Source organism: Solanum dulcamara, chromosome 10 (assembly GCF_947179165.1).
Source record: "Solanum dulcamara chromosome 10, daSolDulc1.2, whole genome shotgun sequence".
NCBI lineage: Eukaryota > Viridiplantae > Streptophyta > Magnoliopsida > Solanales > Solanaceae > Solanum > Solanum dulcamara.
Genome location: NC_077246.1, coordinates 73706599 through 73989073, shown reverse-complemented (window position 1 = coordinate 73989073; position 282475 = coordinate 73706599). Strand labels below are relative to the sequence as shown.

The following is a 282475-nucleotide window of genomic DNA, read 5'->3' as shown; positions in this document are numbered from 1 at the left end:
GCTACTAGATGTTATATGTGCATGAAGGAAGAAGAAAAACACAACCACTTAATTCTATAGTGTTAAATAGCAACAGATTTATGGAGTATGTTTTTAGTTCTTTTTGATCTCAAATGGGTCATGCCTCAGAATATCAGGGATGTTTTGATAAGTTGGAGTTGCTGAAAAATTGATAGCACCATCAAAAAAATCTGGAAGATGATACCTGCAATCATTTTTTGGAATATCTGAAACGAAAGGAATAGAAGATGTTTTGATGGAATATCAACTACCTACCGATCTTTAAACGCTAATTGCCTCATGTTTATGTATAGCTGAATTTATTTATTTCCTCTAAATTTTTCTGATTCAATTCTGAACTTTGTTAGCTCCCTGATTCTTATATAACAATATAAAAAAGGCGACCTTTTGATACTTTGCTTTTATAATTATTATGTATCTACTTGATGCCTGCAATACAACTAATTACTTCATAAAAAAAATTATAATAAAAAGGTTCTATGTGAATTTATGTGAATATGAGAAAATGGGTGAGGTGAAAATGTTCTAACTCATATGAAATTATAATGTCAATTGAAATTCAATAAATATGTTAACATAAATTTATGTGTAAAAAAATGTAAGAAGTGGTCTCTTGTGAAGTGATTTTTGATTTTTTATAGCATCTCTTTGACTTTTTTCAATATTATCATTCAATTCAATTTATTTTATTAATACGCCATATAGTTTCTTTACTAATTTGAATTAAAAGCTTATATACCGAGTTAATGAAACATGTATATCTTGTCCATTGCCTTTTCTAAAAACCTCTAATAGATTAAACATATTATTTCTGTTATAGTATTATTTTGTGCATTTATGTGTATTGAAAATTTAAAACACTTCATAACTTGATCAACAAATATTAAACACCGCTATATTTACAACTACTCACCAAATGAGTATCAACATCTCACGAAACATCTTCATTTAGCCTGTTTATGTCATGAATTTATAATATTAGATTGGTGAGTTTGAATAGAAAACTAATGAAAGTTTGTTATAGTTATATATTTATATATTTTTTTGGGAGATACAATAAGGTATGCTTTTTGAGAAATTTTTGATACCATATTTTCATTCAATTATTTTTTGAATAGCAAAAACTAAATAAACAGGTAACTTGAATGGGCAAATACATATATAGTCAAATATCTGCCAACAAGCTATTTTTATACATATTTTTTCATAGCTTAAAAATAAAATTTAGATGATGTTTTCATGTAATTTTTGATATAATATTTGAAAATTTAAGTTGCGAAAAAAACTTTTGATCAATGCTATGATTTCTTGTATTTAGATTAGACGTTTGAAAGGAATATTTAAAATAATATTAATTCTAATAAAAATATATTTTTTGATAATTTAATATTCGAGTATTAGAAGAAAAAAATTATGAATTTGGTGGAAATTTTGGCCACATATAATTAAATCAAATATTTTTTACTTTACTAGAAATTTTTAAAATTGAAGTTGTGTAATGAAAGAAACTGGCATTTTATTAAAATTCTAAATATGGAATAGTTCGGAAGTTTTTCAAATTCATACTTCAACTTTACGTTTAATTCGTAGCGTCGATCAGTTTTTTTTATAACCAAATGGGTGGTGTAGCTCTATTACTTTGCGCAAATAAGTCCACTAGTTAGTTTGAACTTAAAATGTCTATTTAGTTTGAGCTTGAAATTTTTAATTAAATATTTTAAAAAATTAAGTAAATAGATAATTTTTTTTATTTTCTACTTAGGGTTTCTTCCAATCTCACAATTAATATTAGCATTTTACATCGCCTTTCATCAGATCTGTTTTTCTCTTTTATGTATGTAGGTGTGTATCTCCTTCATCTTTTGCCTGCTCAGTTCTTTGGGTTCTTCGTTTAATCGGTCGAATTTATTTCCTTTTTGTGTATCTTCGGTATGTTTTCGTATTTGAGCGAACTGAATTTGGGGATTTTTGCCCTTATTTTTTGGGGTCTAGACCACTGCTTTAGTGGCTTTAGGGTTGAGCCGTCCTTGTTGTTCGATTGCTCTAACATTAGCTAAAAGATAGCCTCAAGTAACATACAAGTAGTTGTTTGCTCTGCACTTGTCCTAGAAAGACTGAAAATTACTTTTTTTTTGATTTTCATTGAGTCCCTTCATCTTTGGTTTACAAACACTAATCCATTGTTTTATGTTTTGTTAGAAGGAACTGCAGCCCCTTTGTTGTGCAAGGAAATGCTTCGTGCCTTTGATACACGTCGTTTACCCTAAGATCCATATTCCAGAGGAGTACACGTGTTTACTTCGTCGTGCCGATGTGGACAAATGTGTTCAAGATCGTATGTTTCTTGCCTTCATATCCTTCTATGTCTCATTACTCCTCCCTTTGTTGTGATATTAGAATTTCTGTGAGGGTTAAGTTGAAAGTTTTTATGGCTGTTTTATCATTTTACTTGCTAAATCTTACAAGTTTGAAAGCCCTGATAATGAAATTGTGTTCATCTTATCAACCTATTTCTATGGAATTCACATAGCTAACTTAACATGCATTTTCTGAGTATATTTTTTCTTGGGATAGAATCCCACAATTGAACTACCCCCTCCCGAATTAAAAAGAAAAAAGAAGAACAAAGAGGCCCTCAGTTGCCTCCCTGACCTCTTCTTTCTCAAACATTTCTCCCCGACCTCACTGCACGTTCAAAGTTTCTTCTTCAGTTAGCAATTGCTGGACGATAAAAGAACTTCATATTTCAGTCTCTTTCTCTTTACTATCACACTCTCGTTTGCTTTCAGCTGATTTATTGAAAAACTTACTGCGTCCATGAGTTCCATTTTGTCCCTTTTGTTTTTGTTTTTTCTCCTCCAGTAAAATCCTTCCCTCCATTTGGAGTTCCAAAACTTGTTATCAATTCCCTCAACTTGTTCTTTTTCAGTCCATATGAGTTTCTTTGACTGACGGACAAAAAGACAGGATCCCTAGAATATGATGCCTTCACCACTGTCTCCCAGGTTCTGCAGGAAACTCTCAACTCTCTTCTCTGGGTAATTTGACTATATATACGCGGACCATGCACACCTAAGTTTTCATTGCGCTACCTTCTTTCTTGCATGATTAGATACATGATTGTGTTATGCTGCGTATTGGTGCCGGGCTCCACCTTTTTCGCTCTGTATTGCTATTGAACTTTATAATGGCTCCCGCCACTCATTTGGACTCTTATGTAAAAGAAAAAAAATTGACGGTTTCTGAAGGGACTGATTAATAAATAGTAATAATAAGAGCCTTATTATTAAATGGTTGTTGAGCATTCTTTTTCTTTTTTCTGGCAAAACCATATCAATTAGTGGATATATAAGTAAATCAAACAGAAGTCTTAGGTTGTCGAGGTTCGATGTTGACCAGTAGGAAGAATTGTTGAAGAGAAACCATAAAACTAAAGTGTAGTTAGCTGGGGAAAATGGTGCACCAAATCTGTTACCATATTACACACTTCTATGGTTGTACATAAGTACATTAGGGGCTTATGGGAGGAGTTCTATAATTTGGTAATATTGAAAGTTGGGGACAGAAGAAATATTAGATTTTCTGGTATATAAGTTTTAGAAGAAGCTTTGAGATTAGGAAGTGGAAGGTCATAGAGTTTATATGGAACTGGAATATGTTGAAGGCTCAACTTCAGCAGTAGATTCAGTGTGCTGGAAGAATGGGAAAGAAGTGAAGCTCACAGTGAGCTCTTGCTATGATCTGCTGAACAATCCTTCTGAAGGGAGAACACAAAAGCCCTGAAAATCCTATGGAAGAGCAAGGCTCCCCGAAAAGTAGCTCTGCATGGATCACAACACATGAGGCACGTCAAGACCATGACAACCTACAAAAAGGAAGGATAAATGTATAGCAGATGCTTTTTGTGGGTCAAAGAATGTGAAACCCATCAAACTTTTTTAATACTTATTGGAAAAAGCTTCTGGTAGATCTGGTGCTTGCTCTTGAATATATTTGGGATACAGTGTATTATGCCAAAATCAATGAATACTTCTAAAAACTGGCAGGTCAGAAGATTAACAAGGCAATGAAAATCTTTTGGAGTATGTTTCAGCATTGTATAATATGTAGTGTGTAGAATGGTCATAATCTTAGATTTTAAAGGGCCAACTTGAGGCTGTACATAACATAATGCATGTGCTCGTATTTTTTGCTTCTTTGGTATAAGATGAAGCCCTTCCTCAGACCCTTCATGAACACGAGAAGCTTTGTGCACTCCCCCCCCCCCCCCGCGCTCCTCTTTTTTTTTGCGAAAGTGTAACAATTGTATTATAGTAAAAAAGCTTACCCCCCCCCCCCTATGGGGTAGCTCAGATGAGAAAAGGAAAGTGCTTCTAGTTTCTTGGGAGAAGTAGTCTATGCCAAAGAAATTTGGAGGGGTTAAACATTAAAAGCTGCAGAAATTGGAATGTAGCTTCCATTGGCAAACTAGTTTGGAAACTGGCTATTAAAAAGGAACTGCTATGAGTGAATGCTTTGTATATGAAAGTTTATGGAACCATAAACCACCAGGAGGCTGTAGCTGGTACTCTAGGAAATTAAACTCACTCAAAGGTACAAATGGTGCATACTGCTTAACTCCAAATGCCAAGTATTCTGTTTCTAGTAGGGCTGGGCATAAATTCTGAAAAACCAAAATACCGGACCGAACCGAATTTTTTCGGTTTCGGTATTTTGGTTTTCTGTCCATATTTTCTTTAATTTCTGTTTTTCGGTTCGGTTTTCGGTAACACAATTTTTGTATTTCGGTATTTTGGTTAAACGAAATTTATGCACTACTATACATTGTACAATATGCATACTATATTAAGTCTAGACACTTTTATACATACTATACTATATTAGAAATTTACGCACTATATTGCTGCGGATTTCTGGTTAGTTCGTTTCTGATTCTGAAACAATTTTCTTAGATAATTGGTTCTTATAATGCACGAGTGGTGTTAGAGCTGTCATGAGTCTCAACTGATATTGAATATCCACACTTCAATGGGATGAACTTTAGGCTCTGGATATCAAGTATCAATCTCCTGGTTCTATATTTAGAAATCTTTATTGTTAGTTGATCTTCTTTGATCCATGTTTACACAGTTCTATTGAGTGAAAATGTGCATTAATAATAAAATAAGCTCTTTATACGATCAATACACAACATTATAGTAAACTCTTTCCTTTTGGCAACGAAAAATAGAAGAAAGGTTGGAAAGATTTCTTTACTTCTTAGGTGTAAACCTGAAAACATCTTTCGTGCAATAGTATATACTATATAGAATGTTAGTATCTGGTGGAGAAGTGGTACTGACTTATGTTTGCTAGAATTGTATCTGAATTATGATTAGTGCTCAAAATTCCAGTTTCTTGAATTTGCTCATGTGATAATATCTGTGCTTGCTTTGTGGAGAGAATCTTTGGTTAGTACACAATACACACACAGTTTTTGGTGGAAAAGTTTTGCAATCTTGTGCTACTGGCTTGTGGTTGCTAGAATTTTTTTATCTGGGTCACTACATGTTTACACCTTGAATCAATATTTCTTTCTTAATTGAAAAAAATAAATAGTGAAAGTTAAATAATTTTAATTTTAAGGGTTCTTTTTTTCATGATACGAGCTACCTATATATAATGTAGTAGCCATAGTGCTAAAAGTGAAAAGATGTTAAGTCAAATCATATTATAAGCTCCAAAGTGTGAAGTAAATATAATTTATTCTTTTAAAAAACAATGGTTTAATTTTCTTTGTTACTTTCAATGGTTCAATGCGTTCTTTCAAAATTCAATGCATTGATTTCGTTAATTAATTTCAAAAGATGGATAAGTAATTGGAAAAGTTACATTTAATGTATAATTATATGCCAGATTCATATGCTGCAGTAAAAAGTGTGTTCGAACTGTCATTTTCTACAACTATTGAGGAGCGAACATCAATTAGGCAATGAATTCATGGAGAATTGTAAAAGTTAGGTGGCTTAACAATGTGATGGATTAGACAAATTTGTAAGGAAAAATGCAAGCCAACCTGATTAGAAAAAGAATCTGTTCACTCTATATTAATTGTAATTAGAAAGCAAAATCTTATCGGAAATTAATATCGAATGAAGTTGAAAGTATCATCCTTGACCCATCTATTTTATCGGGGAGTTAGGTAAGGCCGAGGGGTTCATTCGAACCCTCTTTGACTGAAAAATTATACTATTTGTATATGGATAAAATAATTTTTGATGTATGTATAGTAGATGTCGAATCATAGCACCCCTACAATATTTGGGGTGCTATGATTTATCACACATGGAGGGCAAGGAACTGGAAACAATTCCAGGCCAAAGTTAGATAAAAAGGCTGCAAATATACAGATACAAAAAGAGGTTAAAGAAAGGATTGAACATATGACGAACTCGTAGATGTCTCTATTTGATTCAGCAGTTTTGTAGTTAGATAATGTTACTGAATTGGCAATAGAAATTTGTAACTAGATATTTTTCTCTTGGAGGCCTTAGGGAGCTTGGCACCCATCCTGGAAGGAGGTCTGTTTCTCTAGGGTGCTTACTAGGTTTATTTTTTGTTTGTTCAATGGTAATATTCACAGTTTATTGCCAATTTTTTTTGGAATCGATATCTACACAAGGTGCTGGTTCTGATCTTTCGTCCTGGTGCTCTCTTAAAGGTGCTCCCAAAAGTTTATCTCTCAGATTGATCTAAAACCCAGTTCATATATAATGAATGCAGTACCAATGTAAATTCCTATGCTGTTTGGGAAATTGATCAGTCCTCTAGATTTTTTACTTTTGAGGAACTCTCTGCTGCTTTGATGATATATCCTAACAAATATGTGGCTCTTAATGTGTTTTTTATGCCATTTGTACTGATTTTTCTGGAAGTACTGGCAAAGATTGTAGTATTGAACTATACCTGTAGTTGTGATGCTTATTATGATTGGATATATTTCCTCTGAACTCATATTATTTTGCAGGGTGGCTTACATCAAATATCTTGGTTTCAGTTTCTTCCTCATGAATCTGATGTTAACTCTCTGGTGGACAAGAGGTTTGCTATTTGAGCAGTTTAAAGTCCAATCTCCCTTGAAGGAACTACCTATAAATCATATTTAATTCTGTGTTTTTTTCGATCTGTGTAAAGGGTGAAGCTGGATAAGAAAGACGCTGCCACATGGCTCGTGATCTCATCGCATCTACAATTGCAGAAGGAAGGATTTCTCAGCACATGGACCAATTCTTTTGTTGGACCTTGGGACCCATCTCAGGGTCCTTACAACCCTGGTATAGATGGTCAGCAAAGAAGTTAAACAGTAAATCACTATTTAGTTGTTTAACTTTTGCTTGCTTTTAGTTTTCAGATGAGAAGATCAAGCTCTGGCTTTTTTCCCCTGGGCAACATGCATCTGTTGTTGAAAAGGCACAGTCAGCTGTATCCAAATTAAGAGGTATGTGATCATTAAATGATGCCACGAATATTGAAGGTCTAAAGAGGGCGTGCGAGGTAGACCTAAAATTACGTGAAGAATTGTCTTAAATTGCCTACAACTTTTAGGAATCAATGCGGGATTAGCCTGAAATAGAATACAATTGAAGCAAAGGATACATGTAAGCACTGCCAACTACTTAAGATTAAGAATTTAATTGTTGTTGTTGCACTTGTGACTTGACTTAGGTCATGTTAGGCCAAGTGTAAAATTTGGTAGGAATTGCACCAGTTATCCTCTTTGAGCACCCCTGTTTATAAAGCCTTGCCAATTCTTTTGAAGTATCTCAACTTTAGCGTAAAGAGGAAAATTTTGAAAAACTGCTTCTTCTTCTTCTTATTATATAATGCGTTGTGTTAGAGAGAGTCCCAAGAGTCAAAACATCAAGCCAATCAGCTTTTAGTCCTACTACACCAAGGCTATCTGCTGTGAGTCCCAAAACTTAGGAATTCAAGATGAACCAATACAATTCCACCCACATATCTTGTAATATATGCTAGTATTACGTAGTCGAATAAATTTTAGGAGATGTCAAACAACTCAAACTCTTTAATTAATGGTTTTGCTTGTGGTAAGGATCTTTTCCTTCATCTTTTTTTTTTTGCATAACTCTCCTCTATTTAGTGGTTTGTTTGTGGAAAGGATCTTTAACTCATCTTTTTTGCGTAACTACTTCTAATTAGTGGTGTATGGAATATATTAATACGACACGTTTATGTAACAAAAAGCAATGAGAAAAATCAACAATTACTCTGCAGCAAATTGTTTCTCCCAGTATTAATTTCTTCAGGTTTAAACTTGTCTGAAGTTTTATAAAGCTCACTCACTAATTTTAGATTCGCGAGACTGAAGTTGATTATTTATGCGGTTAAGCTTTAAAAGATTATATTACTCCAACTATTCCTTAGGGGTCCTAGATACGACTGTGACTAGCCCCCAAAATTTAGAGAACCTCCAATTTTAGAGAACTGGGGATTTGTGTTAAGAGACATGTTACTTGCCAATATTTATGGGCCTGAATAGAGTGGAATACACAAACTCCTATCACTGGTCCAACTAGTTTGGGATTGAGGCATTGTTGATGGACTGATTAACCCGTTGTCATTGTTTGTTATGAGTTGCACTTGACTCTCAACCCCCTTTTTGTTTTGTAGTGTACGTTGCTTCTATAATCTTCAACTATCTTTCTGTTACAGTTCTGGCATCAGGTCTCTGGGTGGCTCCTGGAGATTCAGAAGAGGTTGCTGCTGCGCTATCTCAGGCCTTAAGGAATTGCATGGAAAGGTAATGATTATTATTTTTACGTGCTTAGAGTTTCAGCGATCTATTGTTTATTTACTTGTAAATATGCTACTTTATATGACAGAACGCTCAGGGGACTTTCATATGTTAGATATGGAGATTTATTTACAAAATACCGTCCATTTTCACAGAATGAAGAGTTGTTCAGGTATATTTATCAATACTTACATTATTTGTTGGCCTAAGTGGTTGAACAACACGTAAATTAAGAAAAATGATTTTAGTATGGGTTTACAGCTTTCTTTGTTAGTGTATTATCTTCATCAACCAATGTAGTCGTTCTATTTTATGTACTGTTACAAGTCTGAGAAACAATTCTTTCCAGTATTTTCTGGGTATGACACTTGTATCAGCTTTTATCTTTTTTCTTGGCCTAGTTCATAAGCTGCCTGGAATTCATTTTTTTTAAAAATTGGGTACTTATCATAGTCTAAGTGTTATTTGTAGCATTATTGGTCTCCTTAATGTACGTTAGTCGCTGAAGTTATTCTTCTGGCATTCCAAAAGGGAGATTGTATCTTATGTGGTGAATAAGCCAGGAATCCAGTTTTATTATGGTTAGCTCCTACATCTGTCTAATTTGTAATCGGTGCTTTTTTGAAGGAAGGGGCAGCCAGTGGTTGAGTTCGTATTTTCTGCTACCGAAGAGGCTATCTTTGTCCACGTTATTATATCTGCAAAGTAAGTTTGATTGGCCCGTGATTACATTCTAAATTTGAGAGAGGGGCTGAAATCTATCCTTCTGCTTGACAATCTCTTATTGGCCCCTGTAATAAGTTTTTATTCTTCATACCTTTCTCTAGGCATATACGAGCACTTTCAAGTGGTGACATTGATAAAATATCAGAGAATACATCTAATGTCTCTGGTGAGGGGCTTCCAGGTTGGTTTCTTTTCAGAACCGAGTGCATTTACAGACAATTAAAGGCTTGGATGTGAATTTTGTTTATCACCCAATAGGTTCTTCCAGAACCTGTGCAATTCTTGCTATCAATAAACTGGTAACCTAATGGATTAGAAGAAGAGCTGAAGAAACAAACTGATCCTAAATATAGATTCTTGTAGTAGTGCTAAACATTAAAGGAAATTGGGCATAAACCCAGTGGCAAAACATGCATATTGTTGTTGCACCCCATTATGTGATCTTACATAAAATTAGTTTTAACGCCTTCAGTGTTGTGGAGAGTTGCACATTTTTGACTTTTTATTTTGTTATTTTGATTACTTTAATTTGCAAAGTCTGCATTTGTGGATTGGAGTAATCCCTTGATTTCTCTTGGTTTTTAGTCAATTTGTAGACTCGACAATAATGACCTCCTGAATTTCAGAAGGCTCTACAAATTTCTAAAAATTGATTCATGACGTGCAAAAGGAGCAAAGATGTGGGTGGTGAGGTGGGGTTGTGACTTTCTGTTCTGTGAAGGTTGTGACACATATCATTTAGGATCAAATCTTCAGTATTGTTTATACGCGATGCACTTTTCTGGCGGCGGCACAACTTTATGGCTTGTGAGTTTTGAAAAGTGCTTGAAACCTAACAAGATAGATATCTTCTGTATACTGGATTTTGCTTAAATGATACAATATGATTAAGCTATAAATTTGGTCCTCTCAAGAATGTGTGTTAACCGTCCTGAAATTGTAAGTTCTTAGCAACATGGTCAGCAACATGTTTCTTTTTTGATCAGGTAAGATAGAGTTTCATTAATGGAAGCACCCAGAGGATGCAAAAGTAGTTTTCCAAAAAGATAGTTCTCCCTATAAAGTATTGGTCAGCAACATATTTCTTATTAGCGTGTAAAAAGATGGGTTAAAGAAAATTCACATTGTTGTTGGTCTATTTATTGTTTAAACGAACTCTACCAAAGTCCAAAAGTATGAGCTCTTACTCATACATCAAATTTCAACTTAGTTTCAACCAATTAAAAGCCTTTTGACGCGCATCGCTATGCTCCTGAATTGTTAGGTATACGTTTTAATACACAATATTCATGGTATACTGATATTTTCATTTTATCCCCTTTTCCAGTTATTGTCTCACCTCACGGAATGCGTGGGAGGCTTACTGGATGCTGCCCAGCTGATCTTGTGAAGCAAGTGTATCTCAGGTCAATTTTGCCCCTCTATTTCCTTCTTTTCTGGGTTGTGTTTAATTCCATCCTTCTCTCTTCCGCCTTCTCTTGTTTTGTGAACAAAATTCTTTCAAAGTGATAGAGCTCGTCTTAATGTGGCTCCTTACTGTGATTCATATTTGACTTGCCAAGCAGTTCTGGCAAGTTTAGTGCTTCAAACGGTATTGTTGGGCTACCATGCAATGTTTCTCAATCTGGTCAACAGCTTAAGGGACAGAATTACTATGTTGAAGTTAACCTTGGTTCCACTGCACCGGGAAACAACAATATTCAAGAAATTTCAAATGTACAGAATAATTCATCAAGGCCTACCATAACAGAAGCTTCTGCAATGGCCAATGTTCAGAGTAAAATACCAGATAACTGTGGAAGAGTGCTTATTTACCCGCCCGAGGCTGTTCTTGTCCCAGTGGTGCAAACAGCATGTGCTAGATCATCTCTAAAAAGGTAAATTTGTTAAATTCTTTTTCTCTCCTTCCCTTTTTTTGTGATTAAGTTTGCATATAGCTGATGTGGGAAGGTTTCATTCAACTAGTTACCGATTATAACACAGATTACACTTCTAAAAAAGGATCATAGTAAACTAGTGTACTTTCAATCCTGTTGAAGGTCTGTCAATGGAGTGTTGGAAGACAGGTCACAAATCTGCGACCTTCCACATCAATGACAGAAAATTACTATTTTTAATCTGACCAGACAACTATTCCATCCCCTACAATAGGTTCCGTCTCTTTACATATGTTTTGAGACTCAGTTTGAGTGGTTGATGGATTATGGTTAATAAGTTATTTCAGGAAGTCTTTATATGAGCTTTCTACTGTGTTAGGATATGGTGAAGCCCAAGTTTCTATGCCGGAATCTCTTCTGTTGATCCAATCAGTAAATACTGGGATTGGGATTATTGCGCAAACTGAAACTTGGCTGATTATTTTAGTGTTTCTTTTGCTTAGTTGCTTTATTCTTGATCCCTTACTGAAGATCAAGCTAACAATTTTTATTTCTTTTTGAAAGTGGTAAGTTTGACAAGCTCGCAAATTAATATATAGTAAATCCATGCATGTGACTATTTACTCAAAAAAGTGCATATTAGTGCTGTTTGTGTTGACTAGGGCGCGTTTTTAGTTCAAACTTGCTTGAGAAATATTTCATTTTCCCCCCTAAAGTGTTCTGAAAAAATTACACATTCTTATGTTTTATTCACAGATTCTGGCTGCAGAACTGGATTGGGCCCTCATTGTCCTTTACATCCTCCTTTATGCATTGGTACTCCCAGCTTATTCTTGTTGGCAGTTCATTCCATATCTTTTTTGGTTAAACTTGCATCTCATACATCTAATCCACAATATTGCAGTTTTGATTTTCATAGCGATGCCAAAGTCAATTCGATGGATGGTTCTTGGCTTGATGCAAATGTCATACGCTCTAATCGGCATTATAACAGTAGCAGTAACAGCAATAGTAGTAGTGTTAGCAGCATAAGTACCTCTTCTAGTGATAGTGATTACAAGACCTCAGGAACTGGTGATCTTGAAGCAGATGCTGATTCTTTGATGTGTAGACAGTCTGGATTATCTTCTTTGGATCAGTCTCAAAATGACAATCTTAAGACGGTGTGCTTCTTGTATCAATTGAGTTCTCTCTATAATTTGTATCTGTATGGACTGTGTGCACCATCTTATATTTGAATGTGTAGTCCTTGATTCGATCTTAACTAATATAACTTGCTATGACTAGTGATCTGAAGACTATTCTTATAAAGACTTGCTATCTCCTGGTTTTGAATTTTTTTTCAAAGAGGTACATGTATATAAAGATGTAAGTCTTGTCTGTCCTTTTTTTGAGAAAGGTAACCATTTGTTTAAAATCTTGTCTATCATTTAAGAATCCATCATATAGGGCTTTGCTTTCTCAGAGGATAGCGTGTAAAGCGGGACCTAGATCTCTAGCTAACTGTAGCAAGTAAATTAAGAACTTTTGGTTAGCTTTCTTCTATTTTTCACTTTTATATTATTTACTATGATGATGATATGAAATGAGCTTAAGCGAAGAAGTGGGGATTCATATACCTGACCCCAACTTGTTTGGGACTGATGCATAGTTGTTGATGTGGTTAGCTTCCTTTTGATATCCCAAGCTGTTGAAACTGGACTTGACCAGCAGGTGCCCGGACCCAATAACTTTGGCTCGAACCCTATATATGTGTCAAAAAATCCATAAAATAAGTACAAATAATAGATTTTGAATCCAGTAAATCAAATGTTCCAAGGTAGAACCCAAAACACGAACCCATAGTGTTCATATCCTGGGTCTACCTCTTATAATTTTTTGCTTGAATTTTTTGGAAGGACAAAGGAAGTTCAAAATAGGAAACCATTTTCCTTAAGTTTCCTACTTGTAGGTTAAAGCAAAGTCTCCTGCAGGAAAGTTTTGCATTGCTTTTGGCACTAGTTTCCTGTTTACTAATCGCACAAAACAATGCAAAGAAGTCTACAATCCACACTTCCCTTTTCGATTGTTGGCAACCAAATGTTACCTTGGTGCTTCTCTTCTTGTTTGTTACTAAAAACATGCACAATTCCAGTTATCTATAATGATAGCATGTGTTAAGTGTTCTTTTGTTCTTCTCCACTTGATTCTTATGGTGTGTGTTTTTGTTTAAAAGAATTGGCAAATATAACATTTCAAGTTTCTTTGCAGGGCTTTAAGAGGTCGCGAACTGGGATTTCTGAGTCATTTAGTCAGGGAGGAGCAGTGATGAATCCATCAACAAGTGATTATGCCTCAATGGAAGTTAATAATTCTGCAATTACTGAAGGAAATGATCAGAGTGGGCTTCAGTGGGGTTGGGATGATGATGATAGAGACGCAGGGATGGATATTCAGGCACTTCTCTCAGAGTTTGGAGATTTTGGTGACTTCTTTGAGAATGATGCTTTGCCATTTGGAGAGGTAGTTATATTGTCCACGGATGATAAATCGTGATCACATCATCTCCATCCTATATGTTACGAGTCTTGTCAAGACCTTGATAATTCCTCAACTTTAAAACATACAAATTATATCTCAAAATCTGAGAATTGTCAGAATTTAATGTAATGAAATTGATGGGCTTACACTGGGTATGTTTTTGTTGTTGAAATTGCTGGGCTTATTTTTGTGAATCTGCCAGCCTTTTTGTATCAGATAGAAGGCTGTGCTAATCTATGAAACTGTGGAAACCCAAGCACTTTTCTCAGGTGTAGGAATGATTCAGTAATTTCATCGCAAAAACTCAACTAGTTGATTCCTTAGTGGATATTTATATACAAGACTGAATGAAATGGTCGCAATTAAACACTGGATCCTCGGAAGGATAGTCTTATTAATCCTTTTTTTAAATTCTAGTGGAAGGTCAATTAAACCTATCCCACTTAGAGAGCTCATTTATTTGATTTGCATCCTGAAGGAAAGTGGTTTCTCATTTTCTCTAATACTGGGGTGGAGGGGCATCCCTCTTGGAGCTGATCATATAATAGAGACTCCATGAGTCTGATGATTGTAAGCAAGTGTATCTGGCTACCATAGGAGAACAGTTTCGTTTTAACTAGGAGTTGCTTCTCTTGTTTTTCCTTCTGATATAATGTCCAAAAGATTAATCACATACTTTATTTCTTGCAATCAGTTACTGTCTTTTTTCCTGAAATGAAGTATTATGATATGAGTTAATCTCAAGTGTACTAGCTGCACACAGGGTGTTAATGTAGGTCAAGAACTATCTAAATACGATTCATTTTTTTTTGGTCGAGAAGAGAGTGCATAATCATGCCCCTGTGGGAGATATCAATTCTACATATAACTTGTGTACAGATTTGAAATAGTTGAACTGCTTCAAAATATTTGAATGCACTGCTGTTTGGGTGTAAGTTATTAATTGGAGGTTTGGATGTTAATTCATATAAGAGATGAATGCGCTGTTTTTCTGGATGTTATGGAACTATTAATAAATTGGATTTAAGTTAATGGCTAATAAATGCCTGCATCTTGCGAGATGAATCCAAGTTACCCTGATGTAGTAGATATTCTTCTTCTTTTGCTTTCCTCTTCAGCAAATGAACTGATTTCTCCTTTTATTCTTGAAGCCTCCAGGAAATGCAGAGTCTCAGGCTCTTATGTTTCCTGCAGCAGATAGTGTGGAAGTTGGTAGCAGCCCCTGTCCTTCGATGATGGATGTGCAAGATCAGGTTCTTTTGCCAGTAGGTTTTTCATCCTTTGATAGCTTTAATCAACCACAACCTCCAGCAATTCTGGATGATTCACTGAGCAAACATCAGGAAGTTATAAAAAGTGCTGCAGTTGCTAATCAAGTAAACAGTGCTTCAGCATCTATTGGTGGTGAATTCAATCACTTAATTAAAGCTGAAGCTCTCATGTCATTCGCTCCAGAGTATGGAGCAGTTGAAACCCCTACAGGGGAGAACTCCCATTCAATTTTCAGGAATCCCTATGTTCCGAAGTCTCGGGAAGTGGAGACTGCGAATTCAAGCTCAAATAGCTATGTCTACTCAGCAACCCCACCTTTGTCAACTTGCTTTGATGCATGTGAGGAGAAGTCCGGTGCGACTGTAAACCTCAAAACAGGTACCGGAAGACATGATACAAGCTCCATTGTTCAATCAAAGAAATATTACACTCATATTGAAAGTGGAAAAGAGAAAAACGACGATAAGTTATCTGGTTATGTACGTAGTTGTGTTACACGTGAGACTCAAGTAGCAGAGTCTCCATTTTCTGGTTTGAATTCGACAAATTCTGTGAAATATATCCACAATAAAACTGATAAAGTCAGTGAAGAGCTACTAAAAGCAGGCAGCTCTGGTCAATCAATAAAAACTGTGCTAGCAACAGAAGTTGAATGCCTTATGTGCCAGGCATTTATGTGTAAGATACGGCATACACTGTTATCTTCAAGCGGCTGTCTTCCTGTAGGCATGAGCAGGATGTCAGGGAGTACCAGTAGAAGCCAGTCACAAGGTGAAACAGTGGTCTCTGTGGACAATATGTCAAGCAAATCTGAGATGAAGAAGAAAGAAATAATACCAGTTAGGATAGCTGGTGATATTGATGGAGGATTACTGGATGGGACCCTTAATGCACCAGTTGGTGTGTGGCGCACTGTTGGAGTTTCTAAGGGAATGAAGCAACCAACAGCTGGTTTAGAATCTTGCCACTCTGTTCAGCATAATTCTTTCATTGAGGATAGTGTGCTAGCTTATGGGCTAAGGCAACCGCTTCAAGAACTCCTAGATGGGATGGCTTTACTTGTGCAGCAAGCTACATCTTTTGTTGATGTTGCACTAGATGCCGATAGCAATGATGGTTCTTATGGTTGGCTCGCACTGCAGGAGCAGTGGAGGCGTGGCTTTTCATGTCGACCATCCATGGTTCATGCAGGTTGTGGGGGAGTATTGGCTTCCTGTCATTCGCTGGATATTGCTGGTGTGGAGCTTATTGATCCACTTTCAGCTGATGTAAGCTTTTGTTTTTAAGTAGAAGCATATTCTTAGCCTGCTTTATCTACTACCCTAGGCTACAGTGGCTTGTTTGTACTTGTGGTGTGAAGTCTCGTGAGAATGCAACAATACCACGGATGACCTGTTACTCATCATTGTGATGCTGTGGATAGATTGGGGTGTGCTCTCTGATAATCTTGAGGAAAAGAACAGTTAAATGAGATTTTCATAAATATCCTTGAGTGTAGCTGCATGGAGATGAATGAATTGCAGTCTGCTTATCCGTGTATTGTCATCTCAGTTCTTTCCTCTTGATGAGGGTGATTACTTTTTATCAATGACATATAGTGTAGAAATTTGTTATTTTCTTTAATAGTTCTATCTCCCCAACGTATAGTTTTCCTTTTTATTAAATTTAGGTGTCACATTTGTTAGCATCTGAGTTAAAGGGCAGTTCTTCCTCAATTGTGATTTTGTTTCTTCTTCTTCTTCACATTGATTAGCATGTGATTGCTCTTATTGTAGCTTCCATGGTTTAACACCTGAAACAAATTGTAGTTTGAATGGTCAGAAGATGCATTTTTGCACATTTACATATCTTTGGGTTTCTCTCTCCTTTCACAACCATACTTAATATGGAAACCTCTACATACAGGTTCAGGCATCATTTACCCTCACTCTGCTGCAGAATGATATAAAAGCAGCTCTGAAATCTGCTTTCAGTACTATGGAAGGTCCTTTATCTGTTGTTGATTGGTGCAAAGGTCGCAGTCAATCAAATGATGGGGGAATATCTGGTGACGGTTTTTCTGCAGAGTCCACTGCAAGTGCAAGTGAATGTCGAGATTCTTCAAGTACCGTATCATTGTCTGTTGGAGATCCTATAAGTCCATCTCAGTCCTCTGCTGGTGGATCATCTAGTTTCAGAGGTATGAATTATTATGGTCATACTGTCACTATCCCACAATGTGTTTTTTGATAAATTCGTTTTTTTTTCTCAGATGGAATTAGGGTGGATGAGGCAAGTGAGCGACGATTAAGCCAAGACACTTGTCTATCAGAGTCGGAGCAGCTACCAGGCTCAAGGCTTAGGCCAACACTGGCTGCAGTACCGTATCCTGCTATACTTGTTGGGTATGTTTTTTATACTGAACTTGGTTGATCCTTATCCATTCCTCTTTCTGGATTAGTGAGCATTACAGGTTGTGTTTACTCCATATTTCTAAGGTAGTAAATTTCTTTATTTTTCATATGCTGGTCTTATTTACCCCTGCTTTGCTATGAGCAATCTCTATAAGAAAGGCATGGCCTTTTTTGTTGTGAGATACTTTTTATTCTGTGATATTTAAAGTTGACTTCCATAGAATCATTGCTTATTTAATCGCTTACCTTGTTGTGCTGCAACTTTTTGGAGGGACTTCAATACCGAAGTCCAGATGTCCGCTCTGGGATTGCTTTTCCAAAAATGAATATTTTACTCTGTGCATTAGAGTTTCTCAAATAACACCTCCCAGTTCTGTAGTTTCTCTTATCTGCTTTATGATATAATTTCATAAATCACTTTTCGGTGTTTTCCTTTTAATATCAACGAGTGTCAGAACGACAGATAGAACCTCCTAGTGATTGTCTCATGAATTTGGAATCACCAACTTGAGTATTACAAAATGCAGGACCTTACTGCCTTGCCATGAAATGTTTCCACTATATCCTCTTTTTTGATTGACATATTAGGTTGATATGAAGTCAGCTTCACAACAAGCAGGTTCAACTTGTGCACTGCATAAATTAACTATTTTGATGTAAACTCCTTTCACTACTTTCTTGTATTTTTTAATTTTGTGTTCACAATACAGTTTGGGATTGAGGCGTAGTTGTTATTGTTGTATTTCGTATTCACAATGGGTGTGTGTGTGTGTGTGCGCAATATAGCTCTACAATTGTAACCACTTACTAGTTCTAGAACTTTTTAATGGATTACTTTTAAGGCTTCAACCTTGATTACTCAATTAAATAAAAGCATGATGGAGCTGCATTTGGTTGTCCTATTCACTTTTAATGTAAAGGGCTCACTGATCAATACAAAAACAAGTGTAGAGGACTTCCCAGACATTGTATTTGTGATATTAAATTTATTTGGACTACTTTTTCTTTTTCTGGCCTTAATTTGCTACTTTAAGGTAGAAATAATGTCTTTTGACATTGCAGATATCAAGACGATTGGCTTAAGACATCACCTAGTTCTCTTCAGTTCTGGGAAAAAGCACCTTTTGAGCCTTATGCAATGCCCAAGCATGTAAGTTTTTTAACATCTTCAGGCTGTTCTCTTGCTTACTCCTCAACTATTATTTTTCCTTGACCATTTTCCCAACATTTTCAGATGACATATTATGTTGTCTGCCCAGACATCAATGCTCTAACAACAGCTGCAACTGATTTTTTCCAACAGCTTGGAACTGGTTAGTATTCTTAAGTGTCGTGTTAATCGGAAGATAGTATATTGGTTACATCTGTGTTACTGAAAATAATATAATTGATGATTTGTGTTTTAAGAAGATAAATATTCAGGAATCCTATAATAAGCGTAAATCTGCACTAATTTCACAAATTAGCCTGTTCATGTTTAATGTTGCTGCATTTTATAGCTCAATCTGCACGTCTCTTTCATTTTGAAGATGTGGACAAGTGACTAATTTCAAATCATGGTCTTTTTAATTGCACGAAAGATGAAATCAGTGTTCGAAATATGATATTGAATTAATTAGGAAAAAGAGATCAAATTATGTCTTGTTAAATCCAGCTTCGAAACTGTTCTTGACATAGAAATTGGTAGTGGTATGTTTGGGCCATGAAATTTTGTTACGTGATGTTTTTTGAATGATTTATCCGCAGTCCAATAAACTGTCAGTTCCAATTTCTTTTTTTGATTGACTATGCTTTTCTCTTTTAGTTTATGAGACATGCAAACTGGGAACTCATTCGCCTCAATGTATGGGAGATGAGATGGAGATAGATTCCGGCAAGAATGCATCTTCTGGTTTTGTTCTGATTGATTGCCCCCAGTCAATGAAGATAGACAGCAGTAGTGCATCTATGCTGGGATCAATCAGTGATTACTTTCTGTCCCTTTCCAATGGATGGGATTTAGAAAGCTATTTGAAGTCTCTCTCAAAAGTTCTCAGAAATTTAAAGCTTAGTTCATACATGACCATGAACCCGAAAGAAGGAAGTACTGGTCCATGTACAGTAAGTTGTGATCCTCTTTGTTTGTCTTTTTTTGTTCCTTTTCAGCTTTTCTACTTTCTCCTCTCTATCTCGCTTTTGTTCTCTTTCTTTTCCCTCTTTTTTTCTCTATAGTACTAAAACTGAAGATGCATCATTAAAGTGAACTTGTTGAGTCCGTCATCGATTGGTGGAGATAATTGATTTTAGATGTTAGGCAGTTTACCACTTTCTCTTGGTAAGGGGACATTTTTGTATACTTAACCTTCTTTGGCAAAGCCAAAGGGGAAGAATAGATTAATCGAAGAGAGTGATTCCGTGTTAATTTATTGGCACATGTACTTCATAAGTAATTTTACGTCTGGATTAGAGAATGCAAAAGAAAAAACTAGAAAGTACAGTCAAAGTAGAACCTTTCCCACTGCCTTTGGTGCCTCCACTACATAGCTGTTTGTTTTACTATGATTGGGCTTAACAATAATGTTTATGATACCAAACCTGGGGGTTGGGGAGCTGGTAAGTTGATAGTGAAAGATTGACTTGCACAATGACCTGGTGTGCTATGATACCTGAGGCTAGTGAAACACTCACTAGTTGGATTAAATAGAATAAGGGTCATTCATATATGTTTCGTCTTAGATAGGGATCAATATTTTATAATAAGATACATCTGTTGAAGGGATTAGTCAACTTTAAAAGTGATAAAAATCTAAAGTAGAGCAGCAGCAGAAGTGATTGGATTCACTAGACATGCCAATAGCTCAGAAGTTTTCTCTATATAAGAATTTATTCCAAGTTCTGACCAGTTCAAAGTTTGAGAAGCTCGAGTAATACACACATTTTTTTTCCGGGAAAAGAGAATGAGGTAACTCTGGCTAATGCTAAATGACTCTTATACTTCTGGTTTAATTTCTGAAGCAATAATTATTGATAGTTCTCTTTTTTCTTAGTTTAGGATATCTACTTATTTCATTATTTTTGTCTTTGAATACCCTGATATATCTTTACATATCAACTTTTATGCCGTATCAGTACAATATAATGGCCTTGAATGAGAATTCGACGTGCTGTTCTGCTGGGACTTGGGTCCAAATGGGGCGGAAATAGATAATTGGAATTCATATAGCCTACCTAACTAGTAGGGTAGTTGTTCTTGGGTTATTTTCTGTGCTGCGATTGTTGCATCCATAGTTGCAAATCCTTAGAATAACTTATTCTCAAAAGAATAAATCTTAGGAAAAGAACATAGAATATCGGATCTAAGCAGAGTATTATATGTTAAGGTAGTTTAGAGAAGCTTATATCTTATTGTATATTTGAATGTCATATCAGGTGGTATACGTGGTTTGCCCTTTCCCTGAGCCTCTTGCGGTTCTACGGACGGTGATTGAATCTTCTATTGCTGTTGGATCAGTGGTTCTTTCTTCAGATAAAGAGAGGCGATCTACGCTGCACAATCAAGTCGGGAAGGCCTTAAGTTACTCAGCAGCTGTGGATGAGGCACTCTCAAATGTTTTAACTCTTTCTGGGTTTTGTATCCCTAAGCTGGTATTGCAGATTGTCACTGTTGATGCAATTTTTAGGGTTACAAGCCCTGCTCTGAGTGAGCTTGTCATACTGAAGGAAATTGCTTTTACAGTTTATAACAAAGCCCGCAGAATATCTCGAGGGTCTTCCAGTGACATGGTTCAGTCGTCATCCATGCCCGGTAGATCTCATCCAGGCCTGATGCAAATGACTTCCCCAGTTCCAGGGATGTGGAAGGACTGTGTTGGTCCTCGAGGCATAGGACCTTCCCTTCAGAGAGAGGCTGACCTTGATGCAAGCCTAAGGCCTGGTAGTTGGGACAACTGGCAAGCATCAAGAGGGGGAGGTCTCGGATGTGAGCCAAACAGACTCGGGGATTATTCTTTCCAAGATGAAATTCGTTATCTGTTTGAGCCCTTTTACATTCTTGCTGAGCCAGGTTCATTGGATCGTGGACTGTCATTTCCGATGTCGGGTAATCCAATGAATGAATCTTCAAAGCTTTTGTTGGATGATGGTACAAGTGGAAGTTTTATGCAGAGTTCAGCTTCTTCAGGTGGTGGAGACGCTGGACTGAACACTCAGTCTGAAACATCTGTACCAGATGGTTTTGGATCTGCACATCAAAAATCACTTCCAAGCCTGCATTGTTGTTATGGTTGGACTGAGGATTGGCGCTGGCTGGTGTGTATATGGACAGATTCCAGGGGAGAACTGCTTGATAATCATATATATCCATTTGGGGGAATAAGTAGTAGGCAGGATACGAAAGGTCTGCAATCTTTGTTTGTGCAAATTCTGCAACAAGGATGCCAGATACTTCAGGCATGTCCACCTGAGGCTGCCATTGCCAAGCCTAGGGATTTTGTCATTGCTCGTATTGGATGCTTTCTTGAGCTTGAATGCCAGGGTAAACATTTGTCATCAATATCTGCTGCTTATTGTCTACTTTTGTTACATCATGATACTCATTGGTGTTGAATTTTGATGAAACTGACTTGCTGTCTCCACCTTTAATTCTGACAGATTTTCAGCTGATCTATTTGTCATTCTTTTTTGGTTTGGCTGTGGAACACAAACAATTTGATTCTAATATATCTGCGTGAGATAAGATTATATGTCACTTTGATGAATGTCTTGAGAAAGTGTAGTCTTTATTGGCTTTGTTTTAACTGACTAAAATGAAGTTTCTGCTTGAGTTATCATATATCTGTAATGTTGCTGAAGTTGCTTTTCTTATTAATGCAATTTTCTGGACGCAGAATGGCAGAAAGCCCTGTATTCAATTGGGGGATCTGAGGTGAAGAAATGGTCTCTGCAGCTAAGGCGATCTGTGCCTGATGGAATGACTGCAAGTAGTAATGGGACATCCTTGCAGCAACAGGAAATAGGTCTGATTCAAGAAAGAGCACTTCCTTCCTCCCCTAATCCATTGTACAGTCCTCACTCAAAGGCTTCCTCTTTCATGAAAGGTGGCTTAGGTCAACCATCCACAAGGAAGCAGTTAATTGGTGGACAGGGTGTAGCGGACAACTCCAGGGGCTTACTTCAATTGGTGCAAAGCATTAGTTTTGTCTCGCTTTCTATTGACCATTCCTTACAGCTTATGTTTCAAGCGGACTCAACAAGTCATGGTAGAATTCCTCTTTTCCCTTTTCCTTTTTTTGGTTTTTCAGATTCCCTGTTCTCTGATTGAGTTGACTCTACTTTGGCTTTCTTATGGATTCTCTTATCTAACAACATGGACTGTAAAGGAGATACTATTTCTAAATACTTGACCAATAAGAGATTAAATGGATTAGGCTACTTGTAAGCATAAAATTCTTTAAGATACACTCATGGGGGGGATTGTTTCTCTAGTTGGAGGTGTTGAAACTTGGAACTATATTTTGAGGAAGTCAAGGGAGTAAACCTAGGTTAAGGAATTGTGGTTGGGATACGTGTTACCAAGGGAGTAAAGTGGGATAGGGTAACCATAGCGCTTCTGTGTAGGGTTCCTCTTTTGGTGTTGGTGGTGTTGGGCTTACCATATGAAAATATCCATTGAAAAATGGTTTCTTTGGATTTGTCATCAGTTCATATTTTTATGCCTGGTTATTTCTTTTTCATACTTATGTATGGTGTAAATTTTGCAGGGACAAGTCAAAGTAGTGGCCTTATGAGCCAGCCAGGTTATCTTGAAGGTTATACGCCAGTTAAGTCCCTTGGTTCTACGTCTACCTCCTACATTCTAATTCCGTCTCCCAGTATGAGATTCCTACCTCCTGTCAGTCTTCAGCTTCCCATTTGCCTTACTGCTGAATCACCACCACTCGCCCATCTTCTCCACAGCAAGGGATGTGCCATTCCCCTTTCAACAGGTTTTGTGGTTTCAAAAGCAGTACCTACCATGAGGAGAGATGTGAGGACCATCTCAAAAGAAGAATGGCCCTCAGTTCTTTCTGTCAGCCTCGTTGATTACTATGGTGGCAGCAACATCATCCAAGAAAAGTTTTTGAAGGGCGTTGGTAAGGTTGGGGGAAGGGGTATAGGCTCGGAAACAAGAGACGTTCAAATAGCGACTCACTTGATTCTTGAGAACATAGCTGCAGAGCTCCATGCTTTATCATGGATGACTGTAAGTCCGGCATACTTGGAGAGAAGATCTGCTTTGCCTTTTCATTGTGACATGGTATTAAGGCTTCGAAGGCTGCTTCACTTTGCCTTCGAAGTTTCTCGGCAACCTGAGAAAAGCCAAGTTTAGGATATGTGAAAATTGCAGCACACACACAAAACTTGTTCAAGCCGTCCATCTTGTGAGCTTGGGTCTTTCTTTCACTGTAGAGACGACTGTAAACACAAAATGCATATACTAGTTCTCTGGAAGACATCCTTTCTGAGAAGTGTTATCTTGGGATAAATTAGTAGTAGGATATTAGATTGTTATTTTGTACATAATGTTGTGTAAACTATCACAGGGTTCCAAAGAGAGTTAAGTAAATTCTTTTGCCCCTTTTAAACATTCCAGGGCACTTGAGTTAATTTAGTCTTTGAAAAATGTAGTGAGTAAATATATTTAAGATTCTATTAATTAATAGGGGGCAAAATGGTAAACTCATTATATCAATCATTGTTTTCTTAATAGGTTGTATAAAGTCAATATTTGATAAGTAAAAGGGGACGGAGTATTAGTTTGTTCTAGTAATGATACGATATATCATTAATGAGAAGCTTTGATAGTCATACAACTGCTATGTAACATGTTTAATACCACCAGAAGTTGTATAGCCGCAAAAGTGTTATGATATTATTTAAAACCACAAATTTTAAAAGTATTACATTCTTTATTAAATGTGAATTCGACTGGAGTAAAAGATGCTGAATAAATTCAAATGGGCAACAAAATGACAATCTGACAGTGTAATGTAGCATATTGTAAAGCTGATTTTATGCAAGTATCAATAAGGTAACAAACCACATCATTACTAATGTTGGATTTTATGAGGGCTAACTAGCCTCGACTTATTATCTCCGTAAATTTGGATTCGCGCTAGAAAATTTCCGAGGCAAAGCACACACTAACAAACAAAAGGACTTTATACCTAGGCCTTGAACTTCAGAACTCTAGAGCTAGCTTATATTTTGCATTAGCCAATTGATCTAATAGTCTGCAATGTGCCAAGGCTTGAGATGTTGAAGCTGTTTCTTGCTCCAGTAAAGCTTAGACATTTTTTCAGTTTCTGCAAATCAGCCTTTAACCTTCAAACTAAACTTCACTTCATCAGTCAACCCATAAAGCATTATTCTTTACTTCCCAGATTAGACTACACATGTAACCAAGATATTTCCAGGTCAAATAGGATTATTTCCAAGCTAAGCAAAGAGGGTCAGGTTGATGAAGCTAGGAAGCTGTTTGATAAAATGTCGGAACCAGATGTGGTGTCATGGACAGCGATGATTTCAGGTTATATAAGATGTGGGAAGATTGATAAAGCAAGGGAATTGTTTGGAAGGAATGATGCAAAGAGAGATGTTGTTACTTGGACAGCTATGCTTGCTGCGTACGCGAGGACGAATCGGATTCTTGAGGCTGAGATGCTTTTCAATGAAATGCCTGAGAAGAATGTGGTTTCATGGAATAGTTTGATTGATGGGTATGCAAGAAATGGTAGAATTGATAAGGGTTTGGAATTGTTCTGGAAGATGGGGGAGAGAAATGTGGTTTCTTGGAACATGGTTATAGCAGGATTGGCTCGGAATGGGCGAATCAACGAGGCAAGAGTGCTTTTTGATCAGATGCCTGAGAAGAATGTGGTGTCTTGGACTACAATGATAGCAGGGTTGTCAAAAAATGGGAGAGTCGACGAGGCTAGAACACTTTTTAATAGGACTCCTGAACGCAATGTGGTTTGCTGGAATGCAATGATCACTGGGTATACACAAAACTCGAGACTTGACAAAGCGTTTGAACTGTTTGAGATGATGCCAGAAAAGACCATATCTTCGTGGAATACAATGATCATGGGCTTCATTCAAAATGGGGAACTCATCAGAGCTAGAATATTGTTTGATAAAATGAGGCAGAGAGATGTGGTTTCTTGGTCAATAATGATTAATGGCTACGTGCTAGAGGGGAAAAGTGAAGAAGCACTAAGAAATTTCTGTGACATGCAAATGGATGGTTGGGTGAAACCAAATGAAGGGACTTTTGTGAGTGTTTTGGGTGCTTGCAGTGAATTAGCCGGTCTTAGTGAGGGAATGCTAATTCACCAAGTAATTAACAAAACAATATATCAGAAGAATGAAGTGGTCATATCAGCACTTATAAACATGTATTCAAAATGTGGAGATGTAGCAACTGCAAGGAAAATATTTGATGATGGCTTGAGAGGCCAGAGAGATCTGATCTCTTGGAATGTTATGATTGCAGCATATACTCACCATGGTTTTGGAAGGGATGCAATCAATCTCTTCAAAGAAATGCTGCAACTGGGATTCAAACCAAACGATGTGACTTACGTGGGATTGCTTGCTGCCTGCAGCCACTCAGGTTTGGTGGAGGAAGGGTTAAAGTACTTCGATGAGCTTTGTAGAGAAGATTCCATAAAATTGAGAGAGGACCATTATACATGCCTTGTAGATCTCTGCGGTCGAGCAGGAAAACTCAAAGAGGCCTTGGATATTATTGAACGGCTTCCAAGAGCAGAATCAGCGTTCATTTGGGGAGCTCTTCTTTCGAGCTGTAATCTTCATGGAGATTCAGAAACAGGAAAATTGGCTGCAATTAAACTCTTAGGGATCGAAGAAAAAAGTTCGGGAACCTATTTGTCATTGTCAAAATTGTGTGCTTCGAATGGAAGGTGGAAAGAAGCTGCAAAGCTGAGGACACAAATGAAGGACAGAGGATTGAAGAAGCAACCAGGTTGTAGCTGGATAGAAGTAAAGAACATAGTTCATGTATTTTTAGTTGGTGATACATCTCATTATGAAACTGAGGTTATTCACTCATTACTTGGAAACCTTCATATGAAAATGAAAAGGACTGGTTGTCCACCAATAGATGATTCTTCAGAGGTAGAAGATTGTCCTATTATCTACTAAGTTTTTGTTCCCCCCTCTTCTTTTCCTGTTCATGTTATGATTATCACTACAAATGTTCTTCTCCTATTACTGTTGTTTACAAATGTTATTTTAATTATATGATTCCCTATATGGTATGCTGGTACCCCATTTTTTGGTTTCTTACAAGGTAGGCTCGTGCCTGGACTCCCTCGTGAAATGAAGGTTCTAGTAGTAAGATAAGGACCTTTTCCTTAAGTACCCGCTCTTGAGTTTAATCATACCTACTGGTAAGTACAGTAGACCCCCCTCCATACAAGGCACCAAGGTCAAATGTCAAGTTGATTGGTCATATTTAATTTTATTTTCAACTTGCATTAATATTTCATCTATCATTATCTGTGTGATAATTATTTTACTAGCTTGGACTTTAGAACTCATGCTTTTGTACCTCCTTTGGATAACCAAAACTTATTTATTAATATTTACTAAAAAAATTAAAGAAAATATTAGTGGATGAGTTGGATTTTGTAATAGGGACGCCTTATTGGACCCACTTCTTGAATTATTCAGCAGTGTTACCAATTTGTCTTACAAGGTCATTTTTAAATCCAAGTTGTAGAAGTCATGATACAAATTTATACTAAAAATGCCATCATAAATAGTAGTATAAACTATAAAGTTAGCTGCCCCTTCAAGTTAGCATAATTATTAGTGAGAATACCTATTTAAAAATTGGCATAACTTGTATATGAATTTGGATACGTAGCAGCTAGTTTTCTGAAGCAAATAAGAAAAGAGAAGATCATTCAGAGATGGCATCAAACTCCACCTCAGTTCCTCTCCTTACTCCTTACAAAATGGGGAGTTTTGAGCTGTCTCATAGGTACTGTTTAGTTCTTGTTTTTATAACCATATGGTATTCGGAACCCACTGGCCAAACTAATTCAGTATTGGTGCCATGTGGGGGCCATTAAAGGGAGAAGGATTAGGATCTCCCTCAAACCTGAGAACTTTGGTTAATGCTGCAGGGATCCCATCCATCTCACCACATTCCGTGGTGGTAACAACAACAACAAATACTTCTTGGTTTATCGTGTACTTTTTCCTTTTGCATGATTGAGAAACTGAAGCATATATTGTATTATGTTGTGATATGCAGAGTAGTGATGCCACCAATGACAAGGAACAGATCATACAATAATACTCCACAGCCACATGCTATTGAATATTATGCTCAAAGAGCCACAAAGGGAGGCTTTCTGATTTCTGAATCAACTAGTGCTTCTGACATCTCCAATGGGTAAAGAGTTTAAATTTCTCTGTATATGTTTTTCTGTTTATGAAAATCTTTATATCTTAAACGTTTTTATTACAGATGCTGTCTGTAGAAATTTGTAAGTCACTAAATATAGTGAACAAAATATAGTGTTAGAGAACTCCAAATTCTTGAAATTTGAAATAAAATTTGTTCAGACGAAAAGAAGTACCTACTTATAATTCATAAAGCCGACCCTAACTATGTATATTGAGATTGAGATTTTAATTATTGTTGTATTTAAAGGTCCCCGAATATGCCTGGAATTTGGACTGAAGATCAAGCAGAGGCATGGAAGCCCATTGTTGTCTCTGTTCATGGCAAAGGTGGTGTCTTTTTTTGTCAACTTTGGCATCCAGGGCGACTATCCGATTCAAGTCTCAACAATTTCCTTATAGCTTGGAATGCAGGTAATAAGTTCATATAATTAACTTGGATCTGATATATTGCTAGCTAGATTCTCACTTTTGCTGAGGGTAATTTGGCCTAGCCTCTTTATATGGACTTGGGCAATCCTTGTCTCTCGAGCTAGCTAGCTTTTATTGTTCTGCCTTTGCTAGCTAGCTTATTTTTTTGATTGAGTTATGTTCATGATCCATTCTTTTGATAAATGTTACTAATGGAAGAACAATAATGAATGCTCTTGTATTTTGTTCTTTACGATGTTTAGTACCTAACGATGGTGAGTATTTCAGACCAACACCAAAGCAACTAAAAGCTAATGAACTCCCTCTCATTGTCAACGATTTTAGAATTGCAGCCCACAATGCCATTGAAGCAGGTAATGTGTCCATCAATTTAACACAACATTACAACATTGCACAACTTTTACTTGATAAACGATCACTTAATTAACATGTCGTTGTTCCTCAAATTGAAAGATTTGATGGAGTGGAGATCAACTCTGCAAACAGCTACATAATCGATCAATTCTTGAACGATCAAGTCAATGATAGGACCGATGAATATGGTGGAAGCATTGAGAACCGTTGTAGACTTGCTCTCGAAATTATAGGAACAGTTGTGGAAGAAATCGGAGCAGACAAGTTGGCATAAAACTCTCTCTGTTTTCCGAAGTGTACGGAAAAAAAGACTCGAACCCATAAGCTCTATCGACTTATTTGGCTAGTGAACTCACTAAGCTCGGAGTTTTATATTTACATGTGTTCGAGCCAAGGGACGAACCTCGTTGCCTCAAATCAATTAGAAAGGTTTTTGAGGGGACACTTATTGCTTCTGGTGGCTACAATAAAACTGAGGGAGATAAAGCAATTGCTGAAAGTTATGCTGATTTGGTCTCATTTGGACGTTTGTTTTTGTCAAATCCTGATTTGCCCAAACGTTTTGAACTGAATGCACCGTTGAACAAACATGATAGGAGCACTTTCTATAGGTCTGATCCAGTTGTTGGTTACACTGATTACCCGTGTCTTGAAATTACTTGTTAATTAGGTTATAATCTTTGTGAAGACTATATTGCTCGGACTCTTAAAAAATGTCAACAGGTACCTATTGGTTCCTCTAAATTTAGTGCAGTCCGACCAACATAGGTGAAAAATAATGTAGTTTGCTTCTAGCTGATAAAAAGGGGGTATTGTTTTCTAAATAATAGGAAACTTACTTTGTATTGATGTATTCAAGAAGTTGTGTACTTTTATGTTCTAGTTCTCTAGCTAGCTTCTTGGATGTGGAGTGTGTCAAATTATGATGTAATTTATATGAACCAGTCAACTATGCCCACTGATATTTGCTTATAATCTAGATCATTGTCGAGCATTTATTTTTTGTTTTTTCATATATCCATAGTTTGAACCCGAGACATCTTATTAAAGGTGGAGGGATGTATTTATCCACAGCACAAGTGGTAGGCTGTCACCCTTGCATTTTCCCAATTTATATAAACCAGCTTTTCTCACTTCCATTTATTTCACTTTTTTTCCCAATACTATGCATCATTTTCAATACTTGTCAAAGACTAGATTTTTCGTGGTGTATTTGAAGAAAGATTCAATCTTTTTGGTGTTTCCATTAATGGGTTGCTCTGTTTCTCGTTACTATCATGACTTTATTACCAGAGATATATCAAACTCACATTCGCAGTCCCCATATTCTTCTTCAATTCCAGTTTCAACAACACTCTTCCTACCGACACCTCCAATTCACTATCCACCTCTTTGTAAAGGGGACTCCAATCATTTAGTTTCACTCACTTCCTCTACCTATGGATCGCTTGATCCCCGAGTTCCAGACAACCCCACCACATGTGAAGGTGACCCTTTATCTCCTGATGCAGCAATCAACACTTGGGAGCTCATGGAAGGCCTTGATGACTTAGATTTTCGTATGGTTTATGATATTCAGAAAGAATTTGTGAAGTCTAATGAGATTGTTGAACATCCAGATACGAAGCCATTGTGGAAGCATTTGTCTGAGGAATCATTGTTGGCGAAAATGGATCCTAATTTAGCTTTAAGTTATAGAAAAGCATTGTACTCTTCCAAGCGATATGGGCATCATGATTTGAAAATAGTTAGGTTTGTGGAGTCATCAGATGATAGTTCAAGTTCTTTGAGCTCATTGTTGGCTAATACTGATATCTACTTAAAGGGTACTGAAGATAGGATTGTTCTGTATTTTACTAGTCTGAGGGGAATCAGGAAGACTTATGAAGATTGCTGCTCCACGCGTATGATCTTTAAAGGGCTTCGGATATGTGTAGACGAAAGGGATATCTCTATGGATTCATCGTATAGAAAAGAGTTACAAGGTGTTTTGGAAGGTAAAACACTGAGCTTGCCTCAGTTGTTTATAAGAGGGAAGTACATTGGTGGTTTAGAAGAGATTAAACAACTTGGTGATACTGGAGAATTGGCTAAGCTTTTGGAAGGGTTCCCTGTTATGATTGATGATATCACTTGTCAAAGTTGTGGTGAGGTGAGGTTTGTACCATGTCCTGGTTGCAATGGAAGCCAAAAATTGTTCAAGAGGAGGAAGGGAAGTCGATGAGGTGTCCACGTTGCAATGGAAGCCAAAAATTGTTCAAGAGGAGGAAGGGAAGTCGATGAGGTGTCCACGTTGCAATGAAAATGGATTAATTCGTTGCCCCGGCTGCTGCCCTTGAATGCAGCTCTTGCATTATATTGGCCATGTTCATGCTTCACTGTTTTAACTGAGGGTTCTCTGTTATTACTAGTATATTGTATATGGATATGTCTAGGTGCAAAAAGTATATTGTATATATTTGTGGAGTTTTACCTATTCTTAGTAGGTACATGTTGCAGTAAGTTATTTAGTCTCAACTTATGTCGCTTGTGTCGCTTGGACTCTCCAATAATGCCAACATAGGTTCTTGAATCCATACATTTTTTGAAGAATCCGACACGACTCGATTATGATAACATTTAGATGGTTTTTTTCTAGTGCAATTACAATATACTTAACAAACTGGGAAAACTTGTCTGCATCATTTATTGTCGGTGGCTACTAATCTTCTTGCCTTATTATGAACCAAGTGGAAAATGCAAAATGCCAAAATTCAAGAGAAATAATTAGTTATGGCCCATTCCTTAATAATGATAACGATATTACGTAAGAAGTCAATGGACAGTTGCAATACACTGGAGCATCTCTAATTAATCACCTGAAATTTTGGCTCTTTTTTATTTCTCCGTTAATTAAATATTTATACAACTTTTAGATAATGGTCTAAAGATGCATTTTAAGCAAACTGAAAATGTTATGAGCAAACGTTACTCAAAACAGTCTAAAATTTTGTAAACTTTAAACAACAATCTAATGTTTTTTCAGTCTCAAAGTAGCACTATAACTTGTACATGTTTAGCAGATGTAGAAACCTTTTCTGCAAATTTCAACTATAAGTAATTTGTTTATACAGCTCCAATTCATTATGACAATATTCAAGTGTCAACGGAAGGCGTGGTCGTAATCGTGGAAATGGAAATTTTTGTATATAAAATGAGATAACCATCTCGAGGCCACGAAGCATAGTAATGCAACAGTGACCAAAGAATACCTTGCCACCACAGACAACGTGCCCTGCTTTGCAGCAGCAACAATTCCGATCACACCAATGGAGGCAATCTGCAGTATAACTTCAAGAGCATTGAGACCTTTATATGCAAGATTGCAACTTGTGCAATTCACTGTATGAGTCCAATATCTGAAAGGAAGTATAAACATGGCATTTTTAATGTTAACTCAACGTCTTCGTCTCTAAAAGGTTCTTGAAAGTCTACATTACAAGTGTGGGAATGAACGAACGAACCTGTCCAGCAGCTGCTCCCTTGGAGGAGTTGGCGGGAGGTCTCCATTGTACTTTCCACGCCAATCAACTTGACCACCTGCATATTTGTTTAGCCACCTTCTAAAAGCAACAACGATGGCATCTGCCTTTGTTGGCAGATAGCAAGCTTTATGCCAATTGTAAGAGCCAATTTCCTTTAGCTTGTGCTCCTTCATAATGGAAAACAAATTAAATGAGGAAGAAAGACTCGTCATATTGTAAAAGGCAATGTTTCACCTAAAAGCACCAGGCTTCACCGGAATCCAACTTACAAACAGTCATGCAATATGTTGTGGGTCCAATAGCGGGACTATGCTCAAGATTTGTTGTTTGAAATACAAGGTAGTAAAACGAGCACATTGTGAAGTTGGGGAGCTGGGAACACAATCTCCTGCAACTATAGGTGTCTATTTGGCTATTCAGCCTTCTTTTTAATATGTTTTTTTTTTGTTCATTTCATTCGATTGTGAATAGCAAAGCACACAGTAAAAAGATAACCACAACATAAATATTAACAGATGGGGAGTAAAGCCGCAGACAAGAAGAAATGGAGAAAGTGAGGAAAGGGGCATGGACCGGTAGAACCCAAAAGTTTTTGATGAAATAAATCCCACATATCCTCGGCTTTCCATTCGAAAAGTAGCTTTTAACACAACTTGAGACAAGTTAGGAGTAGCGTCAGCAAAATGTGGTCAAATCACATATCTAGACTTACTTTGTTGAGTAGTATACAACATAGTGAAAATAGCGCCGAATCATGATATTGCTATATAGAAGTTCAACAGATATGCTTGTTTTCTTTTCGTGGGACTTGAAAGGGTCCTTGTACATAGTAAACGTCTCTAAAGCTTCAGGCATATGTAAATCACAAGTCTTCTCTATTTTTTAAAGTTAACAACCTTCTGAGGAACAACTAGATTTAACAAGAACACAATAAAAATTGAAAAGACGCAATAAAGAAAATTGATTTACCTCCACATGAAGAAGATACAAATCAGAATCCAGAATTAGGTTTTGCCCCAGGTGAAATATCCAACGTGGAATTATTCGATCTGCCCAAGTGGCAAAGTTTCTTGGAGATGCAAATATAATTCTGCTATGACCTGGACTAACCGGAATACAGATGAAAACTAAAAGTGCTTTTTTCTGCTTCTCAGCTGAAGGTTTTTCCTGCATGAAATATATATTTAAACTGCTGCAAAGAGTACCAAATAAATGTTGAAGTATATGGAAACACAAGACCATGAAATCAATTACCTGTACAGCTCCAGATGATACATCAGTTGTTTTGCCCTGAGGTCCTCCAAAAGCAAAATAACTATAATACACACAAGGTGGAACAAATGTGTTCCGTCCAGGTCCCTGGTTTGCAGTAATGGCATTTACATCCAATTTTGTGACAGTTATGTCGAGTGGTCTTCCTCCTTCTCTATCAGCTTTCACAGTGCATAAACAATTCTGTTAGTCTGATGAAGTTACTTACACATGTAAAGAAAAGAATATAGAATAAAATGTGTACGGGATAGTATAAGTTTCTTATCTTTTGGGGGCTACTGGAACATTCATAATGCCATAATGTGAATATTGGACATGAGCTGGGTCCATAAGGTTTTCAATCAGAAGCTCATACCTGAAAATTATCGGATTCGTTTCAGATTATAACTAAAATAAATAGCAAAGTAGGTGAACTTTCCAACATTATCAACTTAAGTGTCAACATCAATTCAGATGAGCAAGAAGGTAGTTTTGGTCATACAAGTTTACCTGATGATTTATTCCCGCGGTTTCATAATTTATTCGACAATGATTTATCCTTGTATTTGTTAGACTTTTAAACTTATAAGAACAAAATAAGGTTTAACAGAACTTTTATTCATTCATATGGCATTTTTCATAAGGCTTAGACACATATAGCTATATAAGCTTTTTCAAAAGTAAGTAGAGTCCATACCTATCCAACCACTTACAAAGCAAATTCCATAAAACAAGGATTACCTGTCCTTTACAAACCAAACATAACATTTAAAAGAGAACACTATTAGACTAAAAAACTATCTAGAAAATCTCATTTTCTAACACTCCTCCTTGAGATTTTTCTTGGATACTCCCAGCTTAGCCCTTAGAACTTCAAATTTCCCCTTAGGAAGAGCCTTGGTCATTGTCTGCAATCTGCTTATCTGAGATGCAATGAACAAGTTTAATTTCGTCATCCTTATCTGCTTGCCTGATAGTGTGAAACTTCACATTTATATGATTGCTACGACCATGTTGCACTGGATTTTTGGCCATAGATATTGCTGACTTGTTGTCAACCTTAATGACAGTAGCTTCAATGTCATTTTGCTCCAGATCACATAGAATCTTTCTTAACCATAGAGCTTGATTAGTTGCACCAGCAGCGGCGATGTATTCAGCTTCTGCAAAAGATTGAGCTACCACCTCTTGCTTCTTTGAATTCCATGGGAACATGCCTGAACCAAGTATAAAAGCATATCCAGAAGTGCTTTTCATATCATCAATGCTTCCTGCCCAATCTCTATCTGAATAACCCATCAATTTCCCTTGCTCTTCCTTTTTAAACCAAATATCAAAATCAGCAATTCCCTTGATATACCTCAACGTTCGCTTAGCGACACCAAGATGAACTTGACTTGGAGCATGCATAAATCTCGACAGAAGACTTGCTGCGAACATGAGATCAGGTCTTGTTGCTGTCAAATACAACAAACTACCTATTAGACTTCTGTAAACTGCAGGATCAGCCCTATCACCTCCTTCAAACTTCGAAATCTTTTCACTGTGAACTAGTGGGGTCGATACAGGCTTGCATCTCTCCATCTTGAATCTTTTAAGAATATCCCATGCATATTTTCACTGTGAAATGAAGATTCCATCTGTAGCTTGATGAATCTCCATTCCCAAAAAGTAATTCATTTCACCCAAATCTGACATTTCAAACTTGGTCTTCATTTCTTGCTTGAATTGATTCATCATAGCTTCATTGCTTCCTGTTAACAGAAGATCATCAACATAGAGTGACACCAAAAGCACATCTCCTCCTTTAGCCTTCTTCACATATAAAGTGGCTTCATTTTCACTTCTCTTGAAGCCACAATAAATAAGATAAGAATCAATCTTACTATACCAGGCTTGAGGATCCTGCTTTAATCCATACAATGCCTTATGTAGCTTGTAGATTTTATCCTCCATTCCTGCAACTTGAAATCCTTCTGGTTGGTCGATATAAATCTCCTCCTGCAGCTGTCCATTTAAGAATGCTGATTTCACATCCAAATGATACAACTTCCAATTTGATTGAGCTGCCAAAGTAAATAGAAGCCTTATTGTATCATGTCGTGTAGATGGTGCAAATGTGTCTCCATAATCCAGACCTGCAACTTGCGCATAACCTTTCACAACAAGCCTTGCCTTGTATTTATAAACTGAACCATCTGGATTAAGTTTGGTTCGATAAACCCATTTCACCCCTATTACATTTGTGTCTTTTGGTTTATCAACCAACTTCCAAGTGTCATTCTTCTCTATCATACCAATCTCCTCCTTCATAGCTTCAATCCAAACTTCATGTCTTGATGCTTCTTGATAGCTATTTGGTTCTGAGATTGCAACATTACATCTTTCATATATCTCAGAAAGGGACTTTGTTTTCAAAATGGGCGAATCAAGTGAGGATTCCCCATCTGATTCTTCATCTTTTTCCAAATTTTCAGAGCCAAATGATTGGATTTCAGGAAGCGGACGTAAGTTCTGAAAATCTGCATTATCTTTCTCAATTTGCTCCTTACCCCAGTTCCAATAAGCATGCTCTTCTACTACAACATCTCTTATGATGGAAATACTTTTTGTTTGCAAGCTGAAAACTCTATAACCTTTGGCTTGCGATGAATAATCAATAAAGATCCCCAATTTACCTTTCGATTCAACTTTGCTTCTTTTGACTGAAGGAACATGAGAATAGCAAATCGAACCAAAGATTTTTAAGTGCTTGGCAGATGGTTTTGTTCCACTCCAAGCCTCAATAGGAGTTTTTTTATCCACAACTTTAGTTGGCAGCCTATTTAACAGATATACTGAAGTATAAACAGCTTCTTCCCAAAAACTTTGCGGTAGTTTCTTTTCAAGCAACAAACATCTAGCCATTTCAACAACAGTCCTGTTCTTCCTCTCCGAGACTCCATTTTGTTCGGGTGAATAACTTACTGTCAACTTGTGATCAATCCCCATATCTTCACAATACTTATTGAACTCATTTGAAGTGTATTCACCACCATTGTCCGATCTCAAAGACTTCAGCTTACAACCACTTTGTCTTTCAACAAAAGCTTTAAATTTCTTAAAAACTGAAAATACTTGAGACTTGTTACTCAAAAAATACACCCAAGTCATCCTTGTTAAGTCATCAATAAAGAGAACAAAATATTTATTTTGTCCTAAAGATGATGTCTCCATAGGTCCACACACATCAGTGTGAACTAGTTCAAGTTTTTCAGTTGCCCTCTAGGTAGCACTTTTGGGAAATGATTTCCTATGTACCTTACCCATTTGACATGCCTCACAAATTTCTTTAGATAGTGAGATCTCAGGTAACTCTTTAGTCAAGCCTTTCTCATACATAGACTTTAAAGTAGCATAGTTAAAATGCCCATATCTTTTGTGCCACAACCATGACTCATCCATACTTGCAAAATTTGCACTATCAAACTTCCCATCTAAAGGAAAAGATTTATCCACCATTTCTACTTTAACAATCAAACTATCTTTAGAGTCAAAAACCAAACAATGTTTGCCCTTAAAAAATAAGGAACAACCTTTCGACATCATTTGAGCCACACTTAACAAGTTACATGCTAAACAAGGAACATACAACACATCATATATAAACTTTGTACCTTGTATAGTTTGAAAGGCAATTGAACCCTTTCCATGTGCATCGACTGTTTCACCATTTCCCATCCAAACTTTAGCTTTGAATGACTTGTCAAGTGTGTGAAACAAGAGCTCATTTGCGACATATGACTCGTACATCCACTATCTATGAACCATGAGGATTTGTTGCTTGTGTTTTCTTCGTGAGAAGCCATAAACAAGCTTTCTTCTTCCTTTTCCGACTCTTCAACAAAATTTGCCTACTGCGCATGATGTTGCTGTGGCTGATTCTGCTTGACCCTGCAATTTTTCTCAATATGACCCATCTTTTTACAGAATCTACACTGAATGGATGGCTTTCCTTTGAAACAACAGTCTTTTTCTTGATGATTGGTTCTTTTACAATGGCTGCAAGGTGGAAACTTCCATTTCTTTGAAGATTCCTTCCATGGTTTTCCCTTTGCTACTTTATCTCCTTCCATCCTTCTATTGTCCTTCACAGGCTGTTTGCCTTTATGTTGTGCCTGAAATGCCACTTCTGCTACTTCTCCATCTCTTATACTTGATCTTTGTTCTTGGGCTTGCAACTTGCTGATCAGTTCTGCAACCGATAAAGTCTTCAAATCACAAGATTCCTCTATTGCTGAAATCTTGGACTCGAACCTTACTGGTAAGCTTATCATCATCTTCTTCACCACCTTTGAATCTGGAAAGGTTTCACCAAACAACCTTATTTTGTTTACAATTTCCACAAGTTTGGCAGAATACTCTTTCACAGTATCTCCTTCTTTCATCCTTAACATCGCAAATTCTCTTTTAAGAGTTAAGAGTTTGATAGCCTTCACTCTGTCACTTCCATCGAACTCCTCTTTTAGCTTCTCCCATGCTTCTTTGGGTGTTTCACAAGCCATTATTCTTGTGAAAATCACATCTGAAAGTGCTGAATGAAGACATGTGAGAGCCTTTGGTTTCCTTGACTTTGAATCTTCATAAATCTTCATTTGTGCAACTGTTGGATTTGGTCCAAGTGGAGGAGGATCATCTTCACTTTCTATTGTTTCCCATAGACTAAGAGCTTTGAGATAAGCCTTCATCTTTATCACCCATATGTGACAATTTTCTCCTGTAAACATAGGAGGGTCTGCACCCAAGAAGTTGTTGGATGCCATGTTACTGCTGCTCAGCTCTCACCCTAGAAGAACTGGAGAAAACCTTAGTTTTCTTGCCTTCACAGATCCCTCAAGAAGAGGGCTCTTGATACCACTGTTAGACTTTTAAACTTATAAGAAAAAAATAAGGTTTAACAGAACTTCTATTCATTCATATGGCATTTTTCATAAGGCTTAGACACATATAGCTATATAAGCTTTTTCAAAAGTAAGTAGAGTCCATACCTATCCAACCACTTACAAAACAAATTCCATAAAACAAGGATTACCTTTCCTTTACAAACCAAACATAATATTTAAAAGAGAACACTATTAGCCTAAAAAACTATCTAGAAAATCTCATTTTCTAACAGTATTACCGTTAAGATTGAAACTACATTTTTACAGAGTTTGCTTGTTGACATTATAAGGTTTGAATTTCTTCTGCTTTCCGCCAATGATCACCTTTTAGATTCTATAGGTTATATTCCCCAACCCCCTCTTCCCTTCTGGAAAAGAAATGTTTTTTCTGTTCTGAAAAAATGAAACAGTTTCTGAAGAATTTCTCCACAAATGATAATTGGATGTCTCTGTCTGCTTACCCATATGATATATCTCTGACCATGAAGGTTTTCGAAAACGAACTGTCATCAAGTTCAGGTATATAAGGAGGCTTTTTCGTCAAATATATGTCCTTGTATAGAGGATCAGAGTTTGGCCAAAACCAAAGAATGTCATTTTGCACACAACTTGGATAAACAGTTGCACAAGCTTTTTTGGACGTATGAACCTGCACGGCTAAAACAAAAATGTCATTTCCAGTTAATTTGAGTAGAGCTAATGCAAATACTGTTGTAAAATTGTTTTCAAATACCAGTGCTTAGCTGTAGGCAATTCCGAGAAGTAGACAATACACAAACTTCATGTGTTTGGAAAATGAATATTCACATTCACAAGGAAAGAGGTGAAAAAACCAGTATAAAGGAATATCAAAGACAATGACTTACGACAGTTATCATCTTTCATCAGACAATAAAGATAGAAAGCCTTCACCAGTTCTTACGAACTTCCAATCATCATTATAAAGGACTAAGGTCTCACAGGTAAAGGTGGTAAGCTAAGATCACAAGGGTATTATCCTTTTTATTGTGAACCCAGTTGATTAATTCTTCAAATAGATGTCATGATGAACTGTGCATGAAATGTAGGATGTCAAAATGCAAAATACTCGAGTTCTTTACCAATAAGTTTCCTAGGAAACCTTTAAGAATAGAAGAAAGAGAAAAACAGATGGTTGATCTATACCTTGACCTGATGACAATAGTAAATTATCTGCTCTACCATTGGAATTGGAACTGATATTTGACCATATTGATACAAATATTTCATTGATAATTTTGTCTAGTTATTTTGTTTTATTTAAACGGAGTCTCCAGCAAAAGTTACTGCTAGGCAACAAGACAGCCTGTGTTATTCAAGTTCTTGAATCCATGGGCTGAAGAACTGCCAATCAATTATGTCTCGATCCCAAATAAATTCAAGTGGCCAGCTATATGAGTCCTTGTATTCATTCCACTCCGTTTAGTACCTTATTCCCTAATATTCTCTATTCTATACACAATCAATATTATATTTCTTCTTACCAGGAGCATTGGCAGAACTAGAATAGGTAATAACTTCTCAATTCTTCCACATACAGCATAAGCATATCAAAATATGCACCATGACGTTTTTCCCTTCTAAATTACCCTTTCAATATATGCTCGATACTTCTGAACAACCATTTTCGCAATGTTTGACATCCTCTGCATAGCTTTCAGACTTTCCTAATTAAATCAAGATCATCAACTGCTTCTGTGAAACCAAACACAAGTATTCAACATCACACGGCTCATCCCACAGTGTGAAGCTATGTTTACATGTTATTCTCACGCGAAAATTCTACCATGTAGTTAACAGAATTGACATTTATAGAATTCAAAATGTTGACATCTAGTTAACAGTGCAAAAGTTGGGTCTACAAGCAACAAAAGGGTCTCTATTATCCTCCTCACTTTTAGCCAAGTTAATCAACACCCAAATTCTTTTTTTTGCAAACACTTTTAAGTGACATGTGATATGATCATTACCACTTAAAGACAGTTTATATAAAGAAAACAAATAAACGATTACCGGAGGCCCATCCCTAGGAGCTTGAGGGATAAACTTGCAATCACCAGCTCCATTAAAGCACCAGCCATGATACACACACTGCAATCTTCCCCATTGATCAATTCTTCCTTCAGAAAGTGGAGCATATCTATGAGGACAAGAATCATCCATTACTTTCCATTCTTTCTCATTCCTATCCCACCACACAACCACATCAATTCCCATCACTTTCTTACCATGTGGCCTCCTCTTATCAAGATCACAAATTGGCATTATTGGGTACCACTGAGCATACCAATCAAATATCTGTTCTTGATTTTCATTTTCAGTCTTTTCATCAAATGGGGTTTCTGATTCAGTCAAGACACTTGGGGAAATAGCAGTAAAAAGCTTGAATTTTGCATTTTGGCTCTGAATTGAGGGAAAACAAGAAATGGGGTTTTCATAATTTGGATGAATATACAAGTTGGTTTTGGGAAATGAACTAGTTGAGTTCAAGTTGACCTGAAATGGTGAAAAGGAAGAAGCTTTCATAGCTTGCATGGCTGAATCTTGAAATTGATATGTTAAAGTTCAAGTCTTTCTTTAAAAACCTTCCAGGCCAAACCCATTAAGCTGCAAATGCAGAACAAAGTGGTGACTGATAAAACAACAAAAGTGTTTTGTGGCTTTCAGCAATACAACACATTCAATGTGTCATCTTCTGCAATTAATTTATGGCCAGAATTTTTATTTTTATTTTTTTAAAAAAAATAGTAAAAAGAAATAGTCAAAAGATGAAGATTAATAGACCACACATTGTCTGTCCGTCCTTGCTAGACCAGGGGCTCTGAGGAAGAAACAAAGAGGAGAGCCAAAAATTCCAGATAAGAATAAGAGGAATTTATACTTGCAATAAATCCTAATAAAATCAAGTTGTTAAATCCTTTTTTTCTATTTTTTTAATCTAGCTGTTATCCAAGTATCAAAAATATATACTTGGTTGATATAATAACTTCTGAACTTGTATGAGATAAAAATAAGACTAGAAAAATAGGATGGATCAAATATGATTCGGCATTAATAAACATAAGGTATCTTTCTTATCCACCATCGGAAGAAGCCATCGTATTTATTGGAGGTACCAAATTCTGAGTTATTTGAGGTCGGTATTTTATTGGTAGGCTTGTCTTAAGAAATTATGAGATCGGACATTAAGTTGTGATCGGACAAAATAATGGCTCGAGTCATCTGTATTTAGAATATTTACACTCTGCTTCAATCTTATATCTACTTCAATCTTATATAACAAAAACAAACGTGAGTAAATAAAAGTCTTCATGGGGTGTGAGACACAAAAAAATTCTACTAATTCACCGACATTATACTTAAACTTTGTAATCCTAAGTTTCATAGTTTTAAAGTATAATAATATCAAGCTTTTTCAATAACACTCCCACCTATTAACATCAACTCAGACTCACTAAATTTCCTTATTTTGTTATTTCAATTTGATTTCATATTTTATTATTTCATTATATGGTCTTATTTATATTATCAAAACAAGCTAGAATAAACAAACTTTATGTTTTGATCAATTCAATCTGCATATTTTTGAGTCACGTCTATAAATTCAACCGTATTATTTTACGAATAAACAAAAACTACCACAAAATCTATTGAAATTATGGATAGGAAAGTGTGTGGTAAGTACTTACTAACTTAAAAATCTAGCATATATTAATGAATGGTCAATTTCTAATTAACTTTTTAAAAAGTTCCATTTCATTTTGTAATTTTTTTTTTTAACTTTGAAGTAACTGAACTTGTAAGCACAAAATTTTAATATAAGAACTTTTTTTCTTTTTAAAAAAAGAAAAGAAAGGAGTTGATTAGAGAAAGTGGAGTAATAAATACTAGAAACTTTAGTCCCCAATTATTCATTTTAATAAAAGATATACCATAATGTTCTTTGATAATTATAACACAAAACCCCCCCAAAACCCTTGAAGGAACCTAGATGGATCTTAATGGTTTAGCGATGGATGTTGATGGAGAGAATTTTGGCACTTGTTTAACGAGCTTTGTTGATGATGGTACAGTTGAGAGTCACAGATACTTTCTTGCTCGCAGAACTATGCTCGAAATGCTTAAAGATCGTGGTTTTGCAATACCCAATTCTGAAATCGACACTACCCTTGAAGAATTTAGAGAAAAATATGGGCAAACACCTGATGTTGAGCGCCTTAGAGTCTCCGCAATGCACAGGACTGACCTCACCAATAAGGTCACTTACCCCTTTTTGAAATCACAATTATTTTTCTATAAATTTGAAATCTTTTGTTCTTGGTTGTATGGATGATAATAGATGAAACTGCTTTAAGCTTGTACTTCCTCTCCCATTTTTGTCGCATTGTTCCTGTATGGGGATTAAATTTATTAACATTCTATTAAGAGAGATTTTGATTCGGGGTACTTTATCTATCGTTTCTGAATATGTCATGTTGTTTTTAAAAAATTGAAAAATTGATGTTCGAATCCATACCGAGGTTTAGATGCTTTCATTCACATACCTGAAGTCGGGACCCTGTTGTTCTCTTTTCAGTCAGAGGGAGTACTTAATTGGATGTCTTACCCTTTAGTGAGGAAGTGAAATTGAGATTAGGGCAGGAAGCAGACACTATCAGATGAGGGAAAAACAGATGGCCAATATTCATTCAAGATAGGATATTTATCTCTCTGTGACCAGAATCAAATGGTAGATAATTGTCCTTAGAAGCTTATATGGAGAACTAAACTTCCACCCAAGGTCATTTGTGGACAGTTCTGAATGAGGCATGCCTTACTCAGAATAATTTGATGAAAAGGAAAATTCAGCTATCCAACAGATGTTATGTGTAAAAAAAGAAGCTGAAATCCTGCCCATCTTTTTCTACATTGTGAAGTTGCCTTTGATTTTTGGAGCGTGTTTATGTGCATTTCTGGCCTCAAATGGGTCACTCCAAAATCAGTAAGGGAAGCATACAGGTGTTGGTGTTCGTGGAAAGTTGATAAATCCATGTAGAATATCTGGAGAATGATACCTGTTTGCATTTTTTGGAGTATTTGGTTAGAAAGGAATATAGATGTTTTGATGGGGTCTCAACTCCCATAGATTCTTTAAAGGCTATATGTATTGCTAGTTTATTTTTCTGGTCTAGGTTGTTTTCAGTAAATAGTCCAGATCAACTGCTGGACTTCTTGTATAGAAGCCAGTTCTTTGTTTGTTGGTAAGCTTCAATTGCACGTCTTGTAACCCATGCATCTTCTTGATGCTCTTCTAAATCACCTACTTCATCAGGAAAAAAAGGGTTGTCGACAATTTTCATTTAGATACTTTAACTATGTGTCTATGCCCTTTACCTATTAAGCACTCCAAGTTCAATCAATATGTACCTATTAAAAACAAAGCTCAGACGTGACAAATAGCGTGAGTTTCATCGGGAACAAGTGTGTGAGTGTTGTTCTTATGCTAACATGGAAGCCTTTAATCGTAAAAGAAAACCCTTCTCCTTTGTATATCCCATTCTCAATCAATATGTACCTATTAAAAACAAAGCTCAGACATGACAAATAGCGTGAGTTTCATAGGGAACAAGTGTGTGAGTGTTGTTCTTATGCTAACATGGAAGCCTTTAATCGTAAAAGAAAGCCCTTCTCCTTTGTATCTCCCATTCTCAACCGAATAAGACCCCATCTTTTTCACCTTCATCTTCCGCCCCCTTCTTGCGCTTGGTCTCCAATCCTCTTTAACCAATAAATCCATAAAGCTCATCATCAGTTACCTCTTTACATGGGCTTTAAATCAAACTTTGCTTTCACAAATGAACTTTATACTTGTTCGCTGTGAAGATGGATCGGAGATATCAATTTGTTTGCTTTAATGGTAGAGATGTGAGGCCCACTTGTGGGATCACATTGGGTATGTTGTTGCAATGGTAAAAGACATGAGACAGAGAGAGAGAAGGAAAGAGAACTGAATGGTGCTCTTGTTTTCCCTTGCAGTGATGAAAAATAAAGCGAATGCTGGTTGACTTTATATTAAATCAAAATCACTAAAATTGCATAAACAACTCTGATGTTGTTCGATGGTTATCTTTCCTATAAGCTTCAACTCTTATTTTTCTCTGGTCTTCTCTGTATTATTTATTTATGTAAATGGAACCTTAGCTTAGTAAGCGCGGATGTTATCTTTTCTTTTTTGGTCGAAGAAAGTAGATGAATGGAACTGGGAAAGAAACAAATGGGGAGGGGTGGGGTTGAAGAAGACGAACAAGCTTGAGGTGGGGGGGGGACAAAAAACAACACAACAAAAACATACCCAGTAAATCCCACGGGGGGAGGGGGGAGGGGTTTGGGGAGGGTAGAGTGTACGCAGTCCTTACCACTACCTCATGGAGATATAGAGGCTATTTCCAAAAGACCCTCGGCTAAAAGTACTTGTCCCAAGAAAGAGAGAGCAACAATGTATATATACCATATCGGCTAAAACAAGAAGCGCTACAAATTCTACAAGACAAGAACAATACTAATAGCAAGAAAATGGTAGTCAGATGGCAGTAACATCACAACTAAACTAGCATGCCTAGGCCCAAGACCAACCCTAAAGCCGTCACCGGGCAATACCACATTCTACCCCTGCTAGGCTTCTATCCTTACTAGCCTTCTACCCTAATACGCAACCTCCACTCCTTTCTATCTAAGGTCATGTCTTCAGTGATGTGAAATTGTGCCATATCCTGTCTAATCACCTCTCCCTAATACTTTTTCTGTCTACCCCTACCCCTCCGCATAGCCCCCAAATTCAACCGCCCGTATCTCCTAACTGGGGCATCGACACACCTCCCCTACATATGTCTAAACCATCTCAGTCTCGCTTCTCTCATTTTGTCTGCCATAGAGGCCACTCTCACCTTCTCCCAAATAACCTCGTTCTTATTTTATCACGCCTAGTATGTTCACACATCCATCTCAACATCCTCATCTCCGCAACATGCATCTTCTGAACATGAGAGTTCTTGACTAGTCAGCACTCCACACCATATAACAACGGCGGCCTAACCACCATTCTGTAAAATTTATCTTTAAATTTAGGTGGTACTTTCTTATCACACAAGACTCCAGAGGCAAGCCTCTATTTCGTCAACGCTGCCCCAATGCGATGCGTGACATCATCATCGATGTCCCCACTATTCTAGATGACGGATCCAAGATATTTAAAGCTTTCTCTCTTGGGGATGGGTTGAGTGGCAAGCCTCACTTCCAGGCCCTCTTCATCCGATGCAACACTGAATTTGCACTCCAGGTACTCTTTCTTGGTCCTGTTCAATTTGAACCCTTTGGACTCCAAACCTCCAACCTATCATTGACTCTGTCCCGAGTCTTATCAATCAAAACTATGTCATCCGCAAATAGCATACACCATGAAACCTCTTCCTGAATAGATCGTGTTAGCTCATCCATCACCGTGACAAAAAGAAAAGGACTCAGCACGGATCCCTGATGTAGTCCCATCTCAACAGGAAAGTGCTCTGAGTCACCTCCCACCTTACTAACCCTAGTCTTGGCTCTAGCATACATATTCTTTATCGCCCTAATATAAACCATCAGAACACCTTTAGCCTCCAAACACCTCCACAGAACATCCCTCGGCACTTTGTCATAAGCCTTTTCAAGATCAATGAACACCATATGGAGATCCCTCTTTCTTTCCCTAAATTTCTCCACCAGTCTCTGCATAAGATAGATTGCGTCAGTAGTTGACCGCCTCGGCACGATTAACATGTTCTGTCAGCGCATTGAGTCGGCCTAGCTAGTAGTATTGACTATTGAGGCCTACTACTTCTCTTTTCAATGCCTTGAGTATAACGCTTACGAGTTACTTTCACTGTGCCTCTTTATATGTTAGAATCAATACTTCCATGATAATTAGAAGCACTTCCTAAATTAAAGCTTGATTGACAGTTTTTATGACTATTATTTTTCATTTAGAAACTTATGGATGAACTCTAGAGAGTATAATATTTGAAATTCTAAGATACCTGAAGTGATGGTACTGTGTCTATGATAAAGGTAATTGCACTACAAGATGGTTAAGCCAATTCTTGTAGTGGGGTATGAACTTTGATGTAGGGAAAACTGAGTTGTAGAATTATGCTTTACTTTTTGGCTTTAAGCATGGAAAAGAATTCTAAAATGTATGGTATTAAGCTTTGTGCATACTCTTTCGAGAGGTTGTTTGCGGTTCTGCGCTGCTTATCTCTGAGCTCCATATCCAAATTTCTCCTTGTGGGTTCAAATATCTTCAAATTTCTTGTTGATCAGTGCTGGAAGCGCATCAATTCTGTTATATCTATTTGATCTTATGTGAAGAGAATGCGTTCTACGTATCCATAAGTCTTCTTATGGAAATTTGGAGGCCTGTCTGGGTTCAATAAAATATATAGAAACTCAAATCATCAAAATTGAAGAAGCCAAGAAAGTCTTTGTTGCCTTAACTGGGTAGATGCCTAAGCATTTTGGAAGATGGTCTCTGATGAGAAGGACATGCATGTGCTTCATAGATTTATTAACGTCTTACATATTTGAACTGGTCGCAGGTTTTGGTCATCTTCTGTGGGCCAAATGCCGTGAAAGTGAATGTCATCCGCAGCATTTTAACTCAAATAATGAACAAGGAATCTTTGAGTCGGCTGATATTGGTCATTCAAAATCAAATGACTAATCCAGCTATAAAAGCTGTGGAGCTTTTCTCATTTAAAGTTGAAATTTTCCAGGTAAAGTATGTGTTTCTTGTTGGTGTTTTTGTTGAACAGTTCAAGTACGGAGAATAAAACGGGATACTTAATTACTTATTATGTTATTAATTAAGATGTGTTCTGCATTTGCTTTAAATATCCTTGCCAAGTGAGGCTAGATCTCAGAATAAATAAAGATTTATTATCGTTGGCATTTACCCAAGAATGTACAAAGAAAATCCTGATAGGTGTATGTTCAAAATGGCTTTCCCTATTTGAAGTCTTTAAGTTGCTTGGATCATTTAAAAGCTATTCCTCCTTAATGAAGGAAATGTTGGATTTTTAAGCCCAACGAAAAATGCTTATGACACAAAGCATTTCCGATGTTCTGTGGACTTCCAAATGTTTCTACCTGTCACCTGTGAAATAAAGAAAATTTTGAAAATTTATTCCTTGTCTGGCTTAGAAAGAGCTACATTTACGTGGTCATTTGCTCCTGGTATTTATTTTTGCCGAGACAAGTTCCAGGCTCCATTTTTCCATCTGATGAAGGTTCTATTGTATTTGGTCAAAGTTTATTTTCCTTCGCTTATTAATAGTAGGAAATGACTAAAAATTCTTTACTTCAGGAATAGAAGTGAATTTTATGCAAGCAATAGCCATTACGTCTCAGAAATATACTAAGTGTCTGGCTCCTATTTGCATACTCTTTCAGATCACAGATTTACTTGTCAACATCACAAAACATGTTTTAAAGCCAAGGCATGAGTTGTTGACCGACACTGAGAAAGAGAAGCTCTTGAAGAAGTACAACTTGGAAGAGAAGCAGGTTTGCCTTTGACAGCCTTTGAATTTGCAGAAACATGCCTGTATATCAGTACAACTGTATATCTCCTTAGTGTATCTTTTTATCCTCAACTTTCCACGAAAGCTTGATTCCTAGCTTCCTCACTTGAGTTTAGCCAGTAAAAAGATTTTATCGTCTTTTTTTCTTTCTTGAAAGCTTCACTCAAAAAAAGACTTGCTGTTAAATTCCCAAAAGGCAAATATCATTTTCTCATACATTTTACAGTCCATAATCTGGTAAGAGTCTATCTCCTTGAAGTGGTCAGAGTAGTTGTTGCCATCTAGGCTTCACAGCTAATAGAAGTCGGTCCTTTTTGTCCCCAGTGGGATGTTGAGACGTTGAGTGGTTGTCACAGTTAGCCAGGATCCCAGATACTATGGCATTTTGAGCCAAGACCTAGAACTCTTTTTCATATAGTGTTGTCTTGATGGAGGTTAATAACAGGAGCCTTCTAATACTTATCTTTCTTGACAAGTGCCTTCCAATACTTCATCTTTTCAGGAAAAGATTGGTAATTTAATGTGGTAGACTGCTGCCTTTTTTATGAATGGGAAGCATTACTTGCACTGTCACACACTACTTATCAGACATTAATATCGAGGACCTTAGGTGTAGAGACAGGTTTCCGCGTTCATCGTATGCTGACCAATGGTATTGTTGCTGTGCATTCTCTCTAATTATTTCAGCAGAAATTCGTTGTTCATATGGCTATATATGCACTTGAATCTACCACTCTTTCTTCAAACATTATCAATACAGTTTCGTTTTTTCTGAGTATTGTTATTGTATTGATGTTTTCCAGCTACCGCGGATATCTCAGAAGGATGCAATTGCTCGGTACTATGGACTTGAGAAGGGGCAGGTGGTGAAGGTCACGTACAGCAGTGAAATCATCGAGACACATGTTACTTATCGCTGTGTCTGGTGATGCAAGTATGTAAATTGATCCTATGTAGAAGCGTTGTTCTGTCGTACGTTAAATAAGTCTGCAGCAGCCTAGCTAACTTACCATATCTTGTTCCGTTAACAACATACTTTTTGAACTTTTCCTTAACTCCCTCTTCCACAACCCCTGGGGTTCCTCCCTTCTCGACCTTAGTTCAATGAATAGCTTGTAGGTAGTATTTTAGTACCTGTTCAACAGGTAGTTATCTAATTTTCCCAGTCTTTACCTCTTTTTGCCAATTAATACCATGCCCACCAGGAAACTTCATACGTTTCTTTGGTTGTAGAGTAATTTGAGAAACACTATTGTTGTCGCCCTGCATTTTGTATGCCAAGATTGTGTTTACTTACCATGTTGCAACGTTAAGGAGTTTAATAGCTATTCTTCACTGTTGCATTTTTGTATCTTCACCAACTTATATACTATTATGGAAGAGTTTAACTTCGATACCCTCCTGGTGTAAAGGAGCTTTTACACGATCAGATAAATAATACAACAATATATCTAGTATAATTTCATAACTGGGATTTGAAAAGGGTAATACATATCAAAATCTTATTCCTACATTTATAGGGTAGAGGAAAACGGATCACTTGAACAATATTTAGTAGTAAAAATTACTCTAGGTTAGTGCGAGAGATTTTTATCTAAACTTGGGGATATATTTGGGAGATAAAAGCTCATCATGCTTTGCCTTTGTAGTGTGAATGCTTATTGACAGCAAGGTTATCTTGTCGTTTTATGGTTTAATACTTTTTAATTAACACTAATCCGAATATATCCCAACTAAAAACACATTCAAAGAGGAAAAAAATGGATAATTGCGTATAGTCTTATCATGATTCATGCTATTTTTTTTGATAGTTGGAGGTCACTCATTAGACGATTTTTTCAGTTTTTCGAGTGTGTTAGTTAATGAGTTTTTGATGATATAGTTTTCAAACACTTTTTTATCAAAACCTTTACACGACCCTCTGTAATGACTTGGAAAATAGTACGTATAACCTCATTATGATCCATGCTATTCTTTTAGTATTAAGGGGTTACTCAATAAAAATTAGGTAATTTTTTCAGTTTTTCGTGTTTGTTAGCTAATTAATTTTTTGGTGATATGATTTTCGGACCCTTTCTTTTCAAAATCTTTTCAGGATCCTCCGTAATGACTTGGGTAACAGTATATATAGCCTCACCATGATCCACACCATTTTTTTTAGCATTTAGGGCCACTAAATAAGAATTAGACAATTTATTCAGTTTTTCATATATGTTAGTTAATGAATTTTTTGGTGATATGGTTTTTATGTACTTTTTTTCAAAATCCTTCACAGGATTCTCCGTAATTATCTGGGGTAACAGTACGTATAACATCATCATGATTCACACCATCTTTTTTAGCATTTTAGGGGATAATCAACAAGAATTAGGTGTTTCTCAATTTTTGTGTGTGTTAGTCAATGAATTTTTTGGTGATATGATTTTCAGACGTTTTTTTTTCTAAAACATCCACAAGACCCACCATAATGACCTGAAGGAACAATACGCATAGCATCATCATGATTCACGTCATTTTTTTTAGCATTTAGAGGCCACTCAACAGAGTTTAAGCAATTTTCTCATTTTTTTCGTGTGTTAATCAATGAAATTTTTGATGATATGATTTTCAGATAATTTTTTTTCAAAACTTTTACAACACCCTCCGAAATAACCTGGGGGAAAAAGTACGTATAACTTACCATGATCTGCATCATTTTTTTATCATTTAGGGACCATTCAACAAGAATTAAACGATTTTCTCAATTTTTAATGTGTGTTAGTCAATAAATTTTTGGTGATATGATTTTCAGACACTTTTTTTTCAAAATCTTTATAGGACCCTCCGTAATGACGTGAGAGAACAAGACGTATAGCCTGACTATGATCTATCCATTTTTTTTATCATTTAAGGCCACTCAATAGGAATTAGGTAATTTTTTCAATTTTTCATGTGTAACGTTAATGAACTTTTTGGTGATATGATTTTTGGGTATTTTTTTTCAAAACGTTTACAGGACCCTTCGTAATGGTCTAGGGAACAGTACATATAGCATCACCATGATCCACATTATATTTTAGCATTTAAGGATCACTCAACAAAAATTAGACTTTTTTTCTTCAGTTTTTCGTGTGTGTTATTCAATGAATTTTTTGGTGATATAATTTTTGAGCATTTTTTTTCAAAACGTTTACAGGACCCTTCGTAATGGCATAGGGAACAGTACATATAGTCTCACCATGATCCACACTTTTTTTTTAGCATTTAGTGACCACTCAACCATAATTAAATGATTTTCTCAATTTTTCGTGTGTGTTAATCAATAAATTTTGTGGTGATATAATTTTCACGATATATTCATAACATTTAGGGGCCGTACAATCGGAATTAGGCGATTTTCTCAATTTTGTGTGTGTTAGCCCATTAATATCTTTGGTGAACTGACTTTCGATCAATTTGTTTTGAAACCTACATTTAGGATCCGCATAAGAGGAATTAGCTGATTCTCATTTTTTCATGTGTGTTATCCCATTAATATTTTGGTGAATTGACTTCCATTCAATTTTTTTCAAAAATATTATGGGATCTTCTGTAGAAACTCGGGAGATTAGTACTGCAGCCTCGATACGATACATGACGCGTTCATATCATTTAGGAGCTGCACAAACGGAATTAGGTAAATTATTTTTATTTTTCCGTGTGTTAGCCCATGAATATTTTGGTGAATTGACTTTCGATCAATTTTTATCCAAAATCGTTATGAGACCCTTCATAGTTATCCAGGGGATCAGTACATGCAGCTTTGGCATGAACCCTGATGGGTCCATAGCATTTAGGGTGCACAAGCAGAATTAGATGATTTTCTCATTTTTTCGTATATTAGCCCATGAATATTTTGGTGAACTGACTTTCAGTCTATATTTTTTTAAAATCATTATGGGACCCTCCGTAGGTATTCTAGGGATCATCACATGCAGCCTCGACACGATCCATGACACGTTCATAGCATTTAGGAGCCGCAAAAGCAGAATTAAGTGATTTTTTTTATTTTTTCGTGTGTTGACGAATGAATATTTTGATGAACTGGCTTCCGATCAATCTTTTAAGAAATCATTATGGGACCCTACGTAGGTACCCGAGAGATTAGTACATGCAGTCTCGGCATGATCAACAAAGCATTCATAGCACTTAGGGATCACACAAGTGGAATTAAACGATTTTCTCATTTTTTTCGTCTGTTAGCCCATAAATAAATTGCTGAACTGGCTCCTGGTCAATTTTTTTAGAAAACCGTTATGGTACCCTCTTAATTATCCGGAGATCAGTATGTGTAGCCTCGGCATGATCCACGATAAGTTCATAGCATTTAGGGCCCGCATAAGCGGAATTAAGCTATTTTCTCATATATTTTTTCGTGTGTTAGCCCATGAATATTTTGGTAAACTGAGTTCTGGTCAATTTTTTCCTGAAACCATTATGGGATGCTCCATAGGTACCCGGGGGATCAGTATGTGTAGCCTTGACATGATCCACGGTGCACTCATAGCATTTAGCGGCCACATAAAAAAAATTAGAAAATTTTCTCATTTTTTTCATATGTGTAAGCCCATTAATATTTTTGTGAATTAGCTTTCGGTCAATTTTTTCTAGAAATTATTATGGGACCCTCCGCGCATACCCGGTGGATCATTACGTGCAAACTCGACATGATTCATGGCGTGTTCATAACATTTAGGGTTCGTACAAAAGGAATTAGGTGATTTTCTTATTTTTTTGTGTGTTAGCCCATTAATATTTTGATAAACCGGCTTCTAGTCAGTTTTTTCCTGAAAAAATTATGGGACCCTCCGTAAAACCCGGAGAATCAGTTTGTGCAGCCTCAGCATGATCTATGATGTGTTCATAGTATTTAGGGTCCGCACAAGCAGAATTAGGTGATTTTCTTAATTTTTTCGTATGTGTAAGCCATAAATATTTTGGTGAATTGGCTTCCGGTCAATTTTTCTGGAAATCATTATGGTACTCTCCATAGGTACCTAGAGGATAAGTAGATGCATCCTCGGTAAGATTCACGACGCGTTAATAGCATTTAGGGATCGCACAAGCGAAATTATATAATTTTTTCATTTTTTTGTGTGTGTTAGCTAATGAATAGTTTGGCAAACTGACTTTCGATCAATTTTTTTGAAAATTGTTATGGGACCCTCCATAAGTACCCTGGGATCAGTACGTGCAGCTTCTACATAATCCACAGCGCGATTATAGCATTTAGGGGAGACACAAGTGGAATAAGGCAGTTTTCTTATTTTTCGTGTGTGTTAGTCCATAAATATTTTGGTGAACCACCTTTCGATTATTTTTTTTCCTGAAACCATTAAGGGACCCTCCAAAGGTACCCAGGAGATCAAAACATGCAACCTCGGCACGCGTTCATAGTATTTAGAGGCCGCACAAGCGGAATTAAGAGATTTTCTCATTTTTTTGTGTGTTAGCCCATAACTATTTTGGTGAATTTTCTTTCGATCAATTATTTTCTAAAACCATTATTAGTTTATTGGTGGATCAATACGTGCAACCTAGGCATGATCCACGATGCGTTCAAAGCATTTAGGGGCCACACAAGCGAAATTAGGTGATTTTGCCATTTTTTCATATGTTAGCTCATTGATATTTTTGGTAAATTGGGTTCCGATGGATTTTTATGGAAAATCATTATTGGACCCTCCATAGGTACCTGAGAGATCAGTACGTGCGGCCCTGACACGATCCACGATGCATTCATAGAATTTAGTGGCCGCACAAGCGGAATTAGGTGATTTTGCCATTTTTTCGTGTGTGTTAGCCTATAGATATTTTTAATAAATTGGCTTCCAATGGATTTTCTCAGAAATCATTATGGAACCCTTCATAATTACTCGAGAGATCAGTACATGTGGTCTCTACATGATCCACAACGTATCCATAGCATTTAGGGGTTGCATAAGCGAAATTTGACGTTTAGGGATATTTTAGGGGTTACGCAATAGGAAGTAGACGATTTTGTCAATTTCTTGTGTGTATTAGCCTACAAATTTTTTAGGTGCCTGGAGTTCGAGTTGAATTTTTTTAAATTTTGTCTTGATAGAAATCTTAATGACCTCAAGAATGACTCTAGTAGCCCCGGTTGGGCTACTATGACGTTTAGGAGCATTTTAGGGGCAATGCAATAGAAACAAGATAATTTTATCAGTTTTTCATGTGTGTTAGCGCACAAAGTTTTTACGTGCCTGTAGTACAGGTTTAATTTTCTTGGTTTTTGTCTTGGTAGCGTCCATAACGACATGGAGAATGACTCCAGTAGCCCCGGTGGGGCTTTTATGGTGTTTTGTAGCAACTTAGAGGCGACACAACATGAACTAAGCGATTTTGTCAGTATTTCGTGTGTGTTAGCTAACAAATTTTTTAGGTGTCGGGCTCCAGGTAAAATTTTCTTGGATTTTGTCTTGTAGTGTTCGTAACGACCTGGGGAACGACTCCAGTATCCCCGATGGGGCTTCGGTGGCATTTAAGAGCATTTTAGGGGGCGACACAATAGGAACTAGGCAATATTTTTAGGTGTCCGGGGTTCGGGTCAAGTTTTCGTAGATTTTTTAATGGTAGTGTCCGTAACAACTTGGGGAACGACCTCAATAGCCTCGGAAGAGCTTCTGCGGTGTTTTGTCGCATTTTAGGGGCGCGCGACAGGAACTATGCAATTTTATCAATTTTTTTAAGTATTATGGGTTCGACTTGGTTTTTTTCTTCTTAGCATACGTAACGACTTGAGGAATGACTTTAGTAGCCACCGTGGGGTTTCTACGGTGTTTAAGAGCAATTTAGGGGCGACACACCAAAAACTAGGCAAGTTTGTCAATTTTTGGTGTGCGTTAGCCTACAAACTTTTTAGGTGCCAGCGGTTCGGGTCAAATTTTCTTTGTTTTTATCTTTGTAGCATCCGTAATGACCTTAGTAACGACTCCAGTAGCACCTTCAGGTCTTCTACGACGTTTAGAGGCATTGTCAAGGTGACGTAACAAGAATTAAGCAATTTTATTAATATTTCATGTGTGTTACCACAGATTTTTTAGGTGCTGGAGGTTCGGGTCAAATTTTCTTGGATTGTTTTTTGGTAGCATCCCTAACGACTTGGAGAATGACTCCAATATCCCAGTGGATCTTCTACAATATTTAAGAGCATTTTAAAGGCGATGCAACAAGAATTAGGCGATTTTGTCAGTATTTCTTGGATTTTTAAGTGCCAAGGGTTCGTGTCGAATTTTCTTAGATTTTATTTTGGTAGCGTCCCTAACGACTTGAGGAACGATTTCAGTAGCTCCAGCGGGGCTTCTACGGCGTTTAGTAGCATTTTAAAGGCGACGCAACAGAAACTAAGCGATTTTGTCAGTTTTTCGTGTATGTTAGGCCACAAATGTTTTAGGTACCACGTGTCTGGGTTGAATTTTCCTAGATTTTATCTTGGTAACTTTCGTAATGACCTAGGGAACGATTCTAGTAGTTCCGATAAGGCTTTTACGGTGTTTACCAGCATTTTAGGGGAAACACAATAAGAATTAGGCAATTGTCAGTTTTTTGTGTGTGTTAGGCCACAAATTTTTAGGTGCCAGGGGTTCCGGTAGAATGTTCTTAGATTTTTTCTTGGTAGTGTCAGTAACGACCTGGGAATGACTCCCGTAGCCCCGACTGGGCTTCTACGACGTTTAGGAACATTTTAGGGGCGACGCAACAGGACTAGGCAATTTTTTTAATTTTTCATGTGTGTAAGCCTATAAAGTTTTTAGGTGTCGGGGGTTTGGGTCGAATTTTCTTGTATTTTATCTTAGTAGCATCTATAACGACTTGGGAAATGACTCCAGTAGCCCCGATGGGAATTCTATAGCATTTAGGAGCATTTTAGGGGCGACATAACAGGAGCTAGGCGATTATTTTTAATTTTTCGTATGTGTTAGCCCACAGATTCTTTAGGTGCCGAGGGTACGGGTTTAAATTTTTTATATTTTGTCTTGGTAGTATCCGTAACGAGCTGGGGAATGATTCCAGTAGCTCTGACGGGGCTTCTACGACGTTTAGAAGCATTTTATGGGCGACGCAGTAAGAACTATGCGATTTTGTCAGTTTTTCATGTGCGTTAACCAATAGACTTTTTAGGTGACGGGGGTTCAGATCAAATTTTCTTTGTTTTTATCTTGGTAGCATCTGTAACGTCCTTGGTAATGACTCCAGTAGCCCCGACAGGGCTTATGCGGCGTTTAGGAGCATTTTCGAGGAGACAAAACAGGAAGTAGGCGTTTTGTCAGTTTTTCTTGTGTGTTAGCCCACAGATTTTTTAGGTACTAGGGGTCCGGGTCAAATTTTCTAGGATTTTATCTTGGTACATCTGTTACAACCTGGGGAACAACTTTGGTAACCCCGGTGGGGCTTCTACGATGTTTAGGAGCATTTTAGGGGGACATAACTGGAACTAGGCGATTTTGTCAGTTTTTATTATGTGTTAGCCCATCGATTTTTTAGAGGATGGGGTATGGATCGAATTTTCGTGGATTTAGTCTTGGTAGTCTCTATAACGACTAGGGGAACGACTCTAGTAACACATGCGAGGCTTCTTCGTCGTTTAGGAGCATTTTAGGGGCGACACAATAACAACTAGGCAATTTTGTCAGTTTTTCGTGTGTGTTAACACACAGATATTTTAGGTGCTGGGTTCGAGTTGAATTTTCCTTGATTTTTTCTTGGTAGCATCCATAACTACTTGAAGAACAACTTCAGTAGCCCCGACGGGTCATCTACGGCGTTTAGGAGCATTTTAGAAACGACGCAACTGTAACTAAGTGATTTTTGTTAATTTTTCGTGTCTGTTAGTCTATGGATATTTTAGGTGCAAAGGGTATGGGTCGCATTTTCATGGATTTTGCCCTTGTAGCATTCGTAACGACCTGGGGAACGACTCCAGTAGCCCCGGTGGGGCTTCTATAGTGTCTAGAAGCATTTTAGGGGCGACGGAGAAGGAACTAGGCGATATTTTAAGTTTTTTGTATGTGTTAGCCCACAATTTTTTTAGGTGTTGGAGGTTCGAGTTGAATTTTCTTGCATTTTTTTGGTAGTGTCCGTATCGACCTGGAGAACGATTCCAATAGCCCCGGTGGGGTTTCTACGACGTTTAGGAGCATTTTAGGTTCGACGCAACATGAACTAAGTGATTTTGACAGTTTTTCGTGTATGTTGGCCCATGAATTTTTTTGATGTCGAGAGTTTGGGTCGAATTTTATTTTATCTAGGTAGCATCCGTAATGACCTGGAGAATGACTCTAGTAGCCCCTATGGGCCTTCTACAGCATTTAGAAGCATTTTAGGGGCAACACAAAAGGAACATGCGATATTTTAAGTTTTTCATGTGTGTCAGCCTACAGATTTTTAGGTTCCTGTGGTCCGGGTCAAGTTTTCTTGGATTTTATCTTGGTAGCGTCCGTAACGACCTGGGAACGACTCCAGTAACCCCGACGGGAATTCTCCCTCATTTAGAAGTATTTTAGGGGCGACGTAATAGGAATTAGGCAATTTTGTCAGTTTTTCATGTTTGTTAGCCCACGAGTTTTTTAGGTGCCGGGGTTCAGATCGAATTTTCTTGGATTATATCTTGGTAGCATTTGTAAGGACCTGATGAACAACTTCAACAGTCCCGGCGGGACTTCTACGGCGTTTATAAGCATTTTAGGGGTGACGCTATAGGAACAAGATAATTTTGTCTATTTTTCGTGTGTGTTAGCATACAGATTCTTTAGGTGTCGAGGGACCAGGTCTAATTTTATTGGTTTTTGTCTTGTTAGCATCCGTAACCTCTTGGGGAACGATTCCAGTAACCCGATGGAGAATCTAAGACGTTTAGAAGTATTTTAGGGGCAACACAACAGGAACTAGCCGATTTTGTTAGTTTTTTCATGTGTTAGTCCACAAATTTTTTAGGTGTTGGGGTACATATCGAATTTTCTTGGATTTTGTCTTTGTAGAGTCCATAACGACCTAGGAAACAACTCCAATAACCCCGACGAAGCTTCTACGATATTTAGGAGCATTTAAGGTGCGACGCCACAAGAAATATGTGATTTTCTCAGTTTTTCAGGTGTGTTACCCTACTGATTTTTAGGTGCCCGAGTCAAATTTTCTTGGATTTTATCTTGGTAGCGTCTGTAACGACTTGGGGAACGACTCCAATAGCCTTGACGGGGCTTCTACGACGTTTAAAAGTATTTAAGGAGCGGCGCCACAAGAACTTGGCGATTTTATTAGTTTTTCGTGTGTGTTAGCCCACTGATTTTTTAAATGCTGAGGTCCAAGTCAAATTTTCTTGGATTTTGTCTTGGTAGCATCCTTAACGACCTGAGAAATGGATCTAGTAGCCCCGGCGGGGCTTCTACGATATTTTTTGGTGAACTGACTTTCGATCAATTTTTTTTGGAAATCATTATGGGACCCTCTGTAGGTACCCGGGAATCAGTACGTGAAGTCTTGGCATGATCCACTCCACGTTCATAGCATTTAGGGGCCAAACAAGCGTAATTAGACGATTTTCTTATTTGTTTTGTGTGTGTAAGCAATGAATATTTTAGTGAACTGGCTTCCAGATAATTTTTTTTGAAAACCATTATGGGACTCTCCATACTTACCCGGGGGATTAGTTCATGCAGTCTCATCACGATCCACATCGCGTTCATAGTATTTAGGGGTTGCACAAACAAAATTAAGTAATTTTTTTATTTTTCCGTGTTTGTTAGACCATGATTATTTTGGTGAACTGTCTTCCAATCAATTTTTTCTAGAAATCATTATGGTACCCTCTTTAGGTATCCAAGAGATCAGAATGTGCAGCCTCGACACGATCAATGAAGTGTTTATAACATTTAGGGACCGTATAAATGAAATAAGACGATTTTTTAATTTTTTTTTTTGTGTGTTAGCCATGAATATTTTGGTGAATTGACTTACGGTTAATTTTTTTCAAAAATTGTTATGGGACCCTTCGTAGGTACTTGGGGGATCAGTACGTGCAACCTCAGTACGATCCACGATGCATTCATAGTATTTATGGGCGGCGCAAGCGGAATTAGGCAATTTTTTAATTTTTTTCCTGTGTGTAAGCCTATGAATATTTTGTTGAACTGATTTCTGATCAATTTTTAATTGAAAACTTTTATGGAACCTTTTGTAGGTACTCGGGGGATCAATACGTGCTATCTCGGCATGATTTACAGTGCTTTCATAGCATTAAGGGGCCACAAAAGCGGAATAGGCAATTTACTTATTTTTTGTGTGTATTAGCCAATGAATACTTTGGTGAATTGATTTTCGATCAATTTTTTTAAAATTATTATGGGACCCTCCGTAGGTACCCGGAGATTAGTATGTGCGGAATCGGCATGATCCACGACGCGTTCATAGCATTTAGGGCCGCTCAAGCAGAATTAGACAATTTTTCTCATTTTTTTCGTTGGTGTTAGCTAATGAATATTTTAGTGAACCGTCTACCGGTCAATTGTTTTTGAAAACCGTTATGGGACCCTCCGTAGATACCCGGGAGATCAGTACGTGCAACCTCAGCACGATTCACGATACGTTCATAGCATTTAAGGGTCGCACAAACAAAATTAGACAATTTTTCTCATTTGTTTCTTGTGTGTTAGCCCATTAATATTTTTGTGAATTGTCTTTTAGTCAATTTTTTTCGAAAACAATTATGGAACCCTCCTTAGGTATTCTGGGGATCTGTACGTGTAGTCTAGGCACGATGCACGGTACATTCATAACATATAGGGTCGCACAAGTAGAATTATGCGATTTTCTTATTTTTTGTGTGTATTAGCCAATGAATATTTTGGTGAACTGGCTTCCGATCAATTTTTTTCGAAAATGGTTATGAGACCCTCCATAGGTACTAGGGTGATCAGTACGTGCAACCTCGACACGATCCGCGGCGTTTTCATAGTATTTAGGATCGCACAAGCGGAATTAGATAATTTTCTCATTTTTTTCATTTGTGTTAGCTGATGATTATTTTGGTAAACTGACTTTCGGTCAATTTTTTCCAAAAACCATTGTGGGACCCTCCGTAGGTACCCGGAGGATCGGTACGTGTAGCCTTGGCACGATCCACAGTACGTTCATAGAATTTAAGGGCTGCACAAGCGGAGTTAGGCAATTTTCTCATTTTTTCGGTGTGTGCTAACCCATGAATATTTTGGTGAACTAGCTTTCGGTCAATTTGTTACAAAAACCGCTAAGGTACCTCCGTAAGTATCCAAGGGATCAGTACATGCAGTTTCGGCACGATCCACAACGCGTTTATAACACTTAGGGACCGCACAAGCGGAATTAGGCAATTTTCTCATTCTTTTCGTTTCTATTAGCCCATGAATATTTAGGTGAATAGGCTTCAGGTCAATTTTTTTCCAAAAACCGTTATGGGTCCCTCCATAAGTACTCGAGAAATCAGTACGTGGAATCTCAGCACAATCCACAATGCGTTGATAGACTCATTTTGTAAACCACATCTCTTACAAACACAGTTGACATGATTTACTCGTTTCTTGATTATATTGTTCACAGGTACGGTATTAAGCACACATTTTCTTAAAAAATATTTGTTATATATACGTAAAGGATAATTATGACTGTTAATTTTCAAGAGGAAGGAATTTAGATGAACCCCGGCCCTGGCTCCGACTTTGCAACTGACCACCCCTGGCTGACCATCTAACTATTTCATCCATCATAAAATCTTGTACTAAGATGCTTAATTATTAAAAGATAACAAGTGATAGAAAAATACAAAATAACAGATAACTAATAGTGCTGATTTCATCTTCAATACAAATTTGCAACTTTGCCAATCCTAAAGTATATTGGATAAGTCACTGTTTTCTCACTCTTTCCATCTTCATTCCAAGTACTTGTGAATTTGTCAACAACATCTTCACTTAACAGCTCAACACTCTTTTCTTTTGCAGTTTGATAAGCTGACCATGACTTCAAGTATGTGAAATAAGAATCCAAGTCCATCACTTTCTCAATCTTGAACTCAAATGGTCCATTATGATCACAACCATCTAAAGCCTCAAACGGAACATCAATTGTTTTGTACTTTTCATCCACCAATTTTCTTGGAGATTCCCAATAAGGTCCAGAAACTGTATCAAATTTCTCAAAAATTGTATCCACTGAGCTGTTTACTTCTGGCATAGTGTAACACCATGCTGCTATTACCCCATTTGGTTTCTTGAGTAACCATTTTACTTGTGGATAGAAAGTTGGGAGATCAAACCAATGCATTGCTTGTGCACTTGTGATCAAATCTACACTTGACTCTGCTCCTATTTTGGTTTCGATTTCGTACATTGACATCTTGGCAGAGGTACATATATATCGAACATTCGGAACCTTAGCTGCAAATTCAAGCTGCTTTGGACTTGTGTCTGTGGCTATTACATTCTTGTAGTACTTAGCCAACTGAGGAAAATAACAATTTGAGAGCATTTAGGACAAGAAATAGTTAGGTAGAGTTGGACTAATTCTCACGGACTTTAAGAAAGAAAAAAAGATACTTTTGATACTTCTAGTGTTAAACCTGCCGCGACATAATATTTCCAAATATAAAAAGGTGACGTTCTTTCAAGAACGAACTGATAAGAAAATAGTGTCACAAAAACTGGAAGAAAGGCAGTATACATTGCAATGTTTAACTATTTCCTAATAAAACATAGTAATAAATCTTAATTGCGCCACTGTAACACATGAAGAAGTCAATGAGATTGAGCAATATGAGAGGAGAAAAGAGAGACTTACAGATTTAGCAGCCTGGCCACTACCAGTGCCAACATCCCAAACAAGATCATGTAAAGGTGTCTTTGGAGTTATGAAGTTGAACAATTCTTCAGGGTAACTTGGCCTAACCTCTGAGTACATTAGTGCCTGCTTAATGTACAATTCTGCCATTCTTTTTTAGTCTCTCTCTTTTTTAACTCTCTGATATGATGAAGATTTGAAATCATTGCTCTCTGTTTATATGGGAAGAACAAAAACAATTTCCATGTTGTTGCGTATTGCCCTTTGCATTAGATTATGGGACTGGAGTACTATTGTAACAACCCAACCACTAAATACTTAATTTGGACTAAATTGCTCAATTTTATGTTTGAGAACTTTGCACAAGTCATATTGACCATTTAGGACTTGTTTGGGTGGTTTTGATTGAGAAGTAAAACCTAGATTTGGAAACTTTATTTTTGCTTGTAAAGTGAGATTTTTCTATTAAAAATGTTATTCCTGTTTATTTTACTAACAAAATGTATGTTATTACTTCTAGAAGATCTCCAAGCTCATTAGAAACTCTAGAATGAAATCGAATTAAAGGTCTATAATTTTGTTATTTAATGATGCATGCAAGTGGAGACTTGCTTTCGCGTTTTATTTGACAAGAATATACTACCAAAACTTAAAGATAAGTTCTATAGAGTAGTGGTTAGATCGATTTTGTTGTATAAGATGGAGTGTTGGCGAGTCAAGAACTCCCAAGTTCAGAAAATACAAGTGGCAAAAATGAGGATGTGTGAACATACTAGGAGCGATATGATTAGGAATGATGATGTCCGGGACAAAGTAGAAGAGGCCTCCGTGGTGGACAAGATCATGAGGGGAGACTGAGATGGTTTGATCACGTGAAGAGGAGATGTGCAGATGCCTCCGTGACGAGGTGTGAGAGGTTGGGTATAGTGGGGTCAAAGAGAAGCAGAGGTAAACCGAAGAAGCATTGGGGAGAGGTGATTAGACAAGATATAGCGCATCTGAGCTTACCGATGATTTGACCTTAGATAGGAGGGTATGGAGGTCACGATAAGGGTACAAGGTTAGTAGGTAGTTAAGAGTTGTCTTATTACTAGTCTATTCATGTATTTGGCTTCGTAGTAGTATAAAGCACCGTGTCAGTTATAGTATTAGCTTATTTATGTAGTCTTTGGCTTTTGATAGCTGATATCACCTATTCATGTGTTTAGGTGATCGCGCTTTTGTTGTTGTTGTTACAGTTCTTTGCATATAAGTTCCTCACTGCTTTACTGTTAGTTTTCATGTTCTCTCCATAACCATTTTTATTTTGATTACTACTTTGATTTGCTTGCGTCAAGGGTCTTTTGGAAACAACCTCTCTACCTTGAAGAGGTAATGTTAAGACCTGCATACACTTTACCCTTTCCAAACCTCGTATTTTGGGATTTCCTGAATATGTTGCTGTTGAATGATGCATGCAAGGGGAAGAGTAGTTATTTTGCAAATGCATTGTGCAAGTAGATGTCTTAATTTATACTAAGATGCTTTATTATTAAAAGATAACTAACAGAAACATACAAAGTAAATGGATGATCAATTGCAGATACCTAATAGTACTGGTTTCATTTTCAATATATATTCCCAACTTTGCCAATCCTCAAGTAAATTGGATAAGTCACTGTTTTCTCACTCTTTCCATCTTCATTCCAAGCACTTGTGAATTTGTCAACAACATCTTCACTTAACAGCTCAACACCCTTTTCTTTTGCAGTTTGATAAGCTGACCATGACTTCAAGTATGTGAAATAAGAATCCAAGTCCATCACTTTCTCAATCTTGAACTCAAATGGTCCATTATGATCACAACCATCTATAGCCTCAAATGGAAAATCAATAGTTTTGTACTTTTCATCCACCAATTTTCTTGGAGATTCCCAATAAGGTCCAGTATCAGTAGTGTAAAATTTCTCAAAAATTGCATCTACTGAGCTGTTTATTTCTGGTGTAGTGTAGCACCATGCTGCTATTACTCCATTTGGTTTCTTGAGTAACCATTTTACATGTTGATAAAAAGTTGGGAGATCAAACCAATGCATTGCTTGAGCTATTGTGACCAAATCTACACTTGACTCTTCTCCTATTTTGGTTTCGATTTCGGATTTTGACATCTTAGGAGAGGTACATACGTATCGAACATTCGGAACCTTTGCTGCAAATTCTAGCTGCTTTGGGCTTGTGTCTGTAGCTATCACATTCTTGTAAAGCTTAGCCAACTGAGTAAAACAATATTTTTGGAGCAATTTAGGACAACAATCAATTTATGAGGAAAAAAAAAAGAAAGAAAACTATGGTACTCTCTATTCCAATTTAGGACAACGAATCAATTTACTATGAATGTTAATGAACTCTTTACTAAGTACTCTCTATTCCATTTTATGTGGTTGAGTTTGACTCATCATGAAATTTAATGAGAAAAGAGAGAAATATGTTTTCGGCCTATCTATCGATTGAACCAGGACAAAACATAAAAATAGAATAATCTTCAACCAGAAAACGACCCCCGGGTAAAATTTATATGACCACAAAAAAAGATGCAAATATTGGTATAGTGAAAAGTTAGTTAATAATGCTAGATTTCTTGTTTTTCCATATGGACTAATTGGGAAAAAGAGAAAAACTTTACTCTTTCCTATGCAACTATATATCATGTGATTCTACATAAAAGTTCATTTTAATTAGTTAATTGAACACTCTTTTGTCTAAAAATTACATTGTATATATTACAGTGACAGACAGAATCAAAAATTTTCTCCGATGAGATTCAACATGTATCATATTCAAATTATAATTTTTTTTTTTTACCTATCTAAACAGTGTATTCGACACCTCTGGGATAAGGGTAGGTGAGATATTAATTTTTGTACATATATATATATTACATTAAAGCTTGAAACGAAATTCTTGATTGTACTACTATAAACACGAAGAAATCAAAGGAGATGGAGCCATATGAAAGGAGAAATAGAGACTTACAGATTGAGCAGCCTGGCCACTACCAGTACCAACATCCCAAACAAGATCATGACAAGGTGTTTTTGAAGCAATAAAATTGAACAATCCTTCAGGGTAACCTGGCCTACCCTTTGAATATTGTTGTGCCTGCTTAATGAACAAATTTGCCATTCTTTTTTTTTTTTTTTCTTTACTCTTTCACTCTATGATATGATGAAGATCTGAAATTATATTTATATATGCTCATGGGAGAAAAGAAGAAAGAAAAATTGTAATTTTCATGGTGTTGCGTATTGCTTTTTGCCTTTTGATCGGTTATCGGTGGAGACTAATTAGTCGGATGGAACTTTCCTACATAATTCGATATTTGTAATTTATTGATCTGATCAATTTGAATTAGCTTATAAGTTATTTTGAATTTTTTTTAGTGTTTGATTATCAATTTAAAGTCATTTTTTATTTAAAATAAGCCACAAAAAATAATTGAATTTATTTGACTTAACTTATTTAAAACAATTCGTAAATTAAAAATAAATTGAGATAATAAGCTAAAAAATAACTTATAAACCAAAAAATAAATTAGGTTACCTCAACTTTTTTCTCATGAAAAACTTATCCAAACAAACTCTAATTTAATTTAGTTATTAAAGGATAAAAATGATTCGTACCAAATAGATTGAATTTCGTATATGATAAATTACCTATTAAATTAAAGTAGGTAGTATAATAAACATTCGACTGTACTGACAGAATAATTTTGTCTATGTCATGCATGACGTATTTGTTAATAATGCGAATAATCAATTTCTTTATTTGATTATTTTTCATGTTGTTTTGAAAAAAACAGTTAAATAGAAGTTCAATCAAGCAGAGAAGATCAAAAAACATAATAAATTAAATATCTGGTTCTTTGTTAATTAACTAATAATTCCGTAAAAAGATTAATCCATACCTTGTGACTATTTCACTTTAATTGTAGTTTAGTCTAAAAGGCTAAAAAAAACTCTACTTTAATATAAATATGGTCTTATAATTTTACGATTAGCACTATCAACTTCATTGAGTAGCCTTCTCCTCTTCCTCTATTAATGTATTATAGTTGAGAAGTTTTTCGATAAAATCGACATGTGTCATCAACATTCTTCGACAGCAATATCGAACCAACCCCAATCGATCAAGTGCTTCGTTTTCCTCGTAGCCTGCTTGGAGAATTTCAAGATATTCGTCCCACTTGTATCCGATCACCTTCCCGCAAGTGAAGCATCTTACTGGGATGATCATATCCCTAATTATCAAAAAATATACACAATAAAACAGACAATCAGAGCTTTAATTATGATCTTAGTTTTGATTCAAAGAATTAGTATAATATGTTACATACCCAAGAATTCAATAATCTGAAGGAATTATGGAAATTTTGATTAGGGGCTCTCGATCAATATGTTTCAATCCTTAATTAGGAGCCAACTTATATAGGCTACATAAACGGAATTAACTAACCAAATCATAAATGAATTAGGAAAACGTACATAACTCAAACTGAGATATAATTACGTAATTTGGAGTAGAAATCCCAATTGTTTAGGATTTGTTGTATGGTAGTTATTCAATTTAATTTGGAGTAGAAATCCTAATTGTTTAGGAATTGTTATATGGTAGTTATTCAATTTAATTTGGAGTAGAAATCCTAAATATTGGAGTAGAAATCCTAATTGCTTAGGATTTGTTATACGGTAGTTATTCAATTTAATTTGGAGTAGAAATCCTAAATATTGGAGTCGAAATCCTAATTGTTTAGGATTTGTTATATGGTAGTTATTCAATTTATTTTGAGAGTTAAGAGCTTTTGAGTTTTTGAATAAAATATTGGGAAAAGAACACTTATACCCAAAAAAGAAAAAGTATTTATCCTTAAATGCTTCATTATTTTTATGCTCCTTTTTTATTTTAAAATTGCATAGATTTATTTTAAAATTCGTGTGCTGACATCATCGCCCACCCTATATGATACCGATAGGGTATCATAGAGGATTGACCTTGATCCCGTATGATACCGATATGGTATCACAAAAGAATATATTTTCTACTAATTTAGAGTTTAATAAATAAGATTGTGACTTTAATAATTTTTTCTTAATTGTTTCTTCTTATTTATTTCTTTTAAAAAAAAAACTCAATCCTATATCATACTAATAGAATATCAATACACCGACGGAGTATTACATAGAATTAAGCATATAGATCACATATGAGTTCTAAGCTAAAACTTCAGACTTTCACTTAATTGAAACCGTTGAGAGTATCACTCAACCCTTTTCGAAATTAACAGGTGCACGTACAACAATCTGATTCTTGAAATGTTTCCACAATCTGATTCTTGAAATGCTTGATGGAAGTGTATACTTGTGTAATTTCTCTTTTTCAAACTCTAGAGCAACTTCAGCAGAGAAATCCAAAACTCATTCGAGGTCAAATTGCTAAAACACTCGAATCTCTGGAGAAAAAAACAAGACTTGCTGCTAATGATGCAGAAGATGTTGTTGAGCTCAAGATTGATCGAACAATCAAAGGTGCAAGCTGGAATGTTGGAATAGCACGTATAGTTTTACGCAACAATTTGCAAATAGTTGTTGAAAAGATCGAAACAACAAATAAAGAAGTACTGGAGATTGTTTCTGATCTAAGCACAACTACTCATGATGATGCTGCTGATGATCAAATGTGAAGGATAGAACAAGTATATAAGCAGGGAAAGGAAATGTTTATAAAGCAAATAATTTGAACAAAAGATTGATGTATTAATATAGGCTATGTAAAATTGGACAAGATTTCAAATAACTCGCAATCATTCTTTATCCTGTAACAAGTTGTTGATCATATTTACTAAAGGAACAGTTCCCTTTGTCATTATCTCTAATCTAGAAGTATTTGAAGCATGAGAGAATAGAGACAGCCCAAAAACTATGAGTTCAGGTAGAAACAATCGAGACGATAAGAAGCCATGCCAATAACGAGGTTCTAAGTCGAAGAATGCATCAAAGAACCTTCTTGTAGCAGGTAAATCAAGCTTCAGAAGAATATCCATACCGAAGCAGAAGAACTCTCTTTGACGTCTCCTCTCTATAGGCCACAAATCCTTCCAAACAGCTCTCGATAACTCATTACCCGAATGACTTCTGAGGTGCTGAATTATGGCATTGGCAACAACAGGAGCTGCAGCTAGTGTCCTGGCCACCATATAACCGGTGGACGGATGAACCATACCAGCTGTACCACCAATTCCAACAACTCTCTGAGGTAATACTGGAAGCGGACCACCCATTGGTATAACACAATGTTCATCCTCTTCAATGCTCTTCACTTTTATCCCCAAGTGACTTACACGAGCCACCATTCGTTCTTGAATATCATCCATACGCAATCCAGGACGAGCTACGAGTGAGGTTTCTTCAAGAAATATTCTGTTGGATGAAAATGGCATGGCATAAAGAAAAGTTGGTATTCTACTATTTCTCTCCTTGAGATCCGCATTGTTCTTCAAGTGAGAATCTCGCCAATCCATGAAAACCATCTTGTTTACATCAAAGGGGTGCTCTTCCACTTCAGCCAAAATGCCATAAGCTACTTGATACCCGGGGTTATAAGGCTTATCATACTGAACAAGACATCTAGAGAAGCCAGTTGCATCGAGCACCACCGTTGCCTGAATAGTAATACCATCATTACAAATCAACATGGATTTCGATTCCTCGTGAATTACCTTTATAACTTCGGCTTGATGGAATTTAACACCATTCATTATGCATTTCTGCATCATTTTCGATTTCAGCTGCTTTCGGTTAACCCTTCCATAAGGTCTATTAAGATCTTTAGTCGTATTATCATCAATGTACACCGCTGCACCAGACCATGTAGCATCAAGGCAATCTAACAAGTCCATAGCCTCAAACTCATCCACCCAAACACCATAGTTATTAGGCCATATCAATTTAGGATTCGGGTCAATTGAACAAACAGAGAGTCCTGCTTCAGAAACTTGCTGTGCAACAGCAAGCCCTGCAGGGCCACCACCAACCACAGCAAGATCCACAACAACCCCTTTTGAAGGGTCATACATAGGAAGCTCAAAATCAAGATTTTCCTTTTTGGTCTCAGGTACAAGCTCTAAAAGAGCACTACTACTAGCCTTAACACAAACACTTGTACCCAAAGTTTCACAAAACTTCCTAGGACCAAATTTCTGATTCTTCACAGAGCTAAAGGCACTAGCTTTAGCAGCAAAACCATGAAATGGGTGCAGAAATACAAGCTTATTTGGGGTTTTCAACAAAGTATCCATATTTTTCCAACAGGGTAATGAATTATCTCAAGGAAACTGCAAATGGGGTTCTATAATCTTGAAAATTCAAGCTGGATTCAAGAAAGTTATCCAATTTTCAACACAAATGAAGAAGAACATGTAAAAGAATCAAGCTTTAAACACTTTAAAGAGTTGAAAGAATTATAGAAATGAAATTGAGAACTCAGAATGAAAAGGACATAGATATATCCTAAGTATTTCTATATCTGAAAAGGAAAAAGAGTTGATTGCTCACCATGTAAACAGCAAGCGATGAGAGAAAAGTTTCCATTTTCTTGTTTGTTGCATAGTACTTGTGGTGGACAGTGGACTCTCCTTTGAGGAGCTCAATCTGTGGTCATAACACCACCATTCAAATTCTGACACGTGTCTACTAAAAATATAATGATATTTAAAGATAAATCACAAAATTAAATAATATTTTAATATATTTTAAAAAAAAAAACAGGGATTACAAATTTTAGAGAATTTTATATTTGTTTGGATGGTTATTATATGTTGTTTCGTATTTGAACTACATGGTTTGATGCAAACAATTTTTGAACAAACTACTTCATTTTCTATTATTATATAATGTCACATATTAGCATCAATAGGATAAACGGATTTACAAAGAAAAATAAGCTATGAGTTAGAATTATAATTAAAAAAACTAAAATAAAACATGATAATAAGTAAAGAAAAAAATGAAGAAGAAATTAACCATGTAATCACATCAAATTAATTTATCATATAAAATAAGTTTTTTCATTATTACATAATAAAGAATTTAACATATGATACAATAACAATATACCTAATATAATAACAAATTAAATTTTAAAAAAATAAAATATATGCACATGTTATTTCGAGATAAAAAAAAATTATTTTCAATTGATTCTCGACTGAAAATGGAAAAAAATCATCCTAACATTATATTTAAATTACCCTAGTGTTGCTTGGGTTGACTGTGTAGATAAAGATGGGAAGCTCGAGTACTAGCAGTAAGGACGATTTTTCAGTGTTGGTGCTGGCATCGGATCTTGGTATTGATGGCCGACCCTTTTTGAACCATCAAGAACCCGAAGATAGCTGGTATGATTGCACTTCTGACCCTCCTTCTTCTGAGGAACAAGATTTTGCCCATCTAGATTCACTCCAGTTCTTACGCCTTGAATCCGGTTCTGACAAATTGGGTAATCGGATCTTCCGTATTGTTGGAAAATACTTTCGGGGTAATTTCTCAAAACCCCATGTCAATTATCTTAAAGTTTACTGACCAATTTTGACAATTAGTACTCTATTATGCTCAGTTTCAAGATTATTCTTTCTGTTTGATTCAATTTTATGAGCAATTCACTAAAGAATTTGAAATAGTTTAGTGGCTGCATCATGTGTTATAGTTGTGCATGTGTGTGTTTTAGCTTCTGTAAAACTGCAATGGTGTACCTATATTGGTGTGACTATGTTCCAGTAGTCGCGTAAAAGCTTAAAAATCGAGTCTTTAGGTGATATGGTTATCTGGGCTTCACTCTGATGGTCTCTACTGGCTATCTGAACTGTTGTTTTCGTTCTTGAAGTTTTCGGGATTGTTTATACTCTTTCTGTTTGTTCCATTTTTATGATGCTGTTAATATTTGGGAAGTCGGAATTCATACGAAAGATGGACGCTTTGCCCTTGCATTCCGAACTCCTTTGTTCAATTTGGAAGGAGGAAGTACTAGGTGGTTGGTTATTAAAGTGGGATGTAAAGAGTATCAAATACATTAAGTTTATTGGTGTGTTTTAGCTTCAGTTCAGCTCAAATGGTGTACCTGCACTGGTTTGGTTATGTTCAGTATTCGGTTAAAAGCTTGCAGATCGAGTTTTTTGGTGATGTGGTAATCTGGGAATCACTTCGATGGAGTCTACTGACTATCTTAACTGTTGGTTCCGTTCTTGAAACTAACTTGGTTGTTTTTTATTGTAATGAAAACAAATACTAACATGTTTGATTGATAGTATTTCCCACGTATCTGGTGTCACTGTTTTGGTCATGTTTTTCTGTTGAACTATTGCCGTGGAGCTTACTTTGAGACCTTGACCTTCAGCTGTATCTAGTATCTAATAAACCTTCTCCTCAACATTGTTGTTTGAGTTTATTATCTGTTTTGTTAGGACTTCTCTTTCTAAATAAGACTGAATTAGTCAGTTATGATAGTCTTGATGGATGCAATCAAGTAAATGGATTACCATGATGTGTATGCGTTCTGCACTTGCAACCTTAAAAGAATGCTACTTTAGTGTTTGAGCTTTATTTTCCTATATTCCTTCATGTCTTGCATTTGTTCCAGTGGCTATTTTGATGTATTGATGGAAGAATACACCATTAAGTCTGTGTTGTCATCCCACACATCCGAAGTATGTATTCTCTTCAGCAGCCTAGCAAACTTTTTAATGAATATCAAGTCAATCAAGTGGTGTAACTCGTTTTGAAGTTCTCTTACTATTGTTTGAACAAAGCATAGATTAGAATCATAAGATAGGTCATCATAAAATTCAAGGGTTAACCTATCAAGTAAGGAAAATGAATTCGGATCAAATCATTTTGGGTTATCAATTACATCGGTTACATTTACGTGGAGATATACCATTTTAAAAATTGACTAGAATGCTTCTTGTTTGATTCTTATAGGCCTGTTTACCAGGTTATATTGCTTTAACTCTTCAAAATACCTGTAAATAGATTTCTATTGGATTTGCCTGCTTGAGTTCGTTGTTGGAGTCATTTGTAATGAATACAATTGATGCAAGGCAATAATGCTGCCTCCATTATTCTTCAATCATGTGAAAAACAGTAGAAGCCTTGGCCTTTTCTTCTCCTCATTGGTTCCGAGGCCCCTCTTGCTTCTACTCCATTACATCGATTTCAGCTGTTTGTTTTTTCCAAATGAAAGAGCATTGAATATACCATGAGATGATTGAATAAACAATTGTCTAAGACCATACAAAGTTGGACAAATACATATGCATGGATGGGAGACCTTTCCAAAGCGTGATGTTAACCTCTAGGCTAAGTCGATTAGCTTTTTATTATACATTGTGATGACATCTATGTCTTGCTTCTTGGGAGATTTCGAAAATACTGGGACAAAATATTCCTTTTAGTTGATGCAAGTTATGATAACAATTACTGTGATTAACCTTATAACAGAAAAGTATTTACTGTGACTAGGACAGGACGTTTCCCTGCAAAGAAGAATTCCATTCTTCAGAATTGAGGTTGTGATTCATTTAAACTTATTCATGGTTGCTGTTTTGTTGCCTCAAGTGATATTCCATATTATGTTTCTTTGTTCCTGTTTCCCTTTCTATTTGTTGCTTGAAAAATATATAAAACAACTATGTCAACAATAAAACGCAGCTCTAGTTATAAGTGCGGAGCGGCTGAAAAAGTATGTCTTTAACAAAATTTGCACGGAGCTGCCTGAGGGGCCATTCTGTATTGTCTACATGCATAGTACTGTCCAGAAGGAGGATAACAATCCTGGATTGACCATCTTGAGGTGGATCTACGAAGAGCTACCTTCTGACCATAAGGACAGGCTTCAGGCTGTATACTTTGTGCATCCTGGGCTCCGATCAAGGCTTGTTCTTGCAACGCTAGGCAGATTTTTCCTGAGTGGAGGGTAAGTAGTTTCTTCATTAGTTAAAACTCTGCACATGGTAATATGTAGACCTCACATTTTTCCTCTGCATGTTTAGTCGAGATTGGATGAATTTTAATAATTACATTTTTTAGTTGATTTGTCGAAACCATAATCATTTCTCTTTCCATAGGACATGTATGATAGACCATAGTGCTTGCTTCCATTTCCGGTCAACTCATCTTGTAGTATACCACCGTAACATGTCAATATTTTCCACATGCATTCAGGTTACCATGATCTTGAAGCCTTTTTAGCTACTATTATGTAGACGTTGCTTCTGGTTTCACTCTTCCTCTCTTTTAGCGGCATGTTTTTTCTTTCATTTGAGAGAAATGTGAAGGACATTTACTACTCTGTTTTCTTTTGGTGTAGCTTGTATTGGAAAGTGAAGTATGTTAGTCGACTGCAATACCTTTGGGACGACATAAAGAAAGGAGAGCTTGAGATTCCTGAATTTGTTCAAAAGCATGATGACATTTTAGAGCACAGGCCACTGACTGATTATGGGATTGAACCAGATCCCCTCCACTTGTCGCAGATGCCACCGACAGCCTTCTCATTAGGTAGACACGACACTGGATGGGCATCTAGAGAGTACATGTCTTAGAAAAGCTGCTAGATTCTGTATAGCATTGTGACTTTTGTATCAACTCTTAGTGTTTTTCAGTTCAGTGATGTTTCTACTAGTATGAACTTTTGTCCTAAGCTTTCTTCTGCTTAACTGATGTGTTACCATAAACTGGTACTCCATGAATGATCTTTATCTTAAGATAGAAATGGAAGCAAATCCCTGCTTTCTTCCTAAGTTCTCCCTTTCTGTGTTTTTATTTGTGTTGCTCCTGAGTTTCCAGGTCAAGAATAGAAACTATCGAGTAAAACATTCATATGGTTTACTCTTCGCTTATTTATACTTGAGTTGAGGGTCTATCAGAAACAGTCTCTCTACCTTCAGAAGGTAGGGGTAAGGCTGCATATACTCCACCCTCCCCAGACTTCATTTGTGGAATTACGTCAGGTATGTTGTTGTTCTAACAAGCTGATGGTCAGGTATGTTGTTGTTCTAACAAGCTGATGGTTCGAGTGACGAGGAAAATTCATGGACTAATCTCATCATCTCCACCTTGTATGAACTGCGAGTTCACTCAAGGATGCCTTTGACATCCAGAGGTCAAGGACCGATCATAGAACCCTTTTCAACAAGTAGGAAGTATTATATATCCTCTCTTAGGTTGGGCAGTCAGAGTCGGAGAAGGACGATGACTCATTCTTGAAACCAGATTAATGCAAATGACTAAATTTTCATCTGCTTCATACATTTATCTTTAGCCAACTTCATTTTTCCTTTATGTATACAAGCCAACGCTACTAATTGAGTGCTAGCATCTAGTTGTGTTGTCAATAAGAAGTTAAAGTAGACGTTTTCTGAAGCAGTTTCGACTTCTAGTTAGCGCTATTTTTTTATTGTGGCAATTTTATAGGGAGAAGTATATAAATGAAGGAAAACAAGAACTGTATTATATCAAGGATTGCTTACACAACAACAATTCTTCAGACCTCAAAAACATACAAAACAAATAGAAAGAAAAACAACACTCCTTAATTAATTAATACACAGTGTGTCACATCACACATTATACTATAACTTAGTGAATAGCATAAGTATATATATAATACATAAACTAGTCAAATACATCAACACCAAGTGAACTCATCATGGACTCCCTTCATATGTTTCCAAATCCTAAATATTCAATCAAAGCAAACTTCACATATCCAGCAGCAGCATAGTGCAAACAGGCTGCAAAAACAAAACCAAATTTATCAGGTAACACAACTATTTTCAAGATAACAAATCTTGAATAATTACATATAAATATCTTTTTGGATGATCTAATAGTACTAAAAATTCTTTATACGGTCAACGTATTTCAAGCCATCAAACCAATATAGTTTACAACAAAAAATATGTGATGACAATTAAGAAATCATGATTACCATCCTTCAAGGAAGCCCCTTTCTCCTTTTGGTTTACTTCTTGGGAAACACTTCATCTTCTTGTTTTTCTTTCCAATTGGTGTGGATTCAGTAGGATAACCTTTAAAACCAAAAATTAAGAAGATAGGTAAGTTCAACTATATGTTTCTAATTGTGTGTGTATATGTGCAAAAAAAAGGGCTGGGAAAGAGTGATTTGTAGGATATCCTTTTTATCGAAAAAAATATATTTATTTTCATTTAATCATAAGTAAGCTCTAGTCTTACGAGTTACATCCTTATGACCTTAATAGGATTTGTTTTTTTTTGTTTACAAAATTCGAATTCAAAATCTTTAAATAATATTGAACACAAATTTCTAAAAGTACATATATATTAAACATTGAACATAAATTTCTGACTTTGTTACTGTATTAATTAGGGTGTGATTGGACAAGAAAAACATACCCGAAGGAGGTTTGTTCACTTGGTTTTCTTGATTTTGCATATTGAAAGATGAACACAGAGAAATAGAAAAGATGTATATGAATTATATGTCAAGTAAATAAAACTGATTAATGTATGTAAATATGAAAAACACTATGGTGTATGGTGAGAATTTTTTGCAAATTAAATAGCTACCTTTTATATATAGTTTTCAGATGAATGATGATCAAAATTTAAAGGAAATTAGAAGGAAAACATATTAGATTTTTTAAAAAAAAATTATTGGTGACCCCACACGCTTTTACTTGTCAAAAGAAATGAGATCATATTAGATCAAGTCGGTTTGAAAGATGGAATATTTTCTGTCACCTTTATTCGATTTTCATCTGTCGATTCGGTTTAATTTGGTTCAGTTCATGTATTATCGATTTAGTTTATCAGTTTTTAGTTTTTAAATATGGTAAAAGTAATAAAATATTTTTTATCGATTTTTAATTTATCAGTTTTTGATCCTTGATGATTCGATTTTCAATTTAATCAATAGAAAACACTCACAAAATAAATATATGAATCCTCCAATAATTTAGGCAACAAGTTAATAATGTAACTTTACAGAATACTTATAAAATATAAATAATAGTAACTAACATGAAAAGAACTATATAAGTGCAACACAAATAAAAAAGTGTGTTTCTTGTGAACTCAAAGTCATTATAAAGTGTGAATTGAAGGCTAAATGCAAATATATTAACAAGTAAGGTATCGATATTAATATTTAATATATATGTGGGAGTAAAATAATAAATTACTATAGTCTTAATGGGTTATTGATTTATTCAATAATCCAATATAAAAAAACCAAAACCAAATTGATAACCCGATTTTTTTATAAAACTATTAAAAATCTGTTAACCAATTAACCAAATAACAATTTTTTTGGTTCGATTTATTAATCGGTTCGATTTTTACACACTCCTATCTTTATATTCCTTATTTTAAATTTTTAGTAATTTTGATTCACTTCATTGACCAATAGGCCACACTTACAAGTTACAACAATAGGAGTTTTGTATCAGTATCTATATATTTTGTATAATTGATTAGAAATCTCTTGTTCTGTCTGGTTCTTATATATTGATGGTTGACTAAATTTAAATTCACAGTTTTTTAATAAAGTTAACTTTATATCTCAAACTCAAATTCTAAGAACTTTAATTAAAAATAAAAAAGTATCTACTACTTCACCCTAAGTGGTTTTATATATTCTCTAGCCTTGTTATCCTCAGAGATATCACAATCTTTTGTTAAAAAAAAAAATAGTTAATCAAATGAAAGAGAAATAACAATTTAATTTTAAATTCAGTTAACAAAGTGAAGATGACCACGAAAATTGTTTTCAACTTTTCACATTTTGATTGCTTTTTAAAAAGGGAAAAGAATAATTGTATATATGAAAATTTAAGTGATATAAAAAGGTTAAAAGAATATATTCTCAAAAAACTTATTCCCTAGCTAACACGGTTTTCCCTTTTTGCAAATCTTTTTTCTTTTTCATAAATCACAGTTTAAAATTTAAATCCTAATTTGATTAATCTCATAAGAGAGCGTAAAAAATATATATTACATGTACACCTAAGATGACTTTGCTTAACATTTAACTTATTTTACAAATTCAGTTATGATAACCTATTTTAATTTAAAAATTTATTTTCTAAGTCCATGCATATCGACTAGCTGATCAAGACCTGATTAAGGAATCGCAATTGTTTTGAAAAGAATTTAGCTAATAGATACGTTAAATAAAAATATCATACTTATAATGGATTATAAAATTTAAAACACAATTGCTTAACTGATAAGGAACTAATTATTTTGCTCCAAGTGAATACTGGAATCTTCTGTTTGTATAATCACAATTTATTGGCAAGTCATTTTCATTGAAAATTGTGGTTGAAACACTTTTGATTTGTTTACTTAATGAATATTTTTTCCAAAAATGCATTCATTAATGGATTGTGACTTCATAATAAAATTAGTGAAAATGGAATATACTAGAAAAAAATATCATTTTTCTTGAATTAGAATAGTTAGTGGGTTTAATATACAAATCTAATGAGTTGGAATGGACTATATTCTCAAAGTGTGGTGTGATAAAACCACACAATACATTGTATTCACGCCCATAGTAAAATACATTATAGTCGTATGCATGCTATCTAATCTTAGTTGAAATCACGTTAATACATACAATATCTGATTTTAATTGTATGAGTTTTCAAAAATCAAAAAGAAAGTAATATCAACTCTACGTATGGACAATTGAATCCAATATATATACATATCAATTTTATGTGATGAGTTTGTTATATTTATGGGAAACCAACACCTAAAAATATGTGTTGTATATATGTCATATGTGTATATTAGGTATTTGTTTATCGTCTCTATTAAGAAAAAAATTACTCTGTTAGAATTTTTAGATACACAAATACATATATTTTGTATAAATTCTATAAAAATACATAACATAGCTATATTTTATATATTTTTTAAAATACCACTAAAAAAAAAGGAATCGAAATCACTACGTCACCTAAACGTCACAAAACTAGGGTTAAACCTTAATTGAATTAAATAATCACTTTAAAACTTGAGCCGTTCGTAACGCTTTCGAATGATCAAAATCTTTTCAAATACATAATCTTCGTAAGAATACGAATCCAATGACACCCATATAGCTATATTTATTTTCGAATCAAAAATTGGGTCAAAAAGTCATCCCGAGTCATTAAAGTCAGATATGAAATTTTCTTTCCGATTATGTTCACTCATGATAAAATAAACTCACATGTCAAATTTTAGTTAAAACGGATCGTTATTCGACCCTCAAATCAAGATTTTATATGAAGAACCCTAGGGTCATATTTTCTTATTTCAACGTTATTTCTCCACCAATATACCCTAAAATTATGTTCATAATCACATAAAAATTTAATAAAAAGGATGAGAATAATTACCTTGACATTTTGGAATAAAAATTCTTATTTTTCTCTTCTCCTTTATTTTTCTTTTTCCCTTTCTTTTCTTTCTTCCTCCGTATTTTTTTTTCGCGTTTGTTTTCTCGTTTACACCGCACCTTCCTCCTCTCTTTACTTTTTTAATTAAAATATAATTATGTATCAAAAGTAATAAATTCTATCATTTTTCTTTAATAATTGGTATAGAGTGTTAAATAAATTATCAATTTAGTTCACTAATTAAATTAGTTATTTAAATTTACCCCTCAACTAAATAACTATGATTATCGAATAGTCCAAAATACTCATAAAAAATACGGAATGAGTTTTTCATGAAATAAAAAGCTGTATTTCTCAAAACGACATAATAAGTCGTTACACATAATTTATGAACAATTATTCATGGAAAAGTTTTGTTAATATGACAAGACTTATGAACAATTTAACAAGATGAGCGAGTGAGGACTATATCAATCTAGCAAGACTTTTATACATTTTAATAAGATAAAAGATTGATGATCTCACAAATATTTATATTACACGACAATGATATTAAGTTTGAACTTTTAAAAACTTTTTTCTAAAACTTCAATGAAATATTATCCACACGCCTACTAAATAATTTGATTTTCGTAATTTGGGAGTGTGGAAAAATTGAATCGATTGATAAATCGAAAATTGATAAAAAAAAAATATCTTATTAATTTAACGTATTTAAAAATCAAAAATTAATAAATCAAATCGATAATACATAAAATGGAACCGAATCAATCGATGCACACCCTACTCGTACTAAATATAAAATCACATAATCGGAACAGATAAAGTAGCTAAGGGTCCATTTGCTCATAGATTATTTTCAGGAAAAAATACTAGGAAAAATAATTTTTAATAAATAATTACTGATTTTAGCGATACTTTTTATTTATTATCATTTATAGCAATATTATGATATATCTACTATGTATTAAAAGTGAATTATTCATGCAATATAAATGTATTATAAGTGTTTTAAAATATATTATACTTGTTTGGTAAGAAATTGATACAATATATTATAAGTGTATTAAAGTATGTGATAAATATATTATCCATGAATAAAACTTGTATTATATGAATTTTATAAATTATTCTCGCTAATATGTATTAAAATTGTATTATAAGTGTTCAGTAAAAAAAATAGTATTACTATAAATGATAAATATTTTTTTAATGTAGTACATTTACTTAATTTTTCCATATTTTCAGTAGATAAGGGCCCATTTGCTCATAGATTATTTTCACCTTCTTTGTTTTTTAATTGTATTTTGAAATCATGTTTAGACATATAATCCAAACTCAACATGAATTCTGACATATTTCAAAATGAAAATAAATAAATTAAATACTTGTATTCATATTTTTCACTCTAAATCACTTACAAAAAAAGTAATATCTTTTACAAAATAAATTTATACCTAGACACAATTATAATTTTTAAAACTTTCTAAAAATTTCATATTTTTTATGTTTAAATACTCGCTAAATATTTATTTATTGATAATAATAATAAGAGACAAAAAGCAAGAAAGTCAGATATCATGGAATTTGTCATTGTCCCATCACCTCAGACATGTTGCCAACTTGACTACTCATATATCCAACCAAAATAAAATAAAACAGAAAGAAAAAAATGACTCCCACTTTGAAAAACTCAATCTATTTTAATTAGTAATCTTGTCTAATCTTAATTAATTCCAAAATCCATATACGTCAACCCCAAATCTTCTTCTTGATTTTTTATTTTATTGTATATGATATTTTTATATATTCTAATATTATATTCTTACTATGTGTGTTTTTTCACCATTGTCCAAAAAGTGTAGAGATTGTGACAAAAGAAAAAGAAGAAAGAGGAAAAAAGTAGAAGAAATAAAAAGTTACAACAAACGTCACCTGAAGATTTTGGATTATGCTTTACTAGTATCATTAATTAATTGCTATTTGCTTAATTAATAATATTATATATTAAGTCAAAGGGACCTTTCCCAATTGCCTTTATTATGATTATATATATATATATATATATATATATATGTTTAGAAAATATAAAGGCACGCTACTAAAAATCGATCAATTTTCATCAGAAAAGCACTTGTCAAAAATGTTTTTTAAAGATATAAATTTTTATCGTGTTTTCGATAGATGCAATAATTTTTAATGACGTCTATTATTTATTTATTTTTATATTCATATATGCATAATATTTATGGATTTTACTGTATATATTGTTGTTGTATTTATATATGCATAATATTGGGATGATTAATTGTTAATATCCTTAATTATTTTTAGTTCCACCTTCGTATGGTCAACTATGAACAAGTAGATGAAATGAAATCCAGCTAAGTACCACCTTCTTATTACACTATGAAATTCAGAAAGAACTTTTTTTTTTTGGTCTCTTGGAAACATCAAAGTTCCCAAACTTGGAATTACTAATTAATTTCAAATTAAAGCAAAAAATCGAATATAATGTGTAAAATTAATTAGTTATCATCCAAGATTATATAATATTAACATCTTGTACCTTTGACATTCTTATAAAAGCTTTATAATTTTTTCTGAAAGATCAGTATAACTTCACGCTTAAGATCAATTAACATTTTTATCAATTCCAACTTGATTTAGTTTTTGCTTTTAATTTTCTTAATTTATTAGTAAATAAAGTTACAAAGTTATACAAAAGATTCTGTAAATTAAATACCCTTTCATATGCTCTAAATGCCACAAGACCACAATTCATGTTTTCAACTCATATGCTTTGTGTCTGAAATTATATGGTGCATGCAGATTTAGAAATTAATTAATTAATTAAATTAGGTATATGTAACAAATTATGTCGTGTAGCCACACTCAATGTTGAATTCATGCTACACAAAACCAAATATAATTTTCTAATACCAAATCATGTCTTTTATAATTATACGTTTCTTTAATTAGAAAATTATAAATCAAAGCCAATCATGTTTCTATAGTATAGTACAGAAGATTAAAATAAAATAAATTAATTAATATATTAAAAGGGATTGAAGAGCCATCTAACCCCACCATATACAAGAAGCCAAATAACATCAATTCTTGAAAATCTTTCATGCACATGATTTTAGATTAAAAAATTAATATCAACAAGACAAAAATAAAATAAATTATTTTAAAAAAAATCTTTAGATATTTTCTACTCTAGCATTATATAAAATGTATTTGAAATAAATCGTATTTAATAATACCTTTTCGGTGTGACAGCAAGAAAATGCTAGGAGGAAGTTGGGAGGTGGGAAATATGGTAGACAAAAAAATTATTGGTTAAAAAAAAGTCTTTTGAATTATATAACTAATTTTTATACTATTAAATTATTTAAACAATAATTATAAATTATATTTGCCATAATAAGAGAAACTAGTTATCTAAAAAAATAAAGTGTTTATGTTATATCCACTACTAAATGAGAAACTACCGTAAGTTAGGGATTCACGTGAACTTAATTTCATACTGCATATATTAACAAAATTCACGAAATATCTATAATATTTGACTATAAATTCTAATACTATTGTAGTATTTAACTTAACGTCATTATAGGAGCTAACAAACTTTAAATTACGGAGCCACCGATATATATACACACCACATGTAATTAACTTCTCTTATTTTTAAGTCTAAATCTTATATTTTAAGGAGACTTACTGGTAGAATTTTTTTGCTAACCTGATAGTATAATTTTATTTACTTTATAGATGTATAGAATTAACTAAAACTCAAAAAGTAAAGACTGTAATCTACTACAATAAATTAAATTATACCGATTAATATGCAATTTCCCCCCCTACAAATTCAGTGTATATAAATTATATCATTAAATATAAAATAAAAAGAAATTGACAGGAATGAGTTGACAAGATTGACCTGTGCCCTTTCCTCTTCACAAAGCAAAAAACTCAGATTCTCCTTTGTCCCATCCAATAATAATTTCCCCATTGCATTATCATCTGATCAATGCCCTAAACACAAACATGAAAAAATTCACAAAAAAAATCCTATCTGGCTCGAATTCTTAAAAAAAATATCGCTAGATATGTATCAAATATTTTTAAAGAATCTGAACAGCATAGCCAAAATATCAATAAATTGAACATATGAGCAAATGTAAAAAAAAATCTAATATCATAAAGAAGATGATACTATATATGTAACTATCTTAATAATAGTATTAATTAAATCTTGAGATCATTGACTTTCCTTTGTATTCTGTCTCAATTAATAAATTGGTCAGACAAAATATGTATAATTGTCTAATAATCATGTGAATTGTGGTACATTGATGAAGGGTCATGAGTTGAAGTATTAGCAACTCCACCACCAAGATTTAAATACACCATTCTTGAATCAATGTTAACATTTGATCCAATATTCCCAGTACCACTACTTGTACTAGATGTATGATCATCACTCATATTGGGTGGATAAATATTCGTCGAAGAAGGATCAATAGTATTCCCGCTCCCTTCCTCTCTTGAAATCACCATAGCTGCTGATTGAACAAGTTCGAGGCAAAGTCTTAACTTATTTGGTTCAATTTGAGCATGTCCCGGGAACACCCCTTTAAATAAAAAATCGGATGTTAGGGTACGTAAAATGTCCAAAGGAGTGATCCCATTTAATGTTCGTACGTTGGGATCAGCATGGTGGTCTAATAGAACCGCGACCATGTCTGGTGAAACCATTTCAGATGCAATGTGCAGCGGAGTTTTCCCTGCAGGACCTGCAGGGTAATTAACATCCGCTGCACCTAGCTCTAGTAACGCTTTCACAACTTCCCTACTACAATTTTCAACTGCATAGTGTAATGCAATTGATTCATCAAGATTTAGTCCTTCTCCCATTACCATGAGCTTGACAAGTTCAACGTCGGATGAGTCAAGGGCTCGTCTCATCCGATGGATTTTTTGATCCTCGAGCTCAGCTGCAGAGCTGAGGTCATGGTTGTGGCGGTGGTGATGTGGCATTAAGGATCGACGTGCTAGGTTGGATTTGAGGCGGAGTTCTTCAATTTTGGCTACAACATCAATGGGAAGGTGTTTGGCTAACATTTCAGGTGGAAGGCCAGATTTTGCAACCAAATGTGAACAAGTAGTCCATAGTTGATGCATGTCTTGCTTTCTTGATGCTATTAGAACTCTCATAACATCTTCAATTGAGGCTTTTTCTACCATGATTGCCAATTGCTTCTGCTCAATCCAAAAAGAAACATAAAATTGTTAAGAGCTCATGTGGTTTAACTGATTAAAAATAGCTAATAAGTATAAAGTGCTGAAAAAGTAGGCTTGTATATGCTAAAACTCAATAGTTGGACATAATTAGAGACCCAAGAAAAAACATAAAAATGTTATGAGTCCGTCTAATCAAAAATACAGTAGCTGATAAGTATCAAGTACTGAAAAAGAACGTTCGTATAACATACTTAGATTGTATTTGGATGTGCAAACTACTAATGTGTTTGTTCAAAATTGTAGAGTTCCATTTTCTTTTCTTGTAAACAAATGAGGAAAGTAGATCACTATTGGGGAAATATTTGGTTTCATCACTTTTGAAAGACAAGATAGAGAAATCAAGAACCGTATTTGGAAACATTTTAGCTAGTGTATGACATTATGATAAAAGAAGTCCAATTCAACAAACACAAATAACTAATCTCACATGAAATCAAGAGATGAGACATCTAGTATCAAAACTCTATCCACAAAAAAAATCATTAAACAACGCAAAAAGAGGGAAAAAAAGTAAAAGATTGCACCCTTTTTTTTGGGTGTATATTCACTTATAAATAAGTTTTAAAAAAAATAGGTAAACAAATTTAGAAATTTAGTACTACTAAGAGTAAATTAAATATCTTTGTCTAGCAAACAAGAAACAAAAACTTAAAATCAAAAACTAACCATACCCCATTTCCCAAGAAAATGGAAAATTTGATTCCACCCTTCCAAAAATCCATAACACACATAAAATAAACAAAAGTGAAACAAAATACTGTGTTAAAGTATTTTTATATTGTTAGGTCATTTAACTTGACCTTTTTTTCAAAATTGCGAATTTCAAAAAAATTTATACTGTTGGCGGATATTAGTTAAACTGATTAAAAAGATTGGAAAGGACAAATGATTGATTAAACCTTTTTTTTTAAGTTAAATAATGATTGATTAAACCTGAGTGAGTAAAGCAAGTTGTTCAACACCAAAAGATCTAGCGGCTGAGAGTGTATCAAGTGCAAGATCAACGGCTGAGGTGCAATGTGTATGCCAACAACCTCTCTCTCCACAATTAGGCCTTGGCTCATGTTTTTGTGGTACAATTGAGACTTGTCCACTGTATAAAAACTGCATCATCAACAAAAACACCTCATACCCTACCGAGTTCACCGGTATCACCACACCACATGATGATAATGATGCCGCCGGTGAATCCAAATCCCTCGGCCTGTTAATCGGACTGAGTTGCTGGCCGGACTGTGGAGAGCCCGGCCCGCAGAAGAATTTCCTGAAAAATTGACTCCGCGCTGCAAGGACGCAGCGATGAGCATGGACTAAACGACCTTCAACATGAAAAGTAACATCACTAAAAGCTTGACCATTGATGAGTAGATTGAGATAATCTAAAGAGAGACTTCTTAAGGAGTCTTCAGGATTACTACTCATTTTTTGTTGTTGTTAATTTGTGTATAAAGCACAGTTTTTGGTTCTTTTTTTTGTGTGTATAATAGTAAAAAGGTTTTTTAGTTCATGTTTGTATAGCTTGAAAGTAGTGTTGGATGAAGAAGAAATAATGAGAGTGAGTGAGATTCTTTCTTTCTATACGGTTGGTGTTTTGTGTTGTGTTGTGTGTGGTTAAAATATTTAGAGAGAGAGAGAGAAAGGGTGGAGCAATATGGATGGTTATTCTGGGCGGCTGAGCTATTTAAACAAATAAAAAGTAGAAGAGAGAATATGCATACCGATAATAATATTTGATGAAATATCATGCGAGAACGGTAAGGGATATCTATAGTTAAGGCAATACATATCAAAAGGTTCGAAGAAAGTGAGATCTCGAGAAAGTGGTGTGTATGGTGCAGTCTTATTTCAAGCTAGGCAAACTGTTTTGATAGACACTTCACACTTGACTCAAATAAAACATAACAAAACAAGAAAAAAAAATACAGTAAAAAATCAATAGCAGTACCATCAAATAATATGATAACTGAATCAAAAAAAAGGTAATAATAAGAAGTATAAGAAAGCAAGAGAAAAAAATATTACTCCCTTCCTCCCATTTTATATGACAACTTTTCCTTTTTTTTATTTTGTCTCTAAAAAATATCACCTTACTATAATTAGAAATAATTTACTTTAAAATTATCTTTATCCTTAATGAAATAATTTATAGTCATTATTTTGAATCATAAGTTTCAAAAGTATTTTTTTTGTTTAAGCACAACGTCAAGTTAAACAGTACCACACAAAATGGGATGAGGAGAGTAATTAATACCATTGATAAGAAAAACTAGATAGTACGACTAAAAATAGCTATCATAATACAAGGATAATAAAGGATTATAGATTGAGAAGAAAGAATATTTTGTCTAATTGCAAAAAAGGGGAAATAAAAGGAGAAATATCATTAGATTTGTCAAAAATTGAACTAGATCAAAAAAAAATCTACACTAATATCTGAACCAATAACTTTATATTATATTTAATTTTAATAATTAAAAAAATATTTTATTTTTATAAAATATCGACCTGAATCGACCCGTGAAACACTGAATGACAATACATCACTGGCTGTCTCATAATTCTACAATTTGATATTTGAGTTGTCATTTTTATTTGCCCTAAATAAACCCTACCATCCACCCTTTGCCCACGTACTTCATCATTTTCCTACTGAAAATAAAGTACCAACACCACTTAAATTTGTCCTCATAAATATTAGTTACACACTTAAACTCAACGTTCTCATATTTTTTTTTTCTTTTAGACCAATTAATCTGAATTACGTTAGAAAAAATAATAATTTTAGAAGCAAGTAGTCTTAGAATATTTTTTTAATCCCGTCTGCCTCTAAATTTTGGCAAAATTTACCTGTGTGATGGATAATTCGAGATAAATTTAATCATATATATCATGTATAGTACATATAAGTTGGAAGTCATTTTCTACGTGTCTATTATGTTATCATGTTTTTCTCCCGCAAATTAGGCTTTTTCATATACTCTTATAACATTTTTTGGTCCTTTTCGATTGTCATTGGTTACTCTGTCAATCGATAAATTATAGTACTAATAGATTTGTCTAAAGCAAGGCTAGCTAGAAAATAAAAATGGTCTATATAACTATTGGTAAATTAAAGTAGCATCATGAATTCCCAATATATTTGGTATTTTTTATTTCTTGTTTTTCATTTAAAAATTTTTTTTTGGTCAAACAATCGTTAAGAAAAGAGAGAATTTATGGTCCAATTACTTACTAGTTGAATTTGATTGACAAGAGTTCATGACTTGCAAGCAATGAAGCAATTAATTAAGTTGAAGATAATAGTAGAAAATTACTATAGATTTTGCATAAATGTCAAATTGAAGTGAAAACGATGTGGCAATTATAGAAAGATATTAGGATCGATACCCTCCTAATTGGTTGTTTTACTTATTTTTATCCGCAAAACATAAGGGAATATAGACAAAAAATTTATAATTTATAACTTTCGCCTTGTTTTTTCACGCTCGATATTCGATATTGTATTAGGGCTTCATCTTATTTGTATTCGCTCCGCATAACGACTCATCAAAAGAAAAAATATCGCTTTTTATCATAATATTTTGCATATTCAAGATTCGAAATAGAAAGGGACAACTTAGAGTACGGGTTCAATCCAACCCAGTAATTTCAGTTCAAACTCTATATTAATCTTAAGAAATCCATTTAATATAAATAAATTATTGATTTAGCACCTAATAACGTAAAATAGTTAGAAGTCTGACTCTCATAAGCTTCAACAAAAAAGTTGTCAATAATAGATTAGGAGCTAGGAATATATTAATCTTTTTTTATTGAAGAAATTATATATCTAAGCAAATTGCTTTTGATTCAAAAAATATAAAATTAATCTCAACTTGTACTATATATACAAAAGAGGTATTTGGATTCCAAATTGTAAGTGCTTAAGGGGCATAACCCCAGCCCCGCTCTCCCTTTAATTGAGTTTCATTTCAACAACTTGAAAGATCAAAATAATTCTATTTAATTTCCAGAAAATATTTTTAAGAATATATATGTTTGGTAAGAAACTTCGAAATATCGATATCACATCGAGGTATATAGACAATTAACATCATCAAGGATTTGTAATATGATGATTCAGATTCTTTCACTCTTAATTTAAAAAGTAAAACTTCTTGTTAAAAAATGCTTTACTCTTATAGTAATTGACACACAAGTTCAAATTAATTAATCGAACCAGAAAATTTCGGATACTGCATGATTGAAAAAATAGAGGGACCCTCTTAAGGAAAATACACACATTAGACTTTGTCATGTATTGCCTTTGAACCCCACAAAATTCTATTGCCCTCTCTCTATTTCTATATGGGTGTTTTAGTCACTTTGATTTGATCATTTGATGTTGGTGAGTCATGATTGGAACGCGTCGATAATTCCATATAAAGGAAAAAGTGGGTAAATATCATCATACTAATAATCATAATAATTAATAAATTAGCTCGATTTTATTGATGTTTCAAACATGAAATCATTTATTTCTTAGGCAAAGAGCACTCCTCTTGTTCTTTCCACTTCTCCTAGAAATGAGACCTTCTCAATCCCTCTAGTTGGGTTGGCGTTTGACTATTTTTATCACCAAATTCTTATAAAAAATCCTAAAAGAATAGTTGAACTTCTGTTGATTTGTGTTCACCCTTTACTTTGAATTAGATTTAGGCTTTATCAGGGCTTCGTCCAGTACTAATAAGGACATTGTCTTTTTATGACAAAACTCTCGGTCGTAGTTTGACGACCTATCTTCAGTAGAGGCCTTTAGTCTTTTGATTAGAGTATTCACCTTTTTTTCAAAATAAAGATATAGCAACTAAAAGAAAGCTAAATTGAATCGTAATAAAATACGTAAGAGAAAGAAAGAAGAGCAGATCTTTACTTCATTCACGAACTTCTTTTTTCTTTAAATAGTGGAGAGAAACTTCATTCTTGCATAAAAGGTAAAATGTTCTTCAAATATATGATTCATCCCTCAAGTTTATAATTACGGAATGAACAAATCTCACACGTCTCATCACACTCTTTTACAATGAAAAAGAACTTTCACTTTTTTTCAAAACTTCAATACAAACACTCTTTCTCTAATTTTTTTCTACTTTAAATTTTAAAATTATTTCTCTCTCAACCTTTAGAATTTTGGAGGAGGCACATTCGAAGGTCGGCCAGTACGTTTTGACTTGTCTTGAATAAACTATTCACCAAAACAAAAACTTTTTTTTTTCAATTTGGTGTTTAAAAATATATATAGAAATTTAATGTTCATTATTTATATTTGAATTCAATTAAATTTATATTGGACTTTTTTCATATTTACGATATAAAGTTTTCTAACAAAATCAACTTTGTATTCAACATGATTTGAACTTAACACTCTGATTGAGATCGGAAAAGTATTACTATTCTATCATAATCCTCGTATATCGATATGCACCAAAAGCTTATAGTATAAACAGATATTATATATGTATATATAAAAAATAAGGGTTTGAAAAAATTAGAGCCATTGACTTATATATTTTGGGCTATTGAATCTTGGAAATAATTATTATTAATACGACTGTTTTTTCATGGTATTTCAAGTCAACGTTGATGAACTCAAGGTTTCCATATATTACTTCATCATTCTGTTTCAAATTTCTTTCTTTGACTTTTTTTTTCTAAAAAAAAGATTTTTAAAATCTTAGTATAACTTGTATACTCTATTATATAGTAGCTAGTGGTGGGAGATACTATTATGCTAATTGGAAAAGGTAATTTAAAATTTTGAATATCTAAACAACTTGTTGGAAAGTAGTATTCTATGTTCTAATTTATGTAACATTGGTTATTTGCATTTCGAGAGTCAAACCTCAAGCTAGAATTGTATATTATAAATATTTTTAATTTGGGGTTATAAAGGAGTTGTATATTAACTTTGACAAATTTTATCTGAGATAATAAGAAATTAATTAATTAGCAAGTTGCAAACCAAGTGGAGACAAAATGGGACAAGATTAATCACTTAATTAGATGCGTTTTTTAAGTAATCACATGCAATTTTATAGAGAGATTTGATTAACCTTTTGATTTGATTTTTTTAATCTTTAATTTTCCCCTATCAACATTTCCTAATAGGGAAAAAATTGAAAAGAGAAAAAATTATAATATTTTATATTGCCTTGATAAAAGACTAGTTGTTCTTTCATCTATTATTTTATTTAATGGTACACCTTAATCTATTATTTTAAATATCCCCCTTCTCCAATCAAATTAAATGACTCCTCCATAATAATTTTTTTAATCTTGGTCTTGTAGGATGTCAAAATCATATAATTTAGCTAGTGGCTTTAAAAAAATAGTGATTACGACTTCAAATCATAATTAAGAATATAAAATATTAGTCTTTCTTAAAGTGATATTAAACAATCAAAATATTAGATGGTGGTTGGAATTAAATTCCAAATAAGGCAAGGATATCATTAACAATTAGTGAGTAAAATTTTCTTTTCTTTTCAAGTATAGAAAAAGTGAGAATTGAGAATTAAATTTAAATACTCACTCATTAAACCGTTTATACTAGCCAGCAAATATATAACATATAATTATACATAATCAACATATAATTTATGTTTACTGGTTTAAAAAAGTAAACAATGAAGCAGATCGGCTATTAATCGGCAAATAAATTAGAGGCAATAAAGGCCCATTTAAGTAAACATAGTTACAATTGACACTAAACATGGTTTAGTTGTTTATATCAATTGTTAGTAATTATTTTTCATATTATATATATAAATTATGATAAGCAAAGGTGATTATGAATAATTATTAGGGTTTTGTGTAAAAGAATTTTTTAGGTCCCTAATTAATCCTGCTTGCTTTTGGGGGACATAAACCATATAAGTAAAAACATAGCCACCCCACCCCCCACTCCCCACCCCTTTGCAAAATCCACTTTCTACATTTTCCCCCTTCCCCTTTGACTTCCTCTTGTTCTAGCCAACCCTATCATCATAACAAGTCCACAATAATTCCCCAATTTTAGTGCCACTAAGTGATTTTAACTAAACACAACCCCCGCCCCCCATACCCACCCCCTAACCAACTAAATTCTTGTGTTTGATAGTTAGAAAATCCATTCATCAAATGAAAAATATTGAATATGCCTACTCAATAAGAATAACGAAATTGTAAAATGAATCTATATATCGTAAAGAAATTTGTTGTTCAACTACCATACTTAAACTTTGTGTTTCATCGAGCCCCGAGCTTTGTGATGCCTCGTTTTCAATGCCTTTATTGGTAGATTAATTTTTTCCCGATTAAGTAAAGGAAAATACTAACTAAAGTAGCTTAGCTTTTTGCCATTCCCTATTCTCCAACATAGAGAATTCATAGACTCTTAGGCAAATCAAATTAACTATTCAAAACCTAAACTTGACAAACACGAGACCTAAATAACCACTAAACTTATCATAGTACAAGGGTCAAATTAAAATTATTGTTACTCTCCAAACAAAGTAATATCGTCACATAAATTGAGACAAATAGAGAGTAATTATCGTTACTCTCTAATACGTTTTACATAGTTTTCAATACATTTTGTTTCAAAAAACTAATTTAAAGATATTATGTCTGAATATACGATTAAAATTAAGAAGCTTGGTTCTCGAAATCTGAACTATATAAAACATAAATTGGATAAAAGGAGTCATTTGCAGAGATAATATTGGACTTCAAGATGATGGAATTTTGCTACTACTGTTATGTATGGTCAATTTTTTCTTTCTAGACACACAATTGAAACATCATTAGAAATGCATATAACTTTAGTTGAAGAAAAATCTTAGATAGATATACACACAATTATATATATTGACTTTTCTTTTAATGTGATTTTGGTGCAGACACAATTCATGGCAATCCACATAATAAAGCATTAATTTATGGTAGAAGATATATATATATATATATATATATATATATATATATCTAGTGGACTTTACATTGTATACCCAAAAAGAAAAATTAAAATGGACAAGAGTGCATAAATTTGGTCAATGTTTAATATCTCATTCATTTCCTCACGTTAAGTTATTCTCTCTTTGGATATTCCTTTTGATTTATTATCCTATTGATTAATGTTCGATTTTTCACCTTTTATCTTTTCTCTCGTAATTTTCCCTCCTCCCTCTCCTATCCAAAGGACATTTTGATATACTTAAGTTTTTGCTATTCGTGTTGTTTAGGAAATGATCGATTTCTCTCTCATATATAAAATATTTTTAAAAAATCCCATTGAATTACTAAACCCTAAATATAACTTTCTACTAATTTCCTCCAATTGCTACTTTGATGTGACAAGACAAATACTGTAATATATGTGAGTTAATGAATGACCTTTCCTTCACATAGGTCCACATCATTTATCATACTGACACGTGGCAGTAACCCATGATCTTTCCATCAGTCTGTCTAACCTCACACTTTAATACGTGAGATAAGATAAGCAAGTATATTTTATATATTCTATTAATATAAATAGTGAAATAAAATAATTTAATAATTAGATAATTAATACTATCTTAAAGTAAATATAAAATAAAATTAATTCTAAATTATACTTCAAAATTATTATTCTTATCCAACATATCAAACTACGTCTTACTTACTACTACTACTGAGGTTTCAGAGTTTACAGTTTTGCTTTGTTCATTTGTTAGATTTATTGTAAAGAATGCAGTGGCACTGACTTCCTTGTGCCATTAATGGCACTGTACTGACACTTCTCTGCCTAGATTCTCCTTCTATACTTTATTTAAATCATGTGATAAACTTTTGTTCTCATAAAACATATTATAATTATTGAGTAATGTTAATATCCTATTTATGTCGAGAATAGTTTGGGTTAGAGTCATTAATATAGCGTTTGTTTGATAAACTTAATTGAAAAATAAAGGCAAGTTCTTACTATAAGTTATAACTTTAGTATGATAACAAGTATTTAATCCTAACAATAACAAAAGTAGAAACTTGTAATCTTTAACATTTTGTGATATTTGTATGATTATGAAAAAAAATTATTAAATATTATTTGGAATACTCCTTTTGTATTTATTTGTGGGCACCAGTAGAAACTTGTTGGCTTTTGATTTGAATGATAAGAATATGATGCAATATTCTGATACAAGGTGTCTCATTCTTTTTGCCCCTCTTATTTTTTATTTTTTTTTCATTGATCTTCATCATAATTTCTAACTGCTGTACATTTATTTATTTGTTTCCTAGCTACTTTAGTTATTTCAATGGCAGTAATTATTAAATTTATTATTTGGGTATAGTTTGCTATATATATATATATATATATATATATATAAGCTACTCAGATAATAGAATTAGCAATAATCTAATATCTCGAATTCTATCCCACCGAAGACACCCTAGTGAGGAACAAAATCATAATATTTCTTGTAGTTCTACTAATTGAGAATTTCTTGTCTTATTATTATTTTATATATATACTCCTTTCGTTTCAATTTATATAGTTATAGTTCGAATTTCGAAAATCAAACTTCTTTATTTTAATTGCAAATTCAAATATACCATCTTTAAGGTTTTTGAAAAATAATTTACACATTTAAAAACTATATAAAAAATAGTGTAATTTACATAAATCTCATAATGTTAAGAGTTAATTACAATATTTTCCTACTCTTTTCCAAATTATAAAAAATCCTTGAAATTTATAAATTTCGGATACAACAGCAGACATCCGGATATATAAAGAAGGAATGTATCCGAGAGGGGAGAGATTTATCCGAAAGAGGGATAGAAATGTATCAACGAAAGGGTAGTGATGTATTCAAAAGGAAATTTTAAATTTTTTTTAAATGATAAAAAAAATTGTGATTATGGTAAAATAAAACATGTATTTCTGTAATATTTTCTAAAAAATATTATAAGTTATAAAAATTAACAATTTTAAATAACTAAAGGACATATGAATAAATCATGATATATAAAAAGGCAAAAAAAAATTCTTTAAAAAAATAATAATCTCTAACTTCATAATTTTTAAAAATTTGGACCTATATTGGCTAAAGAATTTGGAGAAGCCAAAGGAAAGTGAAAGAATCCAAGAAAGAAGTTTGTTTCAGACATAATCGCAGATAGGGCAGACAAGTATGGGGTTGTCTTGTCTTGTCATGTCAAGTGTCAACTACTACAATTTAATGTCCCTCTTAATTCTCTCTCTTATAAAAAAAATAAAAAATCACTCGTTCAGATTAATTCAAATTCATATATAATAGGGTTATTTAAAAGGAAAACGTTCACTGACAATAAAGAAAAGTAGGATTTAGGTTATGATGCTCATCATTAACATATGGCTAAATAACCCATACCTAATTAGAAAGTAGAATATAAGATAGCAATAAAAATTATCGGTCACTTTTTTTTTTTTAATTTGGAAGTGTGTACCATAAAAAAAAGTGGTGAAGTTGTTATGATTCTTCCATCCATAACGAGAGGTTTCAAATTCAAATTAGGAACAAATAACTTCTTGGTAGAAAGTATATTTTACTAGACATAATTACCAAGCGCGACTTTGAATTAGTCTGAGTCAAGTAGATAACAACAACATACCCGGTGTATTCTCACAAGTAAGATAGGGAGAGTAGAATATATGTACGCAGACCTTATCCTTACCTCGTGGAGATTTTGGGCATATAAAAAGACAAATTAGTCATAAGAAGGCATATGAAAATAAGAGTAATTGCAATGGACTAAGATGTTGCATTTCTATTTCAGTATTTTCTTTATGTTACAACAGTAGCATAGTTGTTTCCTCATATAAATTTTACAACTTTGTAACTCTAAAAGAATTTACCTTGGATTTTAATCTTTCAGTAATAGATTTTGAATGAAAAACTGCATTAGGTAATGGCCCAAAACTTTTTCCTGCAAAATAAAACTGACCTGGTTTTTTTCTGATCGTCTTCTAGATAATGTAATTGGACATCCCAAAGAAATTTTGGTGCAAGATCTTGTATTCGCGATATGATAGATTCTTCGTCTCTGATAATGATAAATCCCTGCACATTAGTTGACGTAAACTTGAGTTCGATCATAGTTGAAATGTGTCGTATAGGAATGGACATAACATGAGCAATCCATACATGTACATAAGACGGAAACTACTTAGCTGATTGTCATTGTTCCAATCTAATACTAGTATTCTTTCGAGCTATGTTGCTCAGACTCTCCAAAAAAGTTGTCACACCCGTGTTGGTTCCTTAAAAAATGCACTACTTCTAGAGGATCCACATGTAACCATTGATATTTTTAAAAAGTCTGAGCTACATAGCTTTCAAGGGAACTTCTGAATTCAGTGTCTGAATGATCGAGGATAAGAACGACCAGTCAGTTTCATCTAAATATTATTAGCTCAAGTGAGTCTAGATGTTTCGAAGGAACTTCGAACTCCCATACACATATTTATGTCTAGAGGTTTACTAAACCTTTTTGCTTGGAGTAATCTCTCTGATGTAAATAGCTTAGTAGATCTTTTGGATTTTGGATTTTGGATTTTTACCGACCAAAGAGAATCTACTGTGAGGACCATAACAACGAGCAGCAAAATAATATGAATTGATTGACATTTTGTAGCCTCACAAGCATCAAATTCTGAACGAAATATGTCACCTGAGGTCGTAGGATACGATCCATTTCCAGCATGATATCCTCAAGCAAACAACCTTCTTCACGGCCTTTATAGTGAGACAGAAGATTATTGGCATGCAACAAATCATAAGAGCGTGGGTACGTGGAGAATGGCTCACACCTACAAAAGCCAGTACAACATCATTATACCACGTTCTAATCCAGAACTTAGTAAGGTATAACCAATTCATAACACCCTACCAGTCGTGAAAAGTGCCTATAAGACCTCTATCATAAACGGCAGAAAGGGTGTTGTTCATGGTTACAGGAACTACATTCATCACCCAGACCGGCCATGTACTGAGGGCGACTGCAAATCCACCAAGAGAAGCACTTATGTCCATTACATTATGTATTTCTTTCTCCTCTACATCCATCAGTCTCCAGTAATGGCGAACTTGATCTTGCCAATAGATTGTATCCACTAAGAATAGATTGTATCCACTAAGAACTTTTCTCGATCAATACCTGCAGCAAACAGATTATAACACGTTGAAGTAAGCATTCTTTCACCAAAAGAAAGCAGAAAAGAATTACTCATATAAATTTACAAATATTAAAACAAAATGGCTTCAAAGTAGTATCAAGAGCTCAGTGGCTTGGTATTCTTCCTAACTACATCTAGTTGATCTATTACTGCCAAAGAATATGATCATGAATAAGATTCTTGTCACAAATTTACCCTTTATACTATAATTTTATGGTACCATAGACATTAGAGGAAACACTCATAGTATGTAAAAAATAAAGGTGTCGCTACAATCCTAATTACTGCTACTTATACTAAATGAAGAAAGGGTGTTTTCCTAGCTCATTATTACCAATCTAAAGGGATATTTTAGAAGACTTATTTGACAGAATATAAAACTTGACATTGTATTACATTTTCAGTCATTTTAAGATTGTTGCCAAAACTAAACAACTGGCCAACATGATAATCAATTAATGAATATAACTCCAAGGAATAGAATTCGCAAACCTAGCCGACTAAGACTTTGTGAATACTCTGAAAGACGTTGTGGCTGAGGCGGTAGTTTCTTTGTATTAGATGATGTGTCACTTAGGGTAATACAGTTCCTCAGAGGTGTTTTCCATGATGGTTTGAAATCATCCTGAGAATCACATATGTCTACGAGTTTCTCTGCTGCACTATGCTGGAGACACGAATTATTTTCATGCTTAATCCAAATAGCTGTTTGAACTTCCCGTGCAATGAGCTTCCAGCACATTCCAGAAGTCAGATGTACTAATTTTTCCCATATCTGTGGAAACTCCTTATCCTTTCTATAAGCTGGTGGAGCTGAATAGACAAAGTATCCATCAGATCTTAATAGGCGGTTCACTTCCTTGAGTAGAATACCATCTGCACCAACACCAAGGAAATGAATGAAAACATGGACCTTTTTATTCAAATCAAAATTTACCATGTGTATATGACGTGCAGGACTACAAAAGAATTGTCATTGCATAAGGCTGCGTACAATAGACCTTTGTGGTCGGGCCCTTCCCCGGACCCTGAGCATAGCGAGAGCTTTAGTGCACCAGGCTGCCCTTTTTTTATTGCTTTGACTCTTCAAGAATACCACTCGGTGTATGTTGCATCCTCCAAAAGCTATGCATTATCTGAGGATCCGACACGGGTGCGGCAATATTTTTGGAGGGTCCAAGCAACAAAGTTCTCATGTAAACTGTTCAGTTGCAAGAATGCCATCATAAACGACATCATGCAGAAATGCAAACTATGTGGTCATACTATATGAAAAAGGTACATTGCTTAACTTCCTTCTTTCACCATGCCGAAACAGAATTATGTTCTTAGTCTGAAACTCTGAGCTATGACAGTTAAATAGTAATGAGAGTTCGTTAGGTTGACTTCATTGATGAATAGAATTGTTTAAGAGTTTCAAGACTATTACACAGTGGCAAGAGGAGCTACATGTGCATAGTAATATGAGAGGGAAACAATGGCATTTAGATTTCAAAATCAGATGAATGCTATCCGATGCCTACAGGACCGAAATCTTTGAGAAAACCCAAGTGTGCTTGAGTTATGAGGACTTGTCTTGTCAATGTAAGTTAGCTTTGCTTCTGACATGATAACAAATTCCAAAAGTACAATTTTTGAGAATCTAAATGTCGTTTCAGTAATGAATGTGCAGGATATAGGAAGCCAAATATTCACTAAAAGTCTCCAGAGTTTATCCCAAAGCAATAACATATAGCAGAAACACATTTAAGTTTAATATTTTCCTATATAATGAATGCAAAGCTCACCATTTTCATGCCAATCAACTCGACATCTGGAACAATGTACCATCTCAAAAGAGTTGCTAGGATACGGCAGCTGCTTTGTTGCTATAGCAGATATTGTTGCACCAATTCCTCGTTCCAAAGCAAACTGAATTTGGTTCTCATGACCATCTTTCGGAGCGAAGGACATTGTTTCTATACCTAAAGGAAGAAGATAGGCAGAGAAACTGGCAACCCCGCAACCAACATCAAGCACTTGAAATACCCCTGCAGATTTTAAGTCACCTCTCACATTAGTTGTCATATTTCCTAACCTGCAGCGAAGAAATGACTAAATAAATGAGATATATAAAAACATAGGTGTCTACAAGATTGTCGCTAACTCAAACCTAAGAAGCAATAGATGAATATCATGAGTGACAGATTTGCATGGAGTCTGTAAACAACTTTCAAATATATAAAGTAAAATGGGTTCTGCCTGGTTTTGGATGGAGTCTTTAAGCAAATATCATCAAGAAAACAAAAGGTGAAGATAAATATGAAAGTTGCATTTTTCATTTTAAAAGAGTGTTGTTAGTATTTTTGAAACATTTAAATAAAGATAATTTCTTTCTTTTTTTGGTCTTGGCAAGTGAAACGAGACAATCTTCTTAGGATATAGTTAATTATTTTTTACCATGACAATTACACAAGAGACTTTAACACTAATGCTCAGGCAGAGGAAAGCCATCATAACTTTCAGATCATTTCCTTTTCATATGCTCTTGACAGAAGAAAATGAATTCTCGAAAAGCTGCAAGTTCAAGATTGACAGGTGGGAATGTAAAAGACCAAAGAGACCAAGCATACCTCTCAATATACTCGGGTGCCCCATGCTTGAAATGAGTTCCACCGCCTGGAAACCACCAAAGTTGATCCTTCTCATGCACCCAATTTTGTCCACCTTTTACCTCCGCAATACGTGTATGGTTCACATTACTCCGCCACACATAGTCCCTGCTAATCGGCCACCTTATCGGTATCTTATAATCAGTTGGAGGTGGAACCAAACAAAACAAGCGCCTATCAGGTGGAGGGCAATGCCTCTCCAACTCTTCTTTCCTTGAAATATCTAGTTTTGGCATTAGCTCTTTAATATAAGACATGTCATGACATGGGATATACTCATTAAATTTCAAAGGACAGACATTTACTCCTGTTTCAGGGATTTTCAATGGTATCACCCGATACGAAAGAGACACCTCGTTTTCAAACTTCAAAGCACCTGCATGCATTATATGGATCAAAACCAAAATTATCTGAAAATAAAATATGGAGGAGAAAAATAAAAGAGAGTCAAGACTGAGCTCAAATCTGAACCTAGACCTGACCCCACCAAAATTCATCCTGGTGCATGAAAATGACAGAAAGGAAAAGAACAAACTATTTAAGGAAAGCAGAATGGTAAAGATCAAAAGGAACAGAGTTCAATAGCTGTACAGTCTGCCTCTCAGTTTCTTAAGGGAATTTCAGTCTGGACATCATGATGAAAAGAAAACTAGCAGCAACAAATATAACAGAAAAAAATCATCATCAACAAGACTTTTTAGGTTATCTTAGAATAGATATTACATCGCAGGCTCAGAATCCATATTATGTCCATGATATGAAGGATCTGTTATTACAGCGATATATTGAAAGGTTACCCACGTTAAAGATTTTTCATGTTGAACCACTGGACTGGAAACCAGTGGCGGAGTCAGGATTTTGACTAAGGGGGTTCAAAATTTGAAGAAGTAGACACACGAACTAGTCGAAGGGGTTCAATATCTACTATATATATATAAAAAATTATTTTAACCATGTATAAATAGTATAATTTTCTGCCCAAGGGGGTTCAGATGAACCTCCTAACAACAAGGTGGCTCTACCACTGCTGGAAACAGTAACTGAGATGACAAGCAGCTCAGATTACTAAGAAGTTTGGACCTAGTTCATATGCAATGTGAATCTTGCAAGTTATAAGCAAATCAAGGGGGAAATAGCCTGCCTTTCTCAATGGTTTATATAGTAATTGCACTCTTTAACATTTTTGGCACTCAGTTTAAGCTATCTCCTGTGTAAGGGTCTAACAAAATAGCTAATGACTTATCCCTAAAGCTAATTGTCATAATGCCACCTCTCACCAGCACACCAGCACAGATACCGAGGAACCCTACTCACCAAGACTTAGGAAATGGAAACAACAATAACATACCCACAAATGTGGTTTGGGGAGGGTAGAGAGTATGCAGACCTTACCCCTACCTTGTTAGGTAGAGATGTTGTTTCCAAAATACCTCGGCTCAAAAAATCACCTACTACATATTGTTTATGCTGGATTTGAATTGTAGTCTTCTGAGGTTTATACCTTGTCATGCCACTTCATTGACCACTAGGCACTTCATATGCCTCCCAAGGAAAGCAAAGGAACATTTAAAAATGAAAACTCTGTGTGAAGGACTACTCTGATCCCACAACTATTTAAGGGACAGTCTCGTCATGCCATTAAATATTCAGTACGAGACATTGCAACATGAGAAACAGTCAAGGAAGATCCCTTGTGGTCCTATTAGGCATAACATAATCAACAACCAGTTATTCTACTCCACTCAACATTGTCCAATTTTGGACCACAAAAGTGTCCTTGCCAAATTTGCAATGCCTACCAAACCACTTAGCAAAATAGAACCCAAGACATTAATCATCCACTTCACTGTCTTTTCTATATAAGCAAGACACAACATTTACCCAAACTGATCAAGCTACACTAACTTCACTTCTGTCTAGTACCAACTAAATAAAAAAATAAAAAAACATGATTCACTTGCCTAAAGACAGTAAACAACAATGATAAAGATTAGTCTTTTCTGCAGTGACATTTTTATATTGCTCAAATAAAAAACACAAAACAGCTCTAAATTATCATATCTCATTCCTATTTACCCACCCACAATGAAAACTTAAAAGCTCATCCATTTCCTCTTATACCTGAAAGGACAAAAAAAAGGATCACCCTTTTCTTAAAGCAACTCTAAATAAATTCAACAACACTACAACAAAGATTCCCTATAACTCAAATACCCTCAGCAACTTCTTCATTATCACTCAAAGATTCAAACTTTATATATTCATAAACAGAGGACAAAAAGAGTACTAACCAGAGATAGATTCTAAAGAACTGGAATTTGAAGCAATAGACAATTGTTGTTGCTTTTCAAGCTGTTCTTGCTCTTGTTGAGGTACATATAAAGATGTTTTGTTCCCAAAAAGTGTCCCAGTATAAAAAGATCCCACCATTACCAAAAGGATAACCAATATTGTCTTCCCTGTATTCCAATCAAATGCCCTCATATTTATCCAATATCCACCGCCCATTTTTTCTTCTTCTATTCTCTCAACCCCCCCAAATAAAATGAGATCGAGAGAATTGAGCTTCTGTGTTTGCTCAGAGCTGAGAGGAAGTGAAGAGTGAATTTTTTTTTTTTCTATTTCCTTCTTCAAGCTTTCTATAAAAGGTTTTAATTGAAATTTGCCTTTTAATTGTGAATGCCTCCCCTAAAGTTATTATATGTTGCACATAGCTCCCTCTTTCTTGGTTTTTTTTTTTTTTGGTTTCCTACCCGGTATTCGGTATCCACATTAGAGTCCGACTAAATTCGAATTCGCACCGAAAAGTTCCACATTGAGGGGTAAAGTGTTTTTCGTATCTAAGGGGACTCAAACCCGAGACCTCTTTTAGTTAAAGATGAAAGAATATTTACCACTCCATCATAACCCTTTTTGGTTCCTCTTTTTCTGTTTGATATTCTCTTCTTCCCAATCCTGTGATAGTATTTGATTCGGTATGAATTTTAAGATCGAAAAAAATATTTTAAATTTGTGATCTAAAATATGTTATAAATATTTTTGTAGCTATAAAATTATATCATTAGGAATATTATGAGAAATTTTAAATTAAAATATTTGTAAATGTAGAAAGGAATATCACGAGACAACGAGTATATATTCATTGGTCAGTGTATATCGAATATTAGATAGTTATACAAATTTCTTTTTTTGAGTATTCTTTGTCATCACAGAGAGGTAGAATATACTATAATAAGTAAGATGATGTCACCAATAAGAATTGTGGTAGAGTGGTAAGTATTTATGCATCATTAATCAAAGTTTTTGAATTCAAGCCATGAATAATGAGTATGAAATCACATTTATTAGGAAGCGGGTTACCTCTAATGTTGGACCTTTCAACGAGAATTCAAATTTAATAGAGCTCGAGTGAAATCAAAAATGTAAAATGTCAATTTGGAAAGGGAGGAAAATTTGGAATAACGAACATAGAAAAAAGAATAAAGTTGTATACACACCATTTTCTTGAGACGCTGTTTATGAAATTAGAGTGAGTATGTCAGTTGGAATGATAAAATGGGCTACCATAGTAAGTTTGAACAACAGTCAAGAAAGTAAGAAAAGTAGTAACAACCAAAGCAGTTAATGACCATGGACTACTAAAATATGTATCAATTAGTTCAGCAATCCAAGTCTTCCCTTTGCTATTATAATGTTCTTGAATATTCCTCTTCACATTCTTGAAAAGTAATGGATCATCTGCCCCATAAGTTTTTAATCCTTTGTAAACTTGTACCACTTCTTCATCACTTCCCAATGTGTTGAATATTATCTTCTCTTGTCTCAATTCTTTCACATCATTTGGTGAAATCACAAGTGATTTCATGAAATTTATGTATGACACAACAGCTCTATCAATTGGACCATTTGGGCACAATTCATATGCTATCATGTTCATAAAAAATACTTTAGTGTATGTTGAAACATACCAACATGGGAGTTTTAGTTTTGCATAGTAATAGTGAGATGTAAATCTCACACCTTTTAAAGAATCAATTCCACTAGGCCTAAAATGAATCCCCTTTGATTTCAAATCCATAACAGAACGAAACACGTTTGTGAGCAATTCCGATTTGTGTTGTTCATGATTTTTCCTCCAACAATCAAAGATGAAATCATAACTACGCGTTTGTCTGACATTAGCTTCATCATCACTACCACTGACAAGTACTCTACGAAAAACTTCAAGAAGGTGAGGGGGGTCTGTCTCAATTATTGCGTTTTGTTCTATTTTGATGTCCTCTTGCTTATCAAAAAACATTTGAGAACAATAGCTTTTTACCTTCTCTTCAAATGGATGATATCCATCATCGCCATATCTCAACTTAACCAAGAGCTTGAGAACTGGAAAAGGTACCTACAGGAAAATTCACATGTTTTTAGTAGTAGTGATTTGATGGGGTTCAATGGACCATCCTTGAGCCAATGTGGATACCTGATTTTCTAGCAAATAGAGGTCACGTCTAGTGATTAAATAAACTGCAATGCCAAGGTGCTTGATAGTGTTGCTCTGTTTAGAGGCGGAATTTGGTGTAGACCTTGTTGATATCTCGATATCATTTAGTATAAAACACGCGTCTAGGAGCATCATTCGTGCAAATTCATTGTTGTTATACTTATTCGAGAATTCTTCAACGTAAAAACTTTTAAAATCATCAATCTCCCTAAGAATTTCTTCAAGGAAGAAATCTTGATTTTTGTTACTTCCTTGAATGAACATTTCTAGAGACTTTGGCTTGAAATCTTCAACAAAATTGACTTCTGGCTTTCCATGGTGGTAAGGTCCCAATGAAACAACTTTAGGATCATAGTCATCACTTTTTTGATTGTCAATTCTCATAAATAATGGAACTTTTGGTATATGACGCCTTCTTGATATAGTTTGTTGTCTTGGGATTTTTTTGTCCAACATTTCAGATTGTGAGGACATCCTTCCTGATTGAACAAGCAATGGTAGTCAGTGGAGTTTAAGTTTTATGCATCGATGTTATAAAATAGTCAGTAAACAATCAAATTACTTATAAGGTCATCATTGAAAAATATAAATGAATTTAAGCTTTATGCACTCGAACCATGTAAAAAAAGAATCACACAATCAGATCACTTAAAAGGCAATGACACGTTGTTATTTGGAATTTCTTTACTACTATCTCGAGTATGAAATTTTGATCAATTTATAGATACAGAAAAGTACTTCAAACTCATATGAAGTTTTACTATGAGTGAATTATATTGATTGACCAAATATACGTTCAATCAAGATATATACTTGATATAACATGTTAAATACCAATAAAAGTATGTTATCCCATGTTAAACTTGAGTAACATATAAAAAAATCTTTATACTATCAGTTTATATAATCTAAATCTTAATATATGCATGATAAAAATGTCTAACATAGAAACACACGAGAAGAGATGCACGTGCTTTACCACAATGAGCGGGTAAAATAATAGTCTGCGCAATAAAAATTAGAAAAAAATAACAGACTTAATGCTGATAACTACTACTACTACTACATACCTAGTATAACAAGTAGAATATTAGAGAGTAGGATGTACGCAAATTTTATTCCTATCTTTGTGGATAGAGGGACTATTTTCGATAGAACCTCAACTCAGAAGAATTGTGTTAAGAGACTTACAATATTTAAACTTAATGAAGAGTAGAAGAATACATGTCATACCAGTATTAGGATTTGGAATTGTTGCTGCTGAGATGTTTAATTTGACAATGGTTTCATGAAGGATGCAACACTCTTATAGGATTTATTATTATGAAGGAATAATACAAGCCTTGCTTCCATAGTAAAGAATAAATGTTCAGGTGTCATATATTTGGGTGCTTTAAATAAAGAAGAAAATAAAGACATATTATTTGCTTTAATTGAGAATCAATTTTCTTTTTGTTTTTATGGAATAAGATGTTGTGTTAATCAAGCAAATCATTATATATTTCACTTCTTTTCTTGTTTTCCGGTGTTTTGCAAAAAATAAACATAAGAAAGTGTGAATAGAGTCTACCTTTATTTTGTGTCTAAAATATTTAAAACAAAAAAAAAGGTTACAAATTACCTATGTAATATGAATAGATGATATGGGTTATTGTCTTTAGATATGTTGTCACTAAAATTATAAATGATGTACTCTTAATTAAATTTAATGGGCTTTGAATTTGATTTGTTACACACCAAGAACACTTCTACATCTGTCACAAATATGAATTTTTTTAAAAAATTTTGAATTTGAGACTTTTAATTAAGAATGGAACAATTTCATCATCACATCATAAAAGTGTCACAAATATAATTTACTTTGATACTATATTAATATACGTGTGCAAATAATTAATCCTTTTTAGAGATTCAAATTAACTTATCCAGCTCACTTTCCTCCCTTCCTTCAAATATCCCAAAAGATAAAGATTGTTTTCTTTTCTAACCTGTTTTATAATACAAATTCAGATTAATCAAAACTCAAATACAACTATAAAATATTTGGTGGAAAAAAATCCTTAATTGTCATTTATCATTAAATTATTCTCGCTGTTTATCTTTACTTGTTACTATACTAAAAAAAAAAAAAAGATGTTCAATAATATTTATCTAATTTAAAATTTTAATGAATTATTTATCTATTTGTGTCTATTCTACCCTTACTATTAAATATTATTCAATATCTAACACATTTTCTAAAGCATTAAATTTAATGTATTTAATGAATAATATAGTAATATTATTTTTATTATTTATTATTTTTTAAGATAATAGTGTAATTGAAATTAAGAATTGTTTAGATTGAAATCTGAAAATAACCATTTCAACCCCAGCACACCACACCTCCTCTAATTCCAGCAGCAAACCTCAAATCAGTCATCAGAATTCCACACTCAAAGCTTCAATGCTCTTGACTCTCAGAAAAACCACACTGCACTTTGTTTCCAAGATTACACTTTTCTCATTTCCAAGACTCCACCTTTCAACCCTTTCTCCTTCATCTTCATCCCTTTACCAAAACCCCACAAAAACCCTTTCTCAATCAGACATCAAGAACCTCATCCTCTCTCATTATCACCATGGCAAGTTCCATAGCCTGCTTCAAAACGTCGTCGCTTTACCCTCTTTCCTCCTCACAGCTTGTCACAATCTCAAACCAAATGACAAGAATACCCTCACTCTGGATTCTGTCTCAACCTATTTTTTCTCACTTCAAGAACTCTCCTTTCAGCTATCTACAAACCAATTTGATGTCAAAGATTGCTGCTTTATCATCCCTTCATCTTCATTGAAAGGTAAATCACTTGTGCTTCCTAATTTGAAGCTTAAAGTAGTTATTGAAGCTGTTAGAATGGTTCTTGAAGCTATATATAATGATAGATTTGTGACATTTTGTTATGGTGGACGTGTTAATATGGGAAGACATACCGCTATTCGTTACCTTAAAAACTCTGTTGAGAACCCCAGTTGGTGGTTTACTGTTTGTTTGAATACTGCAAAGTTTGAAAATAAGCATGTTGATAAGCTGTGTAGGGTTATGGAAGAGAAAATTAGTGATGAAGCATTGATTAGTTTGATAAAAGTGTTGTTTGAGTCTGAAATAGTGAGTATTCAACTGGGTGGTTGTTATTTAGGTAGAGGGCTACCTCAAGAATGTGGGTTGAGTTCAATTTTGATTAACATTTACTTTGATAGTTTCGATAAGGAGATTCAAGAACTAAGGCTTAAAACGAGTCGGGAGAATCCTAGAGTTGATGAGGGATATCAGGGGAATGCTTTCTATAAGCCGTTGAAGATATATGCAGTTAGATATTTGGATGAGATATTGGTTATCACGTCGGGGACAAAGATGATGACTTTGGATTTGAAGGGTAGGCTTGTGCAGATTCTTGAGAAAAATATGGAATTCAGTATTGATAAGGTTAAGACTGTTATTCATAGTGCTACTTCTGAGAAGATAGAATTTTTGGGGATGGAGCTTCAGGCAGTTAAGCCATCTGTCTTGCACCCGCCAATGTCACAAAAGGCGATTAGGGCGAGGAAAAAGTACCTCCGACAGAAAGAAGTTAGAGCCTTGGAGTTGAGAAATGCTAAGGAGAGTAATAGGAAGAAATTGGGGATGAAGATATTCAGTCATGTAATTAAGAAAATGAAGCGTGCCAATGGTTTTAAAACTGATTTCCAGATTGAGAGTGAAGTCAATCAAATCTTTGATTCTTGGGCTGAAGAGGTAATGCAAGACTTTTTGGAATCTGTCGATGATCGTTGGGAATGGCACCGGATGCTCTCAGCTGGGGACTTCCTCTCTTTGAAAAGGATCAGAGATCAACTGCCCCGTGAACTCGTGGATGCTTATGACAACTTTCAAGAGCAAGTTGACCGGTACTTAAATCCCGTCAAAGCAAAAAGGATGTTAGAGGAACAAGTAAAGATAGCGGAGGAAGAAGAGGAAAGGAAATACTCTGATGAGACGGTGGCAGACCTGACTAAGTTATGCATAAAAGTCGAGGCACCCTTAGAAATTGTTAGGAAGGCAGTCAAACTGGTTGGATTTACAAATCATATGGGTCGTCCTAGACCGATTAGTGTACTTATGGTTCTTGAAGATGCTGATATCATCAAGTGGTATGCTGGTATTGGGAGAAGGTGGCTTGATTTCTTTTGCTGCTGCCACAATTTCAGAACGTTGAAGATTATAGTATCTTATCATTTAAGATTCTCGTGCATCTTGACTTTAGCGGAGAAGCATGAATCCTCAAAGAAGGAAGCAATCAGACATTACACCAAGGATCTGAAAGTTTCTGATGTTGATGGGGTTGAAGAAATGTATTTTCCCACAGAAAGGGAAGTCAAAATGATGGGAGATAACCATCTCATTGATCCAAAGCCTGTGGATGGTTCTCTGGGGATGGCATTGATTAGATTAGCTTCTGATGAGCCCTCTTACCGCTGTGCTGCTCATTTTTGTGACAGAAGAGATGCTATTGTCTACCGGATTAGGTTGCTTAAGAATCTTCTTAATTTGGATCCGTTTGATCGAAGTAAGTGGATTCCGGGAATGGGTGCTATACACGAGAATTTGAACAAGAGATGCATTCCTTTATGCTCTGATCATATTAGTGAATTGTACTTAGGTAGACTAACTTTGCAAGACACTGATTGTGCTTCTCTTTTGCATGTGGATTAGTTGATGTCCGACATTAGTGTTGGAGTGACATCAAGAATGCTGTAAATTACAGTATTTATACAATGAAAATACACCTCAAGGTATGTTTGTTATCAACCTAACCTGCAGAATCTTGGTACTCATGCTTTATAGTTGGGAGCAGTGTTAAATATAAATAGCAAAACTTCTTCTAGGAAGAATTAGTTATTGAATTGAGAATCTTGTGAGGTGTACAAGTGTCTCATTTAACTTGTAAATGCAGGTTGAAAGAGTAGATTGAGCAGAACCAAAAACCAGGTAAACTGTAAAGGCATATTTATCCAATTTTAGCTAGAATGAAGCTCTCTTATGTTGGTGTTTTCTTCTTCATCTTTTCTCGTCGAATAGTGTAAACCGAACTTGTACTTGTTCTGTTTTGACATCCCTCCCCCTTACTCCACGGGATTTCATCTAAACCCTTGAACTCAGTCAAAAACGAGTCTTTAAACAATGAAAGCATCAGCGATGTGACTTAATGGTCAACGAAGTAAGGAGATTGTGGTTCAAATCCCCACCGTGTCAAAGAAACACTATGTGATCTCCTCCCATTTTCCTAAGCCTTGGTGGTTATAGAATTGTCCAATATCTATGCAGATGAGAGATAATAAATACCTAGTGGAATAGTCAAGGTACACGGAAATTGCCCCAGACACCACCATTATACATTAAAAAAGGCACGAGTGCAATGAATTTGGCAACAATATGACCAAAGAATTCCTGAGAATCAGTGGCGCACAGTTTGAAATTCGATTGGTTGATCTAATCCAAGAGTATTTGACAGAAAAAAACTCACTGTACTGATTTCTCATGGAATCCAATAATACTGAAAGCTCAAGACATCCATATTCTATACCCAAAGTTTTGACTTAGAAACAGAGATAGTCAGTCCTCTTTAATTCTTTATAGTTCATATATCATGTTACCAAGTTGAGTGAAATTTCCAAATATTGCTCTATAAACAAACAGTATATGAAAATTGCATAGATTGGACTTTAGTTCACATTTGTTATCATTATGTCAACATGCCAACCAAATGCTTTTGTTTTTCTAAAATTTCACTATACCATCTGGCCTACTTCATTTTGGCTCCAATTTGTTTGCTAGTGATACATGACCAACATGCAATGAACGAACATAAACAACTTGATCCAGTTACATGCATGTATTTGATCAAGGATTTAACTTATATGCAATTTTAGGCTGAAACTTATGGGTTCAAGTTCAAAATCTTATCATAACTCGTATATAATTTGTATTATATATTAAAAAAATTAATCACATAAATGTGTAAATTGTTCTCTATCAAAAAAAAAAGAGAAGGTTTTTCATTTGTTGAACATGAATATTAGATTTCTGATTAAAGACGAAGAGTAATCATCTCATCAAATATCTATTACTACATGTGTGTACCTAAAATTGGAATTTCCATGAAAAGATAATTCACCTAAAGTCCAAAATACACACTATTATCAGCTGTCACTTCTTTTATCTTTTAGTTGCAACCCATTGGGTATAGAAAAGTCCAGACCACATTTTTTTCCTGACATTTTATCCTATAATTAAAGATGTACCAACATCCAAAAACAAAGAAAAAACACAAAACTCCTGCTGTCTTTATTTTGTAGTTTCCGCGTTTGATATCTGTATTAATAGAGAAAAAGTTCATGTCATATTTTTTGAATGACTTTTTCGTAAAGAACTCCATTTTATCTCTCCTTTACGAATAAATAAAGTAGGGTTGCGCCTTAATTACACATTCTCTTTGTTCTACGAATTCTTGTTATTCTTAAACTTTGTTCACGAGAGAACCGAACTTTTGACTATCAAGTTTCATGGAAAGTGAAGATTAAAGCAAAAACAAGAAAAAAAAAATACAAATCTACAGCAGTTTTGGCTTATCTTGTTTGTCCAAACAAGACTTTTTCCAAATATAATCCTTTTTATTATGAAACTTTTCATGTATTAAATTATTTACCTTTGAAATGGTTGCCAAAATTGAACATTGCCTTGTTTTAATTTTTGTTTAGCAATATGTTTAATATCATTAACACTTGAATTCTTCTTTGTTGTGATTTAGGTAACTGAGAATTAAAAAAATTAAGAAAAGTTGATCTTTTGATGTTCTTTAATTAACAGGATAATTATGTATAGTCGTAGCTTATTATTTATTCAAATGAAAAAAAAAAACAAATAATTTCTAAGACATTCATTCTTACGACCTTTCAATTTTCAGCATTAAGTAAATATTAAGGCGTGTTATTATATGGTGGCAGCGTCCTTGAGTTATGGTAGTAATAATATAATATTGTTTGAATTTGGAAATATGATAATTGAAATATTCTCCAAGATCATTGCAATTGTTCCTAGGTATCTACTCAGAACATGCTAGCATGTGGACATGGACCAATAACATTGAACAACTAGTATATTTTTTGGTCCCATTTGGTGTTTGATATTCGTATTAGAGTTTGATTATTTTGAATTCGTACTGCGTAGGGCGCCATTCGGAAGGAGATGCTCTCTATCAAAGATTTTCCTATATTCAAAGTCAGAATTTTAATTAAGCGGTTCAAAATCTGAAAATGTAGACACACGAACTAATCGAATGGGTTCGATATTTAATATATACATAAAAAAATTATTTTAATCATATATAAATAGTATAATTTTCTGTCAAAGAAAATTCAAATAAACCCCTCCTAACCATAAGTTGGCTCCGCCTAAAAAAAGAACAGCTCTTCTACTGCACCATGTTCATTTGATTTGTGATCATAATTAGCAATGGCAAATAAACGATTTGGACATTTGATCAGATTAGACGAGAACGGTATATGATGTCTTGTGACCTTTTAACTTTCATTCTTGATCACTAATGAAAATATAAATTTTTGATTTGCAGTAGTTCGTTTTTTATAAATTCAATTTTGTTTTTATCTTTGAATATAGAATACGAACACTCTAAACGTCCACAATTGTGAGTTTGTATTTTATCACCCAAAATCATTTTCGATATTCTCAATAAACCGATCAAATTTCAAGCAAACTGAAATTTATCAACCAAAATCAACATGTATTATACACAAAAAAAATACATATAATCTTGAATTTGCATTTTATAGCCCAAAAAAGGAATTGAACCCCCAAAAGAACAATATTATTTATGCAAGTATAATCATAGAATCTAAAGAGAACTATAGAAACTAATGTTCAATATATCTTGGGTTAAAAGTGAAGGAATTTGTTCTCATTTTACTATATATATATTTCTTCTCGATAATTCTTCCAACTAATAACACAACAAATAAAATAAATTAAAACGATTTCTATTTTTTATTTTATTTTTTTTATCTCTGCTGTTCCATCATAAGACAAAAATCCTCGAAGCAGACGAATCCGTCTCCATTTTTATCTACTCTTCTTATCATACGCTTACATTCCTCTAACGTGCACCGCTCATCGCCGATCATTCTAAACACGTTGAACAATTCCTCGCCGGTGATTCTCCCGTCGTGATCCTCGTCGAAGAAATCAAACGCATCTTTCATCTCAGCTACATCTTCCGCCGCCGCCGACGGCGGCAACGCCGAGCTGATAGTTTCAAAATCCTCTAGACTTATACATCCATCTCCGTTCTTATCCAATTCATCAAGCAACAACACCAGTTCCTCCTCGCTCGGAGGAGATTTACCTCCAACTCTGCTTAAAATCGCCTTGAGCCGTTCCTTCCTTATCTTACCGTCTCCGTTATCGATTAAGGAAAACGCTTGGACTAAGTCGGAGTAAACTCCAGCGGTAGAGATCTCGGACCACTCGTCAGCTGAGATCTCGTTGGATAAAGTCGGTAATACGCTCGTAGGAGTAGAGATACCGCCTCCACCGCCTTTATTGGAAGAGGAGGAAGAAGAGGAGTAAGACGGATCATCGGTTCTGGAAAGGGAACGGGATTTTTTGGACTTGAAGAAGTTTTTGGGGAACTTCATAGCTGAGAATTTGCAGAAGGAAAAGGAACTGAAGAAGAAGATTGATGGGAGGAAGGAAGGAAGAAGGAATGGAGGAGGTTAAGTAGGACTCCATTAGTGAGCTTCGAGGAAGCTTCGTAGAGAGAGAGTGAAAAATTTGAAGAGTATTTATTGGAGGGGTTGTTTTGTTTGGTGGTTATTTAAATTCTTTCCTACCGCGTTGGAACAATCTTTTTCCTTTTTTTTTTTAATTTGTATATATCTCGACTATTTAATTAAATACCTGTTATTTTTAACCAACATAAATATCGAGTAATGGTAGGATAATCTGTAGTTGTTGTACTCTTTGTCACAGTCTATGCTCTTCGGATAAGTACTATGTGGAGAGCACTTTGTGCGCCTATGCCACAGGCTCAACTTAAAAGACATTGAAAAAAGATCAATCAGGATCATTCGTATAGATGATTACTCTTCAAATCAACTAAGTCAGAATTTTATTACAATTACTGATTCGTATGAATGCTGAATGTCGGTAATGTGACAAACGATGATAGAGAGCAGGTCAGATAGAAAGACAACATGATACTTTAAATTTCATGTCAAATTGAGAGAATGTGACATAAAAAAGAATTGATAATTTTCTAGGCTAACAAGCTTGAAAAGAATAGATGGACATGATATTTTCAGTGAAAAATATTTAAAATGATTGAGATCAATAAAAGAAAGAAAACACAGATCATTGAAGTAAAAAGTAGACAAGGAATCCAAGAAATCCATACATAGTGGGGAGAATAAATTAAGACCATGAAACCTTAATTCTAGAGAAGAAACTCAATGCCTTGATGCCATGGGAATTATTTCCCACACATAATTTTAGGTTCAATTTTTTTTACAGACATAAATATTAGCTTTAAAAAATTATCTATTTAAACCTTCATGAATAAATTTAGTTATTTGGTATTTATGTAGGAGGAAGCATAATAGTTACACATTAAAATTAGTCAAAATAGGCACAAACAGTCTCGAACATCACAATTATCAAAAAAGAATATTTGAAATTAATCAACGTACGTTCCTCTAATATTTGCTAATACTGTATATTGTAGATCTCGAACATATGTATGGATATAAATAAAGGAACGACTATGGGAGATCACTTAATTAAACATATCGTGTGGACAATTCTATGCTATAAAGATGTAATGTGCAAAAAAAGTTACGTCCATATAAAGTGCGTAGATATTTTTAAATGGTACGAGTTTTTTTTAGAAAAAAATTATGTGGAAATTAATTTAAAAAGACAGATCAAAGAGAAGGATTGGCACACTCATCTAGTTTGATAATTTGAAGGGTGTACAAGACATTTTAAACAAATCTCACATTAAATGAGAGATAAAAGAGTTTTACAAGACATACCATTAGTTCACATGATATGTACATCTTTGAGCTCAATTATGACGTAGCCCAAAGAACAAATTCGTGAAATCTGTTGGATCAAAATGGACCATATGTGTCACTAACTTGGACCATAACAAATATTTAGTTAATTTCTTTATATATATATACAAAACCCAACCCAAGATTATCTCCGGAAATGAAGGAATAAAAAACACTTTTGTTTCTGTTGAATGATGTTTTATTTAAAATTGGAGATACAGCTGGATGACAACAATAACTGCAACTGATCAAATAAAACAAATTAAAAAAAAAAAGCTTCATTTTTAAACCTTGAAAGCAAAGCTGAAAAATAATCAACAAAACATCAAGCCATAAAAGTCCACATTTCCCCAGCTGAATCTATATCAGAATTTTGTTAACGGTGTTCAACAATATTCATAAATATTTATACATATATATAAATGATATTTAACTTATAAATACAATTACTACGAAGAATGTTCAATTGACTCTCCTTTGCCATCTTTAGCTCCGTCCCTGCCAGCCACGTCACGTTCCACCACACTTCCTCCTTTAGCTTTATCTAAATAGGATGAGTTCTATGAGTTTAACCGAATATATTATCTCTCGATACAATATATGATCAAATAGTTGCACATTTACACTATTAGTAGTATCTTTTTATGCAAATCCTTGAATTTGGATAAAGTTATGTATAGTTCATGGCTCCAAAAATATTTTAATCTACTTGTAGATAGCTACTGTACATTATTGCACCAACTAGCTAGACACTTTAGCAATTAATATGAGAGTTCACACTCTTCTACACAAGAAAAGTAAAGTCTCTTTTTCTAACTCATTTCAGGTATCCAGAAATTGAAGTTTATGAATTTTTATAAAGATCTCAACTTTTACTATGAATAATAATTTGATAAACAACTAAATATTTTACATATTTAGTAAATTTCTGAATATATATCCAGGGTTTATGCAAAAATTACCGAGTTCACGTAAACTGTAACCAACACTGCAAATCCGCCCCTGACTATCATTTGGTTAAAATATTCGTACAAACATTATCATTTCAATATGATAGTAATGGGCATAAAGTAATCTTGTGGTCCTAATTTTATTTTTTGAAGATTTATAAAGAAAAGTAAAATGAAAAAAGAAGAAGATATTTTAAAAAGGTCAATAGCTACTTGCAATAAATAAAGTTACTGACTTTTCTTAAAACCTGAATATTCACGAATTTATTACAGTTTCTAAAAAGGCCTTGGTGATTATTCTATGTAGATATCCTATTATGCATCCTTTTAATATAATTAAGGTTATTAATTTATTATGTAACTAATGTTCATCAACTACTTTGGTTAAATAGATTTATAATTGTGATTTGACTTACTAAGAAGTGGAGAACATGTTTATATAACACATTAGATAATTAGTAGTTAACAGATTAGTGAGAAAATAACAAATGAATGCAAGGCATAAGACTTGCATATAAACTTTCATATCTTAATTATCATGATTAAGTGATATATATATTTTCACTTTAAATTTGTGTGTTGACATGCTAAATGAGTGACACCATAGGTCAATGATTATGACGTCCATCACGAATGACGGGCCGATGAGAGTAGATCATAGAGAAGGATTGACCGACATCAAGGCTATAGAAAGCTTGTGAAAAAAGAGTTCAAATTATATCTTAGGTAAATTCCACATTGGAATGGCAACGTAAAGTGAAGAGCTTTATAAAACATAATACAAGCTCACTGGGTACAGTGCAGATCTTTTAGATGCATAGATTATTTATAAGGGAAGCATCTTCTACATAGTTATATATAAGTTCTCTTATTGATTCGTTGCCCCCAAACCTTTATATGATTATTCCTTCAATTAATTAACATAATCTTACAATATATTCGTTCTTGGAAAATTGCATCCACATGGTGTTTCAATATTGACTATTTGTTTTATAACACTATAATATGGGATACTAGTGGAAATGGTACAAATCAAGCAACTTCAAATTGACGTAATATAAAACCAGACACTATGATATGGGATGCTAGTGGAAATGGACCTATGTAGAATCAGTATGATTTGGTGATTTTTTCACATATACATCAAGTTCTGTGTCAAAAATCTAAATGTTATTTACTCTAATCTTAATAATAGTTGTATTTAGTAAAAGGAAAAGAATTAAATTAGAGGGAATATGACAACAACGAGAATACTAATAATTGAAATAGGAATATGCATGAATATATTTGACTTGTCTGTATCCATTGCTTTTGTTATTGGTGCTTCTTTGAACTTATTTTTTTGTCCGTGCCCTACCAACTAAAGTTCTTTCCAAATTAGAAAAGGCCAACACGAACATATCGTGTTATTTTGCTAAGATATTATCTATGATACTCTTTCTTGAGCTGATGATCTATCAGAAATAGCCTATTTACCTCACACGATAAGGGTAAGGTGTGCTCACAGTCCATCCTCTCCAAACCCCACTTGTGGAGTCATTGTGAGTATATTATTGTTGTTGTATTATCTATGATACTCATAAGGTGGGATAAGAATGAGTTGCCTTTGGTCAGAGAGCTTTACCTCCCAAAATAGACTTTCTCAGTGCGAATTCGGAATAATCAAACACCAAAACAAATATCAGATATCATGTGCAATTAAAAAACAAGGTGGGATAGGAATAAGACGTACGCAAACCTTGTAGCAGAGTCTTGTTAAAACTGCAATTGCAGTTCATCAACCAATCACAAGGCCACCAAGATCTTCGACTTAGCTTCCAGTTAATCCACCGGCCCTTTACCAACCTATACAAGGAGAAAGGAAAATAACTTTTCCCCCTTGAGAAATAACAAGTATAATAGTTCAAGTAAAATCATCGACCATCACAGAACAATATGAATTTCCTTTAAAACAAACAGCTCCTAATAGTTCAAACTAAACTAATTTAATTTGTAGGAACCTGGCCTCAAAAATGAATGTTAAGGCCTCCTGCATTTGAAGACAGACTTAATATTTAAGCAGGACCTACTTTCAAAGGGATCCTTCCTCCCCTGATTGCCAAAATTTAACCATATATAGATGAATATTTGTAACATTCAGCAATATATCGTTAGAGAGACAATAGTCGATTGACTGAAATGTGCACAAATAGAATCATGTATATCCAAAAAATCCAAAGCATGTTTGTGCAATATGTGAACGGTTGAGATCGTCCAATTACACAATCCCATGGAATTAAATTCCATTAGCAGTACATAAGTAGTAAAGATCGATGAATGTTGATCAGCTGAGTATTCAATATCTATTATAAAAAAAAGAAACAATGGAATATAGGATAGCAACCCTGTTACAAATCCAGAGAGACATTTATATGTTGCTAATTTTCATGGAAAAAGAAAGTGCAGACATGCAAAAACTCCAACCGAGTGAAGTTTCCACTTGCTAAAAATCTTAATTATTGGTCATAGAGAGTAGAATTCTCAAGGAAAAATGAACATGCAATGTTTTAATACCTTGCTTTTTAAGCAGTACAATGAGCATATACCAAGTTGTAAGTGAAGACTTTTAACATAAATTATCAAGCAGTGTAAATTGCATTGACATCAGAAATAGCATGGGTACACATTCTTAGACCCAGAAAATAAAAAAAATGAAGCCAAGTAACTTTACAGCATTTTCGTGATGGAAAAGTGAAATCATAGAACGACAGCAGCAAGTACGCTCTTGAAAGATGAAAAGCTACAACCAACTTATCCACACAATTCAATGTTAGACATTGTGTTGTCTCCTTGGCTTACCAATTTTTGCTTCTTTCTAAAGTTTGCATGGCCAACTTCTCATGCTGCTGAAATGTCTATTCGAACTATCCTTGCTGGTTCCACAACTCTGTACTTCGAATAAGAATATGATCCAGAACTCTCACCTACAAAAGCAGCAAGCATCTAAGTTAGAAAACCATACTACAGGAATACTTCAAGGCAGACACTCCTGATAGTTACTTCCCTTAGGTTCTAAGTATTGCTTAAAGCAAGAAAGAAGTCAACTAATAGGAGGAGATAACCAGCGATCCAGTAAGTTTTGCAACCATTTTCTTTCTTTCATTTTCTTTAAGAAGACATTTATAATGAGCATCCAGCCAATGCAAAAACACCCCTACTTGAGTAGATCCTTAACACAACAAAGTCTATGAACAGCAAAAAAATGAGTGCAGGTTAATGAGGATTTGACGACGTGACAGGGTCTCAACAAAGAAGATGAAGAAAAAAAACTTTTTCTGCTGAGTGTTACTGATCAAACTAACAAGGAATTCCACTTTGGTATCAACAGTTTCAGATAAGGAGACATTATATTGAGGAGACCTACCCGTTACATTGGCGCTGGTGTACAGGATGCTTTCACTCAAAATGGAACATGGCAATACCGCTGGGCATTCAATAAGTTGATTGGTACTTTGATTTCTCAAGCAACCACTTAACAGGAAGTTGATGGAATGATGAGAAGTTTCTATTACTTCTTGACTTGAGAAAGTATTCATGACTGATCTCTCATCAACAATACTTCTTACTTCTTGCATTGAGAATTTCTTAAACATATCAGGCGCCAAGAGCTTAGACACAACAATGGTGCACTCCTGCACATGAGATTGATCATAAAATATTATACCTTGTTTATGAAGAACTTGTCAAACTAAAATAGCGAAACTTTTTCTTTTTCATTAATATAATATATATAAAAGAAACCTTTTCATTTATAAATAGAAAGTAAAATTCAGTTATCTGAAGCCACTCTAGACAGCGGCATTTTCTCATGTATGTTCAACTACAACAGTACTTATTTGTGCTTTACTGATAACATAAATGCTTGAGTTGCACTTAGAGTCGTGGAAAGATTGTTAAAGATCACCTTCCACAATAATTCCTCTACTCCATTTCCACAGGCCAGTACTGGAATGATCGACTCCAGCTTAATTTCGATGCAGAGAGCCACAGAATCTGTCACCATATCGCACAAATATGGCTTTCCCACAAGAGCCTCATATAGACCTAAAACACTTCCTTGACAATATGTTGATTCCACAGGACAATGAATAGGAAAAGGGCTCCTTTTCGACTGGAGAAGAAAGAAGGCAAGTTTTTTCAATGACCAAACACAAATAGAATTAATGCTAGCTATCAGGAAATATAGATTCTTGGATAGATGCCTTATGCATCCTTTACTTACCCTAACTGATCCATTTCCTATCAGCCAAACACTTGTCAGCTTGGAACCCTTGGTGTAGAGTGTACAACCTGGTGTCTTCAATATACTATTCGCGGAGCGTTCCAGATCACTTTGAATAGCAGGAGAAAGGTTTCCCAACAAAGGATGGATACTTAGAACATCTCCTGGCTTTGGGATCCTTATTGTAGGAGGACTTCTCAAGAGTTTTTCAAGGTCATTCTAGTTTGGAGTTGAAAAATATTTATACACAACAACAATAATTCAATAAGCATAAGACAAAAGCAATGCTATGGCGCTGGAAATTGACGCATGAAATACAGTTACCTGAATCAAATCATGTACATGCAGCACAACTTTCTCAGTTATAATCCCATCTTTCTCCATATCACTGAGACATTCATCCAGACACTTCAGCATTGAAAATGTAACTTGCCTTGATTCCGTTTGATGTATGATCTAGAATGGACAGAAATCAAAGGGTTAATTGAGTTGAACGTGTCTGATAAGCTTGCATAGTTTTAAATTGTTTTTATAAGAAAATTTGCTAATGGATGATTTGCACATTGTCTTCAAATACTTTTTTTGACGCCTCCCAAGGAGTTCCACACTCTGCTCCCTTGGTGACTCGAACCCACAACCTCAAGATTGGAGGTGGAGAGTGCTTAACATTTGAGTAACCCTCTCTAGTCAGAAGGAAGGAAGCTCAGATGCACAACTCATCATCCTCTAATTCGGACAACTGCGGAGCATGCATAGTGTTATATTCTACAAGTAGACGTGAATTTAAGAAAACCATGTTGCGAACCCTTGACAATCAAATGGTCAATGAGCTATTTAAACACGGGCAACAATGCACGAACACCATCACTGATGCAGATACCATAAAAATGACAATTCAGAATTATTATCAGAATGTGTATAGTAAGACAGAGAACTGGAGGCCTGACTATAATCTTCAAGACTTCACAACCATTAGTAGGGAGGAGCAGAAATGGTTACAGAGACGGTTTGAGGAGGAAGAGGTGTTGCAGTGCATCAAGCTCTGTGCCAGTGATAAGGCTCCAGGGCCTGATGGGTTCCCTATGGGTTTCTACAAAGAGTTTTGGAGTGTGTTGAAGTCTGACATCATGAACACAATGCACCACTTTCATGAATTCCAAGTCTTTGAGAAGAGCAGCAACGCTACATTTGTGGCTCTAATACCTAAGAAAAATGGAGCCTTGTCCCTGAGGGACTATAGACCCGTAAGTCTCATCAGTGGAGTATACAAAATCATTGCTAAAGTGCTAGCTGAAAGAATGAAAAAGGTGGTGGGAAAATTGGTGAACAAGCACCAGATGGCATTCATAAAGGGCAGACAGATCATGGATGCTGCACTTATAGCAAGTGAATGTGTAGACACCAGGCTAAGGGGAGAAGAATCAGGTATCATGTGCAAACTAGACCTGGAGAAGGCCTATGACCATGTAAACTGGGGGTTACTTTTAAGCATTTTAAGACAGATGGGGTTTGGGGTCAGATGGCTAAAACGGATAGAATTTTGTATTAAAACTGTCAGGTTCTCCATTCTAGTAAATGGAGAACCTGTGGGTTATTTCCCTTCAGAGAGGGGATTGAGACAAGGAAACCCCATGTCTCCTTTTCTATTCATATTAGTCATGGAGGGCTTAATAGTATGTTGAGAGTTGCCACCTAAAACCGCTGGATAAGGGGCTTTGAAGTTAGCAATAGATCAGGCATGAACATGGAAATATGTCAGCTTCTTTATGCTGATGACACCATGATCTTTTGTGATGCAAAGAAGGAACAAATAAGGTACATCAGACTTATCCTTGTGATTCTAGAGGCAGTTTCAAATCTGAGAGTCAATTGGAGGAAGAGCAGTTTATTTCCCATTAAGGAAGTAGCCCAGATGCAGAACTTAGCTGATATCCTAGGTTGCAGAATTGAACATTTGCCTACCACCTATCTGGGCATGCCATTGGGTAGCAAACTTAAAGAGTTGTTAATATGGGATGGGATAATACAGAGATCAGAAAAGAAGTTAGCCATCTGAAAATCTCAATATCTATCACTTGGGGTAGGCACACACTGATAAATGCAGTGTTAAGACTCACTCCCAACCTATGTCATGTCCCTTTTTCCCCTACCTGCAAAGGTGTTGGAGAAACTGGATAAGCTGCGAAGGAAATTCCTATGGTTTGGCAATAAAGAAGGGAAGGGGTATCATCTGGTGAATTGGGGAACAGTTCAACTCCCTAACTCCTTGGGGGTCTGGGAGTTAGAAACCTGAAAGCAGAATGATTGCCTCTTGATGAAATGGTTGTGGAGATATGTGGAGGAAGACCAAGCCCTGTGGAGGGAAGTTATACATTGCAAGTATGGCCAAGATACAGAGTGGTGTTCTAATGAAGCTAACATACCTTATGGAGTTTCGGTCTGGAGATCAATAAGGTCCCTCTGGGACAAACTGGCAGGGAACATAAAGCTCAAAGTAGGCAATGGGACTAGGATTTATTTTTGGAAGGATGTCTGGATAGGACAAGAGACTCTGATGCAGGCATTTCCTGATTTATTTTCGTTTTGCAACAACCCCGACATTACTCTAGCTGCTGGTCCAATGGTTGGGACATCTCCTTTAGGAGGAATCTGAATGATTGGGAGATAGGAAGAGTGGTAGAACTACAAGTGCTCCATAATTTCAAAGGACTGTCCACAAGAAATGATATAATCAACTGGAAACACAGTGAGGATGGAAGGTTTTCTGTGGACAAACTTTACAGGAAGGAAGCGGATTCTCTTCAAGGAATCACATTGGCAAGGTGGAGGCAGATTTGGACAAGTCAGGCACCAACCAAGGTGAAGTGTTTTGTATGTTTGGTGGCCAAGAGAGTGTGTCTTACGCAAGAAGTGTTGAAGAAAAAGGGCCAACAAATAGTATCCAGATGTTTTCTCTGCAATGAGACAGATGAGACCAACAATCACCTATTCTTGCATTGCAAAGTCACTTCCCAGCTTTGGTCCATGTTCTTGAAACTCACAGACAACAACTGGACTATGCCAGAACACACTGCTGACCTACTGAGTTGTTGGATAAGGAGAGGAGGAAGTAAGAGCCAGAAGAAATGGTGGAGAATGATCCCAGCATGCATTTGGTGGACAATATGGAAGGAGAGAAATGGAAGATGTTATCAGAACAAAACAAATTCCATTCAGAAAGTGAGAGAAATGTCTTGTCTCTTTTTATTTTTGGTGTAAAGAGGAAAGTATAGAGAAAGTAGAACAGTTAGTAGATTTGTTAGGTTCACTGTAATTAGCCTTTTCTCTCCTTTTCTTGTTAGCAAATTTTTGGAGGTTCCCAGCATGTCCTTAATGCTGAAGAATACTATTACCAATTTCAAGAAGAATAAAAAAAACAATGCACGATTTCCCACGAAAACATTCACAAACCTCTGGCATTAAATTCTTGACATCATCTAGAAACTTCCTTGCTTCTAGTTCTTCGACTTCACTTTCCGCAACAACAATTGCAGCATTTCCATTGTCACCTTTAAAATGTAGAGAGATTGTTAGATGAATTCACGAGGCAACTCCACAACTCCCAGATCCATGAAGACTTAGATTCCCATCAGAGTTGTGCAACAAAAAAAGGCAAAGAAACAAGGGGAAAAAAGACCCTCTTACGAACAGGAGGCACAACTCTCAAAGAGTAACCATTGCTGTTAGAACCTGATTACATATAAGAACTACTCCACAATGTCTACCTACTGCATCAGCAACATTCTTTGTATCTACAGATGGTACCCACTCTTACCAGTATAGTCAAGAAGAAGCTGTCTTGCGATTCTGTGAGCATGGATAAATGCAGAGCATATATGACAACTATCCTTTAATTTCTTTAGCACAAACCACCTTGTCAGCCTGGGAGGACAAACACTTGTGCTGAAGAATTTATAATATCCTGGAAACTTGAGGCGAGTAGAAATATAATTCCAGTCATGTAATCCCTGAGTCGCCAGATCGATTGCCTCATCTATTGACTCCATCAAAACACTGATAGTGGATTCAATTATCCTCCCCTCATTGAATGTTGACCAGTAAGCCTCACGAGTAGCTGTAGCAAAACCAAATGCAAATAACTGAAGCAGAGCTATGAAAAATCATGTGAAGGCATTAAGAATGGAAGACAAAAGGAGAAAAGAAGTGTCACCTTGATTAAAGTCCACAGGGTAAATATTTGATAAAGAATAAAAAGAAGTCAAGCATACGGCTTTATATATCTATAAGGATTTCGAGGTGGCAAAATTTCAAGGTTACATGTAGGTGTTTAAGATATTTAGATAAGATAGAATTGCATGCTTACTCCTATTAGCAAAGGAAAATAGAGGCACAAGTTTTTAATGAAATATTGAAATGTAACCAAGAAGGGATGCAGAGATACAGTAAAGAAGATAGATGTTCTAGAAACAAATTTCTACATGATGTAAGCTCATAGAATCACATACCAATTGGATCCTGGTGTAAAAAATGGTGAAAATGGTCAAGGTTCAGCTCATTAGAGAATTTCACACTGCTTTCTAACTCTTCAATTCCTTATATTCCTTGGATTTTAGAGGAGAAGAACATGCAGGTCTTTCATAGGAACAGGCTGGAAATATTTCAAGTTTAACTCACAAAATAAGGACCCTAGTTCATGATCTTATGTACGACATCAATAACCTATCAATCAAATAGGTGAGAAAGCAATATCTGATATGCAACACTTACAAAAGAAAGCAAGAGGGAAGCTGAAAGCAGGTGCCAGACACCAGAATGGTTGTAAAAGCAAACTATAGACCAACTAGTTCCGGTGCAGTTACTGACCTTTCAGAAAGCATACTCTCATAGTCTTCATATCAGCTATTTCTAGATAGCCATAGTTGGTGGTACGGGGAGGCCAAACTGTGTCTTCACAGACATCTTTTATGCATGTGGCATAACCTCCAACAGTTATCCAATCAAAAGGATTATTGCTTCCACTACAGATTCTAGAAAACTCTTCAGCTTTTCTCAATAGTCGATGCTTTGCATAATTGACCATGGTTTCCTGAAACAAATTGTACTATAAGCAGGATGGTTCCCGCAACAAAAGACCACATCGCAAATATGTAAATACAAGCAACCGTTGAGTACACCGGGTATGTTTCTTCGTAATTTGCCACATATTTAAAGTTAACAAAGACCAGAATGAATTAGCTAATTTTCCGCAGATGTAATTTTGACTGTTCTGTGAAGATATTTCTTTTCAGATTTACATGAAAATATTTTATCAGGAAATAGGACCAATATAAGTTCAAGTTGCTGATCCTTGTGCATTGAGATGCTTACAAAGGCCATGAACAAAGTGAGGATCAGAGGATGCAATGGTTTAAAGACATGCAGGTAAGCATAGTACTCACTTTTTTAAGTAAATGCAATCTTATAGAATAGAGAAAACCATCAATAAGGTGATGCTTGGATTAGTACAAACGAGGTGTGGATAATTACTAAATACAGGAACTTGCATTTCAAGTTATAAAAAAATGCTCCTTTTTCCTTAAACATCATTGATTCCTCTCAATCCATAACACCAAAAAGCTGATTGATAAGATCGAATATACACAAAAGCATTTCATACAAAAGGTCAAATGGAATTGTTTAGTATCTTTACTTTTTTGGTGTAAATAGTTGTGTCTAGTAGATATAGATCAGATTGTAGATTTGATAGGAAGCTTGTAATTGACACTTTTTGGTGGTGGCCAGCATGCCCTTAATGCTGAAGAATACAATCTTACCATTTTCAAGAAAAAAAAGCATAGGTAGGGCTTTCAAGTTTTCAATAAAAAGGGTAATTACGGCTATTGAACACTGTTGAGCCCTGATTAACAACGTGAAACTACATAAAATGACATCATGAATCACAATATCTAGGGCAGGTAAGTTCCTCAATACAAGTGGACTTCAATTACACCAGAACTTTACCTCACTTTCTGATTGAGCATCCATACCAAAGAGACTTAGAAGTAATTGTGCAGTAGATCCATTGATAATGAGTGTCAGTAACACACTTCCACCAGTGAGGAAAACAAACTGTACCATAAAGAAAAGAGTTTCAGTTACATGTCAAAGAAAGTTGATAGCTTAAGCTTCAACAGATGCCTAAAAACTACAAGTTAATTATGGCAATGAATCAATGACTTCCAAAAGCAGGGAAATGAACTGTTGCTAAATTGCTATTGTTCGTCAATAAAAACATACCATAGCTCCAGTTTCTGAGCTGAGATAGTTTGTATCACCACTAGCACCCTGGAAATTAGAAAGAAAACCATGTGTAGGTATATTAAGTAAAAGAAAATCTATCATCCCTCTTCCAGCATCCACATTGTAGATTGCTTCATAAAGCTTGAGAAATAAGAAAGAAAATGATCAGCTTCTTATGGTCTCAAGCAATTAGGTTACTCCGTGATAAGTTCTATTGCACTTACTCTAATTGTTGTATGATATCAAATGGAAGGTATCTTCTCCATAGATATTGAGTTTAAGGGCTTAGTCTGTCACTTTAAAGTAAACTGACGCACTTCAATTCAGATCTAGGAACAGAAAGCCTCCATTTTTTATTTTTTTTTATTTTTAAGGGGGTAGGGGCTTGGGGTACCTACCAATAAAAGCAATCAAACCTAAAAGTGCATCAGTACTTAATGGAGCTTTTGTTACATTTAGGATACTATCAACACATTATACACCTTATTATCTTAGGAGTATATTTTATACTAGTACAAATCATACTAGACAAGCAAGTTATGTAAGTAAAATTTATTCTCAGGACAATGATAATATATCTTCCGTGCACATTTGTATCTAACCCTCAAGTTACATGATACAGGAAACCATATGGAGTTACAAGTGAGCAGAGAAGGAATTACTTTAATAGATAGGGAGAGTGCCAAACCAACAGCTCCTCTCAAACCAGACCATATGACGATGATAGCTTCTTTCCAATTCAAACCATAACCGAAGTAGCGCAGGGCAGGGTAGAACGCAAAAACAACTATGGTTCGAGCTACTTGAAGAATGATATAGAGAAGAAAGACATAGCCCCACGATCTCCCTACAATATAAATGTGTAAATAAAAGAAATTTTCTTGATCTGGGAAATTTATTGCAGTGGAAAAATTCTAAGAAAAATGATAAGAAATTCTCCAAAGAAATCATACTATATCAACAAGAATGCATCTAAGGAGGGATCCAACAAACTAGGTAGGTGCTCAACAGCACCTAACCTGAAGTGTGATGCATATGAGCATCAATGGTGATTCATTGGGTCTTTAGCTGTTTCCCCCTTTCTTTGGTCTGTTAGGGGTTGTTTGGTTTGAATACAAGTTATGATGGGATTAGTTATGATGGATAAGTTATGCTGGGATTAGTTATGATGGATAAGTTATGTGTAACGACCCATTAGGTCATTTTGAGTATTAGGAATTTTTAGTTCATAAAAGACTCAATTCATAAATTTTTAGATGGAATTTTGGACTATTCGATAACTACAATTAAGTAATTGAAGGGTGATTTTAGATAATTAATTTAGTTGGTGGGCTAAAGTGTTAAATTAGTTAATAACTTATACTACTTAGCCTATATATTAGATAAGTTGGTGAAATTAGTATTGCCCTAGAACGTGACAAATTGCAGCCTCGCCAACGGAAATACAACTTTCAGGTAATGGCTAAACATATTCCCTTTCTACATGCTAGTTGCTAAGATAGGCTATACATATATATTATTAATTATTGGGTAATCACTATGATTACTATTACGTGAAAATGGATTGAGCATTAAGAAAGGAGGTTCTGCAACTTGGTTGCATAGTGCGTGGCCACTGTTGCTAATAATTATCTTGCCTTTTAGTTATTTTTAGTTAATTATCACAATTTAATTCAAGTTTTAATATATTGAGGTAGATAATTAAATAGTAGGTGTATTGTATTATATGAATACCCTTAAATTTATGTTATTTAGAGGAATTAAGACTTAACCCTAGGCTTGAGATTTTAAGAAATTGATTATAGAATTGGGTGAGTTGTTGGGTATAGGTTAAACATGTAAATAATATTGGTGTCTACAGACTAGTTTCTTATAAATATTGTATAATTGATAGATTGGAATTGAAGGAAGGAAAGACATTCGTGAATTAGCTTGCTTGGATTCGGTTCTTCGATTGAGGTAGGTTATGGTTTTTATTCTATATCATAGATAGACTCTTAATAGTGATTGATATTCATTGAGTAATATGTGTGAAGTTTACTACGCATTTAATTGTTGTGGTTTGGATGGTTGATATATTGTTGTGATTGGTCTAAAATCCCAAGGCCATGAAATCCATAATCTTGAACTTACCCTATCAAAAATGGTGCCTTGAATAAAGAAGGCTTGATGAAATATTGTTAATGAAGTGGAATGTAATCATAAGGAATGATAAATTAAATATATTTGGATCGGGTGTCACGTTCCGACACGGTTATTTGGATCGGGTGTCACGTTCCGGCACGGTATATTTGGATCGGGTGTCACGTTCCGACACAGTACATTTGGATCGGGTGTCACGTTCCGGCACGGTAATATTAAAGGGAAATAAATTAAAATTACTTAATGCTACCCAATCTCCAAAAACTCATATTTCAAAGAGTGTGGTGTGGAGGCTTGAGTCCTCATGTGTGATCTTGATATTGTTGACCGGTTATGTAATTGTTTGTTGGTTGCCACCTGTTAAGTGTTGTTGTTGATTTCCCACTATTATTTTATGTATATTGATTTCTATTTTGAGTCGACCGATGATACCTACTCAGTACATGTTGTCCTGTACTGACCCCTACTTGTATCTTTCTTGTTTTATTTTGTGGAGTGCAGCGAGTGTTCCACAAACTTCGACTCGACCTCAGCTCTAGTCAGTCTCAAGATCATCGGATTTCAGGGTGAGCTATCCTTCTAGCTCGTGATGAATTCTCCCGATTATGACATGGTGTCTTTAGTTTTCGGACACATTTTGTTATTTGTTTATTTTAGTGTTTGATACTTCCAGACTTAGTTTTAGAAATTAGATGTCCTTAATGTGATGACTTTCAGATTTTGGGGAAAAATATATTTATTTGAGTTTCCGCGTTATTGTTATTAGTTGGGTTTGTATCGTTGGTTCTCCCACTCAGGAGGTTAAGTGTGGGTGCCACTCACGGCCCATTTTGGGTCGTGACATTATGCTGAGGTGATTTTTTATTGGTTGTTTGGTTTGTTGTATTAAAATAATATGCATGGCATAATTTCTAAGAATAAGTTGTTTGTTTACAAAAATACTCTTCATTTCATTTAGTTTTTTACACTTTCTTTGCAAGTTTTAGTTATTCACTCTTAAAAATATTTTTTTCATCCTATTTAACTTAATTAATTTTCTGTGTGCATTTTCATAATTATGCTGTGTGTTTTTAAATATAAAACATCTATATTATTTAGATTAAAAATAAATCTTTTATTTTAAGTTTGTTAAAGTAAAAGAGATTTTATCGTTGATGTCACTTCATTTAAGTACATATCACTCATATATTGTAACATATTAAAATTATCTTTATTTTAATTGATATATAAGATACAAATTTTCAAGTGATTACAAGACTATTTAATTAAAAATATGTAATTTAATAGTGGAGTGAACATTTTAAGAGAAATCAAAATATAAATAAACATAAGGATCAATTAAATAAATTCAATGTATACAACAACAACAACAACAACCCAGTGAAATTCCACAACGTGGGACTGGGGAGGGTAAAGTGTAAGCAGACCTGACTCCTACCAAGATAGGACGGCTGTTTCCGAAAGACCCTCGGCTCAGTAAAATCATAAAAAGAAGTCAGATACGGATAAGAAGTTCAAAGCGTTATGGCAAAGCAAATAACGAAAGCAACCAAGAGAAAATAGAGCAATCAAAGTACAGAAAGTAATAGATAATAACAGAAATCAGACCACAAGGAATTATAGTACACTAATACGCCTACTAAAAGGAAGAATAACGAGACTATGAACTAACCTTCAATGTATAATATATTCATAAATAAAAAATATATTTATATAGCATAATTTTTTAATGGAAAAATATATAATCATAAAATAACGAGTAGTGAAGATTGTGAATGTTGTTATAAATCGTATTAAAATTTATTTTAATATAAATGTATATAAAAATGATGTATAAAAGAGGGTTTAAGGGGTACTTTTGTTATTTTATATTTTTATCCTGGGATAAGTTATCCCACATTTTGTAACCAAACAAGCTATTAAGGGGTGCTAAAAATTTATCCCAGGATTATTTTGCCTTATCCACCACACCAAACGACCCCTTAAACAATAAATAGTAAATAAATTAGAAACCTAAGTGTGTATACCCATTATTTTGTTCTTCATGTAAATAACTCTACAACTAATATAATTGATATGCAGAACCTAATAAAGATGGTTTTCCACCAAATCTATGCCTTCATATGGTATCATAGCCTAGTCCTTGTTGTTTGCTAAGATCTTGCCGGTGTTCATTGTTGGTTAATTGCGAGATTTGCATTGGTTGCTGCCTTTATGTTTTAATGTACTCTCTGTTAGTTTCTACTGTTGGTTTTTGTTATTGCTTTCACATTCCTTTGACTTTATCTCCGTCTCTAGTTCTCTGCTTGTCGCCAGTATTAATCTTTGGATCTCGGTTTATTCTCTGTTGGAAGAAGACCATATAATCTGTTTATAATTAGTTTTCAGTGATAATTTCAAATTTTGGTTTGTCTCATGAGAAGGAGAGCTCTCTACTATGGTCTAACAGGTCTTCATCAGTGATTGATCTTAATCTGGATTTTGATTGCTAGCATTCTTGTCTATTGAATTTAGCTACTAATCCATCATTACTCTGCGACGTTATCTTTGTGTCTGGTTTCTTTGCATCTAGAGCTTTAGATTTATAAGGTTGCAACTGTGCTTAGTCTTTGGCCTTTGGTCGGCAATTCAATTTGATACTGGAATGCTAGCTGGTGCCAGTCTGGTCTGCTTGTTCTTCTAATACTATTGGACTGTCAATCTGCTAGTTCATCCTTTTCTGGTCATTTTCGTTTGCTTTATCTTTTCGGAGGTCAGCTTTCTTTCAGACCATACTCTTGGTGCTGGTCAGTGGTTCTAGCAATTTATTAGTTGGTTATTTCAATAGAAAATGTGAAATGTGATCAATATATGCATCTCCTAAAGCGTCCACTGAAAAACACCTCAACTTCCTGTCTCCCTAGTGTCTTATCACTCAGTGGTTTTTCTCAGGAAATCCTCTTGATTGAGTCCTAGATTTTTTACTCAGGTGCATCTGGTCACATGTCCAACAGCCAAAGGCTATTGTCCCACTTTCATACTCCTAGGACCTAGTCTTTACCTTCAATGATCTTGATTAATCAATTTATTACTCCTGTAAGTGGTAGGAATTACTCAACCTACTACTTCAACATCCTTGCCCGCCGTCCTCTATCTTCCTAAATTCCCTTATAATTTAATAGCCATTAAAAATTAACCAAAGTCCTTAATTTTTTTGCTTCTAATTATGTGACTATTCAACATTCGAAAACAGGAGGAACAATCAGCTCAGGACATGAGTCTCACAACTTTTACCGTCCAAGTTCCAGCACTTCCTAAGGTACCAACTACTTGTGATGTTGCTGCAACCCCACATCAGATCCATTGATTCTCAAGAAAATGATTTAAGATATGACTCTGAGACTTTTCTAAATATTCAACTGGGGGCAAATCAGGACGCTTGCCAACTTATTGTTATGTGCAGCATGTACCACACACTTCAACTAATAGGAGAGCAGTTGTTAACCATCAACAAAAAGTGAAGTATATTACATAATAAATAGAAGGGAAAGAACTACCTGTATTGTCGTCAAAATTTCCGATACTGAAGATACTTTGAGCTATGATAACTCCGCTGCAAGAAGTTAGAGCGTATAAGCAACATTATTGATTCAATAACCAAAACTAAAAATAAATAAGAGGATAATAACCAACCATGCACCAAGGGGTCCTTCAGTTACGCTCAGAACAGGAAGTGCATTAACAACACTACTTCCTAGATATTTATATAGGGAAAATGGGGAAATACAACTCCCTGAGAAAAGAGTAGCACAATAACTAAAGCAGTAAGATCTATTGCTTTAATTGGAGATAGCACACAACTAGAGGAAATCTCCTTGAGTACAATAGAAATGAACAACATAATCTTAAGACAAAGGGAAAAGAAACAACATTAGTTTCTATAACAGACTGTTACCGAGTCTTACCTCAAGATGAATATTAAAGTATTCGCAATGTAGGCAATCATTTCCCTGCAAAAACAAATTAGTGGGAAAAGTTAAGTGTAAAAAATAGTTCAATTCTAGCCCCCCTCCCTCCCTCTTCCCCTTTCTATCTCAGAGCAAGGCAGTAAACGGAAAAGGAGCCAAAACAATATATGACAGAGTTCATATATTTGGTTATGGTTTTGAATAATAAGTAAGCTATTAAGATCCATATGATATAAACATGATGATTTAGGCAGTCCCATCAAAAAAATATACACATAACCCACAGGATGAGAGCAACAATGCACAATAGATCCTAAAAGAACAGAGTGAGAGAACCAATGCTGGAAGGAGTCACAATAGACAACTTCTGAAACCTGTAACACTTCATTTAGGAAAGCCAAAGAGTTCACAAAGAGAGGAGTAGCAGGAGTTGTAGGGGTAGGGTAAACAGTAGCAGCATATTCTCCTAGATAAATCTGTTTATAGTATATGTACTCCAACCTTTTGATTTTACAACATATTCCCCTAGATACATCTGTTAGACATGCCTCACCTAGAAGACATTATGTATAATAATACCTCAACAAAAGAGAGCAGCAATTAGGTATTGGCAATGCTCGAATCTGTGCAATAATTATCACACTATACATTGGTTTGCTACACAGATCTATATCTAGCTAACAGATATCACAAAGAAACATACCAAAACTCATGCAAGCTCTGCTTTCCCCCAGCTCTATGGGTATCCTTTGACATTGCAAAAACCCTATCCATAGATTACAGTATCAGAGACCGAATTACACGCTTTACTGCAGAAACTTCTGAATGTGAAAGAGGAGTGAAGTACACAACTTACATCCCTAGTGCTACGAGAGTCAAGATACCAGAAGCTTCAGCTTCCTCTTGAGCCTATAAGCAATAATAAGGCATTAAAATCCCATTAAAGGTGTACAGATGGCATTGGAACAAACACATAGGACTTCAATGGAGCTAGCAAAAAGCTGAGGAAAAAGGCAAACGAGAAGGAACACACAATATCACCTCGAATTAGCAAATAAACATATTTTGGAACATGCCACCCTTTAAAGTAGAGAGCAGTAGGGTTAACACTGAAAGATTTGATGATACCATGTACTTGGTACTCCTCCTCAAAAAACCATGTATGGTAGATTTACAAAATTATGTAGAATGAAGAAGGTCAAAGATCTTAGATTACTTAAAAGGCCATCAAAGAGATATTCGACTTGAATACTTTTTTTGATTAACCCTTAAATAAATCATTCAAATGTTATCAACAAAATATGAAAATTATTGTGTATGTCAAAATGTTGTCAAAAAAATTGATCATTTTACAAGGTCACACTTCTTGGAACTGTACGTCAAGAAGTGCAGCACATTATGAAAGTGGTGTCCACTAATTCAACGAAAGATGTAGTGATTACTGACTTCATAATATGTCAAATCCAGAAAGCTTTCTAGTTGAACACATTTCAAGTTTTAGTCTTCTGTCCCTCTCTGATCTGAACCATCATGCCTGGGATTCTTTTTTCTATTTTTTCAGGAAGGGGGAAAGGGAGGAGGTGTATGATACATTGAGCACATCTAACTACAATTTAAGAGCAAATGACTAGCTTAGGTCGAACATATCGGACATAATTGAATGTATGCAAGAACGAGTGCATATATATATATATATATATATATACAACAACAACAACAAACCCAGTATAATCCCACCATGTGGGTCTGAGGAGGGTAGAGTGTACGCAGACCTAACCCCCACCTTGAAAGGTAGGGTGGCTGTTTCCGAAAGACCCTCGGCTTCAAGAGAGGAAAATAAAATAAAAGGTCAGATAGGGACAAGCATATCGAAAACAAGATGAAAACAAGGAATAGCAAAAGTGAGAAAGTCATGGTAGAATGGTACGGAAAGAAAGAGGCATTAACTACTATAAATAAATAAAATAATCAAAGTACAACGGCCCCACACCTATAAACAGCAATACAATGCAGAAATCAAATGGCAATAAACAATGAGCAGAACTAAAACTACTATGGTGTAAAGGATAAGTCACCTAGCCTTTTAAAGAAATTATAGTCCGCTAATGCACCTACTAATAGGGAAGAATAACGAGACTATGTACTAGCCTTCTACCCTAGTGTGGTCCTCCACACCCTTCTATCTAAGGTTATGTCCTCGGTAAGCTGTAACTACGTCATATCCTGTCTAATCACCTCTCCCCAATATTTCTTCGGCCTACCCCTACCTCTTCTGAAACCATCCACGGTCAACCTCTCACACCTCCTCACTGGAGAATCTATGTCTCTCCTTTTCACGTGCCCAAACCATCTCAGTCGCATTTTCCGCATCTTGTCTTCCACCGAGGCCACTCCTACCTTGTCCCGAATAGCCTCATTTCTAATCTTGTCGCTCTTGGTACGCCCACACATCCATCTCAATATTCTCATCTCGGCTACTTTCATCTTTTGAACGTGATAGACCTTAACTGGCCAACACTCCGCCCCATGTAACATAGCCGGTCTAACCACCACTTTGTAGAACTTTTCCTTAAGTTGTGGTGGCACCTTCTTGTCACATAGCACACCGGAAGCGAATCTCCATTTCATCCACTCTGCCCCAATACGATGTGTGACATTCCCTGCTGCCTTGCATGATAGACCCAAGGTACTTGAAACTACTTTTCTTTTGGATGGCCTGGTCACCAAGCCTAACTTCCGCTCCAACCTCCTAAGGTGTCTCACTGAACTTGCACTCTAAGTACTCTGTCTTGGTTCTACTCAGTTTAAACCCTTTAGACTTCAAGGTATGTCGCCAATCCTTCAGCTTAGCGTTAACTCTGCTACGAGTCACATCGATCAGGACTATGTCGTCCGCAAAAAGCATACACCATGGCACCTCACCTTGAATTTGTTGCGTCAATCCATCCATCACCAAGGCAAATAAAAACGAACTAAGGGTTGATCCTTGATGCAACCCCATCACAACTGAGAAGTGCTCTGAGTCCCCTCTTACTGTCCTTACCCTGGTTTTGGCACCCTCATACATATCCTTGATCACTCTAATGTACGCCACAGGTACACCTTTAGCCTCCAAACATCTCCATAATATCTCTCGTGGAACTTTATCGTAAGCCTTTTCTAGATCGATGAATACCATATGCAAGTCCCGCCTTCTCTCCCTATACTGCTCCACCAGTCTCCTCATAAGATTGATGGCTTCTGTAGTTGAGCGTCCCGGCATAAATCCGAACTGGTGTGTTATATGCATCTAATGTTTGAATTGTATACATGTAAATAATTAATGCATGTCTGTGTATGTATGGGTGTGGGTGAGAGAGAGAGAGAGAGAATGCAATCAAACATGTATGTGTTGGCTTAGATCAAGATCAAGAATATTCAACCAAATCGTATCCAGTATCCGAAAGCATTATATATTACCTAACCTTCTATATTACAAAGAGAGAGATCATCAGATGTGTTAAGCTTACAAAGATGGAATAAATTTCCAGAGATCAAATAATCTGATGAAATCCAGACACGATACCAAGCAATTGCCTGACTTGTGTTCCCCTAGTGTGAAGCACTTATCATGCTGAATGTGATCTCACTCACAAACACAGTGACCTTTTAGAAGCTTTTCCTAGTTAGGTGACAAAGAAACCCAGCTGGTCTGGGATCTTCCTCGCAACCTACATTTTTTGAGAGTGGGTATATTGTCGAAACCCTCCCTCCAGAGATATAGAAGGGGAACCTTAGTGGTTTCCCCATCCTCGAATATCACTATCTCCTAAAAATTATCCATGTCCTAAATTTTCTGGAGGGGGTAAATAATAGAAAGCCACATCAAAGGGTAGATATCAATAATCAATCTGATTATCTGATAAACATATGAATCCAAAAGGAAAAAACTAGAAACAAGTTAATTGCAAAATATCACGTCCAGCATTTAGGACAATATGCAGCTTGAGTGCATTTATATAACATTGATTCAAATCAGGAAGGAACATACTGTGTAGTAAGCAATGTAGCTCACAGTAAGAGCCAACGAAAAGTCTGTCAGTGTGTCATTGTATACAAACCGAAGCCAGAAAAGAGATGCCATTCCAAATACAAGTCCGATCATGACACTGTAACAATAACAGAGTTAGTTAAGTTCAACCACAATAACACAAAAGTTATCACCCGACCAGATAATGATACTTACGATCCAAGTGAGCCTTCTGCAAGATATTCCAGCACTGAAACCCAGCCAGAACTTTTCCCAAGAACCATTCGATAGAAAAGCTGGTAAACCACAATAGCTGCCCTGGCAACATGATTGGAGGAAGAGAGGTGGACAAAAATAATCAGTGTATATAAAAGAGGAACATAAACTGCAAAACAGAACAAGGGGCTGAAGGTCAACTTCTATGTGGAAAAATTTGGCCATCCAAAAATGTGCACATATATATGAAATTATAGGGGAACCATGAGGAGTTACAAGGAGAAACAAAAGAACAATTGTTTATACCCGTCGTTCATCATAGATTCTCCTTCAACAATTGTGCTCAACTTTTTACTAGCTCCCAGATCTTTAAGCAAAGCGACAACAGCCACAGGATCAGTAGCACTAAGAATTGCCCCCAACAATAATGATGTCTTCCAATTCCAGTCATATGGAAAAACAAGCTGTAGAAACATATGAATGTTTGAGCGAGTACGAAACCACTTCCAGAAAAAACAGTGTTTCCTTATTATATACCTTCACAGCAGCTCCGATCAGGACTGTTGAAATCAATACACCAGGTCCAGCAAGCAAAAGCATTTGTGCCATACATTTCTGTCAAAGCCAGCCAATATTAACGAAATGAACAACCTATTCCATTAACTTATAAAAACTAAAAAAAAAGTACACATATTAACTTTAAGCATACAATAACTTTAAGCATACAGTCAAGCAACCACCAAAAAGCATTGATGTTATATAGAATGAAAATTAAGGAGAAGAGAACCTTTATTTGGTGCACCTCCATGGAGAATGCACCCTCAAAAATCAGTATAGGAAGGAATACAGCTAATAGAAGATCAGCATCTATATCTGCCCCTGTTGCGGCAATTCAACAAGCATATACTTTATAAGATAATGAGAGGTATTCACAATTGCAAAATGATTTCAAGTCATCCTCGAATTTGAAATTTTAAGAAATTTGAAAGAAAAATTTGAATTGTGCTTACATATTCGAATTCCATTCCCAAGCTTTCCCAGTTGATAATTACTCCCGAATTCTAAATTTAAAAAGGAAAGTAGAGAAATAAATAGCCAAATATGAGAACAGTTAGGCACCAAAACATGACTGTAGGCATTCAAACAACAGTGACACTTAAGAAAGACAATAGATTGAAAAAATACTAGCTCATGTCCATAAGAAAATGTTCCATGCATTGGAGTAGTAATAACCATCAAGAAAGAATTGCAGAAAGCATGCGCATAAGACAAAAAAATTGTCTTTTTACTCTTCAAATTTTCTATACAATAACAAGACCAGAAACATATACATATGTGAAGAAATCTATGAAAAAGGTTCATTCACATAGAAAACAGGGAAAATCTCTATCAGCAACACTGGCATTGTGATCCAGGCCATTGTAGTTTCTACTTCCTTTTTTCATGATGGTGTTGTCCGATCCAGCTTGTGCACATCTCTACAATTCCAAAGCACAAGTGCCGGATAATACTGCCCACCAAACTTAGATATATGGGAACAAATCACCTAGTATCGTAAATTTCTAGTTTATCTTCCCCGAGTTCATTCTCACAGGAACTCTATTTAAAATTTTCATAATTGCTTACGTTTGACCTTCTTTACCAAGTTCTAGATGAAATTATGCTTACCTCAACTATTCCACTGGGTATCTACTACCTACTACTAGCACAAGTACCGGGCAACTCCGCACACCAAGGTTTAACTTTAAACAAATGGGATGAAATCACCAAGTGTCAATAAGAATATGTTACATGCTCTTGGAGCAACACCTACTGGCTAAAAACTCCATTTATCCACAAGCTCATTATCCTAACATCATTTAACTCAACTGATTTTTATTGGCCGTCAATTAAATCTCTAAAATATATTTCACAACTTGAATTGATTGACACCTACCATTGATCCGCCGCTTTGAATTTCCTTATTGACTGATACCTCGCTCGAGTGTCCGTGGGCGATGTTTGCTTATGAAAAAACACCCTTTTTGTCTAATTGCTCCCGAATATAACATTTTTGATAGACAATACGATTATTCCTTTCAGTCCCCCCACTTTGTAGAGTCATATCAATAGTGAAAAACATGCTAGTTCTTTGTATAGAAAATAATGGGTGGTATCTCAAAAGGAACTTTGACATAATCACAATTTCTTTACCTCCCATTAGATTCTTTATCATAAATTGAATTAATTTTCACATCAATTTCCAAACAATTGATTAGTATCTTCAATGACTAATTGGATGATATTGCAGCCTCTCTAACGTTATTATTTGACTTAGCATTTACCTCTGGTTATTGCCATTAAGTTGATTATATTAGTTGAAACCTCTTAATCCCATGGCTGATGAGATGTCCTCATATATATATATATATATATATACACACACACACACATACAATGTCCTTCTTTTAGAAAATGAGAGATCAAGAATAGAGAAAACACTTTTCTTCTTCCTACTGGATATTCTATGAAAATAAATCTTTGTTAGTTTCAGTGCTCCTAGTTTTATGCTAAAATCCTAGTTTTATGCTAAAAGAGCTTGTTGAATCTAAGCGGATACACTTATACCGGCTGAAATATCCTTTAAGGACAGTGTTTTTAACATGCTATTCACTATAATTTTCATGACCAAGTATTTTCCGTAAGATACTCAATACAATGTTCGTAACTAAGTATTTTCCGTAAGATTTCCAACACTCTAGAGTTGAATGCAATGTGGATCTCCATTCTTCTAAGCAAGTGAAACACACGGTAGCTCTTGAAGTAATTGACCTTCACACTTGTTAAATCTAGATCCATTTCGTTAGTAGACATGACAACCCATAAGTTAAATGCTAAAAACCTTAAATGTTGTACCCCATACCAAATCCCCCATAAGCGAGCAACATGATAACACTTCACATACAATATGTAGATATACATCTCGAGAGAGAAAGAGAAGGAAAAATACAGACCGAGAGAGCCGAGAACGATGCCAATGATGAGCAAAACGACGGTATACGGAATAGTAGTACGGCGAAGGATGGTTCTGCATGAAACTCCGATTAACAAACTGATTCCACCAAATAGTACTGCATCTGTCGGATTCGAAGAAGAACTGCTGCTGCTCTCTCGTTGCCATAAATTGTATGGCAGTGGACCTTCGTCCACTGTCGCCATTATAGCCTCAATTTGGGAATTGCTCAACCAGCTCCGCCAAAATGGTGTGTGTTTCGTGTATTTCCCACCAATTTATTTCTTCAAACACCTTCACAATTGAAAATAAATAGAGTTACTAGGACAAAATAAAAAAAAAAAAAAAAAAATAGGTGACAAGAAATTATTTATAATACTTATTTTGAACTCGTTCATTTAATTGATATAAAATTTCACGATAATATTCTTATTTTTTTTATTTGATAGTTTGATCTATGATTTATTATTTATGACATTGATAGATTCATTCCTCTATCAGCATCTTATGATGGCATAATTTTGAGAGTGATAATTATGTTAGAACAAGAAAAGAAAAAAAACTTGCGAAAGAATCTTAGTCGAGGTTAACAATTTATTGCTTGAATGATAATATTTTATTAGCATATAAGTATATTACTTCCTCCGTCACATTTTATGTGTCTTCATTTTTTTTTTAATATGTATCAAAAAGAATATTATCTTATTATAATTAAAATTAAAATTTTCATTTTACCCTTAATAAAATGATCTTCCACCACAAAAATATATATGAATGATTTTAGGCCACAAGTTTTACAAATCTTTTTTTTTTAAATACAATTTCAAATCAAACAGTTACGATGTCACGTAAAATGGAAAGGACCGAGGATGACATGATTACAAATCATAATTCTCAATCCCAAGGCTCTAGAATAGGGCCAATAACAAGGCTCCAGAGGGAGCACTCTAACTACAAAAATATGGATTCATTTGGTATAAGCTATAAATATAAATGATTTTGAAATAAAAAAAATAATTCAGGAATAAAATTTTGATATCTTGTTTGGTTGACATGTTTGGATGACTTATCCCACCATTTATATTATAGTAATTGAATAAGTTATCCCACTTTATTTCAAAATATCTAATTCTAAAATAATTAATTTTGGAATAACTTGTTCCCAATGAAAGAACACTTAGGACCATATAAAGGTCAGCTCTTTGCCAAAATATTTTTCTCCTACAAACCAAAACCAAGGCAAGACATATAACAGAAGGTGTAGAAGAAGGAAAGAAAGTACCTTGCACTTGGAGAATTTGGAGTGGGACTCAAAGTGTGTGGAAGAAGGTCACATATGGTTAATGCTAAAAGAACACTTATTTATAGACCAAGCAATAGGACTCCTAATGCAATTTTAATACCACTTCTGTTTCTTGACTAATTTTTATACCACTTGTTTTTCTTGACTAGTCCAATTACAAAAGGAAAGCTGTTCAAAAGGCATCATATTTTCAATAATAATTCGAATAAGCTTCTAATTATCATTATCCATCTATACTATACTATACTATATAGCATGAAAATTTTTAAAAAGTTGATTGAATTTTTTGTCCCGTTTTAAATAAAATCGTTTTTCACCATTTTTCTCAAATTAAAATTATTTAATTATTATAGTAATATTTAGATTTTAAAATTAATTAAAGTTATAACTATTACATATTTATTTTATTTGTAACCTATAAGTACTTTTTTCAATTTGGGCTTACTAATGAAGTTTGAAGGGGGATCAAGTCGTTGTAAATCGAGTTTAGTTAATTTAAAAAATAAGAATTTCTAAAATATTTTGTAAGAGTAAAATATATGACGAGAGATATTAAGAGAATTAATAACTAAAAAATTTGATGCTTATATTTCTAACATTTTCTTATTTTCTTTTTGTGTATGTGATTGATAGAATTTCGATTTTAATTTTACTGTACTTAAAAAATAACAAAAGCATAACCAAATAATGTTAAGTAATAATGATTAATTATGGTTCATACCTATTAATTCATGAATTAGAAAATAGACATTGTTAATATTCTCATGGTATTAACGTGATTTTTCATAAATCAACCAAATACCGATTATTAATTTAATCTTTTATAGTGACACACATGTTGTGCAGCACACGCACATTTAACTAATCTATATTTATATTACTTTAAAAGTATAAAGGTACTTAAAATGTTAATTGAACTTTTGTTCTTTATTAATATTCTACAATAGACACACATTAAACTGTCGTTCTCAAATTATTATTTAATTATCTTATAATATTAATTATACTCTTGAAAACTTAAGAAGTCCCAAAATATATAGCATGAGAAAATACATGAAAAATTAATAGTGGTAGATTTTCTTACATGAAAAATGATGGTAAAATATATGATAAGAGAAGAATCTGAAAAATATATAATAAGTGAATACGAGAAAAAATATGGAGTGGGAAGGGGGAGGGGGGTTTTCAAAATTTGGTAGTTTTTTTTTTCCAAGAGTCCTAAAATTTATTGTAAGAGAAAAAGAGGAATATAGTCGGATTTTTTTTTTCAAAATTAATATTAACACTGAAACATTCCTTTTTATGTTTAGGAGTCTTTTTAATGGATAAATAAAAAAACAAAAACAAAATCACGTTAGAAAACATCGAAGCACTTCTTTTTATATATTCAGGAGTTTTCTTTTTGTTATAAAATTTTAACCAATTAATTATTCAACTCCACATTATCATTATGCATTAACTGAGATGTAACATTTTCTTTTTGGCTTATATTTTCAACTCTAAATATTTTTCAGTTATGCTTTATATTAAAAGATTATTACTTTTAAATATAACTTTAACATTATTCTCTAAATTACACGTGCAAAACACGTATATTAAACTAGTATTATGTTAAAAGTTGAATGACCATTTTGTCATCCAATTAAATATGATGTGGTGGAATTGATTTTATATTCCATAGTTATTGCAACCTTTAGAATGTCTATTTAACTTATTCTTGTTTTTTTTTTACAGATTTTCTCTTATTTTAAAAATCAATATGCTATGTATTTTAAAAGAAAAAAACACCCTCTTTAATTCTCTTAATTACACTTTTTAAATATTTTAATCACACACTTTCCTCCCCATTACAATCATTTTTGATCCTTTCCTCAAATTAATGTAGAAGTTGAATTGTTTCATTAATAAGAAATTGAAAGGAGACAATCACATAATTATAGATTATGAAGAGTTTTTATCATTAAACTTTGAAGACTATTATATAAATATGTATATCATTATACATTCAGCAGATGCATTTATCATATGCCTTTACTTTCTGCTACATTCTTAGTAAGTTCAGATCTTTTAATTTCTATTTTTATTTTGTATATAGATTATTGAAATTACTGTTATTTACTAGCAAAATATATTTCATTATCTTTTTATATATTTTTTTTCGCCTTGAATTTGTCATAGCTTTTTATAAAATTTCTTGAGAAAAGAAGCCCGATGATGAGCAAAAATATTTATGTTTCCTTGTTAAGCACATATTTTGAGTGCTTAATCATGCTCTTTAAAAATAGTGAAAAATATGACCATGTAAATATAATATCTCTCCAATAAAATATAACTTAATTATGAGCTAGGAAATGTCCAAGAAAAACTTTGGCATGATACTTCTTTTCTCTTTTAGAAGTTAATATTAATTCTTTATCTCATAGTTTTGTTGTAATGCCAGAATTGAGATGCTTTTAATTGTTGATCCCTTGAATATATTTGACTCTTTCCGATTATTTTTTTCAATTATTTTATTGTTAATTTTTTATACGTAATTCTAGGGGTGTTCACGGATCGATTTGGATCGGTTATTGGTTAAAATCAAATCCAAATTAATTTAATTAGTTTTAAAATTATTAAAATCAAATCAAATCAATTAAAATATACATCCGTCGGTTTGGTTGTTATTGGTTTTGGTTTAGTTTGGTTCGATTATTCAGTTATTAATCATACACAAAAATAAAAGAAACCATTCATTCAAAAGAGAAGAAAAAACAATAATTCTTTTTAAAAAATAAACTATCTTCGTGACATTTTTGGATCTTATAATTTTTATACCAGAACTTTAATTATTTTTAACTTTCTGCTTATATTGTTAGCTAATCTAATGTACTAAACAACACAAACTTACTGAATAATGCATAAGCTAATGATATGATTGTATAAATAAAAGACGTATCAGCCTTACTATTTTTAATTAGTGTACTGTATTTTTTGCATAAAAAAGTGTTCATAAAAAATAAAATATATTATGTATATATAGTTATAAAAAAATATGCATATAATTTGTCAGTTTGGTTCGGTTATTTCTTTGATTTTTTTGAACAAAATCAAAACCAAACCAAATATTATTGATTTTAAAAAATATAAAATCAGGTCAAATCAAACCAAATAAAAAATTAACTTATTTGATCAATTTGATTTGATTTTTCAATTTGAATCAATTTTTATCCAAATCGTGAACGCCCCTACCTAATTCTCATTAAATGAAATCTTAGAACCTATTTGGTCATAATATTACTTAGTGGAATAAAATAACATCAATTGTCATATGCTTGTGCCTAATAACATCATATTTTTTTTTATCATATATTGCTTTATTTAAGTGGATTTTAACTTTTTAAGTTAACAAAATATCAAACTTTTCTTATTAATTGAGTCAATATAATAGACATATTGTTTATCAATTTCGGTTATACTTTCTTTACATAGTGTTTGTTGTTGTTATATTTAATTATGATTTATACAGTTTGTGCTACTTGACATGGAACTCACTAACGTATCCAGAACTAGACCTAAAATAAATCGTCACAAAATTGGATTCAGCCGTGGGATTTTCTCATTGGGCGAAATAAAGTAATTTTTTAAATTAAGGGTTTTATTTCATATGAGTGGGTAACTGCTTAGCTTAACTGGTTGCTTTGTATTCTTAGAAGATGAGAGCAGCAAAGCAATAAAAATAAATGCAACATGTAAAAGTGGCTAATAAATGATTATTATTATTTTTTTGTCCTATGTGGTTCTCAAATGATGTCAGGTGAAAAATAAAAATGAATCGAGTGGATCTCATGAATACTTCCAAGTCTGTTTTTTCAGGTGCAACACTATAAAATTTTGTAGCAGAGGGCATTTGCAAGTATTAAAATTTTATTGGATTTAAATTTGTAAATTAATTTGGATTATATTAATGTAAGAAATTAGATGTTGTTGTTGCGACTGAGGGAACACAACCTAGACAATTGGAACAGAGAAGGTTCCAGTTGGTATATGACCTTAGAGGTCGAGTAAATGCATAGATGATCAATTAATGTTCATTAATGAAGTGAATTAAGTTAATAGCTTTGACTTACTTGTGTGATATAGCTTGAAATTGTGATTATGTGCATAATGTTGCCTGTATAACAGCTAGAGTGTGAAGGATAATTGCTTGAATGATATAATGTGATCATGTGCACAGTATTGCTTGAATAATTGCTGATGTGTGGAGTGTATTTGCCTGAATGATAAATAATTTCGAGTACGTCCCACCAATTTATTTCTTCAAACACCTTCACAATTGGAAATAAATAGAGTTACAAGGACAAAATGAGGAAAAAAAATTAAGTAATAAGGTGATCATGTCCTTACACTTTTTTGTCATTAATTGCTTATAAATTTAAATGATACAATATAATAAAATTTAGATAATAATTGAAACAAATATACAATGATAACAACCATCTAAAAACAAGCTATAAGATTCCCTATATTTCTAGTTCGAGGCAATTGTCTATTATGAATTTAAATTGAGTCAAATTTTAATATGTATATCGAGTGAGAAAAAAAATTAAAAAATTATATTTACTTCCTAAAAATGATTTTATGTAAAAGAAATATTTTACAACTATGCTTATTCTAGATTCGTTCATTTAATTGATATAAAATTTCACGATAATATTCGTTTTTTATTTGATATTTTGATCTATGATTTATTATTTATGACATTAATAGATTCATTCCTCTATCAGCATCTTATGATGGCATAATTTTGAGAGTGGTAATATAAAATTTATTGCTTGAATGAATAATGATAGTTAAATTTTATTAGCATATAAATAAATAATATTATGACACGTTTACAAATCATAATTCTCAATCCCAAGGTTCTAGAATTGGGCCAATAACAAGCCTCTAGAGAGCTTTTCTAACTATAAAAATCTGGGCCTGGGTTACTACTTGAGCCCAACAACTATAACAACAAGGATCATATAGTTGATTTCAATTTTTTTAATAATTTGATATTTGATTTTTATTGATCCAACTAATCAAGATTCGTGTTGAGTATATATATTAAGGAAGTAAAACTTTATACCAAAAAATTCTTCACTCAAAATGGTCGAAATCGAGGCATCTGATCAAATGTGAATAGATCCAACCATTTCACCATATCTCTTTGTGGTGAAGTGGATATAACTTCAACATTAATAAAAATTTGATCACCAAAACTTTAGAAGAAATAGATTGAAATCCGTCTATTCTTAATCAACGATTTCAAATACAAAAATTAAGAAGTATATGCTGAATGCTTTCCCCTCGAATGATCCAACGCAAAGATAATTCAAATAATTGGACAATAGAATATTCAAGATATATCATACGATTAGAAAAATAAAAAGAACATTTACAATGACAACAGTATATTTCGTGAAATTACATGAATGAAATCGGGAAAAAATAAGATGTATGTAAATTTTATTTATATCTCATGAAAATAAAAATATTATTTTCAATAGACTGTTGCTTCATCTAGGAAAAAAGAATCATAGATATGCCGATCATTAGAAGGAAGAATCGCCATAAAAAGATTCTTCGTGTATCATCCGTGTAAAAATAACTTGTGAAAACATTTTTTTCTCATTTGCGACAAAATATGCACACTTGGTACCACGTGAATAGTAATACTATCTGGCAAATCAGTTGTAGTAACATTTTTATAACATTGATGAATAATAAAGTGGAAAATTTATTTATTAAAATATATATTTTTAAAAAAAGAAGATAAATGACAGTCTTCAATTTAATAATTAGTCGGTGCTGAGTTGTTGACTTAATTATAGTCTCCCATGCAAACGCGTAAATGGAAAATACAATAATACCCTCAAACTTCTCCTATAAACAATCAATATATCCAATGATATTACCTTATTTTTAAAAAATAATTTTTGTTTCCTCATGTATGATACATGTTTTGGATTGGACTAATTATATTTGTATCGAAAAGTTTTATTTTAAGAATAAAATATTTTTTATTAAAAAAAATATATTTTTAGGATTCAAACATAAGCAAGAATAAGTTCAGATCTTATCATTAAATGAATTTAAAATCTTTTAAATCCTTTGAAATTTATGTCAAATAGTATTAATTTGGATGCCTTTAATTAAAAAAATCTCTAAGTTACACGCACAAGTCGTGTAAAGAATATTTGTAATTAAGTCAACTAGAAGTAGTTATAAATAATTCTATTTATAATCTTCTAATGTGTGAATTTAAATAACTATAAGTCCATGAAATAATAAAGCCATTCACACTCAACAATTTTGGAATCAAATGTAAAAAGGTACAAAAAAATGGTATAAATTTCAATGATCTTTGCCAGATAGACCTCCTTGATTGGTTCCATTTGACAGACATAATTTTATTTATTTATTTATTTGTGATTTGAAAGTTATTTATCGAAAATAACTTTTACTTTCATCAGATAAGAGTAAGACTGCATACAAATTATATTTTTTAGATTTTATTTACGAGATTATACTGAATATATTGTTATTGTTATTATATTACACTATTACTTTATAAATAACGTTGTTAAAATAATTAATTATATAGAATCAATTTATAATGATTTTTATAATAAGTCTTTTAAAAGAAGAGGCATCCCACACAAAAAGACCAAGTCTAGAACACCAACTTTGTACAAGTCAACAGAAAATCTCAACCACATTCTAATGAAAAAAAATAATCAAGAATATGATGCCAATAGGCAACTTTTCCAACCTTGACAAGTCAAGGTACAAACTTTTCACCACAGGGTACAATCCACTAATAGCACACCTCACTTGCATCATCTAGATCTAATTAACTAGGTAAATGCTAAAATTTGATCTAGTAATCAAAGAAAATCCAATTATTTAAATCCAATTACAAACTTTGGAATCTATAGTCCTCTATCTCAACAATTAATAAAAAAATTCTAACCTTTTTGACCATTGCCTTGTTTTTCCTTCCAACTATAATTCTCAATTATATTATGGAATATTTAATATCATTCACAATTTAAGTACTAGAAAACTTTGCCATTAAAACTTCGACCGATAGAAAAAAATTACAATTTTGTTTTGTTTGTACTGAGATTTGAATCTCGGTCTACAAAATTTACTTTGACTATTGAATTATTATAATCCAAAAATTAGAATCTACCCATGTCATATATATATGAATTTTTTTTCTCAAATTCACCATAGATTTAAAGATAAAAGGAATTTACCTTTTACAACCCAAAAAGGCAAAAGTGAAATCTTGAAAGGGGTGTAATGGTAGTTGAATCAACATCACCACAAACATTAAACTCCAACAAGAAACCAAACAAGCTAAGATCTATTAGATTTCCAAGACTGTCTTTCTTGAAAAAAACATCCTCAAATTGCTCAAAAAAATCCAAGTTTTCTTGTCTCTCCATTGATGCAACAAGTGATAGCTCAACCCCAGAGCAACTAAGTCCAATCAAAATGCCAGATTTATCACCAAATTATATGAAGATTACAACTAGCTATGATGCAAAGAAAGGAAGTAATTCTCAGGTAAATTAAGTTTCTTGATTCTTCATTTTTGATCAAAACAGTAGTAGTGCTGACCAAGTCCTTGTAGTAGTCTAACACTATGATGAATAAAAAAATGTGTTGATAAAGACTTTCTATTATGAAAATTTTATTACTTGTCAAAGTTGTGAAATTTTATTTGATCAAGAATTGCCAAAATTTCTCATTTCTATGACACCCCTTTTTGTTTTTCAGAGAGGTATTGGATCAGTAGATGTAAGTTCAATTGATTCATCTGAATTTTGTACACAAAAAAGAGATGACAAAATCAAGAACAGACCGGTAATGAAAAAAATAATGAAGAATTTTGGTAGCACAAGGTCATTTAGAAGGAGGTCATCAAGATCAATAACAACAATCAAGAATCATAATCCTCAAAATCCATCTTCAGTTGAGTTTTCAGAATCATCATCATCACCACCACATTACAGAAAATCAACAAGTTGTTCTGAAGGTAAAGATTGTTTACATGATAATTGTGAATCTAGCTTTGATAGTAGTGATCAAAGCAGGAGTCCGCGAAAATATTCGCAGACTCTATCAAGAACAACTAGTATGAGAAGTGTGAAGATTTTGATAAACAAAGCTAGTTTTAAATCAAAAAGGGGTACCTCAAAATGCTGTCAAATTCCTGATAAGGCGACGTGTTCTTCAACTATTAAGGATTCTAAGTTTAAGGAACATGTTGAGTTTCATCCTGGACAAACTGAATCTGATAGGTTGTCTAAGTTCAAAGTTTGTTCATACCATCATTGTTCTCTCCATGGAGGACACTATGATGATCCTTCACCACCGGTTAAACGCGTATATAGGAGGAAAAGATTGTTGAAAACACAAAAGAGCATTAGAGCAAAAAGAGAGTTTAGTACTGTTGATGAAAATACTCAATTGAGCTCCAGTCTTGATCCTTCAGTTTGTGGACAAAGCAGTGCTGTAGAAGATGCTGGTGTTTTCGATGTAAATGTAGCCATTGAACATGCTGGTCTTGCTGAAATTGACTTTGGTGAAAAACAAAGCAGTGGTACAGAAGATGCTGGTATTTTCGATCTAAACAAGGCTACTGTATATGCTGCTCTTGATGAAATTGCCTTCGGTAAAACATCGTCTCCGGAGCAAAGTTACAAGGAGACACTCAACAGAATGAGCAAAAACTCTGCACAAGAGCAGGGCAGCCTACTTACAGCTTCAAAGTGTTGTAATTGTATGGCACAAGAGCGGAATGACTCAAAAGATGACAGTGTTACAGCATCAGCTGCATCCGGTCTCGTGCAGGAGAGAGATGGTACACATCTCCTAAAGCAAGATGATAGTGTCTCTACATCTGGTGGGGATGAAAGTAGCAAAAGAGAACTATCTAAAGATGCATCATTTACCATCACAACGAGACCGGTGTTTGATCTTTTTAATGGAGCAAAATGTAGCATTGTTACAGAATCAGCTGCTAAATCTGGTAACGACAAAAGTAACAACAGAGAACTGTCTAAAGATGGATCATTCACCATCACAGTGAGACCGGTGTTTGATATTTTTTATGGAGCACAATGTAGCAATGAAATCTCTTCTGTTTCAGCTAGCAATATGCAGGACAAGGATGGCAAAGCTGATCCGAATGAGGACCTTGATAGCACATCAGGTCCAGTTGGTGATTCTAAATCCAAGAATTGTCCTCCAGTTGAAGTTTCTGAACCCAAGAAGTATATGAACATGTGGAGTCTGATTCGTAGGCATATGGTCTCGGATTCATCTGCAGAACCTGAGACCAAACCTGCCAATAGAGCTAACGACGAAGAAAATCAACAGGATGGTGCCAACAAATTGCCTTCAGCAGAAACTTCTGACTCATGTTCAGATTTTGCTGAAAGAGAATTGATACCTGCAAATGAGGATGCAGAAAGTCAAGAAATTGAATTGAGGAAGCTTTTCACTATCAAGCTCGTACGAGAAGCAATCGAGAAGATTCTTCTTCCAGAAGTTCAATCTGATAATCAATCAGTTACAAGTGAGTCCAGTGTAGACCAAGAATCCTTTGAAATGAATCAAATCCAAGGTATGGAATTAGTATCACTATTTGTCTTTCATTTGTTTATTAAGAAAGTGTGTATTTTCTCACTTTAAGAATGTTTCTGAAATTTTCAGACAGCAAGAATGAGGAGGCAGATGCAGGATCCATGTCAAAAACTCCAAATACAGAAGACGTTGGCGGCTCAAAGAAGGAGATAACACCAAAAGAAGTGAAAAACAAATCCGAGAAGAGAGCACCAAAACACTGGAGCAATCTTAAAAAATGGATACTTCTTCAACGATTCGTCAAGGAAATCGAAAAGGTTAGAAAGATTAATCCAAGGAAGCCGCGGTACTTGCAGTTGAATCCTGACCCTGAAGCAGAAAAGGTGAATTTAAGAACTCAAACAGCTGATGAGAGGAAAAGAGGAGAAGAATGGATGCTTGATTATGCGCTTCAGCAGGCGATAAGTCAACTTGCTCCAACTCAGCAAAGAAAAGTGGAACTGCTGATAAAAGCATTTGAAACTGTGGTTCCACCACAAGGCGAAAATAGCCAGATTGCATTTTCTAAGCTCAGAGCTAGCAAGGAGAATGAATTCGTGTGGACAGCATGCAATACGGGGCGTAAGGCAGAGAAAGTTATTGCAGGCATAGACAGAAAGCGTGAAGAAAATGACAGCTCCATGTACAAAGATCATGATGTTCAACAGCCTATACTTAGGCAGAAGGCGGATGAAGTGACAAGCGCTTCAAATGATGAGGATTTGATGGAAGGAAAATCTCGGAAAGAAGATCAGGAAGATAGCTCAAATGATTCTTGGAAAGAAACCTCCGATGCAGTTGATGGAGCACAAGATGATGTGGGGTCAGTTGTGAGAGACAGGAAGTTGGAGCTCGAAAATCATGATGGCGTTATTAGTGAAACATCTAATACAACGCAGAGCTCAACTGCAGATGGCGAAAATAATTCACTGACTGCAATGAGCATCCGGAGTTCAACTTCAGCATCTGATGCAGCAATGCAAGAAAATGTAACTATGGAAGAGACAGCAAAAGAATGTGAGAAAACACGTAAACCTCTTCGTGGATTTTCTCTCTTATTATCAATGTCTGATCCCAAAAAAGACGATGGAGCATCCAAGGAGCAGGCGGAAAAACGGAGTTATATCAGCATGTGGCACATGATATCACAACATGTGCTATCAGACGTTGCATCAAAAGTTGGAAATGAACTACTTGATGGAACTGATGATGAGGTAGAAGACAGCAATAGTAGACCGGCTGAAAGAAAAATGTGCAACTCTCTCCAGGATTCCTCCGAGACAAAGGATGATGCAGAGACAAACAGGGAAGATCATAATCCAAGTCACCATGGCAGAAGTTTCTGCAGAGATGATGCTGTCAAACTCATACGAGAGGCAGTTAACGAGATCCTCACAACGCCAATTCAAGATGATTCATCAGATACACAGTCAGTCACTAGTGACATAATCCCGGACCAGGAACTCTCAGAAGCGGAAGGTGAAGCGAATAGTAGCTCAAATTCTACAGAAAGCTTGACAAATCTTGACATGAAAGAAGGTGGAAAGATGTTGGATCAAGAAACGAAGGATCCGAAAGAAGAGAGAGCACTTCCACTAGCCAAGAACAAACCTGAGACACAAAAGTCCAAGAACTGGAGCAAGCTGAAGAAGCTGATCCTCCTCAAGAGATCAATTAAGGCACTTGAAAGAGCGAGAAAGTTCAACCCCCGAGCACCTCAACTTCTTCCCCTTACACCTGATCAAGAACCAGAAAAAGTGGATTTGAGGCATCAAATGACAGATGAGAGGAAAAAAGCAGAAAAATGGATGCTTGATTATGCAATGCAGCATATAGTCACCACACTTACTCCTGCTAGGAAAAAAAGAGTGGCAATGCTTGTGGAAGCATTTGAAGCAGTTGTTCCTCTCCCAGAAGTATGAATTCAACCAAGTTAGATTGGTGGCAAATTATTTCTACTCCTAAGTTTTATGAAGGTGAGGATACATTCCTATATTCGATTTTATTCACTTATTGAGACGAAAAAACCACTAAATAACAAAAGGAAACTCATAGGTAACTAGAGTTAACATATGTCTAGGCCAACTTATGCAGTTCTGAATGCTATAGCTACAAATTGAGGCTACAAAGAACAATTAGCCAGTCAGTAAACGTCAAAAGTGAGAGTGATGAACAATAAATTCTGAGCATGCTTATCGTTATCGATTTAACTCACTACAAGAGAATTTCTCATTTGATCTGGTGACTAATATGCAGGTTATACAGAAGCAATTTCAGAAAGTTGATCGTGTGGGGAAGTGATCGACTCATCGTGTATTTGCACTACTTTCATTGATTTTTGATCAGAAATTGGTAGATAACAACTTGATGTAAGGATGCATATGAGGTTCTTGTATAAAGTAGATAGGCTCTATTATACTTTCTGCTACAGAGTGTATTCTATATATTATTGTGACAATTATATTATAAGCTCTGAGAATGGCCATGTTTGTAGGTAAATAGAACAACTACATATCATCCATAACATATTATGTTCACTATATTAAAGAGTAAATTACAAAAGTAAGCTCATATTTTTGGTGACACTCAAGACTTTAGTTAGTATTGGGGAATATCATATACGTCTATACTGTAAAATTGATTTTCAACCGAATGAAAAAAAGACATATATGATAAGACCGTAATCATAAAATACAAGGCCCTAATCGAAATGCATATATTTGTCTCATACACTATGGAGATGGTTTGAGGAGATATATTTTACATAGTTTTCATACCCCGGTGTAAAATGACCTATTATTGTTTGAGACATGAACTTTGAGATTATAAATTGAACGACTCCTCACTTGTTGAAAGATAATACGTTTAATTAGTTTTAAAAGTAATATTACCTTTTTCGTCCAAAAAGAAATATTTTACGTATTCTATTTTATGTAAGACATTTTAAAAAAAAAATTAAACTCTCCACATGACATATTTAGGGCCACAAAATTAAAAGACATTTTAGTAAATTTTACATATCTTTAGTTTACTACTAATATTATCAAGTCAAATTTAAACAAGTAAATTGAAACTGAGGGAGTGTATAATTTATTTAACTTCTCAAATATTAATAATGGCATATAAATGTGAAAGAGAGTAGGCAAAATTATTTTTTGAAAGTATTATTATTACACCTTCTAGTTCCAAGATAATTTTTATTTTCCACTTGTCATTAAAGTCACTTTCCTATGTTGGATATTTTATGCAACTTTTTTTTTCTTTATCTAGAAATCACGTTGGTACACATGAATTGAATAAGGAAACTACTTGATGAACAAGGCATAGTCAAATCTTTATGCTTTTCCCTCTCCTACTTCTTTTTGGATTTCCATTATTTTTTTTCTTTCTATAAATACACAACAAAACGTCAAAAATAAAATATCAACACACAAAATCACTCAAAGAAATTTTATTGCAAAGTTTTTGATATTAATGGCAGGGCTTCAATATTATTTTTTTCCTACTGATTTCTACTATCCAAGGTCACCAAAGATTTCTACTGATGATGTTGCGGTGAAGGAGGCGGCGGTGCGCGGTGGAGTTCTTGAAAATCCGGCAAGTGGCGCCGCCGTGGACCGCCGTAACATGTTGTTACAAGACAAGATTCTTAAAGTGTCAACACCATTGTCAATGAATTTGGTTAGGTACCAACAAGTGTTGGTCTCCAAGAATGAAGGAACTAATTGGAGGAGGACAACAAATTACTAGAAGAGTTTTTTTTTTCGAGATGTTTGATATTAATATTAAAGCATCACCTAATACCAGATAGCTAGCTTTATTTATACATATTCATTATGGATTCTTGTATTATTATTATTAACTTGCTTGAATTAAGATTTGATTGATCATTCTATTATTTTCGACGATTTAAATAAAAAGAAGTTAATTTCTTTTAAGATATTACATTCCTCGTAAGTTGTGACGAATAATTTTAGTAATTGCTAACTATTCAATAATGGACTATCAAAACAAATCTTATATTAGGCCATTCAGCAAAAAGAGTTGCGGCAAAGTTCAGAACTAATTAATTTATTTATTTATTGAATAGAGTTGTTGTTGCTGAATGAGCCGCAACACACTCCTTTATATAGCGTTATTGAAGTACCTTTATATTTTTTTTTCTCGATTTAATTATTTGGTACCCAAAATTCATCGCCCAATAAATTTTGATTAAGCATATACACATATTTCTTGTTTGATAGCAAATGCAATAACTCAACCTTCTAATTATATACATAATTTATATTAATATTTTCTTCGTCCCTTTTTACTTATCAAATTTTAATTTGATATTAGGAATGGCAAAATCAAATCCAGCCCATTTAAGTTTGTGTTGGTTATTGACCGACCCATTCATTAGCTCAATCCATAAAAAATTGGGTTGATATATAACCCAAATTGGTTCATGAGAAATCTTGTTAAAATATTTTAAATTTTTTCCTTCAATTTGATATGTTATATATAGTCATAATAAAGAAAAAAAAATATTATTAGGTACTAAAATAGTTTAAAAGAATAAATAAAATAATTAAGCTTAGTATAAATTGAGTTAGATTGGGTGTTGACTCGTTATATAATTCATTACCTAATCCAATGAGCTATAATATTTATTAATCCCTATGTGTGAAGTTTCATGCTTTTCCTTCTACAGGTAATGGTTTTTGAGTTTTGTTTTCTTTCCATTTTAGTAAGTTCTAAGCCAGTACAAGTCTTTTCTTTAGTTGTATACAATATTATTGCAATGTTAGTGCTAGGTGTCTTTTTTATCTGTATAGTTGGCATAACCTTTCACCCATAGATTCCCCCGACAACTTATTAGCTCCCTAGTACTAGTTTAGTCTTTTTTTGTATTTGAGCTAATGAAGTATTGTCACCTTCCTAACTTTTGTACTATTCTGCATCTTCTTGATGCCAGCAATGAAGTTTCTTATTACTTTTATCACAAAAAAAAATTATTATTGCAATGTTAGATTGTACAGATAAACATAGTATGAATGATACTTTCGTCTACGTTGCTTGGACTCTTCAAAAATGACGTCAAATGTGTGTCGAATCCTTTAAAAGTAGTGAGTTTTTACTATTTCCTCTTGTTCACTGATCGGATTGTTCGGAAAAACACTCTTTGAGCCTGTTTGGACTTTGATAGGGATTTGACATTAAAGACTTTCCTGGTTATGGTCCAATGACTACCATACACCCCATGACACCCTCTGAAGTTATAAAGGGTTATGCTGCACAGGCACTTGAGCTGTACAATGAGGATAATGTATGCTCTAGTCACATTGTCTTTCTACTTGGTTCTTTACCTTTTTTTTTAATTTTATTTTATAGAAAGCTGAGAAAGTTTCTCTGTATTCATTTTAGGGGACTAAATAGGAGGTCTATGAGATTGTCAAGGTTAATATATTTTCAATCTTTGAAGTGCGTAATCATTAGGCCAAGGGTAATGAAATCTGCTATACATCTGTCTTTGTTTTTTCTTTGAAGATTTGCAGGAATGGAATGGAGAAGCCGCTCAACTAATCTCTGTCACATTATGAATGCTCAATTCTGCTAATTTGTCAAGATTATCTAGTATTTTGTTCTTCCTTTTAACTTTGATACCAACTCTCTTGTGCTTTTATGTAGGAGAAGGGAGGTTCGGACATATAGTGTGAAGTCAGTGCATTGTTTTGCCTCGGGTTCAAGCTTTTGCTTCTCTTGTCAATGTTGGACAGCGTTACTAGTAAATTGTGCCCTTGTTTTCAGTTAGTTTTTGTCATCATGGTTTAGTTGCTAGTGGATTATCTATGTCTAGTGTAAAAAGGAGAGAGAACAAATGTGGCTGAAGACTACTGTTATAACTTATGGAAGATTGTTCCTTTTAAGTTTTAAGACAATATAACTGTGTTTTTTTATTATTATATATCTTCTTGTTTGGTTACATGAGATATTTATATTCCTTGCATTGGCTGATTCGGTAGACAAGACACGCGTGTGGTTTGTCGCCATTGCAAACATGACCTAACGATATGTTAGCAACATTTTTGGAGTATCTATAAGGATAGAAGAACCAAAAGAATTGAATTTGAGGCACCAAATGACAGATTAGATGAAAAACTGTTGAATTTGTGGAAGAATGAACATGTTGAGTTTCATACTAGACAAACTGAATCTGATAGGATGTCTACATGATTGTTCTCTCCATGGAGGAAATTATGATGATCCACGTGTATAGGAATTAGGAGGAAAAGATTGTTCCTAACATAATGAGCAACAAGAGCACTTCAGAGTGTTGCAATGAAAACTATTCCTTCATTCTTAAATTCAAGCTTGGATATGGAGTCTCCTTTGTTAAGGAATGCTTCCACCTTAATGTGGACACCCAAAAAAATTGCTCCCCTTGCTCCTAATTCACTTGTTGTGCCTCACATTCTCAGCTTGTGAAGGAATAATGACATGGCTTGGGGCATGGTCATACTTAGGTTCATAGATTTTTCCTGCGGACCATCATCGTGTAACTGTTACAGGGTGAATTGTTAGCCTATGCACTTGTTGAGCAAAGAAATGTGGAGAAGAGGGTATATTTGAGCTGCTCCAACTTGTAGGCAATGGAACCAATTCACTTCAGAACCTTGAAGACCTAACAGAAAAAAACTTTCATAAACCATACAACATTCAAAAGAAAACAGAACTCTTTATCTTCAAAATTACTTTTGTTATAAAAAAAATTTAAAAAATAAATCTTCATAGACAAGTGGTAGCTAGGAAGATCATTCAATCTAATAATCTATTCAAACTTCTTGTGAACCAATGTTTCTTTTTCTTTTCTTATAAACAATAGAATTCAGAGTTTTGTTAAGTATCGGCTATCGATTCAACTTATGAGCACCTCGACTATTCCATTGATACTTGCTATCTTCCAACCAACTCATGTACTAGATAACTTTATCTACAGTCTTGGATAGATAAGAGAAAACTACCTAATGATTGTCTTGTCTCCATCAGTATTTAAATCCTTGCACTCATTTCGTTGATCACTAGGCTAAACTTCTCATGAACCATACTTGTATAATTTGTCATATTGCAGGAAAACATTTCTAGTTGTTAGATATCTTCTGTTCTTAGCTTTTATTTTTTTCTTGGAAGTTGGTGAAATTTTGGAGTGTGTGGACCATAAAGATGTTTGGGATTTAGCAGGTCATGTTGGTTCACTTTAGTAGCCTCGTGACTTGCTTTTTTAAACCCTTTTAGCTTGTTCTCAATCAATAGGGATCAAAATTATGATATATATTGTAATAGGACCAAGATTGAAAAATTTCATGTTCTAGCATAATCTTTTAATACAACAATTACATACACAGTATAATCCCATATGCGGGGTCTGGAGAAGGTAGTGGGTACGCAAACCATACCCCAACCCTTTAAAGGTGATTTCCAATCGACCCTCAGCTAGGATAATCTTTTGATGGCTGCAATAGAGACCTAATAATTACTAATATGATTAAAAAAATTGCATTATCGTAACAAAATCAAATTACTTAATTCAAATGGCTCACGCAGTAACAATTTTTTGCAGTAATAAAAATATGAAACACTGGTTTACATAGATTCTTCTTGATGAAAGCAGCTAAGACAAATCAGTCAAAATTAAGGTTGTTGTGCCGCAGCTCCTGCTGGTTGAGGCTTCTGCTGATAAGCAGCTTGCTCACCAGCAGGAGGTGGGGGAGGTGGTCTGGCAGCTTGAAAAGGCGGGGGATACTGTTGATAATGGGGAGGCGGTGGTGGTGGCGGCATATACCCATAGGGTGGTGGTGGATAGTAAGGCGAGTAAAATTGTCCTTGAGGTGGAGGCACCGGTGGATATGCATAGTGTTGTCCTTGTGGGTGTTTCTCGGAACCAATCTTGTTTTCAGGCCCTGACCCTGCAGCTGAACTAGAAGCTCCATCCTGAGATGGAACTACGGCACCCATCCTTTGAGGATCCATTGACGGATAATATGCTCTTTCCTGCTGAGGCATTGGCGGAATGTTGAAGTATGGCATCGGTTGTGGGGGTTGTTCCTGAGTGCCTGGGGGTGGGGGAAGCTGATTCTGCTGTTGTGATATGACAGCTCTGGGCAACAATCCACTGTGAGTCACTGCAGCCTGCTGCCTTACTTCATCCGAGAGCTCGGTCTCTGGTTTAGGAGCTTGGGGTCTCCCCCAGAGCAGCTTCAGTCTCAAGCCTTTTATCACTAGCTTGTTCACTAGTTCCTCAGCCGCCTTCTCTGCACCTTCTCTTGTAGTGTAGGTTACAAAAGCACAACCACGCTGCGACACCATTTTAATAGATTCGATTTCTCCATGTGCGTAAAACTGGTCCCTAAGGTCCTGCTCACTGATTCTTGCATCAACACCACCCACATAGAGGGTTCTAATGCTCGCGTCATCAGGGGGCTCCAGTGAAGGCATTTCACCTGCCTTATTAAGTAGCTTCATCGCCACAGGATCATTAACTCTGCACGTATTACACAATGACAACACTTCTTGAGCCAAAAATATGAACAAGATAGTAATACAGATCTTTAAGTGAATGAAGATCACTAGGATGATTAATATTCAGGAAAGAGGATATGCAACAAGATGTCACTAATCTAGCCACAACGAAGGTGGACATTTCAAAGCTGTAAACAGTACAGTATTGGCTTCTTGAGTATGAGAAGAATTGGATTGCTCCAGCATTGTCTAATAAACTTATAATCCAGAAAACAAAACCATGCAGTTAGGGTGACCTCGCTAGTCCCACTTTCTCATCAGAACTTAACCTGTGTCACCTAAACCCGATAAGGGTGCCAGACATGGATGTCTACTGAGGTGCTGATTCAGTTGACCATTTAAGAAAAAGAAAAGCATTCAATTTAACAGGATAAAGATTCAGTTGTACATACCCATAGTAACGGTCCTTGATGTTTTGTTGTGACAACTCCCCAGTCTCTGGCATCTCATGCCTATAAGGGCACTCCAAACCCCGTGTGCATTGACCACGTATATAGAAACTGCAAACATGTGCCCGATTTCTCTTGTAGTATGGAGTTGTTCTTTGGAGCTTCAAAATAGTGTCATTTGCACGGACTTTCCCATATGAAGATTCATAATCAATCCCTGCTCTTGCCTGTTCAGAAAGAAAGCATAGGTTCAACAGGAGAATATAGAAAAGCAAAGTGATTAACATACAACAGTTTTGTCTGAAATGAATCTTTTACGTTAACTTTCTATCACCAGAATCAAAAAATAAAAATAAAATATATATATATATATGTATATCCTTAAGCTATGTCATTCCTTATGTACTTCTCCCTCGGAGGTGAGGAAGGAGGAGAAACCCAATAAATCAATTTTGGGCTAAAAGAAAGTTTTGGCTCAATGATTCAGCAACCTTTCGAATAAGCTAATCCACATTTGCACTCCGAAAGTTGCAAGTAAAAATTGTTCATGGTAACAAGCACATGCCCTCAGTAGTAGATGAGTATTATTCTAAATTGGGTTGGGTTTGGGGGGGATGACTTTTTTATGCAGGTGGCGCACAAAGGCATGTTATAAGTATTAATAGACTTCCAGTTGAAACTTCACATACCCTGCGGTCATGCTCCTCTGCGAAATATTCTCTATTCACGTCACTCTTGGGAATTGCATCATTAGAATTGATACTGAGAGCAGTGTCTCGGACCTGAACAGGCAAACCATACTCAAGATCCAAAAGACAAACTTGACAAACATTCTTCAACTTGCTGCAGGTCTGACAGATCTCAGATTTTTTGTATCTTGCATCCCGACCAGGCCTCCATCTGAACACTGTGAAGGGTCGTGTGCATATCTTGCACTCCTTGTCATAATCTGCTTTCGTCTGAAAGGAACAACGACAAGATCAAAATGTTCAATATTTGAGCATGGAAAAATAAATGTAACTTGACCACGTCATAGATCTCAGATCAATCTCTTTGCCTTGAATGAAGAAAACTGACATTTTGACAATAGGAATGGCTAGTAGGGGCAATAAAGCAGGATACAGCTTGTATTTAGGGAAGTTGTCCTTAGTTAACGACATGTAAAATGAATATAGAATTTACTTTGTTAAGAGTGTGATGCAAACAAGTGTATAACCTAATCAATCATCAGTAAACAAGGACTAGAAAGAGACTAATAGGCCTAATAGGCTTACAGCCTTTTCCTTTATTGAAAAAAGACACCTTATTCTTTCCCAGTGACTCAAGGAAAATACTTAACTTGTTATCTTCATTATAATGAGCAGCCAGATCCATCACACATCATAATTATTTCAGTAAGAAACTGAGGCCATGAGGCGTATCGGATATAAAAGAATGGCGCCTCTGACCTTTGAAGTTTGATTCCTTAGAAAAACAAAACTACACCTTTTAGCTCCTAATTTGAATAAAGCAGCCCTGTTTATTTTAGTTTTTACCAAGTAATGCAAATCCTGAATGCTGAGATACAGATGATTATCTACTTTCCTGATTCCTGAGATACCAACCCCACGATACAGAAACAAATGTTTGGATATTTGATCAATGTAAGAGTGTTATATACAGGGGCTGCAGGGCCAATGCATAGACTCAACGAATTCAATTTTTAAACAGTTCAGCAAATATTAAGTTCTAAACCCATAATTGCAGGAGTGCTATGGTTCAGTGATGAGGCATAAAGATTGAACCCATTTGGTTTAAATCCTGGATCCACCTCCGACTATATTCACCTAAAGTTAAGACGGATGACTTCCTCAAGTTGGTACGTACGATGTATGGTGGGTGCACGTCAAAAGTTCGAATCCTGACTTGTAGACCAAGTCTAGTATTACGTCAAGAAGGGTAGAAGGGCATACCACTATCCACCTAATATGGAAGTATAATTTCTACGTGATAATAAGCATAAATTCATCAACTTCTTTTTCAAACATTAGTTTGTGTTAACCAAAGTGAGGCTTTTTCTCTTTAATCTTTTTGCCACCTTGCCAAAACAGTTAACAAGAACGTAGCAAGATCCAAAGGTCTCAAATTATGTCCAACTTCATGCTTGTGTTCTCTCTGCTAGCACGCTGTTACTTTTAATCTGTTGGTATAAATACCATAAACATGTTCCTATACATAGGAGGGGAAATTCAAATAACAAAAAGGTGTGACCTTTTAAAACCAAAATTAACTAATTTGGGTGGAAAAAGCTCAATCAACTAGGAGAAAAATTGGCAGAAAATGAATCCTATAAACACAAAACCCCTCAATTCTAGTTCAAAAACACCATAAATATAACAAACAAACCCTAATTCTATTCATAAATGAAAACAAAAATAAACACCAAATCATAAAATTATTCAAAAAATCAAAGAAAAAAAGTTCAAAAATATTACCATCCGCACATAAGGACTATCGCCGAGACAAGACTCACATATAATCGGAAAATCAGATCGTTCCCATCCATCTGCTTCTGCATCTCTAAGCAATCTATGCGCCATTAATAACTATATTCCTGTTTTACCTCAGTGAAATACAACGGCGGAGCTTACGGCGGCGGAAGAAATACAGTGGCGGAGCTTATGAAGGCGGCGGCGGAGTAAAAGGGACGAGAGGAGAAAAAAAGGCCACTACTAATGTGCAGAAGAGGAAAAAACGATTTTTTATCAAAAGTTTAAGATTAATACTTTTAGTCCCTATAATATCAATATATTATAATTTTGATCCTTATATTTTTGGTTAGGGATATTTTATATTCAATAAATTGATTTGTGCACCTTTTAATTTAAATGTGATTGTAACTATACAATGTGACTTGCCATTCTTTGTTCTCAAATGTGGCTTAACATACAATTAATGGAACTTTAAAAATCACATTTTTTTTTCTCAAATAAGAGATAAAAATCACATCTTCAAATATGAATAGGTTGTCAAATGCAATTTGCACTTCAATATTTTTTTTAAAAGTATAATTTCCCATCTTATTGATTAAACATATCTTATAAATTTTATGAAATGTAATTTAAATTAGTAATATAAGTCACTCAACTAAGAAAATATAGAGCCCGTTTGGATGGGCTTAAAAAAATATCTTTTATGTATGAAGTGTTTTTAGAACTTTGAAGTGCTGAAAGTTATTTTTATAAACAAGCAATTGAGTGTTTGGATAAAAGTGCTTAAATGAGGAAAATGATATGAATTTTAGGGTTAAAAGAATAAAAAGGTAGTTTGGGAATTTAGTTAAAATATAAGGGATATAAAAGTAATTTCTATGGTCAAAGAAAATGACTTTAAGCATTTAGAAAAAAAAATTAAGAATCCTAACTTTTCATTTTTATCTAATTTTAAGAACTTTATGTCTTAAAGTTAGCCTTAGACAAATACGTTCAAAAGCAAAAAAGAGGCTTTAAGTTGGTTCCAACTTAAAGTCCATCCAAACGGGTTCATAATTAACATGTAGAGTAATACGTATAATAGATTGACATCAAGTTCTTCATTCTCGTGACTCAAACAACAACATATCCAGTAAAAGTCCATAAAGTGGGATCTGGAAAAGATATAGTGTACGCATATCTTATCATTACGTCGTGAAAGTAGAGAGACTGTTTTCGAAAAACACTCGACTCAAGAAAAAAGAAAAAGAAAATGATGATGAAAGCATAAGAGAGAAAATAACAACAATATATGACAAGACCTATAAGGGAATTATACCTCTACACAACAATACTCTACTCCTATTACTCTTTTGCCTTAATACGAGATGTCCAAAATCTTATCCTCGATAAAATAAAGTTGCATTATGTCATATTGAATAATCTCTTCCCAGTACTTGTTCATTCTCACGGCTCGAACGCATATTTTTGTTAGAAAATAAATATAAAGGAATAAAAAAGGGAAAAAATAGAAAAGAGAGATATAACCAAGAGAGAAACATTCTTCCACTTTACTTCCCTACTGCTCGCAACTTCCAAAGCGAATCTCTCCATTGTTTCGATCTGTAATTCTTCTTCTTCCAGAGCTCCAAAATCCCCCAAAGATCTGTAATTAACCCTCAAAAAAGCCACAAAAATGGAAGATTTAGACACCCAAATGGTCAAATTGTTCAATCAAAAGTAGAAATGAATAGACAAATTGGGTGAAAAAAAAATGAGAAGAACCAATAGAAAGTGCAGGCTTTGGTGGCCAACCCATTTGTCTTGTTTAAATCAATTGAGTAATTTGCATTCCTATGCTTTCTTGTTTGGTTGGTTTATCTCTTCATCTGATGCTTCTTTCGACATTGTTGTGGCTTTCGCTTGCGATGAGTTTGCACTTCTTTCCATGACGACCCATATGAATCTTGAGGTAAAATTCCATGAATAACCCTTCAAAGATTCATAATTTTACAATTTGGGTTTTATGTGATTTAGTGTTTTTGCTTGTTTGTTGTGAGAAAAGTTGAAAAATGCCTTAATGTGAATTGGGTTAATCTCAAAATGTGAAATAGATGAAACATTGGTGAGCTGGGTTGATGTTCAAATTTCACAATCTGGATTGATGAGAATTCAGTATCCAAGTTTGTGTTTTCAAGTTTGTTGGGATGTGAATTGAGTATCTAAGTTTGTGTTTTCAAGTTTGTTATAATAATGAATGTTATCTTACTCAAAAAGTTTGTTGTGATTATGGTGAAAAATGGTGAGCTGGTTAATGACAAAATATGAAAATGGTGAAATAAAGGGTGATGTGATTATCTTCAAATATGAAAAAGATGAAACATGGTGAACTGGTTAATGTTTAAATGTGGTAAGGTGAAGTGGGTAAAGCTTGAGCTTCTTTCCCTCTCTTATTTCAGTGTTTGACACCATTTTATGGAGATGGACTTGGTAATGAAATTTTCCTCCTCTTTTTATAAAAAAATAGATAATGTTCGGCATCTATAGAGTCAAAGTTGTGATGAATTAATTTTTAGTTGATTGCTATGGTTGACAACAGAAAAAATTAGGAAACTTTGGGACTAATGAAGCTTTATTGGCTTTATTTGAGGAATCTGCATAAATAGCTGGTATGAGGACATGCGACTAATATGAGGGTGGTTAATTGGAACTTCCTCCTTGTTCCAAGTATAAGCTACATTCAAGCTGAGAAATAACCAATGAAAATGTGGTAACATTCTTTGGTATGGTGCTTTGAGTAAAATACTATTCTCCCCTTCACACACATAAAGCTTAGGTACTGAAGTAAATGCATTTAATTTAAGGATATTTAAAAAACTCAAGCAAATGGATCAATATGGTCGATCTAAACAAGTTTCTTCTGGTTTTAATTTGATGAGAAAAGTCTTGATCATAATTATTGAACATAAGTTAAGAATCAACTTGGATTTGGTTATGTCTGGGATCAATGATACACCCACTAAAATATGTACTGTGTAAGTGGCTTTAGTGGGTGATAACCCTCCGCCGATTATAGTTTTGTCCAGAATTATAGGATATCACATTCTTGTTACTTATACCGTGTTACTATCTCATGCTAGTTCATGGATTTGATTCATTTGTACAGATAACTATGTTATATTTCTTCACATGTGCGCTATATATATTTTATGAAAACTGATTTTTATTCTTTTACAAGTTTGTTGCAATTATTTTTGTCTAATTTGTTATATGATTTCCGTCTCATTTTATTAGAGGGTTCTTCAAGGCATAAACAGAAAGACGCCTATGCTTCTACAAGACAAAAGCAAGTTATCTCTGCTAGGTTATTATGCAGCAGATTTCAGAAGCAATGGGCAGTTGCTATTGGTCAGAGGCAAAGGGAAAAAACATATCAACTCTACTAGTAAGAGGACATGTGTGTGTGCTGAACAACATGCACCTGAAGGGAAACGTGGAAGATGGAGATGTGGATGTCACAAATTGGATGCGATACTAGAGCAGTGTAGGGCATTCTCTTTAAAGGATAACATTTGGGCACAGATTGTATGTGATAATTCTCAAGCTGTTAGCAGAAAAGTAGAGTTAATACCAAAAGTGCATCATATACATAGGAATGGAGAAGCCATATTCCAATTAGATGTCCACGTATGTAAGTCATAATCACCCATACGACATCCTTAGATTTCCTTGACTTTGTCTTGCAGTTCCTTATTGTTCTATTTTTCCTCAAAATAAACTCAGGTAGTGTTTTATGGAATTCCTGTGTTTGGTGGCCACCATTACTCATTGGGTTTCAAGAGTTCATCTGAGCAAGTGACAAACCATTGCAAGAAGCCTGAATGGGTTAAGGATCTTAACAGGAAGCAGCCATATCTTGACTTGGTATAACAATTATGAAATTTAATCTTACGTGCACTGAGTACTGATTCTTAACCTCTTTGCTTTCAATTATCTGAAAAACAGGATGCTGTAATTCTATCTATCAACACTGCTAATGCCGCTAAAGTCTTTACAGAAGCAAATAATTCCGCCAAAAGATCCAGGGCTCCCTTCCATTTCTTTTGCATGTATATCTTTTAAACTTTGACATGCTTCGATTTTCTGCTGCTCCATTTGTTTCTCTGCTATTTCTAATTGCTATCCAATGTCTTGCTAGGTTTTCTATTTTGACATGGCAACTGCTTGCTGTATTGCTTGCATCATTCTCAACTATCTTCTACGTCATCCTTCAGTTCTTCCATGCCTGCTTGATCCATGTGTCCCACTCGTATATCTATGCTGCATTGGAGAAGGTATTCTCCAATACATGCAAAAATATGGAAATTCGATGCTGCCAGCTCCTCTATTGGCCGGTTATTCTCAAAGATTATGGTCTCAGGTAAACTTTCTCCGATAAGTTTATTCTCTGAACTCATCCTGCTATGTGTGTTCTGTGTATTCTGGATAGAGCAAAATGAATGCAGGGGATTCATATAATGAACCTGGTGCAATCGATTGCTATGTGTGTATACTATGTTTTCTGTTAAGCTTTCTTATTATAATTTCTGCACTAAGAGGACTTGTATTTTAGGTCTCAATCCTGTGTGGAGTATGCTGAGAAAGCGGCATTTCACAAACATTCCATGTGGGCAAGCCTTGTAGTTGATCTACTTCTGGGGAACTTTCTTGGCATCATATTGTGGTCTCAAGCTAGAGCAGTTTGTGTGTGGGTTTCAAGTTTTTCTGAAAATGCCACTAACTATCTTCTGCGTACTGGTTGTGTGTGGCTTATGGGAAACCCAGCGGGATTCAAGTTGAACACTGAACTAGCCGGAGTTCTTGGGACGATTTCCCTGATTGCTATTCAAATTTGGTCTACCCTTTGGTGGTTATTGGGTTTCTTCTTGATTCATCTCATAAAAGTAGTAGCTGTATTTGGTTCATTGTTTGGTCTGACAGCAGCAGCTGCGCTGATCATCGACACAATTTCACTAGCAACTACACATGTTTCTACTCTTCAGTGGTTGCTTACACTGTTTTATTCGTGGCAAATACAGGCAGTAGATGCTTTATGGCGACTTTTCAGGTATTTTCCCTATAATGCTATCTGCACTCTAAAGTATCTTGTGGACTGTTATTTGATCAATTATCTAGGGTTAGTCAACTTTTAGCCTGTTGAGGTCACTAAGTGGTTTAGACATAGCAACCAAAAATATAGTCCTTTTTTCTTTTTGACATACAACAGAAATTGATTCATTCTTGTAGGCTACTTAATAACATTGGAAATAGGAGGTAAACATTTAAGCTTCATCACTCAACACCAAGTGTTTCCTATGACCTTTCAATCCAAACACTCTAAAAGCTAAAAGAGTTCTTTCATCATATTTTAGTGAAGTGTAAGTTAAACCAGTTCTCCTCTTTTTAAACTTAAAAAGAAAGGATCTTTAACCATGGAGTAGGGACTATTTTCTGCTGAACAACAGATCGGAAAACTCCACCATTTGCTAAAGCAGGAACTGCAGGAAAATAAGGAACAGAAAAAAGGGTGATGGGGAAGATCAAGATGGGGAAAATAAGGTGTGATCTATGTGTTAGGGTCATTCCTTGAGGAGGAAAATGAGGTAAGAGAGGGAAGTGAATTTTCGCAAGGTTAATATTGTCTATCAATATAGAAGAGGGGTGTGGTTATCAAAAGGGGAGTGCAATAGCTTCACATTTAATTTGGTTATTCATCTGATCCTGTGGGGCGTTTAGCAGCTGAAAAGAAAGATGACTAACCAAAAAAACCTAACCTCCCTGTCTATGTTCTGGTAATAATCATTCTTTAACTTCTATGAACCAAATGTTCTTTTTTGAGTGCCTATTTAGTCTATGCTTTCTATTATATTTACTTGTGTCTTCAATTTTTCTCCCCATGGTTGCTTTTGCCAAATTGTGTTCACCAAACAACTTCTTCATGGACATCTACTATAACATTGCTTGTTTTTTAACTGGAAAGGACTGCCTAACTGAACTATTTTCACAAAGTCACTATATCATTTTCTTGCCAAACCAGCATCAAGCATGTTGTTAGGTCTCTGCTTTTTATAGATCCCTTTTGTCTTTGTTTAGTTACCAATATGCTTCTGTTGTGGTGGTTGCTTAAAACCACTAACAGTTTGCCTCCTTAAATTGCAGGGGTAGGAAGTGGAATCCTCTTCGTCAGAGACTAGATAGCTATGCATTCAGTGTGGAACAACATGTTGTTGGGTCTCTCCTATTTACTCCACTTTTACTTCTGCTCCCGACCACTTCATTGTTCTATATTTTCTTCACCATTATGAAGACAACCATTAGCTTTGTTTGCATAGCCATTCAGTTTGGCATATCTATAATTCATGCCACACCTTATATTGAGATTTTCTTTTGGGTCATGAGGAGGAAACGATTTCCTAGTGGATTATGGTTTGAGATTGTTTTGTGTCAGGGAAATGCCACTAATTCAGCAGAGGTTGAATCTGCTGATAAGACTGCATCAGGATCTGAGAATCCTCACCGCTGTAAATCAGCAGTTCTGGTTTCATTTCTTCACAGCAATTTTTTGAGCTTAAGTAAGTACCTGAGCATTACTATTTAATTCTTAAGATTTTGAGATTAAGGAGTTGAAGGATAACATATTTATTGCTTCTAGAGTTTGTTTTATTGGATAGGAGCTATCCTTTACGTGATTTGATCCTTTTTACTGCAAATCCAACTTTTCAAAGATAATTCCACAACATCCACACCTTTTTGTGATAGTATCTCGTTCATGTAGTTGGTACATACAATTCCGGGAGCAAACATTTTCTTCAACAATTGATTGAGCAAGAGCTCTTCACTTTAAATTTGACAGGATGTTTATTGTTGCTCCCATAGTGACACATCTCCCCTTTCCAAATAATGAAACTTTTCTATTACCACTTTAATGACACCCGTGACAAAACCGACAGAATAATATACATGACAAGTTTTCACATAACTGTTGCACCATTTTACCATGTCAGTGAGACAAGCTGGAAACTAGAACTAGCTTCTATCTGTTCCCAGCATATCATACTTTTATCTTCCTTGCTCATGGTTCTACAACATGTTTGCTTCTTGTTTATTATTTTTTCAAGTGTGTTTATTGTGTTTGCTAACTCTGAAAATATGATGCAGGACAAGTAGTTTGGCCACACTATAGAAATGTTTTTTCAGATGTATCTAGATCTTCTATTGCATTGTCAGCTTATGGAGTTCTGACAGGGAAAAGGTGTTTCAACTTGTCTTCAATAGATCTTCTCTTACACCTTTTAACAAATTCTTGGGATGTGTTTGGTTTGACGGAAGTCTTTTTTTAGAAAAATGTTTTCCGCGAGGAAGTCATTTTCTAGTGTTCAGTTATGAGAAAATGTTCTTCCAGGTCCCGTCAGAAGGAAGATGACTTCTCACTTACGGGTAGAAGTCAGTTTTCCTACTTCATCTCACTTGCTTCAACTAATACTTATTATTATTAAACGCCGGAAAGCATTTCTTAGGAAGTGTTCTCTTTGGAAAATGACTTCCGTGATACCAAATACACTCTTAATCTTGCTGGCTTTCTCACTTCTGTTTACTTGCCCATTATATAGAACTCCATCTGCTCCAAAGATTGGTCTTCCTCCTACGCTGCCATGGGTGTCTATTCCATACAAAGAATACTGGTGCCTTTGCCATGAAGCAGTCCTCGATTGCAGGCAAGATTGCTACTGCCAATTGCACCAATAGTTGTCAAAAAAGTGAGGACAACAGAAGACAGAATTCTTTAGCTTGCTATGTTTCACACTGCCATTCCATACGCGTATTCCTTTCATTATTCTCAGTGTCAGGAAATTGTTTCATAAAATTTTGTACACGTGAGGGCGAAAGGTAGTCTGGAAGAGTAAGCTATTTGTGTATAGTTAGAAGGATTTGTGTTTTTTGGCCATCTTCTATCCATGATGCAGCAATTTTGTTTTGTTATAGGACTGAATATTTATGAATGGTGTAATGTTCTTTTCCTTCTTAGAGTACTTGCAAAAGTTCATCTCTATATTTGTTATTTCAATGAAAAAGTGTTAACAAGGTTCTATCTTTAGTCGACTTGCACAAAGTTAGCGATTTGTTTTCATCTGTCTAAGTCTCGATGGACAGAGGCACAAAGCACGAAGTTAACACATCTGGATTTGACTTCTTATCTTTTCCCCATTTCCAATTTTGGATTTTTTTCCTCGTAATATTACTATTGTAGTTTCTTCTCCTTCAATTTTTGTTGCTATTTGAAAACAACATATGTATTAGATGTAAATTTATTGCACAACTCTAATCTACAAGACTGTTAGAATAACAAAATTAACAATACAAATTAGTACAAAGGGAGTAAGCCTTGGTAACAAAGTTACTTATATTGATGTTGGTGTCAAGTAAGTATACAACAGAATAGTTAAGGTGCGATTAAACTAATTTAGTTCGGACATCACCATTTTTATAACAAACTACATGTAACATTAAGACGATAACAACAAGATATCCAGTGAAATCTCACTGTAAACAACAAATTTTTCGAGCCGAGAAAAATAAATAATCAAGACCGGAAAATTGGAGTAACAAAGTGTAATATTTGATTTCAAAATGTAATGCGGTTACAATCTCTATAATAATCCTCTGATTCTTCAAATAATATGAAACACATTGAACTTGAATTTGAATTTGATTTAGAGTCAAGGGCTTGAATAGCTTGATCTTGAATCTTCGTCTTCAAATTTGGATTTGAATTATTCGTCACGAACACTTGTATGGTTATGACGAACAATAAATATGAACAAGTAATTTGATCTCGAACCTTTTGATATTTGTCTTCGTTCTTGATCTTGAACTTGAGCTTGAATTTGATTGCTTGAACTTTGTAGCTTTGTAGAGAATTTGCGGCCTTTGATTCACGAGCTCTCTTCTTGCTTCTTGTTCTTCAAAAAAAAACCTTTCAGAATAATGAGGACCCCTATTTATAGTTGTAGGGAGTGGTATGAGGGTGTGATTTGATTGGTTGATTTGAACTGACCAATCAAATTTCTTTGTTGAAGAGTTTTAATTTGATTGGTCACAACATGTCTAATAGACACGTGGCATTGTTCTAGTGGCATCATTAGTTTGACTTAGATTGCCACATAACTTTGACATGTGGCATGATTTTAGTGGCTTATCTAATTTGACTTGGATTGCCACCTAACTTTGACATGTGACATGATTTTAGTGGCTTATTTAATTTGACTTGGATTGCCACCTAACTTTGACATGTGGCATGATTTTAGTGGCTTATTTAATTTGACTTGGATTGCCACCTAACTTTGACATGTGGCATGAAAATGGGCCTCTAGGATGAGATGATATTGGGCTTAACAAAGTGGAGTCATCTTTATAGCCCAAATCAATGGATTTAGGTTTTTAATTAAATCCACATTTATTGGGCTTAAATAATTGACCCAATTTTATTAATCCAAAATATTTATTTGGACTAATATATCTTGAATTTAATATAAATTGAACCATTCTACAAATTTATATTTAATAAATTGTAAATGATTACACTCACAAGTGAGTTTGGAGGGGATAGAATGTACAAAGACTATACCACTAGCTCATGAAGATAGAAAAATTATTTTCGAAAGACTCTCAAGTGCAACATATCCAGGTACAAAAAAAGAAGAAGACGGTGAAGGGAATATAGCAAGTAACAAGAAAATCATGCAAAGTCTATGAGAAAGGAGCTAAAAATAACAATAAAATAAAGTAAACATGTAGCATCAAGAATAAGTAATAAATACATATTTATTTTTGTTTTCTTGTAAAATCAAATGAAAACATTTAAAGAGGAGATGAAATGAAAACAATAGCATAAGTGGCCAATTTGGCATAACCTTAGTATATTTATTGTGTTTTTTTATTATAGGTGAACAAAATTTTATCTTGTTAGGTCTAGTAATAAATTTATAATTAATGCCTAGAGAAAGTAGCATAATATTAATATTTAATTAATTAATTAATTAATTAATCATCCATGCCTATAAAGTAAATTCAATGAATGGATTGGACCGTTTACCTACCAAACTTAGCCACGTGATCAAATGTTAATCATAAGGATCCACTTGTTAAATGGTCCCACATTACACTATTTTTTGAAGAAAGAAAATCGAATTAGTGTCTGTTTGAATGAATTTATTTTAAGTAACTTATAAGTTAAAAATTACTTATAAATTAAAAAAATAAGTATGTGCAATCTATTTATTTTTTTTACTTATAAGCTAATTTTAACTTATAAGTTGCTTAAAATAAATCAATCTAAACAAACTCAATTATTTATTAGAGTTTATCTTAAACACAAAATGACTTTAAGTTGGTCAGTCAAACACTCAAAAAGCTGAAAACAACTTATAAATAACTTATAAGTCAATCCAAACGGGCTCCTAATGATCTCGGCTCACATATTACTTTTTCCAGTGATATTTTGAAAAAATTACGTAACATAGCAACATTATGTAATTTTATAGCATATACACATATATACAATTGGCCACACATACATACATATTCAAATACTCTATTTGTGCGGTTTTTAATTAAGATGAAATACTAATATACATGCGAATATATATATACTACTTATTTTTTGTCAAAATAATTAAATAAGTGTTAATAGCGGTATTTACGAGATTTTTTTAATTTGAAACACGTCAACATAACTACTCAATCCATTTTGAGCCATTAGATTAAAAGGGCCTTTTTGTATAGTCCGTTGGATTGTATACACTTGGCCCACAATTACAAGCCCATAACATGCGTTGTCTGGCCCAATAATTTTCTCTTTCTCGACTTGAATATCAACACGTGTACATGACTTTAACACTTTACCCGCTACTTTGTCTCCAATACCACTCCACCCCCAGATATGCGCCTCGATTAATTTTATAAGATATTTTATATTAAAATTTGGATAAATGAGACGAAATATCTAAATACGAGTTTGATCGAACTTGATAATCTTTACTCAATTTGTATATATTTTTTTTTATTAAATATGTACATATAGTTATTATAATTAGTTAAAATCGTATTATAATTCAGAACTCATAAAATTTTAGTACGAAATTTGTCTCTATATTTTATGCTCCTCCCATCCCGATTTATGTAAAGTAGTTTATTTCGATATAAAACGACAACCTTTAATTATATTATGGATTAAGTAATAGATTTTTGTAGTGGAGTTTCTTTTTTCCTTCTTTAATACATCATTATTTAGACACTGTACTTTGCGTAATAATATGCTTTATCAGTAGTCACTAACAAAGGATTAAGTAGTTCATTTGGCTTAAAGAATGTCACACAAGTCTATTTATTTTACTATTTTCTCATGGACAAAAAATGTCAGCTATCTTGTTTCTCTTCATCTCTTAATATCAAATCAATGTAATTTTTAATCTTAGGATACATCCCTATCAATAATGCTTTGAATTGAATATATAAAAAGAATATACCACCATCAGTGAGGTGAGACGATGCTGCTTTATCTTTTAATAAAGATCTTATATTTGAATTCTTAAAATATAAGACTTTACGTTATCTCTTTTTTCATATATTCGATGTTTGTAATAACAACTTCAGTCGATTGATCCTCTGTTCATGTGATCGAAAGTATGTTGGATTTTCACTTCCACGTCTTATTGGGCTTGTCAATATTATTGCCTATCGATTGAAACTTCCTCCTTAGCTAGAGGTGGAACCTGCTTCCCTCTCAACCATTCTCCATTACTCGAGAAAGTAAGAAAGGAGAAGAAAATTGGGGTTTCTCACCTCTAAAGAGTAAAGAGTATAAAAAAGCGTTGATCTGAATTAATCTAATAAGTAAATTTCGAATATTGAATATTAACGAAAAAAAATGCTAGCAATTTTTTTCCTCCAAAACTTTCTATAGTTTAGATGTGTGATGTGACTTAATGTTTATAGCTATTTTTACATGATAAATAATTGCCTGTTATTTTCACCTTTTAAGTAGTCAAACACAATCCTATTTCGAAAATATTTCGACTCAATCTAAAAAAAAAAACTCTTGACCTATTAAATATCTCTTACAAATAACCAAAAAACAAAGTCATTTGTCCCAATTGAATATTTGATAAATTCAACAACATGGATACCCACTACATATGCACTAACAATATGGATAAAGTCATTATCCACGAAGGTACTACTGCAATATTTATTTCACAATTACGTGGAAAGTACTATAATAAATAAAAAATATAAATCATAGTAAAAAAATAATATTTCAATCATAATGTAGATTCATGAAAATAATCTCGACACTTTCATCTCGATGGGTATATTAACAAAAATAATCAAACAAGTTAAATCATAATTATGATCATACTATTAAAAATTATATATAAATTATATATACTGAGAATGTAAAATTCGAACAGTGCATAACAAAAATCTAAAAAAAATTATTTAGAATAGTTATAATAGGAATATAATATAATTCTTGTAAGTCAATCATTAGGTTGCCTTGGTCATCCCCGAACCTAAGCTTCGGTTACGAACCTTCTAGGCTTCGCATTCTTGCCTATAAATAGTAGACCTTTTTCCGATTGAAGATAAGACTTCATACGTGTACGAGCTGCTTCTGTAGTTGAAAGATATTTTTATCTTCCTTAAGGTACTGTCAATATCGCTCTTTGTATTGAATTTCTAATTTTTGATTTGAGATTTTGTCTTTCCGTTCACCGATCTGTGGAATCGTGTTTGAAATTTGGAATTTTTTGATGCATTTTTTGCTTAAAATGATTGATATTTGGTTGTGATGAACGTTTTTTCTAGAGATCGTGAAGTATATTTTGATGAGTATGAAGTTTGACTTCGAAGTGAGAAGTTCTACTGGAAAATGATTGATTTTTGGTTGTTTCTATTGATAGATGAACATCTTTTAGCTGAAGTTTATTTGATCAGTTAGAAGACGGAATTGAAATTTTAATATTGAATTTATGCCTTTTGATTTGAGATTTTATCTTTTGCTTTTCCGATCTGTGGAATTTGTTTGAAATTTGGATTATTTTGATGTAATTTTTGCAAAAAATGATTGATATTTGGTTGCGATGAACATTTTATCTAGCGATCGTGAAGTATAATTTGATGAGTATGAAGTTTGACTTGGAAGTGAGAAGTTCTCCCGGAAAATGATTGATTTTTACTGTTCTTTTTATTTCTTTTTGGTTGTTTCTATTGATAGATGAACATCTTTTAGCTGAACTGTATTTGATTTGAAATTTGTCTTTTGGTAATCAGATCTGTGGAATTATTTTTGAAATTTGGATTTTTAATGTAATTTTTGCTTAAAACGATTGATATTTGTTTGCGATGAATTTTTTTTCCTAGGGATCGTGAAGTATACTTTGATGAGTATGAAATTTGACTTGGAAGTACTGAAAAATGATTTGATCCAATATTCTTACTTCCCAAGTCAAGGTCAATCAATCAACTGAAAAATGTTTTGACTTGGAAAATTTGATTGGAAGATGGCTTTAAAGTAGGAACTGCAACTATAGATTGTAGTTTCGATGTATTTACACTGAAAATTTGGTTAAAAAAGAGATCTACTTTTTTTGGTGAAAGTGTTAATACTTGATGTATTCGTCAAGTAGATGCATTAGGGAAGTGAAGGAATAATAGGAAATGATATCGAAATTCTAAAAGATCTTTTGTATGATTATGTGAATTTGTTTGAGTAGTTCTGTTAGAGCTTGATGGTTAAATCTGAAAGAATGATGGAGAAACAATAGTAGTTTTAGTAAGTTTTAATTATTCGCTTTTGATAGATGTTATTTATTAATTAGAGAACATTTGTTTGTAATTGGTCCCATGGTTTTGGTTATCATCATAGAATCATTCCTCAAGGGGGGTTTGTTTAAGTAGTTTTACTAAAGTTTCTAGTTTTTGATGTTCTAGTTATTAGTAATTGGGTTATAATTGAATGTTTGAGTTGCAGCTTCCTAGACTATGTGATCATATTTGGCTATTTGCTTTTTTATGCACTAATATGTTGCATTCATTCTTTTCTCGAACATCTTCAGATAGTAATTTGGAGAAAGGAGAATGGCGTTAGTTTCTGGAGGAAGGTCGTCAACACTGAATCCGAATGCACCTCTCTTCATCCCATCTTATGTGCGACAGGTGGAGGACTTTTCACCTGAATGGTGGAATTTGGTAACAACTGCAACATGGTTCCGTGACTATTGGACGAGCCAGCATCAAGGAGAGGAATACGGCGATGATGATTTTGTATTTGCTGGAAATGATGTTGCTGACTTGCTTCCAGAAAATATTGATCTTGATGTCGATGAGGATATTTTGAACATGGAAGCTCAGTTTGAAGAATTTCTCCAATCATCTGAAAGTGGGCAACAAGGAATCAAGTCATCACTCGCTGGTGTCAATGATACGCTTCAATTTGGTATACTCTACAATCTCCATTATCTCCATTTCCATAGTCCATGATACTTGTGTCGTTGGTTCTTACTGGCATTCCTGTACAATGATACCTACTAAATCACGTTTTCTCTCTCGACAACAGGCGTGCCCAAGGGTTCTGAGGCACTCGTAAGGACAATGAGCATGCCAAAGCCAAAATCTCCTATCGAGCCTCCAAAGTTCTATGAGAAACCAGCAAAGATTGTTAGCCCAAAGAACAGTCTTCGCCGCATCCAGCAGCCCCGCTAAATGTAGTTTAGCTTAAGCAAATAAGTTCTTGCTTTGTAGTTTGAGCGTATGTCAGTTCTTAATTTGCAGCTTTTAATCTTTGAAAAGCAGCAATTGAGAAAGTTTCCAGAGTCTTTAGTACTTGTAATCTTTTGTATAGAGCAAGGTAGGTGGCACTTTTGTATCTAGCCTTGTTCATAGTTTTAGTATATCCTTTCATCAGTTTTTTAACTTGTAAACAGCAAAACTTGTCTAAAGTGAAAAAAAATATATATGTAAAAATCAGTTGACAAAAAGTTCAAAGAAGAGCATGTCTTTTGAGTCTCATTTCTAGAAGGCTGTTCTTAATTTCTGCTTTTTCTTCTTATACCTTTCCTCTCTAGTTTCAGCCTTTTGGGCAGAACAAAGAAGAAACCGATATGTGATATGTTTTTTCCTGAGCTAGATCTATTGAAAATAATCTCTCTAATTTTAAAATTTGGTGTAAGGTCTTGCATATACGTTATTTTTTTTAAAATATCACTTATGGAATTATATTGGTATATTGTTGTTTAGATATTTTATGGTGGTTTTGAATTCAAATCGCAAAACAATTACAAGGTCTCAGTCAAGTGTTGTTGATGGTTAGGTATGCTCTATCAATCCTTTCTTGGCCATGTCTCAATGTCCTAAGTCAAGGTCTATTGGAAACAACCCTCTCTAACTTTAAAGTTAGATGTAAGGTGTTGCACCTATACTATTCTTTTCAAATTTTATTTGTGAGATTATGTCTCCAGAAGATGAGGACTTTTTCGGAAGGATAGAGTCATTGTATTCCCGAGTTGGTACGTTTAGTTTAGCTATTGTTGTTTATACATTGTAAGGTTGCTTTAAATTCAAATCGCGAGATAATTACATGGTCTCAGTCAAATGTTGTTGATGGTTAGGTACGCTATATCAATCCTTTCTTGGCCATGTCTCCGTATCACTTTTGTTAATGGTTTGGTACGCTCTCTATCAATAATCTCTTTTAAATACACTAGTAATATCATTATTCTAGTTATCTAAACTTTTAGTATGTCATCTTTACTCTATTTATACTGGTACAAAAGAATAACACTAGATACCTAAAAAAATATATATAATTAAATTAGCTCCAAAATTAGTACAAGATATTTTGCATTGCTTTTCCAAAATAATGTTGGGTTTTAAATGCGTGAATGAGAAATGAAAGGTTGTGACTTTTCGAAAGATTGTGACTTTTCCAAAAAGTTTTGGTTTTTTTAAAAGAGTTACGACTTTTCTGAAAGATTGTGACTTTTGAAAAAGGTTGTGTCTGTTTCGATAAGCCACAATAAGCACTTGTTCACACTATCCTTTGTTGTCTATAAATAGTGGATTATTCTCTCATTTTTAAACATCAAAATTTCTCCTTCTTCTAAATATATATTTTCTTTCAAACAAAGTTGAGTCTTTGCGTGATTTTGTTGCTGGCTTTTGAGTTCGCTAAAATTATTGAAGTTTGAGGTACCGCTACTTCTTTAATAGTTCATCCGTTTTATTTTGGGAGAAAATAATTTATAACCTCGGATATAGTAAGGAAATTAAATTTCTTAAGGACACACAGTAAATTTAATGCACTCAAATATTATTTTTTTATTTTTATTTTTATTATTTCTGATTTGCTAACCTTTTAATACAGGAGAAATAACAAATAACATGAATGTTTGTTTGAAAAAAGTCTTAACAGATAATCTTAATGGTAAGGTCCATTAGGCTAAAAGTTCGTCATCATTGGCACTAGCTAGGAAGAGTCCAAGCTCCACTTTCTTTCTTTATTTGGGCCAAGTGGGGGAAATTTCTGGTTTTGGTCTAAGTTCATAGAATTAATTAATGCAATATATGAAAGTGATCCCACATTTGTCTCTATTTTCATTAACAATAACATTTGAGCACAACTAGTAACAAGTGGACAATACTATGATTTCATTTGCTTTAATATTGGTATAATTATGTTTTTTTTTAATAATGACTTCTTCATTATTATATTCTTTTTATATTTCTGCTTTAAAATGTTTTACCTGAATCAAAGATTTATCGAAAACACTTCTCACTACTTTCACGAGATAAGAATATTCCTAGACTCTAATTATGAAATTATACTAAATTTATTGTTAACTTGTACTTGTTGCTTTTTCATTAACGACATCTCTTTTTCAGCATTTCAGTGTCACGAAATATAAATTCAAGATTTTAAGAGTTTTTTCGTATATATTAATTCATTAATTTTCTGAAAATAAGTAATCCGACTCCATTGACCCCCAAACTTGGCTAGTCCGGGTCTTATAGGCCTGGTTATCAATACGCGTTGCATTTTCATTAATAATATTACTTTTTTCAGTGTTTTAATATCACGAAATAGAAATTTAAGAGATTAATATTTTTTTTAACGTGTGTTGGGTCAATTAATTTTTCAGAAATTAGTCTGACTGACTCAGTTTTGCTTTTTCGACTAATAGACACTTTTGGTTTTAGTCATAATTTATTATTTTATAATCTCAAAATATCTTCTTATTTTCCCCCTATTATACTATAGTGATTTTTGTTATTTTACACTATTTTCATTGCGGCTACCCACCAAGACGCTTTTTCTAATTGAGCAATTTTCTTGTTGGTTTCTGACTTGAGAACAAATTCATGGCATCACCAAGCACCAGTAAGTACTTTAAAAGTTAATTCTTTCTTAATTTGTGCAAAATTTGATACTCATTTTTAACTATCCATTGGGGTCTAGTAATCTTTGATTTTGCAAACAAATTGGATTAGTGTATAACAATGTAAAGTAATTGTTTTATGTGAAAGGGGGGAAATTTGAGAATTTATGTGAAATTACTTCATTTTTCCCTTAGTTTGAAATGCTAGATGAAATTTGTTACTAGTCCAAAGCACAAAACATTCCGTGTTCACACAGGTCTAGGGAAAGGTTGCATCCAGTGAGACAGTCTATCCTAACGCAAACATTAATGATTGATTCCATGACTTGAACTCAAGACCTTTAGTTCTCAACTATCCCATTACTATTGTTTAGAGACTATGATACGTTTGAAAAGAAAGGAATTTATTGTAAAAACAAAAAAAAAAGATCATGTTAGACCAAATTCGTGTAAAGATCATGGTAGAATAGAAGGTTAGTTAATAATCGGGTGTATCATGTTCCCTTTCCTAGAGTTTTAGCATTATTCGTTTCTTTCCTTTACTTTTAGATTTCTATCACTATATGTTGTTTTAGAATCTTATTATCTTCTTGTTGTTTCTATTTGTTGCTATTTTATCTTTTTCACTGTCTGCTTAGCTGAGTATCTTTCGGAAACAATTTCTCTACCTTCTTAAAGGTAGGGGTAAAATATACGTACACTCTACCCTCCCCAGCCTCTCTACACACTGGATTTGTTGACCTCCCATACGGTATCGTCACCGCAGTAAAGTTTAACCACCAAGTTTGAGATTGATTGGTGTGGTTCTTCTACGCCTAGGAGGCTAGGACACCAGAATATCGAACCATGAACAAAAGAAAGGCAAGAGAGGAAAGCATATTGGCTAGTGAATTGTTGTTATTGTTGAATTGATTGAAATGGGATAAGAGGATCAATGACAGGTAACATGGACATACCAAGAGGAGATAAGCTTGTGTTGAGGGGTTTAAAGTTCCATGGATATCACGGGGTGAATCCAGAAGAAACGAAGCTGGGACAGAAGTTCTTGGTGGATGTTGATGCTTGGATGGACCTTCAACCAGCTGGTAAATCTGACTGCTTGTCAGATACTCTAAGTTACACTGATATATACAGGTGAGTGGTTGTTGCAATTGTGCTTCATTTGGGAAATTGTTCTTGTATTGGCCTGATGTTTGCTGAGCAGTTTCCTCTGTTGATCGTTATGTTTATCTTGACTTGATATCATTTTCATCTGAGAATTTGCAGTATAGTGAAAGAGATTGTAGAAGGTCCACCAAGAAAACTTCTAGAGAATGTGGCGGAGCTCATAGCATCGACAACCCTCAACATGTATCCGCAGGTATCTGCTGTTCGTGTTCAAGTAGGAAAGCCTCATGTGGCTGTTCAAGGACCTGTTGATTACTTAGGCGTCGAGATCATCAGACACAGAGATCTTGATGTTTAAAACCAAGATTTGTTGCTTGTATTAGTTTATGTTATTCGAAATCCTGTTGTTCAATAACTTCTTTTGATTGCAAAGCTAGTTTTTTCATGTGTATTGTGTAGAATCTTTTCCATCTGCATTTGTTGAGTGCATGATTGAGAATGAAAAGAAGAAAAAGTTGATTCCTTAATATATTGTTACCCAATAGTTGTCGTTTCTCATCTGCTTAAGTATTGATAGGTAGAGTTACTCTGTACTTGTGCTTGTGACAGTATCGAACATGAATTAGAATTTGTCGGGCCAATGAACTTCGGGTACCAGATAGTTTAATCGAGAAAGAAATTGAGGTACTTCAACAAAGCTTATATAAAGGAGAGAGTGTTGCCATGCAAAAAGAAAACAGAAACCAGGGATCAACTTTAAGTTAACAGCTGTTACAAAAAAAAAAAAATAGTACTGTGATGAGATGCAATGGATTTTCATCAACCACTGATATTTATGTGGATTTGCATAAGTTTCTAACAAAAATTAAAACTACAATGGGATCGCAACTCATTCAGCAACAGCACCTGCGCCGCTACTTCTAGCTTTGCTCTTGCGATTCCATATTGGAGTAGTCTCAATGAGCTTATGAGGGACAAGACGTCTTTCACGTTTGGTTAGCTTTTTGAAGTTGCTTACTCTCAACTTAGCTATCTCGGCCTCCTCTGCCGGTGTTATCTCCCTAAGCACCACTGTCAGTCTACATTCTGGCCTCACCATCATTCCACACTTTCCTTTAGCATGGTAAGACAACCTTTTCTTAAAAAGTCCCTTCCCAAGAAATGCCTCAGCTGCATCAAACATGAATAAGGATGAAGTACTCTTAAGGGTAGAAATGAGATGAAAACATTTAAAGTTATTGTCTGTCATTTTACCAACAAGAAGACGATCCGGATCAAATCCATGGTTATGCACTGCATTTGCCCGAGCAGAGTGTATAACCTACACGAGAAATGTTCCCGTTATATCACGCTTGAACTATGAGTAATCAACTTCTTTATACATCTCATGTTAGACAATAGTACTACAACTTGGGGGCTTGCTCTTTGGTGTTTGGGAAAGAACAATTGTCAAGTTCACAACTCTATACTTCAGTGACCTCACCTGATAGACAGTTTTGGCAGCTCGTTTTACCGTCACTTGCAACTGTAACAATGCATCTTCAACACGCATACCACGAACTAATGCAGCAACCAAGTTCACCTTCTTTGGGCTCTGAAAAGGAAAACATACTAAAATATAAAAGAATAGCAAGTCTAGGATCATTAGCAGTTGCTGCTGACGGGTGAGTAGAGTGGTGAATTCTTCAGATCTATCTAAACCTTGGTGAGTAGAGTTACCCGATAACTATGTTGGGGGGAGGTAACAGGTAAAGGATGGATTAGCTGCTGTGGATTTAAACTGTCCCCAACACTAAAGTTATCAAAAAAGAAAAGCAACTTCCCCAATCTTAATCGTGGAGAACTATTTCCTGTAAATAAGGCCAACTGCCTTGGTCGACAGGGAGAATCTGGTAGAAAGAATGTGTGGATGGCTGCTCTGTAAGGAGAAAATATGGTAGAAGATATTTAGGAATTCGGGGCAACCTTCCTTAGCAAGCAATGCTAGGTTAAAGGTAGCAGCAGGTGGACCTACGTAAGGTGAAGAAGAAAGATCTAAAAACTCAACCTAAAAAGAAACAAGAAACATATAATTCTCATAAAACCATAAGGCTGTGGCATCTCATACCTGTTTTATACCCTTCAAAATAGCTTGAACTTTTGAAGGTTTAGAAATTGCTTTCTCTGCTTCTGTACTTCCAGTACTTGATGTTAACATTGGTGTTAATGGAGAAGAAATTGGTGTTGCATCGTCTGCAAGTAATGTCCTTGAACTAGACAACCCCTATCAAAAGTAAAATAAACATTCAAAAACAATGGAACTGTTTGAACCAATTAAATTCTATTTTGCAGGTGAGCCATTTGATAACTAAAGAACATAAGCCCCGACACCACGATTATCAAAAAAATAAAAGAAAAAAGAAGCACAAGTGTCTTTTGTAGCTTGCAAGTTGCAGTCATGATAAGCAATTGAATAGGAGATTTCAGGCACAAGAGTTAGCATATCTATACTGTAAATGTAGATGTCAAATAAGAAAAGCATTTAAAAAAGACATAATATGTTAATGTCCTTATAGATATCTTAAACTATTAGTGTATTTTCTTATAAGTAGTAGCGAAGTGTACATTAAGGTACTCATATTTAGATTGTTTTGTAAATGTCTCAATGTAGGAGTTAGTTGCTTGCATGACACATGCTTTAGGCTAACACCCTAACAGCCATGAACATAAGACAAGATCTCCTACTAAAGAAATTTTGTTACCATAAAGCTCTACCACATATAAAAAGGTTATCCGACTGAAACAAGACAAACACAATCACAGAATATCAACTCAGCACACCGTATATGAGCACAATCGATCAAGTAAAGGACATTTTAAGTATTACCATATGTTGTAGATATTGGTACAATGGCCTTGATATGCAAGGGGAAAGTGTATTCTGCAGCCTCGGTAAATAAGGCGCCTCACCTAGAAAATGCATAATGTTCAACTATCAAATAAGTTGATGTATAACTTGAGACATAAGAAATGAAAAGGACTTGAAGGCAACTAAAAGCAGATCTTTGAGGCCCATAATTCGACTTGCTTTTACTCTCATTGCATCGTCTATTCACACTCATCGTGAGACATTTCTAACATCAGTTTCCTCATGCTCCACACAGAAAAACTAAGATTTACCATGTACTGGAGTTGCCTTTGAGTGAAACAATGAATTGATAGAAACAGTTCGATTTTGTTGATATCTCTTCCCAGCCTGACGAAGTATGCACTGAAGATGCCGTTCCCAGCCCACCATTTCGTCAGCTAAACAAAATCCCCCTCAACACCTATAGACAATCTCAGTTCGTCTACAAAGCAGAGAAGCACAATAATTATTTGAGTCTGTCAATGCAAGTCAATGTTCCCTGTGAAAACATTAGAAAAGAACGAAAAGTAAAATAAAATTCTCTAAGTGCACAATCGAGAGAAAAATATGATCTTCCATCAGCACAGGTACAAGCAAATGTAGAAATCTCCTAGCATTTTTTCCTCTATTGATATTTGCAAGATCACACACTTGGGTGCAGTTCACTAATAGTTTCCCAAACATAGTTTAACCAAGTGTTAAGGGTGAACTTTGTTTCTGTAAGCTTCACAAAGCACAATCGGACGTGGTTCATGCAGTGGTTCATACTCCTTAGCCACTTATATATAAACAATAGGATATAAAAAATGAAAGTCTGACTAACACAATAACTCACCTATAGTTAATGTATTGACTAATTGTAAGACTTTAACAATGAAATAAACCCAAATTCTTTCATAGACATTTCATCAAACAGGTTACATACACAACATAACCACACTCAACTGAACAAATACACTTGTGGTTATCATTAAAATCCACCTATTTGAATATTCAAGAATCGATTTTTCCTACATATATCAAGAAATAGACACAAAATGAAAGTCTGACTAACATGATAACTCACCTATAGTTAATGTATTGACTGATCATAAAACTTTAACAATGAAATAAACCCAAATTCTTTCATAGACATTTCATCAAACAGGTTACATACACAACATATCAGCTAAACGAATACACAGATGGATATCATTAAAATCCAACTATTAAAATAATCAAAAATCAAATTTTCCTACATATATCAACAAATAGACACAAACCTATGAAGACCCAAATTCACATTTCCATTTTTCACCATTAAAAGTTCATTGTATCAGCTAAACAAACACACTTCTGGGTACCATTAAAATCCAACTATTTGAACAATCAAGAACTGATTTTCCTACATATATCAAGAAATAGACACAAAACTATAAAAACCCAGTTTGTAATTCCCATTTTTTTACCATTAAAAGTTCATTCTCTAAAAAGGAAATTAAAGAAAAAACTTACATCAGGGTTTCGCCGGAGAAAGAAATGGAGAAGAGCAAACTGCAATTAATTAAAAATATGGGCCCTCGTTTTGTAGTCTATTTTCTTTGTTTATTTATCCAATTAATTTGGGCCTATAAGGTATAGTCCTTTATCCACTAAGCCCAAAGTATTTTTTGTAGATAAATTTCACAAAATAATCATTATAATAAATTTAATTAAGCTCCTTAATTATAATTTATATATTTACGGATTATAGCTTAAATTATCTCATTTGTATAATTCACGGTTAATTAAGTTATTTTTATATAAATTATACAAATTATATTATACAAAATTACATTATACAAAAGTTATACAGATTATATTATATAAATTACGAATTATACAACGTGCGGATTATATAAACTCGAGCCGCAATTAACAAAAAATGTTAGTGGTGAATTATAAATTAGCTAAACTATAACTATATTAATTAATTAACCAGTATATATTAACTTGTTCATGTAATTTTCCCTTTTATTTAAGGAAGAAATTGGAAAATAATCATTTTTTGACTGTTAATCAAGTTTGAGCAGTTTTAAAATTATTCAATTATTTTATCAATTTTTAATGCGAAATAAATTTTTGACAGAGATGTTCTTAGTTAAAACATGAAAAAAAAAAAAACTCTACAACACTATTACTATAATAATCTAAATATGTATCAATTTGCATCTCATGAATCTTTCCTCAAATTTGAAGTGATAAATATTTTACTGTACTTAAAGTACTTAGTTGACTTTAAATTGATCATAAATAGACGTTTGTGCTAAATATTGAGCTCATACATACCACCTTTTTATATTCTAGTGATATTGGTATTAGAATATATAAAAATATATTCTGACAGATTGTAACAAATTGTATATATTTAGTTGCTAATATATAGTTTTCTTAATTATAGCCTAATTATACTATTGTATTTTGTGTATATAAACTGATGAGGTTAATGAAATAAATCAAGGAATTAATCTCTTTCATGGTATCAGCTATCTAGGGCATGATCCGACCTTCTTTATTCTTCTCGGATTTTCGCTGTCGCCGCCCCTCTCCTCTCCATCTTCCTCTCTTCTCAATCACCATGTCTAACTCCAAATCTTCATTTCATCCAACAACAAGAACCATGTTCCCATCACTCTTAAGATGGAGAACGTACAATATTCCACATGGGCGGAACTCTTTAAAATTCATGCAAGATCCCATCGAGTAATTGATCATATTATTCCTCCGGCAGCGGGCATGGAGAAACGGCCTCAACAAGAGGAGGACAAAGAGTTGTGGTCCACCCTTGATGCCACTGTTCTCCAATGGCTCTATGTTACTATATCTCATGATCTTTTACATACAATTTTTGAACCCGACACCACGGCGATAGAGGTTTGAAATCGCTTGCGTGTCATATTCCAAGATAACAAACACTCTCGTGCTGTAACCTTGAGTAGGACTTCACTCATGTAGACATGGCAAATTTTTCGAATGTCTCTGCCTATTGTCAGCATCTCAAATATCTGGCGGATCAACTCAAGAATGTCGGCTCCCCGATCGCTAACGATTGACTAGTTTTTCAACTGGTCTATGGCCTTACTGAGCTCTACCAAGGTGTGGCCACTCTTATTCGCCAATGTGACCCTTTGCTTCAATTTTATCAAGCCCATTCGATAAACACTTTTGAGGAGGCTGGCGTGCTAAGAAAACGGCCCAAAGCTCCTCCGCTACCTTAGTTGCTCGCTCGTCCGAGGGTCCACCTGATGTTCCTGATAATTCCTCTTCCAATCGCAATATTAATAGTGGGAAGAGGAACCACAAACGAAGCAATAATTGCGAAAAGTATTGCGGCAACAATGGTGGTCATGGAGGCGGTAAAGGTGCTGCCAGCAGCGGCGGTAATACAAGCCGTGGTGGTCAGCTGGGAGGTGACAACAGCCGTGACACTGGGCAGCAGTCAGTAGGGGTGGGCATAAAATACCGAAAACCAAATTATCGAACCGAACCGATTATTTCGGTATTTCGGTATTCGGTATTTCGGTTCGGTATTCGGTACCTAAATGTTAAATTTCGGTATTTCGGTTTCAGTTTCGGTATTTTATAATTTTCCCGTTCGATATTCGGTATTTACCGAATATCGAATTTATTTCTATTGGCAATTGGGCCTCCTATAATTATTTCTGTTGGGCCCATTCGTATAATTTAACTATATCTAACATACCCTAAGTCCCAGCCCAATTATGTAACATACCCTAAGTCCCTAACAGCCCATTAGCCCAATTAACCTATCCATTTCAGTATTAAATATTATCTCTATACTGCCCAACCCTAATCTTCACTCTTCACTCATCACTCTTCACTTCTAAGTTCTAACTTCTGAGTTTACCACCGCCTCAGACCTCAGTCTTCATGCTGCCTTCAGCCCTTTAGCTTCACGCAGCCTTCAGCCCTTCACGCCACCATCAGCTTCCCGTTCTCCATCAAATATCAAATCTTTTGGAAAAATTTGTACGGAATTAGTGAAATAGAAGTTCCAGGTAAGAGATTCATGTTGATTGATGTCTCTTATTATCCTGAAAATCTGAAAATCTGAAGTGAGTGGAACTGTAGACAAGAACTGTATGGAGGGTTCGACATACAGCTGAGGCAACATGTTTAGTCTGTTTTAGCAACATACATTAGAAGTTGGTATCAGATTTTTGTGTCCATTCTTCACAAAGTTAATTTCTTTTTTTGTTCGACTTCTTTGTGTTTTCAGAGTATAAAGTTCATATTTATTTCTTTCTTGTCAATGGTAAGGAGGAGGAAATTACAATATGCAAGAGTCAGCAAATGATTCTGTGAGCTTCAATATTTATGCTAATGTATTCTGACTTACCTACTCTCCAAGTTTTTGTTTCCCTTTTTTTTCTTCCATTTTTCGATTAATTTGTTTTCTAGAACTCAAATTGGGGATGTTGTTCAATTCCTCTTACCTAGTTAACCATGTTTGTACACATTTACAAAACTTAAAATCATTCATTTTTAACCGTGTTTTGTAGGTGTTTGCCCATTGTTCTTCTTCTAATGTTTTTTTTAACTGCTGACTTGCTGTTCTGAGTTCTCTGTCTACTTACTTGGGTCCTTTCTTGATTTGTTTTTTTTTCTAATATCTTTCGATGTTTAGATGGAAGATGAAACAAGTCGACAACCAATGTTAAGTTATAGGTTTCCAAGAGAGGTTTAAGCTCCTTTGCTTTTACATTGTCTTTTTTGATAGATGAGTCAAAAAAATCGCGAGTGTACTTATGCCAAATGTGTTCGTTTAGTTTCTTTACTATTACCTATATGTGATTTTTCCATTTTTCCATTTTATAAGATGTTCTTTTGAAATTTCAAGGATTCATTGCAGACACTTGGTTCATCACTTCGGCTTGCTATTGATTCAAAGTGCCGAGTTCTCTTATTGCTGGAAAAAATTGTGTCGGAAATGATATATTGCAATGTAAATCTAACATCATTCTCCTACCTTGCATTTCTCTGTTAATTTTCTTGAAGTAATTAAGATGTTACTCCTTTTGGTACTATAGTCAGTCATTGAGAAAACTTAACAGCCTCATTGGCTTCTGTCACTCTTTATGCCTAATCTGGTTAATGCTTTTTCCAAATCCCAACAATGACAAGTTTCATGTTACTGTTGTTTTGTGAAGGCCTATTAGGTGGCCAGTATTTCGATTATGAATACGAGACCAATGTTTATACTTATACTTATATATGAGTTTTTCTGTTAGTCGATCAGTTTAATATGCGTGTGGAAAAGTTGAAGCTAAGGACTGGTTGATTTATCTTGTCTTTAGTTCTTATTAGATTTATAAGTGTCGAGTACCAAGTTTTGGGTTTCTTTGAAGCAACTGTTGTTTTTATACTATGGCATCCGTGTCATTAATTGCTAGAAGTCGACGTAGAAAACTGATTACACATCATCTTAATCTGCTGATATTTGGGATTATGATATTTATTAGCTTGTGTTTGTTTAATGGTTACTTCTTGTTTGCTGCTTGATATGGTTGGAAGAGTGTGTTAATTTTCTGACTGATTGCGACATTGGAGTTTCCCCTTTCGTGGTTTTGATTTTCATTTTAGTTGTTAGTTCTAAACCTTTAACTGTTACAACAATGCATTTTCTTACATGTAGGCTGTCGCGATGAGTAGTTGATATATCAGGAGTATTTATTAGCTTGTGTTTGTTTAATGGATACTTCTTGTTTGCTGCTTGATTGTTTTTTCCTTATCTCTTCTATGTTTAGATGGAGGATGAAACAAGTCGAACAACCAATGTCGCACCTCTGGCTCTTACTAAGTCTCTTGATTGACTAGAGGGTTCCCTTTTTTCCTTAACAGTTTCTGGCTTTCTGCAATGCTTGGATTTTCATCATTGGGGTTATATATGTCTTTGAAGTTGGGAGATTTTGAATAAGCCATAATGTACATATTTTTTACAATTAGTTTGAAACTCAGTTGTATTCGATCCATTGTTTAGTTTGTTATTAAAAATCTTCACATCTCTTATTATTGTTATTGTGAATATGATCTACTAACATATTCCGTGTGGACTTTGACTTCAATATGGTATTACCGAATACCGTACCGAACCGAAGTTTGATTTATCGATTACCGAATTACCGAATCGAAGTTTGAAAGTTCGGTATTTGGTATATACTTTGAATTACCGATTACCGAATTATCAAACTCAAATTTTGAAAATACCGAACCGAATACCGAACGCCCAGCCCTAGCAGTCAGCGTGGCAGAACCCTCCACTCTATTTTCCATCGACTGGCGGGCAGCAGTGGCCATGAATGGCATCATAGAGTCCTTGGGCTATACCACCGTGTCCATATCCTTCAACGTTTTGGTCCCGATCCAATTATGGACAACAGCAGCCACCACGAGCGGGTGTTCTTGGCCCCCGACCTCAACAGGCCTACCCGACAGCCTCTACTCCTACAGACATTTAAGCCGCCATGCATACTCTTGGGATCACTCCTCCGGATGCAAATTGGTACATGGACACCAGTGCCACTTCTCACATGACATTCACACAAGGTAACCTAATATCTTATTTTAATAAGAGTAATAAATGTGGTATAATTATTGGTAATAGTCAATTAATTTCAATTCATGGTTATGTTCACATGAATTTGTCTTCCTCGTGTCCTCTCTTGCACTTAAACAATGTCCTTCATGTCCCTCACCTAGTTAAAAATTTAGTGTCCATCCGCAAATTTATCACTGATAACTTTGTCTCTGTTAATTTTGATCCCTTTGAATTTTCAAACGAAGAGGTTGGTAATGAGGTGTAATAATCGGGGAGAGCTTTATTCAATCACCAATCCAGTCACTTCACCGTCTACTTTTGCTGCTTTGGCATCATCTCTTTGGCATATTCGTTTGGGTCATCCGAAACCACCTGTGTTGAATTTTCTTAGGAAGAATAAATTGCTGGATTGTAATCAAAGTAGAGATGTTCGTATTTGTCATTCTTGTCCTCTTGAAAAACATGTTAAGTTTTTATTTTATGCTTCGAATTCTAGCACTCTTATGCCATTTGATATTATACATAGTGATCTTTGGACATCACCCATTTTGAGTTCCTCAGGTCATCCATATTATGTCTTATTTATGGATGATTATTCTAAATTCTTGTGGACGTTTCTTTTATCGCAAAAATCATAAACCTTTTCCACATTTTTAACTTTCAAGACATTTATTCGAACTCACTTTAAGCGGGACATCAAGAATATTCAATGTGATAATGACACAAAATTTGATAATGGCCCCTTTTGGGATTTCTAAAGCCAATGATCTGTCGTTTTGATTGTCAAGTCCTCACACATTTCCTCAAAATGGGAAAGCCAAAAGACAAATTTGTACGATTAATAACATTGTTCGTACCTTATTGGCTCAAGCTTCCCTTCCTCCTTACTTTTGGCATCATGCTTTGCAAATGGCAACTTACCTTCTCAACATTCTTTCTCATGAACTGATAAACTATCAATCCCCTCTTCGCATTCTTTATCAGAATGATCCCTTTTATTTTTATCTTCGTGTATTTGGTTGTTTTACGTTATTCTCTCATTCCCTCCATACTCATAAACAAACTTCAACTCCGGTCAACCTCGTGTATTTTTTTGGAATATCTGTCACATCATTGTGGGTATAAATGCTTTGATTTGTCATCTCAAAAAATTATCACTAGCCGTCAGGTAATATTTGATGAGACGAAATTTTCTTTTGCCAAGTTACATACTCCTCAAAATCACACGTATCAATTTTTAGACGATGGACCCTCTTCCTATGTGGTTCATCATCTCACTACCTCCACAAATCTACCGGATCACCACCGTCCTCCGACACCCCTGTCCATCCCATCGTGCCCAGCCAGCGGATCTGCCCCCTTATCTGGGCAGATCTCTCTTTTGCTGCCTGTTGGGCCGACTCCAGCGTCTTCTTCCGTTCTCCCACCTAGCTCTCCTCCTCCACCCACTACCGTCTCTCCCTCTAGTCTACCCACCAATCCTGTTACTAGGAGTCAGCATGAGATCTATAAGCCTAAGAGATCCTTCAACCTTCTTACATCCGTTTCAAAGTTCACTCTACCCCGTAACTCTGTATCTGCTCTTCGTGATCCAAATGGAAAATGGCTATGGATGATGAATATAATGCTCTTATTCAAAATAAGATATGGGAGTTGGTGCCCCGTCCTCCAAATGTTATTGTTATTCGGTGTATATGGATTTTTACTCATAAAGAAAAATCTGATGGTTCGTTTGAGCGACATAAAGCTCGTTTTATAGGTGATGATAAAATCAACAGGTTGGCGTGGATTGTGGTGAGACATTTAGTCTAGTTGTCAAACCGACTATTCGTATGGTTCTTAGTTTGGCTCTCTCCAAGGCATGTTCGATTCATGAACTTGTCGTCAAGAATGTTTTTTTACATGGCAAACTCAAGGAGACTGTTTACATATATCAACCTTTGGGCTATCGGTATCCTGATAGACCCAATCCTGTATGTTTGCTGAAGAAATTTTTGTATGGGCTGAAACAAGCTCCGCGGGCTTGATATAAGCGATTTGCTGATTATGTCCATACCCTGAGATTTTCTCAAAGTAAGACCGATCATTCCTTGTTTGTTTATCGTCGAGGTACTTCTATGGATTATCTTTTATTGTATGTCAATGATATTATTTTAACTACTTTCTCTGATGTGCTCCGTCGGTCTATCATATCATTTCTTAGCTCCGAATTTACTATGAAGGATTTAGGCTAGTTGAGCTGTTTCTAGGACATTGTTGTAACTCGTCACACATGCGGTTTATTTTTATTTCAAAAAAAGTATGCGATCGAGATCATTGACCAAGTTGGCATGTCATCGTGTAAGCCATCTCCTACTCCGATTGCTCCAAAATCGAAGCTTGAGGCTACTATGAGTATACCGTTAAAGGACCCATCTCTTTATCGGAGTCTTGTAGAGGCACTACAATACCTGATGTTCACGAGATCGAATATTACTTATGTTGTGCAACATGTATGCTTATACATGCATGACCCACGAGATAAGTACATGCACGCTCTCAAGCGCATTGTGCACTATCTACAAGGTACTTTGGATTATGGTCTTTACCTTTATCTCTCTTCCACAACCACTCTTGTCTCATATACTAATGCTGATTGGGGTGGGTACCTCGATACACGACGTTTGATGTTGGGTTATTGTGTCTTTATGGGTGATAAATTGATCTCATGATCCGTCAAACGTCAAGCTACTTTGTCCTGTTCGAGTGCAGAGGTAGAATACCGAGGGATTGTCAATGTGGTTTTTGAGTCATGTTGGTTGCGAAACTTGCTCTTGGAACTTCATTGTCCTATTCCACGGGCTACTTTGATTTACTGTGATAATGTTAGTGCCATATATTTGACTGATAATGTTGTTCAGCATCAACGCACTAAGCACATTGAAATGGATATATATTTTGTATAGAAAAGGTGGCCCGTGGCCAGGTTCGAGTGTTACATATCCTATCTCGTTATCAAATTACAGATATATATCTTCACCAAATACCTTCCGTTGGTGTTATTTGAAAATTTTTGAGTCAGTCTTAACATTCGGCGACCTCTCGCTTTGACTGCCGGTATCAACAACGAGGAAAAAACAAGCAGAAACATCAACTAACTATGGCTCTTGGCCCAGACAACGTCCTAGGCGTAGGGGAGATCGGAGCAACAGGGAACCGGTGTTAACGAGTTCGAAAAGAAGGTCAAGGATGAACAGGAGACAAAGACAAAGGAAGGAGGAAATGGAGCTGACCTCGCTGCTGACCTGGGAGTGTGTTAGAATATATGTTAAATATATTCTGACAGATTCTATATATTTAGTTCCTAATATATAAAAATTTAATTTCCTTAATTATAGCCTAATTATACTCTTGTATTTTATATATATAATTATAGCTTAAATTTTCAATTGGCGACATTTGCTAGTTACATAAATCTCATCCATATATCGTGTATCGCTAATAAGAATTACAAAATTTATTATTTTACTATTTAACTAGGAATTTTATTGTTTAACTACTGCCTGGCTACCTAAATCGTTCATTACTCTAGGAATTCTATTGTTTAACTACTACCCACTTACACAAATCGTTCATTACTTGTCACTAGCTAACTACTACCAGCTACCTAGCACCAATTTTACTATGTAACTATGAATTTTATTGTTCAACTACTAAGACCTAGTAAGTCGTTCATTACTTGTCACTAGCTAATTAGTGAATATGAATTTTACTATTTAACTACGAATTTTATTAGTGACATTCTCATTTACTTGAGACTTTTAGGGTTTAAAAATGTCAAAGCCGCTATACAGGAGACAGGAATGCAAAGTTCATTATTCCTATGTTGATAAATAGTGCGTAGCTAAATTTTAATTTTTTAACTCATACACGTCCTTTTACTATCCAACATCACAATTCTTAGTAATTTTACTTTGTTTTTTTTAGCTACGAGCAATATATTAGCTGGATAAAAAATAAAGTTTTTTTTCCCAAACTAAAGTAGTACACGTTTCATTTGAAAAACTGAAAAGGCACAAAAAATTCCTAACTAATTATCACAATATTTACAGTATCAAAAAGGTGAAAGAAAATGTTGCAAATACCTAAGAGCATCATCAACAAATAAATATCTCCAACTCACTATACTCAAAATTCCAGCACTCATTTTCTCCACCATTGCTCTTCCATCTTCAACCTTCAATCCTAACCGTAAATCCGCCACGAGACCGCTAACGGTATCGCTCGAGCAACACCCCGGCGGTGGTAGCTCCTCCGAAAACCATCCTTCCAACCCTAAAACAAACCTACCTTTTCCTTTACAATTCATTACATTGAAAACCCCTTTATACCCTTCCAAAATTACATCCCACGTTACTCTCACGTCTCCGAGGGTATCGAACAGGCCCAAATCCCCGTTCTTGTTCTTGATATCAGTGGCGGAGCCAAGAATCCTAACAAGAAAATTCAGAAAAAAAGGATAAATACATTTAATTATCAATAAATTCAACAATTCATAATATTCCTATCTCAATTTATGTGGCAAAGCTAAAAATTTCGCAATTTAACTTTCCAAAATAAAATTTATATATTTAAAAACTAGGTATAAAATAGTAAAACCACAATAATTAATAACACTCTTACTAAATGGACTCTCGAATTTCAATTTGAGTATTATGCCACATAAATTGAGAGGAGAGTGTATAAAAACAAATATAATTTTTGATCAAAAAAATTCAATTGAACACCTTACCTCCTCCAATATTGCTCAACATCGATATCGAATCGAAAAACACCTTTTTTGTCGAAACTAAGTTGATTTCCATGCTTGACTAAACTCACCATACATGTAGAGTTTTTGTAAATGTTTAGTGCAAATATGATGTTATTAAGCGAAATATAAGGTTTCACTGGTTGTTTTAATCGACGGTTACTCGCCCTCTGACCAAGGGCGAATAACCGCCTATAAGAAACATTCGAATCATTATTATTAGTAGTAGTAAAACTATGAAGTGTTGATAGAGAAGGATAATGAGAAGAACAAAGGGGTTGCCATATTTGATCTAAAGACATAGAAATTAACCATGATTTGCAAACACATGAAGAAATAGCTAGGGTTTTTGGATCAAGATGATTTGATAGAAGAACAACAACTTGCCATGGAGGTGGTGGTTGTTGTTGTGATGATGAAACTATAGACATTTTATTTTTCTTATTAATTTTTATCAAACGATTTTTTTTTTCTTTCCAATTATGAAATAAGATAAGATAATCTAGAAAGTGAGATTGTATCCAATTTTATATTTTAATTGTATAAAGGTTTTATTATATAGATAAAAAAGTGAAACGTGTTGAGTTCTTGAAATTTTTGCATGTTTGTGACATGCCACGTATAGGTGATTTGGCACTCATTACTCCTAGTTTATTGACACGTTTCAAGAATGAAGTTTATGTGTTTTTGTTTTCCTACCCTCTTTATAATATAATATAATATAATCTCTTTTTTATATTGCATAGCAACTTTGTAATTGTTTTTATAATTAGTAAATTATCATAGTGAAGAACATGTAAATTCATTTTACTTTACTTTTACTACTTTTCTATTCTTTTCTACTTATATATTTCTCTTTCATTCACTCCATAGCTTTAAATTTCAGGAGAAGTAAAAATTAATTTTATCTTCTCTATTTAATTTGATTTGCAGGAATGGATAATTCTTGCTTGTGGAGCTTGTACACATCAAGATCCGATTAAAAAATCATTTATAATACACCCATGTTGGATATTTCCATAATTACTGCAACTTCTTTCTCATTTTGGGGAAAAGTTATTATGCCATTATTTAGGAGCACATCTTTCAACATTGTTATATCGATATCTCAATTTTCAATAACACGCTTGAGTCATGGAGTGTGGTTGAGCAATTTCAAATGAAAAAAATACAAGATTACTTTATGAATGAAGTACATAATAATAAGTTAAATATTATCTAGTCACTATATAGAAAAGGTTATAGGCAATCAGTATGTAGTTTCTATTAGGTGAAAGCATTTTCCAATTTCTTATAATTTTTTTGTTTTAATTAGTTTTTTAATTTGTTACTCATATATTTTAAAAATAAATTAATAAATAATTAAAAATCACAATAATTAGCAATTCAAAATATTTAAAAGATATTTAAAGAGTTTGATTGATTCTAAAAGTGCTATAAATATCACATAAATTAAGATATAAAAAATAACATATATTATTTAATTTGAAACGGCATATAAGTAGTATGAATCTCAATAATTCACAATTTATATAAAAAATTTAAATATTGTTTGAAATTCTACCACATAAATTAAAATAGATTGAGTAACATATGTTATTTAAAAATTACGTAAAATGTACTATAAATCACAATAATTAAGAACTTAAAATATTTAAAAATATATAGAAATTGGTTAACTCTCTAAATTTTATTAGTGCCACATAAAATGGAACATGAGAAGTAACATACATTATTTGAAAATAATTTAAAAAGCATTTTAAATCATAATAATTGATAACTTACGTATTTAAAAGACATCAAAAATTTGGTTGACTCTCGAAATTCTATCAGTGTCACATAGATTGGGACAGAAAAAGTAACATATATTATTAAAAATGATGTAAAAAGTACTATAAACTATAATAATTAACAACTTTAAATATCTAAAATCATATTACAAAATTGATTAACTCTCCAAATTTTATTTGTATCACATAAATTAAGACACAAAGTAACATAAGTTGGGGCCGTGCTAGCACGGACTTATGTATCTAGTATCAATAATAAAGTCTGAAATGTCGCAAAGCTTTATTCCGATGTGAGATTTTCTGGCACAAATCTAAATTTAATTAAATTTTACTTTCTTAAATTTCATATCAAATCAAAATCAGACAATCAAATTAAAATGGAAGAGTGACATTTACTTGATCAAGACTTTCAAAGAAGACGTTTGTGATCTTTACTAAAAGATATGTAGATTATGTCAAAATGTCATGTCATGTAAAAAGTTGAAATTAAAAAATTGTCAAAAAAGAAAAGAAATATTCTTTTCCAAATGGACTAAAAAATAAAAATAAAGCAAACAAATTGAAACATAGAGAATATTTTTTATTCATATGTTTCAAAATCTCAAAGCTACATTATAGAACCTTGCTAACTGAATTGTCAATCATTTCCAATATAAGTATGTAATGAGCCTGATTTTTCTTACAGAAATTTCTTCTTTTTCAATGTCTGAACAAGTAGTGTAAATTTTTTGCATATATAAATTATAGTTGCCTAGTTCTACGAAACAAGGATAGTCGTTAGGTCATGAATGGAATGCGAGGAGGAGTGTCAAGCAGTTGGGAGGGAGCCAGAAACCATTTTCGAAATTAAGAACGTGTCTTGCAACGTCCATTAGAGCCAACACTTGCCAATGCACTCTATGCTTGCAATTAGTGAATGACAAATGTACTTCTCAAGAGTTTGTGTAGAATTATATTTAACTATAATATGGTAGCTGAGGGTCTTTCACAAACAGTCGTCCTACCTTTCAAGGTGAGATTAGGTCTGCGTACACTCTACCCTCTCCAGACCCCACGTGGTAGGATTATATTGGGTTTGTTGTTATTGTTGTTATGGTAGCCTAGATTTTAGGAACAATGTCGATTTGTCGTAGGTGTGAATCCTACGTGAAGAGATGTGATTAATTCAGAATAGAGGGGCTCGCTCTGTGTCACGATCCAAGCTTAGAGCCTATACGTGACATGGCGAATGAGGAACCCGAATGTACCTCAAACAAGCCTCTTAGCATTCTTTTAGCCTTCATAGGTAATGAAAATAAATAAACAAGCAGAAATCATAATCGTAAATCTTCAACTTACATATGTCCAACAATACCTCTAACTTTTAGATTTAACGGGGCTAAGACAAGTCCCTAGTTCACCCTCAATCATAATAGAAAAGAAATGTCATAGTAAGTGTCTAAAGATCTCAACATATCATAAGCTAGAAAGATAAAGGAGTATTGTTCCCGGAACATGGGAACTCACCAAAAGTAGCCATGTGGAGGAGAACGAGGAGGAGCACCGATCCCTACATGATGATATCATGTAGGCAAAAGAGTATGTGTTTGTACTTTGAATGTACTAAGTATGTAAGCATGCATGAACATTGAGGAAACATTAAAACATTTATGTAATATGAAACATAATGCAATGCATGCATAATCAATTATATAGATATCCTTTAAAACATTCATTTTTGGGAAGATAATCATAACCGACATTTAAGACCATGCGAGCTATTACATGGAATCCAACATAACCCTCTACGTTGGCCGGGGAGACTACTTGCCGGGTAGAACTCCGTCAACTTCATTCATTTCTTCAGCTTTAACTTTAAGGGCTATTTATGGATCCAATAGCGTAAGCCTACAAGGGCTCTTATGTTGGCACATAGTTAATGAGACAAAGGGTTGCTACTAAGATTCTGTTACCGAATCCCATCTCAATGACCCATTCGGTGCTAAGTCAATCGCACAGAATAGTTTAATACTTCAAAATAGTAATAGCATATAGCTTGAGAATTCAAAACATCATCTTCGGTAGAATAGCACATTAAAACATTTGATAATTCAAATATGCAAGAATTGTCCTTATTGCATAAAGAATCCATCATTCATATCATTTCATCATTCTTTGATTTCATAAGACTCCCTTTTGATCATAGATATTGCTTTCATAAACATTTTTTTAGAGTCAAAGCTTTCAAGTCAAACTTCATTGAAAACATAGTAAAACTAGGTGGGTTCAAATCACTTCAACTTTCAAACATGAATGTAATGAAATTATACATAAATACTTTGAAATCCATCAATTAAAAATCATGTTTTAAATAACCCACCATGAATTTCAAGAACCTTTAAAGAGCTAAATAGCGAAAATACTTGCAAACCATCAATTCATACAGATGAAATCGTTTTGCATCAAAATAGATTAATGATCATTAGTTTAACCATGATTCATGCTATTAAGTAGAAATAAGAATTACCCATAAGAAAATCTTACTTGAAATCAAAACATTTAGTTGAAAGAGTTTTGAACTACATGGGTGGAAGAACCCATTGATAAACACCACATAACTTAGAGTAAAACTTAAAGAAAATAAACATAATTTATCATATAATCAAAATACTTTAGGCATGAGAGTGGAAGAAATACTCTCATTGAAGCCTTACATACCTGGAATCCAAAGCGTTAATTTATCATATAATCAAAATACTTTAGGCATTTTGTGTACTACCCAAAATATATGAATCACCAAAATAGTATTTCTACACTACAAAGAACTAAAACTATATTTTGAGAATGAGTAAAGGAGTTTATAGAGAGAAGAGTTGATTGAGAAATCTTGATGAAAAAAATGATGAAATAAGGTAGGTATTTATAGATGTGAAGGAGGGACCTAACAATAATTAAAATAATTATAAAGAAAAATCTGAAAATTTAATGGAAGATTGTGATATCATTGGTGATGTCAAATGTAGGACTATTGATGTCATGGGTGATATCAAATGGATCTACATATTTCCATTGTTGGTGAGATGAACCTTTTTTTAATGGAATACCCTTTTTTCGGAGCTGTGTTTGAAAAAGATAACTTCCTCATTAGGATTTTGTATCTCTATATAAATTGTTTCTCTAGAAGTTTACTTTCATGTCATTCAAGAATCAACTGATTTGGAGCATCCTACAGTGAGATATGATTTTTCTTCTACACATACTCCATTTCATCACAACATCATATCTTGCAACAATTAATTTATTTGACCTACTTAACCTTCAAAACATAAAATATGATCTTCACAAAAGTTGTAGGTAATAATGTTCGAGTTATTTAGAAATTTGAATCATCTAATTTGGACCATTCTATTAAAAGTTATGCCCAAAATACAGAAACTATATCATTTTCATCGAAAATTGGAACATCATATACAATGTTTTTAGGAGTGTTACACTCTGCCCTTTAAGAGTGGCTAATCCATCTTTCGTGTATGTTAGCCCATGAATTTTTTAGGTGTCGAAAGTATGGGTTGAATTTTCTTGGATTTTTATTTTTTATCGTCCGTAACGACCTGCGGAATGACTCTAGTAACCCCAGAACGGCTTCTACGTCGTTTAGGAGTACTTTAGGGGCGACCCAACAAAATTAGACAATTTTGTTAGTTTTTCATGTGTGTTAGACCACAGATTTTTAGGTGCCGGTGGTCTGAGTCGAATTTTCTTGTATTCTTATTTCATAGCTTCCATAATGACTTATGGAATGACTCGAGTATTACTAGAGCAGCATCTATATCGTTTAGGATCATTTTAGGGCGACACAACAAGAATTAAGTGATTTTGTCAGTTTTTCGTGTGTGTTAGCGCATGAATTTTTTAGGTGTCGGGGGTCCGAGTTAAATTTACTTGAATATTTCTTTTATAGCATTCGTACCAACCTGTGTAACGACTCTAGTAGCCCTAGAGAGGCTTCTACGATATTTAAGATCATTTTAGGGGCTACGCAACAGCAATTCGATGATTTTGTCAATTTTTCGAATGTGTTAGCCCACACAGTTTTTAGGTACTGTGCATTAGGGATGAACTTTTGTGAATTCTTCTTTTGTAGCATCCGTAACGACCTATGGAACGACTCCAGTACTGTCGACTTCTACAGCGTTTAGAAGCATTTTAGGGGTGACACAACAAGAATTAGATAATTTTCTCAGTTTTCGTGTGTGTTTACTCACGAATTTATTAGCTGTCGGAGGTACGTGTCGAATTTTCTTGTATTCTTCTTTTGTAGCTTCCATAACGACCAAGAGAACGAATTTAGTAGCCCCGGAGCGGCTTCTACATCATTTAGGAGCATTTTAGGGGTGACACAATAGAAATTAGGCGATTTTTTTTAGTTTTTCGTGTGTAGTAGCCCACAAATTTTTTCGTGTGTGGTAGCCCACAGATATTTTGTAGCATCTATAACGATTTAGGGAACGACTCCAGTAACCCAGAGTGGCACCTACGGCGTTTAGGAGCATTTTAGGGGACACACAAAAGAAATTCGATAATTTTATCAATTTTCGTGGGTGTTAGCATACAAATTTTTTAGGTGTCAGGAGTTTGGGTCAAATTTTTTTGAATTCTTCTTTTGTAGCATCTGTAACGAACTAGGTAACTATTCTAGTAGCCCTGAAGAGGCTTTTACGGCATTTAAGAGCATTTAAGGGGCGACGCAACAGGAATTAAGCGATTTTATTAGTTTTTTGTGTGTGTTAGCCCACGATTTTTTAAGTGCAAGGGGTCCGGGTCGAATTTTCTTGGATTCTTATTTTGTAGCGTCCGTAACGACCAGGGGAATGAATCCAGTATCTCCAGAGCGACTTCTATAGTGTTTAGGAGCATTTAAGGAAGACGCAACAGGAATTAGGCGATTTTGTCAATTTTTCGGGATCCGGATCGAATTTTCTTGGATTCTTTTTTTTAGCATTCCTAAGGACTTAAGTAACGACTCTAGTAGGCCTGGAGAGACTTCTACGGCATTTAATAACATTTTAGGGGCGACGCAATAGAAATTAGGTGATTTTGTCAGTTTTTCGTGTGTGTTAGACCACAGAGTTTTCAGGTGTCAGAGGTCCGGGTTGAATTTTCTTGGATTCTTCTTTGGTAGCATAGGCAACGACCTGAGGAATGACTCCAGTATCCCTAGATCGGCTTCTACAGTGTTTAGGAGCATTTTAGGGGCGACACAACAAGAATTAGACGTTTTGTCAATTTTTTATGTGTGTTAGCCCACGAATTTTGTAGGTGCCAAGGGTTCCAATAGAATTTTATTAGATTCATATTTTTTAGCGTCCATAAAGACCTAGATAATGACTGCAGTATCTCCAAAGCGGCCTCTACCATGTTTACGAGCATTTTAGGGGCGACGCAATAAAAATTAGGTGATTTTATCAGTTTTTCATGTATGTTAGCCGAAGAATTTTTGAGGTGTCAAGGGTCCAGGCCAAATTTTCTTGGATTCTTCTTTTGTAGCGTCTATAAGCATCTATAAAGACTTGGGAACGACTTCAAAGCCCTAGAGTGGCTTCTATGGCATTTAAGTGTATTTTAGGGGCGACGCAACGGGAATTAAGCGATTTTGTTAGCTTTTCATCAGTGTTAGCCCACGACTTTTTTAGGTGCATGGGGTCCGAGCCGAATTTTCTTGGATTATTCTTTTGTAGTAATCGGAGCGGCTTCTACAGTGTTTAGTAGCATTATAGGGGCCACCCAACAGGAATTAAGCGATTTTGTCAATTTTTTTGTATGTGTTAGCGCGCAAATTTTTTGGGTGCCGGAGGTTCGGGTCGAATTTTCTTGAATCATTCTTTTTTAGCATTCGTAAGGACTTGGAAAATGACTCCAGTAGCCCATAGAGGCTTATACGACCTTTAAGAGATTTTAGAGGCGACACAACAGGAATTACGGAACTTTGTAAGTTTTTCATATGTGTTAGCCTATGGATTTTTTAGGTGGTGGGGGTTCGGGTCGAATATTCTTGTATTCTTCTTTTGTATCATCCTTAACGACCTAGGGAACGACTTTAGTGGCCTCGAAGAAGCTTCTACGGCGTTTAAGAGCATTTTAGGGGTGACGCAAAATGAATTAAGTTATTTTGTCTGTTTTTCGTGTGTGTTAGCCCATAGAATTTTTACTGGCGAGGGTATGGGTTGGATTTTCTTGGATTCTTCTTTTGTATTGTCCGTAACAACCTAGGGAACGACTCAAGTAGCCCCGGAGCGACTTATACGGTATTTATGAGCATTTTAGGGGGAACGCAACAGGAATTAGGCAATTTTGTTAATTTTTCGTGAGTGTTAGCCCACAGATTTTTCAAGTGTCGGAGGTTCGTGTCGAATTTTATTGAATTCCTCTTTTGTAGCGTCTATAACGACTTGAAAATGATAACAATAGCCTCAGAGCGACTTCTACAGCGTTTAGGAGCATTTTAGGGGCGAGCAACACGAATTACGCAATTTTGTCAGTTTTTTGTATGTTAGCCAACGAATTTTTTAGGTGTCGGATGTCTTGGTTGAATTTTCTTGGATTCTTCCTTTTTAGCATCAGCAACATCCTCGGAACGACTCCAATAGGTTCAGAGAGGCTTTTATGGCATTTAAGAGCATTTTAGGGACGACGCAATAGGCATTAGGCGATTTTGTCAATTTTTCGTATGTATTAGCCCACGATTGTTTTTTGGTGCAGGGGGCCCGCATAAAAGTTTCTTGTATACTTATTTTTTTGCATCCGTAACGATCAGGGGAATGAGTCATGTATTTTTAAAGCGGCTCCAAAGGTATTTGGGAGCATTTTAGCGTCACGCAACATGAATTAGGCGATTTTGTCAGTTTTTTGTATGTGTTAGCCCACAGATATTTTAGGTGTCGGGGTCTGGGCCAAATTTTCTAGAATCCTTCTTTTTTAGAGTCCGTAAGGACCTGGAGAATGACTCCAATAGCATCGGAGCAACTTCTACTGCGTTTAGAACCATTTTAGAGGTGACGCAACACGAATTAAGCAATATCTTTAGTTTTTTGTGTATGTTAATCACAAATTTTTTAGGTGCTAGAGGTTCGGGTCGAATTCTTTTATATTCTTCTTTTGTAGCATCCGTAACGATATTGGAAATGACTTTAGTAGCCCCGGAGAGGCTTCTACATCATTTAAGAGCATTTTAGAGGCAACGTAAAAGGAATTAGGCTATTTTGTTAATTTTTCATGTATGTTAGCCCACAACTTTTGTACGTGCCGAGGGTCGAAGTTGAAGTTTCTTGATTTCTTTTTTTTGTAGGATCCGTAACGACTTTGGGAATGACTCAAATATTGCCGGAGTGGCTTTTTCGTAATTTAGGAGTGTTATAGAAGCGACGCAACTGGATTAGGTGATTTTGTCAGATTTTTTGTGTTAGACCACAAGTTTTTTAGGTGACAGGGTTCGGGATGAATTTTATTGAATTCTTATTTGGTAGCTTTTACTGATGAGGAGTTTTCAGGGGAACATTGAAAAACAGCAAAGTGAAGAATCCACTTCGAAACCATTATGGGACCCTCCGTAGGTACCCGATGAATTAGCACATACGACATCGGTATGATCCACGATGTATTCATATCATTTAGGGGTTACACAAGTAGAATTAGGCGATTTTAGTATTTTTTTCATGTGTGTTACAACCTATGAATATTTTGGTGAACTGGATCCCAATCAATTTTTGTATGAAACCATTGTGGGACCCTCCGTAGATACACGAGGTATCGATACGTGCGACTATAACACGACCTATGGCTCATTCATAGCATTTAGGGGGCCCATAAGCGGAATTCGGTGTTTTTCTAATTTTTTTCAGCGTTAGCCCATAAATATATTTTGGTGAATTGGTTTTCAATCAATTTTTGTACAAAGCCATTATGGGACCCTCCGTAGGTACCTGAGGGATCAGTGTGTGCAGCGTCGGCATAATTCACAGTGCGTTCATAGCATTAAGGGACTGCACAATTGGAATTAGGTGATTTTCTCATTTTTTTCATGTGTGTTAGCCCCTGAATATTTTGGTGAACAGGCTTCTAGTCGATTTTGCTTTGAAACCGATATGTGAACTTCAGTAGCTACTCGGGGGATCAGTACGTGTGGCACAAACATGATCGACGACACATTAAAATCATTTAGGGGTCGCACAAGTGGAATTAGATAATTTTATCATTTTTCGTGTGCGTTAGCCATGAATATTTTGGTGAACTGTATTTCGGGCAATTTTAATTCAAAACCATTATGGGACCCTCTGTAGGTAACCGGGAGATTAGTACGTGCGACGTCGGTATGATCCAAGATGCATTCGTAGCATTTAGGGGTGCATAAGCAAAATTAGGCGATTTTGTCAATTTTTTTGTCTGTGTTAGCTCATGAATATTTTGGTGAACAAGCTTCTATTTGATTTTTCTTCTAAATCATTATGGGACCCTCTGTAGATTACATGTGGATCAGTACGTGCAAATTCGGCATGATCCACAGCGCGTTAATAGCATTGAGGGGTTGTACAAGCGTAATTAGGCAATTTTATCTTTTTTTCGTATGTAGGTACCCTAAGGGGATCAATATGTGCGGCCACGGCACGATTTATGACTCATTCATAATATTTAGGGGCCTCACAAGCAGAATTAGGCGATTTTCTATTTTTTTCGTGTGTTAGCTCATTAATATTTTGGTGAACTGATTTCTGGTCAAATTTTGTACGAAATCGTTATAGGCTCCTCCAAAAGTACCCTATGGATCAGTGAGTATGGCCTCGACATGGTTTACAATGCATTTATATCATTTAGGGTTCTCACAAGCTTTTAAGGTAAATTGATATAGATACAAACTTATTATATACGACTATACACATGATATACATAAAGAGTATGGTTGGAATGAAGAAAAAAATCATGTCAATAGAACTTATATGTAATTTAGCAAAACAATGTGAATTTTCATAGATATAATCTTATATAGTATTATATATTGAGATACGTATCATAATATTTATATTGGACTGTATATTTTTGAAAACTACAAAATTTGTTCATAAATCGTACTCACTGAATGCGATTTACGCCTTATCATGCATCTCTTCATTTTTGCCTCTCTTTTTTGATATTTGATCAGAGGTTAAAGTAGAGTTTAAAATATTTGATCAAAATCCTCCACGACCAAGCGTTAAAATATCCTTTAGAAGCATTTAGGGGCTGCATAAGCGGAATTAGGCAATTTTGTCATTTTTTTGTGTGTATTAGCCTGTGAATATTTCTATAAACAGGCTTCCGGTTAATTCTGCTTCTTCTATGGACCATCTAATTGTTCTTTTGAAGTGCCTCAAGACAAACGTCAATGCTTACACTTGCTTTTTATTAAGACCAACAACTATTATAGCCAACAAAGAATGCATATTGTAAGTGAGAAGGAAGGCTTTGAGCTCTAACATCGGTTCATCAATGGATGGTTTTGCTGGCGGGTTGCTCTATTCTTCATATCTAAGTCAAGCTTCTTTGGTGCAAAGTTTTACTTCCCCATGCCATCAAGTGCACTCACCATCTCCTCATACTCCCCATTAAGCTCTCCATCAAAATTCATGATCATAGCCGCTAATGCTTCAACACTTAATCTCTTTTCATCAACAAGATCGATCAGAGAAATCACTCGCAAATTATTATGATGTTTCATTGCTCGGCATATATTGAAAATCACTTCTTCATTATTCAATTTAAACTTCAATAGCCCAGTCTCTATATCTACCAAAACACGTCCAGTGTCCAAGAATGGTCGTCCCAAAATGATAGAAACTTCGAAATCTACCTCGCAGTCGAGAATGACAAAGTGTTGGGAATATGAATGATTCAACGTTCAGTTGAACATTATAAAGAATGCCTGCGGGCTTCTTCACGGCACGATATGCCATAAGGAGCCACATTGACATTGGTTTGGGGGCCCTAAGCACAATTGTCAAAAGACGTCTGTCGGTATCAAATTAATGTTAACACCCAAGTCACACAAAGTTTTGGTGAAATTGAACGCGCTAATAGTACATGGTATAGTGAACGCTCCAGGATCCTCATTTTTCCTGTACAAGTGAGCGAGTAGCTGTTGCACTACAATAATGCAAGTTGTCGGACGATTCAAAGCTCATAGTTCTCTTTTTTGTAACAAGATTCTTCATAAACTTTACGTACCTAGGCAATTGCTTTAACACTTCAATTAGATAAACGTTAACCGAAATTTACTTCAACACTGCCTTCTTCAACTTTCGATATCGAAACCTATTTTCCTGCAGTCAAAGACAAAACATAATCAAATCGACTAACAAATACTTAAAGAATCACAAAATCCCAAGTTTAAAGTATTACAAGTACCGTAAATCCACGGTACATTAGTGACGCTCCAACATGATTTTCTCCATACCCGAGACTCGAACCGAGACCTCTAGTTAAGGGTGAAGCAGTCCACCACTGCACCACAAACCCATGTTGACTTTCACGACTCTTTCAATTCCTCATGCTTGTAAATTTTCACAATCTTACTAAATTATATACTATTATATTTCATCATTCGTCTACTAATATGTTATTTTAGAGTTTATACTATTCTTCCATATTTAAGCAATCTAAACATAATCAATTTTTATACAAAGGGACCAATTATACAATTTTTAATAAATTAAATGATAAATGTATTTCTTCATATACTATAAAGACAAAATTAGAGTTTATCAATAACTAAGGAACTAAAGTGTCATTACCCCAAATTGAAATTTCAAAAATCACCCCATTTTCCCGCTGAAATCTTCCCTTATAAATATAAGAAACTCTTCATTTCCCTCCATTTCTCTCAAAAATATTAACAATGGCACCGAAAAAACTCTCCTCGTCTCCTATTCCTATCGGTAAGAAAGAAACAAAAATTTCGGTAACAGCTCAATAATTTTCTCATATAAGTCTAATATTTTCTTCTCTCTTTTTTTTTTCAAGGAAATTGTGAGGTTGTTGTGGAATCTGGGAAGTTTACCTCAGAATTAAACGAAAATAGTCTGAATATCTCTTTGTCAAAGAATGCCAAAATCAAAATCTCTGGTAATTATTCTATTTTTTTTTCTTTCTGTTTACTACTCTGGTAATAAATCTGTGGTTTATAGTACTTTTATGATGTTTATGTAAAATTTGATGTGTTGACCCGTACCTTTTGAATCGTGGTTGTATCCCCTTCGTCCCAATTTAAGTGTTTTAATAAATAAAGATAAGATTTTGAATTTTGTGGTCTTATTCAAGATTTGTGTAGTATTTAAATCTCGTAGTTTTAAACTCGCCATTTAGCATGTTGGAATTGGAGAACTTACTGCATATAGAAAGATGAACTCATTTTGGGACAGACCAAAAATGAAAGTGAGACACTTGAATTGGGAATGTTATAAAGTGGTTTACTTTTTGTTAATGTGTGTTGTAGTTGTGGATAATGGGAACTGTTCAAAGGAGCACAAAAGTCATATTGAGTATGAGGAAAATGGTATGGAGTATTGATTTTTTGTTGGGATTATTTCTCTTTTCTTGTTTCATTTTATTGAATTTGTTGTGTCTAACTTTTCTTGATTGGTGAAATGATCAATTTGGTTATGGGGTTGTGGCGAATAGGAAATTATTGCTTCGTGCTCATTAATCCCAAAGATGATGATGGAAAAACCAAGTCTTTACTTCAGGTAATTCCTTTTTTTTTCTCTGTGTGTGTATGCCTGTGTTGTTTATAGGTATTTTGAGTACAGTATATTCAATTCAATTAACCTTGTCTTAGTGCCAATCTACTTCATGTCAATTATATGAATTCTCTGTATTCATCATACTTGATTCCTTCAGCATATTTAGACTTTCGTAACATATGTGTATAGTTCTGCATATGTATAGTTCCTTTAGCTTAGTTCTTGGACACAACCTTTCTCACGAGTCTTGCTCTTGCTCGTGGAACTTGTTGAGGAAATGTAAAAAAAATGAAATGGTAATTTGATAAGAAAAATCCAAAGAAATTGGTTGGCATTTTATTTACAGCATCACACGAATTTGGTGGTGTCATTCTCTGAAGCAGGGGCGGACCTACATGCAGCCTAGGGGGTTCATCCGAACCCCCTTCGTCGAAAAATTACACCGTATGTATAGAATCAATTTGTTGGTTTATGAGTATATATTTAATAATGAACCCCCTGAACACAAGCCAAAGACTTGGTCCAGCGGTAAAGGGGTTCACGAAATTGCAAATTCTGGAGCTAAGTCTGCAGGTTCGAACCCGGGTAGCAACATTTTTATTTTCATATTTTAGTTTCAGCCAATTTTAATTTTTATTTGCTTAATAAATGAAATGTCCAACCCCAATATTGTAATATTAAACTATATTATATGTGTTTAATTATTTTACATTAATATTTTAGAGCACAACATAAAATGAATTACACTTTACAATAAAAAAATTTCTATTTTTATAAAATTAAGTAAAAGTTATAACTTTTTTTCAGTTTTCATATTTAAAATTTTAAAAAAAATTCTCTCATACTCATTTTAAGTCAAACATTTAATTTTTATTTGATTAAGGAATAATATGATTATAAGTAAGATTAAATAAATAGGATTGGATTTTGGAAGTATTCTCTTATCCTTCTACTACAGATTAGTGACCACAACTTAAGAAAAAATATGCCTTTAACGTACAAATCAAGAATTAAGAAAATCCTCATTATTAAACTTTCATTTAATTATTTCTCTTATTTTAATATATTTTTTTGGATAGTATAATCTTTTGTGTTCCTTATTTAGTTTCAAAAATTGAATAATGTATTTATACAACAATGACGGCGACAGAACCCATAATTAAAATTTTAAAAATACATTTTCTCATATTGATTTTAATATTATGTCAAACGCGTACTTTCTCTATTTTATTGTTAGTGTTGAGCTAAAGTTGAATTTTATCTAGTTGCTTATATTTGATCCGACCCGTTCATATATGACTCGATCCGATCTGCTTATTTGTGGATACTATTAGCGTGTTTACTTATTTTTTTGAACCCCCTCGATGAAAATCCTAGTTCCGCCACTGCTCTGAAGTAAATGATCTTTTGGTTAATATTAGCTCTAGTATTTTGAAAATACCTTCCTGCTTGTCCCTGTCAGTAAAATGGTGTCTGACATTGTACATGTGGTTTGTTCCATGATTCAATATATTTGTGCAGAGTATCCTCCAATAGACGTGTTGATAATTAGGGAAAACTTGAACCTAGGGTGATAGGGGATATCCATTATTTCTGTGCATTTGCGATTAATTGCCCTTTCTATGTCCATTGGTTGAAAAAACAGAAAATAGCAAGTTATGTTAGTTGTGTTGCTATGTGTTGTATACCAAATGAAAGCTGTGATTTCTTGCTCTGTTGCTTGTTTGTGCTTATCTTTTACCCAGTTTGATAGTTGTTGACAAATTGGCTGTTCTAATTGCTTATAGTGAGCTCTTTCCTAGTATGATCCTCACTTGTTTTTTGTCTATACCGTGGCAGGAAGCATTGGGCATTTATTCAAAAGAACTTCCGGCCATGAACTATGCTGCAGACACAGGAAAAGAATCACAATTCCTTGAAAAATGTGTATCAAATGGGTATAAGCATGTAGTTGATTTTTTCTTGTGTACTGATATGTTTTTTCTGTGTTCATTTAGTACAATCCTGCATTCTTGCTATCATTTTCTGCAATAAGAAATATTATAGTCTGCTGGATTTCACAAATATTTTCAGATGGATGAGAATCTGCATTCATTTTGAATGTTTATTGCTTTTGCAGGAAGTACTGTACGCTAGTTCTGAAAACCAAGGATAACATAGACCCAGGAGAGGTATAATCTCAAGCATTACTGCACTTGTACTTATTACATGCTATGCTAGGTGGGATAAATGGAATGAAAAATATTCCATCCTCAAGGTCATCTAGCTTGATGGCATGCATATAGATGATTTGTATGTATCAACATTACTATTTAACTGTACAAGTCTCTGTTCTTGCAAATATTTGCTGGTTTTATACTATAGTCTACACCTTATATCAATAGTCCTGATTGGCTGCATGTTGTTTTAACTGAAATTCTGCTCTAATCCCTTTTTTTTTTTTTGCTTTTCATTATGTCAAAGGTTATTGCAGCGATCACTTATCAAATAATCCCAGCTGATATGCAATTTGCTGAGGTTCCTCTTGCGGCTGTTAAATCAGTTTACCAACTCAAGGTCCTCTAGTTGATCTCTAGCTTGAATATGAATTTATGTTGATTTGTGATTGTTGTTTTGATTCATAGACCGGCTCAAGTAAATATACTCTTAATTTCTCTCGTGCTTGCAAGAGAAATGAGGCAGAATTGAAAATATTGCTGTCAGAACTGTGTAACAAACATATATGTAGTTTCTGTTTAAACTTGTTAATAAACTTCATCTTCTTTACTCTTTATTTACTTTTCTCTATTCTTTTTAAGAGAGATGCCTATTGTAGGCTCAAATTAACCAAATAAGAATAGCCCCTTTTTACCAGTTTAAGCTTCTAGATTTGGTATAAATCATTCAACAATGCCTTCATAACTATTCTGAATTTCTTACAAGGTGCACCATTTTGTAAGTTTGAAAAACTTAACATTCCCATGCTTTTAAACATGTGCATTCAATTAATGTGACAAATTTCCATAATAGGTAATGCTAAATGATATAGGAACTTGGGACAATATTAACACCTTGAGCTTGCAGGGGATTGGCCACTTAATCTATTTGGAGCTGAGGAAAAGATTGCAACATGTGGGTGTTCGAACAGTACTCTGCTGGGGAGATAAGGCGTCTGAAGGATTTTGGCTTAAGCAGGTAAACCTTCAATGATGTTTGTAGGAGAATTATAACCAATCATGGCTGGTTTTAAAATATTATGCATTATTAACATCTGTCTCTCCAAGAGGAAATACAAAACAAGTATTTTCTTAATATAAAAGACTACCAAAAAGCATGCTTTGTAAGATAATTTTGACATTTTTGATGACCCCTTATCAAGTCAAGAAAGCCAAATATCAAAATGCATCATGAGATTTATCTTCTGATATATCCTTCTGCATTTCTCATGGATAATTAGGTATGGATAATACAAACCAAACAGGTGCATAGATGCTGGCTATTCTGCAATCTGACCAATAATCATTGATTTGTATGCACATGCTTTCACTGTTGCTCCTACACTATATGATAATATGAAATATCTGTAGGGCTTTTCAGTTATTGGCCAAGTTGACACGAAAGGCAGAGCTCACAAGCTCCCTATCAAGGCTGATATTCGGAAAGCATTGTGCTTTCCTGGTGGTTCAAATCTCCTGATTTCTCATTTCAATAAGGATAACTTACATAGTTCTGCAGTGCATCTAAATCTTAAGTTCCCCTTAAAGCCTTCAAGGGAGGATTGCCAATCTCCAATTCTCCAAGAACAAAGGGATACTCTGTCTGAGGGAAATAATCGTTCCCTAGGAAGAAATCAGGCAACTAAAACCATGGGTTCTAACTACTATGGTAAGTGAAGCTACTGCTTTTAATTTTCATCTGGTATCAACTGCATGGTAAGTTTTTGTATCTTTGCAACATCACTTATTTACACACATCAAAATAAGTTGCTTGCTACATGGTTACTTCAGTAATCTTATAACCCTAAAATATCTGGCTGCATCAACATTATTTTTAGTAATTTTTGAATTTAAAGAAAAAAATAAGTTTAGAAGCATATTACAACTTATCTTTCCCTGTTTATCACTAATCTCATTTCTGTATTTCTTTCAAGATTGCCAAGATTTTCTACCTAGAGATGGTGCTGTCGGGAGCAGCAAGCATGGACATGTGGGATTTAACGAAAGCGAAAGCCAAGCTCTTCTGAAGAAATGTTCCTGTTCAGCGTCAGGATCAAAGAAGAGAACTTGGGAAACCTCACACACTTCTGTTAAATCCAAAAAAATAAAGGGAGGTCATCAAGCTGACTGCGACTTGCATTCTAAGGACATTAGTTTAGAAAGTGTTTCGGGGAACAGTTTTTCTGCTATTTCTAAGAGCAAGTGTCAGGTAGGTATTACTCCCAACGACCATTTGACAAGTTTTCTGGAAAAGAATGCTGAAGAAGCTACAGCAGTTAATTTGACATATGAAGAGCATAGTAGTCGAGGCATTTCTTCAAGAGGGAAAAGCTTCAGAATTATGCTGATGAACATTGCTGATGATAGTAAAAAGGCAAATTTGACCAAGGTACACTCTAATTGCCTACTCTTTTCCCAGATACTGCTTTAATGATTATTTGATGCTTAACCCCTTCCTAATATAAATTTGTAAACTATGTTTGTCACTTGTTTGAGGGATTCTTCTCATTTATAGTTCCTTTTAAATGTACATTTTATGCTGCTTATGTAGATAATTAGAGACCTTGGTGGAGATGTTACTTCTGATGGAAGTTTAAGCACACATGTAGTCACTGGCAAAGTGAGGAAAACCTTGAATTTCTGCTCTGCTCTCTGCTCGGGGTCAGTTTCTCCTCAGCATGCTGCTTGCTGCAATTCTGATGACATTTTCATTTATCTCGACTATTCCATAAATGGAAATTTGTTGTTTTCCTATTTTCTTTTGTCCACTGTTTCTGAAAGGTCACTTTGTTGTCCTCATTTATCAGTAGTAATATTGAGAGGGGAGGAAAAATCAAAACTGACCAATTGAAGACATATAAAACCAGGAAAGGTAAAAACATAAAGTTGTGTTAATAAGGCTATAGTAGTAGTTCAGAATAGTCAGGAGTAAGTCCAGGTTTTAAGTCTATGTCAATACTAGCCATGGGCATGTGAACTACAGTTGATGAGGAACAACCAAATCTAAGACCAGTATTGTGCTTTGTTGGTTTATTTCAGGTTAATTGGTGAGTATTTTCTTTCTTAATTTCAGCTTTCCTTTATGAAAGGGATATTTTTTCCAAGACATACATCTTAAGAGCTTGTACAAAATTGTCACAGCATGTGCAAAAAGAGATTAGGGACACATTTTGTGCAAACTATGCCAAAACTATGTGTAAATCTAGGATAGAATTTTGATAGGTTGATTTTTGTTGTTGTGCTTTTAATAAAACGAGTAGGATATTCATGGCTGAAACTACTGGGCATAGTGGTACCAAAACGTTACGATACTATTAAATGTCCTTTGAGGTTTTGAACTAAGGTCTACTGTCTTTACAACAACAATAACATCTCAGTGTACTCCCACAAGTGGGGTTTGGGGAGGGTAGGGTGTGAGTAGAACTTACCCTACCTTTGCGGGGTAGCAAAGTCTACTGTCTTTATTTTCTTATATGTATGGACAATACTTCATCCATTCACTTCTTTTTTTTTGTTTTGTCCAGCTTTACTTTTAGTTTCCAGAATTTGCAACCTAAATTTTTATAAGTAGCTAGACTTCTAAATTTGATTTCATTTTTTCTTGTTTTTGATCTTTTGGAAATGTGATCAGAGCTTGGATACTGTCATCAAATTGGTTGAAAGAAAGCTTCTGGAATGGCAAACTTATAGGTGGGTAAAAACAGTTACTCTTGACCTTAATTGGAATATTTTTGGCATTTGTTGATCAGTCCCCATCGGTTTTTCAGATGAAATGCCTTTTATTTTGAGGGATGAAGACTATGAACTGAAGTACAGAAGTGAGCTAAAAGGGGCTGTTCTTAGAGCAAAAGCATACCCCCAAGCTCTCCTCAAGGGTTATGACATATGTCTTGCAGCTCATGTTCATCCTCCAGTTGGTACCTTATCAGCCATTGTGAAATCTGCAGGAGGCAATGTGAGTTAGTAATATTTACTTATTCATATAGCCGATCCCAACTTGTTCAGAACTTAAACGTAGTTGTAAGGAATGAGGTTTATGTTGTTCCAAAATCATGTCAAACTTGAGCTCTCTCTACTTGAAAGAAACCCACAACAGGAAAAAATTGAAACTAAAGGAAATGAAGTATGTTGTTTAGGAGCACTCAACTTAGCACAATTTGGTGTTATGGCATCCTTACATTTTATAGCTCCATTGAGCATTTGTTGGAGAAAGGAAGCCTTGGCACAATGGTAAAAGTTGTCATCATGTGACCAATAGATCACAAGTTCAAGCCACAGAAACAGCCTCACATGCAAGTAAGGCTGCATACATAAGATCCAATGTGATCTGGCCCTTCTAGGAGCCCTGTGCATAGAGGGAGCTTAACGTATAAGACTTCCCTTTGTTGGGCATCTATTGTATAGACACTTTTAGATACATACAATATTTATCCCAACAGGCATGTTTAATTTCCCCTGCATTATTTTTACATGCATTTCTTATCAAATTCTCAGATTATACGTGGACTCAATCAAGTGAAAGACAAATCTAAAACCATATTCGTTGCTTGTGAAGAAGACATGGATGAAGCATTGTCAGCAGTGAAGAAGGGAATATGGACTTTCAGCAGTGACTGGTTTATGAACTGCATCATGAAACAAGAACTTGACTTAGGAGCTCCTCAATTTGCAGAGTGCCTCTAATGCATAGATAAAATATGGGCAAGCTGGTCTGATAGCTATAGAAAAATGTGAATATTTCTGAGAAAGAAGATTGAAACAAATAAACTTAGGATTAATGTATATATGCTGTTTGTTATTGACAGTTGGGGAGAAACACAACAGATGTTTTCATTTCTTCTAATTTCTGATCTCTTACTTTTTATTGATCACAGTTGAAGGTTAAATGGTGTTATACTCAACTTCTGATACTCAGGGTTATTTTGCTTCCCAATTTGTTATCATTGTTATTGACTAAACCTTTCTCCAGAGGTGGATGCAAAGTAAAATCAACGGATTCAACTGAACCCATCATTTTTTCACATATATGTGGAAAATATCGAAATCTAAACCAATAATTGCAAAAGTGTATTGGGTTTAATGATGCGAACATAAAGGATATCTGTAATTTAAGATGCAATATTAGCCCACCATGCTTCAGGAACAATAATACACCTTTTACAGGCAAATTTCTGGTATCTTCCATCTGTTAAAAGTCTGGAAAATGTGATAGCCATAGACTTTGGTCTTTCATCTGATCTAAATTTTTCATGATCTTTCTGCACAAGAAAAATGAATTGGCATATACAAATCATCACTGCTCTATAAAGTTGTTTGAGATCACAACATGACTATAAGTTATATGAGCATGTTATCACAAGAGGCTGTGCTGCTTTTCAACAAATCCATTCCATTTTAAGAAGTTTGTCACAAATTCAATATCACGAGTTTTCAAATACAACCACAATCAAAATACAGCTCATTTAAGATACAAGAGCTCAAGAAAAAAAGCAGAATGAAATATTGATAGAGGTACACAATATAAGTCTGAATGCCTGAGAGGACAGTCTGAATTACAGAGAAAATAACAGCAAGGAACACAAGGAAACTCCAGGGACCACTAAAGTACCTTTGCTTAAATTCAGCATAGCCAACTCGTAGAGGTAGGCGTTTAGTTTTGAAGTAAGTAGAAATCTGTTGTTTGACATCCTTAAAATCTTGAGGATTGGGATCATGATGTGCTGTTATATCTCTCAAGAAGTTACTTGATCATTGCCAACTTTGGGTTTGAGCTTGACTACTCCCCTGGCTCGCAGATCCTTAACATCTTCCTCTCCATTAATTAACATACTCATGAAACTCAAGTAAGATGAGATTCCAAAGGATCTATATTGTAAGCTGCACGAATATTCATAAGCAACTAGATTAAAAAAAAGGGTCATAGTCCATTCTTCGATAATTAGTTGTGGAAGGAATAACTCCCCTGATATCATAAATGATTTAAGATGAATTTCCTTTGGGGAAAAGTTCATACGATTACTTGCCCAGCTGCATCGAATACCTACTTTCTTCAACTCTGTGACTGAGAAAGGTGGGGAAACAGCAAGATGATGTTGTTGTCTTCTTCTTCTGCCTGTTCTTCGTTATTGTTGGTTTCTTCTTCTTCTACATCATTTCCAAATATAATATTGAACCATCGGTCTAGATAATATTGAAGAAGATGTACAGGAACTGGAGCCTCCCCCTGCTGCCGTCAATGATGATGGACAACTTTAGTGATATTATTAACAAGTGTAGGAGCAATTGAATAACAAGATGTCATTAACAATGACATTCTGTGGAGCCTCGTGTCTAAAAGGCCGAAAGTAAACTCTTCACATTTGAATGCGCATGCTAACACATTTAAACCTGGAAATGCAATCGATTTTCAAGCAATAAAAGGTCACGCCACACCAAATCTCTATCACGTTTCTTCATGATATTAAACCAGCTCTTCCTGCCACTAGTGATGAAGTCAATAATAAAGCCGCCATCGCAGAACATCAGCTGACACCAGTCACTGTCTGAAAAGCTGTACCAATGAGACACGTCATAACAATCCCGAACACTCACGAGCAAGTCTTGTTCAACACTTTTATATACTTTTTCAATGGACACCATCTCACCTGAGCAATTCTTGTAAAAGGTTCTAAGTAACAATTCTCTCACTACTTTCCGCTTGAATTTCTCCATGGGTGCAAAATGATTTTTTCCCTAGTGCAATTGACCAATGGAAACCACACGGGGCTCGTTGTACTTGTCATAATCTTCCTTACTGGTACTCTCGGCAAGTGTATGTGGAATGCCAAAATGTATTTTGTGTGTAGAATCTTCATGTGGTGTTATACCTAACGGAGAGCCAGGTATATCAATGATAGAATGTAACCACTTAACCTCTTCCGCATCAGCCTGAAGAATTGACATTTGAGAGACGATAACATCATCCAAACATATTATATACAACAAATGAAAATTAAGAATATATAATCTTGCACTTCAATTAGTTTATGCAAAAGCTACAAGTTAATTTTTATATTAATTAGTTTACTTTGATACCAAGTCTGGTATCTTTTGCTTTAAGATTAACACACAAAGACAGATTGTAGTCTTCCTCACAGTTAATATCATTTTAAAGTGCTGGATTTAAAATTCAAATCATCCTTAAAACTGCAAATTTGAACGTCAATTGTGAATCCTTTTTTTTTCTTGATAACCGTGGTGTCCAAATCAGTTTGCCCGCACCTCAACTAGTTCCATCGGAACTTGGGAATACTATGTCAATGTTTGTTTACAGACCAAAGTTTCTCTGAAATGCAGCTAGATTCAATCAAAGAATCTTCTTAAAAATAAATCATCACAATTCATTTCTTTTCTTCTTTTTGTAAACAAAGAGACTGGGCGAGAATGAAATAAAGAATCAAATGTCAAGCATACAACAACAACAATGTACCAAGTGTAATTCAATATGTGAGGTCTGGGAACGATAGAGTGTACATCGACCTTAATCTTACTTTATAAAGGCAAAGAGGTTGTTTCCGAAAGATAATTATACGTGAAGTATATAGTATTAATTGCCTTGTTTCACAAATGAATACCAAACAAAACAGGGATCACTCCATATTCATCAATTCACAATATATTACATAAAAATATATGTCGAAATGAAACGAGCTAACTGACATTCCTGTAAATGTTGACCCAAATGATAATTGTTGACCAAGATAAGGCTGTTTACAATAGACATTGTGGTCCGGCCCCTTCTCGAGTCCTGCACATAGCGAGAGTTTAGTGCACCAGACTGCCTTTTAGTGCATGAAGACAATTGCTGCTTTTATCTTTTGAACAACCAAATGTCATGGCCCGCCACTAATTGATCATGAAGAAGGGGGGAAATCTAGAGTCTTGGAGAGGTTAATAGAAGGCTCTAGAATGTCCAAGAGAATTCTTGACAAGACTTAGAGAAATCTAGAATCTTGTAGATTAGTCTTGGAAGACTTAGATTTCTCTAGAGTATGTAGAGATTTCTAGAGGGACTTCTTTGTAAATATGAGAGGACTTGTATAGTAATTTTTATTTACACTCAAGCTCCTTAGGAGTAGTATAAATAGAAGGGACATTCATTTGTAACAAATCATCCAGAAATCAAGCATTCTTCCAAGTAATACAAAACATTCTTCATAAAAGCTCTCATCTTTCTTATAATCTAGCGTTCCCTTAACAATCTAGTCTTAAAAGCTTACTTGAGCTTGCAAGATCGTGAAAGATTTGTAAGTAAGTTGTTAAGTGCCGCATGGAGATCTTAGTTGAAGTCTAAGTCTGTGACAATGTGGTATCAAAGCGAGGTTCTACTAAGGGATATGGCAAGTGAGGGATACATCAACGCCACTAATGCCAGTGCCACCAACGTTAAGAAAGATGTTGGCAAGAAAGACCCGCAAGGGAAGGAAGCACTCTAAGAAGAATAAGAAAGTACCGCTCGAGCCTACACCAAGCGAGGCCCTAACATCCTACTCATCCTCGGCCATAGAAATGAGTGACGATAAAGAGGTGAGGAGCCTGTGGACCTCACGCCCGGTATGGAGTGGATCGCAAGGATGGATGCTGCTGAGTAGGCTGTAGAGATTTTGGGCAAGTGCTTGAACAAATTCGATGGCAAGTTCAAGACCTTGGAGGACTTCACCCTTGAAAAGAATGACAAACATGATGAAGCTTTGACAGACTTCAGGCATGACAAACATGACCGAGGAAAAAAAAAGGAGACGAGAGGTAGTCATGACCAAGGTGTGGGAGATTGTGAAGAGCAACAACCCCATCCCAAAAACCATGACAACCATAAGTCCGTGGCAATATGGCTGGACGACGAAGCGATGTCGACAGAAAGGCACAGACTGCAAAGGGGAATGGATGCTATATATGCGGAGGGTCGCATGGCTATGCAATGTGTCCTGAACTGAAGAACCTTGGTGCCATCTTACGGGAATGGAAGGAGAAAGATGCACAAGGGTAAGATCAATGTTCATACACGACGCAATTTGGCCTGATTGGACTGTACGGAGCTATCGCAAAGCAATCAGAAAAGCCAAAGGAGTATGCGCGCAGTATTTAGATATCACGATCAATGGATGACCCGTTCGTGCTATGGTCGACATAGGTGCAGAGTCCAACATCATGATCAAATCAACAACAACAAAGCTGGGGCTAAGTTATAATCCAAGTGACGCCCGCCTCAGGATGGTTAATGCACCTCTGACACCGGTATGCAGAGTTGCTCATGGAGTAGACATCACGTTGGGCAAGTGGCAAGGTAAGACCAACTTTACCGTCGCTTCTTTAGATATCTTTGATATCATCCTTGGGCAGGAGTTCTTTCAGCGATGCCACACGATGATCGACCCCTACCTCCAACAACTCGTGGTTATAGAGCAAGAGGGATAGTGTATGGTGCCCCTAGTCAAGGTGCCGAAGGGCGTGATACCGAAGGAGTTGCCAAGACTTGCCTCTAAGGTGCCAAGAGAAACGGAGGCCAGTGTTGACTAAACCAGGCAAAAATAAGGACAACAGGCCACTACCATATTCCTCATCCACAGGAAGGGACAATCTCCGAAGGAGGTCACATAGGAACAGTACGAAGACTTGTGGCAGCTTAAAGACAAAATCCGAGAGCTTTTGTAGCAGCAGTTCGCCGAGGTTGTTGCCATATCAGGTGGGGGAGAGTGTCATGACCCGCCACTTGATTATGAAGAAGGGGGGAAAATCTAGAGTCTTAGAAAGGTTAATAGAAGACTCTAGATTGTCCAAGAGAATTCTTGAAAAGACTTAGAGAAATCTAGAACCTTGTAGATTAGTCTTGGAAGACCTAGATTTCTCTAGAGTGTGTAGAGATTTCTAGAGAGATATTTCTTTGTAAATATGAGAGAACTTGTAAAGTAATTTTTATTTACACTCAAGCTCCAATGGAGTAATATAAATAGAGGAGACATTCATTTGTAACAAACCATCTAGAAAAATCAAGCATTCTTTCAAGTAATACAAAGTCTTCTTCATAAAAACTCTTTTGTCTTTTTTATAAAAGATTTGTAAGTAAGTTGTCAAGTGCCGCACGGAGGTCTTAGTTGAAGTCTAAGTCCGTGACACAAAGCTTTGAGGAAGCATATTCCAACCTCCCCAATTCTACAATACACAATATTACTAGTTGTACCATCAAATTTTTTATCTTGAGAACCAATGGGGCAAAATATTGGTTAAATGAAAAAGAATACATCCTTTATTTCTCGAGCACACGTTTAGGTTTGGCCTCAATTGGAAAATAAAATGGTGCACCTAACAAGGCAACTTCATAGACCAAGAACTACATGATCAACCTTTCATTTAGGGGTTGATGGAGGGATCATATCATTCAAGCCGTTTTTTTTCTTGACTCGAAATGAGAACATGTTTGAAAAACAATCTTAGAGTGTCTAGAATTGAGCCACGAGGGTCTCTTAAGGCCTCCATATTTAACATCAGAGTTATTTCATAAAGACTTGTTGTGGTAAGGAAGAAAGGGGGAACAAACACACTTAAAGAGCGCAGTATAATATAGAATGGTATATTATGTTCAAAGGATGAATGCTCCAAAAAAGAATTTATAGATTCTCATAATGTGCCTATATAAGGTGAGAAAATTCAATAAAAATTTAATCAAATTTGTTTATAACTGCAACTTCACAAATTGTTGCATAATTTGTAGTTAGGAATAAATTAGATCAAATTGCCTCTGAAGTGTGCATATAGGTTCAAATATGCCCTTTAAACATGTAGGTAGGTTCAAATATGCACCTACTCTCTGTATCATTTTATACTATTCACTTTTGTTTTTAGTCAGTTTCAAAAAAAATGACAAATTTCTATATTAAGTAACAATTTAATTTTAAAATATCTACTTTATGTTTACTGAAATGATTTATAGCACACAAACATTATCACTTATTTTGAACCAAACATGTCAAAAGTTTCTCTTTATTTCTTTTAACTCCTGTCAAACTAACCCATATATTTTTTGTCTTTGCCAAAATTGTGTATTTTGTGGGGAAAAATTCCTTAAATTAAAAGCCAGCTGCTCTTTCCCTTAAATTTTATCAAGAAAATTTCACATTTTTTATATCTTATTTTTCCCAAATTAAAACTGAATTGGTACTTTATTCCAATCTTCTCGTTGGTCATCTACACGACCATAGGCCATAGCTTCACAAGACTGAAAGAGAAAAAGAAGATTATGGGGTTGAAGAAGTGAGAATCTTAAGTACCCCCAAAATGAAATTAATCCTTTAAAGATCCATGGTCCAAGTATTGTTGAGCAACAATCTTTATTTGGGTCAAGAAATTATGGGTCATTCTGAAATAAGTGTTAGGAGAGACCATTTCCTCAGTGGATTTACATGGATGGCTCTAAGTTCACCTTCTTGTGCACACATTGATGGGATGAAAAAGCTAAAAGGTACAATTTTTCTTAGCCCCTTTAATACCCTTTTACATTTAACTAGTGTTACAGCAATTAGTAAACTATTTGAGGTTGATTATATATTGATTCTGCTCATTTTGGACTTGTTTCATCATAAAGGCTTCACCTTTATTTATACTTGTGTCTGGCTATGGTGAGCTGGGGTATCTTGCTCTGCTTTGTACTCCTATATATTTTGCTTTGAAAAGAATTAGTTAGTGGGTGGCATGGGTCACAGTAGTGGTCAATCAAGTGGGTTGAACACCATGAGGTTTTGTCACCTCGCTTCGTTTGACTTTCAACTATGCAAATAAATTGGCGGGGCTCTCATGTTCAAATACCAGCAAAGACAACTAGCCTTGGTGGACAAAGTTACCTTGTAGCAACATTGTTGCTGGTGGCAACATTGTTGCTGGTGGGAAGTGGCAGGTATTCCGTGGAAATAGTCGAGGTGCATGCAAGCTGGTCCAGACACCACCTTTATCCAAGAAAAAAATTAGTTAGTGGGTGTGACAAACTTTGAAGGTAGTGTAGTTGAAATGATATAGTAATTCTTTCTTGAGAGTTGGCAAGTTCTTGGTTGCTTTGGATTCTCATTGGACATTTGTTTTCCATTACCCTTTTACATTTAACTAGCATTACAAATATTATTGAACTAGTTGAGGTCGATTATATATTGATTCTGCTCATTTTGGACTCGTTTCATCATAAAGGTTTCACCTTTATCTAGACTTGTGGCTGGCTATGGTTAGATGGGGTATCTTGCTCTGCGTTGTACTTTATACATTTTGCTTCTAAAAGAATTAGTTAGTGGGTGTGATAAATTTTGAAGGTCTAGTAGTTGAAACGATATAGTAACTCTTTGAGAGTAAGTTGGCAAGTTCTTGGTTGCTTTGAATTCTCATTTGACATTTGTTTTTCATTACCCTTTTACATTTAACTAGCATTACAAATATTATTGAACTAGTTAAGGTCGATTATATATTGATTTTTGCTCATTTGGAGTCGTTTCATCATAATCAACTAGTTTTATGTGGGTTGTTCTCCCGTTTAATTTGGACTTGGGGATGGCTATGTGAGTTCTTTCTTTGTGGTGTACCCTATATATTTTGCTTCTAAAAGAATTAATTAGTGAGTGTGATAAACTTTGAAGGTCCAGCTGGCAAGTTAGCTAATCCTTTCTTGATAGTTAGTTGGAAGTGTGGACAAGTTTTTTTAAATAACCGTGATGTCTGGGTTAGGTTGCGTGCAACTCCCACCAGCACAGGTACTGGGTAACTCTGTCCCTCAAGACTTGGACGGATGACAAGAAATTTGCCTCTGCTAAGTTTTGAACCTAAGACCTCATGGTTCTAAACTCACCTCATTGACCACTAAGCCACCCGTTGGATGTGGAAGTGTGGACGAGCTCTTGGTTGCTTTAGATTCCCGTATGATTGTTTTTTGTTTTGACTTTGATGGTTAAGCTGCAATGATGTCTTAGTTCAAGTAGATAGTGTATCTTTCATTTTCCATGAAGGGAGCATCTTTAGTGCTTTTGATATTTGCATTTGAGTTGTGATTGTTCTCAGGGTTGCAAATTTTCGTACTTCTTAATATATAAACAATTATTAGGTGTACAATTAGTTTCTAAACTAAACCAACAAGTTTTCTTGGTAGAAGAGTTGCTTTCACCCATGTATATGCCAATCACCGGAGATGTCTTTTACGTAAAAACTCTTATTTAAGATGATATTAGTTAAGAAATAGTGTTCTTTTCACTGTATTGGAGTACATTTTTACTTGATTCCCATGCTTATATTTTGGCTTATGTCACTGAAGGACTCAGAAATAGGAATATGTCATCTCAAACTGTGGGAAAGTTCAGTCAAAATAATCAAGATATCTCACAAGAGTTCCAGCTTCCATCCGCATATGAATCTGCCATGGAAGCTCTTTCGACTCTCATTAGTCAGAAAAAAAGAAATGGCACATCAACCATTAGTGGTCAAAACCAGAAATTGGACAGAATGTTGAGGTACATTCAGGTAGTGCCATTTCTAACTGAGACTGTTTCTCCTTTAATACTTGCATGATCAAAGTGCATCTTGCTGGTACTGTTCTTGACTTCTGTTTTTTTCACAAACTTAATCGAAATTAGTGTTGTCACTGTAACTTTTGACTACTGTTTCCAGAATACGCAGCATATGACTGTAATTTTTTTTTTTTCACTTTGGTAATGATACCACTCTTTTGAGTTGTGATTCAATTAAGCTTCATTGTTCCTTGATTTCCATGTTTTGGGGAATGTGCTGAATAGGGGAGCCTTGGAGTAACTGGTAAAGTTGCTGCCATGTGACCAGGAGGTCATGGGTTCAAGCCTTGGAAACAACCTCTCTCCTCTACTTTAGTAAACATTTATAACTAGTTTAGAACTTCATATCTTTCAAATTACAAGAATGCTGGTCCTTGAATATATTTTTGAAAAAAAGACAGGCCTAATAAGGTATTATATTTCTGTTGCAGATTTTGGGCTTGGAAGAAAAGATAGCTGGCCTTAAGATTATCCATGTTGCTGGAACTAAAGGAAAGGTATCTCATAGTTGATGTTATGATTAATGTGGAAATCCTGTTATATTCTCATTGAGAGCTCGAAGGATGTCTATTTTTAGAAAACAGAGTCATGTTCTCTGAAAAAGGTGACACAAAATTTCAGAAAAGACATTTGGTGTTAAATTACAGTTTCAATTGTCAAGGCTCTCGATCCAGAAACTCTACTGGACCTTTCAATCCCTCCAAACCCCCCTCCCCCCCCCCCCACACACACAGAAGAAAAGAAAAGAGGGAAAAAGGGTCAAAAAGCACGTGCTAGATTCTCTTGTAGATTTTTGGATATTAGGCTTATCTTTGATGGTTAAGTTGTGCATATGTTGTGTATCTGACAAATTCTATTGCATAAATAAGTGAATTTGATACTCCTTGAGTATTTATGTTTGTCTTCTGATGTTGGGAGGTAAGGATTGCCCAAGTTAGTTCATGAGGTAAGGATTGCCCAAGACCACTCTCAATCAACGTGGGACAATATAACATAGGCGCCCAATAATGGCCTAACTAAGAACAAAGCCGGGTTTGACTTTGATACAATGATCAAGAAACTGACATTGGGCTCAATTCAACCCTAAAAGTTACGATCATGTGGTGAGGATTGTCCAATGCTATATAAAGAGACTAATGTCCCTACCTTCAAGGCCTCAACCATTGTTGGGCTCTATTTCCACTAATTGACTGCAATTGTCCAGCATCTAACATTCACTTGTAGCCCAGGACAAGTGCAAAATGGAAAAGCTTTTCTAGAGAAATTATGACTTCTCACGTTCTTTTAATTTTCGATTGGAAAATTAACCCATGTCGTACTTGATTGCAATTAATGATATTTCCAAAGTGCAAGAATTCTCTAGTTTCATTTCTATATTGTTTCTCTTCATGTCTACAATTCATTTCAGGGTTCAACATGTGCATTCTCTGAAGCAATTTTACGGGAGTGTGGTTTCAGAACAGGACTTTTTACTTCACCGCATTTGATCGATGTTAGAGAAAGATACCGACTTGATGGGTACATATTCTTGTTACTGAATTTTCACTACTTTTGATTATAAGAGCATCTTCGTTGTCTGTGCTACTCAATTTGGGGGAGTTCCTGTGTATTGAAAAGTTGGATGAGAAGAACAGGTATGGAAGAAAACTTGATGGATGGAAGCAAGTTTCTTCACTTTAATAAAATGGGAGGATTTCAATCTTTTCCTTTTCATGGACTTCAATACTTTCTCGCTCACCATGCAGATGACTCTTGGTAAAAGTTGTGATTTTTCACCCTCATTTTCACTTTTCATATAGGAGTTAAAGACAATACTTTGGGTGTTCGTCTTTTCTCGTTCATCATCCTACAGAGTTCACCCAATGAGGTTTTTCTAGAACACAATCAACAGATAGGGAAACTCAATAGCCTGTCAATTTTAAATGTTACTTGGTATGTCTTGAAGTACACAAAGGATCCCTACTCAAATTTCAAATTGAGCTTCATTGATGTTAATTGGTTTTCTTTATGTGATTGACGTCTTTCCTTTATTTGATTGTAGTTCAATTATTGATGACATTTCTCATTCCATTACAACGTGTTGCTTAGGATGGACATATGCCAGGAAAATTTTCTTCAATACTTTTGGGATTGTTGGAATCAGCTCAAGGTATTCTTTCATTTCCGCCTCTGTGCTGGATGACATGATGCCTTTATCTAATTATGCTAGTGGATCTTCCAAGTTACCTTGACTACATATCAGTTGGTTCTCTTTTTCACGTTTACGTAGTCTTACGCATTTTTTTTGGTTCAAAGATGAAGAAGTTCTTCGTCATTATAATTCAAGATTGCATTGGCATTATACTAGTTACAGCAAATTGGAAAAATCACGTTAATGATAGAGATGTCTAGATCTTTGTAATATAATGGTTCACCTTTTTAATAGGAATCCTTCATTTGCTTGAGCTAACATCTCTCGACTTCATCATTCATTGATATGCACTGTCCGATATGACTCACTTTAAGCTCATTCTAGGAAGTTCTTTACTTTGTTTTAATGGTTTGTGTTGGATGAGAGTAAAATTCAATTTCCTATCATCTGACACCTTTTACTGTTAGTTAGAGTAATCTATATTTGGTAAAACTTTTGATGGTTAGTTTTTACTCATCCTAGATATGTTAATTTGCAGGTGAACATCTCCGAAGACTTGCCTATGCCTCCTCTCTTCCAGTTCCTTACTGTATTGGCTTTCAAAATTTTTGTGAGCGAGAAGGTAGAAACCTGTTCCCTCTATTTTTCTTGATTTGAAGTTCCATTGATATTGTTTGATTTGGCTACTGGTGTTTATCTTCTCTTTTCTAAGATGTGCTTAGAAGCTGTCTACAGTTCATAGCTGGTGGCATTTCCATATGAGAATAAGAATACTGATGTTGCTCTCAGATGGCCGTAGGACAACCAGAACCTGGAATAAAATTATTGATGGAACAAAGACCAAGTTATGAGTCCTGGCACTTATCTTTCTTTTCTAAGATATGCTTGGAAGTTGTTTACATTGTGTCTGGTGGCATTATCATATGAGATAGTGATATTGCTCTTCAAAAATCACGGCCATAAGAAACCAGCCTTCTCCCAAAAAATTATCATGGCCATAGCCTTGAACAAAATTACAGAAGGAATAAGACTAATTTATCCTCTGACCTTGACTTCCGGATTGTAAATTATTACCTCGGAAATCTTTAATTGACAAGGTGTTGGATCTTCATCGTGTAATTATTACCCAGACAATGATTACTGCTAGATGAAAACTTACAATTCCTTTTAAACTTTCTGATGAGCTTGTAAGCCTTCCTGACAGCGTTAGGGCTGACCAAATATTGGTTCATATCACAAATACTCAAGCTTTGAAATCAAGCTAAAATCAAGAACTTTCTCTTTTCGATTAGAAATAGGAGAGCTTTTGAGGGGACTAGGAATGATTTTGTACATTTGAGGAACAACCTTTTATCTTTGATTGCTTTTTTGGTGCACCCTTGAGATTCCTACTTGTATAGATGATTAGGTGTCTTTTGTAGAGAATCATGTTTAATGTAGATTCTCTACTTTTGGTATACCTTTTGTATATGAGTGTTTTCCCACCGTTAATAATATTATGTACCTTATTAAAAGTATTATTCTCAATTGCAACCGAAATCTGCAGCCTATATTTGGGTATTCCAACAAGAACAAAACAAGTGAACCTCAACGATTATTTAACAAGACTTGCTATACCTTCACAGGTTGATGTTGCCATCATTGAAGTTGGTCTCGGAGGAAAACTGGATTCTACGAATGTGGTAATGCATCTTATCGGGTATTCATGTTGCTCCTACATATAATAGATGCAAGGTAGCATAGACGTTGGAGAAATCTTTTCTGCTTTTTGTTGGGAAATAATATGTTGAGCCTTGGCATTTATGAGCATGTAATGAATTGATAAAGTAATTTTGCAGATTAAGGAACCTGTTGTCTGTGGTATTACATCTCTGGGTATGGATCACATGGAAACTTTAGGTGTGTCCTTCTGTCCTCGATAGACTTGTTTGTTGCTTTCCATATGATGTTAGAAATAAGAACAAGGATAAGAGGTTGACAAAATGTGTGATTACTAATTTATATCCTTATATGACTCACTTTACTAGGTAGATATCTATATTATGCTCGGCGAGACAACAATATTCTATGAATTCGAGTGTTAAATATGTAATAGTATTTACATTTAAGTGTTGTTGGTAACCCTAAAATGAATATTCAATGTCTCTAATTTATATTAACTTAAATTTTTAGTTGAGACGGTTCATGTCTATTGAAAAAATGTCTAATAAAAGCATACACAAGCCAGAAGCATGGGTTCATAAGCTCTCAGCAGCTTCAACTTTGATCTGCTATTGAATGTGTTGAATTGTGTGAACATCTCATCTAAAAGTTTAAGTTGTCAGAGATGACAAATCTTTTTTGGGACCTGTTCCTTTTCTTGGGAGAAGCACGTGAAAATTCTTTTTAATAACGGCTTTGCTGGATGGCTACCAGAAAACCTATTTGATATTACTTGCTTATCTTCCAACTATAACGTGTAGGGGATACACTAGGCCAGATTGCTTCTCACAAGGCCGGAATTCTTAAGGTACTTACTTTTGTGCAATTTCGATAGTGTGATATGTTTTCGTCTATAGTAGATTGCTTATGGCAAAATTCCTGCCCATATCTTGAGCTGGCAATTAAAGTATGAAATATTTTCTGAATCGGCTTGGTTTTTCTGCTCGTGAAGCCTCAAATTCCTGCATTCAGTGTACCACAACTTTCTCAAGCAATGGAAGTTCTTCAAGAAAGGGCCAATGAGTTGATGGTAATCTACTGGAACATTACCTTTGGATTCGTGAGACTAGTGACTAATGTTTAATTACCTTTAAAATCATGTCTTGGGATCACACCCTTTTGGCGGAACTCAATTAAGTTTCTTACACACATGCAGTTTTTTATTGGTGTAGTATCTTCTTTACCCATAATCCCATAATTTGAAGGGGTCAAATATTTCCATGAACAGAAGAATCATGATTTGAAAAGTGACTATCATTTGTATCCTATGGCAAGCAAGTTTCACTAATCTTTGAGTGTTCCTATGTCGCCCGAATTTCATTTCCTTACACGTATATATTGTTCTACATGGACACACAAATCAATACGAGATGCAGAAAACAGTCATATAATCTCTGGAAAGATGTAAATAAGCTATTAGCTTAATGAACCATTCATCATGTAACTATGTTGTATATGACTGACTATACAATGAGACAGAATAGAGAATTGAGATGAACTCCGGTTAATCTTTCCCTCAAGCCACTGGGTTTAAATAGTGAGTGTACAAGTGTTAGAGAGGAAGTATTCTGACTTCCTTATTACAAGAAAGAATCAGTCTAATTAGTTCTGACTAATCCTAATTGATACAGAGTATCATTTATAATATTCTTAACACTGATTACTATCATCTCTTTCCATGCAGCTCACTATCTACAATGTACATATCTACACAGAAATTTCTAAATACCATCTCTCTGTCCATGCAGATTCCGCTAGAAGTTGTCGCACCACTAACATTAGAAAAGTTAAATGGAACAAGGCTAAGCTTGTCTGGTGATCACCAGCTCAGTAATGCTGCCCTTGCTGTATCCCTTTGTAAAAGTTGGCTTAGAAGTACAGGCAACTGGAAAAGGCTGTTTGAAGATGTTGGTACTCTCTTTATTCTCTCCTTTTTATTATTCTGTGCATATGGTAATCGCATTTTAACATATTAACCAATAGTCATCATGATTTTTCCAGACAAGTATTACTATCAGTTGAAGCCTGTGATTTTTAATTTTAATTATTTTGTGATGATAAAACTTAAACTCCATTTTCTAATTGTGAATATTGCTGTTTGTGGATCTATATTGCAGTCAAGAAATTACAGGGAGGCAGCTCATAGGAAAATGCCTGTAGTGATTCTCCTCATTCAAAATTGAGAGAACCATGATGCACATTGTGCTGACTATCTTAATAGTTAGTATTTGATTGGCCCACATTGGTTAAGGGAATGAATGCTTGTTTCCTAATATGGCCTTAGGCAATCATCACTTCATGAGTTATCTTTGTTGTTGAGTTAAGCCCAAGGTCCATTATTTTAATATTTTTTAAGAGGTTGAAGCCATCCCTGTTGTTCAGACCCGGGAAGGGGGGGATTGTCTCCTGCTGAGGGGATGAGTTGCTGTCTCCTTATGTGGTCTTGGACAATCCTCATCTCATGAGTTAATTTGTAGGATTATATGCGAATTACAGGTCATCATAGAAGCAATTATATCTGCGGTGCAGCTCCCGTCAAAAATAATAAAAAATAATGTGTATGATAATCTTAATGGTTATGTTCTATTTATTAGAATCTCAACAATTTGGAATTGTCCGTGACTCATGTAGCTCAAAAATCCGATATACGAAGTCATTTTGTATGTTAACTACCAAAAATGAACAAGAGTTTTTCTTTCTTATTTTATCTTTTTTGCATGCGATTGTTAAGACTCCAAAGTGAGGTTTTGTCTTGATAGCTTGCGGCTGCAAATATTTAACCAAGTGTTTTTAGTGCGACTCCACCGACCAAATCACTAGATCCCACTTTGCCAGTTTTTTAGTGGATATGGGGATTCCAATGACTTGCATCTTTGAAACTAGAGTACAATTTAAATATAGTGCAAGGCCCCCCTCTTCCTGATTCATAAAACCTTGATTCCAACTGCAATACTTCTGCATGGTTGCAGATTTGCTAGTTTCTCATAGCACTTATTTGAAATAAAATATTATGGTGAAACAACAACAACAACAACAACATACCCAGTGAAATCCACAGGTGGGATTTGGGGAGGGTAAAGTGTACGCAGACCTTACAACTACCTCATGGAGATAGAGAGGTTGTTTCTGAAAGACCCTCTCCTTAAAATTACCTGTCCCAAGAAAGATAGAGCTGTATATATATATTATATCGGCTAAAACAAGAAGCACTACAAATTCTACAAGATAAGAACAATACTAATAGCAAGAAAATGATAGTCAGATGGCAGCAACAAGACAACTAAACTGGCACGCCTAGGCCTAAGACCATCACAGTGCAATACTACAATCTATCCCTGCTAGCCTTCTACCCTAACACGCGACCTGCACTCCTTTCTAAGGTCATGTCCTCGGTGATATGAAGTTGCGCCATATCCTGTCTAATCACCTCTCCCCAATACTTTTTCGGTCTACCCCTACCCCTCCGCATAGCCCCCAAATCCAACTGCTCGCACCTCCTAATTGGGGCGTCAACACACTTCCTCTGCGCATGTCCAAACCATCTCAGTCTCGCTTCTCTCATCTTGTCTGCCACAGAGGCCACTCTCACCTTCTCCCGAATAGCCTCGTTCTTAATCTTATCACGCCTAGTATGTCCACACATCCATCTCAACATCCCCATCTCCGCAACATGCATCTTCTAAACATGAGAGTTCTTGACTGGCCAGCACTCCACACCATATAACAACGACGGCCTAACCACCATTCTGTAAAACTTACCTTTAAGTTTAGGTGGTACCTTCTTATCACACAGGACTCCAGAGGCAAGCCTCCATTTCGTCCATGCTGCCCCAATGCGATGCGTGACATCCTCGTGGGGACAACGACCTATAATTTAAAGGCTGTTAAATTTTCCAAGAAATATAGATGTTCGTTCATATTATGAACTGATCAGAGGATAATTGTATGCTTGCACCTCCACCTTTTTGGTCTCTTATAATTTCCCTAAAACATCATGATGAAACTTGGTTCTCTTTTCTGATCTAAGCTGGTCCTCTTTCTTTAACAGTGTTACTGTATCTCATCTTGTCATATAATGGAGAGTATTTTATTAGTCAAAGTGGCTTAGGAAGAGTGATATACACTTCTTTTACTCTTATGTCATCTGGATCTATTATGACACTGTTTGACCTTTTCTTGGCATCAAAACAGGCATATGAGGAAGATGGTCTACCAGAGCAATTCCTGAGGGGTCTCTCAGCTGCACGTCTTTCTGGCAGGGGTCAGATTATTGTTGACCCTCTGATCAATGCATCTGGAGGAAATAAAAGGATTTCAGGAGATCTGACCTTCTACCTCGATGGAGCTCACAGTCCTGAGAGTATGGATGCTTGTGCAAGATGGTTTTCTGCTGCTGCGCTTGCACAAAAAGATCTGTCACTTTCATCAGTTTCCTTGGAAGTTGAAACGGTGGAGAGTGCTTGGACAAACGGCTATATCAAACATTGTCATAACAAGGAGTCGGACGAAATATTGAAGCGGGTAATACATGATATATAGTTCTTCTGCATTTCATAAATCTTATTCTATTGTGTTTTCCTTTCCTCTAATTCTTGTCTTTGTTGAGTGGTGTGCTTTCTGAATACGATGGTCTCTGTACTGCAGATTCTGTTATTCAACTGCATGGATGCAAGAGATCCTCAAATTCTTCTTCCTAAGCTTGTCGATACCTGTGCATCATCAGGTAGTGAACAAGATAATCATGTAGCAATTTCTTGTTGTCATCGATGTTTGCCTCTGCAGACTGGGAATTGCATTCCATGTGGTTCTTTGAGACTAGAAGAGATGGCACAATTGATATGCTCCTTCCATGTTACACTCATTCAGTATACCATGAACCACATGTTTGCATGTTTGTGTAGAAATCAACTTTGTTCCTCGCATAGCATAGTAGCTGATATACTATTGTTTTCTTTCTACTAGGAATAACATACTACAGCTTTGCTCATTATCTGATGGGCTTGAAGGAAAAAATGTAGCTCAGAAATGAGGAGTTGGGGTGAACTGAGGATTTGTGTGGATAATGATATGATGAGTTTTATGATTGATTTGATGCACAAAGTTAATTACTTCCATGAATCTAAGTTCTTGTTGACATTTTTTGGTAAAAATTTCACCCTGCAATTCATACGTAGTTCTATTTTCAAAGCTTAATATGTGGAGGTTGACTACTTTGCATATATTCTGTCTCCATTGACACTTATGGCAATGAGATCGAAGTTTTGTACTTACGATGTGAGGAATCAGATAGCATCTAATTGGAGGCTAATCTTATGCTTTCCAAGAAATCTAATTCGACTCTCTAGATTTTTACCAACATAAGGTGGATTCACATAGAGTTCAAATAGAATGTGCCTGGCCCCTCGTTCGTCTAGTTCAAGGAAGATCACAGAAAGTTCTTTGATGTCTCGTTTTAAATCTCTCTCTTTTTAAATGATGAGATAATTCCATTGAGAGTAATAAGTGGGCGATACGAATGTTTCCTTCTGCAGGTATTTACTTCTCAAAAGCTATTTTTGTGCCAAGCATTTCAGCATATACCAAGGTTACTTCTGCTACCTCTACTATACCCTCATACATTCCTGGAAAGGATTTGTCATGGCAGTTTAACCTTCAGAGAATTTGGGAGAGAATAATTCATGGCAAAGGTAACTTCTTCCCTGTTCCTTGGTAACTGGCTTGTCTTTATTTTCTCTTGCATGATTTGTGCCTGTTGTGCAATCTTAGGTGGCCTGCTTTTTTCCGGAGCAAGGTTATTCTGTCTTAAATAGCTAATTAGAGCAGACTGCATCTAAAACAGATTCTTAAAAAGGAACTCTCCGCTTAAGTTTTATATAGACATTTTGGATGTAATAGGTTCTGTTAATTCTTGTTACTTCAATCTTTTGGCTGTCTTCATTCAAACAGGTTTAATCTGTTCAAAAATATTTGCCTAAGCAGTGTATATCAGCCTCACTTGAAATTTGAAAACAAGAAATGTATGTTCGGAAGTGATCAACCATTTCAATTTGACACCATGCATCGTTTCTTAATTAAGGATCCTCCTGAAATGGTTGCTTATATGCTGAAAGCTTTGGAGCGCTAATCCATCTAGAAAAGTCATGTAACTTCCTGTCTAATGCAGATGTTCTTGATCAGAATCTCAAGATAAATGCCTTGGCAGGCTTGCCACCCCGTGAATTTCTTTATGAAGAGACGTCTCATTGCGGTCCAGAAGATAGATATTTTGCTTCTAGTGCGGTTTTTCCTTCACTACCATTGACAATAAATTGGTTAAGGGATTGTGTTAGAGAAAACCCTTCCCTCCGACTTCAGGTACGTAACACTGCTGGGAATATCACATTCATTACAACTGTTTATAGTATGAGGTACATGATAAACCTGCTTGCATTAGACTTCTAGAGATTTTCACACACACACACACACACACACATATATATGCTAGTTATAGATGACATGTAGTTTCTTGCTTTTAATGAAGATGATATAACATCACAAGTGCACACTCCTAGTTCTGGAACAATCACGTTTGTGACAACTGCCTTGATAGCTAAAGCACTATCTACTTCTTGTTCCAGGTTCTTGTCACCGGTTCATTGCATCTCGTTGGCGATGTATTGAAGCTACTACGGAGGTAATGTTAGATTTCCTTCCCCAGGTGGTCGGGAATAGTTGATGGAGAGTGTGATATCCTCGGAACATTTCGAGAGTTTCTCTTGCAACGCAACCCAAGATTCTTTCCCTTGAACTAGAATTTTGTGTCATTGCTATTCGTTTTTGTTTCAATTTTCATTTATTTACGCAGACAACGTTTCATCTTGAAATTCGAAGAGTGCATGGCATTGATGAAGTTGCTCAATCTGATTCAATAGTTTCACAGCTTAATAGAGCTTTGTTATTCCATTGAAATCCTTCTTTTCATGAAGCTGCAATTTTGTAGCTACTCAATAGTATTTTTTGAGTAATAGATGACTTTGTTATAGCAAGTTTGATTGAGAACATTACAATTGTTACTAGTACTTCTTTTCATAATGGTGGTATTTGGACAAGCTTATGCGCACCTCGATTATTTTACGTGTATTTGCTACCTCTCAACAACACTAGTACACAATATCTATACCCGCCAAGGCTCAGACATATCGAAAGAAATCATGTCTCCATAAAATCAAATTTATGCATTGTATTAGTAAGTCACTAAACTATTTTTTGTCTCAATAAAGTCACTTAACTGTGTTAATAACTTATAAAATATAATTTTGCATGAATAGATTGTGTTAGTATTATTTTGACGAATATTTCTGAATAAGTTATATCGTTTTCTATCGTTATATAATGTCAAACGTCAGTAATTTGAAGGATAAACATACGAGAAAAGTAAGGTACGACATAGAATTATTATAAAAATGATAAAATAAAAGATAAACATAAGATTATAAAACAATAAGTAAAGATAAAAAGAGAAACATTCACACCAAATTGATCATTACATAAAATATAACTTTTCATTATTATTAAGCATTCAAACAAGTTGTCTTCATGGGAGTGGAGAGACCGTTTTCGGTATATGATATTGAGTAAAAGACTCATTTTCACGTGTAAAAGGTAATTTTTCAAAGCAAAATGGCGATAAAACAATTCTTCAAATAGAAAAGGCTCGGATGAGTGACAGTAAACGTCTCAACTACGAATGTGCTCACTCCTCTGCCACCAGCGGCTTCTCTCTTCCTGCAAAGACCTCACCTTTCTTGTCCAAATTCATGCTCGTATAATCACCTCCGGCTTTAGTTTCAACATTTCCACCACAACCCATCTCATAAATTTATACTCTTCTTTCAAAAAATGCAATTTTTCTCGCACCCTTTTCGATTCTACTCTAAATCCACCTGTAATCTTGTGGAATTCAATGATCAGAGCTTATATCAGAACAAATCATCATCAAGAAGCTCTGAAAATGTACAGTTCAATGTTGGAAGAAAAGGGTATTCACCCGGATAAGTATACATTCACTTTTGTGCTGAAAGCTTGCACTTTAATGTTTGATTTTGAAAAGGGTGTCAAGATTCATGAAGAGATAGTGAATAGGAATCTTGAAAATGACGTCTTTATTGGGACTGGGATTATTGATATGTATAGTAAAATGGGTGATTTGGAGAGTGCAAGGAAGGTGTTTGATAAAATGCCTGACAAGGATGTTGTAGTATGGAATGCAATGATATCTGGGGTTGCGCAGAGTGCAGAGCCGGTAAAGGCTGTTGATCTTTTCAAGAAGATGCAATTTGTTTGTCGAATTAATCCTAGTTCGGTGACGTTATTGAATTTGTTTCCTGCAGTTTGTAAATTAATGGATATGAGGGTGTGTACGTGTATACATGGTTATGTGTATAGGAGAGGGTTTCCAGTTTCGGTTTCTAATGCGTTGATTGATACGTACTCCAAATGTAATTATCCTAGTGCTGCTCGCCGAGTTTTTAATGAGTTAAGGGGGAAAGATGATGTTTCATGGGGTACAATGATGGCAGGTTATGCATATAATGGGAAATTTTATGAGGTTTTGGAATTGTTTGATCGCATGAAGAGGATGGGCTTGATGATGAGCAAAGTATCAGCTGTAAGTGCATTGCTTAGTGCTGGTGAAATGGGCGATTTAGAGAGAGGGATTGAAATTCATGAATGTGCAATGCAAGAAATGATTGATTCTGATGTTATGATTGCTACTTCTTTGATGACAATGTATGCAAAGTGTGGAGTGATAGACAAGGCTAGAGATCTGTTTTGGGGAATTAAGGGAAGAGATTTGGTTGCTTGGTCCGCAGCAATATCTGCTTTCTCACAATCAGGATATCCTCAAGAGGCGATCTCTCTGTTTCGAGATATGCAAAATGAGTATTCACAGCCAAATAATGTTACTCTGGTGAGCGTGATCCCAGCCTGTGGAGAGCTAAGGGCAGTGAGATTAGGAAAGAGTGTCCACTGTCATGCCATCAAAGCCACTATGGATTCTGATATTTCAACGGGAACTGCCTTGGTTTCCATGTATGCTAAGTGCAACCTGTTTACTTCTGCACTCAATATTTTCAATAAGATGCCACTAACCGAGGTAGTGACATGGAATGCTCTAATTAACGGGTATGTCCAAATTGGTGACTGCTATAATGCATTAGAAATGTTTTGCCAATTAAGGTTAGCTGGATTATGCCCAGACCCGGGGACAATGGTTGGTGTGCTTCCAGCTTGTGCCTTCCTTGGTGATGTACGGTTGGGGACGTGCTTTCATTGTCAAATTATCAGATACGGGTTTGAGTCAGACTGCCATGTGAAAAATGCTCTAATTGACTTGTATGCCAAATGTGGAAATTTATCTTCAGCTGAGTTCATGTTCAACAAAACTGAGTTCTCTAAGGATGAGGTGTCCTGGAACACAATGATTGCAGGATACATGCATAATGGACTTGCGAAGGAAGCCCTGTCCGCATTCTATTCCATGAAATTTGAATCATTTCAGCCCAATGTGGCCACACTTGTGAGCATCCTGCCTGCGGTGTCACATTTGACATACTTGAGAGAGGGCATGTCTATACATGCCTACATAATCAAGAGTGGCTTTCTGTCCCATAAGCCTGTAGGGAATAGTCTTATTGATATGTATGCCAAATGTGGTCAACTTGACCTATCCGAGCATATATTTGAGGAGATGAAGAACACGGACAGTGTTTCTTGGAATGCTTTACTTACAGCATATTCTATGCACGGGGAAGGTGATCGTGCTCTTTCTGTTTTCTCTCTAATGGAAAAGAGAGACATCGAAGTTGATTCTATATCCTTTCTTAGTGTCTTGTCAGCCTGCAGACATGCAGGCTTGGTTGAAGACGGAAGGAAAATATTCCACTGCATGCGTGACAAATATCACATCGAACCAGACGTGGAACACTATGCCTGTCTGGTAGACTTGTTAGGACGTGCTGGCTTGTTTAGTGAAATTATGGATCTACTTAAGACAATGCCTATGGAACCAGATGGTGGAGTTTGGGGAGCCTTGTTGGATGCATCTAGAATGCATTCAAATATTGAGATAGCAGAGGTTGCTTTGAAGCATCTTGTCAAGATTGAGCAAGGAAATCCTGCTCATTATGTGGTATTATCAAGTTTATATTCTCAATCTGGTAGGTGGAATGATGCCGTTCATACTAGAGTAAAGATGAATGACATTGGATTGAGAAAGACTCCAGGCTATAGTTGGGTTGAGGTGAAGTAGGGGGCATGGATTTTGTGTAAGTGCAATAGATATTACTCTTTGTTGACTGATCTGTGGGTGGCAATCCAACTAGTAAAGAATCTCCATGATTTTGCAGGGTACTTATATCTTCAATAGCTGCAAAATATAAATTCTAGGATCTACAACTGATCTTATGGGTCCCTACAGTTGGGGAAAAACAGAACATGCTTCATAAAAATTACTTCTTCCGTCCCATTTTGTGTGAGATTGTCTGACTGGGCATGAAGTTTAAGTCATCTCACTATGGGTAAAATGGAAGTTTAAAGTTAATTTGTTTCTAAACATAGAAGGTTTAGAAACAAATACACCTTGGTTCCATCGCCTACTAGTTGGAGCTGCCTGATACACCCCATTTTCCACATTTCTTTGCTCAAGAAGTACATAGGAATGTCGGTCCAACAAGTTACCCCGCTGCAATCACATGGTGATGGTCCTCAAGAAGAAGCTAATCCCGCTGCAATCACATGATGATGGTCCTCAAGAAGAAGCTAACCCCGCTGCAATCACATGATGATGGTCCTCAAGAAGAAGCTATGGACCTCGCAGACAAGGTTTTTATTGGGGAAGGAGGTAATATTGTGAACACATCAGCTGAGGAGTCCCAGTCAACTAATACAGTCCTCTGCCAGATCATTATTCCTTCAGAAGCTGAAAATGTGAGGCACAACAAGGGAATTAGGAGCAAGGGGATGAAAGTTGAGACCAACAATTTTTGGTTGTCCACTTAGTGTCCAGGCAGTGTTTTAGTCCGTCTAAATTGGGATTCACGCCAGAAAGTCTCACATTGTAGTTAAAGACTTCCCTAACAAAGATGACCCCATAGTTTGAGCTCAAATTCGATATCTCTGATTAAGAATGAAGGAATACTTTTCATTCCACCACGACACTCGTTGGTGGATGAGACCAGCATTAGCTATAAATAAGTAGTTTTACAAATTCTGCAGCTTTGGCTTTTGAGTCGTGTATTTCTGAATTCTTCTCTGGTTCTCTCTCCCTTTCTATGTCCCTCTCTATTAGTGTCTGTATTTGGGTGTATATAAATTGAGTCTCTTCTTATTGAGTTCATTGCCAAAACTATCCACTGATGTTTACATTAATGTTGTTTGGGTTCTTTAAAAATGTTGACGGATCGTATTGAATTTTTCGAGGATTCATCACGAGTGCAGTAACATTTTTGAAGAATTCAAGCAACATGAATATACACCAATTTAATAAATATATGACACATATCTTTGCATATTCTTATCACTAAGTAGTTAATTAATACATATGCTCACTTTAATTTATGGTGTAATTATGATAGATCAGTATGGTTTTACGTAAACACCATGTGCATGTTTATCTTGAGACCTTTAATTAAAAATAAAAACTTACGAATTTACCACAAAGGTTTCAAACAATACTGAATTTTAAACTTTATAAATCTTTTTTCCTTGCAAAAAATATAGTTGTTACACCATGGAATCAATCAAATTGACATAGTAGATAAATTAGAAACACAGAAAACAACAATGAAACATAGAAAACAACAATCGAATTAGATAAATACAATTAGATTTCAACAAGGCTCGATTAATTTTCGCTAGACATAACATCAAAAACATAACTAATACATAGAGAACAAGGAAGTATATAATATATATGCTTTTGGGCCATAACAATCTCACTCGAATTATGAAAATCTACCCATATCAACATAAAATACATAATAAATCCTATTTATTTTGTTATTAGTTTAAGTTTTCAAAAAAAATGTTAATCTTTATTGGTATACCCAAAAAAGAAAACTATTTATCATTGAATATCCATTACTTTCATACCTCTTATTTTTAACTATCTCGCGCATTTGATACAATGATAGTATATAATATATTCTGATGGTATCAAGCAATTTCGCTGAAACGCTGTCTCTTCCTTCTTTTATCATTAAAGTATATCTGATAGTATCAAAAAAGAGTAGTAATGTTGATGTCAGCATGACGTTGTGCGCAGAATTAAAAGGAAAAAAGTGGGGTAAAAGGATAAATAGTTTGGGTCATGAGTCTATTAAGGGTAAATAATTTAAATTTGGTCTAATTTGAGTAAATAGTTTCATAATTGATGTATTCCGGGTAGTTTTCATTTTTTTTTTGGTTCCTTAGTTCTTAACCACGTGGCTTAAACTTCCCAACCCAGCTTCACGCCTCCAAAATTCTCCTCCACCATTTGCTGCCTCCTTGGCGGTTCATCACCCCCTCACCCCCACGCCCACCCCTACCCCCACCCACATAGAAAGGAATTAAACTTTCTTTTTCTCCTTTATTACAATCAATGTTACAGTCTCTCAAGTTAGGCCTATACAATTTCATTATTCCCAATAGGTAATATATATCAGTTTTTATTTTATGTTTTTTTAAAAAAAAAAATTGTTTTCTTGATTATATTTTTTTCTCAAGACTGGACCTTTTTCTCAGTATTGGAGTCATTTTAAGGAAACCCAAGTTTCAGGTTTTGGTTTCTGTGGATTTGACAACAATGGGGTCTGAAAAAAGACCCTTTTCAACCTCATCAGCTACTGCAAAATCAAATGAAACAATGAGTGTTGCCGCTGAAAAGGGTGTTTCAAAGGTTGTTTCTTTATGACCAATTAGTGTCTTTTTCAGCATTTTGAGGATGGTTCAGTAAGAAGGATTTGAGTTTTTATTGTTTGTTTGAGTTTTTATTGTTACATGTAGGTAAATGGTGGCAAAAGTGGGGAGGTTCTTGTGGAGGATATGGAAACAGTAGAGAAAATGACAGTTTCTCAGCTCAGAGTGAAACTTAGGTATATTTTAAAGTACTAACTGTTTGGCATCATATGCTATTATGTTGTAAATGATTCATGTTTTTTGACTTGTCGTTTGCCTCGGTATCTTATTATCTTGTTGTTGTTTCTGTTTGTTGCTTTTACCTCTTTTTCACTGTTTGTTCAGGGGAGGGTTTTTCGGAAACAACCTCTCTACCTTCTCTCAAAGGTAGGGGTAAGGTCTTTCTGAAATAACCTCACTACCTTAGAACCTTGATGACAACACTGAAACGCTTCAGAGCTTAAGCGTGCCTTTCACAACACTGTATAGCATACAGCACTAAGTGATTCATCTGGAACATAACCTCTGTTCTGATGATGTTCCACTTCAGAAATGATTTGTGTGGATAGGAGAGAAGTCTGCAGACTGTATCACCTAGTAATTTACAGCAGCTTTCAATTTGATTATGTGACATGACAGCAAGTTCTGCGTTTTTAGGAGTCTTGGGATTCCTTCCAGAGGTACTAAGAAAGAACTTGTTGCTTCTTTGAAGACTTTCCTCGACAGCAAACTTAACGGTACTCTTTTCATTTTAATTGCAACCAAGCCCATGAAGTAATATCTTTAATTTAGAAACTGATTAACAGTATTTATCTAAGTGGTCATAGTATTATTTTGCGAACTTCTCCAAAATCCAAAATGTAACAGAAAGATACTTTTAACCTGTAACTCTGCTATAGATGCAGGCAATGGATCTGTGGCACAGGAGGATAAAGTATCATCTGAGGGGAGTCTAGAAGTAGCAGATAACCCTTCAAAAAAGAAGTCTAGAAAAGTGTCAAGTAAGAATTGTGACCAAAGTGATGTTGCATCCGAGATTCCTAGTACTCAGCAGACGAAAAAACGAGTGGCAAAAGGACACACCAAGGATACCAGTGTTGACATTATTGTTAAACAAGCTGAAATTACCCAAGAACTTTCCGTTGAATCTAATGACATGAAAGGTAATTGGTATTTTTCATTTTGTCTGGTACATCTTCTTTGCTGTGACAGCAAATTAAATGACGAATAATTTTACAGGCAAGAAAAATGTACGAGCAAAGAGAAAAGTTTCATCGGTGACTGCTTCAGCACACATTGGAGTTTCTGAGGCTGTTGATCTTTCTGTAAATCAATATGAACCTTGGACTATTTTTGCTCACAAGAAGCCCAAAGATGGGTGGATTGTATACAATCCTAAAACAATGAGACCACCTCCTCTTTCTAAAGATACAAAACATGTTAAGTTATTGTCTTGGAATGTCAATGGTTTGAGGGCTCTATTGAAGTTAAAGAATCTTTGCGTACAGCAGCTTGCTGATAGAGAAGATTTTGATGCACTATGCCTACAGGAGACTAAACTACAGGCAAACTCTCGTTTTATGTCTTTTCTGTTTGTAGGGATCAACTTGACATTTTGATAGATATTATCTAACATAAGTTACACATAGTGGCGGAGCCAGGGGTGTGGAAGGGAAACCCCCTTTGCCAGAAAATTATATTGGATATATAACGCTAAAATTATTTTCTTATGTATATACAGTAGACGTTGAACCCCCCTGGCTTCTTCGTGTGTCTACTTTATAGTTTGAGTACCCTTTTTTAAAAATCCTGGCTCCACCGCTGGTTACACACATTTAAAAATTTTATGCATGTAGTTTGTATCCTATCTTTCTCGGTTCTTAGATTATTGGAGTGGATGAAAATAAGGGAAATGGTAGAGAGATAATTGCTTATGCTGTTTGGACATTCTGGAGTGTGCTTCAAATTTCTGCTATGCGATATAATGTAACAGCTGTTTATCTAACTCATCAACCTTACAACATATTGAGATCTTTGTAAACAAACTTAGGATGCAGATGATGCTTCACTCATACAATTATGGTCTTCTTAACAGCAGCATGGTCAATAACCGCAAGACAGTTTATGTTTCATCTCGTTACATATTCTTCTTAATTTCAACTCGGTGAAAGAAACAGTGTCTCTTTTACTACCGCGCGCACAAACACATGTTCATGTACATCCACACACACTCGTATTCATGTATGTGTAACCATTCAGGTTTCTTAAGGTTACAGGTTACAGGTTACAGGTTACTTGCTTCCTAGTTGACACAATTCTTCAAATTTAAGGCGGACTGAGTTCTCAGAATCTAGATTGTGAAGATTACAACAGAAATTGGAGGTTTTCTTTTTTGTTTTTAAACAAGTTCGACAAACTCTTGTTATTTGTGTACTCTGAAAGAGATGGAAAGTTACCATCTAGTGCAACAGTTAAGACCTAAGCTGCTTACAGCCATCAATGAGTTTAGGTCATTAGTGATGGTTTCTGAATACTATGTAGACTACTATGTGACTGATATAAATTTTCCCTTTCAGACGACAAATATTTGTGCTGTCTGGGCTAATTTTTACATCTGACTCTTGAAAGCAGGAGAAAGACGTTGAAGCGATCAAGGAAAGTCTCCAAGACTATAAGAATAGCTTTTGGACGTGCAGTGTCTCTAAGCTTGGGTATTCTGGTACTGCAATCATCTCACGGGTACGATCCTTTGTCCTTCCCACTTCTTCCCATTCTCTTTTTTTCCTTTTATTTTTCTGACTTCCTTCTTCATAGACTGGTCAAATTATCTAACTCCGCCATCCTTGCACTGAACATAGACCTCTAAATACACCTGTCCATAAGTGTAAAACCTGAATTGCAGAAGTTAGAGGGGAAAAGGAGAAGAAAGAACGGCGAAAATTAGCTACTTTCATAACTCCACAATAAATGTACATTTTCTTCATCCACGGGTATTTCTGTGCAATGAAACTCAGTTTGATCTTCTTTATTTGAGATTGTTTTTCCTATATGAATTATGATATCTGTTTTTATTTCAAGCCCTACATTGGGTGCCTTATTTTGGTCTCTGAGAAATATTTTTTACTTATAGAGAAGAAGGAAGAAGATTGAGCATCTATGCCTTTTTTCCTTGAATTGTTTTTGGTTTGTTTGGTATATATGACCAGTATTATCCTTTTGTTTGCGTCTTTTAACAGATTAAACCACTTTCTATCAAATATGGTCTTGGCATACCTGATCATGATACCGAAGGACGACTTGTCACAGTGGAATTTGACAACTTCTATTTACTGTGTGGATATGTTCCAAATTCTGGTGATGGACTACGACGATTGGTAGTTACCTACGTTTTTTTTTCTAATCTCTTCTTGCATTTGTTATGTTATGTTATGTTATGCATTTCCTCTTACGGACATGACTAACAAGATGTACTTTACCAGACATACAGAATTACAGAGTGGGATCCTTCTCTTGGCAATTACATGAAAGTAAGTGTTGCTTTCTTTACTGATATCTTATGCACCATGTATCATTTCTCTATCAGGTACCTCAATTTTCAAAAAAACATTATTCTTCTGTGGCTTTGCAGGAGCTAGAAAAGTCAAAACCTGTTGTTTTGACCGGTGATCTAAATTGCGCCCACGAGGAGATAGATATTTATAATCCTGCGGTAAGTTTTTTTATTGTCACGTCCTATCATGTAAATGATGCAGAAGCAGTTTATGCTTATGTGAACGATACATCACTCTAAGTGACTCTTGATATCTAGTTGTAAGAGAGGATACAAAATAACATCAATAATGCCCCCAAGAGAACAAAATAAAAGCTACAACGAAGCAAGCATTAGATCAGATTGAAACGATACTGCTCCCTCCGTTTCAGTTTTCTTGTCTTGCTTTCCTTTTTACTCGGTTTCATTGGTTAAAATACAATGAAGTATTGGAAAATATCAATTCCAACACAATGATTTGACTTTGCAACTTAAGGATTGCTGTTTGCTTGTGGATTTTAGCATTGTCTTCAGTTGTTAGCTTAGCTTACTGAAGTTGCATTTTTGTTTTGATGTAATTCCAATTCACCGTTTCTGATGTTTTTCCTACATTTTCTTAGGGAAATAAAAGAAGTGCAGGCTTTACTGAAGAAGAAAGACAGTCCTTTGAAACGAACTTTCTAAACAAGGGGTTTGTAGATACATTCAGGAAGCAGCATCCTGGCGTCGTTGGTTATACTTACTGGGGTTATCGCCATGGTGGACGTAAATCTAATAAAGGTATTTAAAAAATTATTCTATTATGGTGCTATTAACTTGTCCTCAGCTTTCATTGAGCTGTTCTTATTATGACAAACTAAGAAAACCAAAAACATGCCTCAGTTTGTGCTTCTTCATGTACTCTTCTCAGTAGCCCCTACAAGTAGATATTTCCATGTGTGTCATTTTGTTTTACTGCCTAGTGAAATGACAACATTGCCCATTTGACAGTGGTCATTGTTGAAGTACAACTTTTAAGTTTGAACTCTGGTACTTGCTTGTGGATTAGAGTCCCAACCAATGTGGGGAAAGGACTGGTAGTTTGCTTAATATGGACTCGGGCAATCCTCCCCTTATGAGCTAGCTTTTGGCGTTGAGTTAGGCCCAAGTGCCATATCTTTACATTCACTATCTTGGGCTTGTGTGAACCTTGAGCTTTATGCCAATACATTTATTAGCAACTTAAGATACTTGTATCAGGTTGTTAGCTGGAGTTAACTATCTTGGCAGATGGGCTCCTAGACCTTACGCCTAATACAATTTAGCTAGTTGGATACTTCCGTCAGGTTGTTAGCTTGAGTTAACTATCTTGGTGAGATGGGCTCCTAAAGCTTTACGCCCAAAACATTTAGCTTCTTAGACACTTGTACTAGATTGTCAACTATCTTGAGCTGATGGCGTTCCAGAACCTTATGCCAGACTTTTAACAACCTAGACTTTTTTTTGCATCTTTTTCCCATCTGGGATATAAAATGGCAGGATGGCGGCTCGACTACTTCCTTGTTTCAGAATGCATTGCTGACAAGGTGCACGACGCATACATTCTCCCAGATGTCGATGGCAGTGATCACAGTCCCATTGGCCTTGTCCTGAAGCTGTAGTAGGTTTCAAGTACCAGCCATCTTTTTTGCTAATTCCATCATCTTTGATCGTCTTCTCGAAGATGGAACCATAACAAGAAAACGCGACGGAGAATATTTTCAAGAAGCTAACATGGAGTATAGATATTTGGCTCATAAGGATTTTTGACATATAAATGATGAATCCTGATTTTTTGAAGTGGCATATACAGGATTCTCATTTGTTCTGCTATTTTTGATGTCTTGTTGATTCACAAAGGAAGCAAATGTTAGTGTCATAATACTCCTGTTGCAACTTCTGTCATTTTGTTTAACCCTACACTAATTCAGATTTTTATCGTAGAAAGCAAATGTGAATGTCATAATATAAGCAAAGAAATCATGTTGATGACCATTAAAAAGAGAACAAGTAGCAACAATAAATTCACACAAGCCAGCTACTCCTATAGTCAAAGAAAAAAATAGTAGGGCTTGTTTGGTTGGGCAGTAAGTTATCTCGAAATTAATTATTTCGGTATTAATTATTCTATCCTCAATGTGGATAAAAATGATATTACAATTTTGGAATAATTAATTTTGCAATAACTTATCTTGTGATTTTATCTCAACTAAATATATCTCAGAAATCAATTATCCTTTATTTTTCATATCAAACAAGTCATAAGAGAATAACAGTAACAACATTAATAAGGGGGGACTATCAAGGGTTGTGGTGCAGTGATGAAACTGTTTCATCCTTAATCATAAGTCTCGGGTTCGAACTTTTTGTATGCGTGATTCAAATTTTATCGAGGCTCCACGAACTCTGGACACCGAATGAAAAATGCTCGATCTTAATATTATCTCGATAAATTAAAAGATGAATCATATTTTGTCTAATTTCTTCTTGTCATTTTTTTAAAAATCTAATTCTAGCTCGTTTATATCCACTATAATCAACTTGTTACCCCCGGTCACTGCGACATCTGAGAAAGAAAAAATAAAACTTGATCTCCATTTTTGAAGCAACACATGGACCCCACAGATGACAAATTCATCTGACGTGTCTAAATTCTATTGAATTTCAAGTGTACATACACCAAAAAATAATTAATTAAGTAAATAATAACAAAATATAAGAAACTAATATTAAAAAAATAAAAATAAAAATTCAGACCCAAAATGACAAGAGTCTCCCACAAGTGACACACAGTGAGAGAGAGAGAGAGAGATCGAAACAATGGCAGCTAAAAAACGACCGTCAACGGCGGCGCCGGCGACCGTGAATAAGACGGAATCATCCATAAACACCAAAAATCCTAAATCCGGTGACGAACCTCCCATAGCGCCGGCAAAAGTTTACTTAATTTTTAAAATCTCTTTGATATTCTTAATACCGTACTTCTACTTGATATTCTACCACTACGAAATCACATCGGAGCTCCGACGATCGATTCTCATTAATGCAATTGTTAGCTTGATCGGATTCTTCGTCACCGTTACTATGATTCCTGTTGCATCTAAGTATGTGTTGAGAAGGAATTTGTTTGGATATGATATCAACAAAAAAGGCACTCCTCAAGGCTCTGTCAAAGTGTTAGTTTTTTCTTCTTCTTAGAATTGAAGTTTAATTTACTTGAAGTTAATGCAGTAGTACTGATTTGAATTTTTTATGCCTTAATTTTTGATTTTGATAGTCTTAGTTTGAATTGGTTTGTTTGGAAGTAAAAAAATGTGAAGCTTCTATTTTAAAGCTTTTCATTTATGCTCATCACACAACATGTAATATGGCTGCACTGTAAATACTACCCCGTTTCAATTTGTTTGTCTGGTTTTGACTTGGCATGGAGTTTAGAAAGTGAGGAAGACTTTTGAATCTTGTGGTCTTAAACAAAGATAAGTAGAATGTACCAAAATATTTTTTTAATCATGTGGTGTTAAACATGTCACATGGAAAGTTGGAATTAAAAAGTTACTAGGAAAGGAAAGAGACATTCTTTTTTATACGGAGTAAAAAGGAAAGTAAGACAAACAAATTGAAACGAGGGAGTACCAGCTTTCACCTAATGCTGGGAATTTATAAAATTTCACTTTACTGATAAAAAAGAATGAGCATAGACCATTCTGGGACTGCCTAAAATGGAGGTAGGACTTCTTTTCTGTGACAAGTTGAGTAATTTGATGGACTCAGTGAAGAGAGACAGGAGAGTGGGTTTTTTAGTTAAGAACCAACTTCAATTATGTTATGTAGTGTATGACTAAGCAATTTATGAGTGATCCCGTATTGTTTTTTCGCAGACCTGAATCACTAGGTATTATTGTTGGGGCTGTGTTCTTGGTCGTGGCTATCTTGTTTCAATATTTCAACTTCACATCTGATTCAAATGTAAGTAAAGTTGCAAGCTTTGTGGTTTCTTTTGGAGTTTTTTATTCGTTGATGATCTGCTTTACATCTTGATAACTGCTTTTGTTGATTTACTTTTTCTGGCATAATTTTGTGTTTTCCTTTCTTGCTTGCGAATTGTGAGAACTTCCATAAGAAACACTTTTTCCTCCATTTAAAGGCGAGAAAAAACAGTGCCAAAGATTGATCCATACTGACATTGAGCCTATAAGCAAGTGTTTGACTATATTCTTTCTTCATTTCTTCAAAGGATTATATTAAAATAGTTCATGATTCATCAGTCCCAAACAAGTTGTGATCGGCTATATGAATCCTCACTAACCATTATGTTCATTGACTTGAAAGAATTGTAGTTGTAAGGTTAAAGAGAATAAACGTATTCAGTATTCATTAGTTGTAGTGTTCCAAGTTGCTGGTTTATTGCTTTTTGGGGGAAAATACTACTAACCTGTAACCGAACGCATGAAATTTTCAAAATCGGAGGGACAGGGTTGTGACTATGAAAAAGAAAAACACATTACAACAACGTGGTAGATATTGAAAGATCACTCAAAATGCATAAAATGGAGCCAATCATGTGATATTTTCAAAAATTGGCGGACAGTGTTGTGACTGAAAAAGAGAAGACACACCACACACTTCGCTATTATTAAGGGATCACTCAAATAGTGGGATCAGTACTAAATCAATAAATTCAATTCATATGTGAATCGTGTAATAGTCATATTAAAAGTGTTGCTCCCATTAATATTACTTAGCTGCACCTTCTTTTTTTCCTTGTCAAAAAAATGTTGTTCCAGCTGTTGACTTTGAATTTGGCAGTGGCTTGTTGAGTACAATGCTGCATTATCTTCAATCTGCTTCATGATGTTGCTTGGGTTTGTGGATGATGTCCTTGATGTACCTTGGAGAGTGTAAGCATTTCTATCGTATCTAAAGTCTTTCTCTGATGCAACTGGGGACCTTTTGAAATCTTTTCAGCTTAGATTCTTATGAAGTTCATGTAATTTCTTGAAATAGGAAACTGCTGTTACCCTCCATTGCAGCTCTTCCATTGTTGATGGCATATGCTGGGCATACAACTATTATTATACCGAAGCCCCTAGTATCATATGTTGGATTAGAGATCTTGGATCTAGGTAAGCATCGTATGATTTCTTTGTGCTTCTATAGGAAGTCCTTAAGTTGGAGTTTCCCATATTGATGAAGCACTCAAAAGTTTAAAATGCACACTTAACATGCTTAAAGTGTATGGATATAATTCTTTACCATTTCATACTTTGATTCTTTCCATTTGTTGACTTCAGTTCGGTTCTTCATTCTCTCTGGTTTGACAGGATGTATCTACAAATTATATATGTGGCTATTGGCAATATTTTGCACAAATTCGATCAATATCCACGCTGGTATCAATGGCCTAGAAGTTGGGCAGACAGCCGTTATTGCAGCTGCTGTAAGCTTGAACTGTTCTCTATTTATCACTTGGACGATTGAATGTCATCTAACTCTAGAGTAATTACAGATTTTGATACACAACATCATGCAAATTGGAGCATCTGCTGATCCTGAATACAAACAAGCCCATGCTTTTTCCATTTACCTTGTTCAGCCAATGCTTGCTACTTCCTTGGCTTTACTTTCATACAACTGGTAAAATTTCATCGTGGGATAATCTCTGAGTTCTCCTCAGCAATATGTTTTACTTAGTACTTACACTTGCTACTATCATTGTAGGTATCCTTCCTCAGTTTTCGTTGGTGATACCTTTACATATTTTGCTGGAATGACCATGGCAGTGGCTGGAATCTTGGGTCACTTTAGGTACATCTTCCTGCCTGTTTCTTGCAATTACGTTCAGTGGTGCTTCTGTTAGTCTTTTGCTTGAACCATTTGATTGCTTCTTTGATGTTTTAGAAAGAAAAAAAAAGGTCATCCCATTTTCCCTTGTCAGTTTGACTTTGTGACATAGTGATTCCAAGGGAGGATGGAGCACCCTCGTTGGCTGATGACTATGAATCCCAAGTTTTTCCAACAAGTGACTGGAGTATTGTGTGAACAACAGAGTATTGTCTTTATCAGAAAAAAGTGTCTAGACTATTGTTGTTGAAAAGTGGAAGCAAAGAATGACATCCTTAGACAATTTGAATATTATTTTATTAATGAAACAAGTTCTTTCTCAAAAAAAAAAAGGGCACCAAAACGGTGCCAAACCTGTTCACAAAGGGCTTAGCAAACAAGCCTATATCAAGGGAAAACTACCCATACTTGAAAAAGAAAAAAAGAAAAAAAGTGAAGAGATTTTTAACTCACAAATCCATAAAGTTCTCAAGAAGTCGACTTGGCTGAGTTGAGGATCCCCTTGACAGTAGTGAAATGAAACTGTGAACAGTGAACACTAGTTTTGGCTGAGTTGAGGATCTCATTGATGTATTAAATTGTTAATTGAAGTGAAATCTTCAAACTTGTCTAGATCATAGAGTGATATAATAGTTGAAATACATTAAGCGTATTGAGATGTACCAAAACACTTAAAGCGTCACATAAACTGTCAGATCGAGTATCACCATTTTATTGATTGTACAAATGATCTTTAGTTTCTGTACCTGTGAAGATATTTGTTTAAGTTTCTTCATCTGAAACTTCAAACTAATGTGTCTAGTTTTGTCTATTTCCTTTCAGTGAAACACTGCTTATATTCTTTTTGCCGCAAGTTCTGAACTTCCTACTATCACTACCTCAGGTTCTCTCTCTCTCTCTCTCTCTCTCTCTGTGTGTGTGTGTGTGTGTATGCAATCCTTCTTGCAAAATAAATGATATTTTTAAAACTAATTCCGGATCTCCAACTACTCGCAACTCCCTTGAATTCCTTTCAGCTTGCTGGTATTGTACCTTGTCCAAGGCATCGGCTCCCTAAGTAAGTTCTCTAATTGAAGCAGCTTAAGTTTTGGAATTCCCGTTTGACTCTGGACTAACTAATCTTGTGTACCCTATCAGATTTGATCCTCAGACCGGCTTATTGACCGGGACAAATGATGGGACCTTAGTGAACTTATTCTTAAGACAATTGGGCAGAATGTCAGAACAGTCCCTTTGTATCGCGCTACTAGTCTTCCAGGTAAATAACTTGTTCTTTCTTTCTCTTCTTTTCATTTTTTTCTCATCTATAAACCAACAGGAGTGTTCAGTTGCTTTCTTGTTCTAGTCTGCAGTCATTGCCTGTTACCTCAAACAATTGTTCTTAAATCACAAAAATGGTGATATATTTCTAGTTAGTCAGCGTATTTATGATAACATTAACGCTGATCGTAGCATTCTCAATCATTGAGCTCGTGAACTGCTTCTACATGATCTCGTCAGATAAGTTCTTATACATGGAAGGATTGTCAAGAGTAACAAATGTATATCTTGCAGGCAATTTGCTGCGGCTTTTGTTTTCTGCTGAGATGGCTCCTTACGGGTTGGTACAAATGAAGCTGTGACACGAGAACAGCCATTTCAATTGAACAAATTCCATCGGTAGATTAACTTAAGCCTTGCGTGAAGAGGTCTTTATTTTATGAAAAAACGACGATACAATACTTTGAAGAAAGTGATAGCCATATACATTCATGCATGATAATTGGAGCTTGTAACCTATACTGATTCCCTAGGAGAATTTTGTTAGAAACTGCATTGTCACAGGTTGTAATTTGATTATTTTGAACGCTTCGTAACATCTATTAGAATAATTAACTTGAAATCTTTTGAAAATTATTTACAACCACTGATGAAAGATTGTTCGAAAAGTTAATAATTAGTCCCCCTTTTTTAGAAGTTTTGAAGCAGAAATCACTCATGTATGCAAGTTTCTATATGCCATTGTAACTATCAGTTCAACTTCGTAGTAAAATCCTACAAGCACGGTCTAGAAAGGTAGAATGTACATAGACTTTACTCTTACTTTGTGTGAGCTAGAGAGGTTGTTTCTGATAAACCTTCGTCTCGAGAATATCATTTACAAATGAAAAAGCAAAAGATACGGTGAAAATATTGTGGAAAAGAAAGGTACAAACAACAAAAATAGTGAAAATAATCCAAATAACAGAACGAGACGCTCTAAGCTAGAACCATGCTAGTATATATACACAAAGCATCCAACGAAAAATAATTTCTTTTTTGGTTTGTTTTATCAACAATATTTTAGAGATACGGTTTTGTTTGAGAACTAAAATTACCTTTTGGCATCTCAAGTTTCTGAACAACTTATAATACAGTAGAATTTTCTCAGAATGTTGTTAAATTTCTCCATCTTGTTGAAGCATTCAATACAAGAGAGTTATCTCATAAATGCACTGAATCTGCAATTGCTTACAATGAAGAACTCTATTAGCATAACATGAATCTTCATCAGACTTTCTAGAGATAACTTAGTGAAGCATCACAGTTTGTCAAGGAATTGTGTAAAATACTTGCAGTACAAGAACTGTCTCGTGACGTTCTGAACCCAACTCACGGATCAGCAAATAACCAAATCCTTGGGTCCTTCCTGAGCAGTAGAGGATGTTGCTACTTCATTGGTTGACGAAGGCTTTACAAAATACAGAATGAGCAAAGGGCCTATTTGCTTCAATTTTCTACAGAGATTCTTAACACATAAATCAGCATACTCAACTCTTCTTGATGATCTCAGAAAATGGCAAGACACCAACAAACTAAGCAAGGTGAAAATTTAGTCGATATCCATTTTCTCTTCCTTCTCAATGTTTTTGCTTGACCATAGCTTGATTGTTCGATCATAAGACACAGTGGTGATGAATTGCCCATCTGGCACCAAATAAAAGAGAGATAGACAAATAAGCATATGTGAAATGTGAAGCAAAGGTTTGAGATTCTAGAAATATCAGTTTCTCCTTTTTTTTGGCAGAGGGTGGATAGCATGGAATAAGCCCGTCATAGACAACACTTCTTTATTAAAATTAAGAGAAGCATGGCAAAATATAGTTCCAAAATAATTTAGGGGACCAGCATAAAATTACCACGAAGTAAATGATAACTGAAAGGCAGAGAAAACAGCAAATACTTCACGATCTAGAGCAAGTGGCTATGTTCCAAATTATAAGGTATGCTTATCATTAAACATTAGTACAATGATAACAGAGGATGAGGGACAAGATTTGGTCCAATAATTAAAGCTCAGGTTTAGTGAAATTACCAAAGGTGTGCTATGACATACGCCACATCATTTATATCTCCACTTATTTCACATCTCTCTGATAGGAAGTGAAAGATAATCATAAATCTGACCGTACCAATGCTTTGGGTTCTGGAAGTGGGTTAACGTCTATCCTACCATAAATGGGATCACAAGGCAAGACATCTCAGACTGTAAAAAAAGAACCAACACCAATAGCTACACCGTCGTACCAGGTTAATGCATTATTATTTCTGTATAGCTTAAGAAAGCATAGGAGACGCACAATTATTGTGTTGAGAGGAATGGTGGGCTTACTACCAAAGAGGCAAAACATATAATAACCTCAAACCTTATTCTTCTTAAATGCCTTTAAGATACTGTTCCACTCCACAAAAAGGTAACAATAGCTTGAAATTAAATGGAACTTACCTGCCGCAACATCCAATGACATGATTTTTGCTTCATGACCAGAGAGTGTCTTTACAGGCTTGAAATCCCTTGGTGACCAAACCTGAAATATAAGTTTAAGATTTTAAAACATAAAAACAAGCAAGGAAAAAAGATCCAAGAAGCAGCACAATCATGAAAGACTTTAGTTATACCTTAGCAGTCATATCATAGGAAGCTGTAGCCAAAAAGTATCCCTCCTGAGGCTCAAACTTAACTTGAGAGATAAGATTGGAGTGAGCTGGTATGATGTAAGAAGATCTTCTCTGCCTTAAGTCCCAAATACGACAGGTATTATCTTCACCACCACTAGCCAAATGATAACCATTCGGAGAAAAACTGACACCAAGAACCTGGAACCAATAAATAAAATAAGTAGCAGAATTCATATTTTATGTCTTCTCCTAATCCCTAAAGCATACGAGGGAAAAGGACACACATCAAGACAGACTAACCGGTTTAACATGGCCTTCTAGAGCAAGAATACTTCGTCCAGTCCTTAAATCCCACACTCGAACAAGTGCATCCAACCCGCATGATGCCACTAATGAACCGTCATGGTGAAAAGACAATCCATAAACACTCCTACTGTGACCTTCTTGCAAAAGCAGCTCTTCACCACTCTCCACATTCCATAATCTCCAAGTTTTGTCAAAGCTAGCTGTGCCCAAGTATTTTCCGGAAGGATGAAAAGCAATCCGAGCTAGACGGTCCAAATGTCCCTCGAACGTTCTGAGGAGAGAACCTTCTGAGTTCCATAACCTTGCGGTCTTGTCAGCAGATGCAGTAGCTAAATAATTGCTTGTTGGAGAGAACACAACATCAGTAGCTCGTTCAGTGTGACCTTTCAGAGTGGAAACCTTTTGCACTTGAGGCATACTCCATATCTTTGCTATTCCACTCAGAGAACTGAGTAAAGGAGAAAAGGGGAAAAAAGTGTCATGGTGTTGCTTGAATCCATAATTGTAACTCATCACTGTTAAAAGACACTCTAATAAAAGCATGACAATTTTTTGCTTACGGGAATAAAAAATCCTACTTCCAGTTCATTTGATATGATCTTGAAACAATCGAAGAACATCTAATTGTTAGATTTAATATGGGAATCAACAACTACATCTCAGTCCCAAGCAAGCTGGGGTCAACTATATGAATCCCCACTAACCATGAATTTTCACAAGATTTAATAGGGAATTGCAGGCAAAAAAAATAAATTAAAGCAGCATATTCCACTCATATGAGTCAGTAGAGGTGAAAAATAGAATTGGGGAACACTAACAAGTTTTTAAGTATATGAATCTATACTGAAACCTGCAGTTATCCAACTAATAACAATCCATGGATTCTATCCCACCCACCTGCAAAGTCCCCACCCCCCAAAAGAAAAGAACAAGGAAAAGAGCACCGTCTAAATAACAAAAAATTGGGAGTGGGGTTAGGGTCATGTAAAGAAAGATAGACAAGCAGAGAAGAATACCAGGTCGCAAGCATCTTTCCATCATGTGAAAGCGAGCATCCAAAAAGGGGTCGATCGTCTCCCATTTCACTACAATCAAGGGCCAGGCTCCCTGCTTGCTTTAAAGCCCAATCAACCTCTGCATCAACATCTTCATCTGGATCATCTCTTTTCCTCCTTGCGCGATGGAGACGTAAAGCTGACTTAACTAAAGAATACTTTGCGATTTCTACCCTAGCATCTAAAAGTGCTTTTGATCCTTCTGTGTAAAAAGGGTATTGAATATCCTCCTCCTCTGCTGGTGCAGCAGAAGCTGCTTCTTCATCCTCATGAGCTTTCATCAGCTTTTCCAGCTGCCCCTCTGCATCAAGCCTTGCCATAAGCATCCGCAGTCGATCCCTTCTTTCCATCTCCCTTTCTCCAAAGAGAGTTATGGGTTCGCCAAGCCTTCGAAGTCGAGCTCGAACGGCCATATCATTTGTAGGAACTGCTAATGCAGCAGCACGTCTCTTCATGAGAAGCTCCTGCAGGGCCTTTTCCTGCCTCTCTCGGACAATTCTACTCTCCTCGGAGATCTCATATTCTTGAGTGGATCCCCCAGCACCACGACCGGATCCCATTTCTTCAAGGTCTGAATCTGAATCACTCACTTGCATTTCTCCATTCTGTGCTACCGGAGGCCTAAGGACAGGTGGGCGAACAGGCAATGGAGCTAATGGGGGAAGAATAGAGGTGGGAACTGCAGGCCTTGGAGCAATTGCAGGAACAACAGGAGGAAGGATAACCGTTGGAACAACTGGTGGAGTAACAGGTGGGACTGTTTGAAGATTAACTGCACCTATAGCATTACCCACAGTTGAATTATCATCAACTAGAGTCGAAGGTTCTGTAGTTGAAACAGGAACTTCATCCTCAGCATCCATAGCATCCATACCCTGATCAAAGAGAAGTCCAAACAATGAATACAACTAAAAGCAAACGGAACCATTCACTTCAGACATCAATCAGCAATAATTATAAACCTACTTCCTGACTGAGAAGTTTAAGAATTTATTTTGCCCCTATTTATACAGCTAATTTCCAGAAGCCATTTCTCTTTGACTTATGCAATCCAGCCCATAGGCCAAATAACGAATTCCCAACTCATCTACCTCAAGTTTCAGCCTTGTTTTGTGAGTTTTACCAGATTTTGTTAAAACAATCAGCTAAATGAACACTTGTTCATGCATATTAAACGGAAAAGTGATGCTCAATGTTCAAATCAACTATAGCAAGTAGATAAAAACACAATTGCACCAAACACAAGTATTCTAAAAAAACATTTACAAAATTGAATCAGAATGGCTCACAGATTCAATAATTGTAACTTCTTTTTATCATAGGGTTCACATCCAGTGAAGGTGCAGAACAATGCTCGACATAGCACACTGATTTGTTGAGAAATCAAACTGTTCTTTGTTGGATTAATTTCTCAAATAACTAGCTGTATGACTCGCATTAGCTCAAAGTAGACAGCAAAAATCGCCGATAGGACTTTGAATCAGAGTCCAACCAATTAGTTCTTACAATGGAAGTTGCTAAATAGAGTCAAAGATAGAGACTTACAGACGTCGACGGAATATGCTAGTCGGTGTTGCCAAGGAGATGTAGACTTCACGGTGCCGGCGGTGACGGTGTTGGCGCTCCGGCGGAGGAGCAGCAGGGAGGAGGGTTTATCAACGGGGAGAGAGAAGAGAGGTTAATGGGAAAAAGGGGGGAAAAGGGGGAAATAAAGACAAATATTATAATTAAGGAAATATAAAAGAAAAATGAAAAATATGAGTTTTTTTTGTGTCTTATAATTAAATTAAAAATGGATCTCTCACACGACTCGCTTCTATTCTGATCGTCGCTATTATGAAATTCACATAAAAACGCTAGCAGAAAAGGTGATTCTAATGATTCCAAACCTTCATAAGAGACGAATTACTCTCATAGATAAACATAAAATAAATAATATCGAGTTGATGATATAAAGAATTAAACAAATATAATTTAATCTCCAATTAATAATATGGAGATTAGCAATGCATGAATTTTCCTTGTGAAATATTAGCTTGAATTTAAGTATAAATTATGTTTAAAAATTTTCTATTACGATAATTATCTTTGTCAATTTAGAGTTTTAAATCCATGAGAAAAAAATATATATTCTATATTATATCATGCATATGGGTATTATATTTTAAATCAACGTGGAATTAGTGCTATAAAGTTAAGCATAATTGGGTAAAATATATTTCCAAAATATAATTCAAATTTCAGTGTAATAATCAAGTATTAGTGGGTATGACAATGCTAAATTTAGCATATTCCTTTCTATGTTGAGCAATATGCTCATGCATTACTATATATTTTATATGTATAATCCTATAAAGTATGATTTTAAGGTTACACAATTTTTTATCTCTATCACATAGATAGCAAAATTATATTATTTTTAATAAATTCTTGACTCAAAACAAACACAATCTAAAAGAAAATGTAATGAAAGTAAAAGAAATATGTACACTAAACAATAGATAAGTAAAAAAAATCGAAAGACAAGAATTTATAGGGGTAATATTATCACTACTAATTAATATGCACGACAACACAAAAAACTCCTATTTAATTCGTTGTTGTAACCAAAAGGTTAACGAATGTTAATGTAAAATTTCTTCTCATTTATGTTAAAGACGTGCAAAATTAAATATACACTCATAATACTTACTTAATATATAACTTTTATACATAATATAATTTTTCAACAAAAGATATATATCAAATCACCCATCACCTAAGGTGTCTCTTGACTCTTCACATGCTACTTACTAATATAAATTCCTCGTTAAGTTGAAACTGTGTTACATCATATATTTTCCGATAACTCTTTGATGTACCTCTCTACTTGATGAGATATAAAGAAAACTCGTAAAATTAGTCGATGTGCACCGCTGGACACAAAACTAGTGAAGGATAACTATGTAATTTCCACATCACCTTCAAAATTATATATCTGTACTACAGTCTACAATACTGTTGTTGCACACCTCCAATGATAATGTCTACCGTCTTCTTAATCTCTCTGATTCTCCGATTAATCCTGACCGTCCATTCACACAATTCACCACTTGATGAACGTGAAATTTGCCGGAAAATTTCTCTCCGATCACCGACACCGGAAAATAGTAGTACCCTACACGTACCGCCGGCCGGTTCATCGTTCAAAATTGCTCTTTTCGCCGACTTGCATTTTGGAGAAAACGCATGGACGGACTGGGGCCCACGTCAAGACGTAAATTCCATTAAAGTTATGTCTACTGTGCTCGATGAAGAAAACCCAGGTGATAATATTATCCACAATTTTTTTCCAAGGTCATTTGGTATGCGGTCTAAATTATATATTTATTATTATCATTAATCAAATATAATATAAATCTAATTCAAAACTTAATTTTGATATATTTCATATCTTAATTCGCGTACCAAATGAAACCTAAATATATAAAGCATTGGTAATTTTTTATTGTATCTAGTTTCATTTGTGTGAATATAATATTTATTTTAGTGTTAGCTTAGTTGGAAGCATTGTGGTAATTACTAGTTCGGTAGAATCCAATAGTTTAGATGCAAATTCTGTATTTATATTTAAATAATTTATCTAGAATCTACTAAGCAAAAAAAGACGGCGGTTAAGAATTCATAAACTAAAAATCCAGTCTCCGCCTTTGAGCACTAGTGTTGGGTTACTCTGTATATTAAATCTTAGGCGGATGGAAATGTGTAGACGACTTCTTCAAGTTCGTCTACTATTTTCATTTAGTCATCTCAATTAAGACTTGTATGAATAGATACTCCACCGTCACTTGATATGTACTTAGTCGCGGGGAAAATTAAAAATCTCATTTTTTTTCTTGCTTAAATGAATGTACTAATTTTAGCGACACATATTTCAAATAAAGATTGTGTGGAGAACTTTTCGTACCGGAATTTTATGGAGCAGGTCTCCCATAATCAAATGTGAGCACCAAATAGACCAAATATGTAATTCTAGTAATATTTTGTCTCTATTGGCATTTGAATCCTCGTTTTCAAAGTTATATACCCATTTTAGTGGCTACTAGGCTAAACCTTTGGGCACAATGTGAAAAAAATTATTCAATCAACTCACTTAAAGATCATTTATATGTAATCTTAGATTGCAAACATGAAGGTAAACAACATGCTTGTGTTTTTGTGTGTGAGAGAGAGACTTAAAATTTTGGATTTTTATATTGCAAATTATCTGAAATAGTAATATAATTAGTTTGAAGTAACGTATGTACTGTCTGATAACTTGGTGATGAGCTTATTGAGTATGTCATTCTCTCATATTAAGTAACGTCCGATACAGAATAAAAAAATACAAACTCATTTGTTTGTCTCATAATTGTCTTATTTAATACTATATTAAGATAAATTAATGTTAGTGGTGGGGTCTTACTATGACTTCTTCAGCAAAATCTTTATTCACTTACCTCTAAATGGCTTTATGTTGTTGTGTTTTACATTAGTAATCTTGTGCTCTGTGCCTAAATAATGAAGTCCCTGATGTAGCTGAGGTATTATTATGATGGCCATAGAATTTGAACATATAAATGTGATATCAAAGTAGATATTCTATTGCACTTACATATTTACATTGTTTGTGAACAATATCTGCAATTCTATACACTCTATTTCCTCTGGTCTCATCAATCGAGACTTGTTGTCATATTAGTTTTGTTGTTCTTCAGATGATCTCCCAATGGTGTTGCCTCGTTATGATATTCTTAGGAGTACTTTTTTAGTATGAAATGTGGGACTGAGGCACAGTTGTTGTTGAAAGTTAGGTAATGCTTATGTAGTTGCTTGCTTTTGTTATTCATTACCATCTATTGTTTATTATGTTTAAATGATCGCACTATTTTTTGCTGATGTTATTATTCCTTGCTTGTATGCTCTGTGCTGCTCTCATATTAGTTGCCATGTTTTCTTCTCTGTCATTTTTTCTTTTCGTTACTACTTTGATTTTCTTCACTTAAGTTGAAGGGTTTTTCGAAAACAACTTTTCTACCTCCACAAGATAGGGGTAAGGTCTGCGTAAACTCTTACCCTCCCCAAACCCCACTTTGTAGGATTTCACTGTGTATGTTGTTGTTGTTTGATATATAGATATATATACTGTGTTGATAACGCTGGGTTGAGTTGAAGTTGAAGTTGAACACATGGAGTTGAGATGATCTTCACTAAAGCATTTTCTCTGAATGCTTGTCTAATTCAAGAATCTTGTTGCAGACTTCGTAGTTTATCTTGGCGATGTCATTACAGCCAACAACATACCTATCCAAAATGCAAGTTTATACTGGAATCAAGCGATCTCGCCGACCAGAGACAGGGGAATTCCATGGGCTAGTGTATTCGGAAACCATGACGATATGCCATTTGAGTGGCCAATGGATTGGTTTTCATCCACCGGAATTCCTCCTCTTCGTTGTCCAATGAATGCTTCCTGTCCTAGTGAGTCTCAAGGTACCAAGATAAGCTGATGTCGCATTATCAGAAACGTAAAGTTAATACTTCCTTTGTTGAGATTTCACTTGATTTCCAATTTGTAAATAGCATGCATTTTTAATGTTCCTTTTATCCTATGGTTTTTCCAACTTAGCAAAAGTAGATGAAAATTTTATTATTGGCTTGTTGCATCTCTTTACATTGTTATGAATGACCTTTTTATCACTTAAAGGGTCAATTTACAATATTATGTTTCTATACTAGAGACGGATTTCGTACAAAGATAACTTTTGGATGAGTAGAATTAGACTAAAAAGTCAATAATAGTCGAGGAAATTGTCTTTCAGTAAGCTGATATGTTTTTTGTATAATGATAAATTTGAATAAACAAATGTGCAAAACTTGTTCAAGTGTTACAGTGTGTGACCTTGAATCTCGAAATGCACTGAACCAAGTGGATTTTCATTGAAAGAATTGCTTATGCTTCTAGCTAGTAGGATTATTAGGAAGTAAAGGTTTGAGCGTCAAAGGGGACAAAGTGTTTGGAACTGATATTAAACAGGAGATGAACACATATTCTTACTCAAGATTTGGTCCTAAGTATGCGTGGCCATGTGTTTCCGACTATGTTCTTAAACTGTCGTTAAGGGATGACCTGGAATCAGTCATAACATGTCTTTCTTAGATTCTGAGGTTATATCAATAGGCAGGTTTCATGCAAAGAGAACTTTTGGATGAGTCGGATGGATCCCTTGTAAAAACAGTTGATACTTCTTTGTTATGTTAGCTATATCAATCAAGCTTTTTGATGGTGTTTTTTTTTTGCAAAAAGAACGGCCTAATGCTTCTTGCTGGTACGATATGATTTTGAAGAAAATTGCTTATTTCAGGAAAGTTTCTATTTCAGGAGGTAAAGGTTGCAGCTTCAAGGGCACTACGCGTTTGGAGCTGATGACGAATGAACTAGAGATAAATAAATTATCTTACTCGAAATTTGGTCCTAAAGATTTATGGCCAAGCGTTTCCAACTACTTCCTTAAACTTTCTTCTACGGACGACCCTGAATCAGTCATAGCATACATGTATTTCTTGGATTCTGGTGGTGGTTCATACCCTGAGGTAATATCCAATGCCCAAGTGGAATGGTTCAACCGCACATCGCAAGAGATCAATCCTAACTCAAGGTAATCAAATGTTGGAGTTTTAACCTCTAAATTTCGTGTTTGAGTTTCTCATTTGGAGTAATATTAAACGTGAAAGGACATTGAACAGGGTGCCCGAGATTATTTTTTGGCATATACCAAGCCAAGCTTATAAGACGGTTGCTCCAAGGTTTTATGCACACAGGAAGTGTATTGGCTCAATGTTCGTGGAGAAAGTCGCTTCTCAAGAAGCTGAAATGGGGATGATGAAGCTTCTTGAAGGAAGGTCTTCTGTGAAGGTAAATAACTGCAGAGCTCAGTTTAACATTTTCTATGTTTTACAAGCATTAGTGGCTGATTTCATGGCTCAGACCCGTGACCTATATGTCACACCGAGACAAAATTATCGTTGTTCCAAGTCTCTCGTTTACTCTAGAATAATTGTTGTTCAAAGATGAGAAGGATAATGTTGTTGTTGTTGTTCTGTCTGGAAAAATTAGAAGTCTTAGTCATGACGGATCTAGAGGAGCAGAAGGGGTTCATACGAATCCTCTTCGCCAGAAAGCCACATTGTATAAATAAGTTCATTTTTTTCTTGCGTATATATAGTAGATGATGAATACCGTATGTAATTGGTTCTTTTGAGTTGAGTCTATTAGAAACAACCACTCTACTCCACAAAGGTTGGGATAAGGTGTGCGTATATCCTATATACCCTCCATTAACCACACTTGTGGGTTCACACTGGATATGTTATTGTTGTTGTTGATGAGCCCCATAAAATTTCTTACCTCCGCCGATGGTCTTAGTGATATATTAATATTCTTTTGGATGATGGCAGGCTGTGTTTGTAGGTCATAACCATGGATTGGACTGGTGTTGTCCATACAAGAAGTTTTGGTTATGTTATGCTAGACACTCAGGTTATGGAGGATATGGAAACTGGCCAAGGGGAGCTAGGATTCTAGAGATAATACAACAACCATTTTCTTTAAAGTCATGGATTCACATGGAAGATGGTCATATGCATAGTGAAGTCCTACTGAGCTCGTCAGCAAGAGAGGAGTGATCAACGAAGTTCTTCCTGGAGATCAACCTGAAGCAATGAAATGTTGCACGACTTTCTTGGAGATCAAAGGTCTACGTTATCCTAAGTTCGAGAAAGACGTTGGCTCAACCCTTGAATTATGGATAACTTCAGAGTGAAGAATTAACGGAATATATACGTAGAGTCTATACTCACAAAGATTCATCAGTAAAATTATTTTTCTTCATATTATATTTGTAATTGCAGTTTCATTTTTCATACTTGAAATTTATATGAAAATAGATAAGAAGTATCGTCTTCATCCTATTGTGATGTCATCTCTATCAAACATGCTATTGTCTTTCAACCATCTAAGATCATCAACCATCATACTGTAAAAAATTGAATAGGTTCAATCTATAGACATTTAGACCTCTACAATGATCCACTAAATTCATTGAATTGTTCCAAAAGATCGAAACAATTATTCCTTATATTTTGTTTGTGATTGCAGTTTCATGTTTCACGCTTCAAAAATATATCCAACATCTCTTCCTACTTTTACTATACATCCAACTATATAATGTGTTGGTATTCCGTTGAATAGTTGAGATTCGCACAAATTAATCCAAATAATATAATAACAATAAGAATAAATTTAGTGTAATTTTACTAGTAAGATTTTAAAAAAGAGAACTAGTACATGTAATAAAAAAGCATTTTTTTAATTATATATATTTGTTGGTCTTGACAGAGTTAGAGAGGGACCTATAATAATAATAAGTACAAGCACAAGTTATAGTAATGATGGCTACTTTCACTTAATTATTTTGTTTTTTTATTACAACTTTCTGCGCTAAAATCCATGCTTAGATATCTTTTAATCATTACATTTTCCTAATTTGTATAAGTCTTCATGGCCACTTGGATGATGTACTTATTGATTTTACAGACAGACTTAATTTTTTTTTAAAATATAAAAAACAATGAATTATTTTTTGTAACCAAAAAAATCATTGTCTTTGCCCTTATCACACAAAGTCAATATAAATAATTTTTTTTGTTAATTAATTTGAATGATTTTTGCGTTATTATCATGGGTGTAGTGGAATAGGTGAGATTCTTCTAATTTTAAAAGTCTTGAGTGTGAGTCTTGAGAATGAAATTTTTTTTGGTAGAAAGCGATTTTCTCTTTAAATGGATGCTCAGTGATAGTGAATCTGAATTATATCAAGTATTAGACAATTATAATAAAATAAAATAAAAAATTTGGTTATAGAAAATAGTTTAGCAATTTTTTGTGCTGCTGAGATAATCATGATAATGTATTTAATTGATCATGTAGTGACACTACAACTTCTGACCATGGAAATTTTTGTGTTTCAAAAGTAGCTTTAAAAAGTTCAATTTAAAGAGGTTCTATAATTATGTGTGATCATTTATTTTTTCATATGAAAATTCATGCATCAGAAAATGATTCAATCCAATGCATGGTACAATAAATGAAAAGGAATGTGCAATCATCAATTTGGAAAAAATGACAATGCTTTATTCAAATGGGAACCTTCTAATATACTTTTTTGTTAAGTTATTAGAAACTCAGACTAGACTGCGACGATCATTTTCAATATTCAATTATTTATGTATCAATAATTTTTAAAATTATCAATTTCAATAATAAAAAAAAACTACTATATTTATGAGTACTTTGCAAGTATAATTAGAACTAACTTTCATTTTACCATTCATCTTTCATTTTTCAACTTACAAATTAAAATTATCATTATTATCTTTGAATTACCAAAATTTGGGGCCATTTAACACCTCAAAAGACAAAAGCTACAAATTAAAGGCCAGGATTTAATTACATCTTTCTACAAGGGGCCTCAAAAAGAAAAGGAAAAAAACTACACAAATTATTTGGACAACTTTAGTCTTTATGAATTGAAAAAATGGACAAAAAATCACATGGATAATAAAAAATGATTTAAAATTATAGGCACTGATAGTGTAAATTCTTTTTATACCATCAATATTGTTTAAAATAGTTATTTGTACTAATTATAAAGCGGGGCTTTGAATAATTGGTAATGTTTCTGTCATTTGATTCTTCCTTAGACTTCGTATATAGCGAAAGTTTAATGCACAAAATTGTTCCTTATTGAAGGGACTTCCTAAAGTCACAAATAAGTACTAGCAAAAGTCTACATAATTGAAAAATCAATTATTCATTTTTCTTTCTTTCTCTTTTTATTTTTCATCAGCACATGGTATGCTTCTCAAAATATAATTAGTAATGGACATATATATATGTAGCCACATGGAACAACAAAAACATCATAATTCAAGAATCACTTCATAAGACACTCTTGGATTTTTCCAAATCTTGAACATGTCCTTCAAATTTGGTCTTTTAATCATCTTTCTTTCACCTACTCAAGGTATGTATCTTATTTTTTCTAATTTTGTTTCTCATAATTACCTTGTTTTAATTGGAAAAATTATGAAAATAGTCCATTAAAAAAATTTAAATCCTTGATTAGTCTCATGAATGGTTTACTTTAGTTGCTATATATCACAAGAATAATGTTTTGTTTTTTGCTTCACACACCTTGTGTCTGGTATCCGTATTATGGTTCAAATCATATATTTTTCTTTAGAAATTTATTTAGTATGTACAAATTATTAATTTAGGATATAGTAATTCAGAAGTATTAAAATCATGAGCTTATAAACTTTAAATCTTGGATTTTGCCTCTGGCATTATAGCTCTTCACCCCAGGAAATTTCAACCTTGGGAGTTGAAAATTAAGTGTTCTCTAACAAAAGCAACTCAATATATACTCGGGACTTGAATTCCGATACTTCTGATCAAGGACAAAGGAAAATTTACACTCCATCACAACCCCACAAACCTTGTTAGTCTCAAGAATGTCTTGTTGCTCATGATTATGCAAGAGAAGTGAAATTTATTATTTTTTCCTCTTTTCCAAATGTAAATTTTCTTGGAACTTTTTGCTTTTATTGAAACAAATAGAACTTGGCAACTCAAAGAGATTATTTTTTCTCTTAACAAGAATAAGGTGACTGTTTACAAAGAAGGTGGTGGCATGTTGTTTTGATGAATTCTTAAAATGGGAAAGAGAAGAAGCTGGTTTACATTTGTGAAAAGACTACTTTTCATTCCTGAGGCAAAACCAAAAGCTGAAAAGGTTTGATTGTTTTTTTCTCAATTTCTTGAAATCTTGATTTCCCTTTTTTCTGATTAGAATTGGCTAACATGATTTTATAACATGAAATATAAGACAGCACGAAGCATCCCTCGTTCACGCATAATAATGGGAAGGGCCGTATCCTAAGGTGGTGTGACGTAGACAATCTACCCTGATGCAAATAGTAGCGGCTGATTCTACGATTCGAACCTGTAACATGTAGGTCACCTGGAGACAACTTTAAAGTTTCTCCAAGGCTCCCCTTCATGTGATTTATAACATGAATGTGGAAATATAGGTCATGATTCGAGCAGTGGAATCAGCCATTGACATTTGCAAGTCAGCGTAGGCTGCTGGCTACCTACATTACACCCTCTTGGGGTGCATCCCTTCTTCGGACTGTGCGTGAACGCTAGGATACTTCGTGCATCGGGCTGCCCTGCCCTTTCTTGATTTTCCCTTATCTGTTGAGAACATGAATGTTGAATTCTTTTATTTTCAGAAACCAAAGAGATGGAAATGGTTTTTGGGAAGGTTCAAGTTCAAGCAGAGTCCTCCAGCAATTGAAGCACCTCAAATAACACTAACTGAGGCAACAGAACAACAGAAGAAACATGCTATGGCTGTTGCTTTAGCAACAGCAGCTGCAGCTGAGGCTGCTGTAGCTGCTGCTAATGCTGCAGCCGAAGTTGTACGCCTCACTATCGCTCCGTATGAGCTCGAGAGGAAGCTGAGAAATGCTGCCGTCAGAATCCAAACCGCTTATCGTGCACACCTTGTGAGTAGATAAAAGTATTCTCTCTTGTACAACTTAAGATTTTGGATGAAATGGTCACAAATTCAACATAGTACCACCTTAAAAAAGAATTGTCACGTGCTTAACGATTAGGCTTGCATTCGAGGGGCATGTTGAAGATATAATTAAGTAAACAAAAGTGCGCTCTCTCTAACAACTTAAACTTTTAGACGAGATGACCACAGTATTCAACACAAACAATTTCATTGTGAACTGGTTGTCTTGTTAGGGATATATGATGTGTACTTGATTGCTTTATGTTATATTTTATTTAGTAAATCATCATGAAACTTAAAAGGGGTTATCAGTAAAGAAATTTCAGCCTTTGCTTTAGTTTCATGTCATTCTTGTTATTTTCCTTTGCACTATTAGAAAATTTTCCACTTCTTTGCTGAAATGCACTTATGTCCAATTAAATGTGGTTCTGTGGGATTTTTTGTAGGCAAGGAAAGCATTAAGTGCCCTGAAGGGACTCGTGAAGCTTCAAGCAGTGATTCGAGGTGAACTTGTGAGACAAAGACTTGTTGCCAAATTGAAGTTTATGTTGCCCTTTCAAATGCCAAAGCCAAGAGTTTATCATATCAGAGTTCCTACTGTGGAAGAATACTATGAGAGTATCGAAAAGAAACTTGATGATAGCTTGAAAGAAAGTGTGAAATCTAATGAATTAAGAGTAAGTGAATTAATAACATAAGATATTTATCATTGTTTTAGCCTCCAATTGAACTTAAATATGAATTTGTTTTACTCTAATGATGAAGTCTGTCGAACATGGCTTTGCTTATCGCAGCTAAAATGCAACAGCCAAAGGACTTGGGATTATAGTTTGGCTTCAAAGGAAGAGATTGACTCCTTGTTTTCAAGAAGACAAGAAGCCATTGCCAAAAGAGAGCGTATGATGACATACTCGTTTTCACATAGGGTAACTTCACTTGCATTTAGAATTTCTCAGTTCCCTTTTAATGATATGTACAACTCCATCCATTTCAATTTTTTTGTCTTATGTTCCTTTTTACTCCATTTCAGAAAGAATGTCTCTTTCCTTTTATGACAACTCTTTAATTTCAACTTTCCACATAACATGTTTAAGACCACAAGATTCAAAAGTCATCTTTACTTTCTTAAGTTCCGTATCAAGTCAAAACCAGACAAACAAATTGAAACGGAGGAAGTAATATATCATGTTTTATGGTTGAATAACTCAAAATGTTTTTTAGGAGAGGAGAAATGATCATGTTATGCAAGAACCATTCATCATTAAGGAAAATCGAAGAAGTTCCAGGTTCGATCAATGGACAGAAATCGAAGCACAGAGGAAAGCAGAGTTATTTGAGCAATTGAGGTCATTTGCAGACTCAAGTAGTCCTCTAGTTGACATGAACCAAATGAGACAAACGCTTAAACTAGATGTCACAGGAGATTTAAATTCTCCGTCATCACTACCAAGGAGATCATTTTCTCATGTGAAACAGAAATCAATTGGTGATGATAGCTCTTTACCAAGTTCTCCCATGTTTCCTACTTACATGGCTGCTACAGAATCTGCAAAAGCAAAGACGAGATCGATGAGCACACCAAAGCAACGACTAATGTTAAACGAAACATATTCAGGTCAACATTCTCCCTACAGGCTCAACCATACTTCTTGGACTTCATATAATGGTGAAGTGAATAGAAGTACCAAAAACAGTGAAATCTCTCAACAGACAGCTATAAATATAAAAGGCTTTTACCGAGATTGAAAAGCTTATCATGCATTGCTCGCTCAGTTGCTTGATAGTTCCAGCAAGGCAAAACGGAAACTTCAATCAAAAAGAAGCTATAATCTGGATTTAAAGCCGCTTGTGTAATTTATACGAATGGATTGAGGAAAAGAAGTGTTTTTGTTTTTTGTTTTCTGGCTTTATACTCTTAATAGAATTCACATAAAGATGTAAATAGTTTAAAAACTCTCCGTTCTTGTTTGTTTTTGCCTAATTTTGTATGCTTCAGAGAGTTTGAGTCTGTTAAAAGCAGTGATGGTTGGTTTTGTTTGATGGTTTTCTCCTGTAAACATTTCTACTTTCAATTTTGCATATAAATTTACATTGCGACGTCCTTCTTTCTCTCGATTCATCGTTCAAGCCAAGGGATTTCCTCTATTCAACTAAGTTTCTTTGTAAGTATTCCCTTTCCTGGTTGAAACAATGGAATGTGAGCCAACCAAATGCAAAACAAAGGACCTTGTGTATAAAAGGCAGCCCGGTGCACAAAGCATCCTGTGTTCACACAGAGTCCGAGGAAGGGCTACATCCAAGGGGGTGTGACGTAGACAGCCTACACTGAAGCAATCATCAGTGTTTGATTCCATGGCTCGGAACCCTGCTCTATATGTCACACGGAGACAACTTTACCGTTACTCCTAAACTCCCCTTCAATGATACACAAGGTTGCTGCAGATAAAATCAATAGTGCAAAGAAAGGTGTTTCATTATTGTAATATATTTCTTTCTTTATTAGCATATGATGATTTCAGTACATAATGCATATAGGCTACTTTCTCTTGAAGCTGGAACTGTTATTCAGAATTTCATACATACAAAGGAAAGTCCTTTATCCCTCTTAATGCTCTCCTCTTGCTTTTGAACTAGTTAAAACTGATCTGGTACTTTGGTTGCATGTTTGCTGAAAATAGTCCAAAATGCTTCTCAATTTCAGGGTCCTTCTGATCTTCATCAAACAGATCGAAGATGTACGTCTCTATTGGATCGGAAGGCCTTTTAGGACTCCCTCCCTTCACATGCTGAATCAGATTGTTGTTATAAGTCCTGGCATTGTCAATGGAAGTTAACTGTCCTGCTCCAGCTGAAGGCCAACCACTCTCCGATACAACAATCTGCAAAGACGAGCCACCAGCCTTTTCAAGGGCTGAGTATGTGGCATCTAAGATGGCATCAAAAAGGTTCTTGTATCCTCTTCCATTATCATTGACAACAACTTCAGGGGATGTAAAAAGTGCATACTCAAGTTTAATGTTTGGATTTTCAGCTATTGCAAAGTAAGGATAAATGTTGACAAGCAAAGGGGCGCGATTCGTCACAAGGAAGTTGATGATAGGCTCGATGAATCGAACTTCATCTTTGAATCTTCCATTTGATGGAGGAGAAGTATCTGTAGTAAGTCCAGTTTCAATAGCTGTGGAAACTTTGATCTGGTTTCCGAGACCAGCACCAGATATTGCGGTTTGAATGTTCCTTATGGCATTGAAAAGAATAGGTACATACTTGGAGTTTTCATTGAAGGGACTAACTTCATTTCCAACTGCTATATACCTGAACTTAACATTATCATAGTTCTTAACATTATTTTGAATCCAAGTATTTGCATTGTCTTGGCTATCAGCGATGCTTTCAAGATCTGTGTTCGGGACACCTAGCGTGACCTCAATATTGGAGCCTCGGAGAGCCTGGAGGGTTGGCTGGTCAGGATCGTATATTCTCATTCTCCGAATATTGTTTCGATTGCATAGTGACACAACATCTGCTGGAGATGGTAATCCATTCCCTAGCCTTCCATAACAAACTCCAGTTTGAGCACCTGCATTGTATAAAACATAACATTAGTTCTACCCTATGTTGCTCGGACTCTTCAAAAATGTCAGGGGTGCGCGTTGGATTCTCCAAAAGTAGTGTATTTTTGGAGAATCCGACACGGGTGAGGCATCGAAAGTGAAGACTCCGTGCAACTTAGGTTCTACCTATAAGCTCATCAAGCTATGTTACTCGGATCCTTCATTGGTCTCATTATGCTTATGTTAGCCACGGAGGATGAGAGTACAAGTACTTCGTTCAAAACCTGAGTCTAGTACCTCCATGTATCCAATACTCATGCTTGAGTCCATGTCATATAGGGATTAATTTCACGCATGGTCACTGAACTTTACTCGATATAACATTAAAGTAACTAGACTACGTGTGAATTGCTCAGGAGATACAAATGATCGAAATGTCAAATTTTCGAATGACAGACTATAACACATCGTTCGCCACATATGAGTCAAATGGTCAAACTTTTTGACACCGAGTCATGGCATGTCACTCACTTCATATGTGCCAAAAATTTGACCTTCCGATCATTTGTGTTTCCTGAGCAGTCTACACATGGTTTAGTTAATTTGATGCAACAAATAATTATTTTTTTGTTATAGCGAGAAAAGTTTAATGACATACCTCAAATTATATGTGTAAAATAGTCTTCAAGCGCGATCGAAAAAAACAAGAGTAATTATATTGTAAGTAGAAAATATTATACTATTGTAATATTTTGTGTCTAAGAAGAAAGAGAGAGAGATGTATACCTGTAAAATCCAGGGTAGCTAATGTAAGTACACCAAAGATAATCAAAGTGAAAAAACTAAAATTTGATGTTGTGCTAGTCATTGGAAAGAAAAATAAATAAATTTAACTATGGCTAAGAGAAACTAGAAAAACATATCCTTTATAAAGAAAAATTATATTGTCAAGTCAAATCAATCTATGGAAAAAAGATAACAAAAACAAATTGAATTATATGATCTAGAACATACACCTAAGAGATAAATCACTAAGTTTGAAAAGTCTCCAAATCCTTGATCAAAATGACATTGAATTTTCTTAATTAGCAGAACCTTAACATCAATTAGTACAGTAATTGTTGGAGTATATATAGTAGGTAGAAATTTCAATAATGACTAAAAAAGAATATCTAAAGGACACTTGTGTACATAGAATTGGTTTGGCACCTCTAGTGGTAGTGATCGAGAGAGATTTGAGATTTGAGATTTGAAGTTTACAATTTGTGAATTCTTAGCTATTGAGTTTTGTTGAACTCGTACGGTAAATGATACATTTGCCCCTATGTATTATTAGTTAATGAACTGAAAACTAACACTCTGTGTGAATGGTTATTACATATTATTTTATAATGCATTATGTTGTATTGTATCGTATTATATAATTTTAATGAATACACTATTTGGATAGATTGTATTGCTCTTTGTTGTTACATAATGTTACATATTAATAATTTGAATGATAAATCTACTAGAAAAATAGAGTACGAGATAAAGCTACTACAAAAGTTAGGGTAAAGAATAAAGTAAGATTATTTTAATAATAAATAAAAATAAAATGAGAAGAAAATGTTAAGGTAACAACGCGATCAAACCAAATCTATCGTTACACAAATTTATCTAACGATGGATTTAAACGATTCAAAGAAAAATATAGAAACTTGCAAAAGAATAACAGTTCTTATAATTATTTTTGGTCGAGCAGCTGAATGCTTTAAAAAGCACTATCTATTTAAGGCCCAAAAGTATTAAATATGACACTTTAGTCCCCAGTCAATTTTCTCTAGTCTCTCCCTCCAACAACAGAATCTGAATAAACCATTTTTCTCACTTTCTCAAATTCATAAAAAAAAAAAACACAAACTTTGAATATTCCAATATTTTCTCAAAAAATAAAAAATTAAAAGTGAATCAAGAATGTCATCAGCGATTTGTCAGCTCTCATGCTTCTCCTCCATCAATAGAAGATTTCTATTCTACACTCATCTACATCCTTGTTCTACTCTTCATCGGAAGGTGCCAATTTTATTTTTAATTTTAATTTTTTGTATATTATTTACTTATTTTTTATTTCCCCAAATTTTGCTTAACCCGTAAATTTGTTTTGAATTTCTTATTTATGTTTGTTTTGTAATTGAGAAATTAGTGTTCTTTATTGGGTGTTTGCTTTATTGTTGTTTGTTTGGAGATAAAAGGAAAGAATTTGAAGAAATCCCAGAAAAAAAAGAGGTAGGAAATTTGATGAATTTTTGGTGTGGGGTTATACTAATTTGGTTAAAAAATTGATCTTTTTGGTCAAAATGTGGTTTTTTCATGGTTTGCTAATGAAGGTTTTTTGATATGGGTTTATACTAATTTGGTTAAAAATTTGATCTTTTTGGTCAAAATATGGTCTTTCATGGTTTGCAATGGAGGTTGAGTGTGGTTATTCTTGTTTGGATAAAAGGAAAGAATTGAAGAATCCCCAGAAAAAAAAGGAATGAGTTTGATGAATTTTTGATGTAGGGACAGTAGGGTTATGTCAATTCTTCAAAAAATTGATCTTTTTGGTAAAAAATGTGTTCTTTTCATGGTTTGCAATGAAGGTTGAGTGTGGTTTTTCAATGGGTTTTAGTCCTAGAGTTAACGGTAATTCTTTGCCAACCACATTTTGACTTTTAAAACTTAACAAAAATACTTATTTTTACAGATTATCCTACCATATTATTCTTCGATTTTTGTGTTACTTGTTGTTTCCTTTGCTTCAGTTGTCATATTATTTGTTGTTGCTACTGTTCTCTTCTTTAGATTCTCTGCTACTGTATTTGCTATGCATACTTGACTTTTTATTTTTTATATTCCTTACTTGAACCGAGGGTCTTTTGGAAACCACCTCTCTATCTTCACATGGTAGGGGTAAGGTTGCGTTCACATCACCCTCCCTAGACCACGCTTCACTTATGGAATTACACTGGGTATGTGTTGTTGTATCCTGTGTAATTATTAGGCATAATATGAGCACATACTTGTCTGATTCCAATTATCCCTACTGTTTTGTTTTGATGGATCTGACTTAATTTTAATATTGCATATGTTGTTGTAATATTAAGCTGACTTCAATGTAGGAGTCATGTCAATCAGCAATACATTCAGTCCAAATTAGTTGGGTCAGTTATAAATTAGGTGGCGTTGGTTGTGCGAATCCTCTAGATCCGCTCCATTTTATTTAGATCCATTTTCTCAACCTAACATAAAGTAGGTAGTCTTCGGGCCAACTTGTGTGTACCTCAGAATTCTAAACATCATTCACAATTTGTAAGAAATCAAATTCATTAACTATTCACATTTTAAACTTCAGGTTGATGTCTCTCTATCAACTTACTTCAATAGCCTCTTGAGGCTAGCCGGCTACTAGTAATAGAAGATGTTTTTGCTCACGAATCATATCAAAGCCTACTAAGAGCCCGTTTGGATTGTCTTATAAGTTACTTATAAGCTGTTTTCAGCTTTTTTTAGTGTTTGACTGGCCAACTTAACGTCATTTTGTGCTTAAAATAAGCCTCAATAAATAATTGGGTTTGTTTGGATGTACTTATTTTAAACAACTTATAAGTTGAAAACAGGTAAGGCTGCGTACAATAGATCCTTGTGGTCGGGCCCTTCCCCGGACCCTACGCATAGCGGGAGTCTAAGTGCACCGGGCTGCCCTTTATTAGTTGAAAACAGCTTATAAGTCAAAATAAATAAGTTGGGCTGCACCTACTTATTTTTTTTAACTTATAAGCAGTTTTCAACTTATAAGTTATTTAAAATAAGTCCATCCAAACAGGCTCTAAGATGGAACCATTGAACTGCGTAAAATCCTTAATCATGTCATCCTTACTTTTCCTTTCTTTTGTTTCTTTAAAGCAATTTGGTGATTTATTGGTTGACATCTGGCATTTGACTTCCAAAATGATAATGATTTTAGTTTTCTAATACTACTTGAATTGGACTTTCTATTGTTTTGCTGAAATTTGGGTTTGTGGATTGAGAGACACTCTATCTGGAACGTATATCCACTTACACATCTTCATTTGTCATAGAGTTCAGGTAGTGGTTGTGAGAAATGATGCTTGTGGCTCGGATTTATCCAATTTAGAAAACAGGACCGCTTTAGGTTATACTAGAGATGCATCACAATCACATAACGGAAGCTCATCAAATGCAAATTTAAAGTCAGAAGAACTTGTTCCAGGAAAAGAAATGAATGGGTCAGTGCAAGCAAACTCCATCAGTCATTCAAAAAATACAGCCAAAATTCATGATTTCTGTTTTGGTATTCCCTTTGGTGAGTATTGCCTCAAAAATGTAGAGAAACTAGTGCTTTTTTAGTGCCTGATATCACCATCTGTTCTTTTCTCTGTCAAGGTATTCTCACTTGTTGCACTTTTCAGAATAATGCTTAAAATTGAAATAGTGTAAACTAGAAACACAATTTTCCACCTCATTGCCTTATCCAAACATAAGCTCTATTCTAGAGGTTTTAATGATTCTTTGAGAAGATATGTCTGTCTTTTTTGTTTGTTTTGCGTTCCTTTTTTTAACTCCCTCTCTTTATACTCTGTGGTGATCAATTAAGGTAAAGAAAAAGGAAGATTAGGTTGCCAGCCATTCATTGGGATATACTTTAGTGCATGCCCTTCAACTATTACATTAGGCATCCAAGTCGATAGTAATGGTAGGGCTTTTAAGGGGGAACTACCTAAAAGTACAAATGTCTTGTTGTTTTTCTTTTGCTTCTGCAGTACTTAGGATAACTACTTGGATAGATAGTAGGTGTCTTCTTGTTGAGTGCAACATTCTGTATAGATCCTTCTTTTGCTATGTATACTTGTTATAAATATGAGCAGCCTGGTGCACAAAGCATCCTGCGTTAGCAGGGTCCTAGGAAGGGCCACACCCTAACAGATGTAATGTAGACAACCTACCCTAATGCAAGCGTTGATGGTTGCTTTCACGATTCGAACCCGTGACCTATAGGTCACACATAGACGACTTTACCGTTGCTCCGAGGCCCCTTCGTGTATACCTCTTATATATTGGGGAGCATCCCCTTTCTGGTGTAATATAACCTCCTCAAAAAATTGGGGAGTGCTTCCTATGACCTTTCACAGAGTCTAAACATTAATTGACCCTCAGGTCCTTTTCTTAAACCTAAAAGATCCTATTGAAAGTACAAAAATTTAAGACTTTTTCATCCAAAGGGAGGACATATTTTGTCAATGTAGGCAAGGATCAATTTTTGTCTTGTGAAATTCCTTTTCTTCATTGGAAACATAAGCATTACATTTGTTTCTTTACCTGCTAATACGTCGTGAGCATCAGAATAAATCCCTAACTCATTTCCTTTGAGCGTAAACACCAGTTCTATTGAATGACCTATCCTGGTGGAATTCCCGATGTGTCACTGGATCCAAGAAATTTGCTTCATTATTTAGGAGTTTGTGCATCCTATAGATGTTTGGTAGTGCAGTAGATATAGGTAAGGGAAGAATCAAGGTATTAGTCCCTTGCATTTCTTTGAGCTATATAAAGTTCTCAACTTTATGCAGGAACCAATGATTCTCAGAATCTTACATACGTATATCATTAGATTCAGGAAATATCTATCCATCCATCCATCCGTCTGTCCATTCGTCCCTCCGTCCCGTACGTCCATCCCTCCGTCTGTGCGTCCCGTCCGTCTGTCTGTCCGGCTTGGTGTGTATAATTCTTGCTGCCACTTAATTATTATGATTTGTAAGTACTATAATGATCCTCATCACAGGTGGTCTTGTTTTCACTGGGGGCATTGTTGGTTTTATTTTCTCAAGGAACCCTGTGACTTTAAGTAATGGTGTTCTTTTTGGATGTGCTTTACTGGGCTTCAGCACCATTAGCTTGAGGGTCTGGAGACAAGGAAAATCTAGCTTGCCATTCATACTGGGTCAAGCAGGTATTTGCTGGTTTCCTGTAAGTTAGTTGCTATATTTGTGCAGCTGGACTAGCTTTAGTTTGCTGATGAGAAGGGGACAATTTCTTTGAATGTGATCTGTTTTGTATCTGATCTTAGTGTTAACATTTTATATCAGCCTTACATTTTCTCTTCTTTTTTTTTCGAGCATTAAGTCGTTCGTTTTTTTGAATACTAATATTTTTTCACTTGGGAAAGTTGGGGACAGGAAAGACAAAATTTATGTGTATAATTATTCGTTGATGGATATTCGTATGAATGAGACAGCGGATATGTAAAAACACTTGGGAAACGAAACTTTAGTAATAATTGATTACATAATTGTTTGAAATGAACAAGATATCTATAAATGAATAATGTATATTTCTAGCTCTCGGTTTCACAACTTTCCGCCCTCAACTACCTGGTAATATGAATATATTAAGTCCATGGAAACATCTTCTATGCGGAAATAATCCTTGCTTTCAAAAGGAAAAAGAGGGGAAAGAAGGAAAGTATGTTTTCCCATCTGCCATTCGAAGATCTAGTTTTTTTTTTTTTTTTTTTTTTTACTTCTATTTTCCTACTTCAAGCCAATCAATTTCGAGATTGATCTGTCACTCTTTTCTTGCCACATTTGTTGAAGCAAATGAAACATTTTGTGTAGTTGGTTGTTGTTGACATCAATACGTCCAGCCTAGTGGATATTCAGTATATACTGTCTCTCCAATTATTAATGACTTCGCTGCTATTGTTCCTGCAGTGCTTGCCGCAGTCCTTCTATGGAAAAACATGCAGACTTTCTCTCTGGTAGTTCCTTGTACTCTGGAAGTCTTCCATTAGATTATTCAGTGGCTTGCATTTTCAAATTTATAATTGTAGTTTTTTCTGCAGACAAAGAAAGTATTTCCCACTGGCTTTTATGCCGCCATCAGGTATTGCAACGTCTTCTTTCTCGCGTATCTTCTTGAAAATTCAGTGTGAGGTGTATCATTATCTGAATTCTGCTGTCTGAAATGACAGTGCTGCAATGTTTTGCTTCTACTCTTACGTGGTATTGTCTGGGGGGAATCCACCACCCAAGAAGCTGAAGGTATCTGCTGCTGGGACATCTTGACGTGAATCTAGAAAGGTCAGATTTAATTCCTAGAATTACTCGGAATTTTCAATCACTTACACACTTGGTTTGCCAGCAAGAAGACCCATTCATTTTCGCAATTTTACATTGAAAATGATGAGGGAATTTTGATTGTACTTCATCATGAATATGTATTATTGATTTTGGGTTATACTTAGCACTGTAGGAGATTGTAACGTAGAAACTTTCTGGTGGAGTTAAGTTGTCATTTTTTCATGTAAATTTGTATGGTTCATTGTAAGTACTAAAATATGCTCAATGGTGTTTTAGCTGTTGTTCTTCTGCTTAATGCTGTTTTACAATTTATTGTCCTAGAACTATTATCTTTGTTACTTTAAAGCTTTTTGCTGTTGAGAAAAGTCAACTATTGCCCTAAATCTGCAGAGAGCACCTTTTTATTTGTCGGGGTATTGGAGGTGGATTACTTGAGGTTCTTTGAGGTTATTGATTACGGTTGTTTTCCTGACAAGTGTGTGCAAGTCTTTTTGTGCTGGATAAGTACAAGAGGTATCAAACTACTTTTGCAAAAAAAATGCAAGAAATCTAAGAGTGTGCTGACACCACGGAAGTCAATAGAAACATTTACATTTCGATCTATGGGCAGGTACATCTCTCCCGTCAAAGCATCTTTGATTCCTCTCTTTCCATAAGACCCATGAAATACTGGCAGGGACGTTGGTCCAAATTCTCTCTGATCCTTGTGAGATTACTTTATGACCAAATTGCAAGCAGTTTTTTCTTTAGTTTTGAGCATCACCCTGTGTATTACAAAGATGTCTAGGAAGAGAGTTCTTAACTCTGATGTTTTATGGTAGTATAGGAAAAGGTGCTCTGAAAACTCTTCAGAGTGTCCCTTACTTTCTCAAAAATGAACAGAAGAAGAATGAGTCAGTCCCGTTGCCTCAGTCTCCCTTGGGAAGAGAAGTGACGTTCAGCTTTGCCATTTAGTAACTGCAGAATCTATCTGTAGAAACACAGAGATGGATTCAATTTATCTGTTTGTCTCCAAGCATTTTACTCAGCAGATTGATATAGTCATTCCAATAGATATGGTCGAATGCTTTCTCAATGTCTAGCCTGCATAGAAATCCAGGATTGCCTTGTCTCTTCCTCGTATGAAGATGCTCAGTAGCTACCAGAAGAACGTTACTAGTCTGCCTGCCCTTTCTAATAAGTGAGTTTATAAGTAGAACCAGGTTAGACTATTCCCGAGAGTGATATTTGAAGCTTTTTGTGCTCAACTTGTTTTTATCATTGTCCTGATGCAATTGAGGAAAGACATTGAACTATAAGTATCCCTCAACTACATCTGACCATGCTGATAATTGACAAAGGGAGAGGAAATTAAATCTCTGCTTACCAAGTTGGAGCCTTTACTTAGTTTTCCCCATCTCTGTTAATTTGATTTACTGATTTAGTTTTTTGATTATTTATAGACATGTTGTTGCCTATCAAACTAATGCTTTCATTAGATGAAATAATGGTTAAAATAAGGGTGTGCCCTAATGGTCAATGAGGTGGTAGGCGAAAAATCAGGTGATTTATTTCCTTCCATCTGCCTAAACTTTGGCAGACGCAATTACCTAGCACCTATGCTGATGGGAGGTAGAAGGTATCCGGTAGAACAGCCGAGGTACGCACAAGTTGACTCAGATGCCACCATCATAAAGAAAATATGATGATTGAAATTTGTGATGCAAATATGTATAGAAGGATCTATTTGGACAAATGCAATAGCTGTTGCACTATCCAATTGTCTGTTAATTGATGATGGTATTCATTCTTCTGCATTGTCACACAACCTTGAAGCTTTCTTTCTTTGCGAAACAAGATACTTACACATGCTTAGACCTTTATTAAGTGTATTTCATTAATGGGAAAGAGAGCCATACGGGGAATTTTAGTAGCTCAGTTGGTTGGTTGCTTGAACTTTCACCTTATTGGTGAGAAATTCGATTTCCCACCTTATAATCCCCTCCCTCATTTTTCCATTAAAGAGAAAGAGAGCCATATGCAAGTAACCGATGCTTGTGTTACCTGCCTACATTACACCCTCTCGGGATGCGGCTTACACCTAACTGCCCTTTCTTAGAGCCATATGCAAGTGCTATACCACCAAGGAGAACCTTACACAACTATCTTGATCTTTTACCATAACCTTTTTCTTATGTCTTCCAGTTTTTCAAGTCTTGCCTACTGCCACATGTTACTTTTTATTTTATCCTTCTCTAGGAGCTCCCACCTTTTTGCTCCCTTGGTGACTCGAACCTTCAACCTTAGGATTGGAAGTGAAGGGTGTTTTACATTTGAGCAACCCCATCTTCTCCACTTTGAGCAACCCCATCTTCTCCACTTGTTACTGTTGTAACTGCCTTCTTACTATTATTTTTGATCCACTACTGATTTTGAGTTTGATTTTTTTTTTTTTTGGGGGGGGGGTGAGGGGGGGGGGGGGGGGCGAAGGATCCTTAGAAAATGCACTACTTTAAATAGTGTGACATGCACCTATCGATAACAACATAAGTAACATGCGTCTAACTTACACATCACACATTATGCTTTTTACTACTAGACCAAAGCTGTGGGCTCCTTTTTATTAGGATGGGATTATTGTCAAACTCCATCAAGGTGCAGTTACATCCACGTGGCAGCATGTTAAGCTTTATGTAAATCCAAGAAATAGGTAACTTAGTATTGAGACACCTGTCCATTCAGAATTAGTCTTTAACTAACTCAATTGCTTGGCCTACGGAGAGCACTAACTAACTCCAACCAACTATTTTCCTCAACTTTTAAAATGTCCCATTCCTCTTTGTCTAAAATCTTTCTTCTTTTATAGTTGTGTTTTTCTTTTCTTTGGTTACAGTTGTTGTCCGGTGCCTGCATTGGAGTCTCGACTGATTCGGATTTGTGCCGTTTAAGGCTCATTAAAGGGGTAAGCTCTCCCTATTAGAAGTTTTTTTCATATCTAAGGCTCGACCCGAGATCTGTGATTAAGAATTGAGGAATCTTACTGACCAATCATAACACCGTGATGGTGTGTTTGGAATTTGGATGGTGGATTTTGAGTTGCAATTAGAATCTTGTTCTTTGAAAAGTATTTTGGAGATGCCTGTGTAACTGTGTTGCACTTTTAGGGGAGTCTTGTCATGGTCTCCACTTAGTGACTTCATTTTCCCATTGGTTGCTAATTGCTTTTGTGTCATTTCCATTCTTTTTTCCACTGTTTCTTTACTTATGTCAGTCACAAATTTCATGCTACTTTGCCATTGGATATTCCTGGAATAGAATATTCCAACATTTGTGGCATTAAATCACTGAATTTGATTTGTCTCAAGACTTTGGGTCAATGGTAAGAGCGCGCTTATGCATGATATGTGATTTAGGCTCATGTCACGACTAATGGTATGATGTGTGGTTAGGGCGCACAAAAGGATTAAGTGGAGAAGAAAAGAAGGGGGCAAGCCTATTATGCACTGAGTTTCTAATCGTGCCTCATCATTTCTTGGAAATTTTTCAGTTTTTAAAAAAATCATTTTTTTTCACGCAGACTTTACCCCCACCTTACATGAGGTAGAAAAATTATTTCCGATAGACTCTTGGCGTACTTTTTATGCACAAATACTAATATTCTTATGAATTCACTAAAAGGAGGAGGAGAAGAAGAGTGGTTACGTTTTAGCCAAATAATTGTTCTATTTATGGATCATAAGTCAATTTGGGTCCAATTCAGAAACACTTGCTGTATTTACAAAATAAGCAACAAAAAAAAAGTGTACAACTTGCCTCATGAAGGTTTATTTTCTTCTTTTTTGAAAAGCTAGTTAAAAAAATTTAGGAATTTTATTAAAATTTTCATTTTCTTGGCCCAAGAAGCCAAGTACAATGTAAGGATTAGATGCTTAACATTTAGAGCCCGTTTGGATTGGCTTAAAAAAAGTAACTTTTATGTATAAAGTGCTTTTAGAACTTTGAAGTGCTGAAAGTTATTTTTATAAATAAGCAGTTGAGTGTTTGGATAAAAGTGCTTATGATGTGAATTTTAGGGTTAAAAGAATAAAAAAAAGGTAGTTTGGGAATTTAGTTAAAATACAAAAGATATAAAAGTAATTTCCATGGTAAAAGAAAATGACTTTAAGCACTTTGGAAAAAAAAAGTTAGGAATTCTAACTTTTCATTTTTGACTGACTTTAAGAACTTTATGGCTTAAAGTCAGCATTAGGCAAACACGTCTAAAAGCTAAAAAGGGGTTTTAAGTTGGTTTTGACCAACTTAAAGCCAATCCAAACGGGCTCTTAGAGAGTTTATCTGAATTTGGTATTTTTCATACTAGGAGTCGAGGATCATGTTAAACCCACGAAATTTAAATTATGAAATTCTCTTATTAGGATTCACACCGTGTAGACATCATAAGGTGGAAAAGCTCCTTACTACGGGTCTCTCCATTCATAAGTCTCGTACTCGTGACATCTAGTTAAAGATGAAAGAATCATATTAATTGTTTTGCATAGGGCCTATTAAAGGAGGAAATATTCACTATAATGAATTTGTTCTTCATTTTCAAACTCATGACATCATATCTATTGCGCCGCATAGGGTCCATTAAAAGGGCAAACAATACCTATCAAGGGTTTTGTTGTTTGTAGGGTTCAAACTCATGACCTCTAGTTAAGGATGAACGAATCACATCTATCACCTTTCTTAGTTAAAGGGGGATTCATTACCTATCAAGGATATTTCCATACGTGGGGTTTAAACTCGTAATCTTTAATTAAAGATGAATGGATCACATTTCTCGTGCCTCGTAGTTAAAAAAGGAAGCATTACATGTCAAGGGTTTCTCCATTCGCAGAGATCAAACTCGTAACCTATAATTGAAGATGAATGGATCACATTTATCGCACCTCGTATGACTCATTATAGAAGAATGCCCAAAATTTGTGAACATTATTTTCAAGAACTAGAAGCATGAATTAGAAGTATGCAAAAACATATATGAGCTGTAACTTTCAAAGTTTTTTCCCCCTATAAGTGATTAGATATTCTCATCTAGGCTATCTTAGCCATTAAACAATAAATGGGTGGCACATGCTATCTATTTTGAATAAATGAAATTTTGGAAAGTGACTTATCATCTAACAAAAAATCTCTAAAGAAATTCTATTCTAATTGGTGAAGTTTTTTCTAAAAGGAGAGATGTATCCTACCTGACATGATTCACGTGCTATCTTAATATGTTTGTTCAGATCTTACGAGATAAATAACCTACTATTGAAGTGCGAATCTTATCATAATTGATATAATTACTATTGAAATAATGTGAAGTCAGAAATCTCATACTTCGTAAATATTTCCGACAAACCAATTTCGACGAATTTTATTAAAAATTTCTATCGAAAATTTACATTTTTTAAGTAGTGAATTACCTCAAGAAAACAAATAGTAAATGGTGAATAGGGACTGATTAGTGGGGATGTAGCAATTACGTGTTCGACAGAACCCAATAGCTTTGACGTAAACTTTATATGTATGTTAAAAAATCTATTTAATATATATAACTAATTTATTTTGAAAAAATCATTTAATATGTATAGATAATTTTTTAAAGAGTCCAATAATTTTAAATTTAGAATTCATAAACTTAAAATTCTAGTTTTGTCTCCGACACAATATGTTCATCTGAATCCAATATTTTTTAGAACAAAAAGTATATATATGAGGAAACTCACCAAAATTTCAATGGATATTATGTTCAAATCTGTAAATTTATTTGTGAGTTCAATACTAGAAATCTTAAAGATCAAACTCGTCAAATTTAAATTTTGAATCCACTTCTGAACGGGATAATAGTGGAGATGGCTATTGACCCAAAAAGTCATCAGAAAAAACTCAAAATTTCTCCCCAAGCGTGGCCTTAAAAAGCCATTTTCTTAGGACTTTGTGGAGTTCAAACTTGCTTTGTTGTCCCCACTTCTTTGAGTTGCTTTCAAACTATAAATGTGTTATTAAATTAACTTGTTTATTTAATTCCTTAATTTTTTATTTCTTGTTTGATATCTGATATTTATTTTAAGATTTGATTAATTTAAATTCTCGCTAAAAAGTCTTGAGGTATGGTAAAATACTTCATACC

General features: G+C 34.9%; 32 protein-coding genes, 1 long non-coding RNA gene and 1 pseudogene across 54 annotated transcripts; 20 read left to right on the top strand and 14 right to left on the bottom strand.

The window, feature by feature from the left end:
- Window positions 1-1760: 1760 nt before the first annotated feature.
- On the top strand, window positions 1761-24227 carry LOC129904983 (mediator of RNA polymerase II transcription subunit 13). 3 transcript variants are annotated; one of them, XM_055980393.1, is made up of 24 exons: window positions 1871-1950; window positions 2221-2356; window positions 7028-7101; window positions 7195-7334; window positions 7412-7498; window positions 8734-8821; window positions 8904-8987; window positions 9443-9520; window positions 9643-9722; window positions 10869-10947; window positions 11107-11418; window positions 12175-12234; window positions 12323-12581; window positions 13669-13920; window positions 15090-16478; window positions 17116-17389; window positions 17462-17594; window positions 18666-18753; window positions 18838-18916; window positions 19408-19703; window positions 21012-22116; window positions 22469-22597; window positions 22679-22840; window positions 23342-24227. In XM_055980393.1, exons 2-24 carry the CDS (start codon window positions 2333-2335, stop codon window positions 23947-23949), a joined length of 5880 nt encoding a protein of 1959 aa, XP_055836368.1. In that variant the 5' UTR covers window positions 1871-1950; window positions 2221-2332; the 3' UTR covers window positions 23950-24227. The 3 variants fall into 3 exon arrangements, with proteins under 3 accessions (XP_055836367.1, XP_055836368.1, XP_055836366.1); XM_055980392.1 differs by lacking the exon at window positions 1871-1950 and adding an exon at window positions 1761-1863 and having other exon boundaries at window positions 22469-22840; XM_055980391.1 differs by having other exon boundaries at window positions 22469-22840.
- A 304-nt stretch (window positions 24228-24531) lies between these two features.
- LOC129904985 (pentatricopeptide repeat-containing protein At2g35030, mitochondrial-like) lies at window positions 24532-28397 on the top strand. The gene is made up of 3 exons (XM_055980394.1): window positions 24532-26759; window positions 27907-28047; window positions 28309-28397. Exons 1-2 carry the CDS (start codon window positions 24876-24878, stop codon window positions 27946-27948), a joined length of 1926 nt encoding a protein of 641 aa, XP_055836369.1. The 5' UTR covers window positions 24532-24875; the 3' UTR covers window positions 27949-28047; window positions 28309-28397.
- On the top strand, window positions 28319-29838 carry LOC129869978 (12-oxophytodienoate reductase-like protein; annotated as a pseudogene).
- LOC129904986 (uncharacterized protein At3g28850-like) lies at window positions 28949-31503 on the top strand. The gene is made up of 2 exons (XM_055980395.1): window positions 28949-31069; window positions 31129-31503. Exon 1 carries the CDS (start codon window positions 30010-30012, stop codon window positions 31066-31068), a length of 1059 nt encoding a protein of 352 aa, XP_055836370.1. The 5' UTR covers window positions 28949-30009; the 3' UTR covers window position 31069; window positions 31129-31503.
- A 308-nt stretch (window positions 31504-31811) lies between these two features.
- On the bottom strand, window positions 31812-41412 carry LOC129870092 (flavonoid 8-hydroxylase 1, chloroplastic). Its single transcript, XM_055944683.1, has 7 exons — window positions 40573-41412; window positions 39003-39190; window positions 33906-33995; window positions 33623-33809; window positions 33338-33535; window positions 32348-32535; window positions 31812-32242 (listed from the first exon to the last, which is right to left on the bottom strand). Exons 1-7 carry the CDS (start codon window positions 41092-41094, stop codon window positions 31987-31989), a joined length of 1629 nt encoding a protein of 542 aa, XP_055800658.1. The 5' UTR covers window positions 41095-41412; the 3' UTR covers window positions 31812-31986.
- A 1062-nt stretch (window positions 41413-42474) lies between these two features.
- LOC129871195 (DNA-directed RNA polymerase V subunit 5A) lies at window positions 42475-49465 on the top strand. The gene is made up of 4 exons (XM_055946076.1): window positions 42475-42817; window positions 47169-47345; window positions 48022-48135; window positions 48956-49465. The coding sequence occupies exons 1-4, from the start codon at window positions 42551-42553 to the stop codon at window positions 49079-49081; spliced, it is 684 nt and encodes a 227-aa protein (XP_055802051.1). The 5' UTR covers window positions 42475-42550; the 3' UTR covers window positions 49082-49465.
- Window positions 49466-60980: 11515 nt separating this feature from the next.
- On the bottom strand, window positions 60981-62663 carry LOC129870040 (uncharacterized). The gene is made up of 2 exons (XM_055944619.1): window positions 62001-62663; window positions 60981-61664 (listed from the first exon to the last, which is right to left on the bottom strand). The coding sequence occupies exons 1-2, from the start codon at window positions 62148-62150 to the stop codon at window positions 61023-61025; spliced, it is 792 nt and encodes a 263-aa protein (XP_055800594.1). The 5' UTR covers window positions 62151-62663; the 3' UTR covers window positions 60981-61022.
- An 838-nt stretch (window positions 62664-63501) lies between these two features.
- On the bottom strand, window positions 63502-65458 carry LOC129870039 (uncharacterized). The gene is made up of 2 exons (XM_055944618.1): window positions 65013-65458; window positions 63502-64252 (listed from the first exon to the last, which is right to left on the bottom strand). Exons 1-2 carry the CDS (start codon window positions 65160-65162, stop codon window positions 63608-63610), a joined length of 795 nt encoding a protein of 264 aa, XP_055800593.1. The 5' UTR covers window positions 65163-65458; the 3' UTR covers window positions 63502-63607.
- A 2307-nt stretch (window positions 65459-67765) lies between these two features.
- Window positions 67766-69649, bottom strand: LOC129870038 (lycopene beta cyclase, chloroplastic). Its single transcript, XM_055944617.1, has one exon. It carries the CDS (start codon window positions 69328-69330, stop codon window positions 67837-67839), a length of 1494 nt encoding a protein of 497 aa, XP_055800592.1. The 5' UTR covers window positions 69331-69649; the 3' UTR covers window positions 67766-67836.
- Window positions 69650-70287: 638 nt separating this feature from the next.
- LOC129870037 (uncharacterized) lies at window positions 70288-73827 on the top strand. Its single transcript, XM_055944616.1, has 3 exons — window positions 70288-70568; window positions 72737-73001; window positions 73395-73827. The coding sequence occupies exons 1-3, from the start codon at window positions 70316-70318 to the stop codon at window positions 73627-73629; spliced, it is 753 nt and encodes a 250-aa protein (XP_055800591.1). The 5' UTR covers window positions 70288-70315; the 3' UTR covers window positions 73630-73827.
- An 8951-nt stretch (window positions 73828-82778) lies between these two features.
- On the bottom strand, window positions 82779-85581 carry LOC129871645 (regulatory protein NPR5-like). The gene is made up of 2 exons (XM_055946601.1): window positions 84703-85581; window positions 82779-83727 (listed from the first exon to the last, which is right to left on the bottom strand). Exons 1-2 carry the CDS (start codon window positions 85189-85191, stop codon window positions 82792-82794), a joined length of 1425 nt encoding a protein of 474 aa, XP_055802576.1. The 5' UTR covers window positions 85192-85581; the 3' UTR covers window positions 82779-82791.
- Window positions 85582-94555: 8974 nt separating this feature from the next.
- Window positions 94556-101257, bottom strand: LOC129871617 (probable methyltransferase PMT7). The gene is made up of 7 exons (XM_055946575.1): window positions 100932-101257; window positions 98602-99016; window positions 97777-98066; window positions 96478-96865; window positions 95704-95946; window positions 95485-95623; window positions 94556-94874 (listed from the first exon to the last, which is right to left on the bottom strand). Exons 1-7 carry the CDS (start codon window positions 101146-101148, stop codon window positions 94716-94718), a joined length of 1851 nt encoding a protein of 616 aa, XP_055802550.1. The 5' UTR covers window positions 101149-101257; the 3' UTR covers window positions 94556-94715.
- Window positions 101258-102140: 883 nt separating this feature from the next.
- On the bottom strand, window positions 102141-104452 carry LOC129870907 (UPF0481 protein At3g47200-like). Its single transcript, XM_055945784.1, has 3 exons — window positions 104369-104452; window positions 103115-103614; window positions 102141-103036 (listed from the first exon to the last, which is right to left on the bottom strand). Exons 2-3 carry the CDS (start codon window positions 103607-103609, stop codon window positions 102179-102181), a joined length of 1353 nt encoding a protein of 450 aa, XP_055801759.1. The 5' UTR covers window positions 103610-103614; window positions 104369-104452; the 3' UTR covers window positions 102141-102178.
- Window positions 104453-105493: 1041 nt separating this feature from the next.
- On the top strand, window positions 105494-108249 carry LOC129871296 (nuclear intron maturase 3, mitochondrial). Its single transcript, XM_055946200.1, has 2 exons — window positions 105494-107944; window positions 108106-108249. Exon 1 carries the CDS (start codon window positions 105582-105584, stop codon window positions 107862-107864), a length of 2283 nt encoding a protein of 760 aa, XP_055802175.1. The 5' UTR covers window positions 105494-105581; the 3' UTR covers window positions 107865-107944; window positions 108106-108249.
- A 2765-nt stretch (window positions 108250-111014) lies between these two features.
- LOC129871468 (probable calcium-binding protein CML36) lies at window positions 111015-112009 on the bottom strand. Its single transcript, XM_055946377.1, has one exon. The coding sequence runs from the start codon at window positions 111860-111862 to the stop codon at window positions 111227-111229; it is 636 nt and encodes a 211-aa protein (XP_055802352.1). The 5' UTR covers window positions 111863-112009; the 3' UTR covers window positions 111015-111226.
- Window positions 112010-113605: 1596 nt separating this feature from the next.
- LOC129871695 (sodium/hydrogen exchanger 8-like) lies at window positions 113606-139422 on the bottom strand. Of its 4 annotated transcripts, none has more exons than XM_055946656.1 (25): window positions 139357-139422; window positions 138076-138368; window positions 136093-136143; window positions 135870-135961; window positions 135620-135697; window positions 135389-135546; window positions 135083-135184; window positions 134888-135005; window positions 131714-131766; window positions 131561-131623; window positions 130855-130899; window positions 130447-130502; window positions 125431-125615; window positions 124766-124813; window positions 124490-124597; window positions 123353-123575; window positions 122304-122603; window positions 121940-122037; window positions 118814-118945; window positions 118490-118708; window positions 118172-118378; window positions 117632-117899; window positions 117067-117191; window positions 115961-116073; window positions 113606-113822 (listed from the first exon to the last, which is right to left on the bottom strand). In XM_055946656.1, the coding sequence occupies exons 2-23, from the start codon at window positions 138278-138280 to the stop codon at window positions 117106-117108; spliced, it is 2895 nt and encodes a 964-aa protein (XP_055802631.1). In that variant the 5' UTR covers window positions 138281-138368; window positions 139357-139422; the 3' UTR covers window positions 113606-113822; window positions 115961-116073; window positions 117067-117105. The 4 variants fall into 4 exon arrangements, with proteins under 4 accessions (XP_055802631.1, XP_055802632.1, XP_055802630.1 ...); XM_055946657.1 differs by having other exon boundaries at window positions 113606-113816; XM_055946655.1 differs by having other exon boundaries at window positions 115967-116073.
- A 7224-nt stretch (window positions 139423-146646) lies between these two features.
- On the top strand, window positions 146647-151576 carry LOC129870089 (uncharacterized). Its single transcript, XM_055944679.1, has 4 exons — window positions 146647-146976; window positions 147190-149041; window positions 149131-151016; window positions 151297-151576. Exons 1-3 carry the CDS (start codon window positions 146710-146712, stop codon window positions 150960-150962), a joined length of 3951 nt encoding a protein of 1316 aa, XP_055800654.1. The 5' UTR covers window positions 146647-146709; the 3' UTR covers window positions 150963-151016; window positions 151297-151576.
- Window positions 151577-154073: 2497 nt separating this feature from the next.
- On the top strand, window positions 154074-154985 carry LOC129871170 (uncharacterized). Of its 2 annotated transcripts, XR_008762205.1 has the most exons (3): window positions 154074-154348; window positions 154447-154525; window positions 154711-154985. It is a non-coding gene; the product is annotated as an uncharacterized LOC129871170 (long non-coding RNA). The 2 variants fall into 2 exon arrangements; XR_008762204.1 differs by lacking the exon at window positions 154074-154348 and having other exon boundaries at window positions 154355-154525.
- Window positions 154986-156579: 1594 nt separating this feature from the next.
- LOC129870394 (zinc finger CCCH domain-containing protein 49-like) lies at window positions 156580-160712 on the bottom strand. The gene is made up of 4 exons (XM_055945167.1): window positions 160463-160712; window positions 158678-158947; window positions 157992-158215; window positions 156580-157561 (listed from the first exon to the last, which is right to left on the bottom strand). The coding sequence occupies exons 1-4, from the start codon at window positions 160565-160567 to the stop codon at window positions 156712-156714; spliced, it is 1449 nt and encodes a 482-aa protein (XP_055801142.1). The 5' UTR covers window positions 160568-160712; the 3' UTR covers window positions 156580-156711.
- Window positions 160713-161925: 1213 nt separating this feature from the next.
- On the top strand, window positions 161926-168498 carry LOC129870921 (uncharacterized). Of its 2 annotated transcripts, none has more exons than XM_055945798.1 (9): window positions 161926-162410; window positions 163733-164125; window positions 164222-164362; window positions 164444-164547; window positions 164637-164858; window positions 165051-165545; window positions 166637-167049; window positions 167636-167729; window positions 168088-168498. In XM_055945798.1, exons 1-9 carry the CDS (start codon window positions 162213-162215, stop codon window positions 168221-168223), a joined length of 2196 nt encoding a protein of 731 aa, XP_055801773.1. In that variant the 5' UTR covers window positions 161926-162212; the 3' UTR covers window positions 168224-168498. The 2 variants fall into 2 exon arrangements, with proteins under 2 accessions (XP_055801773.1, XP_055801772.1); XM_055945797.1 differs by having other exon boundaries at window positions 163733-164129; window positions 164226-164362.
- A 4578-nt stretch (window positions 168499-173076) lies between these two features.
- Window positions 173077-175546, top strand: LOC129871043 (protein EARLY RESPONSIVE TO DEHYDRATION 15). Its single transcript, XM_055945908.1, has 3 exons — window positions 173077-173183; window positions 174595-174974; window positions 175095-175546. Exons 2-3 carry the CDS (start codon window positions 174617-174619, stop codon window positions 175238-175240), a joined length of 504 nt encoding a protein of 167 aa, XP_055801883.1. The 5' UTR covers window positions 173077-173183; window positions 174595-174616; the 3' UTR covers window positions 175241-175546.
- Window positions 175547-177778: 2232 nt separating this feature from the next.
- Window positions 177779-179546, top strand: LOC129870616 (dihydroneopterin aldolase 2-like). 3 transcript variants are annotated; one of them, XM_055945435.1, is made up of 3 exons: window positions 177779-177914; window positions 178854-179046; window positions 179179-179546. In XM_055945435.1, exons 1-3 carry the CDS (start codon window positions 177896-177898, stop codon window positions 179375-179377), a joined length of 411 nt encoding a protein of 136 aa, XP_055801410.1. In that variant the 5' UTR covers window positions 177779-177895; the 3' UTR covers window positions 179378-179546. The 3 variants fall into 3 exon arrangements, with proteins under 3 accessions (XP_055801410.1, XP_055801411.1, XP_055801412.1); XM_055945436.1 differs by having other exon boundaries at window positions 178679-179046; XM_055945437.1 differs by having other exon boundaries at window positions 177894-177914; window positions 178740-179046.
- Window positions 179547-179704: 158 nt separating this feature from the next.
- LOC129871252 (uncharacterized) lies at window positions 179705-183471 on the bottom strand. Of its 4 annotated transcripts, none has more exons than XM_055946154.1 (7): window positions 183401-183471; window positions 182179-182348; window positions 181886-181968; window positions 181127-181282; window positions 180503-180613; window positions 180274-180340; window positions 179705-180189 (listed from the first exon to the last, which is right to left on the bottom strand). In XM_055946154.1, exons 2-7 carry the CDS (start codon window positions 182294-182296, stop codon window positions 179909-179911), a joined length of 816 nt encoding a protein of 271 aa, XP_055802129.1. In that variant the 5' UTR covers window positions 182297-182348; window positions 183401-183471; the 3' UTR covers window positions 179705-179908. The 4 variants fall into 4 exon arrangements, with proteins under 4 accessions (XP_055802129.1, XP_055802130.1, XP_055802131.1 ...); XM_055946155.1 differs by having other exon boundaries at window positions 182179-182405; window positions 183401-183467; XM_055946156.1 differs by lacking the exon at window positions 183401-183471 and adding an exon at window positions 183169-183315.
- A 9105-nt stretch (window positions 183472-192576) lies between these two features.
- Window positions 192577-193739, bottom strand: LOC129869977 (probable F-box protein At5g04010). The gene is made up of 2 exons (XM_055944526.1): window positions 193255-193739; window positions 192577-192955 (listed from the first exon to the last, which is right to left on the bottom strand). The coding sequence occupies exons 1-2, from the start codon at window positions 193701-193703 to the stop codon at window positions 192577-192579; spliced, it is 828 nt and encodes a 275-aa protein (XP_055800501.1). The 5' UTR covers window positions 193704-193739.
- A 12214-nt stretch (window positions 193740-205953) lies between these two features.
- LOC129871701 (uncharacterized) lies at window positions 205954-213890 on the top strand. Its single transcript, XM_055946661.1, has 14 exons — window positions 205954-206005; window positions 206091-206192; window positions 206563-206622; window positions 206748-206812; window positions 208649-208746; window positions 208929-208980; window positions 209273-209365; window positions 209873-209983; window positions 210376-210673; window positions 210939-211393; window positions 211556-211665; window positions 212636-212694; window positions 212772-212959; window positions 213499-213890. The coding sequence occupies exons 1-14, from the start codon at window positions 205966-205968 to the stop codon at window positions 213685-213687; spliced, it is 1920 nt and encodes a 639-aa protein (XP_055802636.1). The 5' UTR covers window positions 205954-205965; the 3' UTR covers window positions 213688-213890.
- Window positions 213891-220140: 6250 nt separating this feature from the next.
- On the top strand, window positions 220141-233355 carry LOC129870383 (folylpolyglutamate synthase). Its single transcript, XM_055945155.1, has 16 exons — window positions 220141-220498; window positions 222323-222528; window positions 223007-223072; window positions 223984-224093; window positions 224664-224724; window positions 225245-225328; window positions 226332-226388; window positions 226545-226605; window positions 227169-227215; window positions 227360-227437; window positions 228156-228314; window positions 230599-230928; window positions 231052-231130; window positions 231939-232094; window positions 232571-232761; window positions 233025-233355. The coding sequence occupies exons 1-16, from the start codon at window positions 220339-220341 to the stop codon at window positions 233082-233084; spliced, it is 1905 nt and encodes a 634-aa protein (XP_055801130.1). The 5' UTR covers window positions 220141-220338; the 3' UTR covers window positions 233085-233355.
- A 694-nt stretch (window positions 233356-234049) lies between these two features.
- Window positions 234050-237779, top strand: LOC129871274 (pentatricopeptide repeat-containing protein At2g39620). The gene has a single exon (XM_055946178.1). The coding sequence runs from the start codon at window positions 234134-234136 to the stop codon at window positions 236696-236698; it is 2565 nt and encodes an 854-aa protein (XP_055802153.1). The 5' UTR covers window positions 234050-234133; the 3' UTR covers window positions 236699-237779.
- A 1097-nt stretch (window positions 237780-238876) lies between these two features.
- Window positions 238877-244772, top strand: LOC129870745 (DNA-(apurinic or apyrimidinic site) endonuclease, chloroplastic). Of its 3 annotated transcripts, none has more exons than XM_055945602.1 (12): window positions 238877-239079; window positions 239173-239326; window positions 239434-239522; window positions 239983-240062; window positions 240231-240488; window positions 240565-240890; window positions 241957-242064; window positions 242562-242699; window positions 242805-242852; window positions 242954-243034; window positions 243475-243634; window positions 244373-244772. In XM_055945602.1, exons 1-12 carry the CDS (start codon window positions 239030-239032, stop codon window positions 244492-244494), a joined length of 1614 nt encoding a protein of 537 aa, XP_055801577.1. In that variant the 5' UTR covers window positions 238877-239029; the 3' UTR covers window positions 244495-244772. The 3 variants fall into 3 exon arrangements, with proteins under 3 accessions (XP_055801577.1, XP_055801576.1, XP_055801578.1); XM_055945601.1 differs by having other exon boundaries at window positions 238878-239079; window positions 240225-240488; XM_055945603.1 differs by having other exon boundaries at window positions 238879-239079; window positions 239207-239326; window positions 240225-240488.
- Window positions 244773-245616: 844 nt separating this feature from the next.
- LOC129871284 (uncharacterized) lies at window positions 245617-250612 on the top strand. Its single transcript, XM_055946188.1, has 11 exons — window positions 245617-246048; window positions 246751-246838; window positions 247679-247770; window positions 247877-247995; window positions 248194-248309; window positions 248379-248506; window positions 248591-248677; window positions 249536-249596; window positions 249730-249770; window positions 249851-249971; window positions 250268-250612. The coding sequence occupies exons 1-11, from the start codon at window positions 245693-245695 to the stop codon at window positions 250325-250327; spliced, it is 1269 nt and encodes a 422-aa protein (XP_055802163.1). The 5' UTR covers window positions 245617-245692; the 3' UTR covers window positions 250328-250612.
- Window positions 250613-251104: 492 nt separating this feature from the next.
- On the bottom strand, window positions 251105-255702 carry LOC129870768 (U4/U6 small nuclear ribonucleoprotein PRP4-like protein). Its single transcript, XM_055945630.1, has 6 exons — window positions 255538-255702; window positions 253954-254867; window positions 252932-253385; window positions 252632-252829; window positions 252459-252540; window positions 251105-251659 (listed from the first exon to the last, which is right to left on the bottom strand). Exons 2-6 carry the CDS (start codon window positions 254862-254864, stop codon window positions 251565-251567), a joined length of 1740 nt encoding a protein of 579 aa, XP_055801605.1. The 5' UTR covers window positions 254865-254867; window positions 255538-255702; the 3' UTR covers window positions 251105-251564.
- Window positions 255703-257004: 1302 nt separating this feature from the next.
- LOC129871535 (probable inactive purple acid phosphatase 16) lies at window positions 257005-262084 on the top strand. Of its 3 annotated transcripts, none has more exons than XM_055946476.1 (5): window positions 257005-257297; window positions 259270-259503; window positions 260393-260669; window positions 260758-260926; window positions 261469-262084. In XM_055946476.1, the coding sequence occupies exons 1-5, from the start codon at window positions 257009-257011 to the stop codon at window positions 261694-261696; spliced, it is 1197 nt and encodes a 398-aa protein (XP_055802451.1). In that variant the 5' UTR covers window positions 257005-257008; the 3' UTR covers window positions 261697-262084. The 3 variants fall into 3 exon arrangements, with proteins under 3 accessions (XP_055802451.1, XP_055802450.1, XP_055802452.1); XM_055946475.1 differs by having other exon boundaries at window positions 260381-260669; XM_055946477.1 differs by having other exon boundaries at window positions 257051-257328; window positions 260381-260669.
- A 1873-nt stretch (window positions 262085-263957) lies between these two features.
- On the top strand, window positions 263958-267759 carry LOC129870496 (protein IQ-DOMAIN 12). Of its 2 annotated transcripts, XM_055945303.1 has the most exons (6): window positions 263958-264095; window positions 264732-264866; window positions 265369-265644; window positions 266105-266335; window positions 266453-266584; window positions 266880-267759. In XM_055945303.1, the coding sequence occupies exons 2-6, from the start codon at window positions 264789-264791 to the stop codon at window positions 267402-267404; spliced, it is 1242 nt and encodes a 413-aa protein (XP_055801278.1). In that variant the 5' UTR covers window positions 263958-264095; window positions 264732-264788; the 3' UTR covers window positions 267405-267759. The 2 variants fall into 2 exon arrangements, with proteins under 2 accessions (XP_055801278.1, XP_055801279.1); XM_055945304.1 differs by lacking the exon at window positions 263958-264095 and having other exon boundaries at window positions 264426-264866.
- A 370-nt stretch (window positions 267760-268129) lies between these two features.
- LOC129870663 (glucan endo-1,3-beta-glucosidase, acidic) lies at window positions 268130-270100 on the bottom strand. The gene is made up of 2 exons (XM_055945499.1): window positions 269999-270100; window positions 268130-269238 (listed from the first exon to the last, which is right to left on the bottom strand). Exons 1-2 carry the CDS (start codon window positions 270078-270080, stop codon window positions 268289-268291), a joined length of 1032 nt encoding a protein of 343 aa, XP_055801474.1. The 5' UTR covers window positions 270081-270100; the 3' UTR covers window positions 268130-268288.
- A 977-nt stretch (window positions 270101-271077) lies between these two features.
- Window positions 271078-279755, top strand: LOC129871632 (protein FATTY ACID EXPORT 1, chloroplastic-like). Of its 5 annotated transcripts, none has more exons than XM_055946587.1 (7): window positions 271078-271267; window positions 273323-273560; window positions 275040-275207; window positions 275968-276014; window positions 276099-276139; window positions 276228-276336; window positions 279209-279755. In XM_055946587.1, exons 1-6 carry the CDS (start codon window positions 271169-271171, stop codon window positions 276319-276321), a joined length of 687 nt encoding a protein of 228 aa, XP_055802562.1. In that variant the 5' UTR covers window positions 271078-271168; the 3' UTR covers window positions 276322-276336; window positions 279209-279755. The 5 variants fall into 5 exon arrangements, with proteins under 5 accessions (XP_055802562.1, XP_055802563.1, XP_055802564.1 ...); XM_055946588.1 differs by lacking the exon at window positions 279209-279755 and adding an exon at window positions 276727-277324; XM_055946589.1 differs by lacking the exon at window positions 279209-279755 and having other exon boundaries at window positions 275980-276014; window positions 276228-276627.
- Window positions 279756-282475: the final 2720 nt, after the last annotated feature.

What these genes read in the sequence shown, in the direction of transcription:
- LOC129870616 (XM_055945435.1), top strand. An exon ending in AGTTACACTGATATATACAG is followed by an intron (nt 179,047 to 179,178) that starts GTGAGTGGTTGT and finishes GAGAATTTGCAG; the next exon opens with TATAGTGAAAGAGATTGTAG.
- LOC129871468 (XM_055946377.1), bottom strand. Translation starts at nt 111,862, where the DNA reads ATGAAGTTCCCCAAAAACTTCTTCAAGTCCAAAAAATCCCGTTCCCTT.
- LOC129870907 (XM_055945784.1), bottom strand. Translation starts at nt 103,609, where the DNA reads ATGTCCTCACAATCTGAAATGTTGGACAAAAAAATCCCAAGACAACAA. An exon ending in TCTATTTGCTAGAAAATCAG is followed by an intron (nt 103,037 to 103,114) that starts GTATCCACATTG and finishes ATTTTCCTGTAG; the next exon opens with GTACCTTTTCCAGTTCTCAA.
- LOC129871252 (XM_055946154.1), bottom strand. Translation starts at nt 182,296, where the DNA reads ATGGTGGGCTGGGAACGGCATCTTCAGTGCATACTTCGTCAGGCTGGG. An exon ending in ACCAATATCTACAACATATG is followed by an intron (nt 181,283 to 181,885) that starts GTAATACTTAAA and finishes TACTTTTGATAG; the next exon opens with GGGTTGTCTAGTTCAAGGAC. An exon ending in CTGCCAAAACTGTCTATCAG is followed by an intron (nt 180,341 to 180,502) that starts GTGAGGTCACTG and finishes TTTCTCGTGTAG; the next exon opens with GTTATACACTCTGCTCGGGC.
- LOC129871296 (XM_055946200.1), top strand. Translation starts at nt 105,582, where the DNA reads ATGCTCTTGACTCTCAGAAAAACCACACTGCACTTTGTTTCCAAGATT.
- LOC129870745 (XM_055945601.1), top strand. Translation starts at nt 239,030, where the DNA reads ATGTTACAGTCTCTCAAGTTAGGCCTATACAATTTCATTATTCCCAAT. An exon ending in CAGCTCAGAGTGAAACTTAG is followed by an intron (nt 239,523 to 239,982) that starts GTATATTTTAAA and finishes CTGCGTTTTTAG; the next exon opens with GAGTCTTGGGATTCCTTCCA. An exon ending in GTACTGCAATCATCTCACGG is followed by an intron (nt 242,065 to 242,561) that starts GTACGATCCTTT and finishes GTCTTTTAACAG; the next exon opens with ATTAAACCACTTTCTATCAA.
- LOC129871617 (XM_055946575.1), bottom strand. Translation starts at nt 101,148, where the DNA reads ATGGGCGGTGGATATTGGATAAATATGAGGGCATTTGATTGGAATACA. An exon ending in AGTTGATTGGCATGAAAATG is followed by an intron (nt 96,866 to 97,776) that starts GTGAGCTTTGCA and finishes GTGTTGGTGCAG; the next exon opens with ATGGTATTCTACTCAAGGAA. An exon ending in ATCGTATCCTACGACCTCAG is followed by an intron (nt 94,875 to 95,484) that starts GTGACATATTTC and finishes ACTAATGTGCAG; the next exon opens with GGATTTATCATTATCAGAGA.
- LOC129870394 (XM_055945167.1), bottom strand. Translation starts at nt 160,567, where the DNA reads ATGGCGCATAGATTGCTTAGAGATGCAGAAGCAGATGGATGGGAACGA. An exon ending in ATAGTCCTTATGTGCGGATG is followed by an intron (nt 158,948 to 160,462) that starts GTAATATTTTTG and finishes TGTTCCTTTCAG; the next exon opens with ACGAAAGCAGATTATGACAA. An exon ending in CAGAGGAGCATGACCGCAGG is followed by an intron (nt 158,216 to 158,677) that starts GTATGTGAAGTT and finishes CTTTCTGAACAG; the next exon opens with GCAAGAGCAGGGATTGATTA.
- LOC129871632 (XM_055946587.1), top strand. Translation starts at nt 271,169, where the DNA reads ATGTCATCAGCGATTTGTCAGCTCTCATGCTTCTCCTCCATCAATAGA. An exon ending in CTGTTTTGGTATTCCCTTTG is followed by an intron (nt 273,561 to 275,039) that starts GTGAGTATTGCC and finishes TCCTCATCACAG; the next exon opens with GTGGTCTTGTTTTCACTGGG. An exon ending in GGCTTTTATGCCGCCATCAG is followed by an intron (nt 276,140 to 276,227) that starts GTATTGCAACGT and finishes CTGAAATGACAG; the next exon opens with TGCTGCAATGTTTTGCTTCT.
- LOC129904985 (XM_055980394.1), top strand. Translation starts at nt 24,876, where the DNA reads ATGTTGAAGCTGTTTCTTGCTCCAGTAAAGCTTAGACATTTTTTCAGT. An exon ending in CAATAGATGATTCTTCAGAG is followed by an intron (nt 26,760 to 27,906) that starts GTAGAAGATTGT and finishes TGTGATATGCAG; the next exon opens with AGTAGTGATGCCACCAATGA.
- LOC129904983 (XM_055980392.1), top strand. Translation starts at nt 2,333, where the DNA reads ATGTGGACAAATGTGTTCAAGATC. An exon ending in GCTAGATCATCTCTAAAAAG is followed by an intron (nt 11,419 to 12,174) that starts GTAAATTTGTTA and finishes TTTTATTCACAG; the next exon opens with ATTCTGGCTGCAGAACTGGA. An exon ending in ACATCCTCCTTTATGCATTG is followed by an intron (nt 12,235 to 12,322) that starts GTACTCCCAGCT and finishes ACAATATTGCAG; the next exon opens with TTTTGATTTTCATAGCGATG.
- LOC129870383 (XM_055945155.1), top strand. Translation starts at nt 220,339, where the DNA reads ATGGTCCAAGTATTGTTGAGCAACAATCTTTATTTGGGTCAAGAAATT. An exon ending in GAAAGATACCGACTTGATGG is followed by an intron (nt 224,094 to 224,663) that starts GTACATATTCTT and finishes CGTGTTGCTTAG; the next exon opens with GATGGACATATGCCAGGAAA. An exon ending in CGATACCTGTGCATCATCAG is followed by an intron (nt 231,131 to 231,938) that starts GTAGTGAACAAG and finishes TTCCTTCTGCAG; the next exon opens with GTATTTACTTCTCAAAAGCT.
- LOC129870921 (XM_055945798.1), top strand. Translation starts at nt 162,213, where the DNA reads ATGAGAAGAACCAATAGAAAGTGCAGGCTTTGGTGGCCAACCCATTTG. An exon ending in AGCAGCCATATCTTGACTTG is followed by an intron (nt 164,363 to 164,443) that starts GTATAACAATTA and finishes TCTGAAAAACAG; the next exon opens with GATGCTGTAATTCTATCTAT. An exon ending in GGAGTTCTGACAGGGAAAAG is followed by an intron (nt 167,730 to 168,087) that starts GTGTTTCAACTT and finishes CCCATTATATAG; the next exon opens with AACTCCATCTGCTCCAAAGA.
- LOC129870496 (XM_055945303.1), top strand. Translation starts at nt 264,789, where the DNA reads ATGGGAAAGAGAAGAAGCTGGTTTACATTTGTGAAAAGACTACTTTTC. An exon ending in CCGCTTATCGTGCACACCTT is followed by an intron (nt 265,645 to 266,104) that starts GTGAGTAGATAA and finishes GATTTTTTGTAG; the next exon opens with GCAAGGAAAGCATTAAGTGC. An exon ending in TGAAATCTAATGAATTAAGA is followed by an intron (nt 266,336 to 266,452) that starts GTAAGTGAATTA and finishes TGCTTATCGCAG; the next exon opens with CTAAAATGCAACAGCCAAAG.
- LOC129904986 (XM_055980395.1), top strand. Translation starts at nt 30,010, where the DNA reads ATGCATCATTTTCAATACTTGTCAAAGACTAGATTTTTCGTGGTGTAT.
- LOC129870663 (XM_055945499.1), bottom strand. Translation starts at nt 270,080, where the DNA reads ATGACTAGCACAACATCAAATTTTAGTTTTTTCACTTTGATTATCTTT. An exon ending in AGCTACCCTGGATTTTACAG is followed by an intron (nt 269,239 to 269,998) that starts GTATACATCTCT and finishes TATACAATGCAG; the next exon opens with GTGCTCAAACTGGAGTTTGT.
- LOC129871195 (XM_055946076.1), top strand. Translation starts at nt 42,551, where the DNA reads ATGGATCTTAATGGTTTAGCGATGGATGTTGATGGAGAGAATTTTGGC. An exon ending in GGACTGACCTCACCAATAAG is followed by an intron (nt 42,818 to 47,168) that starts GTCACTTACCCC and finishes AACTGGTCGCAG; the next exon opens with GTTTTGGTCATCTTCTGTGG. An exon ending in ACAACTTGGAAGAGAAGCAG is followed by an intron (nt 48,136 to 48,955) that starts GTTTGCCTTTGA and finishes GATGTTTTCCAG; the next exon opens with CTACCGCGGATATCTCAGAA.
- LOC129871535 (XM_055946475.1), top strand. Translation starts at nt 257,009, where the DNA reads ATGATAATGTCTACCGTCTTCTTAATCTCTCTGATTCTCCGATTAATC. An exon ending in GAGATCAATCCTAACTCAAG is followed by an intron (nt 260,670 to 260,757) that starts GTAATCAAATGT and finishes GACATTGAACAG; the next exon opens with GGTGCCCGAGATTATTTTTT. An exon ending in AAGGAAGGTCTTCTGTGAAG is followed by an intron (nt 260,927 to 261,468) that starts GTAAATAACTGC and finishes GGATGATGGCAG; the next exon opens with GCTGTGTTTGTAGGTCATAA.
- LOC129870037 (XM_055944616.1), top strand. Translation starts at nt 70,316, where the DNA reads ATGGGAAGCTCGAGTACTAGCAGTAAGGACGATTTTTCAGTGTTGGTG. An exon ending in TGTTGGAAAATACTTTCGGG is followed by an intron (nt 70,569 to 72,736) that starts GTAATTTCTCAA and finishes AATAAAACGCAG; the next exon opens with CTCTAGTTATAAGTGCGGAG. An exon ending in AGATTTTTCCTGAGTGGAGG is followed by an intron (nt 73,002 to 73,394) that starts GTAAGTAGTTTC and finishes CTTTTGGTGTAG; the next exon opens with CTTGTATTGGAAAGTGAAGT.
- LOC129870039 (XM_055944618.1), bottom strand. Translation starts at nt 65,162, where the DNA reads ATGGCAAATTTGTTCATTAAGCAGGCACAACAATATTCAAAGGGTAGG. An exon ending in GTGGCCAGGCTGCTCAATCT is followed by an intron (nt 64,253 to 65,012) that starts GTAAGTCTCTAT and finishes TGTTTTACTCAG; the next exon opens with TTGGCTAAGCTTTACAAGAA.
- LOC129871701 (XM_055946661.1), top strand. Translation starts at nt 205,966, where the DNA reads ATGGCACCGAAAAAACTCTCCTCGTCTCCTATTCCTATCG. An exon ending in TGCTCTGCTCTCTGCTCGGG is followed by an intron (nt 211,666 to 212,635) that starts GTCAGTTTCTCC and finishes AAATGTGATCAG; the next exon opens with AGCTTGGATACTGTCATCAA. An exon ending in TGAAATCTGCAGGAGGCAAT is followed by an intron (nt 212,960 to 213,498) that starts GTGAGTTAGTAA and finishes TCAAATTCTCAG; the next exon opens with ATTATACGTGGACTCAATCA.
- LOC129870040 (XM_055944619.1), bottom strand. Translation starts at nt 62,150, where the DNA reads ATGGCAGAATTGTACATTAAGCAGGCACTAATGTACTCAGAGGTTAGG. An exon ending in GTGGCCAGGCTGCTAAATCT is followed by an intron (nt 61,665 to 62,000) that starts GTAAGTCTCTCT and finishes TATTTTCCTCAG; the next exon opens with TTGGCTAAGTACTACAAGAA.
- LOC129871043 (XM_055945908.1), top strand. Translation starts at nt 174,617, where the DNA reads ATGGCGTTAGTTTCTGGAGGAAGGTCGTCAACACTGAATCCGAATGCA. An exon ending in CAATGATACGCTTCAATTTG is followed by an intron (nt 174,975 to 175,094) that starts GTATACTCTACA and finishes TCTCGACAACAG; the next exon opens with GCGTGCCCAAGGGTTCTGAG.
- LOC129871274 (XM_055946178.1), top strand. Translation starts at nt 234,134, where the DNA reads ATGTGCTCACTCCTCTGCCACCAGCGGCTTCTCTCTTCCTGCAAAGAC.
- LOC129870089 (XM_055944679.1), top strand. Translation starts at nt 146,710, where the DNA reads ATGGTAGTTGAATCAACATCACCACAAACATTAAACTCCAACAAGAAA. An exon ending in AGAAAGGAAGTAATTCTCAG is followed by an intron (nt 146,977 to 147,189) that starts GTAAATTAAGTT and finishes TTTGTTTTTCAG; the next exon opens with AGAGGTATTGGATCAGTAGA. An exon ending in TGAAATGAATCAAATCCAAG is followed by an intron (nt 149,042 to 149,130) that starts GTATGGAATTAG and finishes TGAAATTTTCAG; the next exon opens with ACAGCAAGAATGAGGAGGCA.
- LOC129870038 (XM_055944617.1), bottom strand. Translation starts at nt 69,330, where the DNA reads ATGGATACTTTGTTGAAAACCCCAAATAAGCTTGTATTTCTGCACCCA.
- LOC129870092 (XM_055944683.1), bottom strand. Translation starts at nt 41,094, where the DNA reads ATGCAAGCTATGAAAGCTTCTTCCTTTTCACCATTTCAGGTCAACTTG. An exon ending in CTCCTAGGGATGGGCCTCCG is followed by an intron (nt 39,191 to 40,572) that starts GTAATCGTTTAT and finishes TTAGCCGTGCAG; the next exon opens with GTTCATACGTCCAAAAAAGC. An exon ending in TATCATCTGGAGCTGTACAG is followed by an intron (nt 33,536 to 33,622) that starts GTAATTGATTTC and finishes TATTTCATGCAG; the next exon opens with GAAAAACCTTCAGCTGAGAA.
- LOC129871645 (XM_055946601.1), bottom strand. Translation starts at nt 85,191, where the DNA reads ATGAGTAGTAATCCTGAAGACTCCTTAAGAAGTCTCTCTTTAGATTAT. An exon ending in AACTTGCTTTACTCACTCAG is followed by an intron (nt 83,728 to 84,702) that starts GTTTAATCAATC and finishes TGGATTGAGCAG; the next exon opens with AAGCAATTGGCAATCATGGT.
- LOC129871284 (XM_055946188.1), top strand. Translation starts at nt 245,693, where the DNA reads ATGGCAGCTAAAAAACGACCGTCAACGGCGGCGCCGGCGACCGTGAAT. An exon ending in CCTCAAGGCTCTGTCAAAGT is followed by an intron (nt 246,049 to 246,750) that starts GTTAGTTTTTTC and finishes GTTTTTTCGCAG; the next exon opens with ACCTGAATCACTAGGTATTA. An exon ending in ACTTCACATCTGATTCAAAT is followed by an intron (nt 246,839 to 247,678) that starts GTAAGTAAAGTT and finishes TGAATTTGGCAG; the next exon opens with TGGCTTGTTGAGTACAATGC.
- LOC129870768 (XM_055945630.1), bottom strand. Translation starts at nt 254,864, where the DNA reads ATGGATGCTATGGATGCTGAGGATGAAGTTCCTGTTTCAACTACAGAA. An exon ending in TAGAAGGCCATGTTAAACCG is followed by an intron (nt 252,830 to 252,931) that starts GTTAGTCTGTCT and finishes TATTGGTTCCAG; the next exon opens with GTTCTTGGTGTCAGTTTTTC. An exon ending in GTCATTGGATGTTGCGGCAG is followed by an intron (nt 251,660 to 252,458) that starts GTAAGTTCCATT and finishes ATTTGGTGCCAG; the next exon opens with ATGGGCAATTCATCACCACT.
- LOC129869977 (XM_055944526.1), bottom strand. Translation starts at nt 193,703, where the DNA reads ATGTCTATAGTTTCATCATCACAACAACAACCACCACCTCCATGGCAA. An exon ending in GTTGAGCAATATTGGAGGAG is followed by an intron (nt 192,956 to 193,254) that starts GTAAGGTGTTCA and finishes TTTTCTTGTTAG; the next exon opens with GATTCTTGGCTCCGCCACTG.
- LOC129871695 (XM_055946656.1), bottom strand. Translation starts at nt 138,280, where the DNA reads ATGGCGACAGTGGACGAAGGTCCACTGCCATACAATTTATGGCAACGA. An exon ending in ACTCTCGTAGCACTAGGGAT is followed by an intron (nt 131,624 to 131,713) that starts GTAAGTTGTGTA and finishes ATCTATGGATAG; the next exon opens with GGTTTTTGCAATGTCAAAGG. An exon ending in CACCAGCGCCAATGTAACGG is followed by an intron (nt 117,192 to 117,631) that starts GTAGGTCTCCTC and finishes CTGCTTTTGTAG; the next exon opens with GTGAGAGTTCTGGATCATAT.